General features: G+C 50.6%; 9 protein-coding genes across 11 annotated transcripts; 5 read left to right on the forward strand and 4 right to left on the reverse strand.

Moving 5' to 3' along the window:
• Positions 1–587: 587 nt before the first annotated feature.
• Positions 588–33,975, reverse strand: HIC2 (HIC ZBTB transcriptional repressor 2). Its single transcript, XM_044243775.1, has 3 exons — positions 33,926–33,975; positions 9,093–9,190; positions 588–7,340 (listed from the first exon to the last, which is right to left on the reverse strand). The coding sequence occupies exons 2-3, from the start codon at positions 9,116–9,118 to the stop codon at positions 5,516–5,518; spliced, it is 1,851 nt and encodes a 616-aa protein (XP_044099710.1). The 5' UTR covers positions 9,119–9,190; positions 33,926–33,975; the 3' UTR covers positions 588–5,515.
• Positions 33,976–52,305: 18,330 nt separating this feature from the next.
• LOC122903196 (RIMS-binding protein 3A-like) lies at positions 52,306–57,285 on the reverse strand. Its single transcript, XM_044243776.1, has one exon. It carries the CDS (start codon positions 57,283–57,285, stop codon positions 52,306–52,308), a length of 4,980 nt encoding a protein of 1,659 aa, XP_044099711.1.
• Positions 57,286–66,965: 9,680 nt separating this feature from the next.
• Positions 66,966–126,593, forward strand: UBE2L3 (ubiquitin conjugating enzyme E2 L3). The gene is made up of 4 exons (XM_044243778.1): positions 66,966–67,047; positions 86,303–86,398; positions 119,012–119,198; positions 124,012–126,593. The coding sequence occupies exons 1-4, from the start codon at positions 67,021–67,023 to the stop codon at positions 124,164–124,166; spliced, it is 465 nt and encodes a 154-aa protein (XP_044099713.1). The 5' UTR covers positions 66,966–67,020; the 3' UTR covers positions 124,167–126,593.
• A 2,507-nt stretch (positions 126,594–129,100) lies between these two features.
• On the reverse strand, positions 129,101–132,620 carry YDJC (YdjC chitooligosaccharide deacetylase homolog). 2 transcript variants are annotated; one of them, XM_044241058.1, is made up of 5 exons: positions 132,070–132,620; positions 131,822–131,981; positions 131,521–131,620; positions 131,245–131,422; positions 129,101–129,777 (listed from the first exon to the last, which is right to left on the reverse strand). In XM_044241058.1, the coding sequence occupies exons 1-5, from the start codon at positions 132,231–132,233 to the stop codon at positions 129,543–129,545; spliced, it is 837 nt and encodes a 278-aa protein (XP_044096993.1). In that variant the 5' UTR covers positions 132,234–132,620; the 3' UTR covers positions 129,101–129,542. The 2 variants fall into 2 exon arrangements, with proteins under 2 accessions (XP_044096993.1, XP_044096992.1); XM_044241057.1 differs by lacking the exon at positions 129,101–129,777 and adding an exon at positions 130,415–131,088.
• A 2,814-nt stretch (positions 132,621–135,434) lies between these two features.
• On the forward strand, positions 135,435–139,562 carry CCDC116 (coiled-coil domain containing 116). The gene is made up of 4 exons (XM_044241059.1): positions 135,435–135,521; positions 136,265–136,822; positions 136,944–137,840; positions 138,714–139,562. Exons 1-4 carry the CDS (start codon positions 135,450–135,452, stop codon positions 139,518–139,520), a joined length of 2,334 nt encoding a protein of 777 aa, XP_044096994.1. The 5' UTR covers positions 135,435–135,449; the 3' UTR covers positions 139,521–139,562.
• Positions 139,563–144,188: 4,626 nt separating this feature from the next.
• On the forward strand, positions 144,189–146,301 carry SDF2L1 (stromal cell derived factor 2 like 1). Its single transcript, XM_044241060.1, has 3 exons — positions 144,189–144,416; positions 144,799–144,995; positions 145,900–146,301. Exons 1-3 carry the CDS (start codon positions 144,197–144,199, stop codon positions 146,179–146,181), a joined length of 699 nt encoding a protein of 232 aa, XP_044096995.1. The 5' UTR covers positions 144,189–144,196; the 3' UTR covers positions 146,182–146,301.
• A 2,141-nt stretch (positions 146,302–148,442) lies between these two features.
• On the forward strand, positions 148,443–163,650 carry LOC122902011. The gene is made up of 7 exons (XM_044241061.1): positions 148,443–148,554; positions 152,145–152,339; positions 152,643–152,766; positions 155,186–155,400; positions 156,027–156,097; positions 156,346–156,450; positions 163,439–163,650. The coding sequence occupies exons 2-7, from the start codon at positions 152,175–152,177 to the stop codon at positions 163,611–163,613; spliced, it is 855 nt and encodes a 284-aa protein (XP_044096996.1). The 5' UTR covers positions 148,443–148,554; positions 152,145–152,174; the 3' UTR covers positions 163,614–163,650.
• Positions 163,651–165,417: 1,767 nt separating this feature from the next.
• Positions 165,418–192,052, forward strand: PPIL2 (peptidylprolyl isomerase like 2). Its single transcript, XM_044243779.1, has 20 exons — positions 165,418–165,556; positions 167,260–167,309; positions 168,754–168,799; positions 170,879–170,941; positions 171,942–171,993; positions 176,714–176,765; positions 180,317–180,408; positions 180,740–180,829; positions 181,659–181,734; positions 182,441–182,601; positions 183,789–183,864; positions 184,436–184,542; positions 184,999–185,088; positions 185,415–185,448; positions 186,019–186,136; positions 189,987–190,043; positions 190,431–190,503; positions 190,618–190,680; positions 190,773–190,912; positions 191,175–192,052. Exons 1-20 carry the CDS (start codon positions 165,525–165,527, stop codon positions 191,269–191,271), a joined length of 1,569 nt encoding a protein of 522 aa, XP_044099714.1. The 5' UTR covers positions 165,418–165,524; the 3' UTR covers positions 191,272–192,052.
• Positions 192,053–193,320: 1,268 nt separating this feature from the next.
• YPEL1 (yippee like 1) lies at positions 193,321–217,435 on the reverse strand. Of its 2 annotated transcripts, none has more exons than XM_044243780.1 (5): positions 217,329–217,435; positions 201,713–201,995; positions 198,329–198,372; positions 197,676–197,784; positions 193,321–196,552 (listed from the first exon to the last, which is right to left on the reverse strand). In XM_044243780.1, the coding sequence occupies exons 2-5, from the start codon at positions 201,827–201,829 to the stop codon at positions 196,463–196,465; spliced, it is 360 nt and encodes a 119-aa protein (XP_044099715.1). In that variant the 5' UTR covers positions 201,830–201,995; positions 217,329–217,435; the 3' UTR covers positions 193,321–196,462. The 2 variants fall into 2 exon arrangements, with proteins under 2 accessions (XP_044099715.1, XP_044099716.1); XM_044243781.1 differs by lacking the exon at positions 217,329–217,435 and adding an exon at positions 211,191–211,307.
• Between the last annotated feature and the right edge of the window lie 18,869 nt (positions 217,436–236,304).

Below are 236,304 nucleotides of genomic sequence, written 5' to 3' on the forward strand. Positions count from 1 at the left end.
GTCAGAGGTCTAGGCTGGTTGACCACCCTCCTGGTCCCATCCTTGCTCCTCCTCCTGGATTTTCACTCATCCTGAATTTCCACTCCAGTGGGTGGGTGGGACAGTCCCAGAGGAAACTGGAACTACTGTCCCTGGAGACTAAGATTATCCTTTCTTTCCTCCCCTGCTTGACCTCAAGCAGGAACAGGAGCAGTAGGCAGGAGAGAGCCGTTGCCCTGCCCCGGCCTGACCCTGCTACTCTAACAGGTGGTCCTGAGCATGGGCCAGACCTCTCCTCATCCAGTCGACCAAGTCCCTGTCCCTGCGACATATCCACTATTCCCTAAACCCTCTTAGCTAACCCAGGCCAGCATCACCCAAGAGGATGGTGACTCCAGAATACTGGGTCCCTGGACCAGTGCCCAAGCCCCAGATGCACACATGTGGCCAAGCGTGGTCCCAGCCCCACCTGAAACCCACTCTTGGGATGGTAGTGATGCCCACCCCAGCTCCCCACCCTTCTAGGTCTTTGAAATGCAGGACACAGGAAAGCAGTGTGTCATTTAGAGAGAGAGAAACACCAGAGAACACAGAAGCCCCACAGAAAGTAGTTTTCAATCAAGCTTTTAATGAAAAGATCATAAAATAACAGTTTCTCATCACTGTACATTAAGACTGCACGCTTCTGAATGGAGAGATCAGTCGTCGGTGAAATTGCTTTTCTATGACACTTGAGGGCTGCGTATCTGCAGCTCTGACCTGAATTTATCCAAACTCTCAAAGGAAGTGAGCTCGATGTGATGACTGACAGCGGCGGTGGCCAGTACAGGAGTGCGATCACGGTGTCCCTCCCCCTTCTGGGAAGGGAAGAGAGTAGGTCGTGATCCCTCTTCCAGTTTTGATTAAACAAAACAGCTATAATCCCATCCCTCCCCCTCCCTCTCGAGGTATTTGCGAATGGGCAGGTGCCCAACCTGGGGTCCCCCCAAGGGGGGAGGGGGAAAACAAGTGATGGGCGGGACACAAGAGAGGTTCCCCTCAGCACCTGGCCCCACGGGGCCCCACCAAGTGGAGGGGGGGAGCCCTGGGGAATCCTCCCTGCCCCAAGTGAGGTCTGTTATGCAGCATTTTTGAGGTCAATAAATTACAGCAATAAATAGCAAGGTGAGGTAGGGGGACGGGTTCTTGGTAGAAAAATTAAAGTGGTGACTGAAGCTGGGTGGGGGGGGAGGGGTCCTAGGAAGGGGGTCCTGGGCAGCCTCAATTTCCACAGTGCACATCCACCCCCCGACCTGGAATGTCACACTGAGGCTCTGGTTAGGTCCCTCTCCACCCCATCACTCCTGGCATTGGATTCACAGGTTCAGTAACATCTGCCCCAGTGTGACTCTGGGGAAGAGCAAGGGCCTTGGTCCCTTTGAGGGGCACAGCAGGGCTTAGATCCCTTGTCTGTTCTTTGGAGGCCTAGTGCCTCTGCTTCTGCCCCCCTTCCAAGGGGGCGGACGGATGCAGCCACCTCTTCCCTGAGCCCTGCCCTCCTGGCTGCCCAGGCCTCCCCCACTCAAGGACAGCTGTGGGGAAGGCAGTAGGGTCTGCCTGCCCAGCCAGCCCCGCCCAGCCCCGCCCAGATCGCACTCCTGCACGTGGGCCAGTCCAGTGAATACTGACAGGGTGGGGGTGGGGGTACAGCGGGACAGCCCAGCTCCCCCAAGTGGTGACGAACGGGAAATACACACATGGCTGCATGAGGTTCCAAAGTCCGTCTGCGTCCAGATTGTTCATTTCACAGGCTGAGGTGTATGGCTATGCTGCAAGTCTCTGAGATTCTTATTTGCTTAAAGGTTTGTCTTTTCTTTTTTTACCTTTTTTGCAATCCTGGAGGAGCCCTTGCGGTGGCTCGGTCTGGCGGGAGCGAGCGGTGGCGGAGCCAGCCGCTCACTCACCCCAAGTCTGAGAAATAAATACATTCATCACTGCACAAACATATTGATACAAAAACAACACTGTTCAGAGTGTTTGCACCGTCTGTGTTGGTAAGGACCAGCCCAGTAAGCCCACTCCCCACCCCCACTGCTGGGTGGGGGTAGGGGTGTCCCCTGGAGTGGGGACCCACTGGAGTCAACGGAGCTGTGCAAAGGTCCCGGGGCTTTTTGGCTTGATAGGGACCCTCACATCAACCCACCCCGGGGGGTTGCAGGCAGAGCGGGGGAGGTGGGGGATGACCCTCCACCCAGGGCCCTAGCCCAGACTCAGGTCCTGAGGCCAGAGCCGACGGCCACCCCCTGCTATGCCCGCTGGCCAGGACCTCCACGGTCCGGCCAGGAGGCCTGGAGGCCGGTCAGCACCGGCCCAAGCTCTTTGGTGCCAGCTGGGCTTTGAGAGGCCCGGGGCTGGGGAGGAGGGCTCAGGTAAATTCGGTGGGGGGCTCCATGCCAGCGCCAGCCCCACAGCAGCCCCTCTGCCCATGAGCCAACTCAGAAGGGACTCCAGTGGAAGGTGGGGATTCACTGGGACTGGCCTTACAGCTGCTGAGGTCTGAAACTGTAAAAGTTTATGTAAACAATGAGATAAATATATTAGTATCTTTTTTTCTGAGCCCATTGAGGTTCCATACTCATTCAAAATGTGCTTTGGTTTAAAAAATAGGTTTTGTGAATTTGGGTATGAGCTTTTTTTTCTTTTTTTCTTTTTTTTTTTTTTTTTTGTTTTGTTGTGTTTATCCTCTTTCCTACATGACATCTGCTATTTTCTCTGTTTCCTGTTTCTCCGAAACATTCAGGAATTAAGTGACTAAAGCAGAGAACTGTAAGCCGCCCTTGGCCTCCAACGGCCTAATTTCCTTGTGAGGCTCTTAACACATGTCCACGCACACACTCGCAAGCACACACTCCACATGAAATCAAAAGAAAAAGAAAACAAAACCAAGTGTTGTGTTAATCAGTCCCACCCCTCCCCACAAACCCTTAAAATCTTAAATAGGAAACTAGTGTTTTGCTTTCTTGTTAAAATACAGAAAAGGCTCGATACAATACTCAGGTGGGTACAATACTATGTCGCACGAACGTCGTTGAGTGAGGGGCCTTTGCGCCCAGTCCCTGAAGCTCTGCAAATGAATCACCTGCTCTCACGGGTCACCTCACAGATGCAGCCGCCCGTGGCCCAAGAGGCCACACACAGGCATGCGTACAACTCCCGTGCTGTACAGACTTTGTGTCATGTGGCTTAAGTGCTGACAGAGTGGGGTGGGGTCGGGAGGGCAGAGGAACCCTGCCCACCCCCCAACCTGACTTCTGGGAACACGAGACCCTGGGTCCAGTGCTCCCTTCCCACCCAGAGGGAGTTAAGACCCAACTTGGGGCTCGGGGCACCTTGAGATGGGCTCAGCCAGGAGCCCTCACTTGCAAAACACACCCTGCACCATTTGGGTCCCTAAACTCAGGCTGTTTTCAGCTGGAGGGTCTCTGGAGGGGTGAGGGTAAAGTATGACTCTGGAATTTTTTGGTCTGAACTTAAGAGTAGAAAGGGAAAAAAAAAGAAAGAAAGAAAGAAAAGCAAAGCATGAAGCAAAATGAAGATTCAGCTGCTGGCCCAGCCGTGTGGCTCCAGTCAGCCAAGGATAGTGGGGCCAACCACAGCGACCTTGGTCTGGCTTGTGAGCCTGACCCCTGGCCCACAGAAGGGTCCTGAGGCTGAGAGAGAAACCCCATGTTGAGGGGTGAGGGGTGGGGACTCCAGACAGGGCTTAGCCAACTAATGGCATCCAGCCTCTTGCCGGAGCAGCCAGGACCTCCCCAAGAAGGTGCCAAAGCAGGGCAGGCCTCCTCCCTGTCCCCCCAGGGTGGGGGGGTTTACATCACTTTGGTCAGTGTCCCTCCATGCCTCTGCACTGGCCTGCTGCTCCTCCAAGCTCTGGCTCTAACGGTCCCAAGGGACAGGATGGGGGGGGGGCTCACTTCCACTTCATCCTGGCCCTGCCAAGGGAGCTCCAAATAGCTGGCTCCAGCGGTAAGGCTCCACGGCCTGCTCTCCCACGTGGCCGGAGCACCCCCTCCTTTCCCCCCAGGCCCAGATCAGGGGCACACACAGGCTCCCTGATGCTCAGCAACACACTCAGAACACCCACAGGGTGGACACAGCAAGCAGTATGCTCTGGGGAGCAGAGCCCTTCTCTGAGAGCGCTGGGGGTGGGAGTGGGGATGGCGGGGGGTGCCCAGGAGGGTAAGCCCAGCTCACTCAAACGCACGTCTTCCTGTGCGTACCAACAGGAGGAAAACAAGTGTCATGGCCTCAGCTGCCAGCCACCAACATACTGTTCTTGTGGATTCAAGAGGTAGCAAAAGGTCAGAAGTCTCTCCACCTTTATCGGTAAGGAAGGAAGGTAAGCTCGATATCTGTCCACATGCGCCACACACACTACATACATACATACATACATACATACACACGTACACGTACACACACACACACACACACACACACACACAAAATGATAAAGAAGAGTACCGACGGCTCTGGCATCAAATCCAGCCTCCCCCCTCCCCCCACAAATCCCAGACCTTCCAGTTCCAACATTCACATAAACGTTACACTGGTTTTTCTCTTAATAAAAAAGAAGTACCTCTAAACAAAGAATATTCCTCAGAAACTATAGGAAAATCACTCTCTCTCCTGAGGCAGCCGAGGCAGGGCTCGGGGCCCAGGGAAGCCTTTGGCCAAGAAGGGCTTCTGGGGCCTGGAGGGGTGGGCGCCCCTCAGCCCGCAGCCGGGCGGGGGCGGGAGGGGCAGTTGCCCCTGTACATTCAGTCTGCAGACCCAGGCTCAGCCCCGAGGGGCCGGGAGGAAAATAAACTCCTGTTGGTTTTGGTTTAAAAAACAAAATTCAAAAAGAAAAAAGGAACAGATCAGTAGGAATAACAGCAACATAGGCCCAGAGGGCTCTTTAGCTGTGGAGAGGTAGGCGGCGGGGGGGCCCCCTGACTGTCCCAGCGCCAGTGAGCAGTGACCCCTGGCTCAAAGAAGGAGGGCTCTGTCCCATTCCCTCCAGCACCACTCCCCAAAGAGCCAGGGTGGCCCGCGACAGACAAGCACTCGTGCACGCACACAGACAGCGCCCCTGGCCACGGGACAGCCCTGCTCCTCCCCAGCGGAGGGAGGCCCCATGGCCCCCTGCTCGGACCCGGCCTGCGGGAAGGGGGCCAGGTCCCAGCGAGACCCCTGTGACCCACTCCCACAGACGCTGCAGTGGCCCTCCCAGGGAGCCGGGGCGGAATCGGGAGGTAGACTGCACGCCAGCAATGTGTACTCGGAACTCGGGCCCACCAGCTTCCCTCCTCTCGCTGCCCTTGTACAGACTGTCCATTAAAGCTCTGGGTGTGTGTGGGGGGCTGGTTGCGGGTGCCACCAGGAGCCACCCCCACGGGACTTGGGGGTCCCAGCCCCTCCCGCCCGGCCTCCACGCGTCTTCCTTCCTTCGGTGGGCTCCTGAGGGCGGGTCTGCGGAGGGCAGCCTCAGGCCGGGGAGAAGGGTCTTTGGCTTCTAGGAGGGGGAGGTATGCATGCGCAGGTGGCTGATGAGGTTGCGCTGCTGGGTGAATTTGCCCCCACAGAGCTGGCACTCATAGGGCTTCTCACCCGAGTGCACACGCATGTGCTCGGTGAGGCGGTACTGGCGCGTGAAGCGCATGCCGCACTCATCACAGGCGAACGGCTTGAGGCCCAGGTGGCTGCGCATGTGGCGCGTCATGGTGCCGCGCTGCGTGAACATCTTGCCGCAGATGTTGCAGGGGAAGGGCCGCGTCAACCAGTGCGTCTTCTCGTGCTGCCGCAGCGTGGCCGGGTCCTTGTAGGTCTTCTCACACACCGAGCACTTGAAGGGCCGGGGCTCAGCTGCATAGGCTGCGCTGGGCGCCGACAGGTCCTCGGCCTCCTCCTCGGCACCCCCACTGCCCGTCTCGTAGGCACCCTCCTCTTTGATGAACAGCTCCTCCTCTGTGTGTGTCTCCACGTGGGCATTGAGTTGCTCGGAGCTGGGGAAGCCTTTGGCGCAGGGGATGCACACATATAGGTTGTCCCCATAAGACACGGTCTCGTAGCCCTCCTGCCGGTACATGTAGTGCGTGCCGGCATGGCCACTGCCCCCCTCGCTCCCGCTCTGCCCACTGTCCTCACTCCCGTCCTTGCCGTTCTCTTCCTCCTCCTTGCAGGGGTACGGGGGCTCTGTGTAGGGCCCACTGGGGCCGCCCCCTCCAACACTGCTGGCCAGGATGCCATTGGGAACCCTGTCCCCTAGCCCCTCGCCCTCTTCCCCTGGGCAGGGGCCCTTGGGCCCCGCTTCCCTCCGCTCAAAGGGGGACCCCACCCTGGGCTCCTTCTTGCTCCACTCCTTCTTGCGGGCCGAGTGCCGTAGGCTCTTCCGGGGCTGCCCACCGGGCCCCTCCAGCAGGCTCAGGTGGTTGTCCTCGGCCCCCTCCAGATCCATGGGCTCATTAGGGGTGCCCCCCAGCTCAGCGTAAGAGGCACTGTTGGCAACAGGAGGGGCGGAGGCTGAGAGGGGTGAGCCGTGCTGACTGTCACTCAGCTGGGCCGGGTCCTCAGGGGTCAGGGGAGGACCAGGGGTGGCAGGGGGCAGGGGTGGGCTCTTCTTGGACAGGTCCAGGCCCAGCTCCTGCTCACAGCCCCCGCTGCTCCCATTGGTGCTGCAGCTGCCCAAGCCGGCCTCCCCGCTGGCTGGACAGACGGCCCGGCCCAGGCCATGGACACCCTCCTGGCTGGAGCCTCCGAGGAAGAGCTCATCATCAGAGCCTTTGGCCTGGGGGAGCTCCTGGGGGGTGTGGGCCCCCTTGCGTCCATCCACGAGCGCTGGATACCGTGCCTGGATGACAGAGGCCGTGGACAGCCGCTGGTTGCGGGGTGGCCTTCCCATGCCAGAGGCGCCCACCCGTCCAGAGCCGAAGGGCTTGCCGGCTCGCTTGAGTTTACGGCGGCAGAGCGCTGCCAACTCGGGCAGCTGGAGGTAGCTGGCGGCAGTGAGGAGAGTGCTGAAGTTGGGCTCAGCCGGCTGGTCGCTGGGCAGCAGCTTGCCCGTGTAGATGAAGTCCAGAATCTGCTGGAACACCGTGGAGCTGACCATGTCTGTGTCCAGGTTGATGAGGTTGTCATGCAGGACCAGGGATTTGAAGTAGATGCTGCTGGCGGCCAGGACATTCTTGTGGGCGCGGAAGATGGAGTTCTCCACCATGATGATGACATCACACAGGAAGCCCTTCGTCCTCTGCTGGTTCAGCTGCAGCAGGAGCTGCTTGGAGTGGCTGGGCAGCTCCATGTCGGGCCCCATGTCCCCACGCCCCGCCCACGCGTACCACCTGCAGGCAAGAGTAGGTGCATGGGCATTAGGCAAGGGCTGACAGAGTGGGGCTGTGGTGGTGCTCAGGGGAGGCCTCATTGGGCATGGGACCCAGGGAGGGAACTCACACTACCCATGGGGACTCATGCTGCCCAAAGAGGGTCATGGGCTCTGGTCCCATGTATACAGAAGCAGAAGACAATAGTCACGTGATGCCGAGCAGAGAAAATGGGATGTAACTTTGGCTCCACAGCCCAGGGCACCATCTCCACACTAAGGAAGTTGGCCGCAAGCCCACAGTGGACTCAAAAATGACAAGCAGCGGACCATGAGGTGCTGGGAAGCAGTAAGGACCGAGGTGAGCAGAAGTTCCCAGGTGGGCTCACTTCTCACATGGGCATAAACTTCCCAAAGTTTAGGACAAGCTAGAAACTGAGATTTTCAGGTTAATCCTCCCAATGCCAAATAAAGGCCCTTTTTCCTTAAATACTACATGAGCCAAATCAAATAAGCAGCCTCCACCTGTGACCTCTACCCTGCCCTGGGTGCTTCTCAAACCCTAGTGGCTTCCCCAAGCTTTCGGATTTGCCAACGTCCCAGTCCTGCCTGCAGACACTGTGGTCCAGCCGCAGTCCCTTACCAGTGCCTGCTTCCATTCCACAAGCGCCTCACCCCCCAGGAGGGCCCTGAGCACCCCAGTCCGGGTCTCTAGATGCTGAGCAGAAAAGCGGGCCTGACCAAGCCCCTGGCACCACCGGGCCCCTGGGAAAGGCAGCCAGCTGGCCTTGCCAGACCAGCACAGACACTAACTGACGTCATTAATAAACAGAGAGAGGCCTCTGACCCCCACGGGAACCGTACAGGTGGGCTTTGTAACAGCATGCACGTGGGTCACTGAGAGTGGGGTGCTCTGACCAGGCACCCACCCAAATGAGCAGCAGGACCTGAGGCACAAAGGTGTGGCTCCCTACTCCCTCCAGCCCCTCAGGGGACATGTACCCTCCCAAAGGCAACTCTGTGCTATGCAGCTGACAAAAGTGCTTTCATGTCCTCTAGCTCAGGGCTCAATCTCTGAAAGTGACTGCTCAGAGCCTTGCCCCACTGGGACCCCTCTGCCACTACCAGTGTATCCAGTCCAGTCCTGCCTCCCTTGAGGCAGTCTAGAGAGATCACAACCCTCGCTGCCTTCCTGTAACACAAACACTTCCCATGACCCACTGCCCCATGCCTGCCCTTATTTGCAAAGACAGAGGAAAACCCTAATACCCACGTACACCCCAAAGGCACCCTCAGAACTCACTGTGAACACACATGGGTAGACAGAGCTGCAAGTTAGCACTCAGGGCCTGATGCTAGATAGTGGGCTCAGAGCCTAGATAAAGCCTGGGTCCTGAGGGAACCTACCCTCTGATGTTCCCTGCCCGTCAGCCAGCCAGGCAGGACAAAGAGTCCGATGCACAGTTTCCACACTGGATGGGACACCCAGCCTCAAGGAAATGCAGTGTCAGCCCCACCAGCACTCAGGATACCTGGTACTCCCAAGCTGGCAAGAGGACAAGCCAAGGGCAGGAGGTCCCATTCTCCAAGAGCCTGTGAGCCACAGCAGCCCCTCCTCTGCAGGCTGAGGGCCATGGGCCCCAGCCTCCCCTCCACGCTACCCAACACTATGTGTACACAAAGAACCAGGCTGAGAACTGCAGGGCTGAGGGCAGCCCAGCTAGCCCTCCCCCAAGCCCCCCCCCATCCTGCCAGTTCCCCCTACCCAGCCTACCGGAGTGCCAGGGGCCCAGAAACCATGTGAGCAGCAGCCAGCGGGGGTGGCCTCCTTGAGCGCGTGGCCTCCCTGGGGGTGCATCAATGCCTGGTCACCTGTGGAGGATAAGATGGGACAGAGTCACCCAGACAGACAAGGGAGGGTAGGAGGGACAGTGAAGCGAAGGCACTTGGTGGTCCTAGAGCCCTCACTCCCAGGAAGATCTGGGGTCTCTGTGGCTGGGACACCAGGGGCAACAAGGCAGGGGACAGCAGCCCCAGTACCCAGCAACAGTCAGGCCCAGTGGCAGGGAAGGTCACAGGTCTGGAGAGCTCAGCAGGGCTGACACTGTCCTCCCACCCAGGAGACTTAGGGCACTCTAAGGGCTACCTAGGCCTGTAGGGGAGCTGGTGGCAGGCACGGAATTCCTGGCAAGCAGGCATGGTGGCAGGAGGCCTGGGCAAGGCCCTTCTCAGGCTGGCTACATTTACATAACAAAAGGTCAAAATTGGAGCCACTAGTGCAATAGGCTATTTATAAGAACCAGTCTCAACCGCTTCTGGCTCTCCTGCCTCCTTCCCTTCCTGATCTGCTCCCGCCACCCCCTCCCTGCCCAGAGGGCCCACCCCCCTCCTGCCCGGCCCAGTCTGACCACATGGCCTCCCCTCACAGGAGTTTCTGCAGGCCAGGCCTTTCAATACCAGCCCGCCAAAGCTGCTGGCAGCTGCCGCCAGATGCGAAGGGTCTCCTTCTGCCCCCTACCCACCCCAGAGACACAGGTCTCAGAGAGGGGGATCCTGAGGTTCTGGCTTTTTGCACCCCACTCGGCTAGCCTGGGCTCCCTTGGAATGGAGCCAAGGGTGGGGGCGGAGGCCTCCAGCAGCCTGGAGCCCATCCCTGCCTGCCCTTCCCCCACCCCCAGGGCCAGGGAGGCTCAGCAGGTCCCTCAGGAATGTGACCAGACCCGGGGTGCGGGGTGGCTGGGAGGCCTCAGTTCCAGCCTGCCAGCTGTCTCTCTGGCCCCTAGCACAGCTCTCTTCTCCTGGGGCAGCTCGAGGGTATGGGGAAGTGAGGAGGTGGGGAATGGTTGGTCCAGGATCCCCATCATGACCCAGATGGCAGCAGAACCAGCCCTGTTGGTCCAGAGGCCTGAGAGCATCTGCGTCTGCATTTAATGAAGCCCGGGATCCCCTGCCTATGTAGAGTCTGGGCTCTCCTGCCAGGTGACACCAGAGGTAGTGAGGTGGCCAGCAGGACAGAATAGAACTCAGGCTAAGAAGGGGTGAGGGGCAGAGACCACCTTAGCATTGGTGAGAGCAACCCTGAAAAATGAACAGGGAGCCACAGCGATGCATGTGAGCTGACCAGATGCCCGCCACACGGCCCTGTGCCCCCTTGCCCACTCCCCACCAGATCTCAGGGCAACCCAATCCCTGCTGGGGCACAGCGTCCACTAAGTGGCCCCTGGTTTAGCTCGTACCAGACCCTGCAGATAGATTACCTGCCTTCGTCAGAGATCAGGCCCACAACCACCGCCCACCACGCAGCCAGAGCAGAATAGGACTCGGGGGCTTCCACAGGTTCCCACTGCTTCAGCCTTGTCACCCACTTCACCAGCCACTGGAAGGCAGGGTGACTAACCAAGGTCTCCCAGACTGGATCAGACAGTCTGGGGCCCAGTTTCCCCACAGGGACTCCACAGGACAGGGCAGAGGGGCCTTCCAGGTGCCCTCCATGGGTGGGGCCATAACAGGGCTGCCTGCTAGGAGTTCACAGCCAGGAGGATGCCACCATACCTGCCTCCCACCCCAGGCCAGGCCACACATGGGCCACCCCTGCCACATTCTATAAGTCACAAAATGTTAACCTCACCACAGGGAAGGGGGGCCCCCACTGCTGCGAGGCCAGCAGCCCTACAAAACATTGCTCTTTTCTTCCCAGAAGAGTAACAGCAGGGAATCCTCTGCCCTAGCTCAACACCGGGTATAGGAGCAAGAGAAGCCAATGCCTGAGAGGCCACAGCCCCAGGGAGGGAGGCAGGGTGTCCGGTAACTAGAAATTGGACTGTGGGGGCTAGCCCCATAAGCTGGCAGCGCAGTGCCCCACTGGGTACAGGGGCTTGGTGCCCAGCCCTGGCAGGAGCCCAAAGGCTGGGATAAGGACACCGCCTGGCACCAGCTCCTGGCACCCAGCAGCCCCCTGGCAGCAGGCCCAGGCAGCGTGCCTATCAGCCCCGAGGATCCACACCCAGCTCAGAACCGTTGCGCACTGGAGTGCCGGCTCCAAGGAGCCCAGGATCTAGGACAACGGGATCATCAGGTCCTCCTCTGAGGCAGAGACCTAGCCCATGGTGTGGGGGGGAGGCGGGGGCGGGGTAAGACTCTAGCTAGGTTGATCCCAGGGAAAGGCAGCAGGAACCCAGTCCCTGGGGAAGGCCAGCTCCGGCTTCTTGTGAACACAGAAGTTAGAGAGAATGAACAGACAGACCTGGCTGAAACACCTGGATTCCCTTCCCAGGTCCTTGTTTACAAAATGGTCTACCTACCCAGCTGGGCTGTTACACAGAGAACCACACAGGTCTCTGCTGAATTCTCATGTCCTTCTCTCCCTCTCCAAGTCCCTGCCACAGAAAAGCCAGAGGTGCGTCCCCCGCAACACACACTCTGAGGGTAAGGGCAGGTCCAGGACCCAGACACCCCAGACTTTTAAAACACACACCCACCAGGCGAAGGCCAGGCCCACACACCCACAGGGCTCAGGCCCTCCTGAGCCAGGAGAGCTGGCCGAGCTCCCTGCACTTGTCTACCTCCTCAACTATAGGCATGAAAGGCCTGACCAGGCAATGTCATCCTATGTAAAGAAATATCTTGGAAGCACAAACGCCCAATCAATAAATGAGATTATCATTGAGAGTGTGGCGTAGAAGTACAGGAAACCTTTAAGTTTCTGTAATATTCAGAATTTAAAATAATCTTGTATTACTTTTAAAATCCTGGGGGAAAAAAGTAGAACTGATGCACAAATATGGTTAAATCTCAAAATTGTAACATTAAGTGAAGAAAACCTCATACACAAGAGTACAGATGCACAATTCCATTCATCTGAAGCTCCAGAAAAGGCTGAACTAGTCCATGGTAGACAAAATTAGAAGACCCTGTAGAGGGTGAGGTGAACACTGTTTGGGAAGGAGCATGAGGAACTTTCTGGGCTGCACATGACTCTATTATCTTGGTAGGAGTCTGGGTTACAGCGGATGTCTCACTGGTCAAAATTCAAGGGGTTACCTGAAATTTGGGTACGAAGTTGCATATAAATTTTACCTCGTATTGAAAAAAATTCCAACAAAGAGATAAAGAACAGTGGTTTCCACAAAATACGTCCTTCTCAGCAGCTCCCGACCAGCTAACATTCACGTATCCTGGGCACACAGGAAGAACTCTCAAGGGCAGAGTGGTCACAACAGGAACAAATTTGTGTCCCTCCTGGTTCCATGCTGGCCTGACAGCCCTTGTGGGTCTTCAACAGGTAGTCAAAGCCCAAAGCCAAGGATACTCCTAAGATGACTCCACCCTGTCCCTAAAACACCCCAGCCAAAAAAGCCAATGAGGGTGGCAGAGGCACAGACCCATGGCCTCCTGGAACAGTGCCCTGTATGGAGCCACACTTGCCCATGATCCCAGGCAGTCTACAAAGCTTCAAGGGCTCATGGGAAGGCTAGAATGGGGCCAAACTCCTTTTCCTAGCATCCTACAAAAAGCAAAGCATGCTCTGGCCCAGCCTTTTAAACGCCATGAGAGGAGGTTTTAAAACCAAAGTGATCTTTGGGGCGGGTGGCTCAGTCAGTTGGGCATCTGACTCCTGACTTCTGCTCAGGTCATGATCTCAGGGTCATAAGATCAAGCTAGTCAGGCTCCATGCCACGCTTGGCATGAAGACTGCTTGAGATTCTTTCACTCTCCTGTCCCTCAGCTCGCTTGTGTGTGCTCTTCCCGCTACCAAAACAAATAAAGTATTAAAAAAAAAGAGTTACATAAAATTAAAGTGATCTTTGCTTAAGCAGAGAGCCCAGGAGAACAATTCCAACCACCTATCTGATGGGAACTGCCCCGACTTAGTGTGGACACCTACTGTATCCAGAGCCTGGGCTCCAGGAGGCCTGGGCATTCAAAACTGCTCTGTTCCAGGGTACCTACCTGGCTGGCTCAGTGGGAAGAGTAGGGGACTACTGAGCTCGGGGTCGTTGAGTTCAAGCCCCACACTGGGTGTAGAGAATACTTAAAAATCAAGGGGAGGAAAAAAAAAGAGAACTGTTCTGCTCATTCAACCTCCAGTGGTGCCCTCTGGTGACCAGACTGACAGCCTCACCTCTATGGGGCCTGCATCCTTCCTGGAAACAGAGTAGCATGCTCCACCCCCCACCATCCCACCCCACACACCCAGGAGCCAAACCCAAGGTGTGGTGGCACAGGGTGAGCTCCTGACCCTCCCGAGCAGTATGCTCCAGAAAAAATGCTGTCCTTTCTACCCCATGTCTAGCCTCCTACAAGCAGGAACAAGCACCCCTTCCCACTCCAGAGGCAACTGTGGGCACCTTGACTGAAAGGCCTCCCAATATCACAAAACTTCTCCACCTCCCTCCCAACCAGAAGGGTGGGCCCTGGAAAGGTGAAGGATAGGTAATGGGGGCCCACCTGCCTCCCCTCCCTGGGCCAGCTTCTTTACCCAGATCTCCTAGAAACTTTTGCTATCCCACCTCCCTCTGGTGGCCCTCTCTCACAGTCTTGAGCAGGACTTCCTACAGGAGTCTTGGAGCTATGTGGGGGGTCCATTCCAAAGCACCCAACAGGACCTTTTCTCCTGAAGGACCTCCTCTGAAGAACCGCCTGCCAGAAGTCATGGTGACACAGGAATCTTGGGCTACCCATTACCCAGCCAGAGCTCCACTGCCAGGTGGGAGACAGGAAGCATGCCAAGCAGAGGGGTAGTGCTGGGCAAGGTACAGCCAACCAAAAGACAGCTTCCAGATCCACAGGGGTTCAGCTCTTCTGTGTCAGAGAGGGTCCTAAACATGCTGGCTACTGCGCCCCCAAGCCTGAACCTGAGGTCAGCATGGGCCCTAAGTCACAGGTGACCTGAATGGTCACCTGGTACTCCAGGTATGGCCCTAACAAGTACCTCTTCCTTGAAGGCCTGGCCCCACCCAAGCTGCAAAAGAACAGCTTGAGGGCATGGCGGAGACAACCTGGAAGGTACAAGCAGGATCCAGAAGAGCCTGAGGCCCAGAGCCCAAGACCCAGCCCCCAAGCCACCAACCAGCCCTGTGTGGCCGGAAGCCCAGGACTGCATTCTCCTGGCTCAATGGCCTGGAGTCCTATTGTACATCCCTCCTCTCTCTCTCTTTTTAAAAGAGAGAGAAAGTGGGGAGTGGGGGAGAGAGAGAATCTCAAGCACACTCCCTGCTGAGCATAGAGCCTGGGGTTGGGGCTCCATCTCACGACCCTGAGAGCACCACCTGAACTGAAGTCAAGAATCAGCTGCTCAACCAACTAAGCCACCCAGGTGCTCCCTCTGTATCTGTCTTCTCTGTATTCCTCCACCAAGTCTATCCATCCCATTCCTTGGGAGCCTCTCTCCCCTTTACCCACCCACCCAGGCAGCACCACACCCTGCCTCAGTCCGCCCTCTGGGGAAGACTGAGGTGTTATCTCCACCTCCAGGGACAGATAAGCACTGGGGGTTAAGGAGCTTGCACAAGGTCACAAGAGCAAGCAGGCAGCAGAATGAGGACTCAAAGCCTGGTCCAAAGCTGATGTCAGACCCTCCCTACCCCACGGACCACACACTTCCCATTCCTTGGCAGGGACAGAGATGCCACTTAGAGAAGCACACCCCTCCATGCGTCAGAAAGAGGGTCTTGGTCTCCAGCTCCACCCTCATCTCCCCCTGCCCACCACCACCCACCTGCCCATCACAGCAGGGCCTCAGGCAGCTGTGTTCTCCTGACCTCAGTGTATAAGGTCACCCCAGTTCCTTCATCGCCTGAGACTACTGAGAAGCTTGGGGCTTCAAGTGACAAGGTGTCCCCCACCTCCGGCAGGCAGGCTGCTCTGGGTGCCCAGGCTGTGCCTGCTGTTCTTCTGAGAACACCCCTGGCCTCCATGACCTCTCTGGCCTGTCCCTCCAGGCACTGGCTGATGGTGGGTGGGACTCAGTGCTCTGGGCAAGCCCAGCCGCGTAATCTAGCCCAGACCTGGATGCCAGCCAGCAGCTCCTGGCTCTTCTCCCAGACCATCCTCCTGGAAAGCAACAGGCTCTCCAAATGCCAGGAGCCCAGCCCTCCCTCCAACGCAGCTTCTACGAAATAAACATTTGGGTTCCACTCAGTGCACCGTTGATATAATCATCAGGGACCCAGCGCTGGCATCCTTCTCGGTCCCTCAGGCCGGCCCTGCTGCCCACCCACCGGCTCACTCTGAACAGCAAGGGAAGGTGTATACACCCCAGCCGGACTCTGAGTCTGTCCCGAAACTGCTTCAGGCCCCACAGAAGACCCCATGCTGCCCATTATGGGCCAGGGTTGACCACCTTCATCTTGTGCAACTCCCATCTGAGGGGTGGGCCAGCTCGTGGGTAACCCAACACCATGAGAAAGGGCTGGTACGAGGAGAACCCTGGCAGGAAGCCGAACACTGCACAGCCTGCAAACCTTGCTTCTCCAGGGCAGCCTTGGGTCTTCTCCCTCCCATCACTCCTGGCTTTGGAGCCAACCAGAAGCAAGGCCAAGATGGCCTTGCAGGCCTGCAACTGGACTGGGTTACCTGGCACCAGATAAGGCACAGGGCAGGGTGCCACCAGAGGGCGAGGTCTTGCAAGTATACCCGGCCAGGCCAAGCCATAAATGCCACTGGGGAGAGGCAGGTGAGCGCTACTCTAAAGGGGAATAGCAGTTTAAGATTATGATTATTACAGGGGCACCTGCATGGCTCAATGGTTAAGTTCCTTCAGCTAGGGTCATGATCCCAGGATTCTGGGATCGAACCCCACGTCGGGGTCCCTGCTCGGGGGAGGCCTGCTTCTCCCTCTCCCATTTCCCCTGCTTGTGTTCCCTCTCTGTCTCTCTCTCTTGCTCTGTCAAGTAAATAAATAAAATATTTTTTTTTAAAAAGATTATGATTATTATTACAAAAACTATGCTCACTTCCAGACTCTCCCCCACACTGCCCTCTCCTTGGGAAGGGCCTGAGCTACTGGTGAGGGGCTATCTGGAAACAACAGGGCAGGAGCCTGGAGGCAAGGAAGCACCCATGGGGTGCTCTCCCAACAGGAGAGCAGAGCAGGGGACATCTGCCATTCCCATCAGGCAAGGAACCAGGGAAAACCCAGAAGCTACTTCAGTCAGGAGGCAGAGAGGCCCCAGCCCTGAGTCCTAGTTCCCCGAGGTCTGGCTCATCACAGGGCACGGCGCACGGACCAGCACCTACAGCAGCCCCACCCTGGCTCTTGCAGGAAGCACAGCTGCCCAGGCCTCACTCCAGACCTCAAACCAGAACTGACATCCTAACCTCACGGGACTCTCATGCACACTGAGGTCTGGGAAGCGCTACGGTGGGTTCTAAGTTCTCTACTGCCTCAAGAGCCCAATGCTCTCCAAGTAGTAAACACTCAGCCGCTGGGTGTTGAGAGGTAGATAGCGCCCAAAGGGAAGACATCGTTTCCCAGATAATGAGCCCAGAGTGATTAATAAAAACGATGGATCTCGGGAGCACCTGGATGGCTTAGTCGGTTGAGCACTCAACTTCAGCTCATGTCACAATCTCAGGATCCTGGGACAGCCCCATGTAGGCTCCCCATTCAGTGGGGTGTCTGCTTCTCCCTCTGCCCCTCTCCCCACTTGTGATGCGTGCACACTCTTTCTCTCAAGTAAATAAAACCTTTAAACAAGAACAAAATAAATAAATAAAATAAAAACAACCAACAACGGTGGACCTGGAATGTGAGACAGAGGTGGAGCCTGGTTACCAGGCATCTGCAGAGACAGGACGTGGCCAAAGGCAGGGGGCGCTGGGTTTGGGAGGCAGGCAGAGCCCTCAAGGGAGGAGACAAGCAGCACGGCACAGTGGTAAAGAGGTGGAAATTCCACCTGCAAGGAGCTAAAAGGGCACCTGGAAAGCCTGGGTAACTCGCTGCAAGAGACTATCACAGCATCTCACCTGCCCCGGGGGACACCCTTCAGATGAGATAACGAAGTCCCAGAGGCAGAGAGCGGAGTCACCGCTGAGTCACAGTGCTACAACTGCCCGCCCATGGCTCCTGTAAAGAAACTCCAACTCCACAATTTCAAAATCAATCCTAGCAATTAACAATTTCTTATGCCAACTAAGGACTCTTAAAAGAATTAAAGCAAAACAAAACTAACCCAAACTCCTACCATCTTCTATCACTGTGATGTCATACAAAAAATATTTCATGACCAAAAACCAGGAAGAGGGGCACCAGGATGGCGCAATCAGTTCAACGTCTGACTCCTGATTTTGGCTCAGGTTGTGATCTCTGGGTCAGCGAGGCTCCCATGTCCAGCTCCAGACTCAGCACAGAGTCTGCTTAAGATTCTCTCCCTCTCACTCTGTTCCTCCCAGCCTCGTGCTGGTGGGCGCATGCTTTCTCTCTCAAACATAAACAAATACATCTTAAGGGGCTTAGTTTTGTTTTTACTTATTTGAGAGAGAGAGAGAGGCAGAGAGAGAAGCAGACTCCCTGGTGAGCAGGGAGCTCCATATGGGCCCCAATCCCAGGACACTGGGATCATAACCTGAGCTGAAGGCAGAAGCTTAAGTGACTGAGCCACCCAGTCGTCCCTAAACAAATTATTTTAAGAAAGCAGGGGGCAGGAAGAAACACCTCCCAATGTAGGGCAGTCCTTCCCAAGAAAGGGCAGACAATCCTTCACCCACATAGCTGCTGTAGGCCAGTCAGAATTCTCAAGGCAAGCCGGCAAGAAACACTGCCCTGCCCCATGACACAACTTGACCCTCCTGGCCAGGGTAACAGCGACAGCACCCAAAAGGGGAATTAGAGAAAAACAAAACCTGATGCCAGACAGTAAAGATGAAGCTTCAATTAGCTGGCCGAACTAAAAGAATATTTCCCAAGGAGGAAAGAGGAAGGTAGTATTTTAGAATGAAAACATGCAAACCTTGTGGTCCAGAAAACACACTCCAAGGTACACCAAAACCCAGGCAAGCATGTGCACAGCAGCCCTGCTCACAGGAGCCCAACACCTACCAGACAGGGGAGAGCTGAAGGTACTGAGGCTGTTAGCCAGCCATGAGCACGACTGATCATCTGCACAGGACCATACAAATGTGCCTTTTATAGGTTAAAAATAGCTAATTTTGTTGGCGAGGTCACATAGTTAGATTTACACGCACGTAGACAAGTCTCCTGAGCATACAGCTGACCAAAGAAGCCAGGCCCAAAAGAGACTATGTGATGTGATTCCATTCATGTAAGTTGGAAAGCAGGCAGCACAAGTCCAAAGGCAAGGGAGGAGCGGGGGAAGACAGGGTGACTCAATGGACTCACAAGGGGGGCCGGGGGTTGTATTTCTCATTCTGGACACTGGTTACACAAGTATGTCCATCTGTAAAGAACCCACAACTGCATGAATTGCCTCTGTACGATGTACCTGAATACGATACAGGGCACAGAAACATTCATGATGGGGAGCAGGGCCCAGTCTTGGTCCTCATTAGCAAGTAGACCCAGGTCAGGAAATAATCTCCCTGAACCACCAACTAATAATAATAATCACATGACAAGCAGCAGAGTACTGGGGCACCTGAGTGGCTCTGTGGGTTAAGTCTCTGCCTTCGGCTCAGGTCATGATCTCAGAGTCCTGGGATGGAGTCCGCATCAGGCTCTCTGCTCAGCAGGGGGCCTGCTTCTCCCCCCACTCTCCCTCTGCCTGCCTCTGCCTACTTGTGCTGTCAAATAAACTCTTTTTTTTTTTTTTTAAAGATTTTATTTATTTATTTGACAGAGAGAGATCACAAGTAGGCAGAGAAGCAGGCAGAGAGAGAGAGAGGAGGAAGCAGGCTCCCTGCCGAGCAGAGAGCCCGATGTGGGACTCGATCCCAGGATCCCGAGATCATGACCTGAGCTGAAGGCAGCGGCTTAACCCACTGAGCCACCCAGGTGCCCCCCTCAAATAAACTCTTAAAAAAAAAAAAAAAAAAAGCAGAGCACTGACAGAACAAAATGGCCACACCCAGAATGGAATGTCCATCTTGGAACAGAGAACTCCGCAGACCAGCCAGGAACCTATAGAAGACCTAGAAACCACCATAAAAATCAGTGTCTCAGGGAGCCTGGGTGACTTAGTTGGTTGAGCATTTGCCTTCGGTTCCAGTCATGATCTCGGGGTCCTGGGATTAAGCCCTGCAGGGAGCCTGTTTCTCCCTCTGCTGCTCCCCCTGCTTGTTCTCTGTGTCAAATAAATAAATAATCTTAAAAAAAAAAAAAATCAGTGTCTGGAACCCAAAATAACAACAACCTGCTAGCTGGTACTTCTACAGAGAGAAGCTCCAGTATCAAGCAAGCCCAGAAGAGAAGAGAAAATTCAGAGTGGCAGGTGAGGTACAAACAGGATACATTTCTACCAACACATGAGCGGGTCCCAGAGCAGCCAGCTGGGCACATGAAAGGAAGGAAGCCAAAGAGAAACTAGAAGAGGCCATCCGGAATAGGAGGTCTAAGGGGGCTGCTGCACTGAGCTTCTCCAAGCCCCCTTGGCTCCAGTGAGATCAAACCCCCCAACTCTCAAAGAAATGACTCAAGGAACTATAGCCAAAGATCAAAGATGAAAAAAGAAAAAAAAAATGTCGAGTAGAAACATCATAGGCACCCAGTTGTTTTCAAGAAGCCATTTTTTTTTTTTTAAGATTTTATTTATTTATTTGACAGACAGAAATCACAAGTAGGCAGAGAGGCAGGCAGAGAGAGAGGAGAAAGCAGGCTCCCTGCCGAGCAGAGAGCCCGATGCGGGGCTCGATCCCAGGACCCCGGGACCATGACCCAAGCCGAAGGCAGAGGCCTTAACCCACTGAGCCACCCAGGCGCCCCCTCAAGAAGCCATTTTTAAGGATAAAATTAGGTAACTTCCATAGAAAACCTCACCCTCTATACCCCCTGTGTCTAAAAAGCCTCCAGGTGTGGCATCTCACAGAAGAGGTCTCATGTGCCCAGCAGGTATCTTGAAGGGTCTAACAGAGCAGAAGCCAACAACTCAGAAAGGGAACCAGAGAGAGATCCGCCCGGACTTGAGGAAAACACTCCGTGTCCCTCTACTTTTCAAATGGAGTCTTAGTGGCACTGGGAGGACTGTATAGCATTACGAAACCAGCTCCAGAGACAGATAACAAACTGAACAGGCATGTATCCGGCTGGAGAAGTGGAGCCGGCCGTGTGGTGAAAACAGGGCTACTCAGGAGCCAACAAAGACCCTCCCCTGAAAACTCCCGAACCCCCCACTAGCAGGCTGGACAATGAAATGAAGGACAGCACCACCCTGGACCACTCCAAGAGGGAACAGGATGGCAGAAACCACGGCTATCCCCAGCACTTCAATGAATCTCAAAATAGAGATTAGTGGCTGATTCTGAGAGCACAAAGGGCAGACTTGGCCAAACCTGGCCAAACCCAGCCAAACCCGGCCAAACCCAGCCACCCGTTGTTCAAGAATCCTGACAAGCCCAGGGAGGTGACAAAGAAAAGCTAGGGAATGGTTAACCTCAATTCAGAAGAGTAATAATTCCTGGAGGGAGGCAGGGAAGTAGGGAAGTAGGGAACTAGGCAGGTGGGTGTCCAGGGGCCACTTCTTCTTTTTTTTTTTTTTTTTTTTTTAAGATTTTACTTATTTATTTGACAGAGAGATCACAAGTAGGCAGAGAGGCAGGCAGAGAGAACAGGAGAAGCAGGCTCCCCGTTGAGCAGAGAGCCCGATATGGGGCTCGATCCCAGGACCCTGAGATCATGACCCGAGAAGAAGGCAAAGGCCTAACCCACTAAACCACCCAGGCGCCCCCAGGGGCCACTTCTTACATGGGTGGGGGAACCTGAGGCACATGTTGCCCACTGCACCTGCATATGTGTACAGGTAATTTTATACTCTCTCGTAACCATGTTTGTAAATAACCCAGAGCACAATTTTCAAGTCAACCGAGGAAGCTGGCATGCTTTGTGCAGGAGCCCCAAGAAAACAGGGAGCGGTGCCAGAGACTAAAGCTGTGTGACACTCACTTGAGCATCCCTCACATCCCTTGACCCAGAGACACGCCCCCCCCCACCAACACTGCAGGGCCGGCCACACAGCTAGGCAAACATGACAGCAAGATGCCAAGAAGGGCTTCAGAGGGTTCAGTCCCATGGGAGAAGCCCAGAAACTATCATTCTGTCCCAGTAAGTAGAAAGCAACAGAAGGGCCTCCACACCTGGGAGGCCAGGCATGCCTCACCCAACAGGAGGGAAATCCCAGGAACCCTCCAAAGGACTAGAGGGCAGAAAGGGCAGTTATCGCCACTCTAAGGGAAAATACCGAAGTCTAGCACACATCTCCCCTCTGCAGCCTCTGCTCCAATTCAGAGTCCAATCAACCCTGAGTTATCTTTCTCAAACACTGGTCTCATCCAGTCACTCCCCTGCTTAAAAAGTTTTCAATGCATTCCCGATGCCTGGATAAAGTCCACACTCCAGCTGGGCCTGCATGGTGCTTCTGCAGAAAATCTGGTCCACTGTCACAACCGGGTGCCCCTCCCCCTTCGAAGCAAGCCCTGCATTTCTCCCAGGACCCCATGTCAGCACCAGCTGCCCAGCTGCTTCCCTCTGCGCACTTCCCCTCTGCCTCAGCCCACAGCGACCCCCAACCAGGCTCCCAAGGTGAGGGACTGCGTGTCCCACCAGCCCACAGCCACAGTGGCACTGGGCATAGAACAAGCCCTGTACATGGTCTATTCAGGTGAGCAAATGCCAGCCAGGCAGGAGCAGTGCAAAGAGAGGGGATAATACGTGAGAGGTGAAGCAGGCGGTGAAGACGGGGTCATGAGAAAGAAGAAGGCTGCCCAGCACTCTCCCCTCAAGCACTTTGAAACTGTTGATCACTTTCTTCAAACTTAGGATGCCCAACAAACTTTCATGCAGTTTATACAGCCCATGTTACTGTTCTATTTAGCACATTAGACAACCTGGTAATTAAAACAGTAACTTGACTTAAAACAGCAGTAAGAAACCCATGTTGGTGGTGCCTTACTGGCTCAGACAGTAGAGCTTGTGATTCCTGATCTCGGGGCTGTGAGTTAGAACCCCAAGCTGGGTGTAGAGATCACTTAAAAAATTAAAAACAGGGTGCCTGGGTGGCTCAGTCAGTTAAGCGTCCAACTTCAGCTCAGGTCATGGTCTCAGAATCCCACATCTGCTCTCTGCTCAGCAGAAGTCTGCTTCTCTCTCTCCCTCCCCAGCTCATGCTCTCACCCTCACTCTTAATTTTAAGATTTTATTTATTTATTTGACAGACAGAGAAAGGGCAAGAGAGGGAACACAGCAGGGGTAGTGGGAGAGGAAGAAGCAGGCTTCCTGTTGAGCAGGGAGCCCAATTCTGGGCTCAATACAAGGACCCTGGAATCATGACCAAAGGCAAAAGCAGAGGCTTAACAACTAAGCACCCCAAATAAATGAATTCTTAAAAAAAAAAAAAATTAGAGGGGGGCCTGGGTGGCTCAGTAGGTTAAGCCTCTGCCTTCTGCTCAGCTCATGATCTCAGGATCCTGGGATTAAGTCCCGCATCGGGCACTCTGCTTGGCATAGAGCCTGCATCCCTGCTCTCTCTGCCTGCTTGTGAGCTCTGTCAAATAAGTAAATAAAATCTTTAAAAAAAGAAAACTATAAACAAAAAAACAATAACAAAAAACATTAACAAAAATACCATTTTTTATGGGGGGACAAAATCCCAAAATTAAAAAAATTAATGAGGAGAGTTTTACATTTTTGCATTTTTTTTCTTTTATTTATTTAATTGACAGAGAGACAGCTACAGAGGGAATACAAGCAGGGGGAGGGGGAGAGGGAGAAGCAGGGCCCCCATAGAGCAGGGAGCCTAATGTGGGGCTTGATCCCAGGACTCTGGGATGGTGACCTGAGCTGAAGGCAGATGGTTAACGACTGAGCCATCCAGGCACCCATTTTACATTTTAAATCTCTTTAACATCTGGCTTAATAGAAGTGGCTAGATTCTCTCAGTTGCTTTTTGTTTTGTTTTGAAAGATTTATCTGTCAGAGAGAGAAAGCATGCACAAGCAGGGGGACAGGAGGCAGAGAGAAAAGCAGACTCCTCGCCAACCAGAGAGCCCAATGCGGAACTCAATCCCAGGACTCTGGGACCGTAACTCGAAATGAAAGCAGACTTAACCGACTGAGCCACCCAGGCGACCCAGAAGCGGCTAGATTCCCGTAACTGTTTCTACACTTCGTCTGTTAGGATATGTGGTTTTTTTGTTTTTTTTTTTAGGATATGTGGTTTTGATTCAAGTCTCTAAGGAAGTGTCTCTTTACACAGAGAGAAGAGAGGAGTATTTTTTTTTTTCAAGATTTTGTTTATTTATTAGACAGAGATCACAAGTAGGCAGACAGGCAGGCAGAGAGACAGAGGAAGGGAAGCAGGCTCCCCACCGAGCAGAGAGCCCAATTCGGGGCTTGATCCCAGGACCCCGGGATCACGACCTGAGCTGAAGGCAGAGGCCTTAAACCACTGAGCCACCCAGGTGCCCCAGAAGAGAGAAGTATTACCCAGGTGCCCCAGAAGAGAGAAGTATTTTAATAATCCTTTCAGATAAGTGTGGCCCTTTTTCACTGACATTACACTGAAATTCAACAAGTGGTGGTCTTACAAAAGTTACAAAGGAGGGACGCCTGGTTAGCTCCATCAGTTAAATGTTGCCTTCGGCTTAGGTCATGATCTCAGGGTCCTGGGATCCAGTTCCCATCAGGCCCCAAGCTAAACAGGGAGTCTGCTTCTCTCTCCCCTTCTGCATCCCGCCCCCACCCCCGCCATTCATGCTTGGTCTCTCAAACAGATTTTTTAAATCTAAAAATAAATAAATAAATAAACAATTTGCAATAGAGAGTCTGAAATCGTATCCATGACTATCTTACACTAAGTTACGCAAAAATCCACTGGTCTAGGCTGCACTCCTAACCATGCAAGGTTGTGCAACATCAAGCACTGGTCATCTGGAAAATTTTGGTTCACTGAGTTGATCAGATCTTCCAAATGTCATCACTTTTCATTATAGGACACCAAAAAACTCCATGTGTTAGTATCACCGCTGATCTTATCAGTGAAGGCTAAGTCAGGCTCACAGTGATGGAGCGGAGTTTTCCAAAACTCATCTTCCCGTGAGGGTTCTAGCACCAGCAACACACATTGTCAGTTGTTTTCCTTGAAGCGGCAAAGCTCACCACCTGCATCTGAGAAAATGTCTGGGCAAATTCTCCAAGTCTGAATAACCACACCTTGTCTGTCAGTCGTTCTTTCAACTGAAAACAGTGTTTCGTGAGAAAAAGCAGCTAGTTCAGAGTAGAGCCCAAGCAGATGTGAAGGGCTTTCTGGAGACAATGGTTCTGCTTCAAGTGAGCCATGCATACTCCCCCATTTTGTCACTAATACTAAAAAGACATGTACCCCAGGGTCTAGATTTACTCCTCAGTCATCTGTACTGCCTCCCTAGGACGCTCAGTAACACTGGCCGTCTCTGTCTGAACACCACCAGTGGAGAACACAACTCTGGGTGATGTGTACCACCACCATGGCTTTGCACAGAACAAAGGCCAGTCACTTCTAAGTACTATGAAAAGGGTCTTGGGGACCCTAGAGGTCTGCAAAATAACTCTGCAAACAGCTGATATGCACTAGCTCAAATATTTCTAACAACCCATTTTATAGGCAAGGAAAATGAGGCAGAGATGCATTCTTCCCAAAATCACACTTGTTCACCAAATACTCTAAGAGGCAGCAGGACTAACAGAAACTCTGGAAAGACCTCCGAAGGCCTGCTTACTCAGAGCTAGCAACGCTCTGGGAACAAGCTGGGACTCTGTACGCTGTGGGCCCCCGGAGTGCTGGCCCTGCAGAGGAGGTGAGAGGGGGAGGTGGGGGAGGGGTGCTGCAGGAAGCAGGATGTGCAAGCTCGCTGCCTGCTGGGGGCATGAAGTCAAAGTCCCCTCCTGCCCAAAGCAGCTAAGCCAGCCCTGCTGCCCTTATCAGCATCAACACATGCATGGAATGTGGGACTTTGGAAACAGTCCTCTCCCCTGCCTGCACCCCTCTGGCGCTCAGGTTCACCTACCACAGCCAAAGGACAACCCAACTCACCTGCACCTCGTGTTCAACCCACCTCCACCTAGAGCCTAGTGGCAGTTGAGAAAGGCACCTGGGTGGGGTGGCCCAGAGCACCTGATGCAGCTATGCCTTGCTCTCTTCATCGCCAAGATCACCCATCTATCAAGAAACAGCCTCACCCTAGGAGGCCGCCCTACCCAGTCCCAAGCACCTCTCATTTGCCTGCACAGTGAGAATACCAAGAGAAGGAAAGGAGCCCAGTTCTGAGTTCCCAGGAACCCCCAGACCATCACCCTCACAGATCCTCTGAAAAGTGGTCAACAAAAGCTCAAGTTTATAGTCCAACATGCCAGAAAGGAAGAAGTTGGCACTAGAAGGCTAAGGATGACCCCGAGAGTCCTGACTCCCTGACCACCTCCAGACCCTACCTGGAGAAGGGTGGGGAACGGACCTGCTCACCAGGCCTGTAGTGGTCCCTCCCCATTTTACAAGGAAGTCCTGCCCAGCTCCAGGCTTTGTCCAAGACAGCCATACTGGTGCCCCACTCAAAATGAAAAACTTTTACTGTCCTTAGGCTCCAGCAAAGCTCAGAGGAAGGAGCCCACGCATACGTGTTTGAGGCTGCCACACACGTGTGTGGCTGTGTTTAATTTACTCTTAGAACTTCTCTAACAGGGGTCCCTGGGTGGCTTAGTCGGTTGGGCATCTGACTTTTTTTTTTTTTTAGTATTTTATTTATTTATTTGACAGACAGAGGTCACAAGTAGACAGAGAGGCAGGCGGGGGCGGTGGGGGGAGCAGGCTCCCTGCTGAGCAGAGAGCCCGATGTGGGGCTCGATTCCAGGACCCTGAGATCATGACCTGAGCTGAAGGCTGAGGCTTAACCCACTGAGCCACCCAGGTGCCCTGGCATCTGACTCTTGGTATCACCTCAGGTCATGATCTTGGGAGACCTGGGATCAAGGGCCACGCTGGGCTCCTTTCTCAGCAGGGAGTCAGTTTAAGGATTCTCTCTCCTGGGGTGCCTGGGTGGGTTAAAGCCTCTGCCTTGGGGAGCCTGGGTGGCTCAGCGGGTTAAAGCCTCTGCCTTCAGCTCAGGTCATGATCCCAGAGTCCTGGGATCGAGCCCCCGCATCGGGCTTTCTGCTCAGCAGGGAGCCTGCTTCCTCCTCTCTCTCTGCCTGCCTCTCTGACTACTTGTGATCTCTGTCTGTCAAATAAATAAAATCTTAATAAATAAATAAATAAAGTTTTGTTTTGTTTTGTTTTGTTTTAAAGCCTCTGCCTTCGGCTCAGGTCATGATCTCAGGGTCCTGGGATCGAGCCCCGCATCGGGCTTTCTGCTCAGCAGGAAGCCTGCTTCCCCCCCCTCACTCTGCCTGCCTCTCTGACTACTTGTGATCTCTGTCAAATAAATAAATAAGGGATGCCTGGGTGGCTCAGTAGGTTAAAGCCTCTGCCTTCAGCTCAGGTCATGATCCCTGAGTCCTGGGATCTAGCCCCGCATCGGGCTCTCTGCTCAGCGGGGAGCCTGCTGTCTCCTCTCTCTCTCTGCCTGCTTCTCTGCCTACTTGTCATCTCTGTCGGTCAAATAAATAAATAATTAATCTTTTGTAAATGAATGAATGAATGTATGAATAAAATCTAAAAAAAACAAACAAACAAACAAAAAAAAAACTTCTTACCGGCTTCCTAGCTACATGACTTGAGACTGACTGCCTAACCTCTCTGAGCCACTTGTACAGTGAAGACTGATAAAATGACTGGCACTGCACAGATTATGTTCCAATGATTAAATTCGGAACACCTCCCACAAGGGCTACCACGGGGTAAGAAGAGCCCAAAAGTGAGTCCCTGGCCCTCGTCTTGGACTACTTTCCTAGCATTCTGTCAGGAATTCTGTGGGAACCACCCTTCCTCCCGTATTCAAGCAAATCAGCAGTAACAACTGTCAGACACAAACCATCCGTCACTTTCTACCAGAGGGTGGCGGGGGGGGGGGCGTGGGGGGGGGAGGTAGAGTGGGATGAAGAGACAAAAGAGCTGAGACACGAACCCACCTCTAAGACCGCTAGCTCTCAAGACAGAACCAGAGTCCATCCACCAAGATGCACCCCTGCCTGCCTCTCTGCCCACCTGTGATCTCTGTCACATAAATAAATTGTTAAAAAAAAAAAAAGAAAGAAAGAAAGAAAAAAGAACAGAGAGGAAGGACACCCTGCCTGTGCTCCCAACACCACCCACTTCTTCCTCAATTACCAGCCAAGACTTCTCAACCCCCTCTCTTTCACTGCCCCAGCCCAGGCTGGTCTTCCTTCCCTAATGGACAGCACTTCCTAACCAGGACACCAACCCCAACCACACCAGACTCAGAGGCCTTGCTGCTCACCTCATTCTGTAAGCTGCCCAGAGCAAGAAGCAGAGCTGTCTTGTGTTCCATCTGCCCACAGATAACGCACAAAACCCCAAGACTGCCCCTTGTTCTCTTCTAGCAAAGAGAGCTGAGCCAATGAGCCAGGTCTTACTACCTGAAGCTCTACCTCTCTAATGCCCTTTCACAGCAACCCCCTCCCAATTCTGTTTCCCAGCCCCTTACACACCTTATCCAGATAACAATCCAGAAAAGCAACCTCAGGACCAATCTCTCTCTCCCGGGAACCTTGAGGTCAAAGAGAAAAACAGAAAAACAGCTCAGGTCCCAGAAGTCCCTGGCTACAGCCACAGTGGCTCATTAGGGAGCCACAAGGATCCCAAATGTCACTAGGTCAGGCCCTGCCAGGGCACAGGGAGTCCAACCAGGGTCCACGAATGCACTCACAAAAGCAGAACACGGAAACTCTGAAAACCTAGCAGGACAAAGAGCCCTGGGCTCAAGAGCAGCAGGTAGCACTCCAGAGACCCCCCTAGTGCACACTGGCCTGGGGTCTCTCCCACTGCCACCAAGGAAGAGGGACCATGAAAAGAGTAAATGCCTTCTGTGTTCTGTGTCTGGTGCTTCTCTGAGACTCTAGTAACTAACAAAATCAACCCAACTTGTTCTGTAAATTCAATCCTACTGGGCCATCAGAGTTAAAGCATTCATGACACCCCAGATCATAATCCACTGGTCAATGGGGACTCACCACTTGCTTGATTCTATTACCAACACAGATTCATCACCTGCTAAAGCAGTGGTTCTTTTTTTTTTTTTTTAAAGGTTTATTTATTTATTTGACAGAGAGAGATCACAAGTAGGCAGAGAGGCAGGCAGAGAGAGAGGAGGAAGCAGGCTCCCTGCTGAGCAGAGAACCCGACTCGGGACTCAATCCCAGGACCCTGAGATCATGACCTGAGCCGAAGGCAGTGGCTTAACCCACTGAGCCACCCAGGTGCCCTAAAGCAGTGGTTCTTGACCTTGGCTACACATCAAATTCATTTCCACGTCTTAGGAAACATGGGAAGTTAGAAACAGGCCAGGCTGGCCTCTACCAGCACAGGTGATCCTCACGTGTGGGGATGGGAACTAGGGCACCAGCAGGCAGGCCTCTTCCCGGCAGCACAGTAACAGCATGTACTTGATGGGTCAATGCACAGCAAGCACTCATCACAAGGAAAGCACCATGGTCTCCACAAAGGGTAAGGCCACTGAGGCCTCAGACCCCACCTTCCCAGCAATCAACCCTACTCTTCTCATTCATTTCAGGAACAAGAATCCACCAAGATCTTACGATCTTCCAAAGCAGCACAGGTGAGGGAACTACAAAGACCATGGGCATTTCTTCTCCTTAAAGGGCCTGTAACCAGGCTGATGAGGCAGCGGAGGAAGCTCAGACCCCAGTGTGGTCTGGTCTGATGAGAACACCTGGGGGGGTGATGTGGGGGTAGTTACTGTTCTCAAGAAATAGGAGTGGCCCCTCCCAATACTCACCTGAAAGAACCCACCCACCCACAGGTGCTGCTGGGAAAGAAGCCTGAGGCCACCGCAGCAGCCTGGAACGCGGGACAAGTCTGCACAGCAGCCACGCCTGTGCCAGAGCCAGCAGTCCTTCCATCTCCTCAAGGGGCCAACTCTCCACCTGGAAGCGGCCCCCTAGCCAAGCCCAAACACTGCCTTTCCTTAGTGGCCCTTGGAATTGCCATGGAATAGACAGGAGAGCTAGAGATACATGCCCTCAAAGACTGGGCCACCTACCTTTCCATACACCCCTCTCCTTCCTCATCCATACTTCAAGTGCCCATGGAGGAGATTATCCTCAAACAGGAAACAGGCACCCACTCTGATATACATATCTCAGAGGCAGTAGCAAAGCCCTTTGGCGTATGTATATGGCTATTCTGTCCCTTCTCACCCACAGGAGGACCTGCTCTCACCCCAGAGCCACACTCACCCTCTCCTCCACCCATGTGGGACATTACCATGAAAAACATGAAAACTGAGCAGTCTGAAGGAGGGGCTCTGAATCCCTTCCTGACTGTCCCAGGGCAGGTTCTTAGAGTCACTCTCTACCAAGTCCAGCCACACCCTCTTTCAGCAGAGGACCCCAGCCTGAACCCTTCCCTCTTGGACTGTGACAGGCCTGGAGTTGCCTCTTGGCTTTCCCTTCCTTATCAAGCTCACTGGGGGCCCACATACAACCCCAACCCCCACCTGCTTCCCTTGTTTTGCCTTGCTTCGCCACTCCTGCCACTCCAGGCTATAAGAGCTCTCGGAGACCTCCCCCAGCCCAGGTCCCTATCCCTCAGGGCAAGGCCCCTCCCAGCAGGAAGCACAGGCTGGTCGTGCCAGGCAGAGTCAAACTGGCCTGGCTTGTTTGGAAACCCCTAAGCTAGAGCCAGGATCCTCCTGGGGAGGGGGCGGTCTGTTCGCCTCTCCCTGTTTGGAGCTCAGACCTCAACACTCCACACCACATGGGTCCTCACAAAGCCCAGGAGTCAAAGGCATTTTACCCTCCAGCCCCAGCTTAACCAGTTGCTTACTTGCAGCCCCACAAGTTATGTAATCTCCCAGTTGAGTCTCATTTACCCATCTGTAAGAGGAGACTATCCGGCGGGCTGACCTGGAAGGATTCCGAGAAAACCAAGTGTGCCCCTATCTCCCGGCCTAAGGCTGACCACTTGTTTGTAAGGCTGTGAAAGTCAGAGACCAGCATGATCCAGCAGACCTGCAGGACTGGGCACTGCACCCCTGTGTCTGTTCTCAGAAAATCTTGAAGGAATAAAAAGCTTGCCAAAGAGCCTCACAGGTGCCTAGCATGGAGAGGGTGCTCCTGTGCTAGCTTCTCTAACACACAACATCTGCAGGCTCGCGGTCTCACCTCACTGCTCTATCTCGCCCGCCACACTTCACGCTGCCACTGTCTACGCGCTCCGCCGTAAAACTCTCCTCCAGTCAACTTGAACTTAGCATGCCATCTGTGGCTCTCCTCCAGCCTGGAGCCGTCCCCTTCCTCCACAGCTCGAAGCTACAGCCACCATCCACGGTGCCCTCTGAACCGCGCAACAGCACCGTGCCAGCCCTTATCAGTCTATCTTACAATCATTTGTTTGCCTGGCTAAGCTCTGGAGGGCAGCAATATGTAATGTAAACTCAAGTTATGCTCCCATTTTAGACACGGGGACACTAAGGCTCAGAATCAATCACTGTCCAAGGTCACATGGAGAGTAAACGGCAGACCCAATGTCACACTCACTTCCAGACTTTCTAAGTCCACTTCCCTCTCACTGCCCTCCCGAGACAGGCTCCAAGAACCAGGAGGGCAAGAACCTGACTGGTTGTTTCTTCTCGATGGTAAAAGCTCTCTCCCATGTGGCAGAAACAGGAAGAGGCCCCACTCTCCTAGTGATCAGGTCCTGGGGGCTGTAGCCCTCAGCCCCAGTGGGCAAGGCGAGCAGCACTGGGTGGGGATGACAGCCTGAGGCCAACAGGCCAGTAAAAGGGCAACACCACAGGTCCCCTGGGTAAACTGAACTTTATTCCTTCCTTACTCCTCCAACTCTCCCAAACTGCCCAGCCAGCCCTTCTCTGGGGGACAGTAGCTGATTAAAAGGCACTGCCCCCACACCACCCACCCCCACCCCCACCAGATCTGACCCTGACACACAATAAGGACTCTGGGAAGGCAGCAGGCCTGTCAGCTCAATAATGCAAAACCCTGTTGCTCCAAGTCCACGACAGCTGACTTCAAGTGGATCGGAGGCTGTGCTTATTAACCAAATGAGAAATCTGATCTATGGAAAGAAAACACTACGTGAGGATTAATCCAGGACTGCAGCTTGTGGAGAAGGCTGGGCTGCTGGCCAAGACCAGGGAACGAAGATAGGATCCTGCCTACCTGTCCCCAGAGCAGGTCCTGCGCCAGGACAGGACTCAGTGCCTCTGCCCCACCTGTGCTGCTGCTTCTCCTTCCAGCAATTGCAGCAATCATTTCAGTTTTGCTTTAATTAAAGGCCTGGCTCCCTCAGGCTGCTTCTTCCTCTATGCAGAGCCAGCAACCAGAGGGAGATTTTTCTTTTCAGGAATCGCTTGTAAAAGCTGAGTGACTAATCTACAAGTCCTAACAACTGGCAGGAAAACACTGCAGGGAGAAATTCTGGGCACACACCAGCACTCTGAGTCGAACGGCCAGAGAAGCTGGGCAAGAGATATTCAGCAACTCCCCCGAAACTGGTCTGCAGAAAGCCAGAAGTCAAAGGAAAGCAGACCAACCTGGGAGTTCTGACCCCTAAGGCAGGCAGGCAGGTGGGGAGCCCCACCGCAGCCTTCTGAGTCTACTGCCTACCCATGGGACCCAGACATTTTCCTAAGCCCAATTGTACAGGACCAAAGGTTCTCTCGATGGCAAGGCGATCTACTCCTGGGCCAAAAGCCTCAGTTCAACCCTCAAGTATCAGCTTCCCATCCACCACCACCACCAACCCCCCCCCCCCCCCCCCCCCCCCGCCCACCCTGGTGCTAAGAGCCAGCTAACCAGCAATCTCACCACACAGCTTTGTCTCTGGAGGCCAGCCTGAGGCCGGCCCATCTGCTTTTTTTCAGACCACTCCAGCAACCCTGCTAAGTGTACACTCTCTCCTTGAGCCAGGGCTACAGACCAGCCACATGGCCTGAGCTCCTGAAAATGTCTGCTAAAAGGGCCAGGAGTCCAGAATTGGCAAATGGGAATGGAAGAGAAGAAGTGAAGCCAGAAGCCAGGAAGCAATAAATGCTACTAGCTTCAGAAAGGTCCTGGGTTTGGGTGACCTGGCTCCATCACTCCATCCAAAGTCCCTGGAGAACAGTCCCAAGTTCAGCCTAGAAGCTCTGGAGGCCCCTCCACTACCTGCCAGCTCTCCTCCTCCCCCAAGCACAGAGGCACAGCAATCCCCACATCAGTCAACAATCCACCGCCACAGGATTCCTATGGGCAAAGCTCTACCCCTCCCCCCCCACCACATATGTCAGAGGGGTGGCCTCTCTGGGTTACACCCCTCCTGCGGGGGGGGGGGGGAGGGCCGGGAACCTAGCTTTCCAGATGTGCTTGGCAATTCCTACTGGAAAAGACACTGGGGGTGGAGGGGACAGGAGAAGACACGGATAAATAACTTCAAAACCGTTCCAACTCATCCAGATCAGCACTGGGCTCCCTTCCCCAGGCAGTCCCACGCTGTTCTGGGTGGGGCCGCTGCGAGCATTATCTGACCTCCTTCCCTCCTCTCCGTAAGTCACTGCCCCCCAGGGAGAAGGATCCCTGCCTCCCCCCACCCCGCCACCCCACACGCACCAAATAAGTCCATGTGAATATGAACCATCTCGGTAGATAAACAGAGAGTGACAAGCTGGAGCCCTTCAGCCCCCTTCCTCTGCCAGCCGGTCCCCTCCCACTGCCAGCAGACCCCCTCCCCCAAGCCCATCTCTCTTCCTGCCAAGTGGCTGCCTACAAGAGAGGTCTGGGGGCAGGGCAGCGAGCCCACCAGCCGCAGGGCCCGGCCTTCTGGAAGCGGCCCCTCCAAGGCCAACCCTGCCCCTGCCCAGGCCGGTATTCCCACGGGGGGAAGGGGGGACAACAAAAAGGGACCGCAGGCAAAGGGTCGCAGTTCTGGAAATAGCAAAATCCCCCTACGAGGGGCGGCCACAGGCGCTGGGCCGTTTGCATAATGGAAGCCCGCCCGCCTGTCAGGCAGCGCAGCTCTCCCGACACTGTTCGGATTAGATTGCTAATGAAAAGGCACAAAGAGCCGGCGCCCGCTCAGCCGCCGACCCCCGCTCTGCAGACCCTCGCCCCGGCCTGGCGCCGGCCCTTGGGCTTTGTGCCCAGGGTCCCCCGCCGCCCGCGCCCTACCGGGCACCGGGACCACAAAGCCAGGGCAAGCTGCGTCGGGCCGGGGGTCCCGCGTGCGCCCCCGCCCAGCCCCTGCGGGCGCGCGCCCGCCCACGCCCCTCTCCCCGGGGGCGCGCCCGTCCGAGGCCCCCGCCCGCGCCCCCCTGTTGCCCCAGACTGCCTCTCACCTCGTGTGCGTCGGCGGCGGCGCTCCGCCCGCCGGCCGGCCGGCCCTGCCCGCGGCGCCCCGTCCTCGGCGCCCAACTCGCGCCGCCTGCGCCCGCCCCGTCCGCCCGCCGCCGGCCCGGCTCGGCTCCCCGCCCAGCGCGCCCTGAGCGCCTCTCACAGCCGCCCTCCCGGCGCCATCTTGGAAGCTTGTGACGTCGGCGCCGCCCGCTCACCCCTGACCCACATCTGAATGGGCGAGCGGCGGGGCGGGGCCGGAGGCGGGGTGGGGCGGGGTCTTGTGGTGGGCGGGGACTGGTGGGGGCGGGGCGGAGGTGGTGAGCGGTCCGAACACTGGGCGGGGTGGGGCGACGAGCCTGCTGGACGGCGCCGTGGGGGAGGGGCGCGCGGAGAAGCCGGGACCCCGACCGTGGTCGCCCCGCCAGACCCCGACCCCAGGTGCAGGATCGGGACCGCGACCGCACCCCGAAACGCCCGGACTGCCCGCCCACCACCCCCACCCCCGGGAAGAGAACTCTGGACCCCCACATGCCCGCACCCAGCCTGCACCCTCAGAGCTGACCCCCTTCGAGCCTGAGCCTGAGCCTGACCCTTCCGAGTTCCTCATCAGGAACCCCTAGCGACCCGCGTGCGCCCCACCTCCAAGACACCCTCGCACCCCGGCTCTGTGCTGCCCACCGCAGGGACCCCACCGTCAAAGGCGCACACTCCCGGGGACTGGAGGCCGCATGCTCTGGGCTCCCGAGGAGGCCGGGATCGGGCCATTTGGGTCCGGAGGGGAAGGGAACTCCCTGACCCCTGACCCCAGTGCCCCTTCGGGTCCCCGCTCTTACAGCCCCGCGGGCTGGCCTTACCTGCTCAAAGGTCGTGGAGGTCGCGAGCACGCGGTGCTCAGCCAGCCCCTTCCGGTGACCGCAGCCCCCCTCACAGGCCCCGGGGGGTCAAGCGTCGTGCCTAAGCTGGCCCGCCTGGACCCAGGCTCGTGGCAGTCGTTCTCACGGCCTGCTGAGGGCCTGTAGCTTGCCCTGAGCTGTAGCCACTTTCTCTAAGGAGTTACTTAATGGACCTCTTTCTACTTTGAACACCGAACATAAGAACACACCACTGTCAAAGTCCGAGAAGAACCCAGACTTGCCATGCAGGGAAGTTGTGCCCTAGCACTAGTCAAAACAGAAAGCCAATTCAATAATTTCCCTCAAGACAGCTGGTTATGCGACCATTCTTTCCAAATTAATGTATAAATTTAACATATATTAAATGTAAATGTATACTGAATATAATGTATAAAATAATGTAATTCTAACAAGACTTGACAAAATTCTAAGTTCACCAGCAAGAATAAATAACCAAAAACAGCTACCATTTCTCACAAATGAAGGTGGACTTGCTGTAATAGATTCTTAAATTATAAAGCTATTGCTTCAACCCAGTGGGGTACAAACCAAGAAAAAAAGCGCCTTAGAAACAGATCCTAGAAATGTTAAGAACATAATAAGTGAAAAGAAAAATATCAAGAATTTGTAAGGAAGAAAAGGCATATTCCATGAATAGAGTTTAATAGAGAACTTAACTATCTGAAGAAACTACTGAGGGCACCTGGGTGGCCCAGGCAGTTAAGTGTCTGCCTTTGGCTCAGATCATGATCCCAGCGTCCTGGGATTGAGCCCCATGTCCGCTCCTTGGTCAGGGGGAGTCTGCTTCACCCTCTCCCTCTATTCCTCCCCATCACTGGAGTGCTCTTTCCCTCTCCCATCTCAAATAAATAGATAAATAAAATCCTTTAAAAAAAAAAAAAAAAGAAGAAGAAGAAATTGCTAAAAAAAAAAAGTCAATGTTCCAATCACCAAAGACATGCAAATTAAAACTACAAGATGACTGAGGGGTTGGAGGGATGACCCGTGTTTTGTTTTGCTCTCTACCAAATCAGGAATTGGTTTCCAATGATAACCTTCAAACCCCAGGCAGGGGTCTGGTGGGTAATCACTGTCCTGTATGATTGGAAGTATACAAATTGCCTCAAAATTTCTGAACGTGAATTTGAGAGTACAAGTTAAGAATAAAAATCTTTTACAATGATCAGTACCTCCTGGAGTAGTAATAATCCATCTTCTGGATTCTGTTTTAAAGAAATTAAACACATTTGAAGACAATATGCTTGATGATCTCTTCTTTGTAACCAGACCATAAGCTTGGGCCCCCAGTGCCCAGAGCACTCAGTAGTCACTTGTTTCATTTGCATTTGAAAATTATTGTACAATCATATTTTTTTCATATTTTTTCAAGTGTCATTTATAATTATGAAAAAAACTCATCACGGGATAAATGTCTGACAATAAGGAATTGGTTAAACAGCTCACCATGGTTAAACAGCTCACCACGTGATAAAATGTTAAGCAGCCACTACAAGCGGTGTTTACAAAGATGTTTTATGACCTAGAAATGTGGAAATTATATTAAGAGAAAAAACTGTGCAAGTATATACAAAATACAAAATATTGATTCATGGAGAAGCAAAGGAGGAAAATACACCAAATTATTATTATTATTATTTTAAAGATTTTATTTATTTTATTTGACAGAGAGAGAGAGAGATCACAAGTAGGCAGAGAGGCAGGCAGAGACAGAGGGGGAAGCAGGCTCCCCGCTGAGCAGAGAGCCCAATGCGGGGCTCTATCCCATACACTGAGATCATGACCCGAGCCAAAGGCAGCGGCCTAATCCACTGAGCCACTCAGGCACCCCAAATACACCAAATTATTTACAGAGGTTCTCTCTAGGTGTTGTGATTTTTTTTTGTACACATGTGTAGTTTAGTATTTTATTACAAAAGTAACATTTCTTCTAGGAATAATTCTAGCCAAAATACATTTTTTTCAAGCTTCTAATTCTCCTTCCTCCCCACTCCCATCTGTCCTCTGAAGTAACATTAATGGTTTGACATGTACCTTCACTCCTTTCTCTGACATCAACATGTACCTGTTCACATGTTACAAAAAAGACCTTACTTTATGGAAGTATAAAATAATATACTATATAAATTCTAAGTCACTTTAGAACTTACAAGACATTTGCTCTTTGTCCCTGAGAAGCTATCACAGGTGTCTTTCTAGTTCGTATCACATAAATTCACTTTTTTTTTTAAGATTTTATTTATTTAAAAAAAAAGATTTTATTTATTTATTTGACAGAGAGACACAGCAAGAGAAGGAACACAAGCAGGGGTGTGGGAGAGGGAGAACAGGCTTTCTGCAGAGCAGGGAGCCTGATGTGGGGCTCGAACCCAGGACCCTGGGATCATAACCTGAGCCAAAGGCAGATACTTAACCGACTGGGCCACCCAGGTGCCCCTAAATTCACTTTTTAATAGCTGACAGATTCCAGAGTATGAGGGTTTTGTAAACACTTGCCTTAATCATAGCTATTCAGGATACTTACAGTTTGATGCTTTAAAAAGACAATTTTTTAAAGTCATTGAATATATAGTTTTACGTTCTCCTGCCTTTACTTGGGCAGAATAGTTTACTAGAAATAGAATCTACGGGTTATGGGGCGCCTGGGTGGCTCAGTGGGTTAAGCCACTGCCTTCGGCTCAGGTCATGATCTCAGAGTCCTGGGATCGAGCCCCGCATCGGGCTCTCTGCTCAGCAGGGAGCCTGCTTCCTCCTCTCTCTCTGCCTGCCTCTCTGCCTGCTTGTGATGTCCGTCTGTCAAATAAATAAATAAAATCTAAAAAAAAAAAAAAAAAAAAAAAGAATCTACGGGTTAAATGATATGTGGGCATTTTCAATTTGCATAGGTCCTGCCGAGTATTCTCCCCCAAATCGTGTACCAATTCATATCCTGCCTGCTAAGGTTTTGTTATTCCTGCGTCTTTAACTCCCTGACATTCCAAGTTTTTCATACTTAGTACATATTCCCTTTAAAATTAGGAAGAGGGTCACCTGGCTGGCTCAGTGGGTAGAACATGGGACTCTTGATCTCAGGGTGTTTGAGCCCCACGTTGGGTGTAGAGATTACTTAAAAATAAAATCTCTAAACAAACAAAATCAGAAAGAAAAAAAAGGTTGGGGGGGATTTCTAAAACATATTGAGCGAGACCCCCACCATCTCTGTCCTGAGCAGGCTTGCATGGTCTCTCCCCACCTCCAGTGCTCACTCTCAAGCCCATTTCCTGCCAAGCACTTTACAAAATCCAAGCATGCTTCTAGTGCAATAGTTCAAAAACACTTAAACTTTGTAACTTGGGGGAAAGTTTTTGATATATTTAGTAAAAATAGCAGATTTCAAGATTTTGTTCACACTGATAGCAACCCTGTAAAACTCTATTTGGATGGAAGGTAATAAGGAAATATAAAAACCACACAGGAGCAGGGATAGGGGAGCCATTGAGAACTAGGTGTATTCTGGACTGCAGCTCCCTCTGTGTGTCTAGCACCAGAGCTAACCTCTCTGATCATCTTCCCTCATCAGTCATTTGAGAATCATAACAGCACCTGCCCATGGGGCTCCTTGCAGGACTGATGAAGATGAAACTGGCAGAGTACACGGAATCAGACTCTGGCAAGCTCTAGCTAAAGCAGCTGTGATTGTTATGTCATGTAGTACGAATCAAGTAAGGACAGTAAAGCTGATTTGCCACTTTTACCATCATCTTTTCTCAATTAAAACAACAACAGGGACGCCTGGCTGGATTCAGTCAGTTAAGCAGCTGCCTTTGGCTCAGGTCATGATCCCAAGGTCCTGAGATCAAGCCCCGTATTGGGCTCCTCGTTAAGCAGGGAGCCTGCTTCCCCTCTGCCTGCCCCTCCCCGTGCTTGGTGCTTTGGTGCTCGCTCACACACTCTCTCTCTGTGTCAAATAAATAAATAGATCATCTTTTTAAAAATAAATAAATAAGCAGGGACGCCTGGCTGGCTCAGTCGTTAAGCGTCTGCCTTGGGCTCTGGTCATGATCCCTGAGTACTAGGATCAAGTCACACTTCTGGCTCCCTGCTCAGCAGGGTGCCTGCTTCTCCCTCTCCCATTCCCCCAGCTTATGTTCCCTCTCTTTCTGCATCTCTCTCCGTCAAATAAATAAAAATCTTTATAAATAAATAAATAAATAAGAAAAAATAAAAAACAACAACAAAAGGAAAACAAATGATACAAAATATCCCCAAAGGGTAAATCACAGCTTCTTAAATGACAGGCAGATTTAACAAATATAAAAAATACAGGCTGCCTATTAAATTTGAATAGCTGAACAACCAGTAATATTTCAGTGTATCTCCCATGTAAAATCACATCTCACCTCCCCCCACCCCAAGCTCAAGCCACAAGGGCAAACTCTCTACTCCTGTACATGCCAAGAGTTTTCCTCCCACCTCTGGGCATCAGTGCCCAGGTCTCCTCCTGTCTGCATCACCCCCCCTCCTTCTCCCCACCTCTGCCTGGCCAACTCCTACTCAGCTCAGACATCATCTCCCCTGATCCCAGGCTACTCACCCTGATACAGTCCTGATGCCCCCGATGGGCAGTTGCTATGACAACAAGAAGACTTTGTCTTGTTCATTCTTGTAGACCTAGTACCCACCTCATGCCTGCCACCGAATAGGTGGTCAACTAAAAGGTCAAATGAATGAATGAATGAATTTCCTCCCAACCCCCAGCCTGTTCTCTCCCACCACAGAGCATCCCATCTGCTGCTTCCCAAGTCACGTGGGTTTCATTCACTCCCTGTCACAAAGGGTGTAATGTGAGTGGTCCACACAGGAGTCAGAGTGCACTATAGAAGCCTGGTGTTCAGGTCACTCAACAGGGAAGCAGAATCGCTCTTGCGACAACAGCCTCACCCAATTCCTAGTTGCTGTTATTGGCTCCCAACATCCTGTCCTTACTCTACATGCGAGCAAAGCACTGTACACACATGGGCATGTTATTCCTTACCACCACCTATGAGAAGGATGGCACTACAATCCCATTTTATAGATGAGAAAACTGAGGCTCAAAGAGGGTAAGGTCACTTGCTCAAGGTCACACAGCGAAGCTCAAACCCAAGCCCCTCTGATAGGCAAGAGCTTGGTCCTGCCTCTTTTTTTTTTTTTAAATTTTATTTATTTGACAGAGAGAAATCACAAGTAGGCAGAGAGGCTGGCAGAGAGAGAGAGAGAGAGAGGGGAGGAAACAGGCTCCCCGTGGAGCAGAGAGCCCAACGTGGGGCTCGATCCCAGGACTCTGGGATCATGACCTGAGCCAAAGGCAGAGGCTTTAACCCACTGAGCCACCCAGGCGCCCCTTGGTCCTGCCTCTTAAAACAATACTCCGCCTGGGTGACTTGGTCAGTTAAGCATCTGCCTTCAGCTCAGGGCATAATTCCAGGGTTCTGGGATGGAGTCCCGCTTCTGGCTCCCTGCTCAGCAGAGGGGTCTTCTCCTCCCTCTGTCTCTGCACCTCTCCCCTATTTGTGCTCACTCTCTCTCTCTCTCAGATATTTAAATAAAATATTTAAAACAAAAATAGTACTCCACCTGAAGAGAAGTCCCACAGGGCGTCTGGGTGGTACAATGGGTTGGGTTGGTTCAGGTCATGATCTCGGGGTCCTGGGACTGAGCCCCACTCAGGCTCCCTGCTCAACAGGGAAACTGCTTGTCCCTTTCCCCTGGCCTGCTCATGTTCTCTCTTGTTATCTCCCTCTCTCAAATAAATAAATACAATCTTTTTTTAAAAAAGACGACTCTTGGTTTCAGCTGGGATGATAATCTCAGGGTCTTGAGATCCAAACCTACAGCAGGCTCCTCTCAGTGTGGAGTCAGCTTGGATTTCATCTTTTTAAAAAGATTTTATTTATTTGATAGAGAGAAAGAGAGAGAAGCAGGCTCCCTGTTGATCATGGAGCCCCACACAGGGCTCAATGGATAGCACCCTGGGATCATGACCTGAGCTGAAGGCAATCACTTAATACACTGAGCCACCTAGGCATCCCAAGTGGCAAACTTTTGATTTCAGCTCAGGCCATGATGGTGGGGAGGAACATGAGGGGGCAGGTCATGGGATCCAGCCCCTCCCCACTGGGCTCGGTGCTCTGCATGGAGTCTGCTTGAGAGTCTCTCTCTCCCTCTCCCTTTGTCCCTCCCCCTGCTTGCAGGCACATACACTTTCTCAAATAAGTAAAATCTTTTTTAAAATCAATCTATCGACCAATCCTTTTTTTGTTGTTGTTAAAGATTTTTTATTTATTTATTTGACAGAGAGACATAGCAAGAGAAGGAACACAAGCAGAGGGAGTGGGAGAGGGAGAAGCAGACTTCCTGCTAAGTAGGGAGCCCAAGGCAGGGCTAGATTCCAGGACCCTGGGATCACAATGAGGCAAAGGCAAACGCTCGATGACTGAGCCACCCAGGCGCCCCTCAACCAGTCCTTTTTTTAAAAAATTAAGTCCCCTTGGGGCGCCTGGGTGGCTCAGTGGGTTAAGCCTCTGCCTTCGGCTCAGGTCATGATCCCAGGGTCCTGGGATTGAGCCCAGCATCAGGCTCTCTGCTCAGCGGGGAGCCTGCTTCCTCCTCTCTCTCTGCCTGCCTCTCTGCCTACTTATGAGCTCTGTCTGTCAAATAAATAAACAAAATCTTTAAAAAAAAAAATTAAGGCCCCCAACATGATATTCCCTAGAGCAAAGGCCATGCCGTGCTGGGCGGAGGCTTCCTCACTACCCATCTCCCCTCATTTTGCCATCTCACAGACCCAGGCAGAACCAAAAAAAAAATCACCCTGAGCCCAAGAGAGTCCATACATTCCACTGTCATTCAACCGACAGTTGCTGACATCATTGACAACAGTGAGATGGGTACCACGCTAGTGCACAGTGGTGGTCCCTGGCCCTGGAAGACCATGGACAAGGGAGGAGATGAGAAAATACCCAGGGAAGGCTTGGATCTGGGCAAGGAGATGAGCAGTCGGCTTTCCAACGTCTAAGAGGGAAACTGAGTGCCCTGGTTTGTGAGGCCAAAGAAGGGGGTTTGCCTATGCTATTCCCTCTGCCTGGCAAGCCGTGTTTCAGAGCTAGCTCCAATGTTGCTCCCAGTGCGACTTCCTCTGATTGCCCTTTCTTTCTTTCTTTGAAGATTTTATTTATTTACTTACCTGACAGAGAGATAGAGAGCACAAGTAGGCAGAGCAGAAGGCGGAGGGAGAGGGAGAAGCAGGCTCTCTGCTGAGTGGGGAGCCTCACGTGGGGCTTGATCCCAGGACCCCAGGATCATTACTTGAGATGAAGGCAGCCACCTTAACCAACTGAGCCACACAGGCACCCCTCTTTCTTTCTTTCTTAAAGATTTTATTTTTGGGACATCTGGGTGACCCAGTCGGTTAAGCATCTGACTTCAGCTCAGGTTGTGATCTTGGGGTCCTGGGATGTCCAGCTTCTACCGAACAGGGAGTCTGCTTCTCCCTCTCCCTCTACCCCTCCCTCCACTCATGCTCTTTCTCTCTCAAATAAATAAATAATATTTTTAAAAAGATTTTATTTATTTGACAGAAAGACACAGCAAGAGAGGGAGCACAAGGAGGGGGAGTGGGAGAGGCAGAAAAAGGATCCTTGTGGAGCAGGGAGCCAGATGAGGGGTTGGATCCCAGGACCCTGGGATCATGACCTGAGGCGAAGGCGACGCCCAATGACTGAGCCACCCAGGTGCCCCAATAAATAATATTTTTAAAGATTTTATTTATATAGTGGCGCTTGGGTGGCTCAGTGGGTTAAGCCTCTGCCATCAGCCCAGGTCATAATCTTGGGGTCCTGGTATTGAGTCCTATATCAGGCTCTCTGCTCTCAGCAGGGAGCCTGCTTCCCCCTCTCTCTCTGGCTGTTTTTCTGCCTCCTTGTGCGCGCTCTCTCTCTCTCTGTGTCAAATAAATAAATAAAATCTTTTAAAAAAAGATTTTATTTATATATTTGAGAGAGGGAGGGAGAGAGAGAGAGAAAGCAGGAGGAGGGGCAGAGAGAGAGGAAGAGAGAGAATCCACAGCAGACTGGGGCTCGATCTCATGAGCCCGAGATTAGACCTGAACTGAAATCAAGAGTGGGGTGCCCATGCTACTGTGCCACCCAGGTGCCCCAAAGATTTTATTTTTAACTAATCTCCACACCCAACATGGGGCTCAAACTTACAACCCCAAGGTCAAGAGTCATATGCTTCACCAACTGAGCCAGCCAGGTTCTCCTGATTGCTCTCCAACAGCTGCTCTACACTCTCCACCCTCGCTCCCTGTCTCCTTCCCAGGTCTTGCACCATCTGTGAAGACCTTGTTGAAGACATGCTTCTTCACTCACCTCTCTCTCCCTCACCAGAAGGGGTACCCTGCACAAGTCACCATCAGCCACTCTTCACTGCTGAGGAAAGTGCCTAGGCCGGGGCAGGCACCTACACAGTCAATACTACTCAGTGCACTCATGAATTAATGAGTGAGGTCCAAAGGCCATACGAGAGTGAGAGGCGAGCGAGGCGAGGTGAGGCCAGGCAGGGGAGCAGCACCAACAAACCCCTGAAGGGAGAAAGGGCTCTCTGAAACACCCAGAAGAGTGCCAAGCACACGGGACCATGGGATGTGATGAGAACCAAAAGACAGGGAGTGCTGTGAACCCAAGCCAGCGGCAGGCTTCTCGAACATACTTGCACTGGAAGCGTGTGGGGTGACCGGACCCCTAGCAACCTGGGGAAGCCGCAGGGAGGCAAGACAGCCCTGGAACCCAGCTGAAGGACGTGACACTGTCACCCGGCACACTCACCAAGAAGGGGAAGAAGTTTACATTGGCCAAGACCTTATGCTAAGTGGAAGAGCAAGATGTAGAACGGGATGCATGATGTAATCAGACCAATGGTTTTTAAACATTATAGGTGTTTCCATTTCTGTTTATAAATCCCTAAAGAATCAGGCACCTGGATGACTCAGACGGTTGAGCAGCCAGCTCTTGAGTTCAGCTCTGGTCATGATCTCAGGGTCCTGGGATCAGGCTCCATCCTCAGTGGGGAATCTTCTCCAAGATTCTCTCTCTCCCTTTGCCCTCCTCCTGGGCTCATACGCCCCTACATGCATGCACATTCTCTCTCTCTCTCTCTTTCTCTGTCCCTAAAAATAAATAAATCTTTTTAAAAAGGCAGGGGGCGCCTGGGTAGCTCGGTCGTAAATGCCTGCCTTTGGCTTGGGTCATGATCCCAGAGTCCTGGCATTGAGACCCGCCTCTGGTTCCTGGCTCAGCGGGACGCCTGCTTCTCCCTCTTCCACTCCCTCTGCTTGTGTTCCCTCTCTCCCCGCCTCTCTCTCTCTGTCAAATAAATAAATAAAATCTTAAAAAAAAAAAAATTTTTTTTAAGGGCGCCTGGGTGGCTCAGTGGGTTAAAAACTCTGTCTTCGGCTCAGGTCATGATCTCAGGGTCCTGGAATCGAGCCCCGCATCGGGCTCTCTGCTCAGCGGGGAGTGCCTCCCTTCCTCTCTCTGCCTGACTCTCTGCCTACTTGTGATCTCTCTCTGTCAAATAAATAAATAAAATCTTTTTAAAAAAATCTTGGAAAAAAGAAATCCCTCCAGGACAGGAGTCTCAGGGGAGGAAGGGAAATGGGGGAGGGGTGAAGAGGGAGCCTTCTCATTTAATTCCACATTTAATCCTCTGTAGCATTGGCATTCCTCTATGTATTTGTTTTTGTTGTTTTTTGTTGTTGTTGTTGTTAAACCATTATGAAATAAAAAGAAAAATTTCAGTGAGACCTCCCTTTCTTGGAAAGCTTTTTCTGTGTCCTACTTGGTTGCAAGCCCACTTGGGCCCTTCTGATGACTCACGTGAAGCCCTTTGGCTTCTCGGATGCTTCCACCATTAGACTGGCGGGTCTGTTCTGGGGTCTTTCCGCATGTGCCAGAGTGGCGGCTGGCCCCACAGAACAAATGGATGAAGGAGGCCCAGCCATGGCTCCATGATGAGCAAGATGGAAATGAACGTCAGTGGGCCTGTGCTTCTGGGGGAACCCTGAAGAAAAGCGATGGGACCTGAATCCAAATCCTAGCTGTGACAGTGACCACCCGCTGCCTGAGTACAGACTGCTATTGGCCTTAGTTTCCCTACCTGTAAAATGGAGCTGATAGCTCCATCTGCCCCCATTGGCTTGGATAGGGCAGGTAGAAGCCCAGCAGAGTCTCAGCAGATGGGGGTGGTGAGGGAGCAGACAGAGAAAGGACCCCAGGGCAAAGGTGGGGATAAGGTGAGGCAAGGTTCTATTTCCTTAGTGAGGTTCCTCTCCAATAGCTGAGGGGGGCAGGAGCTGAGAGGCTGGTCTCCTCCTGAATCTCAGCAGGAAACAGGGGCCTGGAGCACTGGGAACTGCCTGGGGGCTCTGCTTGAGTAGCAGGAGGGGTCGGTGTACACCAAGGCTTCACTGTGGGGAGGGCTTGGAATTTCCAGATTCCAACCTTGCAGTTTTCTTTTGGGGAGCCCTCCCTCAGCACCACTGTAGCAGTGGGGGAGGGGACCAGCTCCCTCACTGCCAGTACAAGGAAGCCCCTGGGCTGGGACAGCAGCCTCTGGTCACAGTCACGAGGGAGGCTGGGCCCAGGGACTCTTATCTGGCCTGACCTTGTGGAGACTGACCACTCCCTCCTTCTAGAAAATGTGGCCCCCTGCCCTCTCGGAAGCCTCTTTCTCCTTAAATCCCCATGGTTCTGTGTGGGGCCTCAGTGCCCAATTCTACCCCTTGGCCCTCCCCCCTGGGGTGCTTTGCTGGCCTCAGCTCTCAACCACCTTCCCTATGCTTCCTCCTGGAGACCCTTGGGCATTTCTTGCTCAGCAGGTCTGTGCCTGTCCCCTCCCTCCCCGAAGCACCAGGTTGCCCAAGCCTTAACTACTGGCCACTCCCCAGCACCTCCTGCCCTCCCCACCCCCAGCTCTACCAATTTGAATTCCTGACTATCCCACCCTTTACTCACCTCCCCAGACCCAGGCCCCTGCCCCCAGGCTGGGGGGAGGAATCCTTCAGATAAGGGCAAGGGGCAAAGGGACACACCTGGGTTCAGACCCTGGCTCTGTAACCAACTGAATGACCTTGACGCATGACCTCTTCTCTCTGAGCCTGAGTTTCCCCATCTGTAAAAAGGAGAAATAATTACACCATCTGGTTAGGGTTGCTGTGAGCAGCACAGCAAGACGTGAGCTAAGGCACGTGGCGAGGGCTCATAAAGGTCAGTTCATATTGGGAAGCGCCCATGGATCGCCCCAGGCCAACACTTTCTTGAGCCGGTCTTGGTTACAGGCCAGTCAGTGCCCCTGTCCTAAATTTAGGAATACACTGGCCCACAGACCCTGATGCCACTCCTCACTGGGTTCAGATGCGGGTGTGGAGGGCACAACACGTGGTTAGACCCAGTCTGATGGGAGAGTCAGTGAAATGAATGGGTAATTTACTCATTTACAGGGATATGCCTGGGGGCTGTTCAGGCACCTGGGAGGGGCAGCTAAATCCAGGGAGGGTGGGGCTGGATGGAGAAGCTGCCCTCAAGTCGGGATAGAGGGCACTTTTGAAGGACGCTGGCCAAAGGGGCAGAGTAGCGCTCCCCACCCCCCACCACCAGGAAGGCTGATTCTAGGGAAAAGGAAGTTGAGACTGAGAATGAAAAAATCGCCTGAAGTTTCCTGGGCGATCCAGGATTTGGATTCAGCCCCCATCCCCACTCTCAGGGTGAGCAAGAGGGGCCAAGCCCCGGAGAGGGCACTCTCTAGCCAAGAGGTGTGGCCAGTGCAGCCCCCCAAGCTAAGGTCAATGTCCTAGTGGTCCAGCTAGGCGGGCATAGCCTGCCAGGTGGTCATTTACTAGAGGACTGAAGGGAGTTTACCTGCGGGTTGAGGGCACAATGAGGCACGAAAGCCTATAGCCAGGCATCAGACACCCAGGCTTTGGAGGGGGGGGACCTGAAAATACTGAGCACTGCAGACCAGAAGAGACCCACTGCAGACCCTCCCCACCTCCTGGTGTCCACAGTGCCACCAGGGCCCCAGAAACCCTCTGTGCCCAGGTTCCTGGAGGCAGCTCCACCTGGTTTCATAAGACCAGAGTTGGGCCAGTGTGTTCTATCTTAGGTGGAACATCCCGACCTCCTACAGGCCCCCACCCATCCAACTTCCACTGGGTTGAGACAGGCATAGGAGGGTGTGACAAAAAAGGTGGAATGAGTGTCTCTGAGTTCTTTTTCATTATGTCCCGATATTTTGAAACCTGCACAGTGGCAAAGGACAAGAGGGGCAGGTCACTGAAAGGTAGAGGAGGGACGGATGGGCTGGACGGGAGTCCCTATGGCAGGTGGGCCTTGGAAAAGGCTGGAAGGAGCCCCTTGGGCATCTTCATGCTGTTTTTGTGGCAGCTCTTTTCTCTTGCCACCGGTTTTCTCTTCTCATTTGTCAATCAAGGTAACCCATACCAATGTTGTGAGGGCCAGGAGTAGGAAACCAGGTCCCTGATGAGAAATAACTAAAAGCCGAAAGCCCTTCTTCTGTGGGAGGAGGGCTGCTGAGGTGCTGAGACTTGCCCTGACCAGAGGCCCCTGGGCAGAAATAGACAGCCCCAGGACATGATCTGTGACCCTTGTTCCAGAACGCTTCAGGCTCTTCGGATGTTGCCCCTTTGCCCACTCCAGACTCCTCTGCCCTCTGGCCAGCTGGGCTTCCCAAGCCCCAGCCCCTGCTCGGCAGGCCTGGACAGGCTTTGGGCCTCTAGGTGGTCTGGTCAGTTGGGGAAGGGCCCCACCAGTGCAGGCCACAACCAGGCATCTGCTCTTTCCTAGCCTGCCCACCTCACTAGACCTGCATAGCGTCCCTGTGCAGGTTCTCGGTGCCCTGGCGGGAAGCAAGCTGGACCCAGAGCCATCAGCCCCTGCCACCTGTGTCCTTACCAGCTTTCTTGGTCTTCCTTTGGGTCCTGGCCCTGGGCTAAGTGCTCTGTACATTTGACCTGCTCAATATAACTTCCTGCCGCACCCCCAGCCCTGACGAAGGTGAAGACACTAAGGTTCAGAGAACCCTCCCAGCTGTCCACTGGCAGGCCAGGGCTTGGACCTACCTGGCCGGGTTCTGGCCCCCCAGCTGCTCCACCGCTGGTGGCCCTGCCTCCTCCAGGCCATGAGGCCTTGTGCTTCTTCACTCATTCACTCAAACTTCCCATGGTCTCAAGGAAACTAGGATTTGTAGGAACAGGACCAGAAGAGTTCTGAAGAGCAAGGCTTCCCTGTGGCTGGGTATCAGACTTGCCAGGCCTGATACTGATCAGGGGTGCCCAGAAAGACAAGCACCGTAGATAGGGAGGAGGGGCTCCTCAGAGTGCTTTGGTGAGGGGGGACAGAAAGAACTGGGCTGGGTGGGGCCTGAATCCCACACCTGCAGGGTCAAAGAGACGTTTCTGTTTACCCTGACACTGGGGCTCAAGGCCTGAGAAGACAGGTGTGGGGCCAGGCAGCTGACTCCCCTGCGAGCGCCCTGGGGAGCAACCCTTGGGGCACCCAGCTTGCCCCCTGGTGGCAAGTGTCAGGAAGGTCCCGGGGACTTGGAAGCCCTTCCGGGAGAGGGGGCCCTCAGCGGCAGGTAGATACCTATCTCAAATCTCTTTCCCCCGCCTGTGCTACTGCTCCCTAAGTTTCCCCAAGTATTCAAGCACTCACTGATTGTTCTCGTGCCCCAGGGACTTTGCATCTGCGGTTGTCACTGATGAGGATCCCCTGCTTCTTACCTGCCCCAGGGTCCTAGTGTCAAAATTAGCAAAGACATCCTCTGCTTCTCAGGGTCAACACCTTCCTCTGTTCCAGTGGATTTAGCCCAGTGTGGAGTATGAATGCCTGGAGCCCAGCCAGAGCCCACGTACAGAGGATGGTCAAAAACTGCTTGTTCGGGGCGCCTGGGTGGCTCAGTCATTAAGTGTCTGCCTTCGGCTCAGGTCATGGTCCCAGGGCCCTGGGATCAAGCCCCACATCGGGCTCCCTGCTTGGCGGGAAGCCTGCTTCTCCCTCTCCCACTCCCTCTGCTTGTGTTCCCTCTCTCATTGTGTCTCTTTCTGTTGAATACATAAAATATTAAAAAAAAAAACACAACCTGCTTGTTCCTTCACTCCATGTGCATTTATTGAAGACCCACTATGAGCCAGGCAATGAATAAGCCATTTGTGGAACTTGCATTCTGTCTGTGGAGATGGCTGTGGGGGCGGGACCCAGACAACAGAAAAACCGTGGGCAAAACACCAGGGGTAGATTGGGCTATGGGGGGAAGTGAAGCAGGGTAGGGGCTAGCTCTCCGTAACTACAGCAGATAACTCTGCAGCTGTTGAAACAATGGGAGCAATCTCGACCAATGGTCAGGGAAGGATGCAAAGTTCACTAGAAAAATGACAGAACAATATAGTTTGCGTAACTCTCATTGGGTTCTTACAGAATTAGAGTCATTGTCTTTAAATTTGAAAGTAGGTGGATTAAGGTTTCTCTTCTCTTGCTGAACTGCTGTTGTTCTCCTGATGTGTCGAGAACATTCTTGTCCCTAGCCCTAGTACACAAAATGCTGGCTCTCCACTCTATGCAATATGACTTGGCCTTGAGGAAGGACAGTTTTTTTTTTTTTTTAAGATTATTTATTTATTTATTTGACAGAGAGAGAGATCACAAGCAGGCAGAGAGGCAGGCAGAGAGAGAGGAAGGGGAGCAGGCCCCCTGCTGAGCAGAGAGCCCGATGTGGGACTCAATCCCAGGACCCTGAGACCATGACCTGAGTGAGCCGAAGGCAGCAGCCCAACCCACTGAGCCACCCAGGCACCCGAGGAAGGACAGTTTGATGATACACGCTACACGGCTGAACTTGGAAGACCTTATGCTCAGTGACATAAGCTAAACACAAAAAGGCAAATTTCCTGCGTGAGTCTACTTATAGGAGATCCCTAGAGCAGTCAAATTCAGAGACACAAAGTAGATTCAAGGTTATTGGGGACTGAGGGAAAGGGTATGGGGAGTTGTTTAATGGGTACAGAATCTCAGTTTTGCGAGATGGAAAGAACTTGGGGAATTGTCTGCACGACAGTATGAATGTACTTCACACTACTGAATTACACACTTAAAAATGGTCAAGGTGGGAGGTGCCCGGCTGGCTCCCCGCAACTCTTGATTGCAGGATTGTGAGTTCCAGCCCTGAGTTGGGTGTAGAAGTTGCTTAAAAATAAAAATCTTTAAAAAATGGTTCTCGGGGTGCCTGGGTGGCTCAGTGGGTTAAGCCTCAGCCTTTGGCTCAGGTCATGATCTCCGGGTCCTGGGATTGAGCCCCGCATCGGGCTCTCTGCTTGGCAGGGATCCTGCTCTCCCACCACCCCGCCTGCCTCTCTGCCTACTTGTGATCTGTCAAATAAGTAAAATATTTTTTAAAAAATGGTTTGGGGCACCTGGGTGGCTCAGTGGGTTAAAGCCTCTGCTTTCGGCTCAGGTCATGATCCCAGGGTCCTGGGATAGAGCCCCACGTCGGGCTCTCTGCTCAGCGGGGAACCTGCTTCCTCCTCTCTCTCTCTGCCTGTCTATTTGAGATCGCTGTCAAATAAATAAAATCTTAAAAAAATAATAAAAATAAAAAAATAAATAAAATAAATAAAAATTGGTTGTCAGCGCCTGGGTGGCTCAGTCAGCTAAGCGTCTGCCTTCCGCTTAGGTCATGATCCCAGGGTCACAGGATCCAGCCCTACAACGGGCTCCTTGCTTAGCAGAGAGCCTGCTTTTCCCTCCTACTCTGTCCCTCCCCACTGCTCATACTCTTTTTCTCTCTCTCAAAGAAATAATAAAATAAAATCTTTAAAGAAGATGGTTGAGGGGTGTTTAGGTGGCTCAGTTGTTAAATGTCTGCCTTCGGCTTGGGTCATGGTCCCAGGGTCCAGGGATCAAGCCCCACATCAGGCTCCTTGCTCAATGGGAAGCCTGCTTCTCTATCTCCCACTCCCCCTGCTTGTGTTCTCTCTCTTGCTGTGTGTGTCTCTCTCTCTGTCAAATACATAAATAAAACCTTAAGATGAAAAATTTAAAAATGGTTGAGTAAGAAAGAGTTTCTTACCAGGCTTAGGCCAGAGACCTTCCCCTCACAAGTGGTGTTAATGCACACCACAGCTGCTGAACTAGTCCCTGTATTTTGTGAGGATAAGGTGGCACCCCCCCCCCACAGGGTCTGTTCCTTTCCAGTTCCTGCCTTCAGCCTCAAGGCCAGCTTGTTGGAACCCTTTGGACCCAATTCCCCAATTCCCCAAGGAAACTAACTACTAGTGGCTCCAATCCTTCTGCCTGCCCGGGGAATGCTTCTAGTCATTTCTTCCTGCACCCAGGAAGGCAGTGCCCTTCCCTTGACGTCATCGTTGGACTCAGGAAAACAAAGGAATGTCAGACAGAAGCAGAGTTGGATAAAGACCACCTTTCACTCCCAATCTCCCAGAGGGGAAGCCCAGAGGCTGTGGGAAGCAGCAGCCCTACAGCCCGGTGTCCTGATACAAGGGGCACCCCCTGAGCCTCAGAAGCTCTTCTGTAAGATGGGGGAAATATGGAAATGCCCTCCCAGGGAGACACACTGGGGAAAGGGGACCGTTACTAATGCCATGTAGGGTGGGATCCTGATCCCAACCACCACAAAGGCTGACACCCAGGGACACAGGCCACGTTGCAGGAAAGCCTATGGGGAACACCAGCCTCACTGAGCCTGTGGTGGGGCCCTGCTTCTTCTGCATGGCTCTTAAAACCCTAAGCTGAGTTCCCCCTAAAGAGGAAGGAGGTGCCCTCCCCAGCTGGGAATGCATGTCTACAGCCATTGCAAGATCCTCTAGACAGAAGTGGGGGGCAGGGGGCGCAACAGATAGGTTTGTGTTTCCCTTGGTTGTGCTTTTACTTCTAAAGTATTCTTTTTCTTTTTTTCTATGAACATTTTAATGAGGGGTTGAACATAAGATAGAAAAATAACATTCTGGTCACTTTTTCTTGTTGTTTTTTTTTTAAGAGGCAGGCTTTTCTTGAGACTGTCATACAAGGCAATGGATGAGGAAACTCTAAAGAAACTTCTAGAGAAAATGTACACTGAGCACAGAAAAAGGCACTTCTCCAAACACCGTCATGGTCACTGACAACTCCAAAGTAGCCTGTTGGGCTCTCACGGGCTGTTTGTTCTGTTTTCTTTGGGGAACAGCTTAGTTTGGACTTAAGCCCTGCTCCTCGCAGAGGCTAGAGGACACCTCGGGACTGCCATCAGTTTCCCATGGTGACGCTTGGAGCAAGTGATGCTCACGGAGGTGAGGAGGGGTGCTGGAGGTAGGGTCCCAGAGCTTGCTTCTCCTCTGGTGGGGTGTGGATGGCTAGAGGCCACTACCCCGGTGGGAGCTTTGCTCACTCCCCATGGAGGGAAAGGTGATCCAGCAGGTGGGCTGGGACCAGACCCCTGTGACCACCTGACTCCCCATAATAGAATCCCTTGTCATCCACAGGCCCGTAGACTGTGACCACATCCCCTGCCCTTAGCGACAGCTTGTCCTTCACCTGGCCCCCTTCTCGCCCATCCTTGGGGTCATAGTCCAAAGCTGCCATCATGGTTGTTGGGGTCCACAGTGATGACATCCTGGGGTTCCCTTGGGGCATAGGAAAGGAGCTCTGGGGGCTCGTGAGCCCCCCAAAGTCATCGAAGGGGGCCATAGGGGGGAGGTACCCTTGCACTGGCAAATGCCACTTGCCCTCAGTCTGCTCTGTGCCCACCTTCACCTCAGCCACCAGGTGCCCAGGTATGGTGCCCACTTGCCCATTACACTCGCCATGGTAGAAGCCGCAGGGGTCCTGAGATCCCCACACTCTCAGCAACTGCCCTTTCTGGAAGGCCAGCTCCTCCTCTGCGACCTCGGGGTTGGCAGACATCACCAGGGGGTTGTAATCAAAGAGGGCCACAAAGACCCTGACCAGAGTGTCCCCTCCGGTCCCCAGTGGGGAGGGGCCACCCCTGGGCATCTTCATGACCTTGCTGGATGGAGCTGGACAAAGTGCTGGGCTCGGCTCCCGGAGCTGGCACATTCTCTTGCCCCCCAGAGCCTGACCTCTCCCATTCTGAGTCCTAAATTCCCTTCTCTGCTCTCGCCTCCTCGTGCCCCAGGGACTGAAGGACATGGCCTCCTCCTCCTGCATGACATCCTGAATGTCGTGGATATCAGACACATACAGTTGGCTGGTATCCAGCCGGAGAGGGACAAGCACTTGGGTGTCTTGCTTTTGCCTAAGGACCTTCTCAAGGGCAGACTTTTCCTGATATATTTCTTTGTTGAGCCCACGCTCTGGGAAAAGATGGATGACTCCCGAAGCAGGGCTCTGTCTAGGGCCCATGTGACAATAGCGGTCTTCTCCCCTCGACTGGCCACTGGGCAGAGGGGGTCTGTGGTTCGGGGAGCTCTGCTGGAAGAGCAGGTCCTTTCTGCAGACTTCCTGGGTCTCTGGAGGCCCCTGGGCTTGGCGGCTGCACCCTGCACTGGCACATTCTTTTTCTGGATCCAGGTTGGGCATCGGAGACTGCCTCCTTGGGGGTTCTTCAGAGAAGCCTTCTAGAAACTCGGCCTGGGACTCCCCGCAGCTTCCAGGAGTGTGAGGGCTGACTGTGGCACTCAGGGGAGCCAGGGTCAGCCTCTGAGAATAGACAGGGACGGTGACTCTGCAAGTAGATGGGTCACCACATGGGTGGCTAAAGGAAGAAGTCTCTGGCAACTGGTGGCAGGTGAAACAGTCATGAGGGATCTGGGCTGGCACCGAATCCAGGGACTCACCACAAAGCGACATGGTTCTTACAGACACACTCTGGCACAGCAGGGGCTGCTGGAGCTGGGAATATTCCAACAGGGTGCTCCCAGCGGTGGCATCGGTGACCTCTGCAACCTTGAGCCCATCAGCATAGATGGCGTAGCCGGTGACCTGGACTCCATTGGATGACCCAGCAGAGTCAATGGTTACAGGGAGCCAGCTGACCATCAGGAGGCCTGGGGAGGCGTGGCGCTCCACCAGCACATCCAGGGGAGGGTCAGGGGGTCCCGCCAGGGGCGTTTTGAAGGTGATGGTAGAGGACGATGTCTTCCAGTGCACCTGCAACGAGTCCCACGGCAGCCGCACCTCCACCCATGCCCGGTACCGCGTGCCAGGCAGCAGGCCGTGGAAGGTATAGCTGCTCACGCCTGCTGGGGTCAGAGCGTGCTCTTGGCCATTGAGATACACCATGTGGAGGTGGCTGCTGCTGCCGTAGACCCAGGTGATCCTGGCTGATGTTGCGGCAACGCTTTGCAGGTGGAGTTGCATGGGGGCCATGCACAGAGCCCCTGTGGCCCCTAGAAGGGGTCTGGAGAAGCCCTTCTCGTTCATACACTGCAGCGCACCCAGCCAGCTGTCTTCTGTCTTGGTATCTGCGATCTCTGCTGCCCCCTCTGTCTTGGGGGCTACCCCCACCATCAGGCACGGCCCCTTGTCCATAGCCCCCTGGGCTTTCCCAGGCAAGAAGCTGTGACCAGTGTCTTCCGTCAAACCTTTGCTCTGTCCAGGTGGGAGCCGAGTGGGGCCAAAGTCAGGGGATTTGAGGGGCAGGCAGTCCAGGATGTCACTGTCTGGAATCTGCTCCACTAGGTTGGACGGCACCAGCCCTCGTCGGCCATCCTCAAGCTCCCCTTCATAAAAGCCGTCTTCATCCATGTCCCCAAAGATATAGACATAATCCCCAGCTGTAAGGGGTAGCTCACTCTCAGGGTGCTCATTAGGGCCCTTAAAAGGATTGTAGCTGTACCGAGCCAGGAATATCTTGAGCTTGGGGGGCAGGCGGGCCTCTGACCCCCCCACTTCCAAGGTGGAAGACATACTGTCAGGCTCCAGATCCTCCATCTCGCTGGCGGTGTCCATATCCAGAGTAGGACAAGATGGTACTGTGGCCCATGCGGACTCCACCTCAGACGAAGAGTTCGACTGGGAGCTAGTCTTCTTGGCCTGGTACCTGGAGTCTAGAGGCCGACTGGCTAGGACTCTGTCAGGCATCTGAGGGGCACTGGCTGGCTCCCCGATGGCAACTGGACTTCCCGGCCGAGAAGCTTCTTGATTCTCCCGCTTGTCTCTGCTGGGCTGTGAAGATGCTTGGTCTGGAGGCTCCGGCTGGAACTTGGTCCTTCCAGGGTCTCTAACTTGAGACTCAGGGACTTGGGGGGCCTCCTGGGGTTCGGGGGGAGGGTGACCAGGCTGACACTGAAGCGCTAGCATCTCCTCGCGAGCAGCCTGGAGATCGTGCAAGGCCTTCCGCAGGTCGTGTTGCAGCTGTTGCTGCCGGTCCTGTCCGTGCGCCGCCTGCTGCAGCAGCTGCTCTGCCAGCATGCCGGCGGCGTCGCGCTCCTGGCACGCGCGGTCCAGCTGCCCGCGCACGTCGTCGTTTTCGGCCGCCACCTTCCGAGTCCAGTCAGCCTGGGCCTGCAACCGCGCATTCTCCTGGGTCAGCCAGGCTCCCTTGCGTAGCGCCGCCTGCAGCTGCGCCTCAGCCTCATCACCGCGCCGCCGCGCCGCCGCCGCCTGGGCGCTCAGCTCCTCGCACTCCCGCCGCCGCGCGCCCAGCTCGAGCTCCAGGGCCTGCACCTGGCGCCGCGCCTCCTCGCTGGGTGCGCCCTGGCCGTCCGCCTCCACTCGGGCGCTGCCGCTGGCCTGCTGGCGTGTCAACTGTCTCTGCAGGCGCAGCACCTCCCGCTGGGACTCGCGCTGCAGCCGGTCCAACTCACTGATGTCGAGCCACTGGGCTTGGGCTTGGGCTTGGGCGGCACCCCCGCCAGGGTGCAGGACGCTGCCGAAGCCCGAGGCGACGCGCGCCTGCAGCAAGTGGCACTCCTGCCTCAGCTCTTCGATCTGCTTGTCCTTGGCCAGCAGCGCGCTCGCCTGCTCGGACAAGTCCCGGGCGCGCTGGCGGGAAAAGGCCTGGCACAGCTCCAGACTGGCGCGGCTGTCGCCCGGCACAGGCGCGCTCATAGCCCGCAGGTTGGTTTCTTGTAGCTTTCGGGCTCGGTCCTCCAGGCGCCGCGCGAGGCCTGTAAGCTTCGCGTGCTTCACCTTGAGCCGCTTCACCTTCTCGTCGGACTTGTCCTGGAAGCCTGCGCGCCGCAGCTGCGTGTTCTCCTCCCGCAGGCCAGAGCAGCGGCGCGCCACCGCGCGCAACGCCTTGGACAGTTCCGAGTTCTGCTTCACCAGCTCCTGGTAGTCCAGACCCGGCGAAGAAGGGGTTAGGGCTTCGCAGGGCTGACTCCCGGAGTCTTCTGGCGGATCGCTAGGTCTTCGGTGCTCCGATGGCGGTAGTGGTGGAGGCGGTGGCGGCGGCGGCGGCGGCGGCGTAGGGGGACTCGGCGAGCCTAAGACGGAGGCGTCTGGCGAAGAGGCCCGCTCCTCGGATTCGGGGGCCTTGGGGCAACCGAGGGTGCTGTCGAGAGAGCGGGAACGCGCTGGTGGCAAGGAATCGAGAGAGCTGGCGCGCGTGTGGAGCAAGCTGTTAAAGGAGTTGGAGCGCCCGTCCCGCACCACGTCTAGGGAGCGGGAGCGCAGGCGGACGCCCCCGGTCGGGCTGTCAGCATTCAGGGATTCGAGTCTACACATGGACTTTGGGGGCCCGTGGGAGTCGGCGACGGTATCGCCGGGCGGCCCTTCCGAAGAATGCACGGCTTGGGGGTCGGGGGAGCCGGGCAAAGCGGGATGCCAGCGGAAGTGCTCTAGGATGTACTTGAGGAAGAGCTGGCGCTCCACGTCGAGCGCCGCCTGCAGGTGTCGGATGCGCGAAGCCTGCTCGCCGTCGGTTTCCCAGCGAAGCTGCGCCAGCACTTCCTGCAGGCGACAGCGGCACTGAGCAGCGGCAACCTCGGGCGCCCCCGCGCGGCCGCAGTAGCCCCGGTTCACCAACTCCTCGGCCAGCTGGCGCTGCAGCTCCCGGGCCTGGCGCATGACGCCGTCGCGCTCGCGGTGCAGCAGCTGCCGCAGCTGCCGCATCTCGGCCTCCTTCCAGCGCAGCAGCTGCCGGATCTCTGCCTCACGCTCCCGCAGCACGTCCTCCTGCAGCTGCCGCAACTCCCGACCGCGCTGAGCCTCCCACTTGGAGCGCAGATGGTCAACCAGCTGCTGCCGCTCCCGCTCGGCCGCCTCCCGCAGCTGGCGCGCCTGGGACGCGAAACGCTGCCTCTCCGCCCGCCCGCGCGCTCGCTCGGTCTCCAGCTCCGCCCGCAGCTTCTCCAGCTCCCGCCTTTGCTCCTCCAGCACCACCGCCGACGGACCTGGACTACCCGGCTTCTTCGGTGTCGCGCGGCCGCCGCCCGAAGGGCTGGGCGAGTCTTTGGTCATGGTGGCCAAGGCCCGGCCAGACGCCTGACCTCGTCTGGCCCAGGCCGCTGCTAGCCAACGGCCACCGCCCCCGCTGCGGCCAACCGCCCCGCGCGCCCCTTCCGGCGATCCTGGGGGTCTCCGCGCGCCCCTTCCGCCGCTCAGCGCCTCTCAGCGCCTTCCCCAACCCTCTGCTGCGGGTGTACTACCCTGAGCTCCTCTCCTGGCTGCCTGCACGGGGCTTGGGCTCCAAACACCCTTGCTCAACTCAGTCCATGTCCTTTCTGGGATGCCCAGGGGTCTCTCTGATCCCAGGCCCTTCCGTGTTTCTGGTGTCATGTCCTTTGTGACTCACCGGGCATACGCTCCCAGGCACTGTGCAATACCTTTCAGGCCAACTTGTACCGGGGCGAGCCCACGCCACTGCTCTGGACCGGGAGGGAAGAACTCCATGTGTGGGTCAAGGATGGGGTGTGAGCAGTTCCTGCCTAGCCCTGGCACGGGTTCAGGTGGCCTGTTTGGTCTAAGTGTCTGGGGACCACAACAGAATACCCCCAAACTTAGAGTTGAGTCCTGAACACCTATGAGGGGAGGGTACGGTCTTGTGACCGCATCCCCAAATTGCCTACATTTCCAATGATCCCAGAGGAGCTGAGCAGTTGGATTCATTATCTGTTTAAACTTACCATGCCCATTTTACAGATGAGAAGTATTATTCAAGATTTTATTTATTTATTTGACAGAGAGGTAGAGAGAGAGCACAAGTAGGCAGAGCGTCAGGCAGAGGGAGAAGGAGAAGTAGACTCCGCTGAGCGGGGAGCCGGATGCAGAGCTTAATCCCAGGACCCTGGGATGATGACCTGAGCCAAAGGCAGACACCTGGGGAAGTTTTTTTTGTTTTGTTTTGTTTTAAGATTGTATTTATTTATTTGACACACAGAGAGAGAAATCACAAATAGGCAGAGAGGCAGGGGGGGGTGGGGGAAAGCAGGCTCCCTGCTGAGCAGAGACCCTGAGATCATGACCTGAGCTGATGGCAGAGGCTTAACCCACTGAGCCTCCCAGGAAGCCCCTCCTTTATTTTAAACACAAATGAAAAGTCTTATTCACATAGTCTGGGCATGGTGCCAACTGAGAAAAAGGAGAAGGCCTCCTTGGAGAACCAAAGCCCTGGTCTATGTTTTCTTGGTTCACTTTTATGATCACCTTGCAAGGATTCTCTGAGAGATAAGGACCTCTTCACGGTCACACTGCCCAGAAGTAGCTTAGTGGGGAGTCAGACTTGGAAAATCCTGCCTCCAGAGTCCATTGGCACTCTGACTCTATCTGCCTAATCTTAGGGTTGTAGCTTCGAAGGGCACTCCCCAGTCTTTCTTTCAGGGGAGGGTTTCACACTTTGCAGAAAAAGAGAAGATCAGTGGAATCCAGAGTGGGGAGCTGGCCAGGGAGGGAGGTGAGAACATGGGCACACCATTGGGGCTCAGCCCACCCTTTGTTTGGCCCAGGAGTGCTCAGGGCTTCCTGCATCTCCAAAAGGTAAGTCACAGACCCTTATGGGCCCATCTGTTTCCCAGCACCATCTCCCTGAGGGCAGCAAGGCCAGAGAATTTCCGTGGCTCTTCCAAGGGGCCATATTGTCAGACGGTTAGAATTTGTGTGCCTTTGGAGGCAAACAGTCCTTCAGCTTCTTGTGCCATTTCCATGTCCTCATCTGTTAAATGGGCTAATATTGCAGCTCCCTTCTGTGTTGTGTGACCTCCCGGAGTTCCCTGACCTCTCTGAGCATCCATTTCTCCAGTTTGTGAAGTTTGACTGAGGTGAGAGCACACAGTGCCCAGAACAGAGCAAGGCTCTGGTTGGCAGTTCACTGATTTTATCTTTAAAAGATTTTCTTTCGGGGCGCCTGGGTGGCTCAGTGGGTTAAGCCGCTGCCTTCAGCTCGGGTCATGATCTCAGGGTCCTGGGATCGAGTCCCACATCGGGCTCTCTGCCCAGCAGAGGGCCTGCTTCCCTTCCTCTCTCTCTCTGCCTGCCTCTCTGCCTACTTGTGATCTCTCTCTGTCAAATAAATAAATAAAATCTTAAAAAAAATTTTTTTTTCTTTCTTTCTTCCTTCCTTCCTTTCTTTCTTTGTCAGAGAGCGAGAACAAGTGGGGGAGCAGTAGGCAGAGGGAGAAGCAGGCTCCCTGCTGTGCAAGGAGCCCGATGCAGGACTCAATCTCAGGACTCTGGGATCAGGACCTGAGCTGAAGGCAGATGCTTAACTGACTGAGCCACCCAGGTGTCCCAGCTCATGAATTTTAATCCCCACCCCTTTTTTGCAGCTAGAGGAGCTGAGGTCAGCAAGCAGAGATCTGACTGAAGTCATTCAGGGCGGCTGTGGTAGAGACAACATGAGGTACCCTTTGTGTACTCTGGGACTCACTCTGGATTCCTCGTGGCAGATGGGAAGCCTCAGAGACCTGGGTGTCCATCCAGGCTCTGCCCCTCTTTGGCTGAGTGACCATGGCTGATTACTTCACTTCTGGCCTCCACACGATGGATGTATTGATAACACTGGCCTTCCGTGGTTAGAGAGAGAGAGAGAGAGAGACACCAGGATGCTGTCTATCTGCTGATGGCCAGATGTGCAAGAGGGGCTGTGTCAAGGTCCGTGTAAGTTCTCATCTTCCCATCCAGGGCTTGGCCTAGACTCTCCAAGCTTCTTCTAGTAATCTAAAGAATCCCCCTGCCTCAAAGGCTTCTGGGCCTTCACATGTGTTGCTTCCCCCTGCCTGGGATGCCTACATTGCCTGACACAAAAATAACAACATCCCCTGCAGACCAGAACCTATTATGTGCCAGGCTTCATGCTAAATGCCTGCCTTTCATTATTTACACTGTCCATTTTGCAGATGAGAAGTCTCAAGTCTCTGAGGAGCAAGAGATTTTTTTTCCACTTACCTAGTGCTAACCTTGTCTTGTCCTTTAGCCTCAGCTTAGCAGTTCCTCCTCCAGGAAGCCTTCCCTGACTCTCTGGGCTGGGTCTGGTCCCCTAAGAAGTCTGTAGCCCTAATGGCCCTACCAGGCACCCCTCCATTTAGAATAGGGATGTATCTGGTATATATCAGTGTCCCTGCACAGAGTGGTTTGGGGGGAAGGAATAAGTGAAAAGTCCCTCCCCAGAAAGGAGGGATAGGGACCCAGAGAGAGGCAAGCAGGAAGGGCACAAAGGGCACTATCCAACCAGGCCACCCAGACTGCCTACCTCCCACATTCGGGTACCACCTGGTGTCAAGGGCTGAAGCCTCAGGCTCTGGGCTGCCTATCAGGGCCTTGGGCAGACACCTTAGGCTGGAGTGAGGGTCAGGCCTCAGTAGAGATGTTGGCAGGATCTAAAGATGTGTATCTAACACACATACATACACACACTCAAGGACTCTCTAGGCCTGGTGGGGCTGGGGAGCTCAGGAGCCCTACTTAAGTCTGGCTCCTCCCTATTCTTCCTGTCCCAGCACATCAATACCTTGCTATTTCACATCTAGACCTTGATGTTGTGGTCACATTAGAGTCCCCCTTTGTTTCTCTTTGTCTATGGTGTCTGTGGCTTCTCTGTCTATGTTTCAGTCCCTCTCACACAGTCATTTCCTCCAAGTAGGTGGGCAGGTGACCTTGGCTCCATCTTCCAGGTGGCGAGAGAGAGGCTCAGAGATGGCACAGGTCGTGTTCTTCAGTACGTGGCTCTGTGGGCTTTGCCTTCTTTGCCGTACTCACGTTCTTCAGATCCCGTTCCCCTATACCACTGGTGTGCCATGGGAGATCGATGGCTTCAGGCAATGCTATGTACCACGATCACAGAGAACTGTGACTCCAGATGTTTTCCGGGAGTGATGCAGGGGGTGGAGGAGTGATGCAGAGATGGCCTAAGCCTTGAACTAAGGCCCTGGATGTGGTAGCCACAGGGAGAGTATATTCATGGAATCCTCACTGCAACTCTGTTGGACAGAGGAGAGTCCGAGGCCTGGTGGGAGCAGGTGGCTTGCCAGGGGACACGGGCAGCTGCGGCAGAGCTGGGTTGTCACTTCTGGGCAGTGGGTGGAACTCCACAGCCTAAATTTCTGCTGCAGTGTCTAGAGGAACCTGCAACCATCAGAGGAGGAGGGCAGGATGCTGCCAAGGAAGAGGACCTTGGGGTGAGTCTCTGGGAACCCCACAGTCACCATCCAGCAGCTGCTGGGGCTGGCACCACCTGTGGCATGTCAGAGGCGTTCTGGAATGTAGGCTGAGTGGATGAGCAAACCAGGGCTTCCCCAATGCCAGACTTCTGCCACCCCCACACTCATCATGTTGTGCCATGATTGTTAATGACCTGCCCATCACTCCCATCAACTCTGAGCTCAGGGAGGGCACAGACCATGTAGATGCATTCTCTGGGTCTCGCTTTCTTGCCTATAATATGAAAGAGGTGGATTACGTGGGTGGCTTTCAAACTGGGTTCCTTAAGGCCTCAGGGTTCCTGAGAAATATTGTAGGATTTTTGGGAGTGGGAGAATGTGCCTGGAGCTAAAGGAGAAATACTGCTTCTACCAGCTTCAACAGAGCATGTACACCTGTTAGTGTAATTTTTTTTTAAAGATTTTATTTTATTTATTTGAGAGAGAGAGACAGTGAGAGAGAGAATGAGCGAGGAGAAGGTCAGAGAGCGAAGCAGACTCCCTATGGAGCTGGGAGCCTGATGTGGGACTCGATCCCGGGACTCCAGGATCACGCCCTGAGCCGGAGGCAGTCATCCAACCAACTGCGCCACTCAAGCGTCCCTAGTGTCATTTTTTTAAAAAAGATTTTCTTCAGGGGCGCTGGGTGGCTCAGTGGGTTAAAGCCTCTGCCTTCGGCTCAGGTCATGATCTCAGAGTCCTGGGATCGAGCCCCACATCCGGCTCTCTGCTTAGTGGGGAGCCTGCTTCCTCCTCTCTCTCTCTGCCTGCCTCTCTGCCTACTTGTTATTTGACAGAGAAAGAGGCAAGCAGAGGGAGAGGGAGAAGCAGGCTCCCCGCTGAGCAAGGAGCCTGACATGGGTGGGGCTTCATCCCAGGGCCCTGGACTCCTGACCTGAGCCGAAGGCAGAAACTTAACCAACTGAGCCACGCAGGCACTCCTTTTAGTGTTATTCTTTAGATTTTAAGGAAGACTTTGGCTTAATAAAGAGGTATGTCACTAGAAACGAGTTTGGAAACCTCTGGTTAGAGACCCTCCTGTCTATTACATGTAAACACACATTGCCCTGACACTCAGTAATTCCACTGACCCTGAGAGAAGGTACCTGTGCCCCTCACGTCTTGGTTCACCCCACATCACCAGCCTTATGCTCCATGCTGTCTCTCTCCCCAGCACCAGTCTGTGACCTTTGGACCATGCTGTCATGATGTATGCGATCTTGGGCAATCTGGTTCTCATCCTCTGCCAGCCTGGCCTAGCCCTATTTTAGCTCTGCGGCACATGCCTGGAGCTCTTGCCTGGCCTTAGTGAGAGGCAAAAACTCCATCCAGAGAGCCAACCCACTGGAAGATTTTTTAAAAAATGATTTTATTTATTTGAGAGAGAGACAGAGAGAGCACAAGTGTGTGGTGTGGCAGAGGGAGAGGGAGAAGCAGATTCCCAGCTGAGTGTGGAGCCCAATGTTGGGCTCAATCCCAGGACACTAAGATTAAGACTTGAAGGGGCGCCTGGGTGGCTCAGTGGGTTAAGCCTCTGCCTTTGGCTCTGGTCATGATCTCAGGGTGCTGGGCCTGCTTCCCCTCCTTCTCGCTCTGCCTGCCTCTCTGCCTACTTGTGATCTCTCTCTCTCTCTCTCTCTCTGTGCCAAATAAATACATAAAATCTTTAAAAAATTATAATAAAAAAAGATTAAGACTTGAACCAAAATCAAGAGTCAAATGCTTAGCTGATTGAGCCACCCAGGCACCCCCCAACTGGAGGGGTTTTAAGCTTCCAAACAGACCCCTTTAGCCATGGGGAATACCTTTGGTCAGTCATTTGGCTATTGCTCTAGGTCATGGACAGTCCTTTTTTTTTAAAATTTATTTTTAAAGATTTTATTTATTTATTTGACAGAGAGAGAGAGAGAGAGAGAGAGAGATCACAAGTAGGCAGAGGCAGGCAGAGAGACGGGGGGAAGCAGGCTCCCCGCTGAGCAGGGAGCCCAATGTGGGGCTCGATCCCAGGACCCTGAGACCACGACCCAAGCCGAAGGCAGCGGCTTAACCCACTGAGCCACCCAGGCGCCCCTCCTTTTTTTAAAGATTGATTTATTTAGGACACCTGAGTGGCTCAGTAAGGAGCCTGCTTTTCCCTCTCTCTGTCTGCTGCTCCCCCTACTTGTGCTCACTCTCACTCTCTCTGTCAAATAAATAAATAAAATCTTTTAAAAAAGAAGAAGAAAGATAGGGATGCCTGGGTGGCTCATTCAGTTAAGCGTCTGCCTTTGGCTCAGGTCATGATCCCAGGGTTCTGGGATGGAGTCCCACATCGGGCTCTCCCTCTGCCTTCTACTCTCCCTGCTTGTGTGCGCTCTCTCTCTCTCTCTCTGACAAATAAATAAATAAAATCTTTTTAAAAAAAGATTGATTTATTTCTCTTAGAGCATGAGAGTGGCGGGAGGGGCAGAGGGAGAGGGAGAGACCGAGTCTTAAGCAAATTCCCTGCTGAGCACAGAGCCCAATGCAGAGTTCGATCTCACGACTCCATCATGACCTGAGCCAAAAATCAAGAATCAAAAGCCCAACTGACTAAGCCACCCAGGCACCTCAAAGGGACAGTCCTTCACCAACTGTTTGTTGAGTACCAATCTAGTTAGGGCAAGGTGGCAGGGAAGCATGTGAATTTCCTCACTCGCTAAGCACAGAGAACCCCCAGTGGGATTTGTGAAGGAAGGATGGAAGGAAAGTAGGAGGTTGGGAAGGAGGATAGAAGGGAAAGAAGGAGCCCTTTAGGTGAGTTGAGCCTCCCAGACTTTGGCTTCCCCCTTACAGTCAAAGTGCAGACTTGGGCTTGATGCTCTGACTAGCTGAGTGGCTGAAAAGCTGATTGACCCTTTGAGCCTCAGTTTTTTCCTTTGTAAATGGGGCTGATAACAGTTCTGCCTTCAAAGGGCTGTTGGGGGAGTCAATAGAAAACACTTGTGCATTTGTACTCATGGGAACCCAGTAGACAGCAGGCTGTCAGGTCAACCAAGTGAGCCAGCATGGTAAGCTGAGGCTTCAAGAATGGTTAGCACTTGGGATGCCTTGGTGGCTCAGTTGGACTCGATCTCAGCTCAGGTCTTGATCTCTGGGTTGTGAGTTCAAGTCCCATGTTGGACTCTCTGCTGGGTATGGAGCTGACTTTAAAAAAAGAAGAGAAAGAAGGAGAAGAGGGGAGGAAGAAGAAGGAGGAGGAGGAGAAGGAGAAGAAGAAGAAGGGGAGGAGGGAGGAAGGGGAATGGGAGGGGGAGGAGGAGGGTAGGGGAAAGGAAAGGGGAAGGAGAGAGGAAGAGGAGAAGGAGGAGGAGGAAGAAGAAGATGAAGAAGGAGGGGGAGGGGGAAGGAGAGTGGGTTTGGGGGAGGAGGAGGAGAGGAAGAAGGACTAGCATTTGCCAGCTGGATAAGTGGTGTTGCAGGGAGGGAATGACAAAGGCATCCCAGGCAAAGGGAGCAGCAAGAACAGAGGCAGGGAGTGTGGAGTAGTCAGAGAGAGAGAGAGCACAGGCAGACAGAGTGGCAGGCAGAGGCAGAGGGCGAAGCAGGCTCCCTGCCAAGCAAGGAGCCTGATGTGGGACTCAATCCCAGGTCGCCAGGATCATGACCTGAGCTGAAGGCAGCCGCTTAACCAACTGAGCAACCCAGGCGTCCCGTGAAATGGAACATCTTAGCACTGCTCTGTGGTGCCAGTGAACTTGGTGGTGGGTGTAAATGTGCAGTAACCAGTGCCAGGCATACAGTCAGCCTGCCGAGGAGCTCCTTCCATCCCTGGCCCCTCCTTTGGCCATTGTCAGACTTCTCCTTCAGGTTCTCACACCTCCAACCATTGCCACATTCTGGCATTCTCCTCGGTGCCTCCCCAGGATGCTTCGAGCTGCTTGAGGGCAGGTGCCACCTTTGTATCTCCCTCTCAGAGCCTAGCAGGACCCTGTGCTGACTGGGAGAAGAGAAAGAAGAACGTGGTAAGGTCTAGCCAAAGCATCTGGAGTCCAGGAGGAGGAGGAAGACTGGAATTAGAGGAGGAAGAGGGGGCTTTTTTTTTCTTTTTTTTTTTTTAAAGATTTTATTTATTTATTTGACAGAGAGAAATCACAAGTAGATGGAGAGGAAGACAGAGAGAGAGAGAGAAGGAAGCAGGCTCCCTGCTGAGCAGAGAGCCCGATGCGGGACTCGATCCCAGGACCCTGAGATCATGACCTGAGCCGAAGGCAGCGGCTTAACCCACTGAGCCACCCAGGCGCCGGGAAGAGGGGGCTTTTAATGGAAGGCTCAGGAAAGTGGCACACAAAGGCCAGGTCCAAATGAACATGGTCTGTCTGAGAGGAAGGGGATTGGTGTGACCAGAAGCCAGGCCTGCCATGGGGAACAATAAAAGTTTTGTTTTATTTCTTTTCTTTTTTTTTTTTTTTAAGATTTTATTTATTTATTTGACAGACAGAGATCACACCCCAGGACCCTGGGATCATGACCTGAACCGAAGGCAGAGGCTTTAACCCACTGAGCCACCCAGGCGCCCCTTTTCTTTTCTTTCTTTCTTTTTATTTTTTTTTTAAGATTTTATTTATTTGGCAGAGAGAGAGAGAGATCACAAGTAGGTAGAGAGGCAGGCAGAGAGAGAGGAGAAAGCAGCCTCCCTGCTGAGCAGAGAGCCTGATTCAGGGCTTGATCCCAGGACCCTGAGATCATGACCTGGGCCAAAGGCAGATGCTTAACTATCTGAGCCACCCAGGTGCCCCTTCCAGGAGGGGGGAGCTGGCATTTGAGGTTCCAGTGTTGGCTCTTATACTATTTCCTCAGTGAGGCTTCCATGACTTCCCAATGAAAAGTAGTTTCCCCCATTGGCGCCTGGGTGGCTCAATCATGATCCTGGAGTTCCAGGATTGAGTTCTGCATTGGGCTTCCTGCTCAGCAGGGAGTCTGGTTCTCCCTCTGACCGTCCATCCTCTTGTGCTCTCTCAAATAAATCAATAAAATCTTAAAAAAAAAAAAGTAGGCCCCCATAATCACTTTCCCATCACCCAGGTTTCTTTTCTTTTTTTGATTTTATTTACTTGACACACACAGAAAGAGAATAAGCAGGGGGAGAGTAGAGGGAGAGGGAGAAGCAGGCTCCCTGCTGAGCATGGTGCTGCATTGTGCAACTGGATTCCAGAACCCTGGGATCATGAACTGAGCTAAGGCAGACGCTTAACTGACTGAGTCACCGAGAAGCCCCTCAGTTTCCTTTTCTTCACAGCACTTATCAGTGACCGAAATAATCTTGGATATTCAATGATCTTATGCAACCAATAATTGTTGTGCACCTACTATGTGCCAAACACCTTGTAATCACCTCCGGATGGGACGTTCAGTAAAGGCAAGGTGTCTGCCGGTTCCATTCATCTGTGTTCGCCAAGCATCGTCATGGCACACAGTAGGCACTTCATACGTGGGGGCAGGGGGAGCGCCCCGCCTGCCCCTCCCCCGCTCCAGGAAGTGCGGGGGCTCCAGCCGCCCGGCGGGCCGCGATGCATTCTGGGAAAGCAGCAGCACCAGATCCAAGATGGCGGCCAGCAGGAGGCTGATGAAGGTAAAAGCCATTCTCCGGCGCCGGCCGGGTGGGGGGGCGGCGTCCCGGGCCGGGGGTCCCCGCGGCGGGCGGGACTCCTCGGGGCGTCGCCGCTCGGTCTCCCGTCCCTGTGTGGCCCCACCGCCCCTCTGACCGCACACGGGCAGAGGGAGGTAACGGGGCCGCCTAGGCCGCAGCCTGGGCGGGAGCGCCAGGCCGCGCTGGGAGCTGCCTCTGGCCCCTCCGCCCGGTCCGGGGCGTTCACGTCGCCCTCTGCCCGAACCCGGCCAGGTCCTTCTCGCGGTCCTTCCCCCGAACCGGGGGCGGCGTTGATGTGGGGACCCCGCTGGGAGGTCCCGAACCGGGCGCCCGCGGGGAAGGCCCGAGCGCCGGAGCTCCGACCGGGATCCCGCGCCGCGGAGCCGCCCCGCCCTGGGCCGCAGCGCGCCGGGTTTAGAGCTCCGGAGGCTAGGAGGTTGGGAAGCTCGGGCTGGGGAAAGAAGGGGGAGGCCAGGCGACAAAAGTTAGGTCAGTTTGTTGGTGGGTCGTTTGAAATTGCTCTGGGTCCTAGCAAACTGTCGCCTTGTGACTGCAGAGTCACACAGCCGGCAAGTTCCAACTCCAGGAAGGCGCGGGGTCGGCCGCATTCGCGGCGCTGTTCTCTTTCCCTGTCTCCTTTTCAACCTACCACTTAAAATCATCAGGATCTTCTTTCCCTGCCGAAGCAAAAGTGCCATTTTGGGGGGTGGTTTAGGGGTTGGCTTTAGTCGTTCGAACCCAAACCGGCCAAAGTTTATAAAAATAACTTGGTACTTTGTATATTGCATGCAGCGGGGTGCCTTTTTGCTAAGTGGCTCCTTTGGTGGGGAATACAGATACTAAACTGGCTTAGTTCTCTCCCGAGTATGTTTGCCGGCGTCCTCCGGAGCCGACCTCACCAAGACTTCTGAGTCCGCGCCCGGATAGTGCTGCCGGGTTGCACGGGGCCGGAAATAAAAAGACCTAGGAGCTGATTTCCTGAGAGGAGATAAAAAGCTGGGGTTCCTCTTGGGTAGAGCAGTGCTCGGTGGAACTAGACATTGAACTTGGAGTCACAGCCTTTGGGCCTTCCCTCCCTGGGAACGTTTCCTTTCTTTTGTTCACTAAGGGCTGGGGACGACATTTAACTTTATAAAAGTGGATCGGAAGTGGGCACAAAAGAACAGTCAGCAGATTCCAGACTTTTCCTCATCTTTTTTCTGTCGGAGACACCACCATTTACCCACCAGTCATCCAGATGAGAGGACTGTTATTCACTTAGTTCCCTACCCTACTGCAGTCACCCATTAAGACTTGGGGATTTTACTTTAGAGGGAGTTCTGGAGTGTGCTTTCCTTCCTAATCTTAATGCAATTACCAGAATCCATACCCTCATCTCTCAGATGCCTTTCCAAGTCCATACTCTTCTTCTCTGACTCCACTTCTTGGACACTAAAGTTCTTCTAAAGCAAATATTTAATCCTTTCGCTCCTATTGAAGCCTTTGTGATCTTACTGTCCTCAACAGTTAATCCTAACTTCTTATTTGTCGTAAAAGACCCTCCTTAGGCTGGCAGAAATCTGGTTAGCCTCCCCTCCAGCCCCTTACTTTCCCACTACCCTTGCAAATCATAGTAGCTACTTTTTTTTTTTAAGCTGTTACTTTATGCAGCCCTGTACTTCACATTCATAATCATGTTTAATCATCCTTGAAAAGTAAACATTCCCATTTTGTAGGTGGTAAAATGGAATGCTGAGAGATTGGTTGGGTTGCCTCAGTTTTTCTAGTTTGGGAGGGTGAGCTGTAATCTCACATCTGTTTGACTCCAGAGCCCCCTGCTCTTCCTCAGTCAGTCACTATGTGGTGTTCCTTTGCACTTTCTGTTTGGTTTTCGAGAAAGGCTGCCTTCCCCTTGCTTCTCTTTTCCAGGGAAATCTTAGGTTCAGTTCCAATGCCAGCTACTCTGTCAGGCCTTTGCCCCCATCCCCTTTCAGAATAAGTTGTTCCTCCTTTTTGTGACCACAGCACTTTCTTTATGTTTCTCTTTAAGATTTTGTCCCGATCAGATTTGTGTTAGACTTGCATTTCCTACTGTGTTTTGAGTTCTTCAAGGACAGGAATCTTGACCTAATTCATCCTTGCAGGGTATCCCCTAGTCTACCCCAGTTGACCTAGTTGGGGCTCCCAGGCTTCCAAGGTTCTGAGAAGGGGAGTTAACTGGTTTTTAGATTATTTTTGTATTTCCAAAAAATTGGAGCTTAGAGAAAATGTGTAACGGTAACTGAGTGCCCTTTTTTTTTTTTTTTTAAGATTTTATATATTTATTTGACAGAGATCACAAGTAGGCAGAGAGGCAGGCAGAGAGAGAAAGGAGGAAGCAGGCTCTCCGCAGCAGAGAGCCCAATGCGGGGCTCAATCCCAGGACCCTGGGATCATGACCTGAGCAAGCCGAAGGCAGAGGCTTTAACCCACTGAGCCACCCAGGCGCCCCTAACTGAGTGCTTTTAAGTGCTAGGTCATTTACATTAATTCTTTTCAATAACTCTTAGAATTAGCATATTGTTGTCTTTATTTTACAAGTGAGAGAATTGTGAGGCTTTGATAGGTTGAGTGTTACCTAAGGTGGCGTTGCTATCTGACCAGGGTGGGAAGAGGTAAGATGTTAAATCTCCCTACCTTCAAATCCCAAGGTTCATGCCTTTTTCTTACTCCAAGGGTACCTGGAAGACTATGTAGTTTCTTGAGTTGTGGATGGAAATTCTTTTCAATTCAGTAGAGGAATGCTGGTTACATGATGCAGGTCACTGGCTCTGAGAGTCAGAGTTTAAGATGTTTAGTTAAAAAAAACACAAAACCCAAATTATTGTTGCATGTCGATAAATACATGGAAATAAAATAGGCGTTTTTGATGATGAAAAAAACATGTTGAAAAATCAAATGAATTACATCTTAAAGAACTTTAGATTTCTTCAGAAACTATTATCCAGGACACTCATGAAGATTTCTTTGTAACAATGAACTGTCTGCAGATAGTATAAGATACATTATTAAAAGTAGACTGATTTGCATATATTGGGCTGAGAAGTTATTTTAGGCAAGGTGAGTATGATCAAGTCTTTAACTTAAAAATCATTTTCTGGGTGCCCAGGTGGCTTACTTAGTTGGTTAGGCTTCTGTCTTTCGTGCTTTTCATGGTCCCAGGGTCCTGGGAGTCTCATGTCTGGCTCCTTGCTCACCGGGGAGTCTGCTGCTCCCTCTGTCCCTTCCCCACTCTGTCTCTCAAAAATAAATAAACAGGGTGCCTGGGTGGCTCAGTGGGTTAAAACCTCTGCCTTCAGCTTGGGTCATGATCCCAGGATCCTGGGATTGAGTCCTGCATCGGGCTCTCTGCTCTGCAGGGAGCCTGCTTCCTCCTTTCTCTGTCTGCCTGCCTCTCTGCCTACTGGTGATTTCTGTCAAATAAATAAGTAAAATTTTTTAAAAATAAATAAATAAACAAACAAAAAAATACAGGGTGTCTGGGTGGCTCAGATGGTTAATCCTGCCTTTGGCTCAGCTCATGATCCCAGGATCCTGGGATCAGGTCTGGTACTGGGCTCCCTGCTTGGCAGGGAGCCTGCTTCTCCCTCTCCCTCTGCTGCTCTCCCTGCTTGTACTCTCTCTCTATCAAATAAATAAACAAAATCTTAAAACAACAACAACACTTGCCAAAAGGATTAGCCTTTTTCAGAACACTTTTTAGGAATTACAATGTTAATATAACATTAAATACATTTTAATTTGCAAGCAGCAAATTCAGCATTGATGGCAACAATGCGAATGTAACCATTGCTTCTATCAGGAAGGGAAATAGCTACAAAAGTGAAACCTGTAGGTGTGGTTGAGGAAATTGATGCAGTCTGATCATTTCTTTTCAGCCTCTGAATTGCACACATCTCCCCTAAGGGCCCTCCAGCTGAGTATCTCCCCACAAGGGCTCTTCCGTAGATTTAAGATTTTAAAAGGGCGGGGTGATATTTTATTAGTTATTATGGTGTAACTGTTGAAATAAGGAATTGAGATTTGTGGCAGCCTTTTAATGCATTTTCAATAATGTTCAGTCCGGGTGCCTTGGTTGCTCATTCGGCATCTGATTAGTGATTTTGGCTCAGGTCATGGGATCATCTCTGTGGTGACACCATGCTTAGCAGGGAGTTTGCTTGGGGTTCTCTCCCTCTGCCCCTCCCCCCATTCATTTTCATGTGCACGTGCTTGCTCTCTCCCTCAAATCTTAAAAAAAAAAAAATGTTCAGTTAAAACTCTGCTTTGGTGGGCGCCTGGGTGGCTCAGTGGGTTAAAGCCTCTGCCTTCGGCTCAGGTCATGATCCCAGGGTCCTGGGATCGAGCCCCGCGTCGGGCTCTCTGCTCAGCAGGGAGCCTGCTTCCTCCTCTCTCTCTCTGCCTGCCTCTCTGCCTACTTGTAATCTCTGTCAAATAAAATAAATAAAATCTTTAAAAAAAAAAAAAACAACTCTGCATTGGTGTACTTTCTCTCAATCCATAATTACACATGAATAAGTAGGAGGAGTCACTAAATTAACAGTTCTTTCCTTGGAATTCATAGGCAATAAACTGGTTTGGTTTTGAATACAAGTTTATGTTCTCTGAAGTTGGGTAATTAACACGACAGAGCAGTGAGCATGTCTGGTAGGTGGGTTGTGTGTGTCAGAAGATGGGAGTTTTCCAGATGATGCTCTGCCAATATAAATGTCCTGAATCCACTGGGTTTTGGGGAATTCAGAAAAGCATTGTATTTTTTTTTTTTAATCGTAAGTGTAAAATCCCAGTAAGTTGGGACGATTTCAGCTTCCCTTAATGACCCTCATTGTACATGTTTCTCCATTAAAAGAAAATTGGGACAGGCCTTGGGAAAGAGAGTTTACTTAGTTGTTGCAACATTTGCGATCTTTTCTCAAGGTCTGCACTGAACAAAAACGCTCGTCTCAGGGTACTTGGACCTATTTCGATTTTGTTACAACTCTAATGAGAGTTTGTCACATTAGCATTGTATTGTACCAAGTCAGCTGGTCATATTCCATTGAAAAGCACCACTAAATGTTCAAGAGATATTTCTATTTTCTTTGCTGTAACACTAAGGGATTAAACTTAGAGAACCCCAAGGTGCCTTTCCTGAGCCCGTAGTTTGTATCTAACTGCCTTGAGTTTTCCCTTTGAATGGCACATAGACCTGTAGTTGTCCAGGCTCATCCCATGCACCATGCTTCTCCTGTCTTGCCTTCCTTAGTTAATGAGCACCTTGTCTACTCAGTCACCCACAGAAGAACCTGGGGGAGCCCCCCTCGCCCCCTCTTCTCTAATCTAGCCACTTGCCAGATTCTGCTGAAGTAGGCCTTTATCTTTGGTCTCTGTGTGTCTTTTCTCCATACACACTACTGCTTCCTTAGTTGAGGCCATCCATTGTGGTAGGACACCTGCATCTGATTCCTCTGTGGCTTCCTCTTATTCCTCACCAGTCCATTGTGAGCCTAACATGATTCCTAACCAGCAGTTCATCAAAGAGAAGTGCATGTACTTAGGACTCCAGCCCTGCTTTCAGAGATTGGAACCAAATTAAGGAGGTCAGGGCTCTGTATATAAAAACCCACATTTCGGGGTGCCTGGGTGGCTCAGTTGGTTGGGCGACTGCCTTTGGCTCAGGTCATGATCCTGGAATCCCGGAATCAAGTCCTGCATTGGGCTCCCTGCTCAGTGGGAGTCTGCTCTCTCTGATTCTACCCCTTCTCATGGTCTTTCTCACTCATTCTCTCTCTGTTTCTCAAATAAATAAAATATTTTTAAAAAATTAAAAAAGGGGCACCTGAGTGGCTCAGTGGGTTAAAGCTTCTGCCTTCGGCTCAGGTCATGATCCCAGGGTCCTGGGATCGAGCTTTGAATCAGCCTCTCTGCTCAACGGGGAGCCTGCTTCCTCCTCTCTCTCTGCCTGCCTCTCTGCCTACTTGTGATCTGTCTGTCAAATAAATTAAAATCTTTAAAAATAAAAAAATAAAATAAAACCCCACATTTCTTAGCATGTTCCTTCAAGTTCTGGTCTCGACAGTCTCTTTCCCCACTTGCCCGTGGGATCCCCTAAACATGCTTTGCCCCTTTGGGTCTCTTAATGGGCATCCCTGCCTCTTCTCCACATCAGGTAATTTCTTGTCCTTTAAGACTCAGCTCACAGGGCCCCCTCCTCTTGGCTCTGCATTCGAGGAGCTCTGTGAGGGAGGAAAAATGGCATGCATCTAGAACAAAGAAATCCTGGTCAGTCCACTGTATGCTGGATGTATGCCAGCCGAATTATGGAGTACAGGGGAGGGAAAGATCCTCTGACATTGAGAAGAAGGTGGAACTTGGTCTTACCTTTCAAGAATAAGTAAAGGTTTGGATTGTTGAGGGGAGGGGCCTGGCAGCCAGTGAGGTTAAGTAGGTTTCATCCCTCAGAGTGGATGCAGGCAATGGCTATGACTCTTACAGGGTCTTGGGAAACCCTGGTGATGGTTCACCTACCTCCCAATATGGCTGCTTTCTTCTGACCTTGTGCTGTCCTTTTCTTAGGTTTTAGTTAGGCCAGCCCTGAGGAATTTTCCAGAAGCAGTGGGTAAGTGGCCTAGTTTTACCCTAGATTGGTATATCCAGTGCACCTGGCCCTCCAAAACTCTGTCTTCCCTCTGCCCTGACAGGACTAAGTTTTCTGCCCAGCCACTGGGAGACTTGTTTCTCCATGAAGGGACGTCATGGAGGACGATGCTGATGGGTTTAGGGACAGGTGGCTAAGAGGTGCCTGGGCCTTTAACTTGGAGTCAGATGTATCCTCAGCTTCAGGATCCAGGAGAAGCAGCAGGCTGCTCACCTGTGAGAGCTTTTGCCCCCAGGTTTCCTCTAGCCAGTCTTGTCCTGTTAGATAAACCTAACCCTCACCTCAGTGAAAAATGGGGGAGGAAAGGGTCTTTCATTCAGGGCAAAGCTATTGAGAGGAAGAATACAGTGTACTGGTTAAGAGCTTCTGGAGGGGTGCCTGGGTGGCTAAATTGGTTAGGTGTCTGCCTTTGGCTCAGATCATGATCCCAGGGTCTTGGAATCGAGTCCTGTATTGGGCTCCCAGCTCAGTGGGGAGCCTGCTTCTCTCTCTCCCTCATCTCCTGTTCCCCCTGATTGTGTTCTCCTGCTCTCTCTGCCAATATAAATAAGTAAAAAAAAACTTTTTAAAAGACTTTTATTTTTTTATTTGACATAGAGAGATCACAAGTAGGCAGAGAGAGATGGGGGAAGCAGGCTCCCTGCTGAGCAGAGAGCCCCATGCGGGGCTTGATCCCAGGACCCTGAGATCATGACCTGAGCTGAAGGCAGAGGCTTAACCCACTGAGCCACCCAGGCGCCCCAATATATATATATATTTTTAAAAGAGCTTTTGGAGGTTGCATATCCTAGGCCTGCCACATCTTAGTGGAGGAACTTGGGCAAGTTGCTTGATCTCTGTATGTTAGTTTACTTCACCTGTGTGTGAAAGTGAAATAAATTAGTATATATTACGTGTTCTGGAGCATGCTTAGCATATCCTAAGTGTGATATACGTGTAGATTATTATTATTATTGAGAGTCAGCAAGACACATCCCAGGACAGTGAGGAGAGCACCCTGGCAGGAGGAGAGGGCTTAGTGCTGAAAAGATGGGCTGGGCCAGGTAGGGGTGGCATGCCAGGACATGACCCCACCAGAGGCAGAGCTCATTCTCTTACCCTCCCCTCTCTCCTGCCTCTTGAAGTAACCTGTTCTTAGGGTTAGCAAGAGGTTTGTTTGTTTGTTTGTTTCTTTTTTTAAGATTTTATTTATTTATTTGACACAGAGAGAGAGATCACAAGTAGGCAGAGGGGGAAGCAGGGGCCTTGCTGAGCAGAGAGCCCAATGCGGGGCTCAACCCCAGAACCCTGAGATCATGACCTGAGCCGAAGGCAGAGGCTTAAACCCACTGAACAACCCAGGCACCCCAGCAAGAGGTTTCTTGAGACGGCTGTGTGAACTTGTGCATCTTTGTTCAAAAATACATACTTTTTCTAGCAAAATTGAAAAGCTCTTGAATTCAAAATTAGTCTTCCCAGTATCTCAGGATCTCACCCTTGTATTATTTCTTTCTGTCCTGCATGTATTATGCTCAGTGTGATGACTGTCACTGTGTTCAAAGATGAGCCGAGGTGCAGTTCAAGGTGCTGAATGGTGCTGAGCTGGGAGTAGGGGGTGGGAATTTGAAGGGAACTCTCTCTCTTTTTTAAAGATTTTATTTATTTATTTATTTGACAGAGAGAGAGAGAGAGCGAGCGAGAGAGGGAACACAAGCGGGGGGAGTGGGAGAGGAAGAAGCAGGCCTCCTACTGAGCAGGGAGCCGGATGTGGGTCTTGATCCCAGGACTCCGGGATCAAGACCCAAGCTGAAGGCAGACACTTAACAACTGAGCCACCCAGGTGCCTCTCTCTCTCTCTTTTTTTTTTTTAAAGAGATTTTATTTATTTATTTAAAAGAGTAAGAGAGGGCAAACATATGTGCAAGGAGAGGGAGAGGAGGGGAGAGAATCTGACACTAGGCTGATCCCACAAACCTGAGATCGTGACCTGAGCTGAAATCAAGAGACGGAAGCTCAGCCGACGGAGCTGCCCTGAAGGAAACTCTCAAATAAGTAGTTGCAGTCCCAGAAATAATCCTGTTGCTTTTTGTCTTCTGTTTCAGCCCTGAAGCAGAAAGTTAAGGAAGGTTGCTTCTTTCTGGTGGCTGTTCTGTTTTTCCTCCTGGCCCTTTGTGCAGTCTGTTTAGAATTCCAGAGCTTCAAGAGGTCCCCTTGACAGGAGTCTTGGGGGGCACCACTCACAGGCTCACAGTGGAGCCTGGCACACTCACTGCCCAGGCCTCCCTGCTCTTAGGGTCTTCCCATAGCAGCTTTTTTTTTTTTTTTAAAGATTTTATTTACTTATTTATTTGACAGAGGAAGAGACAGCCAGAGAGGGGGCAACACAAGCAGGGTTGGTGGGAGAGGGAGAGGCAGGCTTCCCGCTGAGCAGGGAGCCCGATGCAGGGCTCTCATTCCCAGCACCCCAGGATCACAACCCAGGCTGAATACAGATGCCCAACAACTGAGCAACACAGACGCCCCTGATTTTTTTTTTTTTTTTAAGATTTTATTTATTTATTTGACAGAGAGAGAGATCACAAGTAGGCAGAGGAGCAGGCAGAGAGATAGGAAGGAAGCAGGCTCCCCGCTGAGCAGAGTCCGATGCAGGGCTTGATCCCAGGACCCTAAGATCACAACCCGAGCCGAAGGCAGAGGCTTAACCCACTGAGCCACCCAGCTGCCCCTGCTTTTTTTTTTTTTAAGATTTTGTTTATTTATTTGACAGACAGAGATCGCAAGCAGGCAGAGAGGCAGGCAGAGAGAGAGGAGGAAGCAGGCCCCCTGCGGAGCAGAGAGCCTGATGCGGGACTCAGTCCCAGGACCCTGAGATCATGACCTGAGCCAAAGGCAGAGGCTTTAACCCACTGAGCCACCCAGGCGCCCCCTGCTTTTGGTTTTTAAGGAAGGAGGGACATGGTGGATAGGAGGAGAATTCATTTCAGGTTAGGTGGTGGTTTGGGTTTGTTCAGTTTTTTTTTGTTTGTTTGTTTTTAAGGTTTTGTTTATCCATTTGACAGAGAGGTCACAAGCAGGGGGAGCAGCAGACAGAGGGAGAAGGAGAAGCAGCCTCCCCACTGAGCAGGGAGCCTGAAGTGGGGCTCGATCCCAGGACTCTGGGATCATGACCTGAGCCGGAGACAGATGCTTAACCAACTGAGCCACTCGGGTGTCCCGGTTTTGTTCAGTTTTTAACAGATGATTGTTTTCTGTACTTCGTGATCTTGTCAGATTTTGTTTCTCCTTCTTTACCAGAACAGTTCAGCAGAGGAGTAAAATACTATTTTGACAGCCCGTGGCCCAGCAGGCACATTTGCCAGCATAGCAGTCAGTAATGTCAAATCCAGTGCTCATGGTGGTGCTCTGTCTTTCTGAGAGGGGATGCTGCCTGACTCTGTCACAGAATTGGAGAGTGGGTACAACTCAGAAGTTGAACAGCCTCTGAGTCCCTTCTGACATGATTTGTAAAATATCTGCTTCATACTAGTGTTCCTCTTGTTAAGAAAACTCAGCACAGGAAAGCTAATCTTACAGAAGGAGACCTGCCAGATATTACACACGGCATTCCCATTCCAGTCACTCGTGCGGGGCTCTGGACTTTGGAGTGTGTGGCATAGGTCATGAATTCCAGGTACAACCATGTTCATATGGGGACAGAAACCTATTCCAGGGGCATGGTACATCCAGAAGCGGACTGTGTGTGGAGCTGACATCAGAGCCCACTCAGCTAGCTGGGGCCCCAGCCACGCTCACCTGGAGGTGTGTGGGCAGTGCGTTTCTATAAGCCTGTTCTGAATGTTCTTTTCAGAATGTCCTCTTAGAATGACCTCTTGACAGTGGCCACCACTCTGGTGGTGCTGTGGTTGAATGACAGGGACGCGAGTTCTGATCTTCACTTCTACCACGGACTCGTTTCTGTCATCACCTTGAGCCTCAGTGTGCTGATTCTGCAACAGGGTAATGAAACAACTTTGTAGTTTCATTTCATGTAGTTTCATGACTACTTTGTAGAGTTAAGATAGGAGTTGAGCACATTAGTTGTCGTAATAACTAAGTGTAAGATGGTGTACTGCTGACCCATGCAAGGGTTCATGTGTTGCTTTGGGTTCCGCCTCCTTTGCTGAGTATTCGTTGAAGTAAGAGAATCATATTTGGGGGTTTTGAAACTTTATGTTTAGATGTAAAGTATTTTGAACTTAATATTAACATCATGATTTAGCGTCATTGCCACTGGTTGCTTTGTGCAAGCTTGGAAAGCACATTTCTGTCAAAATTAGTTACTTGGCTCCCATGACACAAAAAAGCAGGAAGTCTTTTTTTTTTTTTTTTTTTCCAAATTATTAATGTCCTACCAATTATGGAGCTGGTACTTGAGAGTGATGCTGTACTTAGATTTAAGGCAGGTTTGTGTAACTTTACCTTAGACATCCAGCTCCATCTGCCCGGTTTCATTTTACCTGGACAAGAGGAGCCTAGAAACATTCCTTGCACAGCATAAACACTTAAGGGCCAGCTGTGAAGGGTTAGGGCAGTATCTGTCTCTAAGCTGTATCTGTTCATGCCTTTGTCATTGTAACTCTGGGCGAGTGCTGTTCCAGAGCAGGCGAGCCCTCCCAGGATCCTGCTTAGGAAATAGGAGCCCCTGCTTTGCCTGTTTGCAGTGAAGGCGTGGCCACCCTCACCCACAGCTTTGTGTGGCTGAGAGATTCTACTCGGTCTCCGGTCCTGGCCTTACCCTGTAAAAGGCCTGTGAATTGGGCATCTCTGAACATCAGCTTTATGAGCTGTAAGGTGAAGCTAATACGCCTGACGTGCCTGCCTCCGAGGGATGTTGTGAGCTTCTAGTCCCTATTCTATGTGCTGTTCATTGTAAATACCGCCGAGTGTTGTAACCAACCGCCGCTCAGGCTTCTCTGTCAGGGTCTTCCTCCGGCCTTTCACATGGCTGCTTTGGGTGTGGATCTCCTACTTGGAAGGCACACATCTTCTGGAGCATCTTCGTTTTTGGAGATTACCTCCAGAAACACCTTGCTTTCCTAAAAGACCACCTCTTCCCTAGCATCTCTCCCTTTCTCTGTGGTATTTTATCATTCTGTTTTTCACATTTTTTTAAAAAAGATTTTATTTATTTGACAGACAGAGATCACAAGTAGGCAGAGAGGCAGGCAGAGAGAGAGAGAGGAGGAAGCAGGTTCCTCGCTGAGCATAGAGCCCGATGTGGGGCCTGGTCCCAGGCCCTGAGATCATGACCTGAGCCGAAGGCAGAGACTTGAACCCACTGAGCCACCCAGGCACCCCAACACATTTCTGTTTTTTGTTGGGATTTTGAAGGGGATGACGACACTAAGCTGTTGCCCTACAAAGGGGAGTGTGGTGGTGATGTATTCTTAGCAACCCCTCTGCCTTGTGTTTCTTTTTCCTTTTCCTTTTCTTTTCCCTTTCATTTTCTTTCTTTTATTGAGATAAGTTGATCAGTTCATTTCTGGAAAAGCTTTGTGCCAACAACTCTAAACATATTCCTTCCTTCCTTCTTTTCCTTTCTTTATTTTCTTTTCCTTTCTTTCACATGACAAACTTATTTTTTTTAAAGATTTTTAAAATTTATTTGACAGATAGAGATCACAAGTAGGCAGAGAGGCAGGCAGAGAGAGAGAGGAGGAAGCAGATTCCCTGCTGAGAAGAGAGCCCGATGTAGGGCTCGATCCCAGAACCCTGGGATCATGACCTGAGCCGAAGGCAGAGGCTTTAACTCACTGACCCACCCAGGCGCCCTGACAAACTTATTTTTTAAGATGATTTATTTGGGCACCTGGGTGGCTCAGTCAGTTAAGCATCTGCGTTTGGCTCAGGTCATGCCTGGGATCGAGCCCTGCATTGGGCTCCCTGCTCGGTGGAGAGCCTGCTTCTCCCTCTGTTGCTCCTGTTTGTGTCCTGCACATGCTTGTTGTGTTGCATGCACACGCATGCTGTCAAATAAATAAATAAATATTTTTAAAAACATATATTTGAGAGAGAGGCATGCACGGACACAAGCAGGGTAGAGGGGCAGAGAGCTGAGGGGAGAGCTGAAGGCAGATGCTTAACCGATTGAGCCACCCAGGCGCCTCCACAGTCATTTCTAATTTAAGATCCTTTGAGTTCTGGTCATAGGCTGTTAATGCCTTATCGGGTCTATTCCCTGTTATGTAGAGGAGGGAATATATGTTGGTGCCTCAACACTGTCTTGGATTTTAAGAACTACTGTGATATAATTATGGAAGGGAATGAAACTAACATTAATTGAATATCTACGAGGGGTGCTAAGTGTTAAACACTTACAGTGTTTTTTGTAATTCTCAGTAGAGCCCTATGAATTTGGTTTCCTATTTTTCAGGTGAGACTACTGGAAGGCTGGGAGCTTCAGGGGGTATGAAGGGTGGGGCAGGGGGCTTAAGCTCAGGCCTGTCCAGTTCCAGGGTCCTCTGCTCTTTCTAGTCCAATGACAGTTTGACAGCTGTTGAAGCAACTGCTTGTCAAATCAAAACATTGTTTCTCTGTATAATATATAAAAGTAGTGCTGAAGAGAATGGTTGGGGATTGCAATATACTGAATTTTTTGTCTATAGGAAGCTTCAGAACAGAGAACAGTAAAATAACCAATGTAAGTCATAGTAAGAATTCATTTTTAAAAAAAAAAAGTTCGAAAGATTTCCAGGTTTCTGTTACCACAGACTTGTTGCAGTAAAAAGGATTCCTTACATTGCTTCTGTGTGCCTGGCTCAGTGGGAGGTGTTAGCTCTTTTAGGAGCTTATTTCTAGTCATGGAAATGACACTGAATTAATCAGAGCCTCAGTTATCTTCCTTTGTAAAAGACGGGATTGGATAAGCATGGTGGTTTTTTTTTTTTTTTTTTTTAAGATTTTATTTATTTATTTGGGGGAGAGAGAGTGAGAGAGATCATGAGCAGGAGAAGGGTAGAGGGATAAGCTGACTCCCCAGTGATCAGGGAGCCCGATATGGGGACTCTGTGGGACTGGATCCCAGCACCCCAGAATTATGACCTGAGCCGAAGGCAGATGCTTAACCAACAAGAGTCCAGGCGCACCGGGCATGGTGGTTCTTAAACGGGCGTGCACCTCAGTGTCACTGGGGGACTTCTTGGCACAAGTGCCCAGCCTTGTTCTGGAGATTCTGATCCTGCAGTTCTAGAATGAGGCCTAGGCACGATTCAGGCTTTCTCCCTCCACCCTCCCTCTCTGTCCCATCTCTCTGCATATGAGTATTAAATAACTCTCCTGGGGCCTTTGGGTGCCATCTGATTGAGAGTCCCCCAACATTAGTTAACACTTGAGCCAGATTTGGCTCCCAGCTGCTTCCCAAACATACCCGGTGATTTCTTCCTTCTGGGGCTTTGCATACATTTCTAACACATGGACACACCTGTTCCCTTCTCTGCAATGGTTTGGTTTTTTCCCCCATTCTCCAGGGCCTGACAGCTTCCCTTCCATGAGCTCATTACCCTCTGCTGTTGCCTGCTGGGCCTCCCTTGCTCTGACCTCCAGGTTACTAGAGTAGTACTTCTCTGCTCTTCTAACCTCATCTCAACAGCCAAGAAGATGGCGCTCAGCTTTACTTTTTGTGGTTCCTTTCAGGGTAGTGTGCTCTTTTCCAGTCAACAGATAAGAAATTACAGGATGCTATCGAATATGCTTTTTAAACTATATAAGCACCCCCTACCTTGTGACTTGGCTGTCCATAGCACTGATTTGACATCTGAAGCAGCCCTGGCTTTCACAGCTGATTTTTCCTCTGTACTTCTCTCTGGATTTCTTTCTTTTTTTTTTTTTTTTTTTTAAGGTTTTATTTATTTATTTGACAGACAAAGATCACAAGTAGGCAGAGAGGCAGGCAGAGAGAGAGAGAGAGAAAAGCAGGCTCTCCGCTCAGCAGAGAGCCCGATGCGGGACTCAATCCCAGGACCCTGGGATCATGACCTGAGCCGAAGGCAGCGGCTTAACCCACTGAGCCACCCAGGCGCCCCTGGATTTCTTTCTTTTTTTTAAGATTTTATTTATTTGACAGAGATCACAAGTAGGCAGAGAGGCAGTCAGAGAGAGAGAGGGGAAAGCAGGCTCCCTGCTGAGCAGAGAGCTCGATGTGGGGCTCGATCCCCGGACCTTGAGATCATGACCTGAGCCGAAGGCAGAGGCTTTAACCCACTGAGTCACCCAGGTGCCCCCTGTCTGGATTTCTTAAAGAGGACCATGGTCACAAGCTAGTTTTGAATCACTGGCTTGTGAAGGGTTCTCAGGTCCTATGTGAGGGTTTTGGGGAAGATTTTGAATGGTTGTTTGGGAAGATTTTGAATGGTTGCCCATCGTAGATCTCCAAAGAAGAAAAAAAAGACTTCCTTAAATACTTTGCCCAAACTCAGATGCACGCACTGTAGTTTTGTGACAGCCCACTGTGTATAGCTGTCTCCTGCTGTCCTTTCCGGGATGAGCTGAAGGTTCTGTGGGATGTGGAGTAGCCCGCTCCTGCTGGGGTCAGGGTTGTCTCCTGTTAGTTTCTCGGAGCTATTAGGCTGTGGTCTGTTTCTGGAGCTTGCCGCACCCTGGCCTGGGATGGGCATCAAGCTCTCTGGGCTAGAGTCTAGGCAGTGGGCTTTTCCCCTTTTGAAGAGCTGGGCAGCATGCCCATGCTCTTTTGGCATCCCTCAGTACATTGAGATCCACCTCTGGGATCAGAAATGGACCTCATTTGGAGAAGCACTGCTCTCTTTCTCCTTTACCAATTGCCATGGCTGGGAAGCCTGCTCTTCCCTACCAGGAGGAGTGAGCTAGTTGGCTTGTTCTGCTTTCCCTCGTGCTCTTCTTTTGGGTTGTCAGTATTTGGGTTGTCCTAGCTGATCCAGGACAGCTTCTTGCAGAACTGAAACAAACCTTTGTGGGCATATTTTGTAATCTCCTGTCGTTCTTGGCTTTGGTCTTCCTGACTCTGTTCTAGAGCTGGGTCCCTCTGTTTTCCTTTGTCAGGTCCCTTTTTTCCCATCATTTATAATAGTACCCTTTTGAATTTGAACTCTGAACTTACATTGGTCTCTTTAAATTCCTTCTCCAGGAGCGTCTGGGTGGCTCAGTGGGTTAAAGCCTCTGCCTTCGGCTCGGATCATGATCTCAGGGTCCTGGGATGGAGCCCTGCTTTGGGCTCTCTGCTCAGCAAGGAGCCTGCTTCCCTTCCTCTCTCTCTGCCTGCCTCTCTGCCTACTTGTGATCTCTGTCTGTCTAGTGAATAAATAAAATCTTTAAAAAATAATAATAAATTCCTTCTCCAGTTCTTCCTTCTCAGGTTCATGCTGAGTTATAGGAGTGCACTTTTGCTTGAGGATTTGTCAAGCGTCTTGAGTCATCTTGCCTTTTCGAGTCTCAGACCTTTGTATGAATCTCTTTTCTCTGAATGACTTGAATCCATTCTTCAAGTTGTTCTCCTTGGTGGAGGTGTGGTTGGCATTGTGGGCCGAATAGTTCTTGACTGGAGGGCCTGCTTGTGCAATGCAAGACTTTTAGCATCCTGGCCTCTGACGGTGCCAGGGGTTCTCAGCAGCTGGGCCTCTAGAGGATGTTGGGAAATTGGGGTGGGGTGTGGTGTTACAATGCTTGGCATGTAATGGGCAGGGCTCGGGATGCTCAAGTGCAAAGTCCTGCCTGTATGGCGGCGCCACCCTGTTGAGAAAGGCTCTCCTAGGGCTGCCCAGCATTCCCTGGAGATTTATAGGGCTTGCTAGCTTGTTTGTTTGACTTGGTTTCTCTCACTTCTGCCTTGTTGTAATCACTTCTTCCTTGTTGGTTAGAATTATGCAAAGGAGGTTGCCTCTTCCGCTCTTTGGTAAGCTTAACTTGACAGCAAGGTAAATTGAGAGTTTATCTGATGACCAGCAATTGATAACCAAGCATTGGAGTCCTTGAGCCTCCCAGTTCTGCCAACAGGAGTGTCACCCTTCCTTTCTGGCAGAGGGTAGGAGGAATGGCATCCTCTACCTCAGTATGGCTTTTATCTTCGTGCATGTATCTCTCTTTTTAAGTAGGCTCCCTGGCCAGTGTGGGGCTTGAATTCATGACCCTGAGATTGAATCATGTACCGACGGAGCCAGCTGGAGACCCCAATGTTCATGTGTCTCTTGGTTTCAGAGCACCAGTAGATGCCCTCTCTGTACTCCTGCCCACAGTGCCCACTCCTTCCTCCCTTTTTCTTGAGCAAGGTGCAGGTTTTCACTCACAGTTTATCCTGGAGTCTCATCTTGCCATATTTGTGTAATTCTTTTAAAATTTACCTTCTTGGGCTTATTACTGATACATCCTGTTGTTAGTATGTGGATTTCTGAAGCCATAGATTATATGTACAGATTATTTTAAAACTAATTTTCTCTCATGAAAAGTGAATATGATCTCATTGGTTGTCCAGTTTCAGAGCTCTCTCTGGAATTGTTTTCCTGACTACTTTTGGTTTAAAACATTTCTGATAGCTTGGTAGGATTTGTGTCTAGCTGGGAATCTTTTTCTAGTATCTTGCATCAGGGACCAGAAGATCAAATACATGGAGAGCCTTTTCTATCCCAGAGTCTTTTTTTCCTCCCCAATACCCAGCTTCCTGTCCCTTTACTATCCTGATAATTAAGCAAGTATTTGAGCATGACCATGAGCTCCCGGGGCTTTTAGATCCCTGCCTTCAAGCTTGCCCTCATGGAACTTATATACTGTTCGGGGAGTGGGACAGAGTAGTCGTAGAGTGAGATTTATTTTTTCCCCATCCTGAAGGCTTCTTTGTCCCCAGGGGAGCGTTTCTGATGAGTCCTGGGCACTAGCAGGAAGACCAGATGGCAGTTGGCAGGTTGAGTGGTCTCTCAGGTTCCATGCTTTCCTTCCTCCAGGCTCAGGAAGAGGGGCGGGACCATGCCTTCTCCACTGCAGGGGCCACAGCCACTGCAACTAGCTTCTTTACAGAAGCTGAGTGTTGCTTAGAAATGGAGCTCCTCTCCCAGTGGCAGTGGCTCTCTCCTCTCACTGTGGAGCTTGTTAAAAATCCCCATTTCAGACTCCACCCCACAGTTGCTGGACCAGAATTTCCAGGGCTGGGGCCTAAGCCCAGATGGTTGTGGTGGGCAGCTAGGGTTGACAAGCGGCAGCACCCTGTGGGAAGAAACTTGGTCGGGCGTGTCGCCTGCCGTGAAGCACCGGCATGTCCCAGCTGTCTGTTCTGCGTGTTCATTTGATACACTTCTCAGCCCACTCCATGCCGGGCACACCACACATCCTCCAACTTAGAACCTGTGACCGTGGCTCAGTTCTCACTTCGTCTGGAATTATTTCCCCACGGGGCCTTGTAAACTGTTGCCGGTGTGGTGGGAATGTGGAGTGCAAAGGATCTTTTGGGCTTGAAGTAGAGGCTGGTTCAGAGCTTCTGTGTGTGCCGTTGTGGGCCATCGCATCACACAAGGAGGGGCTTCCCAGTTGCAAAAGGGTGCATGGGCTGGACCAACAAGGAGGAAGCCAGGGCCGTTGAGGAAGCTGTCCTACCTCCTCAGCTGGGTGGTGGTGCTCTAGGGATGCAGAAGAAGGTACCCAGGAGACTTGGAGGAGGCTTTTGTACCAGGAACGTGAGGCCAGGTTGGGATATTGGAGGAATTGTGTCACTGCAGGTGTCTGAGAATGGAGGAATATTGGGAAGGTGAGCAGGTGGGCGCACCTTGGGTCTTGGGTCATGATGCCTGCTGGAGGATGACTGGAGTTGTTGGAGAAGCGGTGGTGCACAGTTGAAAAACAAGCGACAGACTGTAGCCTAAAGACCTCTCAGGCAGGGCACTGAAGTAGTTAGTCCTGTGGTCATGCTTTCTGGAAGAAAGGCATTTGCTGCCTGGACTATTTGTATAATAATCCCTCATTTGCAAAGGGTTCTGTTATGTACAACATGGTTTCCCCTTCGTTGTGTTCAGCTCTGGGTCTTACTACCCCTCTTTTGAAGCTGAGGAAACAGAGGGTCAGTGAAAAGCTCCTGTCCCCCTCCCATCCCAGACTAAATAGTAGTTCTCTTCGCCACGTGTCCATGTGACACAGAGTTCTGAAATCACACTTACGCACTGGGTAGAAAACCTGGTGGGTATGCGTTTGCTCCTAGTCTTTGACATCTGACTCATAGCTTAATAAATCTTGGTTGGAAGAAATCAGGTCTGTAGCACCTTCCTTGCACCTCTGCTGCATGACTGCCCTGTGCAGGGGTCTGAGGGTGTTTAAACAGAGGTCTAGTGACCAGCCCAAAGAGGAGGTGATGTTGTCTGCAGAAGACAGTTACTTATCCCACTGAGTTCTGTGGGGTCACTGAAGTGGGGCCTGTCTTGGTCTGGGGCATGGGTTTGAGGGGACCACTGTGGCTCCAGGCCTCTTAACCAGACCAGTCACAGTCTAGTCCACACTCTGCAATTTGGTCATCAGTGGTTTTGGCACTTGGTTTAATTTGAGGGAGTCAGGAGGGATCTTAATGTGTGGTACTTTCCCCTATTTGACACCCCTTTATGCTTTGTTAATCAACAGGAGCTTGAAGAAATCCGCAAATGTGGAATGAAAAACTTCCGTAACATCCAGGTTGATGAAGCTAATTTATTGACTTGGCAAGGGCTTATTGTTCCTGTGAGTATTGAACACTTCCACTTCTTACCAGATTATTCTTCAAGGTGATGTGTGTGCTGGGCTGACCTCTCTGCTCCTAAGTAGGCTCTTAGGTGAGGCAGCCAAGAGATGTGCAGAAGTGGGCTGTCACTCTAGGATATAATAAGGCAGGGACTTTATCCTCGGGTGCCTGAGTAGAATCCCATCTTTGCACTGGTTTTGTAAGATTCTGGGGGGCCCCAAGTGTTCCACGTCTGTGGTTATTGCCCAGGGAAAGGAGTGTGTTTTTGTGCTCCTCTCTTCCCTGGCTTCTCCATGCCTGGCCCTGTTTGTCCAGACAGGGCTGCCTTCTCTGACCTCTCTTGGGAGATGGTGGCTTTCCCATCTAGATCTTTCCTTTGCTTCCCTGCCCGGTTTTGCATCTGTATGTCTAAGCCTCTGGACACTTGCGTTCCAGGCTTTATTCCTAGTACCCTCCAATATGTGCCTTCTTTTGGTTTCAAATCCCTTTGTCTAATGGCCTGCCTGGTCCCCTCACCCAGTGTCTTGTTTGGGGCTTCTGCCTCTACTTTCTGACCCCTACAGCTCCTGTTCCCTCTGCCTCACAGACTTCTGCCATCACATCGGCTCAGGCTTGCTCCTAACAATGGCCTTCCTGTGGCCTTACTGTCCTCTTGATTTATTTAGTGTCTGCTCTTTCTCCATCCTTTCATCTCCTCACCCCTTGAGAGCCTCATCCTGTACTAACTCCAGTTTGCAATCCCAGTTTCTCCCACCCTCCTAGAACCATCTCACAGTGAGCACATGGGTTCCCCTCTGTCCTCAGCACCTCAGCTTCAGCAGCCGTAGAGCCTGCTCACCTCTCCAGCCTTTGGAGCCCGTGCAGCCCCCGGTTCTGTGACCTTGTACCACTCATTCCTGTCTTGCTGCTGCTTCCTGTGAGCTCTCAGACATGGACCTTGTTTAGTCTCCTGCCTTTCTTTAGTGCTGTTTCTTGGGCCCCTGCTTCGTCCAGCATCATAGATGACTAGATTATTACTGTACGTGAAGGAGTCCTGTCCTTGCCTCTGTTCCTGCCCTCTCCCCAGAGCCACACCATCTGTCCATGAGGTGGCCTCACTTGGACACCGTGTGCCTTCCAGTTTCCCCAGCTCACAACCAGGACTTCATCGCGAGTGCTCCCTTCCTTCCTGTTTCTTCAGTCTCCACTGCCTCCTCTTTTCATCCCCACTTTCCCTGTGAGCCTCAGGCCCTTTTCCTGTGCCTGTCCCTGCACTACATTGTTGCGTAGAATCTTTCCTTATGGGCAGATTGACTACTTTGCCAAAGCAGAACACAGAACATGCTGACTCCAGAGGCTTTCTTCTTCTTTTTTTTTTTTAAAATTTTATTTATTTATTTGACAGATAGAGATCACAAGTAGGCAGAGAGGCAGGCAGAGAGAGGAGGGAATGCAGGCTCCCTGCTGAGCAGAGAGCCTGATGCGGGACTCGATCCCAGGACCCTGGTATCATGACCTGGCCAAAAGCAGAGGCTTAACGACTGAGCCACCCAGGCGCCCCAGAGGCTTGCTTCTAATGCTGATTATAGGTCATGCCTTTTTAAAAAGTCCTTGCAACTTGAACAGCAGATACTGGATTCATGCTTTATTTTCATGCTTGTTTGAATAATGAAGGAAAGATACACTGTGTAGTGTTTTCAGTACACACTCAGAAATTTTAAATGTGGGAGCATCCAATCTGGTTTTGAGGATGAGTGTTTAAGATTTCTCCAGGCTTGCAGATGGTGGGACTCAGGGCATAGTGCGTAGGTGGTAGAGAAGCCTCCTGGTGGGTAGGTTCAGCCAGTAACCCCAGGGCTTACCCGCTGTAGAGAATCGTTAGGTGCTAAGTGGAAGGGTGGTCAGGACCATCTGTCCTGTCCCTTTTCTAATTGCGGTTTTGTATCCTACTGACATTAGAAGAGTTAATCCATGGATCTGTTAAAAAATGACAAGAATGAATTAGATGGTTTTGAGTAGTCAGACTTGGGGCAGTCTCCCCCATGATGTCAGTGGCCTGAGAGTGCAGGTCAGCTCCAAGGGTAGGTGGCTGTCAGCAGTCTTAGCCCAGAGCATTTCAAGGTCTCCCTCTGTTGTCATGTTGGTGGAGCCTTTGCAATGGGCTGCGGTTTCATAAGTCCAAGGTGGAGACTGTTGTAGTAGAATGCAGCGTGCTTGGGTTGAGTCTCTAGGGACTGGCCAGGCCAAAGCCTCACTTTCCATTTAGTGGAAGCTGAGTCCAGAGACAGTAGGCCATAGCTACTGTCTCCCCATTCCACTGCCTCTTCCCATTTCTCTCTTGTGTTCTTACTATAGTCACTGCCCAGGGACCCTGGCTTGGTATAAGGAGTGTTTCAAGGAGGCAGTTATGGTGCTCTTGGCAACCGACCCCTCAACGGTCTTCACTAGTACCCTACACCTGGGCCTCCAGTCTTGCCGTACCATAGGGCCCAAGTCAGTAGGGGGAATCTTCTCCCCAGACTGACCTGGGGTACACCCAGCTGGGGTGAAGGCAGGGCCAGGCTGGTAAAGGCATAGTAGTCCAGACGCATGCCTTGACCACCTGGTCCTGGTCCTCTAGGAGTGGCTTAGTAAATACTGTAGCTCAGAGAAGGGGCAGATCCAGACTCACCAGAGAGGAAAGATGGGAGTGAACCAGATATGGTGCTTCCTTGAGGCATTTCACTGTTACTAAGGCAGTCAGGCTTATTCCCTTTAAACTCTTGTTTTTATATAAATTTTTTTCATTTGAAATTCAGAGGTGATAGCTAAGGAAGAAAATGATCTCATAATCCTACCGTGAAGAAATGCAGTAAGTTTTTGGGCACCTGCCCTTCAGGAGCTGGAGGCATGTGGTGAGCCTTCTTGAATTTCTCACCCAATGAGCACTTTCACTCTTCATCATCATTATTCCTCCTAGCCTTTTTAATGAACCATTTGATAGTTTCATAATTATCACGTATTTCCATCATTTAGTCATTGCCTTGAAACTTTGTGAATGTAACTTTTTTTTTTTTTTTAAAGATTTTATTTATTTATTTGACAGAGAGAAATCACAAGTAGATGGAGAGGCAGGCAGAGAGAGAGAGGGAAGCAGGCTCCCTGCTGAGCAGAGAGCCCGATGCGGGACTCGATCCCAGGACCCTGAGATCATGACCTGAGCCGAAGGCAGCGGCTTAACCCACTGAGCCACCCAGGCGCCCCGTGAATGTAACTTTTGATAACTGTACAATATCCCATAATACTTGTGTTATCATTCATTCAGTCATTCTTTAATTTTGAATTTTTTTCCATTTTTAAGATAATTTATCCATGAACATCTGTACATGAAAATTTTAGCATCTTTGTTTATTTTAGGTTTGATTTTTTTATTAAAGTTTTTATTTTTTTAAAGTAATCTCCATACCCAACTTTTTTTTTTTTTTTTTTAAGTTTTATTTCTTTATTAGAGAGAGAGAGCACACAAGTAGGCAGAGTGGCAGGAAGAGGGAGAGGAGGAAGCAGGCTCCCTGCTGAGCAGAGAGCCGGATGCAGGGCTCGATCCCAGTACCCTGGGATCGTGACCTGAGCAGAAGGCAGAGGCTTAACCAACTGAGCTCCCCAGGCGCCCCGTACCCACCATTTCTTAAAGTCCTCTCCATACCCAACTCAAAACCCTCCTGAGATTGAGAGTCGGATACTCTGCTGACTGAGCCAGGTGCCCCGTATTTTCTGTTTGATCTTAAGATAGCTGTAGTCTGGGCGCCTGGGTGGCTCAGTGGGTTAAGCCGCTGCCTTCGGCTCAGGTCATGATCTCAGGGTCCTGGGATCGAGCCCCACATCGGCCTCTCTGCTCAGCAGGGAGCCTGCTCCCTCCTCTCTCTGCCTGCCTCTCTGCCTGCTTGTGATCTCTCTCTCTCTCTCTCTGTGTCAAATAAATAAATTTAAAAAAAAAAAAAAAAAAAAAGATAGCCGTAGTCTGACTGGGAGGATGAGGGTTATATTATATATACCTATAAGCCAGCTTATTGTCAAGTTATTTCCCAGAAAGTTTGTGCCAGTTTATACTTTACAGGCACCGTCTGCCTGTGCTTGTCCTTGTCCGTTGTGGAGGTTTCTGGGTGTTATTAAAGTGGGCTCTGAATGGCAGTAGTTCAACCCCCAGGCTATGCGGTCTGATTGCCCCAGGTGAGAACCCTAGTTCTGCCTCTGACTGGTTTGGGGATCTCTGGCAGATTAAGCAGTTTGTCCTGGTATCCTCACATCTAAAAGGAGTACTCATCTCTCTGATTGTTGTCCAAGTTCAGTAAGTGCGTGTGTGTGTGAAGTGCTTAGTCTCACTCTTATTATTAAAGTCTTTGTGGGGCTCCCTGCAAAACTGTTGGTGGTATGTAGCAAAGAGCCTGTGAAGCAAGTATACGGAAAGAAATCATTGTGCCAGTGTGACAGGTGCAAAGATACTCAATTAGATTTATGTCTTAGTCCCATTCAGGCTGTTACAGAACAAAATACCAAATACTGGTTAGTTTAAAATAACAGAATTTTACTTCTCACAGTTCTGGGACCTGGAAGTCCAAGATCAGAGTGCAGGTCTGGGGAGGGCTTTGTTCTTGGTCACACACTTCCCATGTATCCTCCATGTGAGGGAAGGAGCAAGCTGGGTCTCTGGGGCCTGTTAAAAGGTGCCAATCCCATTCATGAAGGCCCTTTCCTAGTGATCTAATAGCTCCCTAAAGGCCCCATCTCCTAACACCATCATGTTAGGCATTAAGTTTTCAGTGTATGACTTTTGGGGCTACACAAACATTCAGACCACAGTAATGTGCATTTCTAATTTTGTCATTGTAGTTGAAGGTTTTGTTGACTGTTTATATTTTTCATAATCTGTTATCTCTCTGAGTTTTAGTATGCTGCTTTGTTGAATTGTAGGAATTCTGTATATTAGTCCTTTGTGTCTAGGAAAAATATTTTTCATCTTATTGTTTTCTTTCCTTCCTTGTTTATTCAAGAATTCTTAACTTGAAAGTTTCTCTTAAAATTTACGAATTTTTTTGCTTCATTAATTTTTTTTTAAATTTTATTCATTTATTTAACAGAGAGAGAGACCACAAGGAGTCAGAGAGGCAAGCAGAGAGAGAGGGAGAAGCAGGCTCCCTGCCAAGCAGAGAGCCTGGGATGCGGGGCTTGATCCCAGGACCCTGAGACCATGACTGAGCTGAAGGCAGAGGCTTAACCCACTGAGCCACCCAGGCGCCCAATTGCTTCATTAATTTTTTATTGTAAAATACATTTGACATAAAATTTGCCATTTGTGGGGTGCCTAGGTGGCTCAGTGGGTTAAAGCCTCTGCGTTCGGCTCAGGTCATGATCCCAGGGTCCTGGGATCGAGCCCTGCGTTGGGCTTTCTGCTCAGTAGGGACCCTGCTTCCCTTCCTTTCTCTCTGCCTGCTCCGCCTACTTGTGATCTTTCTCTGTCAAAAAAAAAAAAAAAATCTTTAAAATTTGCCATTTGTAAGTATACAATTCAGTGATATTATTTTCAAAATGTTGTGCAACCACCACTGTCTAGTTCCAAAATTTTCCATCACTCAGAGAAAATGTATCCGTTCACTAATAATACCCTACTTCCCATGGCCCCCCAACCCCTGGGAACCTCTAATCTACTGTTTATGAATTTAACTATTAGAGATGTTTTATGTAAATCATATAATACTTGTCCTTTCGATCTGGCTTATTTCTCTTAGCATAATTTTTCAGGGTCATCCACATGGTACCACAAACCAGAGCTTCATTCATTTTTTATGGATGAAGAATGTTCCACTTTGGGTTTTTTTGTTTGTTTTTTAAAAGATTTTATTTATTTATTTGAGAGAGAGACAGTGAGAGAGAGCATGAGCAAGGAGAAGGTCAGAGGGAGAAGCAGACTCCCCATGGAGCTGGGAGTCCGATGCGGGACTCGATCCCGGGACTCCGGGATCATGACCTGAGCCGAAGGCAGTCATCCAACCAACTGAGCCACCCAGGCGTCCCTCCACTTTGTTTTTATACCACATTTTGTTTATCCGTTCATCTCTTGATGGAAACTAGGGTGAAAAAAAGACACCAGGGTGTTTCTACCTTTCACAACTGTTGTGAACATTGGCATACACCATGTGTACTCTGCTTGAGTCCTGTTTTCAGTTCTTTAGGGTGTATATGTAGGAGTAGAATTGCTGAATCATATGGTAATTCCATGTTTTTAAACTTACTGAGGAACCGCCAAACTGATTTTCACAGTGGCTGCCCTGTGTACAAGCGTTCCAATTTCCCCTACATCCTCACCAACATTTGTTATTTTACTTTTTAAAAAAGGTATACCCATTCCAGTAGATGTGAAGATGGTATCTCATTGTGGGTTTGACTTTTTTTTTTTTTTTTTAAAGATTTTATTTATTTATTTGTCAGAGACAGAGGGAGAGAGAACGAGTGAGCACAGGCAGACAGAGAGGCAGGCAGTCAGAGGGAGAAGCAGGCTCCCTGCCGAACAAGGAGGCTGATGTGGGACTCGATCCCAGGACCCTGGGATCATGACCTGAGCCGAAGGCAGCTGTTTAACCAACTGAGCCACCCAGGCGTCCCGTGGGTTTGACTTTTTTTCCCCCCCTCATGACTATGTATGTTGAATATCTTTTCATTTGCTTATTGGCCGTTAGTATATGTTCTTTGGGGAAGTGTTAATTCAACCAAGGCCTTTGCCCTCTTTCCTTTTCTTTTTTTTCTTTTTTGAAGTAGGCTCCATGCCCAGTGTGGAATCTAGCATGGGGCTTGACCCTGAGATCAAGACCTGAACTAAGATTAGGAGTCAGACTCTTAGCACCCAGGTGCTCCAAGATTTAAGTTTTTTAGAGCAGTTTTAGGTTCACAGTAATGCTAAGAGAAAAGAATAGAGATTTCCTACATACCCTCTGGCCCCACACATGCCTAACCTCCCCCGTTATGGACATTTCTTACCAGAGGTATATTTGTTATGATTGATGAACCTACATTGTCACATCATAATCACCTAAACCTATTAGGGTTCATCGTTGGTGTTGTAAATTCTCTGAGTTTGGAAAAATGTATAATGGCACATATCCGTTATTGTAGTATCATACGGAGTATTTTCACTGCCCTACAATCCTCTATATTCTACTTTTTCATTCCTCCTTGCCCCTCTCCCCCACCCCGTTGCCCTATGCCCACCCACAGCAACCATTAATCCTTTTACTGTCTCCATAGTTTTGCCTTTTCTAGAATGCTGTTTGGTTGGAATCATACAGTATGTAGTCTTTTCAGCCTGGCTTCTTTCAGTTATAATCATATACAGTTAAGTTTCCTTCGTGTCTTTTCATGGCTTGATAGCTGCTTTCTTTTTCACACTGAATAATATTCTCTTGTCTGGATATACCACAGTTTATTTATCTGTTCTTGTTTGCGTCCAAGTTTTGGCAGTTATAAATAAAGCAGCTATAAACATTTTTAGTTGGGTGTTTGTGTTCTCCTTCTCTTTAAGTTATAGGAGTCCTTTATATGTTAGAGATATTAAACCCTTATCAGATAATGTGATTTGCAAATATTTTCTCCCATTCTGTGAGCTGTCCTTTCACACTTTTGGTAGTGTGTTTTTTTTTTTTTTTTTTTAAATTCACGTATAGTTGACACTCAATGTTACATTAGTTGGATAGTGTTCTCTGATGCACGGAAGTTTTTAATTTTAATGAAGTACATTTTGTGTTTTTTCTTTTGTTACCTGTGCTTTCAGTATTATATTTAAGAAATCATTGCCAAACCTAAGAAATACAGGTCTTCCCCTCCCTCCTCTTTTTTTTTTAAAGTGAACGCCACACCTCATGTGGGTGTTGGACTCAGAACACTGAGAGCAAGAGTCTCGTGTTCTACCCACTGAGCCAGCCAACCCCCGCTCCGTTTTCTTCTAAGGATATTTATATATATATATATATTTTTTTTTTTTTAAGATTTTATTTATTTATTTGGCAGAGAGAAGTCACAAGTAGATGGAGAGGCAGGCAGAGAGAGAGAGGGAAGCAGGCTCCCTGCTGAGCAGAGAGCCCGATGCGGGACTCGATCCCAGGACCCTGAGATCATGACCCGAGCCGAAGGCAGCGGCTTAACCCACTGAGCCACCCAGGCACCCCAGATATTTATATTTTAGCTCTTAAGTTTACTTGTCTTTGATCCATTTTGTTAATTTTTATATGTAAAAATTATATATGTAAAGGTCCACATTCCTTATTTTGCATGTGGACATCCAGTTTTCCCAGTACCATTTGTTGAAGAGACTGCTCTTGATCTTGGCGTCTCTGTCAGAAATCAGTTGAGCATATATGTGGGGGTTTATTTCTGGACTCAGTTCTATTCTGTTGGTCTGTGTGTCTGTCTGTTTACCAGCCACACTGTTTTGGTAGCTTTGTAGTAAGTTTTGAAATCAGAGGTACGAGTCCTCCAACTTTGGTCTTCTTTTTCTTTTTTACTTTCTTTTTTTTGGGGGGGTAAAGATTTTATTTATTTATTTATTTATTTAAGATTTTATTTATTTGACACAGAGAAATCACAAATAGACAGAGAGGCAGGCAGAGAGAGGGAGAGGGAAGCAGGCTCCCCGCTGAGCAGAGAGCCCGATGTGGGACTCGATCCCAGGACCCTGAGATCATGACCTGAGTCGAAGGCAGCGGCTTAACCCACTGAGCCACTCAAATATTTATTTATTTGAGAGAGGGAAAGAGAGAGCACAAGCAGGGGGAGCAGCAGAAGGAGAAGTAGGCTCCTGCCTGAGCAGGGAGCCTGGTACAAGGCTCGACACAAGGCTAGGATCATGATCTGAGCCAAAGGCAGACCCTTAACAACCGAGCCATCCAGTTGCCCCATACTGTTTTCTTTCTTTCTTTCTTTCTTTTTTTTTTAAAGTAAACCCTCTCCCCAACATGGGACTCAAACTCACAACCCCAAGATCAAGAGTTGGCATGCTCTACCAACTGAGCTAGTCAGGTGCCCCTTTGCTCTTCTTTTACGAGATTGTTTTGGCTGTTCAGAGTTCTTTGAGCTCTCATAAGAATTTTAGGATAGGTTTTTCTATTTTGTAAAAATAACACTTGGGATTTTGGTGGAGCTCACATTGAATCTTGAGATCACTTTGGGTGATATTTTCATCCGAATATTAAGTCTTCCAGTCTATGAACCCAGGCTGTCTTTTCATATATTTAGGTCTTTAATTTCTTTTAGCAGTGCTTTGTAATTTTCAGTATGTAAATTTTATATCTCTATTAATTAGCTCAGACTACCATAACAAAACACATAGACTGGATGGCTTAAACGACAGTAATTAATTTTTTCATGCTTCTGGAAGCTAGATGTCCTAGATCAGGGTTTGGCAAGGTCACTTTCTGGTGAGGACTCGTCCTGGCTTGCAAATGGATACCTACTTTGGGCTACCATGGAGAGGGAGAGGGAGAGCAAGGGAGTTCTTTGATGCTTCTTGTAAATATAGTAGGTTCTCCCCACCCTAACCTGCAGTTCAGTTGCCCATAGTCAACTGTGATCCCAAAGCAGGTGATCTTCCTTCTGACATATCTTCAGGTCAGTATAGTAGCCTGACACTATGTTAGCATGCTTACGTGATTTACCTTACTTCATCTGATCTGATGTCTACGTGATTCATCTTATATCATCTGATTGCATCATTACAAGAAGAGTGAATACAGGGACGCCTGGGTGGCTCAGTTGGTTAAGCAGCTGCCTTCCTCTCGGGTCATGATCCCGGGGTCCTGGGATCGAGTGCCGCATCGGGCTCCTTGCTTGGCGGGGAGCCTGCTTCTCTCTCTGCCTCTGCCTGCCTCTTTGTCTGCCTGTGCTCGCTCGCTCTCTCTCCCTCTGTCTCTGGCAAATAAATAAATAAAATCTTTAAAAAAAAAAAAGAAGAGTGAATACAGTACCGTGAGCTATTTTGAGAGAGACCACATTTGCATAACTTTTATTATGGTATATTGTTATAATTGTTCTATTTTTTTTTTGTCAGTCTCTTACTGTGCCTCATTTATAAATTAAACTTTATCATAGGTATGTATGCATAGGAAACAACATAGTATATAGAGAATTTGTTACTATCTATGGTTTTTTTTTTTTTTAATTTTTTTTTTTAGATTTTTAATTTATTTGATAGAGAGAGATCACAAACAGGCAGAGAGAGAGAGAGAAGGAAGCAGGCTCCCGGCTGAGCAGAGAGCCCGATGTGGGGCTCGATCCCAGGACCCTGGGATCATGACCTGAGCCGAAGGCAGTGGCTTAACCCACTGAGCCACCCAGGTGCCCCACTATCTATGGTTTCTGATACCCACTGTGGGCCTTAGAAAGATTACCACGTGGATAAAGGGGGACTACTCTACATTAATCCTGTTGGATCAGGGCTCCACCGTATAACCTCATTTAGTCTTAATTATTTGCTTACCCCAAATACAGTCACATTGGGGTTTGGGGCTTCAGTATATGATTTTGGAGGAAACACATTCAGTCTATAACAGCCTCCTTGATTAAATTTATTTCTAGGTATTTTATTCTTTTCAATGTTATTTTGAATGGACTTGTTAATTTCCTTTTTTGGATTATTTATTGTGTATAGAAATGGCACTGATTTTTGTGTTGCTTTTGTATCTTGCAGTTTTTCTGAGCTCATTTATTCTGTGTGTTAGGGTTTTCTACGTATGAGATCAGGTCCTCTCTGAGTATGGGTAGTTTTATATTTTCCATACCAGTTTGGATATCTTTTACTTCTTTTTCTTGCCTACTTGTCCTGGCTAGAAGCATCAGCACTTTGTTGAATTAAGTGGCAAAAGGAAGCATCCATGTCTTATTCCTGATTTTAGGGGGAAAATGCTCAGACTTTCACCATTGAGTATGATGTTGGCTGTAGCTTTTTATATATAGCTTTTGTGGTGTTCTCTACCTAGTTTATAAAGTGCTTTTTCCCTGAAAGTGTGTTAAGTTTTTGTCAAGCGCTTTTTCTGCATCACTTGAGATGACTGTGTTTTTTTCCTTTATTCTATTAATGTGGTGTATTACATTGACTGATTTTTTTTTTTTTTTTTTAAATTTAGGCATCCTTGCATTCCTGGAATGAATCCTACTTGGGGATGGTGTATAATCATTATATGCTTCTGAATTCATTTTGCTAGTGTTTTGTTGAAGATTTTGGCTCAAAACTCGTAAGGGATTTTGTAATTTTCTTATAGTGTCTTTGGCTTCAGTGTTAGGGTGATGCTGGCCTTATATAATGAGTTATGAAGTGTTCCCTCTTTGGAAGAGTTCTGGAAGGATCGGTGTTAATTCTGTACACATTTGGTGTAGGTTGTCAGTAAAACCGTCTGATTTAGGACTCCTCTCGTTGGGAAGTTTTTGATTGCTGATTCAGTCTCCTTAGTCATTACAGGTTTATTTCCATTTTCTTTTCGTGATTCAGTTTTAGTAGATTTAATGTTCTGAGGGTTTGTCCACTTCATCTAAGTTCTCGAGTTTGTTGTTGTACACAGCTGTTCATGGTACTCTCTTACAGTCTTGTTTATTTCTGTAAAATTGGGAGTAATGCTTCCACTTTCATTTCTCATTTGAGTAATGTGAGTCTCCTTTCTTTTCCTTAGTCAGCCTAGGCCAAGGTTTATCAGTTTCGTTGATCTTTTCCAAGAATCAGCTTTTGGTTTCATTGCTTTATCTCTTGTTTTTCTACACTCTGTTTCATTTATCTCCTCTGTAATTGTTATTTACTTTCTGCTAGCTTTGGGTTTCGTTTACTCTTCCTTTCTTCATTCCTTAAGGTGTCCAGTTAGGTTATTGATTTGAGATCTTCCTTTATTATTATTATTAGTGTTCACAGCTGTACATTTCTCTCTGAGCACAACTTCCACTCCATCCCTGAAGTTTCTGGTCTGTTTAAATTTTCATTCATCTCAAAGTATTTTCTAATTTCCCTTGTGTTTTTTTCCCCTTGACCTATTGTTTGTTTGTTTTGTTTTGTTTTTTAAAGAGTTTATTTATTTAACAGAGAGAGAGGTCATAAGTAGGCAGAGAAGCAGGCAGAGAGAGGGGGGGAAGCAGGCTCCCTGCTGAGCAGAGAGCCCAACACGGGGCTCACAACCTGAGCCGAAGGCAGAGGCTTTAACCCACTGAGCCACCCAGGCACCCCTTGTTTGTTTTTTAAGAATATGTTTGATTTTAAAAAAAAAAAAAAAAAAAAAAGAATATGTTTGATTTCCACATATTTGTGAGCTTTCCAGTTTTCCTTTTGTTATTGACTTCTGGTTGCCTTCCACAACGGCCAAAAAATATACTTTGTGTGACTTAATGTGGTTTATTGTGGAGAATGTTTCACAGGCACTTGAAAAGAATGTGTATTCTGCTGTTGTTAGAGTGTTCTGTGTATGTTAGGTCTGATTGGTTGTTCAAGTACTCCCATTTCCTTGTTGGTCTTCTCTCTTGTTCTCTTATTGAAAATGGGGTATTGGGGGTGCCTGGGTGGCTCAGTTGGTTAAACCACTGCTTACAGCTCTGGTCATCATCCCAGAGTCCCGGGATCGAGTCCTGCCTTGGGCTCTCAGCTTGGCAGGGAGTCTGCTTCTCCCTCTGACCTTCTCCGCTCTCATGTTCTCTCTCTCTCTCTCAAATAAATAAATGAAATCTTTAAAAAGAAAGAAAGAAAATGGGGTATTAAAATCCCCAAAGATTGTTTTAGAACTTATATTTCTTATATTTCTCTCTTCGTTTCATCAATTTTTGCTTCATGTATTTTGGTTCTTATGTTTCTTGTATATAGGTTTATAATTGTTGTGTCTTCTTGATGGATTGAACCTTTGTCAATATATAATGTCCTTTGTTGTATTCTTTTTTACTTAAAATCTATCTAGTTTGATATTAATATAGTCCCCGTAGCTCTCTTTTGGTTAGTAATTGCATGGAATATCTTTTTCCATCTTTTAGTTATTTTTTTTTAAAGATTTTATTTATTTGACAGAGAGAGAGATCACAGGTAGGAAGAGAGGCAGGCAGAGAGAGAAGGGGAAGCAGGCTTCCCGCTGAGTAGAAAGCCTGATGCAGGGCTTGATCCCAGGACCAAGGGATTATGACTGAGCTAAAGGCAGAGGCTTAACCGTCTCTTCTCCCAGGGGGCCCCGTTACTTCTGACTTCTTTATGTCATTGTAAAGTGAGTCTCTTGCAATCATCATATAGATGGATGGCATTTTCTTATCCATTCTGGTAATTTTTGTCCTTTTTAAAAAGATTTTATTTATTTATTTGCCAGAGAGCGCGCGCGCACAGGGTTAGGGTTAGGGTTAGCACAGGTGAGCACAAGCAAGGGGAGTGGCAGACTGAAGGAGAAGCAGTCTCCACGCTGAGGCAGCCACTGCTCAACTGCCAGTTGTCCCATCTCTGTCTTTTAAGTGGAGAGATTATCCATGTACATTTCAAGTAATTATTGATAAAGTGTTTGCTTCTGTTATTTATCTCTTTGTTTTCTGGGTGTCTTAAATGCTTTTGTTTCTAAGTTTCTGTATTATTGCTATATATGTTGATTTTTTGGTAGCATACCATTTTGATTCCCTTCTTTGCTTTTATGTGTACTTACTAGTTATTTTCTTAGAGGTTAACTGGCGGATTACAATTAACATCTTAATCTGTTAACAGCTTGGTTTGAATAATACTAGCTTAATTTTAATAGTTTTTTGTTTTTTGTTTTTGTTTTAAGATTTTATTTATTTGACAGAGAGAAACAGTGGGAGAGGGAACACAAGCAGAAGGAATGGGAGAAGGAGCAGCAGGCAGGCAGCCCGATGCGGGGCTCGAACCCAGGACCCTGGGATCATGACCTGAGCCAAAGGCAGACGCTTAACGACTGAGCCACCCAGGCCCCCCAATTTTAATAGTTTTTAAACACTCTTCTCTTATACATCTCTATTACCTTATTTTTACCAATACCATTTTTATTTCTTTTATATATATATATATATTTTTTAAATTTTATTTACTTATTTGTTAGAGAGAGAGTACAAGCAGAGGGAGTGGCAGGCAGAGGGAGAAGCAGGCTCTATACTGAGCAGGGAGGCTGATTTGGGACTCCTTCCGAGGACCCTGGGAGTGTGACCTGAGCCGAAGGCAGACACTTCACTGACTGAGCCACCCATGCGTCCCTACCTCCCACTTTTATATGGATACTGTTGTAAAGAGCAGGTAAAACCCAAAGTACAATAATCTATATTACTAGCTTTTATATTTTTCTGGTAGTTAAATTTATTATTCTTTATTTCTTCATATGGCTTTAAGTTACTGTCCTTTCATTTAGCCTGTTGGACTCTTGTATTTCTTTTAGGGAAAGTGAAGATTCTCCCAGCTTTTTATTTGTTTGTTTGTTTAAGATTTATTTATTTATTTGACAGGTAGCGAGAGGTAGGCTTCCTGCTGAGCAGGGAGCCGGATGTGGGGCTTGATCCCAGGACCCTTGGGATCACCACCTGAGCTGAAGGCAGATACTTAATGACTGAGCCACCCAGCCCCCCTCCCCCCAGCTTTTTTAAAAATCTGGGAATATTTTAATTTCTCACTCATTTTTGGAGGATAGTATTTGCTGATGTCTTTACCTCTCAACCCCTTGAATATGTCATCCCACTGCCTTCTGGCCTCCGTGGTTTCTAGTGAGAAATCATTCGTCTTACTGAGGATCCAAGAAATCACTTCTCTTTTACAGCTTTCGATATTATCTCTTTGTCTAGGCACCTGGGTGGCTCATTTGGTTAAGCATCTAACTCTTGGTATTAGCTGTAGATCTTGCTCTCAGGGCTATGAGTTCATGCCCAACATTGGGCTCCACACTGGGCTTGGAGCCTACTTTTTTTTTTTTTTTTTTTTAAAGATTTTATTTATTTATTTGACAGACAGATCACAAGTAGGCAGAGAGGCAGGCAGAGAGAGGGGGGGAGGAAGCAGGCTCCCTGCCAAGCAGAGAGCCCGATATGGGGCTCGGTCCCAGGACCCCGGGATCATGAGCCGAGCCGAAGGCAGAGGCTTTAACCCACTGAGCCACTCAGGCGCCCCTGGAGCCTACTTTAGAAAAAGATTATTGGGGTGCCTGGGTGGCTCAGTCATTAAGTGTTTGCCTTTAGCTCAGGTCTTGATCCCATGTCCAGCTGCAATTCTCCCATAGCCTTTACTTATTGCTTACATTGATGCTACAGTTAGCCAGTGCTGAAAGCTACAGATCAGCCTGTGACTTTGCCCAGCATGTAGCCTGCCCTAGGCATATGCATGACTTTCTCAATTCCCCAGTATCCCAGGGCACATTTGAAGGCCCTAGTTTTCCCCAGTTTCTCCTTGGCTTTTCCTCTTTGCTTTAGGAAGTCTATTGTACATCTCAGTCACTCTCTTTTCTCCAGTTGGCTGTGGGCTTTCCATTGCCTCACAGTGTTTTTGAGCAGGGCTGGGATTTTCCACCCTTGTGTGGATTCTGAGTTAGGCAAAACAAAGGTAAGCGCCGTGTAGTCAGCCCCTCAGGTTGCTCTAAGACCGGTTTGAACAGACAGACGCAGTAATTTCCAAGTAAGGTCTACTCTGCTCCCTCTGGAATCAGGGACCAGGGCCCCACGCTGGAAATAGAGGCTGCCTTCTTGCAGACTTCTTGCAGTCCTGCTAGGGAGCGGGTGGAGTAAAAGCGAGTAAAATTGCCGCAAAGCTTTCCTGCCAGTTTTCAGTTGCCTTTTTCTTGATTCTGCATTCATTCCGTTGCTGTAAACCTTGGATTGTTTTCCAGAGTTCATATGAAGTTGGTTCTGACAGTTTCTGTGGTTGTGGGTTTTTTGTTTCTTTGTTTTGTTTTATGCTTCTGTAGAAGGGAGTTTGGAGCTGCTTGCTTTGCCATTTTGCTGATGTTGCTCTCTAAATTTGTAAATTTTAATCAGGAATGAGTGGATTTCATTAAAGGCCATATTACTGTCAATTAAATTTTATGATATGGGTTTTTCAAAGTGGCCTGCTAATTACAAGTCTCTTCCTTTTCTGGATTAACCCCTCCTTCATCATGAGCTACTTTTAAAATATTCCATTGTAGGGATGCCTGGGCGGCTCAGTCGTCTGAGCATTGGCTCTTAATTTTGGCTCAGGTCGCAATCTTGAGCCATGGGATTGAGCCCTGCGGGGGGGCTCTGCTCATCAGGGAGTCTGCTTCTCTCCCTCTCCCTTGTCCCTCTCCACTGCTTGTGTGTGCGCACACACATACTCTCTCAAATAAGTTGATCTTCAAAATGCATTTTTTAAAAAATTAAGGTGAAAAAATAAAATACTCCATTGTGTTAAGTTTACTCTGTTTATATGTGAGATTGGATTGTGTGTTCTGTGTGCTAGTAGATTTGGGTAAATGGTCACATGGGCTTCGTGTATCATGAAGTAGAAATTTCATTTTTTTTTTCCTCCAATTTATTTATTTTCAGAAAAACAGTATTCATTATTTTTTCACCACACCCAGTGCTCCATGCAAGCCGTGCCCTCTATAATACCCACCACCAGGTACCCCAACCTCCCACCCCCCCGCCACTTCAAACCCCTCAGATTGTTTTTCAGAGTCCATAGTCTCTCATGGTTCACCTCCCCTTCCAATTTACCCAAGAGCACATACCCTCCAGAAATTTCATTCTTTTCCTGTGTTGTGAGTAGCTGATTTTTGCTTTTCTTGTAATTTCGCTTTTATGTTTTGATGTCTTCTGTTTTCTTTGATGTTTGCTCTTTGTCCTTTTCTAATTTTGTAATTTGAGTGCTTGCATTCTTTAAGGCAGGAATTCATTACATCTTTTTTTTTCCCCCTAAGATTTTATTTGAGGGAGAGAGAGAGAAAGAAAGAATGGGGGGGGAGCAGAGTTAAAGGGCTGAACTCGGAGCTGGACATGGGGTCCGATCTCACCACCTGGAGATCACTACCTGAGCTGAAACTCACAGTGGGATGCTTGACTGACTGAGCTGCCCAGGCATCCCAAGAATTCATTCCATCTTGAGTTCTGTTCTTGCCTAGGCTACTCCTGTCCCCTGTCATTTTCACCCTGAACTTGTGGTGCTGCTGCTGCAAGTTTCAGTTTTACCTGTTTCTCAGGTAAAGGTAAGCCATGCACAGATGGAAACAATCTAAACAATAACAGTAAGTCGTCTTCTGATTGCCTGTGCCTCAGTTCCTCATCTGTAAAATGGAGCTAATAAGTGCCTGCCTCTCACAGCGGGCAGGGGACTAAAAATAGTTGACAGTGCTCCTGGGCCTGGCACAGAGCAAGTGTTTACCTCAGCTAATGCTGTGGTTAATGCTCGAGTCAGCTGCCCTGGATGTCTTTGCCTTTGGGCTTCAGAACCACAGACTTGTGAGTCATCTTTGTATCCCTGAGGCCTTGTATATCAAAGGCTGCCTTAAGAATTGTTTTTAAAATGAAATGAAGGCCCTCTGGAGAGGCCTTGTACTTCCTTGTTTTTTCCCCTGCCAGCTGGTGGGAGAGGAAGCAGACTCTCTGACATGGCAGTTTCTCTGGCTTCCACGCTGGCTCCTGGGGCTCACTGCTCTCCTTTTGGTGCACACACACACACCAGGTTCTGGTGAACCCCTCTGGAGTAGTTTTGGGGATGGGCATGAGTTGCACTGATAATATCCTCTTTCAGAAACTGGAAGTACTTCTGTCTCTGTGCAGGCTTTTTCATTTCAGAAGTTCTTTGCAGCACCTCCCAGGCTCACCATCACATCTCCCCCACCTGGGCTGGATACCAGCCTCTTTGGAACAGCTTTGCCCCCTTGTCTCGTGCGCTGCACGTCAGTGCCCACCACCAGTTGACTCTAAGTTGGACTGTGGCTAGGGTACTTGAAGCTAATTGTTGAGTTAAATTCCTGTTAACCTTAGGGAGAGGCATCACATTCTCCCAGGAACATCACACCTCTTCCTGCTTGGGAAGCCTCTTCTACTTAAGGCACCCGTCCTCCTGAGTCTTCTCTGAAACTCCCCATCCCCTGGTCTCAGTGAATCACATCCTTCCATGTTCTCTGCAGTCACCGTTCATACTGGTGAGGTCGCTTTTGATTGCAAGTAAGGAAACCCCCAACTCAGCTTTGCTTCGAAAAGGGAAAGTTAACTGCTCCAGAAAGTCCTGTGGTGCATGCTCTGGGCTGGTTAATCCGGCAGCTCCGTGATGGGAGCAGGGACCTGAATTTGGCCTGTCCCTCTTCTCCGGTTCTTGGTTCTATTCAGCCTGACTTTCAGCCATTCATCACATAGTTGCTGCAGTACTGGGGTCTGCTGCAGGGCCCACAGTGGCCAGGGTAGGAAGAGGACCTTCTCTTCCCTTCATTTTTTTTCTGTCTCTTTGAACGGTTTTTTTGAGATAATCGTAGATTCTCATGTAATTATAGTAATAGAGATCGGCAGTACCTTTCACCTGTTGCATAACCGTAGCAGAGTATCATAACGAGAAAATAACAGTGATACAGTCCACTGACCTTGTTTAGATTTCTCCAATTTTAGTATGTGTGTGTTTTTGTCTGTGTAGTTTTTTTTTTGTTTTTTTTTTTTAAGGTTGTGCTTGACAGACAGAGATCACAAGAAGGCAGAGAAGCAGGCGGAGAAAGAGGAGGCAGACAGAGAGGAGGAAGCAGGCTCCCTGCCGAGCAGAGAGCCCTTGATCCCAGGACCCTGGGGTCATGACCTGAGCCAAAGGCAGAGGCTTTAACCCACTGAGCCACCCAGGTGCCCCTTGTCTGTGTAGTTTTTATCGTATGTGTAGTTTGCTGTGACCAAGAACAAAGACCCCATCCTGGAAGCTGTCCAAAGGCTGCCACATGTCATTATCCAGAACCAGGACACATGGCTTACCCCTGCCCCAATCCCAGCCCCGTCTATCACTGGTAGGAAAGTTCCACAATGGATGATAGTGCTGTCCAATTGGGATATCCTGTGAGTCACAGCTGTACTTTTAAGTTTTCTAGTATTTTTTAAAAATTCATTTTGGCATTCATTTTGGTAAAATAGTTTAGATAAATTATATTAAAAATATTTCTTAACACATAATCCGAATAATTATTACTGAAATATTTTAAATTCTTTTTTTGTACAAGGTCTCTGAAATCCAGGTAGTATTTTGCACTCATAGCACATCTCAATTCAGAAGACTTTCTCTTCTCTTCTCTTCCCTTCCTGCTCCACATGTGGAGCCCACTGTGGGGCTTGAACTCCTGACCCTGAGATCAAGACCTAAGCTGAGATCAAGAGTCTGATGCTTAACCAACTGAGCCACCAGGCGCCCCAGAAGAGTCACATTCCAAGTGTGCAGTAGCCACTAGCAACTGGTGGCTGCTTTGTTGGACAGGTTTAGACCAGTCAGGACTTACCTCTAGATCACGGTGAGGGAGCAGCATGACCACATACAAAACTGGGGTTTTGCCTGCAAAGAAATGAAGGAATGCCTGTTGGCTGACAGCTTGTTGGGGTGTGCTGTGACCTGCACCACATTACTTGGCCCCCCATCTTTTGGGGCACTTCTCACAGTGTGACTTCTGCTTTATTGTGGTATGAATATCTGTCTCAACAAGTTCTGGGTCAGGTAGACGTCTGTATCAGTTTCCCTTAACATTTCTTTTTTTTTTTAAAGATTTTATTTATTTATTTGACAGAGAGAAATCACAAGTAGACAGAGAGGCAGAGAGAGAGAGAGAGGGAAGCAGGCTCCCCGCTGAGCAGAGAGCCCGATGCAGGACTCAATCCCAGGACTCTGAGATCATGACCTGAGCGGAAGGCAGCGGCTTAACCCACTGAGCCACCCAGGCGCCCCTCCCTTAACATTTCTTGCCCCTAGCACCAATATGCACACATAGTAGGCACCCCCCCAAACAGTTTGTAAATTGAACTTGTAGTTACCCAAAACCAGTATTTCTCAGTGCAATTGCATTATGAACTGCATTTTGGTGTGTGCCTGTGGATTTTCTGTGTAGGATTGTCCTTGTTTCTTGTCCAGTAGGTGCCAGTGGCCAGTTTTGTCATTGGGACAATGTAGGGACACCCTCAGGTATTTCTCTCTCTTTCAGGATTCTATTTATTTGAGAGAGAGAGAGAGCACTAGCCAGCTGAAGGGAGAGGCAGACTCCCCACTGAGCAGGGAGCCCAAGAAGGGGCTCTATCCCAGGAGCCTGAGATTATGGCCTGAGCCTGATATTATGGCCTGAGCCAAAGGCAGACATTTAACTGACTAAGCCACCCAGGCGTCCCTGCTCCCCTCTCCCCATCCCCTGCCCAGGCATTTATAAACCTGTGAGGGAGGAATAACACTACCCTTAGTTGAGAATTACTATTTCTGTGTTAGCTTTGATTTGGGCAGGGCAGGGGGTTGGCAGTGGCGGGGGGTGGGGGGATGATTTATTTATTTGAAGCAGAGAGCAAGAGTGCGTGAGCGAGCACGCGCACTTGCACGAGCAGGGGGAGGAGATAGAGGAAGGGAGAGAATCTCAAGCACACTCCCTGCCTAGCGCAGTTCCTGATGGGGGGACTCGATTTCAGGACCCTGAGATCATGACCTGAGCCAAAACCAAGAGTCGGATGCTCAGCCAACTGAGCCACACAAGCGCCCCAGTTTTTTTTAAAGTCTTGTTGAGATTCACAAACCATGCATTTCCTCCTTTTAAAGTATACAATTTGGGGGCACGGGTGGCTCCGTCAGTTAAGTGTCTTCCTTTGACTCAGGTCATGGTCCCAGGGTCCTGGGAATGACCGTCACAGTCAGGTTCCCTGCTGAGCAGGGAACCTGCTTCTCCCTCTGCCTCTCCCCTTGCTTGTGCTCTCTCTTTCACACTCTCTCTCAAATAAATAAATCTTTTTCAAAAATAAAGGGTACAATTGAGTGGATTTTAGTATATTCACAGAGTTGTGCCACTATAACCACTATTACAACATTTTTCATTATTCCCAAAAGAACCACCCCTACCCATAGCCATCACCCTCATCCCCCTAGGCCTAGGCAATCAAAAAGCTACTTTGTCTCTGTAGCTTTAGCTTATTTTGCATATTTCATATAAATGGAATCTTACAATGTATGACCTTTTGTGTCCGGCTTCTTTCCTTAGTGTAATGCTTTCAGGCTTCACCCATGTTGTAGTGTGTATCAGAAATTCATTCCTCTTATTGCCAAATAAGTTTCCATTATAATGGTTATATTCTGTTTACCTATCTATTCGTCAGTTGATGGGTATTTGGATTGTTTCCAGTTTGGGGCTGTTAAAAATAATGCTGCTGTGAACATTCACATACAGGTTTTTATGTGGAATATGTTTTCATTTCTTATGGGTATTTACCTAGGGGTGGAGTTGCTGGGTTATATGGTAACATTATGTTTAACCATTTGAGGAGTTGCCAGACTGTTTCCACAGTGGCTGCACCACTTACATTTCTACCAGTAGAGTATAAGGGCTCTAATTCCTTATATATCTGCCAACACTTGCTACTGTCCATCCTTTTCGTTACAGCCTTCCTAGTAGGTGCAGAGTGGTATCCCACTGTGGTTTTGATTTGCATTTCCCTGATGGCTAATAATGTGGAATATATTTTCCTGTGTTATTGGACATTTATATATCTTTTTTGGAGAAATGTCTGCTCAAGTTATCTTGCCAATTTTTAAAATTGGGTTATTTGGGCATATGCGTTTTTATTTATTTTTTTTAAATTCAGTTGTAATTAGCATATTATTTATTTTTATTTATATAATTAATTAATTAATAGAGACACACAGCGAGAGAGGGAACACAAGCAGGGGGACTGGGAGAGGGAGAAACAGGCTTCCTGCTGAGCAGGGAGCCTGATGCAAGGCTCGATCCCATCATGACCTGAGCCAAACGCAGATGCTTAACAACTGAGCTACCCAGGCACCCCTAGCTTTGTTGTTGTTGTTTTAAATATTTTATTTATTTTTTTTAAAAGATTCTATTTATTTATTTATTTGACAGACAGAGATCACAAGTGGGCAGAGAGACAGGCAGGGAGAGAGGGGGAAGCAGGCTCCCCACTGAGCAGAGAGCCCCATGCGGGGCTCAGTCCCAAGACCCTGAGATCATGACCTGAGCTGAAGGCAGAGGCTTAACCCACTGAGCCACCCAGGCACCCCCTAGCCTTGGTTTTTTAAAAAAGCAGTAATATCCGTTTTTCTTTCTTTCTTTCTTTTTTTAAAGATTTTATTTATTTGAGAGAGAGAGAGTGAAAGAGAGAGCACACAAGCAGGGGGAGTGGCGAGGTGGGAGGAGAAGCAGACATCAGGGAGCCTGATGTCATGCTCAGTTTCAGGACTAGAGATGGTGAGCTGAGCCAAAAGCCAATGGTTAACCAACTGAGCCACCTAGCTGCCCCTCAGTTTTTCTTTCCTAAAAAGAACTTGTTTTATTTCTATGTGAATGACCTGGAATCGACTCCCTGCCTCCTAGATTGGCTGTGAGGTTCTCATACTTCCTACTTTATTAGCCACTCTAAGCTGTGACTTGTACCTGGGATATCCAGAGATGTGGAAATGTTTTCTGTGTACATGCTTCTGGGGTCACTGTGTTTCAGGCACGTTAAAGCATTATTTTGAGAGCTGACATTCATGGCCATAACATAAACCCTGACATTGATGATTTATAATCAAGAAGAGAATCTGTTGGCTTAGTAGTTCAGTTAGCAAACATTTGAGGCTTGCTTCTGAGGGTGCCTTGGGTCCTTGCTCTCACGTATCTCCTGGACTAATGGGGGAAGACAGGTGATCAAAATGCAAGTAGGAGAACACAGTAAGGAGCTCACCAGAACAGAAAGGTTCCTTGCCACCACTTCCTCTCTTAGATGAAACCAGGCTTCTTCCTTATATGAAAACATCCTCAGGGCACTGGGGTGGTTCAGTTGGTTAAGTGTCCAGCTCTTGGTTTTCGGTTCAGGTCATGACGATCTCAGGGTCCTGAGATCGAGCTCTACAAGGGGCTCCCTGCTCATTGGGGAGTCTGCTTCAGATTCCTTCCCTCTGCCACCACCCGAACCCATGCCTTCTTTCTCCTTTTCAAAATAAATAAGTAAATCTAAAAAAAAGAAAAAAGAAAGAAAGAAAGAAAAGAAAATGGAAGAAATATCATTTCTGATTTTGTGGCTTCCCAGAACGGGTGCCGCCACCATGTCCTCATGGCTCCCTGCAGCCTTGCCAGCTCTGCTTTCCTGCTTTTCAGCCAGGGGAGTTGGCCAGTGCTCTTGGGAACACATGGTAGCTTTGTTTTTATTTAAAAAGTATGTTGGGTCTTTACTGCTCCTGCGGACACTCATGTTACTATTGATTTCATCTTTGCAAATGAAGAGGAGTTCATGCCCTGCAGTGGGGCGGTGGTAAGGAAATTGTGGTGCATCCAAACCATTATGAAGATTGAGGAGCTAAGTGTATGGGTGCTGAGGATAAAGTCGGTAGCACACTGCAATGTAAATAAAAATAAAGGTGTTATGGCACCTCACGCACAAATCCCGGCATGTGAGAGAGTGCACGCTGATGTGTTCGCCTAAAAGAAAACGGGCAGGAGTGCCACCTGCTAGGGTGCTGGCCCCAGTTCTCTGTTAGGGAGAGAGACAAGGGTAGCCTGTTTTCTACCACAACACAGATTTCTCTCTCTGATAGCACCGAATGTCATTTTAGCAGCTCTGGAGGCCGGCTTTTAGAAAGCGGCGTGTGTTCTTTTTTGGCTTCCCTGCCCTCTACGTGAGGGTCCCTCCTTCAACCTTGAGCTCCTCTCCTCTCCCTCCTGGGAGAAGTTAGCCACCTCTGGCGCAGCTCCCGCAGCCTCCACTGAAGCAAAAATGTAATCTATTCAACAGAGTTTTATTGCCTCGATTTTCTGTTTGTTACTTAATGGATACAGAATGTTTGAAGGCAAGGAAAGTCTTGAAATTAGAGAGAGGGGGCACAACATTAGGAATTCATTATACCACCGAATCATACATGCTAAAATAGTTAATTGTATGTTACGTGAATTTTGCCTCAATTAAAACACTTTTTTCCAGGGCACCTGGGTGGTTCAGTGGGTTAAAGCCTCTGCTTTCCGCTCAGGTCATGATCCCGGGGTCCTGGGATCAAGCCCCCGCATCAGGCTCTCTGCTCAGCAGGGAGTTTGCTTCTCCATCTCTCTCTGCCTCTCTGCCTACTTGTGATCTCTGTCAAATAAATAAGCAAAATCTTTATAAAAACAACAACAACACTTTTTTCCTGCTTGTGACAAAACCTTAAGACTTGCCAAAGCTAGTAGGGTGCTTGGGTATCTGTGACACTGGAACTCCCGCCATCCTTTTTTCTTCCATTGCCCTCTGGTGACTGGTATACTGTTCTTGACTAAAAATATCTGGGACTGTCCCAGGCACAGTATAAAAGCTCCTTCAATGCTAGATTATTTTTTCAGTTTGGAAGAAGGAAGATTTCTCACAAGTCCACCCTGACTCCCGGGAGCACATGTGAAGCTTTGGTTTCCTTCTTTCACCTCTTTGTTGCTGCGTTCGTAGTTCCAGTCTCTCACCTTCCTTTCTGGGTCCTTACTCACCTTACAGCCCGCTTCACCGGAAATCCTCACCTGCCAGACCCCTTCCTTCTTTCCGCATCGCCTCTCTGGACTGAGATGGAGCCAAGTCCTGCCTCTCTCAGGACCCAGCCCCGGTGGGTTTTCCGCTCTTCTCTGCTTTCCTGCTGATTCTCCTATAGCTTCTCACTTCTGGCTTTCTGTCGCTGTAATGGTTGTAGCCAAATGAGGGGATCCCTACATAAAACATAATTTTGTCACCAATCTCACATTACACTGGAGATATTTTTGGGGAAGAGCATCCCTCCATATTGGTGGGAACTGTTGTGCTCCTGTCAAAGCCAGCTGCAGGCTTTGTGGACAAAAGCCACAGGGGTACTGCCCTCTGTGGTCTCTTTGACATTGAATGTGGCTCCACCTGCAAGGCATTGTGGCCTAAGAAGTGGGCAACAGCTGGACTGCAGGGTGGGAGACCGTGTATAGCAACATGAACAGAAGTACAAAAGGATGGAGACAGTATGACTCCAGTTTCGTAACTACTTGTAAGTAATACGTACAGATGTCCAGAATAAAATGCCTTTGTTTACACTACATATGTGTAGAGAACATACCAGGGCCATGAGCAGGGGACTAACAGCTCTTATCCTGGGGGATGGAATGTTTAATACACTTCAGGGTACGAATGTTAGCTACTTCATTCTTTTTTTTTTTTTTTTTTTTTTTAATTTATTTACTTGTCAGAGAGAGGGAGCAAGCGCAGGCAGGGGGAGCAGCAGGCAAAGGGAGATGCAGGCTCCCCGCTGAACAGGGAGCCCAATGTGGAACTTGCTCCCAGGACCCAGGGATCATGATCTGAGCCGAAGGCAGATGCTTAACCGACTGAGCTGCTCAAGCATCCCAGCTACTTCCGTTCTTGGGGGGAAAGTGGATTGTGTTGAGACGTACATATAATTGAGAGCAGAGGAAGTTCCTTATTGAATTCAGTTCATGGAGATTGTGATTTTTAAATTTAGATAGAATTCAAAAGGTAGCTTGGTCACAAGAGACAAAACGGTTTTTTTTTTTTTTTTTAAGATTTTATTTATTTATTTGACAGAGAGAGATCACAAGCAGGCAGAGGCAGGCAGAGAGAGAGAGAGAGAGGAGGAAGCAGGCTCCTGCTGAGCAGAGAGCCCGATGCGGGACTCGATCCCAGGACCCTGAGATCATGACCTGAGCCGAAGCCAGCGGCTTAACCCACTGAGCCACCCAGGCGCCCCCAAAACGGGTTTTAAAAATATTCTCTCATGGGGTGCCTGGGTGGCTCAGTGGGTTAAAGCCTCTGCCTCAGGCTCAGGTCATGATCCCGAAAGATCGAGCTCCGTGTCGGTCTTTCTGCTCAGCGGGGAGCAGCTTCCCCTCCTCTCTCTGCCAGCCTCTCTGCCTACTTGTGATCTCTGTCAAATAAATGAATAAAATCTTTTTTAAAAATGAATAAAAATAAAAAAAATAAAAATACTCTTTCGCACTTATAAGTTTTAATGTGATGGAATTCTGTAACATCGGGTTTTTGTTGACAAAGACTTATACTGTGAAGTGCACTACAAACCAAAACCATTGGTGACAGTACAAACGACTCCTCTTTAGAAAGCAACATTAACACAGAATGAGCCTACTAATCGAACAGATTTTGTGATTCAGGCAATCAGAAAGTGCATTTTCAGAATAGATACAGAAGAATAAATACTTGACAATTTATATCTTCTTTGTTCAGAAGACCCATGACAAAATTCTAGAGTGGACCCTGAAGGCTTGAGCGCATAGACAGCTCCGCTTTAACAAGAACTCTGCTCTAGGGGCTGACTGGGCTTGGCATCCTAGTCTAGTGAATCTCTGGCTTCGTTAACTTGCTGGGTGAAACATAGGGAAAGGATGCTGCTGAGGGGTCGTCACTAAAGGGGGCAGAAGTGGATGCAACACACAGAGCCTTCAGTCCGTCTGACCCTTGAAGAAGGGACAGCACGGTCATTAGCTCTAAACCAGGATCCTCCTATTCACATCAGGTCAGGCATGAGTCCTGTGTGTGGTGTCAGCTGTGCACACGCTGTGGGGACATGCCGTGTGGCAGCAGTCCATGTCAGGGAGTGGGAGGACTGGCCTGACTTCCTCTCACTGCCAGAGAGCTGTGTGGTGTCCTCACTGCAGCACAGAGAAAGCAGTCACAGCAGTGACACAAACGGTGACTTCTGTGGGATAATTGAAGGAGTCGGTCTTCACTCAAGGAAGGGAAGACATGAAACACAATGGGGTCTTGGGATTCTTAAAGGGTTGCCCTGGGAAGGAAAAGTTAGGCTCGGCCCCAGGGTTAGGGGTAGGATGCACAGGTCAAAGCCTGGGGGGTGGGGGGTGGATTTGGTGCCTGTGTGGAGGAGCTTCCTCTCGGTGAAGTCTGTCTTAGTCGCTGCGGGATGGCTTTGTGCCTTGCACAGTGGGTGTTAGGAACTGTGAAGGATCTCAAGTTTTTACCCTACTTGCAAGCTTACAGCAGGCGACATAAGACTTCTGGTCCAGAGCCAGAAAGAGACAGGGACTCAGGGCACCAAAAGCAGCATGAACAACAGTACATGCTCATGGCTTCCCTGGGTCTGCAGGTCACACAGAGGTGACGAGGATGGGCCCGGAGGGTTCCGGCACGTGTAGTGAGTTGTGTTACCAGAGAAGAGATCTGAGTTTAGGTTCTTCGGCTGATTGCTCAACTTCCATCTCACTTGTCTCATTTCCAGATGTGGCTGATGACAGCATCTGCTTGAGGTTGCCGTGGGGGGAGGTGAATTGGAGGGAAGACAGAGAAGCAGCTAGCATGTCATAAATCCTTGGTAAAGAGCTGTCAAATCTTCTGTACATGCATGTGTATCATGACTAGAAGCAAAGGCAGAAAAATGGATTGTAAGCACAAAAGCAGTACCAAAGTTAGTTTTCTTTTTCCTTTTCTCCTCAACCGTACTATTTATAAAATAAACAGTAAACACTTTAAAACCAGTCACGTCTATAAAGGGAGAGTGGATACATGTTTGGCTAATCACCTATAGCGTCTTCAGGAGAGAGAGAAATAAAGCTTGAAGGCTTTGCACTAACTGAGAGCATGTAAAATTAGAAGAAGAAATTAATTTTACATCTAAAAACATCCCCTGACATGGTGGTATCAGCTAAAAGGAATGCAAGACACCCATATAGGCAGGAATAACAGAAAAACTTTGGTCAGGGTCATGTGTAAAGATAAAAGTGCTAGAATCTTTGGTGAATTTGACGATGGAGTGGTGTTACAGCTTGATCTTGGTGTGAGGCAAATTCCTGGATAGTTGTGTAATATCTCTCTACTGCACAAACATGTTTTTTCATTAAGGTCTCTTGTCAAGTTTCTGAGCTACCTTCCACAGAGTAAGTTTAGCTCTGAAATGTAAAAAACTCACATGTGGTGCTTTAGGCCTTTCTCCAGAAGGTATATCCTGTGTTTTAATTTTTGCACGCCTTCTTCCGCAAAAATCACTGGCACAGGTGGACAGTCTGTGTGATTGGCATGCCCCCGATCTACTCCTTTGTTCATCTCCAGAGCCCCAGACAAGGACAGAGGCTCAGGGAAGGTAAGGTGAGTGTAGCCACGTTCCGTGGGGAGTGGTGAGAGGCCCAGCCTGTAGTGCTTCTGGCAGCAACAGAGCTGCTTTTCTTTGAGCCTTTTGCACCGGGGCCAGGCTTGTTGGACCGTGTGTGCTCAAACCTCCTCCTCAGTGCGCACTGCAGTTACACACCCACATCAAAGCCATTCGGGAAGGTCCCAGGCTTGCCCAATGAGCAGGAGGTAGAGCCGAGGTTAGCACTGCTAACTGGAACTGGCTCATTCTTGTCTCCCAGCTCCTAGTGCAGGGTCCAGCATCAGGTAAGCCACAGGGTTGATGAGTCTGGGGCAATGAATGAATAAATCTGGCAGATATGGCCAGCCAAACAAAAGTCGTACAGGAAAGCTCTTTTTACATGGCTCAAGTGGTAGAAGTGAACATGGTTTTTGTTTGTTTGTTTTAAAGATTTTATTTATTATTTGACAGAGACACAGCAAGAGACGGAACACAAGCAGGGGGGTGGGAGAGGGAGAAGCAGGTTTCTTGCTGAGCAGGGAGCCTGATGCAGGGCTCGATTCTGGGACCCTGGGATCATGACCTGAGCTGAAGGCAGATGCTTAACTGAGCCACCCAGGTGCCCCGTGAACGTGATTTTTACTTAGAAAATTTAAACTTCTCTTAAAAAACCAAAAGCAAAAACCAAAAATGAAAACCAAAAGCCATCTTATCTTCTCTGAGTTCCCCCATTGGTAATTTGTACAAATCTGTACATTTGTAACAGTGAGTCAAGCTGTCCTTGGTAGTGAGTGACTCTGGGTAGGCACACAGGACAAGGCCTGGGAGGGGTCTGCTGCCGCTTTAACTTCTGGAGAGTGTTCTAGAGAATTATGAAGAAGGGATTAGCAAAGGTTTTGTTGAGATAAGAATGATTTTCCAGTCCTGTCTTCTCCTAACCTTTCTCAGGTGTGTGCCAGGTGTCTCCCCACACAGGCACCTAGCCTGGACTGTTTGCTAACATCTCCACCTTATTCCAGACCCTGAGTCTCCCAGCTTTCTCACAAGCTTCCCCACAGATTAATCTTCTGACAGGGTATCCACTGGTCAGAGGGGAGTTCAGTGGCCTCAGCCTTTCTTCGGGAAGACCCCATGTAGGCACTCAGCCAGTGTAGTGGCTCCCAGCCTCTTGTCTTGGCCCAGATCGCCCCTTCTAAGCCCCACCATCCTAGTCTTTAGTCTTTGCCTGGAAGACCTCTTCTACCCCTCAGCCTTCCCTAATTTCACCTGTCTTCAAAGCCCTTGCACCATGCCTCCCTTCTTTGGGCAGGATTAGAACATGGGTCAGTGTGGAGACCTGGTGCCTGCCAACCCTGTTCCCCAGCAGAGGAGCTGTGTTTGCTGGAAGATGCCCAGGTGGTCTGAGGGCCATGGTGTGGGGGCTCTCAACAGCATTCCTGGGCACTCTGAGAAGCTTAGCTTTCTTTGGGTTGGGTGTGATACAGCAGGAGAGCCAGAGTACTAGGAGAAGGCAGTAGATGAAGGGTTTGCTCCACTTCCCGAAGGTAGACGGAGGGTGGGGCTCTTTATCTTGGGTCATCTCTCAGGGGCTTCTGGGCCCATCAGGGTGTCCAGCCCCTGAGGTCTAGATCTTCGAGCCATCATAGGGACAGGGAGGTGGGGCATGGTTCTGGCCTTGACTGGCTACCAGCTAGGGGCAAGTTGAGCTCCCCAGAGTCTAACCATCCAGCTGGATACTGGCTTTACTTTGAGGAGATCTAGCTAGCCAGAATTTGAAGCCCTGGCTGTTTGGCCTCCCAGAATGCGGTATAGTCTTGGTTGGGTTGTTATTTAGCCCTGGTGTGACTCCTCATATTTTCTTTTTCTTTTTCTTTTTTAATCTTTTTAGATTTATTTATTGTTTTTTAAGATTTATTTATTTATTTTAAGGAGGAGGAGGAGAGAGCAAGACTCTCCAGTAGACTCTGCTGAGCATGGAGCCTGACAGGGAACTGTCGCACGACCCTGAGATTATGACCTTAACTAACTGTACCATCCAGGTGCCCCCACCTCTGTTTTCAAAAAAGATGAGGTATTTGTAAAAGACCTGTCTGATAAAGGGCTATTATCCAAAAATAAGCAAAAAAAGTCTTAAAACTCAATAATAAGGGGAAAAAAGGCAGATTTTATTTTTTATTTTTATGTTTTTAAAAGATTTTATTTGAGAGTGAGCAAGAGTGAGCGTGAGAACACAAGCTGGAGGGCAGGCAGAGGGAGAGGAAGAAGCAGATGTGGGACTCCATCCCACGACCCTGGGATTATATAACCTGAAGGCAGATGCTTAACTGACTGAGGCACCCAGGTGCCCCAAAGTCTGATTTTAAAATGGGCAAGAAAGGGGTGCCTGGGCAGTTTAGTCAGTTAAGCGTCTGCCTTCAACTTGGGTCATGATCCCACATCCTTGATGTGGGATCAAGTCCCACATCAGGCTTCTTCCTCAGCAGGGGGCCTGCTTCTCCCGCTCCCTCTGCTTGCTGCTCCCGCTGCTTGTGCTCTGACAACTGAATAAATAAAATCTTTTTTTTTTTTTTTTTTTTTATTTGAGAGAGAGAGACAGTGAGAGAGAATGAGCGAGGAGAAGGTCAGAGAGCGAAGCAGACTCCCCATGGAGCTGGGAGCCTGATGTGGGACTCGATCCCGGGACTCAGGATCACGCCCTGAGCCGGAGGCAGTCGTCCAACCAACTGCGCCACCCAGGCGTCCCTGAATAAATAAAATCTTTAAAAATAAATAAAATAAGTGTCTTTGAAAAAGAAAACAAAACAAAACTAGAGGCGCCTGGGTGGCTCGGTCATTAAGGCTCTGCCTTGGGCTCAGGTCATGATCCCAGGGTCCTGGGATCAAGCCGCACATTGGACACCCTGCTCAGCGAGAAGCCTGCTTCTCCCTCACCCACTTCCCCTGCTTGTATTCCCTCTCTGACTGTCTCTCTCTCTCTGTCAAGTAAATAAATAAAATCTTAAAAACAAAAAACAAACAACATACTCTTAACCTACAATCCAGGAATCATGCTGCTCTGTGTTTCCCCAGCGGAGGTGGAAAGGGGTGTCCATACACACAGATGTGTAAAGCAGCCTTATTCATAGTTGCCCAACTCAGAAGCAACCAAGATGTCCTTCAGCAGATGAATGGATAAATAAGTGGTGCTAAATCCAGACAATGAAATATTCAGTGCTAAGAAGAAATGAGCTATCGTGCCCTGAAAAACATGGCAGAACCTTAAATGCATATTACTAAGAAGGAGGCCATCTGTAAAGGCTATATATACTGTCGGATTCTAACTCTAATGTATGATACCTTACCCAAACCATAGAATGCACGACACCAGGAGTGAACCCTAGTGTAACTGGACTGCGTGTGGCAATGAGGTGTCCATGTAGGTTCATTGATTGTAACAAACAAACCAGTCTGTGGGGGATGTTGGTAGTGGGGAGGCTGTATGTGAAGGAGGGGACTTAGAGGAACCCAGCTCACCTTTCCTCTGCTTTCCAAAGGTAGAGCATTCTGTGGCACCTGGCTGGGTCAGTCAGTGGAGCCTGTGACCCCTGGTCTCCAGGTTGTGAGTTTGAGCCCCACATTGGGTGAAGGGATTGCATAAGAATAAAATCTTAAAAACCACACAAACAAAAGTAGAGCATTCCTAGGAAACCTTGTGTAAGCCAAAGTGGTGTAAAGCAAAGAAACATTTAATTACCATTAACTTACATGGAAAAAACGTATAGTGTTCCCAGACCCCCAAAATAACCTCTCTCAGGCTTGTCTGATACTTTAGGACACATCTTGCTAACAGAGAACACAAAATAAATACGATAAAGCACAGGTGCTTTATCTGAATTCAGCGCTCTGCAAGCTACACTGGATGTAGTTCCTGGGGGGTGGCTCTGGGCGGCGCCACCACTCTGGCGGCTCCTGGTGCTCACTGCCTGTGTGTAAAGGATTGCGGCAAAACAACCACTGGGTGCTATATTTCACTTTTTTGCCTTTTTCGATAAAAGTGAAAATCCTCTTCAGATGTCTTTCCGTTGGCTAGCAAAACAGTTACTAACGCAGGCCTTTGATGAAAGTGAAGTGGTGTCACTCAAACTTTTGGAAAGCGAGGGATACTTGTACTTCCCTCTTGCTGTTGCTGTAGACCTAAAACTACACAAACAGAAGCTATTAAGGGTACAAAGATAAAGAGACCACACAGTCTATCTCAGAGTTTTCTGGAATTTAGCAGACATCTTGCTGTAGAAATACTGATTATTGGTGGCCCTCAAGGTGACAAGGTTTCGATTGGCATACTTCTTGAAATAAATTAATTTTTCAAGTAAACAGAGCAGTTCTATCTCAGCGACAGGTTTTTGAGCTGTGGTGTGTTCATTTGCCCTTTCCTCGTTCCCTGCAGGACAACCCTCCATATGATAAGGGGGCCTTCAGAATCGAAATCAACTTTCCAGCAGAGTACCCATTCAAACCACCGAAGATCACATTTAAAACAAAGATCTATCACCCAAACATCGATGAAAAGGGGCAGGTCTGTCTGCCAGTAATTAGTGCTGAAAACTGGAAGCCAGCAACCAAAACCGACCAAGGTAAGGCATGCTTCTTATGTCTTCCCAGATGGTGCTGCTGTGGGGGCTGGGGCCATGTCTCACAGAGTCCGGAGAAATTTTTACCTGACCAACTCCAGTCCACGTAGAGGTGCTGCTGAGGTCCCACCATTTCTCGTGGACAGGACACAGCTCAGTTAAACTGTTGACCTGTGTAGGTATTTGAGGAGGCCCTCCTGTGTTCCTGATCAGTGGGGACACATGTAGAGAGACCAGCCCAGCATTGGCTGCCCATGCAGTAAGGGACCACCCTTCAAGTTTTCATGAAGGACTGCAGGGCTGCTCTGAATGAGAAAGGGTGAGTGGTGTTTAAGGTGACCTCACACAGCAGTTAGCACATGAATTTAGACTTGAAGGAGGAAGGGAGGTTAGAGAGGTCCTGTCAGACTAAAAGAAGGGCGTAAGGCAAATCCATGTGGTGGGCAGCACCATGCTGGTGGCTCAGAGTGGGTGGCGTGGCGGGGAAGGCATGGTCCTGTGGGCTGTGTGCCCTGACAGAAGTACAGAGTTGGCCGTGTGTGGTCACATGCCTCTGTGTGAACATCCATGTGCTCATTTTTCTGGGAAGGATACTTGATCGATCATTATGGTTAGCTTTCCTCTTGTCCTGTGGAAATTGGAAATATCTAGATTTTGTTACAGACTATGTCCAGTTTTTATTTGTTAACTCCAGAACTTTCTTTTGAACGCCTCATCTCATAATTTTAGTGGCTTTCTGATGTATAGCTACCTGAACCATTGTATGGTCTTTACAGATTAAAGGGAGTGGATGAGGCTGGAATTTGTGAGGCCACAGGTGGTTTTTCAGTGACCAGTATAGTCATTTTTTGGTGGAACCCCTGGAAGAAGGAGTTGAAAACCTTTTGCACGGGAAGTTGAGCCTTCCTTATTTGAAATAATCACCGTGAAATGTGTCCACCAGGTTTCATAGATGAGTCGTAGAAAGGACTGGGTTTCAGTGTTGAATCAGAATAGAAGGATCTCCAGTGGACGTGACATTTGGTCATGTACAAGCTGATGTTTATAAAAGCTTGGCAAAATATGTTCTTCAGTGCACACCCTTGGGTTTTTTTCCTATAGAAATTCCTTGTCCTCACGTACGTCAAGCATGTTGTCCCTGGCACTTGCTGCTGTGTTCCCTTGCTTCTGCTATTACTGTATTGCAAACCACCTCAACACTTCACGGCTTAACATAACGAGAATTTGGTATTCCTCATTCTTTGTGTTGGCTGGGATCAGCTTGCTGGTTCTACAGTTGGTTATTCCTGAGGTCACTCACGCCTCAGTATCTATGTAATTCAGCATTCATGGCAACTTCAGGTTATATAACTAGTGCAGAAAACCCTAGAATCGACTGTACATGGCATGTCCACAATAGGCACATCTACAGAGAGAGAACATAGAGTAGTGCTTGTCAGGGCTGATATGGAGGGATTAGGAAGTGAGTGTGAGAGTAGGTGGTGTTTTTGGAATGATGAAGATGTTCTGGTGAACATTTTCACCAGAAATGCTGGTATGACACAGTTTTTGTGTATCTACTAAAAAACAACTTAATTGTACTCTTTCAAAAGTTTTTTTTTATATCTCAGTATTTTTAGTATCTCAGTTTTTAATTACGAAGTAAAGCATTAAAAACTGAGCAAAAATAGCAGGAGAAAAGTCCAGAAACAAAACAAAACTTTATCAGAGATGTAGAAGTTGGTGATAATCACAGCAGAAGAAAAGAACTTGAAGACAGAGTTCTCTTCAGCAGTATATGTGGTTCTAGTAGATGTGTCAGCAGCAGAATGAGAGCTTAGTTTGGTGGTTGAACAAGATTTGCCATACAGAGTCATCAAGAAAGCCAGCATAATATGGACTCTACAACAGCAACAAAATTATATAAAGAAAAAATCAGATAATTCCTAAATTGAATGTTTTAGTTCCCCCTACATTATCTTAAGACAAATCAAGCAGATAAAATTTAGAGGATTCAAGAAATATAATAAGCAGCAGAAAACTAATTAGATTTTGTAGCACATTCTGTGGGAAGGTTGCTTATGCACTGCACACCTTCAGGTTGAGGGAAAGTTCTATTCACATCTTATTCTGAAAACGGAGCCCCTGGATCTCCGTGAAAAGGGGTGGGCATTGAATCATGGATATTATTTACATCCCCTATTACAAAGAAACTGTAAGAACAAAAATGAGGAAATTTTATAGCCTTTATTCTTTGATCCTATACATTGAGAATAGGAGGTAAATTTTGATAATGTTTTTAAACTCTTCCATTTTGGAGAGAAAATAAAATACTTCTGAGGAACATTTGGGTCAAAGAGAGGTTAAAAAAAAAAGACAGGGCTAGACCATTTGTGAAATATAATGAGTGTGCTGTTTTAGGTATGAAAATGCTGGGATGGGGTCACAGTCGTAGTCTAAAAAGCAGTTGTAGCTGTCCGGGACCTCACTAGCAAAACAAGCTAAGCTCAGCAGGCTCTTATTACAGTTGAGCTGAGGAGCCAGAAATGCACCCAGAGGAACAGAGAAAGGATGAAATACTTGCCAGAACTACTAAATAAATTGGAAAATATTTCGACTTGATCAAATAAGTGAAAGCAAGTTCCCAGAAAATAATTAAATAGATATAGTAAACTTGCAAACTGATTAGCTTTTGAAGAGCCACCCTAAATAGTGAACAAAGGGTTCTCTGCTGAAACACTGGCTGTGAAGATGATCATAGTGAAAAGCAGAGAGCCTTAGTACCCTCACAGAGGGTGAGCAGGAAACCTTGAAAACTCCTCACTGCCCTTCCCACACACCCCCGCTGCACTTATCCAGGCAAGGGCCGCTTGAGGTTCCTGAAATGCTAATGAAGCAGCGGTTCTGCTGGAGAACAGTCTCTGATCACAGCAGAAGACAGGAAGCCATCTGTTCATGCCCTGAGTCACATGTGGTGCAGGATTCCCGCCTGAAGTTGAGACGATGGAGGGATGTGGAGCAGTCTCACAGCTGAGCACAGGGTGGAGAATCTGGGAGCTTGCTAAAGGAGGGCATGGCGGGCAAGCTGGGGTAGTGTCTGCGAGAAACTGAAAGGTGTCCTCTGGAAGAGTATTGGTCCCAGTGCACTTGCTTCCCCTGGCTGGACAGGGGTGCTCATTTTAATGTTTATTGATGCATGTCTTCTGTTTCTAGCAAGTGAAAGTGATTTTCCATTGGAGTTACATTTACTTTTTCTTTGAGAAAAATTTTCTTTCTTTCTTTGAGAAAAATTGTATTTTAAAAAATGAGGTGATTTAGAGGAAAATATTAGGTAAATAATCATTTAGGCCATATGTGGGTATGTGGCAAACACTAGAATCCCAGTGGAGGGAGTTGGGGAAATAGGGACAAAGAGGAACAAACAAAATAGCTTTATTATCATTCGTGCTGTTATACAAGAATCAAATATGAAAGGGATAAATCTTAAATAAACAGACAAAAAAAATGTACTTCCAGGGCCTACTTCCTCTCAGAGATATTTACAGGTGGGAGGTGATAATGCCTGCCCCTGAGGGTGCTGTGGGGATTGGATTAGGAACTGCCTCAGCCTGCAGAGATGCTTCCAGGCCCTTCACTCCGGCTTGCTCTTCACAGTCCACCCTCTTTGGCCTCCAGCCCCTCCTCCCTGCTCAGCCTGGACCCCGCCAGCCCTGCATGCGCCTCACCTGTTGCTCCGTCTCACCTGGTAGCACTGACAGGCAGAGGTGAGGGCTGGTGGTCTTTGGGTGCCTGGCCAGGAGTGATTAGTGCTGTTCCTCCCACTCAGAGTGAGCTAGTGGCTGAGTAGGCCTTTGTGCCTGGCTCAGCCAGCATTAGCATTTAATCCATAACTTGCAATGCAGGGGGGAGAACATGGTCCCCAGCAAAGGAACCCGTGGCATCGGTAATCTAGAGGAGAGATGCCTTTTTGCTAGGAATTTGGCAGCGGGAGGGAACCCAGCATTCTGGGGGGTGCTGGTCCTCATCAGGGCTGGATGAGGAGGAGCGTGTGTGAGAAGGCAAAGTGGCTGCATGCAGCCCACTTCTGAGGTGAGGGGGCCTGGGGTTCCTAGACCTTCGGTTTCCCCCTCGATCTCCCTTCCCCACCTTCCATTCCCTTGTGGCCTTGCCACCGCAGGGCCAGCCTTCCAGTACATCTAGGCCTTACTGTACTTTGGGAGAGTGTTGTGGGGCCCACCCCAAGCAGTTGGTATGGTTTCTGCTTGTGGAATCGAGAGCATAACAATGGTGAGGGTTATCTACCTTCCGGTAGTTAAGACAGGTGTCAGGTGAACCTTTCTCAGCTAGTTCACGAGCTCCTAGGGGTCTTCCGGAGTGGGCTTACTGTGCATTTACACCCTGCAGACACCAGGCTCCCCTGAACCGCTCGTAGCAATGGCACATGTCACCCAGTCCCTACCCTAGAGAAGCTCCACCTGTGTGTGCAGGTGTGTATATGTATGTGAGGGGGTGTTTGTGCTAGGCCCGAGAGCTCCAGAGTTCGGGAGAAGGGGGAGTGAGAGTGACTGGGGGGCCCTGAGATGTCAGTTCAGGAAGGTTCCTGGAGGAGGCGGAGGTGTCATTCTGAACAGTTACCCACTGTCATGGTAGCAGCTTGTGGTCCAGCACTTTCTCCCAGCTACAGAGGAAAGATGGGTTGCGCCCTGGTGGTTAGAATTTTGGATAAATGGGAGGCCGCTTTATCTTAAAAGCACATTGATGTAAATCAGTGTTGGAGTCAAAAGTTGCCCTTTCTGAGACTGTTCTAACCAGCGGTGCCTGGTCCTTTTCTTGGCAGTAATCCAGTCCCTCATAGCACTGGTGAACGACCCCCAGCCCGAGCACCCACTTCGGGCTGACCTAGCTGAAGAATACTCTAAGGACCGTAAAAAATTCTGTAAGAACGCTGAAGAGTTTACAAAGAAATACGGGGAGAAGCGACCTGTGGACTAAACTCTGCCGCGACCGATTCCAGCGAGTGTGAGCGGAGACCCTGAACAGCGCATTCAGACACCCCGCAAAGCAGGACTCTGTGGAAAATTGACACGTGCCGCCGCCTGGCGTTTGCTTGTGGCAGTTACTAACTTTCTACAGTTTTCTTAATCAAAAGTGGTCTAGGTAACCTGTAAAGAAAGGATTAAAAATTTAAGATGTTCTAGTTCTGCTTTCTTTGTTTTAAAAATCACTGCTTCAATCTACTTTAAAAAAATGGTGTTTCTTTTCTTGTCCAAATTGATCCAGAACCTTCAATTTACATTTAGCCCTTAAGGTTAAGAAAAAAGGGAAAAAAAAAAAAGGTTGCAGTTCCCTTTCTTCCCCTGCCCCTGCAGCTCCCACTTTCTTCCATTTGGTTTATTTTTCACCCACTCACTTCCCCCAGACCCAGGGCTATCTCCTCTGCAAAGGGGAAGAGACCGCTCCTGGCCGTTCTGGTGGCTTCTCTCCCATGTTGCACTGCCCTGTGTGGGAGTTGGTTCAAATTCTCCTGGCTCCAATTTAAACATCCTTTTAAAAAAATTTAAAAACAAGCAAACCACCACTCACCATCCCACCACCTTCCCCTCACCACCAAAAAAACCCAACAAACAAAAAAACCAGCCATGAAAAGGGAGGCCCAGTTCTTATGTAAAAATCTGGCCAGTGTTACCACAGTAACATTGATTAAATGGGCAAACCCTGATGTCTGTATGCGTGATTGAACTTCAGCCTGGCCTGGCCTACTTGGGGGAACCCAGGTCAGTGGCCACGCCAGGGAAGGGCCTGCCGACCGGAGGACGCTGTGCACTTGCGTGAGAAATTCCTCGCCAGAGAGGCTCTCGAGGCCAAATGTTGACGCTCCTCCCTGCAGCCACTGCAGAAGACATGCTGGTCATTGCCGACAACGCTGAAGCCAGAATGTCCACGTGAAATTTCACGCTCACCTGTCACCGAGCTCCATATGAATGTGCCACGGAGCTCGCGCTCCCAGCTCCTCAGCGCAGCACAGCCCCAATGCGACCTTCCCTCGGCACAGTTTGACCCTTTGCGGGGTTGGAATTGGCGGGACTCGGCTGTAGCCAGCAGCAGGCTGGGGTTGCCGGCGCCCTGCTGGCCCCTTCGGAGCAGCCGGCCAGCCCAGGAACAAGATGGCCTTCCCTCTCCCTCTGGACTCACAGCCTTTGCAGAGTCAAGCTCCACTTGAAGCTCACTCAGTAATATCCTTTACATATGTTTTATATTGTTTTGACTGCCTTTTTTTGTAGAAATAAAAATTGACCTTAGAATTTATCATCAGATGAACTTGTAAGGATTTGAATGTTACTGTCTTTTCAAAGCAAGTGGGACTGCCCCTGAAATCGAGAATGCGTGTCACTGACACCCGGAGGAAGCTGATGGTCCAAACGCCGTATGTCACCAACTCCTCCTTCTGCCACTGGCGGCTGCCCTTCTGGTTCTCAGGGGGAACTAGATCCTGTGGACAAGATGACGTAAAGAAACTGCTTTCTGTTTTTAGCTCTCTTAACGTGGGATCTTTCTGGGGTTTACAGACCTGTAAGACGATTTCACCTGTGCAGAGGTGGGTGTGATGGGTAGGTTAGGCAGCAGAATGTTGTTTAGTTGTCCAGGTGCGTGGTCCCTGCAGTATGTCAGTGAACTCCGCTTCTTTAGTCCTAGGTACACCAGGGGCAGGTTCTGGAGACTTCTCTGTGCCCAGGAACGCAAGAGTGCCGGGCCAGTGTTTCCACATCTGTCTCTTCATTAGCAGAGAGGTGATGATGGACTTTAATTTCACTCACACGCAGGTTTGTAATAAAATGCCAAATTCTGTCAGAGGCTATACAAATAAGCCACCATTTGTTCTCATTGCTTCTCTGAACCCAGAAATATTGCCATTCTTGGGAACTGTCCCATTGCTTCATCTCTTTACCAGCGTAGCTCTGCCCGCCTGTCCCCCTCTCACTTCTCTGCTCATCGTGGGAGGATACCTTTGTCCAAGCTGACAGCCACTCGGGTACTCTGAGCCCTGGCATGGCAGCCCACGGTTTGCCCCATCAGAGGCCTGGCCCTGGGAGAGCAAGGCAGTGGGTGGTTCCTCCCTCAGACCTAAGCGGTTTGTACCCTCCAGCCTGGGCAGTCCCCGGGACAGGCTTTGAAACATGCTGGCCAGCAGTCCTGGCTGCTCCACACCCAAACAGCTGGGCCCTCTGGAGAAGGGGAGAGCTGTCGAGCAGCCACTGCTGACCTGAGCCCACTCAGGAATTCACGTCCGCCAGGTTCCTCGGAGTGCGCTGGGTCCACCCCCTCTGCCCTGCCCCTCCCCACCATACCCATGGTGGAGAATAGGCTTTCTAAGATGCTGCGATCCCCTTTTGCTGCCCTTAATAAAAATGCTCTCCGACACTGGTTTGGTCTTGTGGGTTTCTTCCGGACTGGGAGTGGGCAGAGCCTGGGGCCTATGTTCTTATAGAAGGGAGAGGGGTGGCCAGGGCCCAGGCTCGCTCTTCTGCCTGCTCCTCTCCCCATGCCCAGCTTTTCCAAGAGGCGCACAGAGGTGTATGGCCTTCCTGCAAGGGAAGCAGAAAAGGCTGGAGATCCAGACCATCAGGGCCTGCCTGCCAAGGGCACCTTGGGTATCAGGGAGGGGACAGTGGCCTCTGTGCCATAGGCCTCATTTCAGTCCACTTGTCAGTACCCAGAGAGTGATATTCTCCACATAGAGCAGAGGAGCAGACTGAGGCCCTGAGAAAGGTGGCTGTCAAGTTCCTGTCCCAGAACTAAGGAGGGTGTGCCCGAGGGTGGGGCTAGGCCATTCCTTGAACCAGCCTGGAGCCCCAGGGACCTCCTGTTGTATTGTCTCAGCACCGGTGTGATACTGATTTTTTTATTTCCTTGTCTGGAATTTGACACCAGCGGAGACCAGACCTGCCCTGTCAGATAGGTCTGCAGGAGTCCAAGAGGAGCCCTCCTGGGAAATCATTTTACCAGGAAGCAAGGAGCCGGTCAGTCCTTTCCTTTGGTCATCAGCAGGGTACTCTGCTGTCTTCTAGCACCTCATCCTCTGTGACTCTCAAGACAACCCCACGGACACGATCCCTATTTTTTTTTTCCAATTTATTTATTTTCAGAAAAACATTATTCATTATTTTTTCACCACACCCAGTGCTCCATGCAAGCTGTGCCCTCTATAATACCCACCACCTGGCACCCCAACCTCCCACCCCCCCGCCACTTCAAACCCCTCAGATTGTTTTTCAGAGTCCATAGTCTCTCATGGTTCACCTCCCCACGATCCCTATTTTTACAGAGGAAGAGACTGCGGTTCAGTGACAGCCAAGGAAACCAGGCCTGGGTTTTTACAGTCTGGTTTCAGAGCCCGTTATAGTCCACCACTCAGGTTCCTTGGTGCCCAACCCTTCCCAAATCCAGAGCCCTACAGGACCTTTTCTCAACTTTCTGAACTCGAGCCACCACTCTCTCACCTTCCTCACTCTTGTATTAATTGTTCAGCTCAAAATGTGTATCTCCTTCATCACTCCGGTGCGCACTGCAGCCTGGCTCCTGTCTGCCCCTGGCTCCTGTCTGCCCCTGGCTCCCTGAGGCTTCCTCTGGCAAGGGCCCTGGACTTCCTCATTGGGCAGTCCACGCGCTGGCGGCCTGCCGGCCCCACTCTGTTCCTTCAGTGGGCCAGCACCTCCGTGTCCCACCCTGCCAGGGCAGCCACCCGACTCCATCTGAGGCAAAGCCAGAGCTGGGTCTTGGCTCTTCCTGCCCTCCCTGCACTGGCTCTCCCTCCTCTCCCTGTGTCCATCATGCAGCACCGGGTGCTGGCACCAGCCGGAGAAGGAGCAGAGCTGAAGGTGGCCTAGCTCAGGCGGCTCTTGCTAAATAGCTATTTCCTGGGTGATTGGAACATGTTCTTGCAGGAGGGCTCCTAGGGGCCCTCCGGCAAGACATTGCCTGTTAGAGGATCAGAGCAGAAAGGACTGCCCAACAGTGGGTGGAGGCCACAATCGAGGCCTAGAGAAGTCACTTCTTCCAGAGAGTGTTCTCCCAGCAGGCCTGGCTTGGTTAGGAATCCCCTTTTGCCCCACAGTCTGCTTTGTGTTCCTTCCCCTTCCCCATCCCACTGCAGTCCAGATCATACCAGCTATCCCCGTGTTTGTCCCAGACTGAGCTCCTGGCAGGCTGGGCTGTCCCGGCACCCAGCCCCTGCCTGGCCCAGAGTAGACCTTACGTCCATGACTGATGAATGGGTGGAGAGCAGTAGCTCCCACTCGCCTAAGCCATCCAGTGCACAGCAGGTTTGACATAGGAATATCCCCATGTCCCCAGTGCAGTGCTAGTGACCTTGGGCCCTGTGCTACCTGCAGCCTTCTGCCTTCCCACTTTCCCTCCCCTTGTGAGGCAGACCTTGGGCTCCAGATGATTCTACCAATCTGGCCATGACCATGGCCCCTCTCTTCTCTCCACTGTCATGGTCCCTAGGGCTGATCTGGGCCCTCAGCTCTGCTCACTCCTCTCCCTGTATGAGCAATAGGAGCCCACTCCACAGCTTCATCTTTTTTAAAAAAAAAATATTTTATTTATTTATTTATTTAACAAACAGAGATCACAAGTAGGCAGAGAGGCAGGCAGAGAGAGGAGGAAGCAGGCTCTCCACTGAGCAGAGAGCCTGATGCGGGGCTCTATCCCAGGACCCCGAGATCATGACCTGAGCCAAAGGCAGAGGCTTTAATCCACTGAGCCACCCAGGTGCCCCCACAGCTTCATCTTGCTTCTGTGCAGACCCCAGTTCTCTCCTGTCTCCCCACACCTCTCTCCTGAGCCTCAGAGCCACACAGTCAGCTGCCTCCTCTCAAAATAGCAGAACCCCCCCTTTTCCCCAAAGGAGATGCCTCTGTGCCAACAGGCTGCCTTCCCACCACCCCTCTACCCGCTCCAGCCAGCAGCCTGCAGGAGTGTGGCCAGACCCTACTGGGCTGAGGCAAGGAGGTGAGGGCATGGCACTAGGAGGAACTAAGTGATTCCAGTTTACGGCCATGGAGGAAAGGTAGGAGGAAAGAGCCTGATGCTGAAAGAACCATGGTCAAGGGAAGGTTGGTGTGAAAGATGGAGCCACAAAAGAGTGGGCCGAAGTCACAGTAAAGGGGATAGAGGTGTAGGATGGGGGCAGCATGAAAGAGAAGCAAGATCCCACCCTTAACCCCTTCAGAAAGCTGTATATCCCTCGGGGCTGCCTAGGCTGAGAGAGCTCTCTGGTCGCCTGACCCCTTGCCTGACACGGTGCATGGTGAATAAATGAACAGGTAGCTTTAAAGCCCTCCTCTGCCATTTCTACTTCTCGGTCTGTTAAGATGGAGATACTAAATCATTGTTCAATCTGCCTTTCCACACGCCAGAGTGGGGCAGGGCTCTGTGCTCCCAAGAACTTCCTGCATCTCCTTGATCCAAGACACATGAGCCGCAGTGACAGGGCACACACACATCACCAGGTCTGGTGAGGAGTCCTGGGTCCCATTTCTGCAGAAGACTGTTCCTCCTGGAAAAATTTGAATAGGCTTGCAGGACTTCCTTAGATCTGCCCCTAGGATGGCAAAGGGATGTCTGCTTAGAACATGTGAATTTTGGGGTGCCTGGGTGGCTCAGTCCACTAAGCTTCTGACTCTTGATCTAAGCTGAGGTCTCGATCTCAGGATCGTGAGTTCAAGCCCCGCAAAACAACAAAACAGGTGACTTTTTAAATAAAACTTGAGATGATAATATTACCTTCCAAGAAGTAGCCTGGTGAGACATTGTTCTCCCATCCTCCCTTCCCCCAAAATAATAAAATTAAGCATGGACAAAACTAGAACTTGGAGTATGTTCTGTGTTATCTATTCTGTTATAATGACCAGGTTTGTGCCCCAAAGGAGTTGCTTTTGCCCTGTCATGTGTCTGTGAACATTTTCACAGTTCACAGGGCACAGTTTAAGAAACCACCCAGATTTGGGGTCCCTGGGTGGCTCAGTAGGTTGAACGACTGCCTTTGGTTCAGGTCATGATCTCCAGGTCCTGGGATCAAGCCCCGCATTGGGCTCCTGGCTTAGTGGAGAATCCGCTTCTCTCTTTCCCTCTGCTCCTCCCCATCCCATGCTCATCCTTTCTTTCTCTCTTTCAAACAAATAAAATCTTATTAAAAATTTAAAAAAAAATAAAAATTAAAATTAAAAAAAAAACCCAAGTTTACAAGACATACATTTTATTAATACAGTGGTCTCTCTCTACTATATCTGAACAAGGAGGATGCTTTGGCAGGCCCCAGGCTCAGATGTCATAGGACCTATCTGCCGGCAGCCAAGATGGGTTGCCAAAACTCTGGCCACCATTTTGAGCCATGAGGACCTGGACACAGAGGTGACAGGGCCCTGCCCAGGGAAGTATGTTACTGGACCCCCTCTCTCGGCCTGGCTTCAGGCTGTCTCAGGGCTTGACACCAGCCCCCTTTCCATGCACTAAAGGACATTTGTGCTTGGCTGGCTGTCAGGGGCATGGTGGGGAGGGCTCCAGGAATGTTTCCAGAGTGGCTTCTCCAAGGACCCCTTCCCCAGGCCTCTTGGAGTCTAGGTCATGGAGTGTGCAGAGCTGCACTCCGTCCTGTGCAAGTCGGGCCCGAAGCGTGGGCGCGGTGAGGACACGCAGTTCATGCAGCCGCTCCCAAGAACAGGAAAAGGCATCCGGGCCCTCACCGCAGCCCCCAGCCGGGGGCACACTAGGGTAGCCGGGGTGTGCCATCAGCTCAGCTGTTAGGGCGTGGCCTGTGGGTATGCCTTCCAGGGCCCGCGCTAGTGCTCCTGATACGCGGTGAGCAGACATGTGCCGACCGCAGGTGCTCAGGCCCACGAAGGCATCCGTCCACCTGTGGATGTAGGGGCATCAGCAGCAAGGACCAGCAGAGCTGTCATGGGCAGGGGTGGGGGCCACGAGAGGGATCGCCTGAGGAAGGCCATAGCTGTCAGGTGAAAGGTCAGCAGGATGCACTGGGATAGGGCGGGATAGGGGCGGAGGGCCTCACCGTAGGCCGTAGCGAGAGAAGGGGCCCACGGCGGCCCGGGCGTCGCGCTCCACAGCACAAGCAAAGGCATGTGCGGGGGCCTCGAGCCACGCGCAGCCGCCCACCCCGCGCTCCACCGGCAACCGTGTGAAGCGCACCCCGTTGGCCTGCAGCGTCTCTGCGAACACCTGGCACACGCCTGCGGACGGGGAGGAGTCAGGAAGCAGCCCGTCCTACTACCTGGAATCACTTCTTACCCCCAGCCCCCCACCGGGGAGCAACGCCCCCCACCCCAACCTGGGAGCACGTGTACGTGCTGGTGCCCGTCCACGTGAGTGGGTTCCCCGCCCAGTAATTCCCGGAAGCGTATCAGCTGGGCCTCCAGCTCTTCCCGCACCTGGAGAGAGAACGACAAGGCACCTTGAATGTCGGGGAGCAGCTACCTAGAAGGCCTCCCTCCAGGTGCCTCTGCGTGCCTGCTCCAGTATGAATCAGGAAAGCATCCATCGCGCGCCCCTGCCCCTAATGGCTTCACGGTACCCTCCGGACAAGCCTTGGGGGTCAACGCGAGCCTCTTCCTGCAGCCGCATCTCCGCACCTGGGGCAAGGCTATGTCTCCGGCCGCCACTGCCTCGCGAAATCCCATCTTGCCGAGGAAGAAGCCTTCGGGGCTGAGCAGCGACGAGGCGCCGTGGCGGGCCGGGCCCACGGGGCGGCCTTCGGACAGGTTTGCGTGGAGGCCCGTGGGGATTTGATGCCTGCAGGCGGAGCGCGAGCGGGAGCACTGGCGGCCGCGAGAGGCGGCTGCCCAAGCCCGCCCAGACCCTGTACGGTGCCGCCACTCACCTGCCAGCTAGCTCCGCCGCGCTCTCTGCGGCTACCCCGTTGACCAGCAGGGACACGCTGGTCACAGCCCCTGCCAGAAAGGCCTCTACGATGCCCTCATCGCGCCGCGGGCAGTAACCAAAGTCATCTGCGGTGATTACCAGCCGCACGCGCGGTCGGGCCATTGGTACTTCCGCGGACTGTTCAGGACTCCGGAGGACTGGATGCAGGCCCCGCCCCTAAACGCAGTCCGAGGCTCCGCCCCGTCGCGCACGTCCCAGCGCGGCTGCCCTTCGTCTTTGTTCTCGCCACCTACCGGTCCCAATTGGAACTGCAGCAGTCCCCTCCCACCTCGCAGTGAGTTGGCCCTAACCAAACCATTTTGTTTGCTGCATTTATTGTAACGAAGAACTCTCAGTAACTGCAAAAATATTATCTAGTATGAAAAATACAGGGGGCGCCTAGGTGGCTCTTTCGGTTAAGAGTCTGCCTTCGACTCAGGTCATAGTCTCAGGGCCTTAAGATCCAGCCCCTAGTGGGGCTCCTTGCTCACCCTGGAGTCGGCTTTTCCCTCTCACTATGCTCTTCCTCCCTGCTTGTGCTCTCCCAAATTTAAAAAAAAAAAAAGAAAAAAACCACACACACTAAAACAAAACAAAAAAAAACTTTAAAAGAAATATGAATAATAGGGGGGAAAAAAACCTACTGGAAAAAAATTATCTCTTAACCATAGTGCCCTTCCAGTATTTTACTAAACAAACCCATTTCATTTTCTCCCCCACCCCAAAGTTTTTGAGTTGTTTTGAGACAATAATGATCACATCAATGTTATCTCATTCTTGTAACTTTTCATTTTTTGATAGGGACTATGAACTTTTTTAAATTGCCTATTTGGTGATTTTTTTTCTAGGAAAAGGCTTTTTTTCTTTCGTTCATTCTTTCTTTTTCTTAAAATAAAAGTTCTAAGTAAGAAAACATGTATACCAATGGCTTCGTTTGAGGATGCTTTAGTCCCTGATTCCACAACTTGAGCTCTGTTCCAGGGTACAACTTTTACATTCATAATCTTATTTTTTCCCCCTCGTAGTCCAGAAAAACTTTCCTTACTGATGACTATATAAATAGTCACCATGGTTGACAGAGCGTTTTTATTGTGATGTGGCTGCTTTGGTGTTCCCAATGCAAAGGGCGGAATTTGTGTCCAGTCCAAGAGGTTGGTAAAATCATTCCTGTTTTACAGATGAGGAAACTGATGCTCAGAAGGGAGAAGTGTCTTGCCCAAAGTGAGCCTGCCAGGGGTAGTGGAGCTGGGACTTCCCTCCAAAGCTCTGGACCTACTCTGGTTGTCTAGTCCCTAGCTCTACCCTGGGTCAGGGGCAGACAGGGCAGAGTTGAGCATGGGCATAACCATATTCTCCTCCTGGGATGTTGTAAAGGCCAGAGGCCTCACAGTGCTCTTCATCAAACTCTTGGTGTAAGGATTGTTGCATTCAGTCGTAATTATTGAATTGTTGGACTTCAACTATTTTTCTCCCCTGAGAAGCTGATCCTGGAAAGCCAGAGGCCCCGATGGCAAGCAGATTGGAAAGAGAAAACTGACATTTATTCAGCACCTACTGGTATTAGACATATGAGATATTGGGGGGAGTGCCTCAGTTCCTACATCACCATCGGTTCACAAGTAGCAATACAAGAGGCAGAGTCTGGAATAGGGTTTTTGTTAATTCTGTTTAGGGTGGCAGGCCTTCTGAGAAGGCTTATCAGAGGAGTGACACCTGGAAAGGACTTTAGAAGTTTACTGGGCAGAGGGGGAAAGGAGGGAAAAGAAGGAAAGATACCCAGGGCTCTTACTGGCATGCGGGATGTGAAGTACACAGATTTTATTTTATTTTTTTAAAGATTTTATTTATTTATTTGAGAGAGATTTATTGAGAGAGATCACAAGCAGGCAGAGAGAGAGAGAGAGAGGAGGAAGCAGGCTCCCTGCTGAGCAGAGAGCCTGATGTGGGGCTCGATCCGAGGACTGGGAGTTCATGACCTGAGCCGAAGGCAGCGGCTTAACCCGCTGAGCCACCCAGGCGCCCTACGCAGATTTTATTTAATCTCCATACTCCCATATGGAAGGATGCTCAAGTATTTACAGAGACAGAGCAGATGATCAGAGAGGTTGAGTCACACTGTCAGGAAACAGCAGAGCTAGGAATTGAAGCTAGGTCTGTGTCTTACAACTGGGACTCAATACTGCGCTCAAGGGGCGCCTGGGTGGCTCAGTGGGTTAAGCCGCTGCCTTCCGCTCAGGTCATGATCTCAGGGTCCTGGGATCGAGTCCCGCATCGGGCTCTCTGCTCAGCAGGGAGCCTGCTTCCCTCTCTCTCTCTCTCTGCCTGCCTCTCTGTCTACTTGTAATCTCTCTCTGTCAAATAAATAAAATCTTTAAAAAAAAAAAATACTGCGCTCAAGGACACCGCGCAGTGGGAGGGCTGAAGACCCCGACACCCGACCCCCCCACCCCCCGCTGTGGTCGTCCACACTGGGGAGGGGAGAACCCTAGAAGGAGCAGTCAGAGAGCAGGAGGCACAGGACAACGCAGCGACCAGAGTGGAATCGAGGAAAGTGCTTGTTTCACCAGAGGCGGCCGTGGCTTTGATCTTTTAGGGATCCCTTCGGGTGAAGAGCGTGGATCCGAGCCCCGTCTTGGGATTCCTCCTGGCTTGGGTGAGCCGTTAAAGGCACCCACTGACTCCACCCTCCTTCCCCTCCACCCGGCTCCTAAAGCGAATGTGGGCGGAGCAAAGACAGAAGCGGGTAAAGGACCAGCCTGGTTCCCGCCCCCATCCATTGTGCCGGGGGAGCAAGGAGGCACTTCGAGCCAATCAGGATGTAGCATGTAAATGAGCAAGACGGGCAGGTTGGGGGCGACTCCAGAGCTCGGTGTCGCCGCCCTGGCGAGGGCGCAGACTACATTCTACATTGACTGGTCGCGAGGAGGCGTGGACTCTGGTGAGCAGGTTGGCTCTGGGCCAGGGGCAGATGCCAAGGAGTTTTGGGTCTGTGAGGAGGGAGGGTCAGACACACTCAGGCCCAGAAATGGTCAGAGACAGCATGCGCACGTCTTTGAGGACCCCACCCCCGACGACTCTGGACACAGACGGTGCGCAGACATCCAGGGAATGCTGAGCAGAGGAAGGGCCCAATGCCTGAAGGACGCGGGGTGAGGGGAGCGAGGTATCCGTGGACGCTGGGACCGCTGACGCAGTGGCTGACAGACGAAGGGAGAGTTGGACTCATGGAGGCCTAGGGAGACTCTCACGCCATCTCCCACTCAGCGCAGAGAGGAATCCGTGGCTGCGCTGCGGAACCGGAGAGAGAGGAGGAGGATAGCCATCCCGTCCGCCTTCACCATGACTAGCTGCCGCCACCATTCCGGGTACTTGGCAGATGACGAGGCCCGCCACACCACCTACGTGGCCCGGGTGAGTGTGTCCGGCAGGGCCCTGACTCCTGAGATTCCCCCAAAATGTTCCCCTCCAGCTCCAGCACCCCAGATCACAGCACACACACACACCCCTCAGTGCCTATTGACCTCACCTCCCAGGCTCTTAGTGACATCCTTATCACCTTGACCACTCCTCTGACCTGCTGGGCCCTAGTTACCCACAACTTCATTCACTCTGTCCTCTGACCTCCAGCAGCTCTGGAGGAGCTTGTTAGACTGGTACCCCAGTGGGAGCATGGTGTCTAGCATAGCCCAAGGCTCAAAGTTTCAGAAGCAGCAATGGAGGCACCAAGGGGTCAGGACTACAGGTGGTCTGTATAGTGGAGACAGGATTGGTCCGCTCAAAATACAGATGAGAAGCCCACATAGGACTCCAAGGGGTTTGTGATTGCCCATTCCTGCCCTGTGTGAGGGCGGAAGTGGGCTTTCAGACTCCCCAACCACATCTTGTATATATATGCAGTGTATGTGTTAGGGAAACATCAAAGTGACCCGAAATTGATGCCTACTTTGTGGAAGAGGAAATTGGACTTCAAGAAGGGCCATGGTGCCTATGGTGTCAGAGCCAGATTCCAAATCCAGAAACTTCCTGACTCCAAAACACCCGCCTTCCACTGTCCCCTCCCACTCAGCTCCTGGTACCCCAAGAGGACCCGCAGAGACCCCTATCCCTGCGGTACATCCCTGCCCTATGTGACATGCCTGTCTGCTCTGGTGCAGCTGCCTAAGAAGCCACTGTTTCCGGGAATGGGGCAAGCTGCCAAGTTGGGCCACACGCCACACCCACCATCGAGGTACACCCCCACAGACAGCTTAGGGCTCCGTGGCCACCGACGAAACCCAAGGGACCCTCAGCCCTTTGGTACCTTCCTGGATTTCCTCGTCGAGGGTCAGGTGCTAGACAGCCTACAGACGGTGGTGGAAGAGGCAACTGAGCGCATGACTGCCACGAAGACAGAGGCTGGGGTGCCCCTGGTGGAGGTGCAGGACCCCATAGAGGTGCCGAGGGGTGGGCGGCGGGCGCATGCCCGGCCCAGCCTCAGTACCGTGCACCGGCACCGGGCCCGGCCCAGCCTCTGCACTGGACAGCCCAACAACTACCCCTCCTCCTCCAGCTCCATGTCCGACTCCCATAGCAGCTTCACAGCTGGCTGCCGGGGCTCCCACAGCTGGGACAGTGACCTGGGCGCCCATGGCATGGGCTCACTGCCACCCATGAGGGACAGACTTTTGCTGGAGAAGAACCTCAAACGGCTTCTGAAGCTGGAGAACCGAGGGGTGAGATCTAGCGCCATGGCCCAGGGTGGGCGGGATGGACCCTGGTCCAGAGCACAGGGCCAGGGTTAGACCTGGCTTGGCTGCTCTTGGATGCCTCTGAAAGTCCCTCCTCTCTCTGCAGAAAGGCCTGGGTCCATCCTGCATCCGGAGGGACTCCCTGCTGTGGAACTCCCTGGCCAGCCAGTCCAGCAGTCAGTGGACCCAGGAGCCACCTCAGTCATGGTTCTCAAGCCTGCTGGACTCAAACATAGGCACACCCCAAACATCAGAGCCTGGGTCTGGAGAACGGGATCTGACGTTTCTCAAGCGAGAGTTCGATAAGGAGATCAAGTCCTTGTTGAACCAGCCAGTGTCCTTTGACCTCCCTGGCTACTGTTCATTCCGTGAACCCCATCAGACCCTGGACTTTCTGGCTGAGCACCACCTCTTCTCTGCCCTGCAGAGTGTAGTCCGCCAGGCTGTGGACAAGCTCAGTGGCGCCTGCCGCCATGATGGCTGCCCTCTCTTCCCATCAGAATGGGAGCCCGCCACAGATCCCAATTCTGACTCTGCAACAGGCTCCAAGCCAGCCACACCCACCGATGGGGAGAACCCCTACGATGTGCTTCCCAGAGTCTCCAGCTCCAAGACAAATCGAAGAAAGAGCACCAAGGGCAGAGGACAGGGCAAGCCCAAGGAAGGTGGTTCCCCTGTGTCTAGTGCCCAGGCGGCCACAAGATACAGGATCGAGGTGACACCCACAGAAGAATCCAAGGTTCCCTCACCCCACCCCAGACAGCAGTCTCCTGACCAGAACCCTGAAGAACAGAGACCACCCATCCCTTCTTCTGGGCCCCTGAGCTCCAGCCAAAAGGCCCATCCCTGGCGGAGCCTGCACCTCACCCTGCCTGTCCCTGGGGTTGTGGTGGAAGGGTCCTGCAGCCAGACCCAGCCCACTATTCGGGGCATAGCTCCTCTCATCTCCCCTTACCCTGGCTTCTCCCACCCCCTCCCTGTGTTCTCACCACTTGCCTCCTCAGTAAGAAGCTTCTCTCCATCTCCTGTTCCCCTGTATCCAGAGAGGACCTCAAGGGTGGAGCTAGGGGGCTTAGGGAAAGGTTCTTGTGGGAAAGGCTCCTTTAGTTACCACCCTTAGCAGCCACGGTCCCAGGTATCTTGTCCTGAGTGATGGAAGCCACCTGAGCAGGTGACAAGCTGATGGGGAGCAGAAATCCCAGCCTTGCTCCTGCCAGGTGTGGTCAAAGATGAATAAAGCCTATTTTTTATCCTGGGTAGTTTTGTAATGTTTGCCTGTGAATCTCAGAAGCCCTTCTATGTGGGCAGCATCCTGTCTGTTGTGGACAGCAGTCTAAGCCAGAGTGGGGCACTGGATCCTAGGTCCAGCTCCCTCTGCTTCCTCTCTCTAGAGCAGGACTCTCTGGTGTATCTGCTGAGCGGGAGTTGCTCAGGCAGGGTCTGGAGAAGACATAGGTGGCTTCACCCTTATAGATTCCCCCACCACACAGCCCCTGACCCTCATCTCATTGATCAAGGCTCAGGCAGGCTTCCCTCCTCTGAACCTTGGCCTGGGGGAGAACCTACAAGAGCACTGGTGATCCCGGCTCCAGCTGGACTGACACCATGACTGACATGACCAGCTTGGCTGCAGGCCTGACTGGTGTGGTTGGTGTGAGGCCAGTGTGGTAAGTGCAAGGATGTGGCTGACACGCAGGGCCTGCTCTCACCTGTCACCAAGAAGAGCGTGGCAGATGTGACAAAGCCATAGTGCCAGGGCAGTGACAAGTGTGGCATCCGTGTGGGTGATGTGGAGAGTGCTCTGGGGGTGAGGGGCATCCTAGGACATCAGGAGTGGCATGACATATCTCCCTTTCCCTCCCTGGCTGTTGCACAGAGCCCCACTTACAAGCTCATGAAGAAGAAGCCACTGCCCTCCATCTCCTCCAACTCCAGCATGTCCCACCTCTCCAACCCCTTGTACGAGGACCTCGTCAGCTATTTGGTGGACCAGGTTGTGTCCTTGCTCACCTACAAGTACAAGTTTGAGAAGAACCTCTCCAAGAAGCTGGGCTTCATCTCCTTCCCAGTCACCGAGATGCTCATGGACCTCTTCCTGGGCTTCAGGAAGCTGAAGGACTCCCACATCTGCCTGTCCTCCAAGATTGACTGGAGCTGCCTCCAGCGGAGGCTGGAGCAGGCCGAGTGGGCCCAGCAGCTGTCCAGACACACGTCCCAGCATGATTCCTCCTCCCAGCGCAGCTCCCACCGCAGAGCCCCCCACCACAAACCCCCCCACCACAAGGCCCCCCACCACAGGCCACCCCACAGCAGCACAGAGTCGCCCTCCACACTGCTGGAGCCGGGCCCCCAAGTGGATCAGGAGGAGGCCATGGAGTCCAGCCTCAACAGTGAGTTTCCAGGCTCTCAGCTGCTTCCAGCTCAGGAGGACACTCCAGTTGGGGGCCAGGAGCCCGCAAGCCAGCAAGAGCCCAAGCCCTCCATGTTCTCCGGCACCAGCATGGGCTCTAATAAGCATCAGGAAGTCCTAGACATGGACAGTCAGAGCGAGGAGGAGGAAGAGGGTGAGGACGAGGACGATGACTTCTTAGGGGACAACGACACATCCCAGAGCTACCCAGGACTTCAAGTGGGGGTGGGGGTCACCCCCTCCACAAATGTGGGCCGCAGTGACCCTTCGTGAGGCCACCTGTAAGCTGCACCCAGCACTTGATTCCCTATTCCTCCTCTTGCGCTGCCCCCCTCACCCCCAGCTGGTCCCCATCCTGAGCAGAGGTCAGGGTGGGCCGGACACCCATGAGGAGCTCTGCTGGCCTGTCAGGGGAGCCAATGGGAGAAATAAAGCTTGTCTTGATGGAACACCGTCTTCTCAACCACAGACTGCAGCCCCACATCCGCAGACCTAAGCACCTGCCCTGGGGTGACACCTTGGCCAGGCATTCATGGCAGCTACCGAGCCCTGACCTTCACCACCCCCACAACAGACAACGAGGGAGCCAGACAGCTCCCTCTGGAAGGGTCTGCAGACAAGGCTGGTGCTGTGATTGGCAGGTCTCATCTCCCAGGTTTTCTCCTGGGACCTCTGGCTGTCCTGTGCCACCAGCTCAGCACCCTCCCTCTCTCTGCCTTCCCAGGGAAGCCTTTTTGTTCCCCAGTCCAGACATCTTCACCTAGGGAGCCCCTTGACCTCTTGCCACCACCCTGTTGCCCTTGTGGCCAAGAGAGCAGGTGACAATGCTCCACTCTGCCTTGCTGTGTAGGCGGCCATTGCAGGGAGACCGGTAGGGGTCCCACACATCCCCCTGGACCCCACCTGGGTGTATAGAGCCCGAGTCTGCTCAACCCAGCCTGGACATGCTCAGTGGCCCACGTGGTAAGACAAAGCAATCGCAGAGCTGCTCTAGAGCTGGGCAGGGAGGACCTTCCACATCACATCCATGCCCTGCCATTCTGGGGAAAAAGACTTCCTCTGCTCTAGTCAAGAGGGACCAGGGCCCTAAAGTGGATGGGTCAGGGACCCCCCACCCTTTTTTTTTTTTCCAGAAAGCTCTTGTGGCAAGGATCTTTTAGGGCATATGCTCAACTCATAAGGCCCATTCCCTGGGGCCACCCACTGCTACCACCACCATAGTGTGGGCCCACATTTTTATACCTTCTTGCCATACCACTTGGCCACAGTTGATTAGCCCTCTTGCCACATTCTTATTCCAAGCTAGGCCAATCAGGATTTTCCCCCCAGGAGCTTATAACTGGGATGAACTGAGATTTTTTTTTTAAGTTTTTTTTTTTTTTTTAGTCATCTCTACATCTGAAGTGGGGCTTGAACTCACAACCCCAAGATCAAGAGTCACATGCTCTTCCAACTGAGCCTTCCAGGTGCCCCAAGATAGACTGAGAAATTCTGGTGCAGTTTGCACTGAGTGCTAAAGACAAGCGTGACCATCTTCCAAACCTCCGCAGAGAGGCAGGAAATCCTGTCTGCAGAAAAGAACCTGGAGAGGAGCCCTGGAGCTCTGGAGACACAGCAGCTGGGAGGTGAAGAGAACATACCCCTACCTTGGCCTCAGAAGCACATGCCTAGAGAATGTCCCTGGAGAGCAGCCCCTTTGGGAACTACTGGTATACTGTGCTAAAGACATCTGTTTCAGGTATCCATGGCCATGTAACCACTCCAAGGTTTAAGCGGCTTCTTTTTCCTGATGCTGGAGCTTAGCAGGCTTGACTCACCATGGTGTAGGCAGTCTGTGTGTGGCTGCTTCCAGCTGGGAGCACGGCTAAGACCAGAACATTTTGCATGGCCTCTCCCCATCCAAGTTCTCTCCCCAAGATTCCTGATCATTCATTCAGTCATCTAGCCTGCCTTTCTTACAGCACGGGGCAGCAGCTGGATTCCTAGGGAGAGAAAGCAAGAACCACTACTCCTTTTGAGGCTCGAAGTCCCAAAACAGCATTTCTGTGTCATTCTCTTGGTCAAAGTGAAAGCCCAGATTCAATGTTTTGACATGAGACACGACTCTCTCTCTCTCTCTCTTTTTTTTTAAATTTTTTATTTACTTGAGAAAGAGAATGGGAGAGAGCATAAGCAGGGTGAGCGGCAGGGAGAGGGAGAGGGAAAAGCAGGCTTCCCGCTGAGCAGGGAGCCCGACATGGGGGCTCGATCCCAGGACTCCAGAATCATGACCTGAGCTGAAGGCAGATGCTTAGCTTAACCCACTGAGCCATCCATCTCGGGAATCATGTCTTTTTTTTTTTTTTTCAAGATTTTATTTATTTATTTGACAGAGAGAGAGATCACAAGTAGGCAACCAGGCAGGTAGAGAGAAGAGAGAGAGGAATGGAAGCAGGCTCCCTGCTGAGCAGAGAGTCCGATTCGGGACTCGATCCCAGGACCCTGAGATCATGACCTGAGCCAAAGGCATCGGCTTAACCCACTGAGCCACCCAGGCACCCAGGAGTCATGTCTTGATGAAAGAAACAGCTTACACTTATGGGGATGGAAGGAATTGTTAGTAGCCATATTTGGAGGACAGCTACCCCCCACCTGCACCCCTACAGCTGATTGCACCTTAAGCAATCCCTGGAACCAAGTTGAGCAAATGAGCATCTGAACCTGAAGACAAACTGTGGGAGGAAAGTGGAGGTCTGTGGAGAAACCATAATTCGCCCTGAGCATCTGTCCATAGGGTGAGCTGGGGAAGGTGGTCTGCAAGGGGGAGGCAGAGAAAGGGAACAGCTTTGAGAAGGCATGAGGACCTCAGAAAGTTGAGGGAGAGCCACACTGGCTTCTCCTACTCTGTTTTTGAGGTCTGTACTGTACTTGAAATCCTGTTTTTGCCTGCCGGGGAGATTGCCTGCTGTGTCCTCACCATCCTCTGGTCTTACATGCAACAAGAAGCTGTTGGTCTCTTTAAGCAGGTGCCTGGCATGATTTGATATATGTTTTTTTTTTAAGATTTTTAAGTAATCCCTACACCCACATGGGCCTTGAACTCACAACCCTGAGATCAAGAGTTGTGTGCTCCCTGACTGAGTCTGCTAGACCCCTCTGATTTTAAAAAAAAAAAAAAAATTCTTTTAAGTAGGCTCCTCGCCCAACATGGGACATGAACTCATGACCCCTGTGATCAACAGTCACATGCTTTACTGAGCCAGCCAGGTGCCCCCCACCCCTGCCCCGCTATACGCTATTTAAGGTATAAATCACTTTCCTGTGTGGAGAGTAACTTGGAGGGGACTGAGCAGTGGAAGTACAGAAATCTGTTAGGAGGCCATGGTGGATATCTGGAGAGGAGATATCAATCAGTAGATACCCATCTAGAGAGTGGCTTGGACTCAGGTGGTGATAAGGAATGTTGGAGACATGCTTTACAATCTGTTTTGAAGTTAGAGCCATCCACATGTGTTGGATAAGATGTGAGACTGTGGTAAAGAGAGGCCTTAAAGATGAGTCCCAGTTTGGGGGCTGAATCAAGGCGAATGGAGGTGCTGTTCCTGAGACTCAGAAGCCTGGGGGAGGGGAGAGAAGTTTGAGGGAGGAGACCAAGAATTCTGCTTTGGACGTAGTAAGTCTGAGATGCTTGTTGGGATGGACATATCTGTTGCTTTTCAGATTGTACTCTAGTCCCTCCACCATGGATTGGACGCCCCTCAAGTGAGTGCAGGGTCTGCCAGCGCCAGGGCAGACTTTTAGCAATTTAGACAACCTAAGCACTGAAAAAATCACGTGTCTTCTCCCATATGTAATTCAAAATCAAAACACTATTAAACATGAAAACCCCTAAATAACATGTTTCTGTAATTAAAATGGCTCTGCTCTGGATTTTCTGAGTGCAAAATTCTGAATGACTTAATTAAATATAAGCTGTTCTCACTGCTTTGTTGGTGCCTCATGTGCATGGGTAGTCTGCCTATTGAGTAATGGGACAGCCCGCCAGTTCCCCAGTGGCCCCCGGAACAGGGCCTGGAGTTAACTCAACATAAGAACGTTCCACAAATGAATAAATCAACAGTCGTATAAGTTTTCCTCGCTTAAAGATCGAGCTGACAGACTACTGGGAAGACACTGAGACAGCGACCCACTCATATCGGAAACCTGGCATACTTAGCGCCCACAGTCATTTGGTCTCCCAGGGTTCTGGTTTCCTAAGAAACTTTGGAGCTTTTGGTGAGAACCTATTGTCATCCTCAGCACCGCAGATCCCTGCTGCCCTCTGCTGCCCGACAGCAGAGTGCATGTGATTCTGCCCTGGGAAGCGTCAGTGAATTGTCAGGGGAATTAAAAAACCAGAGTCCAGGGACTGAGGTAATCCATTCCCAAAAAGGAGGCAATGACCGATGACTTGGAGAATCAACTAATCCCGTGACCCAGGGACTGAAAAACCAAGTTATCAGGTACCTGAGATCCATCGACCGCAATGTGACCACAAAACCTAGTGGTCCAGCAATTCTGAAGCTGAGGACCCATAGTCCGAGAGGAAAGATCGTGATTGAAAGCCTGACGACCCAAGATTAAGGGGTTTTGTGAACACGTGCCCGCAGGGTTCTGGCATCCCCAGCCAGGGGTCCTTGGATGGGGCGCCCAAAGCTGTAGCGCGGCTCTATAGCGTCTCTTTAACCACTGGGCGCCGCACCAGTCTTCCCTTAGCGTTCATTGGTGAGTCCTCGGAAGCGTGGACCAATCAAAACCCTCCTCGTGTCTCCAGCCCCCCCCCCCCGTCGCTGCTCTGGAAAGCTGGGGGCGGGTCCCCTCCATGCTGACCCAATGGCAATGCAGGCGTGGTGCCGTGCTGGCTGACGATTGGGTACCCATACTGGCTCTGTCAGAGCCGGATTGGCCGGTGCCGGAGACGGAAGCGTCCCATGGGCCCGAGCTGCAGGAGCTCGGCCGGGGCGATGTGGAGCGCGGGCAGAGCCAGAGTTGCCGGACGGGCGCTCCTGGGGCTGCTGCTGACGCTCTTGGTGCCGAACAGCTGTGCCGCCAAGACCGGCGCAGGGCTCGTGACCTGCGGGTCGGTGCTGAAGCTGTTCAACACGCAGCACAGGGTGCGGTTGCACTCGCACGACATCAAATACGGATCCGGTGCGCTGGGCCAGGGACTAGGGCATAGTCAGGGGGCGGAGCCCGGGGCTGGGAGTTTGAAAGTGGGGTGGTCTTGGGGGAGTCTGCAGGGCTACGAGTCTCGGGGTCATCAAGGAGCCTGGCTGGAGGGTCAGGGGGGCCAAGGATCGGCCGTTTTAAGGGGGTCGTCGGGACATCGGGGGCGAGGAGGGTTATCCAGGAGCTGCAGGCCAAGGGACTTGGGAGTTCAGCCAGGGGCCAAGGGCTGGAGATGGGGGCTGGGAGTGAGCCGTTGGGGGTCCCAGGATTGAGTTTGTCGTGGAATGTTTATGGTGTCCGGGTCAAGGGTAGGGAATTCGAAGATTGACCGCGACCCCGGGTGGGGTGGGATGTCGCCCCTCAGGCAGCGGCCAACAGTCGGTGACTGGCGTGGAGGCGTCTGACGACGCCAATAGCTACTGGCGGATCCGCGGTGGCTCGGAGGGCGGCTGCCCGCGCGGGGCCCCGGTGCGCTGCGGGCAGGCGGTTCGGCTCACGCACGTGCTAACCGGCAAGAACTTGCACACGCACCACTTTCCGTCGCCGCTGTCCAACAACCAGGTGAGCCCTCGCCTCGCTCCTTGAGTGTGTATGTGTGTGTTTGACTCGGGGTTGGTGGGGTGTCAGGAACAGAATCTAGACATCTAGACTCTTCCTCTCAGTGTCTCTGAGCGTCAGCTTCCTGTGTGAAATGCGAATTTCAGTTCAGAAATGTTTCCTGAGCGCCAGCTCTGCGGGGCAACCGACAGGAAGAGAGATCTGCTGGGCTTATCTCCTGAGGTTGAGTTGGACCCAGGAAGCAGACTCACAGGGTCTTTGGGGTAGGGAATCAGAAACCTGGCAGGGGAGGAGGAACTCAGGCTGGGTCTGGAAGGATGAGTAGGAGTTCTTCAGGCCACAAAGGGGGAGAACAGGGGTTTGCCAAGCCTGGGGAAGAGCTTGGGCTCCAGTGGAATTCAGTGAAACTGGGGGATGGAGAAGTGGAGGGGTAATGTTGGGGTAGAAGGGGCTACTGGGGTTAGGGAGGTATTGGGGAGGAACAGAAGCTGCCTGGGGGACTTGCAAGAAGAAGGAGTATGAAATAGAGACTTGTCAGCCTAGGGGCTGGATGTCATACTGAGTGAGGCTCAGAGAGGTTAGGGAAGAACATGGAGGAGAGAGGAGGAGGCCTTAGCTACTTGGGGGCCAGTGGTTACCGCCCAGACAGATGGGGTAGGGTATGCGTGTGACAGATGGGGTAGGGTATGCGTGTGTTTGAAGAGACCGTGTTGGGGAGAGACCCCGGGTGCTGGGGGTGGTGACGGTTGTGGCCCATTTTGCAGTTGTGGAAGTTGAGGCTCAGAAGGATCCAGGGAAGGACCCAAGGCCCAGTGCCCTGGGTGTGAGTGCTGCTGCCAAAGTGACCGCAGGGGATTCAGTATGCCCTCTGTAGTAAGCACTGTCCTTCTACCCCCTGCACCCACAGGAGGTGAGCGCCTTTGGGGAGGACGGCGAGGGTGACGACCTGGATCTGTGGACAGTGCGCTGCTCAGGGCAGCACTGGGAGCGAGAGGCTGCTGTGCGCTTCCAGCACGTAGGCACCTCTGTGTTCCTGTCCGTTACTGGAGAGCAGTACGGAAGCCCCATCCGTGGGCAGCACGAAGTGCATGGCATGTCCAGCGCCAACACACACAATACGTGGAAGGCCATGGAAGGCATCTTCATCAAGCCCAGCATGGATCCCTCTGCAGGTCACGATGAACTCTGAGTGCTGTGGGTGGGTGGATGGAGGGTAGCAGGGTGGGGCATCTGCAGGACCACTCTCTGAAGACTTTGGGTTTGTAGGGGTTCTCAAGTGCCTTTGTGATTAAAGAATGTTAGTCTGTGATCGTGTTTTGCTGTAATCCTTGGGGTGACCAGGAGGTGCTGGCTTCCTCGACCTGGTTCACCATTTCTTCCTTAGTGCAAAACCTCTTGTCTCCAGCATGGAATGACAGCTCAATTCATCCAGACCTTGATGCTCTTTCAGGTACTCTAACACTGCCAAGACAACAACTCTCTCCACCTTTACATGGTCTGATGGCAGGTGACCCCAGTTCCCTAGCCCCTGAGCTCCATGAACCTTCGCTTTAAGGCCTCACACCCTAGCCTGCCTGGGCAATGTGGCATCTCAAGCCCCCACTACAACTTTCCAGGGTGCTAAGGAGATAACAAAACTTTGAAAGGTTTTGCAAGGGAAGGTAATCACAAAGAACTGCTGCCTGCAGAGATCTGAGAAGGCTTCCTGGAAGGAGAGGCACAATTTTGGCAGGCAAAGCTTTGTAACTTAAAGGTAGGAACGCTAAACAGGAGGGCCCTAATAATGGAAGGGAACAGTTTTGCTGGTGCGTAGGTGACCTCTAGAGGTTATGAGGAGGACTACAGGATTCCTGAACTTGCTAACATGGCCTATGTGGGGCTGTTTATGTAGGAGGGGAGGGGTTTAAGTGACCTGCTCACTTTCCTGAATGAGAACACAAGAGCCCAAGGAGAAGTGGGGGATAGCAGCTGGCGGGAAGGGGCTTGGAGGAGTGTGGGCAGAGCACCTTACAGGTGAGAAACCCACTGGTCTTATGGGGGTGTGAGAAAAGCTCTAGCCAATTGTGAGACTTGTTGGGAAGTCACTGTAGGCTCTGGACCATTACTGGCCCACCCTCTCAATCCATGAGCTCCTGCTCTGGTCAAACACAGGCCTTCTGACTCCTCTTCTGCCAAACCCCTCAAGCATTGTCTACAAGTTTAAGCTCCTCTCCCATCACTCACCTGCCCTGCGACATGATTGCAGTATGCCTAGATGAGTAGCAGAATCAAACTGTACAGCACGTAGGAATTCTTGGGGAACCAAGGCTGAAGCCGTAGGAACACTTAAGATGGCTCCAGGCAGAATGCAGGACAAGACCAAAAATTAAATTGCAGCAGCAGAGCACCCATTTCCTGAACACTAAGTGTCAGGCACTTGGCCAACGATTTATACAGCATCTCATTTGCTCCTGGCAACAATTCTATGAAGCAGGATCAATTGTCTTAATTTTGCAGATGAGACAGCAGGGTGGTATAAAGTTTCAACCCAGCTGTACCTGCCTCAGAAACATTTGCTCTCCGCCATTGGACTGAGAGAATAAAATGGGGTGGGGGGGGCAGGCAGCGATGCACTATAGTCTAAGTAACGCCCCCACACAACACACACACACACACACACACACACACACACTGCAGCTGTGTGAGGGCTGAACAGTGTATATCTTTCTGGGTCATCAGCTCTAGGTAACTCTTAATGCGTTTCCACAAAGTAGATAACAATTGCGGGGGACTCAAGCTAACACCCTCTTCCCCGCACCTCCCACAGATCCACAAGGCTTCACTGGCTCCAGGACCAGGTCTCTGGCCTAACTGTAGCTCAGGCCTAACCCGGTGGCTCCAGGTCAAGCCAGGGATGAGGTGGGGTTGGGTGCGGAGCGGGGCCTACCCTAGCAGGGAAGCCCACTGCAGCCGAGCATCTTGTTCGGGAAGCACAAGGAGAGATATCAACACGCAAAATGAAGCAGCCCAAGGCCCTGCTCCACAGAGAACTAGACAGAGGTTTTGGGCATTCTCCCAGGATCGCAGGCCTCTTCCCAGTGGGCTCAGCTGCGCGGACGGCGCCCCCCTCTGGGCTTCCAAGCGCTCTTGCCGGCGCCGCTATTAAACTCGCGGAGACTGGAGCTGAGAAAAGGCGGGCAAAATTCCTTTTGATAAGTTATGAATGGGGAGAAAGTGTTTGTAGTACTCATTGTTAAAACCACGGAGCCGGGGACTTGGCCCGCTCCCGGCCAATCGGAACCCGGAGGCTATTTTGAAATCGCTCCGGCTTTAGCCAATAGGCGTGCAGGAGGCGAAGCCCCGCGCCGGCTCCGGCCAATGAGTGAGGCGTTATGCTAAGAAGCCGGGGGCCGGGCCCCACCGACTGTCAGCGGGTTAAAGATGGAGCCGGCTAGCGAGAGGGCGCCACGAGGTGCGGGGTCGTCCTGATGGGGACGACGGGGGCGACCAACCGCCAGGACCTTTTTCTCGCTAACCTTCCGCGTCCTGCCCCCGGCCTGGTTTGGAAGGGGAGTCCCGCCGCGTGAGTAGCAGGGTCCGAGGTGGAGGGCACCAGCAGAGCGGCCCTACCGGGGGGGACTGTGCACAGGGGCGCAGCCCGGACCCCGGGCGCCCTGTCCGTGCAGGGGACTCCAGAAGGGCGGGATGCCTCCCTTGTTCCTTTGCTTCGCTCTGGGGCGCCAGGCAGAGAATCTTTAGGACTGGAATCCAAGTTGGGGGCTAGGGGCCAGCGGTGGGGGCCTGAGCCGGCAGGGGCGCGCCGTTCGGAATGGGTCCACCCTCCTCTCGAAGCCGCAGACCGAATGAGGCCGTAGGGTCGTCGGGTTGTACCCACTCTGGCTCCTTGAGGGAGTGGGCTTGGGACTGCGGCGGAGCGCGGGTCCCTCTCCTTTGTGTGTTTGCCCCCTCCCCCGTCCGCTCCCGCTCCTGGGTTTGAGCTACCCCTCGGTCTGGGGTCTCTCCCGCACCGCAATGTGGAGCGTGCTGGGGAGGGTCCAGGACCTTCTGACGACCTCTAGGACCGCAGCCCTGCCGAAACCCTCCCCGCCTTGAGGTCCAGGACAGGGCATCTAGCCCCACCCACCCACGCACGGTTGAGCTTCCCGCTCTGGGCTTATTGGGGACTGTGGGGGGTCCCTCCTGCTGGCCTCAGGTGCTCTGACGAGGTTGCACTACTGTGCTCTGAGAAGCAGTGCAATGATATTGTCAAAGCATCTGGGACCAGCCTTGGGAAACCCCCCTTCCCCACACCATCAACCCCCTCCCCAGGATGGGCCCCTTGGGCCTACAGGACCTCCCCTCCCCCCCATCCCTGGCCTCGCTCCCTTCTCCATGGAAACTTGAGATCCTGGCCAGGCCTGGGCCTCTAGGGTCAGAGGGCACCCTTCCCCCCAGGCAGAAGCCCCACCCCAGTGGGCCTGCATTCCAGGTCTCAGATCCTCACAGACCACCACCGGGAGAGGCGCTGGCAGGCCTGCCTGACACTCTTTCCCTGTTGCACTACTGTGGGCCGCTGGGAAGCAGTGCAATGATGAAAGGGCATCGGTCAGGCCTAGCCCAACACCCATAGCGCCTGAAGGGAGGGAGTTTTGCTGCCTCAGTCCGCTTGCTAGCAGTGAGGAGTAGGTGTGGAACAGGACTGACCCCTCCATCAGAGGACTAGGTGAGTGCAGAGCTGGGGGATCCTCCCACAAATTCTCCTTCTGGGTTATGGCTGGACAGTAGCAGGGGCAGAGGCCCCGGATTCAGAAAAGCTCTGCTTTGAAGATCTTCCCACACCAACTCCCTGGGTAAGACTGGGACTTCAGCTTTGGTCAGGTCCTTGTGGAGAAGTGGAGACCCACTGTGTTGCCTGGCTCAGACCCAGCTCAACTTTGACCATGCATAGGCGGATTACACCCCGCCCTCCTTGAGGGCTTGGGGAAGGTCAGACTCTGGAGAGAACATTCTCCTGGGTTCTTAGCAACAGCAGTATGTGGGGTGGGTGGGTGGACTTGGACCATGAAGCCCCTAGGTGATACCCATCAAACATGCCAGCTTGTTCTCTTACAGGGAGGTATGCTGCCCTGAGACGGTGCAGGAGGGACCAAGAGGTGCCTGGCATGCCTATCCTAACAGCTACAATTAGGGGGATTGCCAAGGAGCCAGGCCCCAGGTGTGCCTGCAAGGTCACCTCCTCCATCAGGACCTACCACAATGCAAAAGGCTTTTGTGTGCCCAGGGACAGTCATTCAAGCCTGCCTCCTTTGAGAGGAGGCCTAGGTTTCCAGATGGGCATTTGGGAGTACCCCTCACCCCTGGCTGAGCACATCAAGATGTCAGCTTCACCCCTACCCTGGGGAGAGGGTAGAAGACCGGGCATCCATGGCTGGTGGTGGCCATCCTTATTTCTGTGCAGATTTTGCACACACTGGCTGGAGACCCTCATACAGATGTCTCTGGCCCCTGCTGGGGAATGCTTGTGAACTCAGGGCTTTGCACAAATGTTCCCTCCCAGGGAAAGCCTTTCTTGGGCTCCACAGCATCCAGTATCCCTCCAGCAGAGCCTGCTAGATTGAAATTTCTCATTGTGGCTGAAGTCCTCATCAGACTGGGAGCCCTGAGGGCAGGGACAATGTCCCTTTTTATATCTCTCTGGGCAGTGCCTGGCACAGAGGAGGGGACCAATACAACTTAAAAAAAAAAATGTACATGAAATGTGAAGTATTATTAGCATAACATGGTGGGGGGACTAATTAGGAGTCTGCTTGACCCCTCAGAGGTTACTTGTGCTGTATATAAAAAGGCACATATAGTATATTTCAGTCTTTAAGTCACACGGCATCAGGAAGTACAATGAAGATTTGAACCCATGTGTATCATATCTGTTTGCACCCCTAGGCTAAAATTTTTTTCCTCCTTGGTTGCTCTCTGACCTCAAAGCGGGAGGAAGTGAGGGCCATCTCCTATGTCGGGAACAGCAGAACCTAGAGGGTGGTGGTTTGGTAGTGGGAGGTGAAAATTTTCTTTAGACTTCTCAGATACACTCCATGGATCTCAGGTTGATGGGGGTGAAGGGGTTTGGAAGGTGACAGAGAGGAAGCGATCCAGGATGGACCCCCTTATCAATGTGGCTGCGGTGGATGGTGGTGACATCGCCGACCAAGTAGGAGAGGGAGGAGAGAGGCCGGTTTGGGGTTGGGAGGGAAGAAGCTGTACGCCAAAGTGGGTGTATGTTCAGCATGAGACGCCCAAGAAACGTCTCCAGCCAAAACTTGGATGTGGTTTTGGAATTCAAGGGAGGTCTAAGCGTGAGACGCTGGTTAGAGTTAAGTCAGCTTCGAATTGGGACCAAGAAGCGGAGTAGGATCGTCCCAGATGGTACCGCAAGGATGGGACCTTCTCAAATGCGTCAGGAGCAGCTGGAGATGCTGGTGAAGAGGCAACTGCGAGTACAGAGTAAATGAGTGGTTATACAGGGGAAGAGAAAAGACAGAAGCTGGGGAGGGCTGGGTTTAATGCTGGAGAGTAAATCAGGAGAAGGAGAGTGAAGTCTGAGTAGAAGAGTTAGGGACTGACTGAAGAAGCCCTTGGGGTGTTTGTATACAGACCTCAAGGAGGGAGGGCGAGCAGGAGGAATGGGGATGGGGGAGAGCCTTAAAGTTTGAAGAGTATGGCTGCTGACCATGTTCCTTGCGCGGCCACCGCCAGCTCCCAGATCAAGGTCTGCAACACACCAGAGGGATGGGGCCTCCGCGGAGCACCGCGGCGTGTGCCCCGTCGAAGGTTTCAGAGCGCATGCCCAGAGCGGGGCGGGGGGCATTGTCACGTGCGGCCGCCTCGCGCGGATTGGCCCCTCCGCTCGCCAGCTCCGGGGGTGGGATTGGCTAGAGCGGTCGGGGCGGTGGCGGCTGCACGCGGAGGGAGGCTGCGTCCGAGCGGCGGCTGTGGGGCAGCGAGCAGGTGCGTCCCCTGCGGTCCCCGCCCCGACGGACCCCCGCCGCCCACAGCGACCCGATCCCTGCCCCTTGGGACCTGCCCTTTTTCCCCAACGGTAGGAGGGGGGCTGGGGTGGGGGGTGGGGTCGCCGCGTCTGGAGGCTCGGCCCCGCCCCGACGGCCGCTCCGCCCCCAGGCCGCCCGGGCCGCCTGCAGCCCCTCTGGGATGGAGGTCCTGGACGAGTTCGACAGCGAGTTACCCCAGAGTGTGACCTTCTGCCAGCTCATCTCCGAGGAGGACTTCGAGAGGCAGGCGGCCACCTACACGGAGCGCGCGCTGCGCCGCCTCTTCCGCAGCATTGACCGCAACCCCGCGCTGGCTGAGAGGGTGGTGCGCAAGGGCAAGCTGGCCGAGTACGAGGGGCGCGGGCTCCTCTCCTTCCTCTGGGTGCGAGCCGGCGGGGCTGCAAGGGGGGAGGCGGGGTGGTGACCACGAGGGCGGGTGCTCGCACCGCTCCTGCTCCTCTTCTGAGGGTAGGTGATTGGGGGTGGGGTGGGGTGGGAGCCCTCGGGCCTAGCTGAAACTACAGGGTGGGGTTCTTCCTGAAGCCCAGGCTGCCCAGCTTGGGGAGTGCAGCCGGCAGGCGGCTCACCTGTCTGGCTTGCTCCTGCTCTGCCTCTCCGTTTGTCGTAGGCCAAGTTCTTCTGCGCAGTTCAAGGGGAGCTGAATTGTTGCAACAGCATGGGTACCCTGGAGATGCACCAGCGCCTAGAGCAGCTGAAGAGGGGGATCCACCGCGTGCACCTCTACTCCCAGGGTGAGGTTCAGCCCCTGCCAGACTTCAGTAACCCAGGAAACCTGACTCAGGTTCCCTTATCCCTGGTTGTCTGCTTGGCACTTTTTTTTTTTTTTTTTTTTTAATTTGGTGTTCATTTTTGAAGTATTAGGAAAACGAACATATACAAAACTGGAGACCACAGGGAACACTCAGGGACCAGCCACCCTTCAGCTTCAGCTTGCTTCGGCTCTGTTCCCCCCCTTTTCTGGAGCGTTTTGGGAGAAATCTCAGACATTATTGTAATCTTGGATCCTTTAGCGTGCTTTTTGATACGTTGAGAGACATTTTATAATTACGGTGTTACCTAGATGTTGACAATTTCTTTTTTTTTTTTTAAAGATTTATTTATTTGTGTATCTGATGGAGAGAGCACACACTTGCAGGAGCAGGGGGAGGGGCAGAGGGAGAAGGAAAAGCAGGCTCCCCATGGAGCAGGGAGCCTGATATGGGGCTCCATCCCTGGACCCTGAGATCACTACCCCAGCTGAAGGCAGATGCTTAACCGACTGAGCCACCCAGGCACCCAACAACAATTTCTTATTTATTTATTTATTTATTTGACAGAGAGAGAGAGATCACAAGTAAGTAGAGAGGCAGGCAGAGAGAGAGGAAGGGAAGCAGGCTCCCTGCTGAGCAGAGAGCCCGATGTGGGACTGGATCCCAGGACCCTGAGATCATGACCTGAGCCGAAGGCAGCGGCTTAACCCACTGAGCCACCCAGGTGCCCCCAACAACAATTTCTTTCTTTTTTTTTTTTTAACAATTTCTTAATATTAGCTGATACTTAATATTTGGGTGTTAGGTCCTTTGAGGTTCCTTTTCACTAGGATGGCCATGTACTTCATGTCCATGTTGGCACACTTGTGAGGGTGAAATGAAAGGGGGCCACACTAGTGACCACATAGGGATGCCAAGTGAGGGATGGCCATGTCTGTTGGAGTCCATTTGAAGTGGGATGCTCTCCCCTTACTCTCCCCATGCCATCAACTTGAAGAACTGTGTTGTCCTTTGGGACATTGCGCTCACTGGATTTATATCTGTTGTTAGGGTCCCCTGGTGCCGTTTGTCTTGTCCCCCTCTCCCTGTATTTCTTGGGCATTTGCTCTAAAGCCTTGATCAGATGCAGTTTCAGTTCTTGTGGTGCATTTGCCTTTAGTGATACACTAGCTAGTGGTGGAGTGGCTTTCTTCATTGTATCAGGAGGCCCAGCTTACCTGGATCTCTCACTTTCCATGATGCTCAGTGTGAGTGCTCCACATTTCATCTGATGGGCCCACAGCATGTGTAAGCTCTCACACAGCCTCCCGAGGAAGTGTCCATGCTATTAAACTCATTTTACAGATGAGGACATAGAGGCCCAGGATGGTTAGCCAACAATATGACAACAGTGTCACATAGTAAGTAGTAGAGTCTAGAGTGGAACTCAGGTATGGGTTGCTCTAGGGCTCGGGCTCTTCGCCTCCAGATCAGTGCTCACGGTGGTAGTGATCATCATTCTAGAAGAGCCCTTTCTTTCTTTCTTTTTTTAAGATTTTATTTATTTATTTATTTATTTGACAGAGATCACAAGTTAGACTGAGAGGCAGGCAGAGAGAGGGGAAGGGAAGCAGGCTCCCTGCTGAGCAAAGAGCCCATCGCAGGGCTCGATCCCAGGACCCTGGGACCATGACCTGAGCTGAAGGCAGAGGCTTTAACCCACTGAGCCACCCAGATGCCCCTAAATGAGCCCTTTCACTGAGCTGTATGAGGCACTTGTTCATACCCATTTTGCTGGTGTCCAGTAGAAATACTCAGACTCACAGAATATAGGAAGAAAACCTAACATGGAAATAGGAGAGGGGCCAGGCCCCAGAGTCCTGTTACTCAAAGACTTTCTCCCTGAGTCCACTTCTCCTACAGAAGGATTTCCTTACAGAGGAGAGGGCCTTTGCACACCCTCAGGATGGCCCTGGGGCTGGGTGTAGCTGGTGAACTCACCTTCCAGGGCCTGGATACCTCCTGGCTAAATCAGGAGCTTTCCACAAGGTTTGGGGGAGGCAGCAGACTGACCTGCTTGGGACAAGCCCAGCCTTCCTAGAGGGCAGTACTCTGTTCTATCCCCTCAGATTCTGGCCTTGAAATCAACCCATCAGGGTGTGGGTCCTGCCTGAGCTTTGTACAGTGGGAGCTTCCAGTTCTGCTTGTGTGAGAGAGAGAGACAAAAATACCCTTTCCTTGTGGGGGTATCTGTGGGGTCAGTGGGATGGTACATGTTGGTTCCTGTCAGCAGTGGCTCTGGATGTTCTTACATGGTGCCCTTTGTGGGAGGAAGCGTGTGAAGAGCCTACACCATTGTTCAACCTCTGCTCTGCCCTGCTCTGGCCACGGCGGAGGTCCTCATTGATCCCTTTTGTCACAGATGCCAAGAAGAAGAGAAGAAAGCCAAAACTGAAGAAACCAGAACCTATCCTCTTGAGAGACCGATCAACCTCCCCATGCCTGCCACCAGCCCTGCTGCCACCTCCCCCACTGCCGTCACCCGCCACCACCATGGCCTCCGTGGTGGCCCCATCGCCTCCCGTCTACACTATGCCTAGGGTCTTTGGTCCTTTCCCTCCACTGCCCAGCAAGTCGGTCAGTGAGCTCATCCCACATTCTGTGTGGCCCAGGGAGGGGCAGCCTCCACCCCCGTGCTCAGAGCCAACTCCGAGGCTCTCCTGGGCCCACGGCAGTGACTGTCAGAACTTTGTTTTTAAGCGGCACAACGCTATCTGGAGGCTAAATTTTGGGTAGAATGTTGATAGATAAAGCAGATAAAAGCGGTCTGCTCCAGTTGAAGGGTTGGAGGCATGGAGTTTTACCTGCTGAACAAGGCAGCCGCCATGGGGCAGAATCTTGGGGGGCCTAAAGGACAGGTGGAGAACCATGGCTGCCACACCCCCAACATCTCCAGCCTCACGCCTGTCCCACTTCATGGCTGGTGTTCTCCTTCCCACTCTCTTTAAGTGCCTCTGCAGTGCCTTCCTAACTACTGCCCTCTCCTGGCCCCTGCATATCCCTCACTCTCCTCATCCTCTCTCAGTTCCCAGCTCCCCCATCCCGTCCCTCTTAACACCAAGCTTGAGGTGGGCACTAAGGATGACCCCAATGCATTTACTGAATGAGTGACAGTCACATCGTTTCTCTAGTTCTTGTATAAGGTGTTTTTCTTCCCCATGAAGCCCCCAAACTTATCCTAAGATTTCCCTTATTTCCTGCAGATGGAGAAGTTGGAGGTTGCAAGGTCAGAAGTGAAACTGAACTGGGCTGGCCTGTCATCGAACCCAAAGAGGTGGAAGGAAGGGATTCTAGGCTCAGGGCAAATGAAAAGAGCATTTTAGGGAGCATGTTGTGGGCCGTGCTTGGTTCCCATTTTTCCCTACCTTGTTCATCCTCACCACAATCCTGAGGAGGAGTTATCCCCATTTTATAGGGACGGGGTCAAGGCTCATAGAGGTCTGCTCTGCGCCTGGGAGTCCCTGTGGGAGGGCCTGCCCAGGAGTCCAGAGCTGATGCTCCCCTCCCTGCCCTGCCTTGCAGACACATGGTTGATCTGACCCCCTTGGTCCTCAATCCCGGAGGCTTCCATTTCTCGTACCTGGCTGGAAACAGTGCACACAAGCTCCACTGCCCTGGCTTCCCCTGGTAAGCGTGCCTCTGAGCCTCTCTGGGGTGGGATGGCATCATGGCAGTGTACATGAGAGCCAAAAAACATTCTGCGTGGTGGTCCTTCGCATTTCCTGAAAGGGCCCTAATGTAATCGGGTGCTGGAAAAGTCACTCCCCCTTCCTAGAGTGTGTAAATGCTGAGAATGGGCGACAAGGAGCTCAAAGATGCACCAGAAAGGGAACGATTCCATCGACTCTGGGTAGCCCTAAGGTTTACACGCATGTGTTTTGCAAAGCAGGGGTTTACTGAATATGTGGTTTGTTTGTTTTAATCACCTGTTTTCGACATTTATGGTGGTGGGGAGTATTTCCCATGGCATTCCGTGGAGTGTTATTTCAAAGTATGTATGTAGATTGGCTGCTTCATTGCATCAGATGATTTTTTTTTTAATAGCTATTTTTTAGAGGAGTTCTATATTCACAGCCAACTGGAAAAGTGCTGAGAGTTCTCAGATCCCCCTCCCCCTACTCAGGCACAGACCACCCCCCCGCCCCGACTATCAACATTTCCTACCTTACAACTGATGAACCTACGTTGACACATCATCACCCAGAGTCCATATGTTTGGGCTCACTCTTGGTGTTGTATGTTCTATGGGTTTGGACAAATGTATACTGACAGGTGTCCCCTATCATAGTGTCCTGCAGAATAGCTTGCTTGCCTTCAAAGTCCTCCAAGCTCCAGCTGTTCATCCCTCCCTCCCCCTTAACCGCTGACTACCACTGATCTTTTTACTGTCTCCATGATTTTACCTTTGCCAGGATATTACATACTTGGAATCGTACAGTATATAGCCATTCCAGATGGGTTTCTTTCACGTATGGTTCCTCCATGTCTTCTCGTGGCTGGCTCGTTCCTTTTCGGCACTGAATAACTGGGTACACTAGTTTATCCATCCAGCTGCTGGAGGACATCTTGGTTGCTTCCAAGTTTTGGTATGGACAAAAGTTTTCAATTCTTACCAAGGAGCACGATGGCCAGATCACATAGTGATCATATGTTTCATTTTAAAGAAACTAGTAAAGTGGTTGTGCCATTATGGATTCCCACTAGCAGTGAGTGAGAACACCAATGACTTACCATGTAAGAAACCTGCATAGTTCTGTAGAGATGATTCTATTTTTTTTTTAAGATTTTATTTATTTATTTGAAAGAGAGAGACCACAAGGAGGCAGAGAGAGAGAGAGTAGGGAAGCAGGCTTCCTGCTATCATTTTAAAGAAACGACTGAAGTGGTTGTACCATTATGGATTCCCACTAGCAGTGAGTGAGAACGCAAATGACTTACCATGTGAGAAACCTGCACAGTTCTGTAGAGATGATTCTATTTTTTTTTTTTAAGATTTTATTTATTTATTTGAAAGAGACCACAACAGGCAGAGAGTGGAGAAGTAGGCTCCCTGCTGAGCTGAGAGCCTGATGCGGGGCTCGATCCCAGGACCCTGAGATCAAGACCTGAGCCAAAGGCAGAGGCTTTAACCCACTGAGCCACCCAGGTACCCCAGAGATGATTCTAAATTTAGTTGATGGAAAGTTTATTCACATAGACACCCAAAGTGTAAACAAACCTTTAAATATGTTTTTGGTTTCCTTAGTAATGAAAGATGTACATGTTAAGGTTGCTAGGATGTGTGTTCTCTGCCTACCAAAAAGCCCCAGGTAGGGACTCGTGGGTGGCTCAGTGAGTTGTGTGTCTGCCTTCGGCTCAGGGCCCTGGGATCGAGTCCCCTATTCGACTCCTTGCTCAGCAGGGAGCCTGCTTCTGCCTCTGCCTGCTGTTCTCCCTGCTTGTGCTTGCTCTCTCTGTCTGAAAGATAAGTAAATAAAATCTTAAAAAAAGGAAAAAAAAAAACCCAAGTGAAGAGAATCCAGTGCTGTAAGGGCTTTAGGAAGAGAATCATTTTTGTTGTGAAAATACTATATATTGGCTTTTTCCTGTTAAAAGGTCTTTGAGGTAATTTGCCTAGTATATATGAATTCACCCATTTAAAATGTTCACTTTAGTGGCCTTTTATGTATTCACATTTGTGCAAACATGTCCATTGTCCAATTTTAGAACATTTCCATCATGTCCAAAAGAAGGGAGTGAAAAGACAACCCATAGAATGGGAGAAAAGATTTGTAAATCAACAATAAAAAACCCATTCCAGAAAATGGGCAAAGGACTCGAATAGATATTTCTTCAAGGAAGACATACAAATGGCCAATAAACCCAGGAAAAGATGCTCCCCATCACTAGACATCAGGGAAATGCAAATGAACACAGTGAAATACCACGTCCCACCCCCCAGGATGTCTCGTAACATCAATGGCATGTTGATGAGCATGGGGAGAAATTGGAACTCTAGCATGTGACTGGTGGGAATGGAAAATGGGGCAGCCACCATGGCAAAAAGGCATGGTGGTTCCCCAAAATGTTGAGCGTAGGATTGCCATATGACCCAGTAATTCTACTCCCAGGTATATGGCTGAAAGAAGTCAAGTAGAGAGACTCAGATGCTTGCCCATGAATCTCCGTAGCACCAGCATCACAGTGGCCAAAAGGAGGAGTCAACCCAAGTGTATCTGAGATGAACAAAATGTGATCTAGCCATATAACAGAATGTTGAAACAAGTGAAAGAAGCCAGCACGAGAGGACAAATTACTGTATGGTTCCAGAGTCCTCAAGACAAAGTAGATGAGAGGTTACCAAGAACTGGGAGAAGGAAGTGGGTTGTTGCTTAATTGTATGGTTTCTGTTTGGGAGGATGGAAAAGTTCTGGAAATAGATAGTGGTGATGGTCACAGGACATTGTGAATGTATCTAATGGCACTGAATTGTACACACAGAAATGGTTAAAATGATAAATTTTTATGTATATTTTACTACAATAGAAAACAAACAAGAAACCATAGCACCACTTAGCTGTCACCACCCCAGTTCCTCCATCCCTGGCCCTAGGCAGCCATTAACCTACTCTCTGTGGATGTGTCTGTTCTGGACATTTTATATAAATGAAACCATACAATAACACGATCTTTCGTGACTGGCTTCTTTCATTTAGTGTAACGTTTGCAAGATTCATCCATGTCAAAGCATGTGTTAACTACGAATTTCCTGTTTGTATGTTTGTTTGAATCGGCAGAATAATTTATTTTTATTTTTAAAGATTTTATTTATTTTGGAGTGAGAGTGAGTGCGTGCATGCGAGTGGTAGTGGGAGGGAAGGGAGAGGGAGAGAGAGAATCTCAAGCAGACTCTATACTGAGCGTGGAGCCTGACGCAGGGCTTGATCTCAAAAGGCTGAGGTCATGATCTGAGCCGAAACCAAGAGTTGGATGTTTAACTGGCTGACCCACCCAGGCGCCCTTGGGGATAATTTATTTTATTTTGTATTTTTTGTATTTAGGGGTGCCTGGGTGGCTCAGTTGTTTGGGCAACAGCCTTTGGCTCGGGACGTGATCCTGGCGTCCTGGGATCTAGCCCCATGTTGGGCTCCTTGCTCGGGGTTGAGCCTGCTTCTCCCTCTCCATCTGCCTGCTACTCCACCAGCTTGTTCTCTCTCTCTCTGTCAAATAACTAAATAAAATTTTTTAAAAATTTAAAAATTTTTATTTAGGGGCGCCTGAGTGGCTCAGTGGGTTGTTTCTGACTTCAGCTTGAGTCATGATCTCGGGGTCCTGGGATCGAGCCCCACATCGGGCTCTCTGCTCAGCGGAAGACTGCTTCCCCCTTTCTCTCTGTCTGCCTCTCTGCCTACTTGTGATCTCTCTCTGTCAAATAAATAAAATATTTAAAAAATTTTTAATTTAAATTTGAGTTAACATACAAATTTCCTGTTTCTTAAATGTCTTTTTTAAGACAAATTTTTGTTTTTTTAAGATTTTATTTATTTATTTGACAGAGAGAGAGAGAGAGACATCACAAATAGGCAGAGAGGCAGGCAGAGAGAGGGAGATGCAGGCTCCTTGCTGAGCAGAGAGCCTGATGCGGGCCTCGATTCCAGGACCCTGAGATCATGACCTGAGCCGAAGGCAGAGGCTTAACCCACTGAGCCACCCAGGCACCCAAGACCAATCTTTTTTAGAGCAGTTTCAGGTTCACGGCAAAACTGATAGGAAAGTACCGAGAGTTCCCACACTCCCTGCCCCCAGTATGTGCACAGCTGCCCTCATAAACAACATTGGCTCCAGAGTGATGTGTGTGTTAACAACCAAAGAGCCTGCGCTGACGTCATTATCACCCAAAAGTCATAGTTTCCATCCAAGTTCCCTTTTGGTGCTGTACTTCCTATGGGTTGACTTTCTTCTTATGGTGGAATGGTATTCCATTGTATGGCTCTAATACCGCGTTTTCTCTATCTGTCCATGAGCTGATGGACATTGGGGTTGTTTCCATTTTTTGGCTCTTGTGAATAATACTGTTAGGAACAGCTCTGGCCAAGTGTCTGTGAGGACATGGTTGTCCGTTTTCTTGGGTATACCCATAAGAGTGGAATTGCTGGGTCATATGGTAAGTCTGTATCTTGAGCAGCTGCCAAAGACACAAGGCCCTTATCAGACACAGGATCTGCAAATGTTTCCTCCCACTATGTGGGTTGTCTTCCCACTTTTTCGGTGGTGTCTTTTGAAGCACAGAAGTGTAAGCTTAGTCCTTTCAAAAGGCAGTTTATCAGAACATCAGGACCCACAGGCGCTTTTAAATTCTTTGCTCTGTTGTTTTAAGATTTTATTTATTTGAGAGAGAGAAAGCACAAGCGGGGGAGTGGCAGAGAGAGAGAGAGAAGCAGGCTCCCCGCTGAGCAGGGAGCCCGACATGGGACTCCATCCCAGGACACCAGGATCATGACCTGAGTTAAAGGCAGACGCTTAACCAGCTGAGCTATCCAGGCATCCCTGCTCTGGTATTTTCCCCTCCTTGGAAGCTGGCCCCAAGGAGATGATGAAGGGAAAGAAAAAAGCGATTGTGTACCAAAATGTCTGGGGCAGTGTCATGTAAAAGAAAAATTGGAGGGGCGCCTGGGTGGCTCAGTGGTTTAGGCCTCTGCCTTCGGCTCAGGTCGTGATCTCAGGGTCCTGGGATCGAGCCCCGCATCGGGCTCTCTGCTCAGCAGGGAGCCTGCTTCCCCCTCTCTCTCTGCCTACTTGTGATCTCTCTCTGTCTATCAAATAAATAAATAAAAATCTAAAAAAAAAAAATTGGAAACAGCTTAAATGTGCATTCACTGAATTATGGAATATTATGCAGACATAAAATTATAAACCTGTTCATGTAGATTCATGAATTATGTCTAAGTGGAAGCAGTAGGCTATGCAGTCAGATCAGAAGTAGGTGGGATGAAGGGATAGGAAGGGGACTGACAGCTGGGTGACAGAGAAGGAGTTTTCAGCAAACACGCAGTGTTGTCATGAAGCAACCTGTAAAAGTGAGGCGTTGGCCTTACCAGATCCTCACAGAATTATGGGGCCGTGCACTGGGGCTGGACCCTATCAGGGCATTGCCGTCAAGATACCTTCTAGCTTTCTCTAGGCATCATTTTATGAAGGTGTGATTCAGTTAGACAGTGTCATTTTTTTTTTTTCTTTAATCTTGCCTTTGTCACTCATCATTAAGGCCATGGCGACAGGTCCACTTCTTCATGGTTTTTTTTTTTTTAATTTTTAATTTTTTATAAACATATATTTTTATCCCCAGGGGTTCAGGTCTGTGAATTGCCAGGTTTACACACTTCACAGCACTCCATAGCACATCCCTCCCCAATGTCCATAACCCCACCCCCCTCTTCATGGTCTTTTGAAGTCGAGCTTCACTGGCTGTATGATACCCTTTGTCTATAGTGCAGTCCCTTACTTAACTCCACTTGGGGCTTCCATGAACACATGAGGTGCTTCTGGTTCCTTTTCCACAAGGATTAAATTTTATGTGCTAAGCCATTCCTGAATTTCAGATGAATTTCCTGAAGCGGAATTATAAGGGAAATGGTATGAACAGTTTTCAAAAGCCTTTTTTTTTTTTCCAGACTCTAAAACAATACGTATTTATTGTGGACAATCTGAAAACCACACACAAAGGAGAAGAAAAGCCATACCAAACCACCCCTATTCCTACTGCCAGAAATAACCGGCACTAGCATATCATTGTCTTTTCCCTGTGGAGATGCATATCTATACACGTCTGGTAGTCTGTTACCTCATTGGGACTGTCCTATTGGGCAGTTTCATAGCCAGCTGTGGAATGTGTTTCTTCTCATGTCCTTAGAAATAGACTTATATTAACCAAAAATAGATGCACAGTGCTCCATTGTATGGATGGAAGAGTTCCTCAACTGTTCTTGCTTGTTGAAACATTGCCCCGATGGGGACAATTTTAGGGTCTTGTTACATATTGCTTTCTGAGTGAGCTGTGTTCTCCTGATGCTGTCATCAAAACTGGGGTATTTTTAATTGGCTTTAAAAATTCACAAAAGCAGGACACGTTCTATGGGGAGAAGTCTGTAATAGAGAAATGAGTATGTAAAATATAAGAGGCCCCTGCTCGGAGTCCCACTGGCAAGAGTTTCATGTGTACCCTTCTAACACACACACACACAAGTACACTGGTTAATTTTGTAACCAACACATGGATTATATTGCATGTACTTCCCAGCAGCTGGCATTTTTCCACTACCGTATCACTGGGGCATCGTTTCTTGCTGGGGTCTCCAGACCTACCTCAGTCCTTCCAACAGCTGCAGAAGAGCCTGCCACGTGGCAGCCGTGGTTCCTTTAGCCATTCCCAGATGAATGTTTAGGTGGTTTCCAGGTTTTCACAATCCCAAACATTGCTGTGGTGAACAGCCTGAACAACCATCCGTGGGAGAGAGTTCTGGAAGTAGAAATGCCCTGAGAGCCATGCCATAGCGTCTGGTTTTGTTATGTGTACTTCTGGTGGCTCTTTGTGCCAGTATCCCATCTCATGGACATGTCTTGGCTATCTCCTTCACAGGACCTCGGCTTGTAGTGGCTCCCCCAAGACCGAAGAGACACCACTCTCTCCTGTGAAGGCCTCCATCTTCTCCCCGCCTGTCTTGCTCAAGTTCCAGCCTGTGCCAAGACCCAAGGATGACTCTGAGAACGACCCCAGCAGCACAGAGTCTGTGCCTCCCAAGAGGGGCCCATAACCTCTTCCCTAGACCATAGCTAGAGGAGTGAATAAAGTTCCTGTGGAGGTGCTTGCTTGTGCTGGGCTCCCTAGAAGCTGTACAGTCCCATGGGCTTCCTCCAGTTGGAAGAGGTGGTCAGGGTGGTGCAAGCCTGAGGCCGCGGCGGCCTGAGCTTGCATCCAGTAATTGGTCAGGTTGGTGGTAGTGTGTAGTCCCCTTGCTTGCACTCTCATATGTGAATTGAGCCACGGTACTTTTTTTTAAGATTTTTTTAAATTTGAGAGCATGAGTGGGGATGAGAGGGAGAAGCAGGCTCCCTGTTAAGCAGGGATCCCTATGTGGGGCTCAATCCGAGGCCCCTGGGTCATGACCTGAACTCAAGTCAGACTCTTGACTGAGCCACCCAGGAGCCCCAGCCATGGCGCTTTGAAAGAGAAATGAGTGATGAGACAGGGCTGTCCTTTCCTACAGTGACTCTGGCCCCTTTGGGTCTCGCTTGACCCCACTGAGTAGGAAGTCTACCATTTTTCCCTATACTTGGCCTCTAAACTCAAACCTTATCCAGGTGTGGGTTTAAAAACAGTGATCTGTTCCCTCTCTTGAGGAAAATAAGCTGGTGTATAAGTTTCCAACTTGGCACCTCCCTAAGGAATTTCAGAGACAGTGACTCCCCTCACGCAGTAACCTGAGAATCCAACCTGCATGTGAGATAGGAGTCCTCACTAAATGCTTGGTGACTGCTGGACATTAGCAGATAATCACTGAACCCTTGTGTATGCCCCACACCTTGCTTGGGACTGGTGATAATAAGCCAAGTCGTTGGGGGTCTCTGCTCTTAAGGAGCTTACATCCTGTCCTCGTGTGTGTGTCTGTGTGTGTGTAACCAGTGCAGAGATCTAATTAATAACAGGGTTCTAAGTTGTAAGTCCTGTGGGAGCTGAGTTGGACATGTATGCAGTGGGCTGTCAGGGAGGGCGTCTCTGAGGAGATGACGTTTATATTGAAACCTAGAAAATGAGAAGGAGGCAGCCATGAGATGAGAAAGGCCAAGGAAGCGGACTTTGGGTGACTGGCTGGTGGTACAGTTGAGTACGGGAAAGAAGGGGGATGGAGAATTCTGTTTTGACCAGACGTGTTAAATTTGAGATCAGGGGTATCTAAGTAGAGATCAGGAATCTGGAGTGTTGGCCGTCTGATGAGAACCAAGGGATACAAGTAATATTTAAAGCCACGAGCCTGCGTAAGATCATCCAGTGCGTGGGTGTAGATGGAGGCCCAGGGCTTAGGCTGGAGCACATGAACATAGTGATCTGGTCAAGGGAAGGGTCCATAAGGGGTAGAGATGCGTGAGGGCTTTAGATTTTTGGACTTAATGTCTACTTGTCCCTAATTCGCCCAGAAGAGGGGCCTGGAGTCGGTGGGTACTGAATAGGGGGACCAGAACCGGCACACAGCGAACGCGGACGTGCCTCTGGAGTTGTCTGCGGTGAAAGGAAACATGAGCCCGAGGCTGGTGGGACTTAAGGTGCCTGGCTGACTTAAAGACCTGAGAGCCCAGGTGAAACCACGGCGTGCTTGAGCAGGAACGGCACGTAGCCAGGGCTGGATGGGAATGCGAAAGATCCAGAGAGGGGACCCCCAGCGCCTGAGAAAGTGCGGCCTCGAGACAGATACCCTTTGCCTCACCATCATCTAAGCCTTATGGTGAACTCGGCCCAGGCACCCTAGGACCCGGCTGTACTTGCTGGGCATGCGCACTCGGCAACAGGTGCCCCAGTTCCCTTAGGCACCGAGCCCGCTTCCGGGGCGGGTCCACGAGACCCGGAAGTAATTAGAGAGCTGGGCCGGGAAGTCGGGATTTGGATTGTTTGCCGTCGTTTCTCCGCGCTTACAGGTCCTGGCACTGCCAGCGCCGCCGCCGCCGCCGCCATGGGGAAGCGACAGCATCAGAAGGACAAGATGTAAGTTGAGCCTCAGCCGGAGCGGAGCCTCGCTCGGCCTCAGTGCCCGCCTGTCCCGCACTCCGCGCCGTCCTTCTTTCCTCTCTCAGAGCTGGTTCCCAGAGCGGCTCGTAAATGGCGCTTTGTCCCGGGAGCCTCTGCCCCTTCCTCAGGCGGGGAATTAACCCCCGTCCGCCCCACCCCCAGCGCCGAGGTCTCCCGGGCTCCCGGTTCTAACACGCCGTAGATGCCCTCTTCTGAGCTTGCCCTCCCACTGCCTTGGCGCTGGGCGAGCACGGGCCCCTCTGCACTCCCGAGCTGTGCTCCCGAATCAGCCCTTGCCTCTCCCGCACCTCCAGTCTCCCTGCATGCTGGTTCATCCGCCTACACTCATGTCCCGGAGTCTTGCAGTTTAAAACAAAACTAGTCGTGCCCCGTGCTCCCTTCAGCTGCCACTGTGATTTGTTGTTTTTTCTTTCTCACAAGACGTGAAAGACTTGCGTCTGCTTGCTGTGTTCTGATGTCTTCATGAAACTACTCCAGGCAGGCTTGACTCCCCAGCTCTACTCCTGTCAGGATCCTAGTAACTTCTCTGTTGCTAAATCTAGTGATCAGTTCACAGTTCTCATTTTGTTGGGCTTCTCAACAGCATGACACAGCTGACTACCTCATTCCTTCTGAACACCTTCTTTGGTATGTGGGACACCATAGGCTGTTGGTTTTACGTCTGCCTCAGTGGCGTCGCTATCCTCAGTCTCCTTTGCTGGATCGTCTTTCCTCTCCCAGACTTCATATATCCATGTCCTCCACGTTTTTTCTTCCCTTTATGTTCTTTGTGATCTCCTCTCTTGCAGTAGTCAGCTGCTTACTCAACATTTCCAGCTGGAGGTCTGATAGACATCTCAAATTTAATATGCTCCTCCTTCATCTCCCCTCTCTCAGTGGTCACACCGCCGTTGGGTTTCTTAGAAGTCTGGGAGTTAGCTTTGAGGCCTCTTTTCTGCGGCTCTCTCCTCCCCCTGTTCATCAGTAAATCCTTGTGGTTCTTCTAAGAGCCACTTCTCACTCATCCAGCAACCGTCCTGTAGGAGTTTATGCTCACTCGTCCTTGAACCTTCGTAGTTGCCTTCTGATTGGTTTTCTGTTGCCTCTCTTGCTTGTCCTTCTCTACACAGGGTCCAGGGAAATGCTTTGAGGACTTATGTTAGTCATGCCAGGGCCTTACTCAAAACCCTCCAGCAGCTTTCCATACTGTTTAAAGCCAATCCTTAGCCCTTACCCAGCTTGTGGGGCCCTGCGTGATCTGACCACCACCCTTCTTCATTTGCTCCTGGATGCCCCTGTGTGCTTTTCTTCAGCGACTTCACCCTTTTCTGAAAACACAACAGCTTTTCCTATGTCAGGGCTTTTATATGTGATAAGCCTGCTTGGTCCCTCTATCTGGAAAGTTCTTCCCTTGGATCTTCACATGACTAGCTCCTTTGCATCTTTAAGCCTTCTGTTAAATTCTGTTCATTTCCTTCAGAGGAAAGCAGGACTATTTGTATTTGCTTATTAGTTTGTGTATCACTGTGTTCTGTTGCATTAACCACTTTGTGTCTGACACGTAGCAGGTGTTTATAAGCATTTGTTGAATGAGTGAAACGATTCAGTCATCGGTTACTTCCAGAGACTGTCCTCTTTATAAAGGATGGTGGTAGTAAGATTCTCTTTCTCTTCTTCAGGTACATTACCTGTGCTGAATACACTCACTTCTATGGTGGCAAGAAACCAGGTAAGGCATGAAATCCTTCTGTTTCCCTTGGTGTGGATGTGTGTGTATGGAGGGGTTTGTAATTAAGTAATAATGGTCTTCACTACACAGTGAGACTGTAAAAGTTAACAATGAACAAGAACACAGAAAGTGTAGCAGACAGATGGGTTGAGAACACAGATAATTCACAAAAAAGAACACTGAACACATGAGAAAATTAATCTCGGTGAGGGTATATATATCTATATATCTATATATATTTTTGTGATAGCATGCCTGAGAGCAACTGCAGGTGGGGGGAGAGGCAGAGAGAGAGAGAGAGAGACTCAAGCAGTCTCCATGCTGAGCACAGAAGGACAAGGCCTTGATTTCATAACCCTGAGACCATGACCTGAGCCGAAATCAAGAGTTGGTTGCTTAGGGGCACCTGGGTGGCCTAGGGGGTTAAGGCTCTGCCTTTAGTTCAGGTCATGATCTCAGGGTCCTGGGTTTTAGCCCTGTATCACGGTCTCTGTTCAGTAGGGAACCGCTTCCCCTCTCTCTATGCCTACTTGTCTGCCTACTTTTGATCTCCCTCTCTGTCAAATAAATAAATAAAATCTGTTAAAAAAAAAAAAAAGAGTCAGATGCTTAACTGACTGTGCTACCTAGACACCCTGGTGGTGATAGTTTTTGACATAAATAAACATTCTTTTTTTCTGTTAATAAAGAATGATAATACCCAAGTTTATCAAGGCTGCATTAAAAAGAGCACATTCTCATTAATTGCTGATGGGGATAAAACCAGCACAGCCGTCTTGGAAAGCCAAGCCCCACAGCAATGTTGTGGGAGAAACCCAACCTCAGTGGCTTATTGCTCTAAGTTCGTTCTTGATATACTCCATGTGTTCTACCTATTGAAAGGTTTTGTTTGTTTTTAAGATTTTATTTATTTTTTTGGAAGAGGGAACACAAACAGGGGGAGTGGGAGAGGGAGATGCAGGCTTCCTGCCAAGCAGGAAGCCCGAAGCGGGGCTTAATCCCAGGACCCTGGGATCATGACCTGAGCCGAAGGGAGACACTTAACGACTGAGCCACCCAGGTGCCCCTATTGAAAGGTTTTTTAACCCATACTAGTGTTTGCACTAGATGATTAACATGAACTATTTCTTTTTTTTTTTTAAGTTTTTTTTTTTTTTTTTTGAAGATTTTATTTATTTATTTGAGAGAGAGACACTGAGAGAGAGCATGAGCTAGGAGAAGGTCAGAGGGAGAAGCAGACTCCCCATGGAGCCGGGAGCCTGATGCGGGACTTGATCCCGGGACTCCGGGATCATGACCTGAGCCAAAGGCAGTCGTCCAACCAACTGAGCCACCCAGGCGTCCCAGTGTGAACTATTTCTTAACATGGGATTGAGTTGGTGGTAGGAACACATATATGAAGTTATTTATAGAATAAGCTTTCTTTTATTTTCATCTTAAACAGATATCCCACAAGCCAATTTTCGTCGTTTACCTTTTGATCACTGCAGGTAAGAGTTTCGAGTGTTAATCTGTCCCTCCTACTTGTTTCCTGGTACTCGTTATTTGACAGTGAATCTGGTCCTTGGGGAGGCATATGTGGGTTCCGTCTGTATTCCACCACCTAGATCTTCCTTGAACTGAGAGAAGGTGACCTAAGAGTGATAAGAATTAATACTTACCTTTCTGCTCATTCTTGTCTGTATGTTTATGCATTGTTTCTTTTAGCTTCTTTCTTTCTAAGGTAAGTAGACTCTGTTGTTAAGCCTGTTTTACACTTGAGAGAGTCAGTATTTAAAAGTGGGAAGTCCCTCACCCTGGCACCACATCCAGAAAGTGATGCCCCTGAGGCTTGAACCCAGTGGTCTGACTCCGGGCCCATGTCTTTTGTGCTTTTTTTTTAGTCCAGGGTCTAAGTAGTAACAGTAGTAGTCATGATACTGTGAACCCCTTCCCCCTTCCCTGGGAACACAGGTTACTGTTGGGGATGGAGAGAGACCCAAATGTAGACACTCCCAGAGCTTCTTCCCGCCATGGTTGGTATGTGTATGAACAGAAGGTGGGTCTGCTGGAGAAGTGGGACTAGCATTAACGAACCCCAGGCATTGGGGGTTGGGGAGATGGGCCACTTGGGCCTCAGTTTCCCCAAGCTCAAGCTGTGATCATCCCTGGTCTGGACACATGCATTGTGGGTGTGGGTGTATGTGTGTGTCCCGTTGGTTTCTGATTCCGTAGGTCATGATGGGCCTTGAGAACTGACAGAGCTCTCCTAGTGCTCTCAGATAGACACCACAGGGCAGCGAGCATGTAGGAAGGGCCAAGGGTGCAGCCACTCGGTCCGCCCCAGGAAGATCCCATGTTGCATTGAGTGAGGGCTTTTCCCTGCTCCTGGCACTTGCTCAGGGAGGGCCATAAGTGAGACAGAGGCATCATTGGTTGGATTTCTCCCCACGGATATTTGTCATCAGCCTCCCAGGAATCTGGTCTCATTCAGAGTGTGCATGAATGGATTTTATGGAAATACTTTCATCCTTGGTTTCCAGTTCCTCCAAGAGGTCTCTAAACTGTGTTTCATCCACTTTTTAAGTACCTTGGGTTCTGGGTAAAAATGCGCCTTGAGAATATGCCCTTTGAGGCCCATTTTGGAGAAGATGCATGGAGCTTGCCATCTGGAACTTGCTTTGGTGTTGGACCCTGTTGTCATCAGCCCCCAGCAGCAGCAGGATCACCACTGGTTGAGGTGGTGAGGTTGTTCCTTGAGGGCTTTCTGGAGCAGCATCTGGGGAGGTGACCCTATCATTGCCAGGCTCTCCAGGTCCTGGGGACTGACCTGTGCTGATCCAACTTAGAGATGACCAATTTACAAACAAGCCAGGTCAGCCGGGGCTCTTGATGGCTGGCGATGGAAACCCCGTGCAAGAGAAAAGGGTATTGGCTCAAGGAAGTTCACCAGGTATAATCTCCCTTCATCTGTGGGTTCTGCTTTTTACTCTCTACGAGGTGGTAAATGGCTTGTGGCAGTCTGGGACTCTGCAGACCCATCTACCCCCATATCCGTGTATTAGAACTTACCCAGGGCTCCTAGGGCACTTGCCTGAGTCACATGCCTACCCCTTGGAAATGGGGGGGGATTGTGTGCATACTCTAAGCAGGAGTGGGCCCAGCACCCCCAGACCAGGATAGGCCCACCAGAGTCTCTTGGGATGAGAGAGGGCAGGTCTCAGTAGAAGAGTGTGGCCTGCCTGCTGTGTGAGGTTTTAGGGAGTGGATTCTAGTCCTGCCCCACCAAGGCTGCCTCCAGGAACTTGTTTTGGCCTCGAACATGTCAAATGACACAGCAGAGAGTGTGGGGAAAGAGAGGCTGCTGTTGCCCCAAGGTGCTCTCAGCACCTCTTGGGACCCTTGCCTTGTATTTATTGGTGTGTGCAGGGAGCTTCTGAGGGGCAGGGATGTGGGGTTCATCTCTGAACTGACACCCAGCCCTGGCTGGGCAGAGGATCCCTGGAATTGTTGGAGGGAAGAAGGAAGAAACAAAGGGAGAAGTCATGGGAGCCACTGTGTGACCTGGAGTGACTCTGCTCTTTTCTCAGTCTCTCTCTGCAGCCCTTCGCCTACCCAGTCTGCACCCCTGAGGGTGTCGTCTTCGACTTGCTGTGAGTTTTCCCTCGACTTTTGAGCTAACAAAGGGGGCGAGATTGTTGACACCCACTTGGGAAGGGGGTATGGAACCAGCTGGGGGTTTTGAGTCTTAGGCACTGCCAAGCCAGGCCACGCTGGGGTGTTGGCAGCCTCGGGAGTGTTGGGTGGCCTCTTGGGGACCCAGGAGACTTCCAGAGCTTCGGGGATGAGATCATAGTGTTGTTGTGACCCCTGAGCAGGCAGCCTTGCTGGCAGGCACTACTGTCCCTGTCTGGGGTAGCATTGACCTCTCCCCATCCGGGGGTGGGGGCACCTAGGGTTCTAATTGGCCTACCTATATTTAGGAATGTTAACGAACTTGAATACTTTTCGATTTATGAAAGTAGAGCCATAATTGAGGTACACTTTCCCCATACTGTGTTTTGAAGCATGGTGCTCAGTTTTATGTTCCAGCATAAACCAGCTTCTGTAAATTCTTCATGCTTCAGTCTCTATTTAGAAAATGTGGGGAAAAAAAAAAAAAAGAAAATGTGGAAAATACTTCGAAGTTAAAGGAAAAATTTGCCATAATAAAACTATCCGGGATAACTATGGTCAACATTTATACCCTTCTTTTTCTGTGAGTTTATTTGTGATACATGGTTGGGGGTAGTACTGTGAAGACAATTCTGAATCCATTTTTCACCCAGTTGTGTCATTCAGAATTCTCTGGAAGCCTGACTTTTGGTGCTGGCCCAGTATGTCACTGTGTGGACGTATCAACATTTACGTTTATCTTTTTTTGCTGCGTTGTGTTGTTTATCCATAACCACAATAAAAACGCTGGATATACGTTGAAACCCATGTATCCAGAAACACTCCTCACTTCCTTGGTCAAGGCAAGGGGCTAGCAGAAGTGATGCGGAGCAAAGCCCATTTGCACCGCTCACCTGGACGTGGCCCTCATGGATGGTGGGCTCATCACCGGGCTGCACCTGGCCACCTGGCTGACATTCTCTCTTCTCTTCCCTTCAGTAATATCGTCCCTTGGCTTAAGAAGTATGGGACCAACCCCAGCAACGGTGAGGTAGGTGGCCGGGCATGAGTTTTTAAATAATGCCGATTGAACGCTGTCCTCTCGTCTGCCCTTTGTTCTGTGGTTTTTGCGTACACATGAGAGCGGTAGAGGACTGTGCGTGGGGCACTATGAGTGGGACTCTCCTCCCCTCTCTTCCCCACACTGTTCCTTTCTGGAAATGTTCCTTACATGTACATGTGTGTGTACAGATGTCCATTTTCTTTCCTTGGGTCCTGATGCAGTCCCACGCGTGAACGCCACTGTACCTTGCTTCCTCGCCTGTTGGGGTTTTAGAGATCTGAACGTCAGTGTGTAGAGCTGTTCCATGTCCTGTCGTGGCTGCACACGTCTTCTTGTGGGGCTGTTGTGGCATGTTGGAAGTCACCTGCTGTTACAGCAAACAGCGACCACCCTTTGCCCATCTCTGGACACATATATGGGGGTCCTCCCAGGACTACTGGGTCACGGGGAGGGTGTGTTTTCTGTTTCGGCAGCTACTGGCAAACTGTCCTCCAGAGAAGTGGCAAATGCCTGTTTTCCCATACCCTCAATAACCACAAGGATCAAGTTTTTAGAAATTTTCTTTGCCTCAGGGTGAGAGCATTTAAAAAAACATTTTAAGATTTTACTTTTAAATAATCTCTACACCCAGTGTGGGCCTCTAACCTACAACCCTAAGATCAGAGTTGCATGCTCCACTGACTGAGCAAGCTAGGTGCCCCTTAATTTGTGTTTTTATCATGATTAAGGTTAATCAGCTCCTTCTCTGTCACGTACACAGGCCCAGTGTCAGGAATTCTGTGCCACTCGGGAAAAGAACCCCAGAGCCAAGTTCCAGCGTAGTCGCCTTTTCTGCCCCCCACTGTGGGCCTCCATCATAAATCTGTGGGGCTGCTGCCTTTCCCATACTCTGGTGGTTCCCTTACTTCTTGGGGCCCTCTTGTTCCTTACACTGCGGCACAGGCCCATTTCTTCAGTTCCGCAGCTGCAACAGGTAGGGCCTGGGAGCTATCAGCTGTGGGAAGTGGGGGCACTCCCCGGCAGGGAGCCGGGGATGCGGGGTGAGGGCCTTGGGGAAGGGTGTTGGAGCAGCACCGTTGAAGCTGAGACCCGGGGATGATGGCAGATGGTCAGAGGCCATGTTAGGCAGGGCTTGAAGGCCCTGGGGGGATTTTGGGTTTGTTCTGGGGGCGCTGGAAGCTGGACAGGGTTTCATGCAGAAGCATGTTGTGATCTGGCCTGTGTCTTTGTTTTATTTCAAAGAGTTTATTGATAGAGAGCACACAAGCAGGCAGAGTGGCAGACAGAGAGAGGAGCAGGCTTCCTGCCGAGCAGAAAGTCTGATTCAGGGCTCGATCCAAGGACCCTGAGATCATGACTTGAGCTGAAGGCAGACGCCTAACCAACTAAGTCACTTAGGCGCCCCTGGCCTGCGTTTCGAAGGCTCACTTTGGCTGTGGTGTAGGAAACAGGACTACAGGGAGGCAAGGTGGAAGGTGGGAAAGCAGCCAGGGGGCTGTGCCCTTGTCTGTGCAGGAGGTGCTGCGTGAACTTGGACCAGGATAGAGGCTGAGGAGGGGGCACAGAGAGACTGGACCCATGGTTGTTGTTACAGATGGACCTGTGGGCCTTGTAGGGCTGTCACATGGGGGTCTCTGTTTCTCCGGGGCTGGGGAGAGCCCAGGTGCAGTCCCATCTTGGGAGGACTGGGTCACTTAACGTCCTGTGCCAGAGGTGCCTGGGACGGGCAGGTGGAACTGGGCGATCCAGCCTGTGCTTGGTGTTCCAGGCCAGTGGGGCTTCAGCAGGAAGGTCTATCCCTTCGAAGCAGAACCCTGAGCGGCAGGAGGGATTTGGGTGCATGGAGTGGGTCAGGCAGTTGGGGTGGAGGTGGGATGAGGAGGGCCAGCAGGGAGGGTAGGGACTTCTGTGGGTCCTTGGAGGACAGTCGACACCAGAGGAAGGTGTTGGAGGCTGAGAGGTTTTTCACCTCATGAAATATGGCCTGTGTGAGGAGGAATAGCGGGCTGGGTGAGGCGGCCGGTTCTGGCACCATGGAGCGGAGAGCTGGCTGGAGCCAGGGGGTTGGAGCCCATCTGCTAAGATGAGGCCCTGCCCTGATGGGGAAGACAGCAAGCTGGCTGAGGCCTGGTCGGCTCTGTGATGGAGACCCTGGCAGCCATGCAGGGTGGAGGCCACCTTCAGGGAGGCCCAGGAGGACCTGGGTGCTGTGAGGCTTGAGGGGGAGGTTAGTGAGGGGGCGAGCAGTGTGAACAGTGTCCTGGTCGCTAGCTTAGGACAGGTGAAATGTCACTGGTTCATTACTTAGCTGAGGTCTTGTTACCTGATTCCTAGAGGCCCTTCTGTGCTGTCTGGGCTCCTCTGGCCCTTGTGACAGAGTGTAGGGTGCCCTTGGCCCCTCGGATCAGGTGGGTGGCTCACCAGTGGTCCTTCCCTGCCCTGGGAAGAAAGGGGTTAGACTGGGGGGGTCGTGCTTTGTGGCCCCAGCCACCCAGAGCCTGTGGGGTTTTTTCTCAGTTGGTTGAGGTGGTGCTTACACCCTGGTCTCCGGAAGAAGAACGCTCTCCTTCAGGTGTCTGCTGTGTTCTTCCTCACTTTTTGTCATTCAAAAGCGTGACTAGGCAGTGTTTTCCTGTGAGGTCTTCTGCTGGGAAGCCCCTGGGCTTCCAGGGGCTTCCTGTGGGGTCTGTGCTGCCTGCCTGTGCCCCGTGATTGGCTTGTGCTCGGGGTTCATTGCCTTCCCTGACAAGAGTGTTACGTCTGCAGCAGACGAGTCTGCAGGGTTCGTCCACGGCCAACGCTCCGTGCTCTGCGCTCCCAGTGGTGACTTTCTGCCTCCACCCTACCCCTGGACTGCCTCAGGTCTTCTTGTCCCTGCTCGTCACTATGGCCTTGGTCTCCTTCCCCATGGATATTGTCATTTGGTTGCATCTAGGGCACTTTTTTTTTCAGGCTTTTTGCTTCATGGGTGCTCTTTAGGGCCCCAAAACATGTAGCTGCTCTGGGCTCGGCCTCTGGCCAGGCCTAACATGGCAGCTAAACCAAGGGCAGTTCACCAGGAACTGGCTTGGCCCATGTCACTTCCTGGGGACCCAGGAGGAGCATGTTGTGTGCAGGATCCTGTACCCAGGCTGCCTGGGCCTGAAGCAGGAGGGCTGTCTGATGGGAGCAGCCTGGGAGCGAGTACCCTGTTGCTGAATGCTCACTGCACTGGTGGTGGGGCGGGGGCAGTTGAGGGGCCACCGCAGGAATGAAACCAGCTGTGGAGGAGTGGGTGAGGGCTGGCCACTGCAGGAGGGCGAGGACATGGGGGCCTGGCCCCGGGTGGCCTGCCCAGCATCTCCTCTGTGGCTTGGCTAGGTAGGGCTAGGCCAGGCCCACACCGGAATGGCCAGGCGCCACCAGGATGTGGGCTCTCAGTTAGGTGCTCCCGGGCATGCAGCTTTCCCTCCCCCTTCTGGGGGTCTCTCTGCAGTCCCCTTCTCTTGTTCCAATCCAAGCCCCCGACCTCGGGGCAGCCTTTTGGCTGCCTGGACCTTGTAAAGTTGCTGATAGAAGAGGTAAACTACAGATGGCGCAGGAACTTTGAAAACTGGAGGATCTCATCACAGTCACTTCGCACGTGGGGGTATTGATTCCTCCCCCCCTCAACAAACTAGTCCTACTGCAGAACAGCAGGAGCACGCTCGTGTACTCCACACCTAGGTGAAGAAGTAACATTTATTTATTTATTTTAAGATTTTTGTTTGTTTGTTTGACAGAGAGAGACATTGCGAGAGAGGGAACACAAGCAGGGAGAGCGGGAGAGGGAGAAGCAGGCTTCCCACCGGGCAGGGAGCCTAATGTGGGGCTCCATCCCAGGACCCTGGGATCATGACCTGAGCCAAAGTCAGACACTTAACCGACTGAGTCACCCAGTGCCCCCATAACATTCTTTTTTTTTTATTATTATTATTTTTTATTTTCTAAATTTCAGCATACCAGAATTCAGTTTATTATTATTATTTTTTAAGATCTTATTTATTTATTTGACAGAGAGTGAGAGATCACAAGTAGGTAGAGAGGTAGGCAGAGAGAGAAGGGGAAGGGGAAGCAGGCTCCCTACTGAGCAGAGAGCCCGATGTAGGGCTTGATCCCAGGACCCTGAGATCATGACCTGAGCTGAAAGCAGAGGTTTAACCCACAGAGCCACCCAGGTGCCCCCAGAATTCATTGTTTCTGTACCACACCCAGTGTTCCATGCAGTATGCCCTCCATAATACCCACCACCAGGCTCATCTAACCTCCCACGCCCCGCCCCTCCGAAACCCTCAGATTGTTTTTCAGAGTCCATAGTCTCTCATGGTAACATTCATTTTTAACTTCAGAAGTAGTCAGTACATCAGGGCTCATCATTAAAATGTGTCAGCATTTGAGAAGTATAAAACACATCTCCACTCTCGGCCTCTAGGCAGGGGTTGCCCTGTGAGCAGGTCAGTGTGCTGCTCGGAGACTGGGGTTTCCGTGGAGCAGCCCCTCTTACCCATGTGACTGCTGGGTCTCAGGGCCCTCCGGGCGGCCCCTGTGGCTCTCCTCTTGCCTGCTGCTGTGAGGGCTCTGCGTGCTCAGAGACCTTGCCCATCTCTCTGCCTCACCCATCCTCATAGGCCTCATGTGATGCATTTCTTCACATCACTTGCTCCTTATTAATTATTAATTTTTCTTCCAGAAACTGGATGGGAGGTCCCTGATCAGGCTGAACTTTGCAAAGAACAAGGAAGGTGAGAGATCCCTTTTACAGCCATTTTAAAGACTGTGCTCGGACCCCAGCGCCCCTGCCTCTCACCATGTTTTCTGCAGAATCCATCATTCCTCTCTGATCAAGCTGGACACTTAATTTTTCTTTTTCTTTTTCTAAAAGATTTTATTTATGCATTTGTGTCTGTGTGAGAGAGAGCGAGCGACCGCACAAGCAGGGAGAGGGAGAGGCAGAGGGAGAAGCAGGCTCCATGCCAAGCAAGGAGCCTGACATGGGGCTCTATCCCAGGACCCTGGGATCATCGCCTGACCCAAATGCAGCTGCTTAACAGACTGAACCACCCAGGCGCCCCTTAATTTTTCAAATATGTAGGGGCACCTTGGCTGACTCAGTGGAGCACGCAGCTCTTGATCTCGGGGATGTGAGTTCAGGCCCCACCTTGGCAGTAAAGATTACTGAAAATAATAGAATGGTTGAAGTGGCAAAGGTTATGTGTATTTTGCCCCAATTAAAAAAAAAAGATGTAACAATTTTTCCTTAAAGGTCCAGATGGTTTAAAGCTGGGGAGGGGAGAGGGGGTAAAATGTTGAGTTTTGGGCACTGCTTCCCACAAGGGCAGTGGGGCTGTGAGGGTTGCAGATGGCCTTTGTTTGGATAGTTGGGCCCTGTGGGCATGGACCCTGTTTAGCTGCGACCCTGGTCTGCTCATTGCTGAGGCAGGAGCTGCTCAGAGGCCCAGGGCAGGTGGGGGTGGGGGGTGTGTTGGGTTTGCTGGGGACTTCTTCGGCTGGGCTTCTCACCACTGGTTGTAAAGCCCTACGCCAGCCCAGGGATCCTGCTTTCCAGCTCTCCACACCCTCCGCTGTTCTTGTCAGATACCAGAGCTGAGGTGCTTCCCCGCGGGCTCCCACCTTGCTCTTGGCTCTTTGTGGGCCTGGCACAGTTCTTGCAGCCCATGCAGGTGCCATGGCTGAGGTTGTTGAGAGCGCTTAATGGGTGCGTGCATCCCGGGGAAGATGCTGGGGCCTGACATGCCCATCTTGCCCCAGAGCCTGGGCCACAGTAGGTGCTGGCTCACTGTAAATGAGGATAGGCCTCAACAAAGCTGGAGCACGGCGCTTTGTGGATGACCTGGGGACTCAGAGCTCCACGATGATAGATAAGCACTGCAGACCTCCTGCTCAGAGCTCTGAGCTCTGAGGAGCTCGGAGATCCGCTGACTCAGAGGCCCACTGTGTGCCTCATTCAGCACATATTTACTGAGTGCCTGCCACGTGCAGAGAGCAAAACAGGCCACATCCCTCCTGGAGTAAAAGGAGCTTACATTACGATGAGGGAGGAAACTGGACAATGGTTCACCATAGTGTGTCAGATGCTGCTTCTGCCAACAACCAAAGATAGGGAGCGGGGAGGTGAGGGAGTCACAGCGAGACACACTGACGGGGTTTGTGTGGAAATCCGATGAGACAGGAGGTGTGAGGGGATGTGGGGATAAGCATTCCAGGCAGAGGGCACAGCCGGTGCAAAGGCCCTGAGGAGGCCTATATTGCTGGGACAGTGTAGGGGTAGAAGCAGGGGTCCAGAGTAGGGACGGTGCAGAGCAGTCATGCAGGACACGGCACCCACAGGACTCCCAGCTGCCAGCCAGAGAGGAGAGATAAGATCTGACCATCTGACCATTCACCTGGTTTTATTGTTTAAACATTTTCGACCAGCCAGCACCTTTTTTTTTTACTTTTTTTTTTTTTAAAGTAGGCTCAAGGGGCTCCTGGGTGGCTCTGTGGGTTGTCTCTGCCTTCAGCTCAGGTCGTGATCTCAGGGTCCTGGGATTGAGCCCCACATCGGGCTCTACTCAGCAGGGAGCCTGCCCCCACCTCCCGCATGCCTCTCTGCCTGCTCGTGATCTCTCTTTGCCAAATAAATAAATAAAATCCTTAAAAAAAAAAATGTAGGCTCCATACCCAGCATGGAGCTCAGTGCAGGGCTGGAACTCATAGCACTAAGATCAAGACCTGAGCTGAGATCAAGAGTTGGATGCTTGGAGCACCTGGGTGGCTCAGTTGGTTAAGAATCTGCCTTTGGTTCAGGTCATGATCTCAGGGTCCTGGGATCAAGTCTCGCATTGGGCTCCCTGCCCTGCAGAGAGCCTGCTTTTCTCTCTCCCTGTGCCTGCCACTCTGCCTGCTTATGCTCTCTCTCTGTCAAATAAATGAATAAAATCTTTAAAAACAAAACAAAACAAAAAAAGAGTTGGATGTCTAACTGACTGAGCCACCTAGGTGCCCCTTTTGCTTCGTTGTTGTTTTTAAAGATGTATTTGAGAGCGAGTGCGAGCACAGGCATGTACATGTGTATGAGGAGGGGGAGGGCAGAAGGAGAGGAGGAGAGAGAATCCTCAAGCAGACTCCACGCTGAGCACGGAGCCTGCTGTGGTGCTCAATTCAAGGACCCTGGTACCATGACCTGAGTCGAAGTCAAGAGTTGAACGCTTAACCAACTGAGCCACCCAGGCCCCCTTTTGGCTTTGTTTTTATTTTATTTATTTATTTATTTATTTTTTAAAAATATGTATTTATTTGAGAGAGAAAGAGAAAGAGAGTGAGCCTGAGAGGGAGAAGGTCAGAGGAAGAAGCAGACCCTTTGCTGAGCAGGGATCCTGATACTGGACTCGATTCCGGGACTCCAGGATCATGACCTGAGCTGAAGGCAGTCACTCAACCAACTGAGCCACCTGGGCGCCTCTTTGGCTTTGCTTTTAATTGGAAACTCCAGACAAATGAAAGTAGAATTAGTACGGTGATCCCTGCTCCGTAGCCATCACCCAGTTCAGTTCCTGTCCACTCAGAGCTGTGTGGTTTTATCTGTGCTCCCGTGTGACACCTGCTTAGGTAATTTTGAAGCAAATACCAGATACCATGTCATTTCATGCTTAAGTGCTTCAGTGTGTATGTCTAAATGATAAGGACTTAAAAAGCCATCATAGTACCATCATCACACCTAACCACTTAATAGGAATTCTTTAGTATCAGATATCCAGCCTGTGGTCAAAATTCTGGAATACTTTCATAATCTTTTTCTTCTAGTTTTCAAATCAAGATTTTTTAGAAGCCCACACAAATCTGTGTGCTTGCTTTGTCCTGAGTCTCAATCTGTAAATATCCTCCCCCCTTTTTCCGCAGTGTATTTGTTGGGACTTACTTGAACGGGCTTCCTGGCTGCTTGGTGCAGAGCTGGCAAGGCAGGGGCAGGGAGGGCAGTGGGAGTTTGTTGCAATAACGCAGGCAAGGGTACAGGGGGTTAGGGAATGTGGCAAGGTATGAGGTGGAGGAGGAGGAGACCAGGGTAGTGGCTGCTAGCAGCAGGCTGATGGCATAGACGCCTTCAAGGAAGGCCGTGCGGGGCTTGGGTTTTGTAGGACGATTAGGAGTTTCCCACTGGGATTGAAGCCGGGGACTTGAGCAGCTTACTGTCTGTGGGTCTCTGTTCTGGGCCTGCTGACACAGGGTTCTGTGTCCTCCCTTGCTCTGACCCTGGCCCTTTCTTCGACTGGTTTTTTATGTGCCTTCTTTCTAGGAAAGTACCACTGCCCAGTGCTGTTTACCGTGTTCACCAACAACACCCACATTGTAGCTGTCAGAACCACCGGCAATGTCTACACCTACGAGGTGGGTTCTTGGGAACCGTGTCGCCTGTAGGCTCTTTAGGGGTGTGTCTCAGGGCAACCCTGGGCTGGTGCTGAGGTTGCCCTGGGCACCATGGGCACAGCCTGTCTCTGTGGAGCCTGCATTCTGAGAGCCACTGGTGCAGTCAAGAAGAGGTTTGCCCTTCCGGTGGCCCTTGCGGCTCAGCTGGCTCCACCCTCTGTGGTGGGGGGGTACACGGTTGTGCCATCCTTTCCCTCCCCCCTGGAATGGCACTGGCACCTGGGTGAGCTCCTGGCTCCCAGGGCCAGGGTTGGGGCAGGCACCCTAACAGCGGGCTCCCTCCTGGCTGCAGGCAGTGGAACAGTTAAATATCAAGGCCAAGAACTTCCGAGACCTGCTGACGGACGAGCCCTTCTCTCGGCAGGACATCATCACCCTTCAGGTGGGCATCCCCTTGCCACTGCTCTTCTGAGGGTGGGCCCCGATGCCCTCTGCCAACCCCACCTCCCTGCACAGGCTCTGGGCATGCCTGGTTGTGGTTTCCCAGCTGCCCCGCACTGCCCCCAGCTCCAGCACCCCTGCTCTCTATCCGCCTGGGCCTTTGCGCGGCCGCTTCTGTCTGGCTCTCACATCTCTCCTTCCAATCCCTGTCCTTGCTAGGCCCGGGTATCTTATCTCTGCCCCCAAAGCCATCTGCATATCCAGGTGGGAGAGGACGGGCTGGTATGTGTTCTACTCCAGTGTTGAGCAGAGGACGTGCCTCTAGGTGTCAGCCCTGAGTGGGCTCCTGAAAGACCTGGACTTAGAAACTCTGGGGGTGGCCTCGTGGGCCATTCCCATCCTTGACTTACCCCATCCTCATCAGAGGTCCATGCATGCTCCCTCCCACGGGGTGGGCCCGAGGTGCTGCGGGCTCTGTGTCTGGCAGCTGGGCTGAAGGGAGTGGTGAGGGTGTGTGTGTGGGAGGCCTAAGTTGGCTGCCTCATGTCTGCCCTCACCCCCTAGATGAACGTCCATCCATGCTCATTGGCCGTATGCCGGGGAGAACGGGACACAGTGTGCCAGTGTGTGTCCACCCCCCCGCCCACCCCTGCTCTTGGCCCTGTTCTGGCAGAGCCCGCTCCTGACCGCAGGTGCCCTCCATTCCCTGCTTGACACCCCAGATCTCCATGGTGCCCCTCCCTCTCTCTTTCCGGGCCTATGCCCCTGGGGCCGCCCGGCTGTCCTTTGTAGCCCGGCTCACTCTGCTGCACATGTTCTTTTTGCTGCAGGACCCCACCAATTTGGACAAATTCAACGTCTCTGATTTCTTTCATGTGAAGAATAACATGAAGATGACAGATCCTGGTAAGTATAAGCACAGCGCTTTGGCGCTGAAATAGGTCCATGCCTTCTGGGTAAAGCCCTCACCTTGCTGGGGGTGGGAGCATCCAGGAATCTTGCTTGAGTCCAGACTGGCCTATGCTCCCTTCTGTGCCGACCTTGGTACGACCGCACTCACCCACACCCGCCCACGGGGGGCATGATGTGGGGAGTCCCAGCTGGGGCCCATATGCTTGGTGCCCACAGCCACATATGGTGGAGGCCTGGGCCCCACCTCCTCCCCACTCAGGACTCTGCCGCAGGCCCCCTGAGTGCATGTCCTCTCCCAAGTCCTCCCCTTGCTCCTTAGAAATTGTCTCTGTTCCCACTGCTGGGACAGGTCATGAGTGCAGGCTGCTGGGTCCCTCTGGCATGGAGGCAGGTCCTGGGAGGGTAAGGGGTGACTGTGGCCAGGGCGTGGCTAGGGACAGAGTCCAGAGTAGACCACAGTGGAAACCGCCTGAGGGTGGGCTATCTTGCCACCCTTACGAGCTGTTGTTCGCGCTCTTCCCCGTCCCCCTCCCCTGTGTCGTGGCCCCCAGGAGTCACTGTGTAGGGGCTCGGCTTACTTGCCTGCATCCTGTTCCGGGCTTCTGCTGTTGCAGCTGGCTCTGGCCTCTTGTCCCTGTCGTGCCTGTCTGGGGACATCACTGGGGGATCGTCTGAGCAGGGTCACTGTGCTGTTTTGTAGATGAAGAAAAGGCCAAACAGGACCCATCTTATTATTTGAAAAATACGAACGCCGAGACCCGTGAGACGCTGCAGGAGCTCTACAAGGAGTTCAAAGGGGACGAGGTCCTGGCGGCCACCATGAAGGTCCCCGAGAAGAAGAAAGTGGACAAGCTGAATGCTGTGAGTAGGCAGAGGGCTACATAGCTGCCAGCGCAGCCGGCCTGCCCATCTCAGCTCCTCAGAGAGGTCCTGGGGGAAGGGGCTCGTGGGGGCCCTGGGATACCTTTGGAAGGTGGTGGCTGGGACCCCTCAGAGCCCAGCTGCCCCTTGGGGGCCCAGAGGCGGCCTGCACTGAGGCTGGGCCTCAGGAGGCTGGAGGTGGCTGGTGCATATGCTGGGGGCCCACGGGGTTTGTGTCTCACGCTGGCCCAAGCTCAGCAGCCTGGAGCGGATAGGCTGGGTGGACCTCTGCCTGATTACCATGTGGCGCTGCAGCCTCAGGACATGCCCCTGGGATGCAGTCACTGCCCTGCAGAGCAGATCACTTGTTGCCCAGAGGAAGCCCAGGGAGAGACTGCAGGGGTGTTTCAGGGGACCGTGGTGCTGAGGGGAGGGGACAGCTGGTGCCCACCGCCTGGGCCTCTGCCTGGGTGTCACGTTTGCTTTTCATGAGACCCACTTTTGGCTCCAAGGCCCCCAGTTGGCAGTGATGGTGACAGGATTTGTGCCCTGGCCTGTCAGGCCCCAAAGCTGCTTGTTCCCTTGTTCAGGCAGGGCTCCAGGGGAGGGAGGGCTCTGAGGCTCCCTCAGAGCATTATCCTGGAAAACTCACAAGAGAGAAGGAAATTTGTTGTTCACAATCCCATCCCTCTAAAACAGCAGTGCTTAGCATTTTGGTGTACTTCTTTCTGACGGGGAGAAATGCCTTTTTTTTCCCTCTTCTCTGTCTCTGATAAAAATATTTTTAACGTATTGGGGCTTATTTTTCCCTGATTGAAAAAGTAGTGTGTTTACTCTAGGAAATTGAAACCTTTGAAAAGAAACTAGTGTCCCTCATACTGTGAACCCCAGCAGTGACTGGTTCCTAGTTCTGTCCAGGGTTTCAGTTACCATGAGAGCCTTGGCCACCTGGGTCTCAGCCTCCTGGCCAGTCAGGGCCCTCTGTCGCACATGCCCCTGGTCAGTCCCCTCACTCCCTGAGCCCTTAGAGAAAGAGCCAGGCCCCCCAGAAGTCCCTGCTGGGCTCTGTGGGAGGCCGCCAGGGACAGCTTCTTGGAGGAAGGGCACTGAGGGGGCCCCGAGAGGTGGGATCCTGGCCTTCCAGCTTCCTGGGACACTGCTCATGGGCCACCTCGTTTTCTCTGCAGGCACACTATTCCACCGGGAAGGTCAGCGCCTCCTTTACCTCCACTGCCATGGTTCCGGAGACCACGCACGAAGCAGGTAGCTGCCCTTGCATGTCCGTCCCCAGCAGGCTGCCTCACAGCGGCCAAGGGCGGGCATCCTGCCCCTGCACCCTGCGACATGCCATTGTGCCTGGCCTTCATGGGTGCTTAGGCAGCTCTGGTGTGGTTAGGCTCCAGTGTGGTTAGGCAGCCATAGGCCTTTTCTGAAAGTGTGTGTGTGCGTCTGGCGGGGGCAGAGGCTGCAGTGGGGGCCCAGCCGGGGCGTAGGCCCAGCCTTCCACCTACCGGGGCTGTCCTGTCTTGGGCTCCAGCCTACATCCCACCTTGGCACTGGCTCCATACCTCTTCCTCTCGTGTTTTCGGCCTACTGGCCCCCACTGTCCCCTACCTATCCAATGACATCCCATTCCAGGCTTTTCCAGGCTCTCCCACCTTAACTGCTGAGCCCCGCCGTGTCCCCTGGCCCCTAGACCCACCCTGTCCTGTGGCTGGGGCACCGTGAGCCCGTGCTTGGCCAGGGCCCATCCTTGGGCTCCCCCCAGACCTGGTATGGGTAGGGGTTCTTGCCCCAGCCAGAGGGCAGCACAGACCCAGGCCTCGGTTTGCAGCTGCCATTGATGAGGACGTGCTGCGCTACCAGTTTGTGAAGAAGAAGGGCTACGTGCGCCTGCACACCAACAAGGGTGACCTCAATCTGGAGCTGCACTGCGACATGGTATGTGTGGCCGTCCCCGCCAGGGTCCGCATGCCTGCCCAGCTTTTCAGTCCGTAGTCACACCTGTATGCGCTTGTGGGAGAACGAATGTTCTACCTGCCCCCTAGAAGGCCCAGTGCCCACACTCCCCTCCCCAGAAGGGACCCTGGGAGCCACGCATGGTGCTTCCTGGGCCTGTGTTCTGGATGGGGCATGTATGCCCATCCCACAGAAGGGGTCAGGCTCCATGCATGCACACCCCCCCTGCCCCCCCACTTGCTCAGGTGTCTCTTGGTGGCCCTCGCTCAGGGTCATGGCAGGTGCATGTGTCCTGTCATTCAGCCTCACGGTGCTGCTTTACCGGGTCTGGCCTGGGCAGCTGACCAGCCCCCCTGCCTGATCCGGGCCCTGGGTGGTGCTTGTGATCCTCCCACGGTCTGCTCCTTGCCTCACGGAGGCATCTGGGCTATTGTGTAGACGCCGAAGACCTGTGAAAACTTTATCAAGCTCTGCAAGAAGCAGTACTACGATGGCACCATCTTCCACAGGTCCATCCGGAACTTCGTGGTGAGTGACAGGGATCCGCGCTGGCCGCAGACCTGTGCCCCCGTGGGGGCCATAGGGCTCCTGGCCGGGGCGAGGGCTGCGGGGACTGCTGAGAGTCGTATCTGTGAGCCCCTTCTCCCCGGGTGGGGAGCGTGCAGACTGACCCCTGTGAGTCCCCAGCCCGGCTGTGCTGGGCTCATGCAGAGAGCTGGCCCAGGAGGGCTGTGTCCTCACCAGGCACTCAGTCACCCTCAGGCCTGCCAGGCAGGTGGGGAGCGAGTGGAGGGCCGGCGGGGACTTCGGGCTCCCTGGCAGAGTTTGCTGACTGGCCTTGCTTCCTCTCATAGATCCAGGGGGGTGACCCCACCGGCACGGGCACAGGTAGGCACCGGTGCGCGGGCTTCCTCAGCAGCTCTGGCTGCTCTGTAGGCCTTGCGGTGGCGGGGGTGGGGGGGAGGTAGTTGGGTGGGGGTTGTGCTGCCAAGAGAGTTCCAGATGTGGAATCTGATAGGACAGCCACTAGCCTGAGGGGCAACCTTAGGCGCATCCCTTGTTTTTTTTTTTGAGATGGTTGCACAGCCTGGATGGGCTGGAGAGGCCATGCGGTGCCTTCTGGCTGCTCTGGAGCCCCCTCTGGGTCCATCGGCTCCAAGGGCCCAGGCAGTATCCTTACCCGGTGTGGTGTGAGTGGGCATGACCTGTGGCTCTCACCCTTTCCTCCTTGTCCTAGGGGTCCAGCCCCATGCAGGGCTCTGAGGGGCCTGGAGGCTAGAGGTGGGGTCCGTGGGGAGATGGTGATGAGGTGTCCCTCAGAGCAGGGCTGCCCCCTGGAGTACTCAGCGGGGCCCCTCGGGACTCAGCGCATATCTGTGGAACTGGGCTGCATCCACTGATCACATTTGGCCTGGATCCAGGCATTGCTGCTGCTAGCCTTGCCCCTTCCTCCCACAGGCGGGGAGTCATACTGGGGAAAACCCTTCAAAGACGAGTTCCGGCCCAACCTCTCGCACACGGGTCGGGGCATCCTCAGTATGGCCAACTCAGGGCCCAACGCCAACAAGTCTCAGTTGTGAGTCAGTGGGCACCTGTGGGTGGGTCCTCCCTCTCAGCTTTACCCTCCAGGGTGTGCTCCACCCAAATCCTGCCCAGAAAGTGGGCAGCGCCCTGGGGGAGAGGACCCCCATCCCCCCAACCCCACCTCCGTGTGTGTGCATGCATCCACGAAGGAATAAGCCTGGGTGGTTGCTCAGAGGCCCAAGGGAGGCTGTGGGAGGCGGCAGATGCTGGCTCCGGCCGCAGAGAGGGGGTGGCCCAGGACACGGAGTGCTGGAAGTCCAGGCCTGGGTGGCCCTGTGTCCTGATGGAAAGGCAGGAGGTGAGGGCCCCACAGGAGTGAGTGTGGGGAGGGGAGCGGCCAGACCCAGCCTGGAAGGGGCAGGAGTGGAGGCAAGACAGTTTTCTAGAGGAGCCTCACGCCATGGAGTGGGCAGGACAGAGGAGATCCGTCTGTGCAACATGGGGCCCGGTGACCGGTGATGGTGGCATCGGCAGGGGGGTGGGGTGGGGGGGTGTTCTGCACATTTGATGGGATTCCCCTGCAGCACCATCCCGTTGGGTGGAATGGGGGTGCCCAGCCAACCAGAGTTTCTCTTGATCTGTCTGTCCTTCGCTCTCTGGGAGCTGTAGTTCACCTGACTTCCATGATTTCTGATTTTTTTTTTTTTTTAAAGATTTTATTTATTTATTTGTCAGAGAGAGAGGGAGAGAGAGCGAGCACAGGCAGACAGAGAGGCAGGCAGAGGCAGAGGGAGAAGCAGGCTCCCTGCCGAGCAAGGAACCCGATGTGGGACTTGATCCCAGGACGCCGAGATCATGACCTGAGCCGAAGGCAGCTGCTTAACCAACTGAGCCACCCCAGGCGTCCCTGATTTCTGATTTTTAAAATTTCTTTGGTTTCTGCTTGTTCTTTGTCAACTCTTTCCTCTTTGCTCACTTTTTTTGAGGAGGTTTGTATTTTTCTTCAGAGCTTTTTAGATTAGGCATCTGTTTTCCAGATACTTTTTCCAGGTATTCCCAGTTGGAAGAATCGTCCGTAGTATTTTAAAATATACAGTATATATTCTGAGCCACCCAGGTGCCCCTTATTTGGTATTTTAAAATCAAAATTCTTTTCCAGTTCAGTTGCTCATATAAAGTCTATTTTCGGGGGCACCTGGGTGGCTCAGTAGGTTAAGAATCTGTGATCAGCACAGGTCATGGTCCAGGGTCCTGGGATCGAGTTCTCTGTCAGGCTGGCCTACTCAGTGGGGAGCCTGCTTCTCCCTCTTCCTGCCTCTCCCTTGCTTGTGTGCCCTAACACTCTGTCTCAAACAGATACAATCTTTTTTTTTAAAAGTTGATTTTATATCTAACTACTTTATTCAAATAGTTTTTAAGAGTGTCCTGGGTTTGGGGCACGTGGGTGGCTCAGTCAGTTAAGTGCCTGCCTTTGCCTCAGGTCATGATCCTAGGGTCCTGGGATCAAATCCTACATAGGGCTCCCTGCTCATCAGGGAACCTGCTTCTCCTGCCTGTTTCTGCCCCTGCTTGTGGGCACTCGCTCATTCTCTCTCTGACAAATAAAATCTTAAAAAAAAAAAAAAAGTGTCTTGGGTTTCCTAGATATTCAGCATTTATCAGCTCAAGGTATTGTTGCTCTTCCAGCATTAACACTAGTTCCCTCACGGTCGGCCCTGTAAGGAGAGCACGTGGGCGTCCCGCTCACAGGTTCCGTGCTGTTTTGCCATCTGATCAAATTTGTTGCCGGCCCGACTCTTTGGGAGAGGCTGTGTTTCCAGTGGCTTTTCTCTTAGCATCTGTTACTACGATCAGACCGTTTTCTTTTCCTTCTGGAATCTGTGGACGGTAGCGTTGGGTTGACCAGCCTGGCTTGTCACTGTTTTGTCCTGGAAGGCAGCTGGGCTGGTCGGGCCTGAGGCCCAGTGTGAACCGCCTGGGGTGGGTTTAGCTCACTTCCGGTCTGCTTGGTGAGGTAACATGCCAGGGACAGCTTTTGCGGATCTTTCACACTGACTCCTCAGTTCGGGTTATGCTTTGAGGGCCATCTGGGTCGCTGCTGCTGTGCCAGAATGGAACTGGTCCGTCTCTAGATTTCCAGACTTCTGCGGCATCTCCCTTCCTGTCCGTCACTGTGTCCGCATTCCTGCTCTCCTTAATGGTTTACGGAAGGCTTTCCTGCTTTTATTTTATGCGATTTCCTTCTGTTTCCATCTTCACTGGCTTCCTCCAGTTTCTCTCCTCTCCCAGGCTCCCATCTTGCTCGCCACCACTACAGACGTCCGAGGCTGTGCATGCCTACCGCTCGTGTTTCCTTCGCTGTCTTCTTAGGTCATAGAACGAATTGTAGACTTGACTTCCTTTCTGGTATATCTTTGTTTGCCCTGTCATTGCTTTTCTTTCCTCCTTTTTCCTTCAGGACTATTTCATTCCCTTTTAAGCTTCCTGACCTGTCTTAGCAACGCATGGCCAAGAGACCCACTTGATGGTCAGAGCTCAGGTCTGCACAGTTGTGGGTGTTGACGTCTGTGGAGACTTGCCTGCTGGCCGCGTCTGGTCAGGCCTGGTCGGCTCTGAAGGGGTGTTGACTCCGGCGGAATGGGCTTCGGCTTCTGTCCCTTGCTTGACTGTGTGTGCCGTGGGCTGTCGGGGATGTGGGTAACATGGTGTCCCAGGAGGGCTCTCCGGCCCAAACCGGTTGCTCCTCCAGAGACCCTGCCCCAGAAGGCTTCTCTCCCATCTCTTCTTGGGCCTCTTCTTCCATGCTTTTACCTGGAGCGTTCCAGATTCTTGAGGTTTTAGGGGTGTCTTTTTAATGGCACACACCTAGATTTGGGGTTATTTTAATTCAAACTGACAGTCGTAGGTGTGTACTTAACTTTCCAGTCAGTATCTGTATTTTCTATTATCTTAATTTGTACTTCCTGGTTACCCCCCCTTTTTTTAAAAGATTTTATTTATTTGACAGAGACAGAGACAGTGAGAGAGGGAACACAAGTGGGGGCAGAGAGAGAGGGAGAAGCAGGCTTCCCGCTGAGCAGGGAGCCCGATGTGGGGCTTGATCCCATGACCTTGGGATCATGACCTGAGCCAAAGGCAGATGCTTAATTGACTGAGTGAGCCACCCAGGCATGCGTGGTTTCCCCTTTTTAAAAATACTTTTCATTTCTTCCTTTTCTCTTTCACCTGATTTGGAAGTTATGTGTCACTTTTGGCTTTAAGTAGATTTATTTAAAGTTCTGCACTTACCACTTAATCTCTCTCCCTCCCTCGCAGACAAACCCTGCCTGTGCCATCCCCCCAGCCCAGCCAGCTCACATGTTCGTATAGTTGGATATTTAAATTTCACTCATTTTTACACCAAATTAGATCTGAAAATTTACTAGGTCAGCATTTATGGGTGTTTACCCACATTCCTCAGGGTCTCTTCCTTTCTTGCCCGTCTCCTCTCTTCCAGTTCAGAGTCCCTGCATCTTTACGTGCTGTCACAGTGGGTTGGTCTCTGGTGTCCAGTCTCCCTTCCCCCCACCTCAGACCCCTCCCAGCAGCCTCTGCCTGCAGGCTCTGGCAGTGTCTGTCCACCAGAAGTTGGCTGCAGCCTGATCTGGTGGCAGAGCCTCCCTTGGCCTTGCCCAGACCTATTCCTGGGGAACCGGGGTTCCGGTCCCCTCAGTGGCCTTGCCTGACGGCCTGCCCCAACCAGGCATATGTGTGGGGTCCACGCATACAAGTGAAGCACCAGCTTCCCAGAGCTGCTTTTGGAGGACAGGGATGCCTAGTGGGTGCCCAGAAGCCTTGGGGGCCAAGCAGGCTGGGTGGGGAAGCTCACAGGCGCTTCCTAATTTCCCCTCCTCCTCGCCCAGCTTTATCACCTTTCGATCCTGTGCGTACCTGGACAAGAAGCACACCATCTTTGGGCGGTAAGAGGTTGGGGGTGCTGGTGTGGGAGGGCTCCTTTCTCAGTGGGACCCTCTCACTGCCTTTCTCCATGCCCGGCTCAGTGCTCATTTGGTCTCACAACCACCGTCACTGCTGAGGTCACAGCCATGCAGAAGTGGGGACTTGGGCCTTTTCTGTTAGCCAGGGGATGGCTGGCTCTTTGGACCTCCTGGCTGAGGGGAGGGCCACTCCGGCCCCTTCTGGCCAGCTGCCCTGTCCAGACTTGCCCCCCACTTGGTTCCCGTCCCCAGGCCACGCCCCCATCCATGTGGCCCTTCTCAGGCCCATCTTCTGCCCCTCTTGCCATGCTTTTGGGGGTTATCCTTCCCTGGGGCACATTCAGAGGTACCCCTGTTCCTTGGCTACAGGGTTGTTGGGGGCTTTGACACGCTGACAGCCATGGAGAACGTGGAGAGTGACCCCAAAACTGACCGCCCTAAGGTACATGCCAAGGGAGACTGGGGGAACTGCTGCCCAGGATGGGCACGGGGCAGGCGGGTTTGGAGGGGCCTGCCGCCTCCCACCGCCTACTCACTTGCCTCCCTCTGCTGCTAGGAGGAGATCCGCATCGACTCCACCACCGTGTTTGTGGACCCCTACGAGGAGGCCGATGCTCAGGTGAGGAGGCCACCCCCGGGCCGGCGGGAGGCTGCAGGAACCCCACCCAGCCTGTGGGGCTCCGAGCCAGCTGTTGCCCTGCTCCGTCCCAGATTGCTGAGGAACGGAAGAAGACACAGCTCGAGGAGGCAGCCCCAGAAAGCGCTATAAAAACTCAACAGCCCAAGGCGGGGAGCCAAGGCCCCCAGACGTACCGCCAGGGGGTGGGCAAGTACATCAACCCAGCAGCCACGTGAGTGCAGTGAGGGTGCTCGTCCCATTTGCGGGGCTTCCCAGCGCCCATGGTTCGAGCCCACCTGTGGCGAGAGAACCGGACAATGGCGGGGAGGAGGTGCCTTGGGGGCCACTGTGTAGGCTGGAGCTCAAGGACTCGGGGTCGGGGGGGATATGTGACTGCGCGACCTCACACTGAGCAGGCGCTGTGGGTGTGCATGGGCTCCCAGCGCGGGGGACTCGTCTACACCCAGCAACTCAAGCACTTCCCCTCTTCCCAGGAAACGGGCAGCAGAGGAAGAGCCTTCAACCAGCACAGCTGTCCCTGCAGCCAAGAAAAAGCCCAGCCGAGGCTTTGGGGACTTCAGCTCCTGGTAGCAGCAGGTCTGCCCCTCTGGAGCCCTAGAGGGACTCAGGGCTGGGGACCTGTATCCACACCACGGAGTTCTCTGCCTTTCTGACTACAGCTCACTAAAGCTCTTGCTTGTTGCAGGAGTCCCCTTTCTTGGCCCTCGGAGTCCACAGGCCTTCCCCGCCTTCACTTGGTACAGTGGCCCGACCCTCTTCCCAGGCCGGGGCCAAGCCCAAATGATATCTCAGACCACCTGCAAGATGGGCCTGGGTGGGGGGAAGAAGGCAGAGGCCTCTGCCTTCCTCCCCAGCCCCATTTTTGTCATCTCCCTTGGGTACTGTATGCTCAGCGTTAGCACCTGGGACCTCGTTAGAAAAACAGGCTTGCAGAGCCTGACCTCCTCGCCTGAGGCCGTGGGGAGGACAGCTCCTGGGTGCTGCCACAGACTAGAGAGCTCCTGTTGCCTGTGGCTTGAGGACCCTTGACCAGAGCCTTGACCCGAGTTCCTAAAAGCTCTCCTGCTGCCTTTTGCCTGGACTAGCTGAGGCCTGCCCCCCACCCTTGCCGCCCCCAAAAGGACTCTGGACAGTCATAGCCATGTTCCCCCGTGGGCCTGCTCTGGCCCCCTGCCTCAGGATGGGAAGAAGAGCCCATGGGAGCAGCTGCCCCCGCCCTTAGGGCCTGACTTTGGGCTCAAACATTTGACTCCTCACTCAAGCACTATGGCTTTCAGACCAGCCTCACCATTGTTTCTGGATTTAAAAATCCCTTCTTTTTATTTTTCTATAAATGTCAAAAAATCCTTAACATTTGCTTGTCTGCCCTTTGTTTTCTGTTTCTTCTGTAGCCTGTCCCCATGTGGCTTCCCTGCTCCTGACCTTGACAACACTATCTTAGCTTTCCCAGAGTGCCTCTGCAGAAGCGTGGGACAGCTATACACCTCCTCACACCCACTCCTGAGGCCTGTCGTCCTCATGTTGGCACGGGCCACGACCCCCTCCAGCTTGTCACCCTGCAAACCTCACTTAACGCTCTGTCCTTGGTTGTTCTTTCCCTCACCCAAACCTCAGATCCATCAGTGTCAATAGCAGCTTCCCAATGTACCTGGGCGCCCCCCCCTTTTTTTAAAGATTTTATTTGTTTGACAGAGATCACAAGTAGGCAGAGCAGCAGAGGGGGGATGCAGGCTCCCTGCTAAGCAGAGAGCCCAATGTGGGGCTCGATCCCAGGACCCTGATACCATGACCTGAGCCGAAGGCAGAGGCTTAACCCACTGAGCCACCCAGGTGCCCCAGGGCTCCCCTCTTTCCACCTCTGATACTGAACCCCAGACCCAAGCCTGCTCTCTAGCCTGCCTCTGTTCAAGCCTCTTGCACACATCCTCCAGGTGCCATCTGGGCCCCCTTCCCAGAGCTTGTCTGGCCATTATCCTCGTTTCACACCAGTCACTGGCTGTCCTGTATGTGAACAAAGTCTGTGCTCCCCACGCACCCTGTCCCTCCGCAGTCCTCTGCCTGTGACTGTAGCCAGGGACCGGGGTTCTAGAGAGCACCTGCTCAGCCCTCTGCACCTGGGGCCAGGCCCTTGTCACCCTTCTCCCTGACCTCCCTACCATCCCTCCCAGCTATACCAAAACATTAGGGAGTTGGTGTTTGTGCCCAGAATGCCTCCAGGAACCTGGTCCACCCAGGAGAAGGCTGCATCAGGGACAGCCGTGTGAACACACTTGCAGACTTCTGAATAGCTCTTGGTGACTCAGGGTGTGGGTGGATGGGTGAGGAGGTGGCCCTGGAGAGGGAAGGTTCCAGAGGGCCCCCGGGCTCCTCAGCCTTCTGAGTTTGGGGACAGGGGGAGCTCAGGTGAAGCTTTCTTGGGCTGCGTGTACACTCCAGACTTGCCTGGTGGGGAGCCTGGTGGCACCCTGCTCTAGGACACGGCAGGCTGCATGCCACCGCACAGGACTGGAGCAGCCACAGGAGGAGCTCGGAGATGCAAAGCTCCCAGCGGGAACCCAGGGCCCCTCAGCATTGGGGCAGGGCGCCTGAGACAGGAGGTGCTACCGGAAAGGACACATCTGACAGTGGAAGCTTTATTTTTCAACCTCACACAGACATAGAGGACAGAGGGCTGGACGCAGAGGCTGAAGGAGGCTTGTGCACGTGAGCTTGGCAGTTCTGTTCCAAGGGGCAAACCTTCTGGCTGCTGTCCATCTGTATGTCCTTCCAGCTGCACCCAGTGACCACACCCACCTGGCCCAAAGCATGGCCAGCCCACCCTTGGCTGCAGGCCCACCCAAAAGCCTTTGACAAAGGAGGGTTTACATTTCTGTAGGTCGTTTGGGAACTTTTAAATTAATTTTCTAAATAATAAAACCGCTTGGATTTTGTAAGTACCTGGTGAGGTCCTCAGGTAAATTAAAAGGGCTTTTGGAAAAATTCCCATGTCTGATCTCGCCTAATATCTGACAGATGCCATCAAGAATAAGCATTAAGGTACAAAAATACTATATATATGTATATATAAAACAGCAACGAAATGAAACCACACTGATAAAGCAGACGCGCCAAGCCAGAGAATGCAACATGGTTGAAGTTCAGTGCATTTCTGGTCCTGGCATCATCTCCCATTCTTTAAGGAAACAAATACTTTAAATAATTTAAATAAAAGTTGCAGGATGATATTTAGTGTCTCAGAATTTAAGAGGGTGGGACATTCCCACACTTCGCCAGCACGTCTGGTTTTGTGTGGTCTCCTGAATGTCCTTCCCCTGAAGCCAGCTCATGGTCTGTTCATTTGGTTTTGAAAGGAGCTTGGATTTTTCAGAAGACCAACAAGTAAAAGTGGTAAAGAGTTTTTCGTTGGTATCAATTACCAAAAAAAAAAAGCCTAAGACCACTAGTAAAAATGTTTCAATGCCATCACAAAAGACAATACAAAAACCAAAGTGCTCAAATCCAAGGAGCAGTAAACTTGCCCAAAACATATAAAAGCTTTAAATATAGTTTAGTATATACAAAACTCGGTCAGAAGAATTTGAGAAGATTCTTCAGTTTAAACGAAGAGCTTGGGAAACACTCAGGAGCCTGGCCCTCGGTGCCCCGAGGACCCGCCCCCCCCAGCCCTCATCCTCTCGGGGCCTCGGGCGCAGCATGGAGGCTTGCTGAGGAACCAAGGCAAGGAGGGAGATGTCAGTTTAGGCGAAGTTCTCAATGAGGAGCACTCACTCCTCAAATTAAAGGGCCTTGCCATCCCTTCAAAGTGGCCACTGAGGACCGAAGCCGCAGATGTCCACGCTGCCTGTGCCAGCTCGAGGGTGAAGCGTCTTCGGGTTCTGGAGCCTGGCAGCGAGTGCGCCACGCGTGCAGGCCTAGGCCCCGGGGCGCCTGAAGGCTGTACAGCTGAACGTGAACGTATACACATGGGGACTGTGCTGGGACAACCTAAACCTGCGGGGGACGCCAGCTCGGGGAAGCAACAGCCCGCTGGAGTACCTGCACGCGCAGAGGCCCACACAGCTGTACAAAGACCTGCCCTTGACGCTGGGATATGCGCGGACACTAACCTGGGCGCCCGTCCCCTCACCCAGGGTGGGGCGCTGCATCTCCCCACGTTCTAAGGCTTCGCTTTTAGCCAGAGAGACAGTGCCAAAAGGGAAGCTCTGGGTGAGCAGCTGCGCCAGAACCAGTCAGGGGAGCCCAGTGCCTGGCCATGGGCTCTGGGCTCCGGGGAGGGCCGGGACCTCCCACAGGACTGGAAAGCTGTTCTCTCGCCCTTCCTGGCCAGCTCACACTCGCCCTGGGCTGACCTTTGCTGCAGTGGTTTCAGAGCCACCGGCCGGGCTGAGAAACGTCTGGGTACGCTGCCCTTCTCTCTCCCTGCCTCTTTGGGCCCTTTTCCTGCCCCTCGGCAATGAGGTCTCAGGAGTTTCATGCCATGCTACACCCAAGGCCCTGCCAGACTCCTGGAGCAGCAGGCCGGGCCAGGCAGCTGGAGTCAGCTCGGAAACTTGAAAACCAAAACCGATTTGGGAATGGTTTTTGGCCTTCATTCTCTGAAAACTGGCCAGAACCTTGTGTAGTGCCGTCTCCCTGCGGAGGCACTGGTGGATTGGAACTTAAAATACATTGCTGAGACACAAGGTGTAGACGACCATCCAGGTCCCTTCTGTGTCAGCTCAAGGGGCAGAACCAGTGGGGCACGGGAGACCCATATTCATTTACGAAGTTTAAATCTGTTTTGAAACTTTAACCTTTCCTAAAAAAATTTTAAAATGATCTCCCAAATCTCAAGTTTGGAAGTTCAGCCTGCTAGTTCTGGCCTCTTCCATATGCAAAAGTATTTCTTTTTCTTCAAGTACATCAGAACAGAAAAGGAAATCCGATTTGATTCCGTCCAGTGAGTTCATCCCTCACTGCGCAGACCACCCTGTCAGTGACTGACACAGAAGCTCCACTTCCAGAGCCCTGCCGGACTGTGGCCTCCGCACAGACGCACCTGCGGCCCCTTGGAACAGCCTTTGCTAATGCTTGCTTTCTAGATAAAGAAGCGTTGGCTTAAATAAACAAGATGTTCCATTAGACAGATTTCTCTATTTATAGCTTGTCTAAAATGTAATCAGTGGTATCTTCTAGTTCTGAGCAAGCCTTCAAAAAAAAAAAAAAAGGCCCCTTGGTGTACAGATTTGTTGACTGTTTCTGGAAGATTCTTAAATGAGCACTATGCCTTAACAGTTCATCTGGAAGAGGAATAGAATAACTCATCTGTAGTTTCAGGAATTAGGAGAAAAAGTGGCCTACAGTATCCTTACTCAGAAAGAGCGGCGTGAACTCGCTCTCTGAAAAGCACCCTAACCCTGTGGTCTGCAGAAATTTTTTTTTTTTTTTTTTTTATCAAACATGAAAGAGCACAGCCAAACTCTATCGTAAAGGCATAGCTTAAAAGAAGGTATTAACTAGATAGGTAAGTCATCAATTGGTTAATTCTGTCTCTAGAACTTGAGAAGTTGGGAAAAAGGTCACTGAAACATTTCAGAAACAGCCAGGTACGTGAACAGGACAGAGGCTGGAGGGACACCTTACCACCGGAACGGCCGGGAAAGGCCCGCCCGCTGCAAGGTTCAAGTTCAAGAAATACGGCCGTCCAGGGTGCTCCTATGTCTCCGTTACACTTACAGTCTCTTCCACAAACTAGTATTCAGAAGAGAACGAAGTTTTCACTTTACTCCCAACCATTGTCTTTGATCATGTGGGCAAGCTCAATAATAAATTTTCCTTCCTTATATTTCTGACTGCTTTCAAAGGCATGTTCCTTGAAAAAAAAAAAAAAAGAAGAAGAAAAGTAGAAAGAAGATTTCAGGACAGAATCGACTTCACTTTTCAACTTCATTACACTCTTGGCAAAGAAAATAAGCATATGGGGTCAAATCTCCCCAGGTGTCCCTTGTTCCACAGACCAGGGCCAGGGGAGGGGTCTGTCTCTGTGATGAGCCTGGGCAGGGAAGGGCAGCCCACCTCTACTTGTCCTTAACCTTACAGATCCATTTCACAGGGAAAGGGTAATTCAGGTTTGTCCCTGAGCATCTACCATGCATAAGACAATCCGGGGGGTTGCGGGGAGTGAGATCCTGCTTGCAGGGACTGCAGGTAAAAGGCCAGTGGAGGCCACTATAGCCAGCACCAGGGGGTCATTTAAGATGCTGGAGGGAGAGAGAAGGCCCTTGGCTGGGCAGTGAAGGTAGAAAAGGAATGGGGCTTGGCAGGGTGTATGTGTGTGCACATACAGGCCTCTTGGAGCCCATCTCCACGCCGGGGACTGCGTCTCCTCATGTGTGTCGAATGTGGAGGACAGTTAGTCAGGCATTCCAGAAAGAGGAAGCACAGGCAGCCCTGACCAAGATGGCCAGAATGGCTGTAACGGACAACAGGTAGGCACCAGCCACACCCAGACGCACCTCTCAGGTGCCACGGCTGGCGGTGGTCGGGGGCACAGGAGACAGACTTGGGAGTCAACAGGAGGGGTGGGGAACAACAGGATCAGGGAGTGTGGCAGGGCGGGGGGGCGGGCGGGCAGACGCTGCCTGTGGGCCAAGCCCCAGGTGGGCCGGTGAGGCCAGGCCTTGCTGGGGGCCGCCCCAGCCACCAGGGAGTGTCTCCCGCATAGGTGGGCCGCTCCCCTCCTGCGAAAGGAGCCTCGGAGGGCAGGGCCACATGCCCGCCAACCAGCATGGCTGTTACCCACGTCCCACCTCCGGGAGTCAGGGGGGCGCGGGTACGACCATGTGAGGACCTCCACCTTCAATCGGCTAGAAAGACACTCTACGACGAGAACACGGGACACTTCAGGCAGGAGGTCTTACTCCTTTGCAAATTTTGCTCCTGACTAACACGTGTTTTGGTACCGCAGTGAGTCGGCGCGGTGCACGGGTACTCACATATTTCCACCCGAGCGTGGTTTTGCAGTTTTCACAGTAGATGTCTGCAACCGCGTGCAGCCCAGTAAGAAGGACCCTCTCCTCCGCAGGGCCACAGCCCACGTTGACCCTGCAGGGGAGCAGGTGGGACTGTGCTGAAGACCAGAGGCCCCGCCCCTGCCCACCACCGCCCTTGGGGGAAGGATCAACTTATTTCTCCAGAATCCCAAGATGGGATGGGCTGTGGGGGCCGTGACCACCGTCCTGCACGGAGCACCGTCAAAAATCAAACCCACCACAAATGGGTCACAGACCATGCCTCATGTGGGAGCTCGGTCTCAGGTAAGAGCACACCCTTCCCGCAAACTCTCACACTAAAGAGAGCAGAATTCTTTAAGCTATCAAAACACTGGGTCATTCTAGGGGCACCTGGGTGGCTCAGTCATGATTCCCGGTTCCTGAGCCTGCCCCTGCCCCCCCACCCCCGGCTCGTGCTCTCTCAAATAAATAAGATCTTAAAAACCAAAAACAAAACCGCTGGATCATTCTGGCTCATCAAGGAACTCTGCACAGTCCAGCTTTATGTGATCACGTGCATGGATGGACAGGAGCACTGAATATAATCGGACCATGGACACAGCCATGTCCACAAGGCCAATGGCAGTAGTACTCACACAGAATTGAAGAGGTAGGCTCGTCCCTGACTTCCCTGAAAAGACTGCAAAGAAGAAAAAAATTTTTAACAGATGTACTGTGGTAAGAGGAAAAGTCTGGCATTTAGGGATGAAGGTGGAGAGACTGTTTCAGGTCATGGACTTCAATGTGGGTGGAAGGGCCACCTTGTAGGGCATTTCGAGCAGCGCTTAGGGGAGCGCTGACCACAGGCCTCCAGGACCCCAGACCCACAGAGGACCCAGAAGTCAAAGCGCTCCTAGAGACCCAGAGGGGCCGCTCAGTGTCCCGATTCTCTCTGCTGGACTAGCTCCCGTCAGCCAGACAGTAGTGGGAGGGTACATTCCCATGCTTTGCCATTGAAACTGAAAGCAAAACCACATCCCAAGATGACTCCTTCCTTGGAGGAAGGGGCCTTCCGGTGACATCTCCCCCAGGAAAGTGCTTTAAGCCAAGGAACAGCTTGTAGCATACCCACGGAGTCTGGGATGATAATGGAGGCAGGATGGGGTACAGCTGGGTCAGTTCCAGACTTAGCGCCCGCACCCTGCACTCTCAGCAACAAGAGGGAATATGAGTTCCCTCGTAGACAGATGGGGGGGCTCGTCTGCTTCAGTGCCAGGTCCAAATGACCGAGCAGAACACAGGGACCTCAAAAATAACCAAATGAAGAGAACTTCTTTGAGTGCTTTTTTAGTTTGTTTCTGTTTTGGGGTTTGTTTGGGTTTTTTTGCCTACCACCTCAGCACAAATTCAAAAGACTGTGAGGAATGTTGACTGGAGCAGAGCGGGAGGGTATCTGTAAACGTAAGAAGCACACGCTGTGTGACAAGCCACTCCACTCCTAAGGATTCACTGTCAAGACAAACCAACCGGAGCACATAGGGAAATGTGTGACAAGATTGGTTACTGGTAAGTATTTGCAATTGCAAAAGCATGGCACACGTGGATACCCACACAAGTGAGCAAACGAGGGCACTCACATCCAGGACACATGCAGACATTAAGAAGGGGACGGAAGCTGGGCTCCTGGGTGGCTCAGTGGGTTAAGCCGCTGCCTTCGGCTCAGGTCATGATCTCAGGGTCCTGGGATCGAGTCCCGCATCAGGCTCTCTGCTCAGCAGGGAGCCTGCTTCCTCCTCTCTCTCTGCCTGCCTCTCTGCCTACTTGTGATCTCTCTCTGTCAAATAAATAAATAAAATCTTAAAAAAAAAAAAAAAAAAGAAGGGGACGGAAGCAACTGGGCACGAGCGTGTGTGGTGAGAGAGTCACACTGGGAAGTGAAGGAGAGCTAGCCATGACACGCTGTGCTGTGCCGTGTTGCAGGGGCCCTTCAATTAAGGGGAAAACCACAGGGCACCAGAGTGGCTCAGTCAATCAAGTGTCTGCCTTCGGCTCAGGTCACGATCCAGAGGTCCTGGGATCAAGTCCCACATCGGGCTCCCTGCTTGGTGGGAAGCCTGCTTCTCTCTCTCCCTCTACCCCTTCCCCTACTTGTGCTCTCCCACTCTCTCACACACTCTTGAAAAAATAAAATCTTAAAAGATAAAGGGAAAACCATGATCTTATAGGCCAGAAAGAGACCACGTATGCCACACAACTAACAGAGACAAGCAGAAGGAATGGAGTCAGGGGTGAGGAGGGGAAAGCAGATCTGTCCCTGCCGCCCGTGCACACGACACCGCACTGTGCTGGTTCGTGCAGTCCCTTGCACGGGCACAGACGGCAGCTGCCCCTGATGACCAGGGCCACACATCCACTGGAGCAGCACAGAGACCCTCATGCTAGCCACTAAGCCCCTGTGGTTTAGGGGCCCTTTGTTACTGCCGCATACCCTCGCCTGAGGCTAGTGGGTTTTGATCTAAACATACAGCTTTCAGACTTAAAAAAAAGAAAAAGAAAAACACTTTTTTTAAGAGTTTTCCTTTCCAGGGGCTTTCCAGAATTAAGAATATTACTTTATGTCCAGTTTAAGAAATAATCATGTTATGGGCTTCCCCTTACATCCTTATTAGCCTTCAGTTCTGTAGACCGATTTTCCTAATTCTCTTGCCTGCTCTTCAAATTCTCCCCTGCACCCCTATAAATCCTTATTTTTAAAAAAAATTTTTTTAAGATTATTTATTTATTTGACAGAGATCACTAGTAGGCAGAGAGGCAGGCAGAGAGAGAGGGGGAAGCGGGCTCCCCACTGAGCAGAGAGCCTGATTCGGGGCTCGATCCCAGAACCCTGGGATCATGACCTGAGCCGAAGGCAGATGCATAACCTTCTCACCCACCGAGGCGGCCCACGAATCCTTATTTTATTTTATTTTTTAAAGATTTTATTTATTTATTTGACAGAGAGAGATCACAAGTAAGCAGAGAGGCAGGCAGAGAGAGAGAGGAGGAAGCAGGCTCCCTGCTGAGCAGAGAGCCCAATGTGGGACTCAATCCCAGGACCCTGAGATCATAACCTGAGCTGAAGGCAGCGGCTTAACCCACTGAGCCACCCAGGTGCCCCCAAATCCTTATTTTTTAAACAGGGTTTGGATCCATGATGTGGCCAGATTTGTGGTTGGGGGTGAGACAGAAGTCAGACTAGAGCAGGAGGTCTGCGAACTTTCATAAACGAGGGCCAGCTGAGAAATGTTTTCAGCCCTGGGGGCTGCAAGGCCTCTGCGGTAAGGATGCTGGTGCTCTGGCCAGCCCGACAGCAGCCACCGGTGCTGTGGAAACACACAAATGTGGCTGTGGCCCAATAAAACTTCCTGGGAACAGGTGGGGTGCCGGAGGTGGCCCACAGATAAAACCAGAGCCTTCTCACAATGAGACCCACCTGCATCAAGGAATGGCTCCCTCAGGCCAGGGCATCACTGACTAATGACAAAGATGGCCCTCTTCACAGCTTCCCTCATGGGTATTTTTCTAAAAGATCCAATTTTTCCCATCCCCCCATGATACCCTGTTTTCTTCTTAAGTATTCCGAGTTAACATTTAATTTCCTCATTATTGGACTCTTTCCACAGATCTTCTAGACTTCCTTTGCTCCTTCAGTGTTTCTTGGTCTTATGTGAACTCGATTGCTCTGACAAATAACCTACTCGTCTTGCTTTCTGTGATTTTCTGTCCCAGCTGCCTAGCCCTCCAGCTAGTGCCAACACCATGCCCCCTGTGCCAACACCATGCCCAATGGCACACCAAGATCACAGTCATACCGAGATAACAAGATAGCAGTCAGTCACACTCAATCACGCACAAAACATTCATCAGTGCTGCTCAGAAGGCCCTAGACTACTAGGATGCCACCAACCCTGGAAGTCACATGATGGTCAAATGTCCATCTGATAGGGAGGTACAATCACAGTGACCAGGGGCCCATCGCTCCCTGGACACCAACCACTTGCCTTGGAGATCAGCTCATCGTGGTTGGCCAGGTGGGCTCTGCAGTGGACACAGCTGTAGGTTCGGTGACAGTTTGGCAAATAAGCTTGGAACGTTTTGGATTTTGTCATCTTCACCATCTCGGCTGGGCGCTCCTCGCTCAGCTCAGGGCTGGCACTGGACGGCCGGCGGCTCTGCTGGGCCCTCTGGCAAGAGAAACAGCGGAAGATGCACGCAAGGGCCGTCGTCGTTCAGAGGGCGTGTGGCACTGTCCACACAGTTGGGACGAGAAAAAAGCGTCACAACCTGTCAACCAATCATGACAAAGCACAGGGTTATGGAGGGAACGAGAGACTTCGAGGAGGGATGCCTGGGAATTGTGTGTTCCCAGGAACAGGGTGGGGAGAGGCAGACCCAGAAGATCGAATTCTTTACTATTTGTCACGGTTTCATTCTAGATGCCATTGGAAGTGGCGAGTGAACTACTTTTACATCCAGATCCCTTGAGAAAAACATCTGATTTAGTGCATTTTAGGCTGTGTGTGACTTCTGGAAACATAAAGGAAAAAGCAGCCAACAAGCCTCCCGTCTGAGTGAGACCAGCAGCAGGATGGCACACATCTTGTTCCAAATCCTGGACTTAATGACTCAAAGCACCGTGACATTTATGAATACGCAGGAGGGATCCAGTTTAATTAATCGTGGAGAAGTTACATGTCAATCCAGAAACAAACCCTTTATATGCTCAACTGATTTTCAACAAGGGCACCGAGATGATTCAATGGGGAAAGGGCAGTCTTTTCAACAAACGGCGCTAGGAACTGGATATCCACATGCAAAACAAAAATGAGGCTGGACCCTTATTTAACACCGTATACAAAAAATAACTCAAAGTGGATCCAAGACCTAAATGTAAGAATGAGGGGCGCCTGGGTGGTTCAGTCGGTTGGGCATCTGTGATCGGCTCAGGTCATAATCCCAGGGTCCCAGGATTAAGCCTCGCATCGGGCTCCCTCCTCGGCAGGAAGCCTGGTTCTCCCTCTGCAGCTCCCCTTGCTTGTGTTGTTCCTGCTCCGGCTCTCTCTTTGTCAAATAAATAAAAATTTTTTAAAAATTAAAATAAAAAAACACACAAAAAACCCAAACTATTAAAAAAAATCAATGTAAGAATGGAAACTATAAACGGTTAGATGAAACCACAGGGGAAAGCATTCACAACATCGATGGGGCTTGACTGCCTGCAAATGACGGTGAAGGCCCAGACACATATTTAGACTGATGGATGGTAAAGTGAGAAGGAAAATGGGGTAGAGCACCTGTAGAACACCAAAGAAAGAGAAATAAAAGTATTAGAAGTATCCAGAAGGGGATGGAAAATTACCTTTCAAAAGAACAATTTCCTAAGTAGAACAACAGAACCCAGAAGGCAGTCAGGAAAGGTACCTTTAAGGTCCTGAAAGACAATGATGGCTATTCCAGAATTCTACATCCAGTGAAAATATCTTTCAAGAATTCCGGAATGATGTTTTCAGACAACTAAAAAGTTTAACTTCAGCAAAGTATCATTAGAGGAAGTGCAAGGATGTGCTTCAGACAAAAGAAAAACAGCACTAAACGTGAGAGTCTTAAAAATAAAATGGGAATGAAGAAGATGGTAAGTCCATGGGTAAACAGAACAGCAGTATCTTGTAGAGTTTTGAAGAACCAGGACTGTGTGGGGCGCTTGGGTGGCTCAGTCGGTTAAGTGTCAGACTCTTGATTTCTGCTCAGGTCATGGTCTCAGGGTCGTAAGACTTGTCTCAGGCTCCGCGCTGGGCATGGAGTCTGCTTAAGATTCTCTCCCCACCCCCCATTCTCCCCTAAAAATATAAAAGAAAAAGAAAATATATCACTGTAATACATGAGCACAGTAACTCAGGGTGAGAGGTCCGATGAAAACTTTCTAGAGTCCTTGTCTTATTCAAAAAAGTAGCTATAAGTATTGGTTAAGCTTCAGATTCTGGGAAAGTAAGGATAAATGTTGTTATTTTGATGACATTTCTAGAACAACAAAACCTAACTGTGTAATTCCAAACCTACAAAGGGGTGTATCAGTGAATGATAAAATGTCAGTCTAAAAAGATGCAAGAAAGTGGGGGGCCCAGCTGAGGGAACATGCATCTCTTGATCTTGAAGTTGTGAGTTCAACAACTCACCTAGACTTAATTTACAAGAGACATACCTCAAAGTAAGGACACAGAGTGGCTAAAAGATAAGGCTAGAAACCTGGGTGGTGGCAACACAGACATAGGGCTTATAATTATTTGCTGGCAATAGATTTATCTTATGTATTATATATATGTGATTCACAATAAAGAAATTGAAGTAGTAAAAGGATTGGGCATCTGGCTGGCTCAGTTAGTAGGGCAGTACTTGATGTTGGGGTCGTGGGTTTGAGACCCATGCTGGGTGTAGAAATTATTTTTTAAAAAGGTGGCTAAAATTTGCGACAACATGGATGGAACTAGAGCGTATCATGCTTAGCGAAATAAGTCAAGCGGAGAAAGACAACTATCATATGATCTCCCTAATATGAGGGAGTGGTGATGCAACATGGGGGCTTAAGTGGGTAGAAGAAGAATCCATGAAACAAGATGGGCTAGGGAGGGAGACAAACCATAAGTGACTCTTAATCTCACGAAACAAACTGTGGGTTGCTGGGGGGGGGGGGGGTGGGGAGAAGGGGGGTAGGGTTATGGACATTGGGGAGGGTATGTGCTTTGGGGTAAATTGGAAGAGGAGATGAACCATGAGAGACTATGGACTCTGAAAAACAATCTGAGGGGTTTGAAGTGGTGGGGGGGTGGGAGGTTGGGGTACCAGGTGGTGGGTATTATAGAGGGCACAGCTTGCATGGAGCACTGGGTGTGGTGAAAAAATAATGAATACTGTTTTTCTGAAAATAAATAAATTGGAAAAAATAAAAAAATAAAAAAAATAAAAAGGTGGCTAAAAGGGCACCTGGGTGGCTCAGTGGGTTAAAGCCTCTGCCTTCGGCTCAGGTCATGATCTCAGGGTCCTGGGATCGAGGCCCGCATCGGGCTCTCTGCTTGGCAGGGAGCCTGCTTCCTCCTCTCTCTCTGCCTGCCTCTCTGCCTACTTGTGATCTCTGTCAAATAAATAAATAAAAATCTTAAAAAGAAAAAGAAAGAAAGAGACTCACAGATACAGAGAACAAATGGTGGGTTACCAGAGGGGACAGGGTGGGCAAAGTAGGTGAAGGGGATTAAAGGGTATGAACTTCCAGTCACAAAATAGTGAGTCATGGGGATATAATGTACAGCATAGAGAATATGGTAACTTTGTAATGACTTTGTATGGGGACAGGGGACACTAGATTTATGGTGGAGATCATTTCATAATATATAAAAATACCCAATCAATATTATGTACAGTTAAAACTAATAGGATATTGTGTGTCAATTATTCTCTCATATTAAAGAAGTATCATCTGAGGAGAGAAAGGAAGGTATTTCTATATACTCATGGGTCTAAGAATGGAAATTAAAAGATCCTTTTATTAATATTATTAAACAATAATAAAATAACTACTTTCTAGTACTTAAAGGGAAATGTATAATCTTACAGGATGTAGACTAGAAAATAGGATAGGTTGAAATGATGAGCTAAACACCCCCTTTTTTTTTTTTTACTTATTTATTTGAGAGAGAGCCTAAGCTGAGGTGAGAGGGAAAAGGAGAGGGAAATGCAGGCTCCCTGCTGAGAATGAAGAATGAGAATGAAGATTCCTGCAGAAGAAGGAATCTTCAGAGGATTGTGCTAAGTAAAAAAAAGAAAAAGCCAGCCCCCCAAAGGTGACATACTGTATTATTCCATTTGTAGAATATTCTCGAAGTGACAAAATCATGGAAATGGGGAACCTATTAGAGGATGCTGGGGGTTAAGAGGGGGCTGAAGTGGGTGTGGATGTCAAAAGGCAACACAGGGAATCTTGCTGTGACGGTTTCTTTATTTTTTTTTAAGGTTGACTTTTTTTCCCTCAGAGAATTTTTTAGAATCTAAATTCAATTAATTAGCATATAGTGTATTATTAGTTTCAGAGGTAGAGTTCAGTGATTCATCAGTCTTATATAACACCAGTGTTCATTACATCACGTGCCCTTCTTAGTGCCCATCATCCAGTTACCCCCTCCCCTCACCCATCTCCCCTCCAGCAGCCCTCAGTTTGTTTCTGATGATTTTAAGAGTCTCTTATAGTTTGGCTCCCTCTCTGATTTCATCTGGTTTTCTTTTCCTCTCTTCCCCTATGATCCTGTTTTCCTTCCTTCCTTTAAAAAAAAAAATACAATATTTTATTTATTTGACAGAGGGAGACAGAGGGAGGGTATACAAGCAGGGGGAGTGGGAAAGGGAGAAGCAGGCTTCCTGTGGAGCAGGAAGCCCAATGTGGGGCTCGATCCCAGGACCCTGGGATCATGACCCAAGCCGAAGGCAGATCCTTAACTGACTGAACTACCCAGGCATCCCTGTTTTGTTTATTAAATTCCATATGAGTGAGATCATACAATATTTGTCTTTCTCTGACTTATTTCGCTTAGCATAATACCCTTTAGTTCTATCCACATCATTGCAAATGGGAATATTTCTGGTTTTTTTGTGATGGCTGAGTAGTATTCCATTGTGTGCATGTATACACACACATAGACCACATCTTCTTTACCCATTCATCTGTCCATGGACATCTAGGCTCTTTCCACAGTTTGGCTGTTGTGGATGTTGCTGATATAAACATTGGGGTGCACGTGTCCCTTTGGATAACTACATCTGTATCTTTGGGGTAAATACCCAGTAGTGTGATTGCTGGGTCATAGGGTAGCTCTATTTGCAACTTTTTGAGGAACCTCCATACTGTTTCCAGAGTGGCTGCATCAGCTTGCATTCTTACCAACAGTAAACACCCATCTTTAATTTTTTTTTTTTTTAAGATTTTATTTATTTATTTATTTGACAGAGAGAGAGATCACAAGTAGGCAGAGAGGCAGGCAGAGAGAGAGAGGAGGAAGCAGGCTCCCTGTTGAGCAGAGAGCCCGATGCGGGACTCGATCCCAGGACCCTGAGATCATGAGCTGAGCCGAAGGCAGCGGCTTAACCCACTGAGCCACCCAGGCGTCCCAACACCCATCTTTAAAAGTTAAAAAAAATGGGGCGCCTGGGTGGCGCAGTGGGTTAAAGCTCTGCCTTCCGCTCAGGTCATGATCCCAGGGTTCTGGGATCGAGCCCCATGTCGGGCTCTCTGCTCAGCAGGGAGCCTGCTTCTCCTTCTCTCTCTGTCTGCCTCTCTGCCTACTTGTGATCTCTGTCAAATAAATAAATTAAGAAAAAAAAAAGTAGGGGCGCCTGGGTGGCTCAGTTGTTAAGCGTCTGCTTTCGGCTCAGGTCATGATGCCAGGTCATGGGATCAAGCCCCACACTGGGCTCCCTGTTCAGCGGAAAGTCTGCTTCTCCCTCTCTCTCTGCACCCTGCTTGTGTTCCCTCTCTCGCAGTCATTCTCTGTCAAATAAATAAATAAATCTTTTAAAATATATATTCTTAAAAATAGAAGTTAAAAAAGTAACAGAGAGGAGTGTCTGGGTGGCTCAGTCAGTTAAGCGTCTGCCTTCGCCTCAGGTCATGACCCCGGGGTCTCGGGATCGAGCCCTGCATCAGGCTCCCTGCTTGATGGGAAGCCTGCTTCTCCCTCTCCCACTCCCCCTGCTTGTGTTCCCTCTCTTGCAGTCTTTCTGTCAAATAAACAAATAAAAATCTTAAAAAAAAAAAGCAACAGAGAAACAACCCAAAGAAAATATAGGGAAGGAAATAAACAGGAAAAAATGTAATGTAACAGGCAAGGAAAACTTGCAAGAGAGGATCAACAAAGCAAAAGTTTGTTCTTGGAAAAGACAGATAAAACTGATAAAGCTCTGTTCCACTGATTTGGGGAAAGAGGTGGGAGGGAGAGATCGGATAGAAGTAATAACCTGGAAGAAATGGAAATGGGATATCACTTTCTTTGGATGAGATTTATAGGGTAAGAGGATGTTGTGATCAACTGAATGTATTTGAAAACGTAAATCACACAGATAAATTCCTAGAAGAAATATAACTGAAAAATAGGACTCAGGAAGAAACAACAAACCCAAACAATCTGATAAACATTAAAGAAATGGGGATGACCCAGCTAGCTTGACCTGATACCAAACCTCGATGAGGGTAGTGCAAGAATGAAATTCGCTATAATTTTCTTCTCATGAACCAAGATGCAAACCCCCGAAATCAGTTTACCAAAGGGAATCTAATACTATTTTAAAAGGATAATAAAATACAATTAGGTTGACTTTATCACAGGAATTCAAAATAATTTAACGTTAGGAAATACAGTTAATACAATGTACCACGTATTGTTCTCTCAATCTGTTTATCTCAGTAGCTGCAGAGAAAGCATTTGACAAAACCTAACATCCATTGACAATTCTAGCAACATTCTGCGCAGACTATGGAAATAAGGGAACTTCCTTATCTGTTAAGAGACATCTATAAAAACGGAACAACCCACAATGAACATCAGCTTCTCAGGTAAGACTTAGAAAACTTTCTCTTTGAGATCAGGAATGAGCCTCTACACCACCATTTCCACACAGCCCTACCCACCCCCCGCCAAGTCCCAGACAGCTCTGCAAGACAAGGCAACAAGACATAAAGATCAGAATAGAGGGGCGCCTGGGTGGCTCAGTTGGTTAAAGCCTCTGCCTTCAGCTCTGGTCATGATCCCAGGGTCCTGGAATCAAGCCCCACATCGGGCTCTCTGCTCGGCAGGGAGCCTGCTTCCCCCCTCTCTCTGCCTGGCTCTCTGCCTACTTGTGGTCTCTCTCTGTCAAATAAATAAATAAAATCTATAAATAAAATCTTTAAAAAGGGGGGGGGCACCTGGGTGGCTCAGTGGGTTAAAGCCTCTGCTATTGGCTCAGGTCAGGATCCCAGGGTCCTGGGATCAAGCCCCGCATCAGGCTCTCCACTCCTCGGGGAGCCTGCTTTCTCCTCTCTCTCTCTGCCTGCCTCTCTGCCTACTTGTGATCTCTGTCTCTCGAATAAATAAATAAAATCTTAAAAAATAAATAAATAAAATCTTAAAAAAAAAAGATCAGAAGAGAAAAATATACACTTAGGCAACAGTGTTACAGTACAAAGTATCTAAGAATAAATTCAAAGACCTGAAACATCTTTACAGAGAGAGCATATGTTTTTGAGGGACAATAAGGAATACCTAAATAAATGGAGATAAACCAAGAACAGGACCGGAAGATATTGTAAACATATTAATTCTCCCCAGTGATTTTTATTTTTATTATTTTAACTGTATTTGTTTTTAGTGATTGTATTTATTTTATTTGAGAGAGAGAGCATGAGCACAGGGGCAGGGGCTGTGGGGGAGGGAGAATCTCAAGCAGATTCCATGCTGAAGGTAGAGCCCAACGCGAGGCTTGATCCCATGACCCTAAATGATCACGATCAGAGCTGAAACTGAGTTGGATGCTTAACCAACTGAGCCACCCAGACACAGGTGAATTTTATTTAAGTAATTTCTACACTCAACGTGGGGCTCAAACTCATGACTTCAAGATCCGAGAGTGGCACTGTCTGCTGACTAAGCCAGCCGGGCGCCCCCCACCCCCAGAAGTAGTTTTAAAATCAAATGCAATTAAAATCGGGGCACCTGGGTGGCTCAGTGAGTTAAAGCCTCTGCCTTTGGCTCAGGTCATGATCCCAGGGTCCTGGGAGGAGCCCCGCATCGGGCTCTCTGCTCGGTAGGGAGCCTGCTTCCCCCTCTCTCTGTGCCTGTCTCTCTGCCTACTTGTGATTTCTGTCTGTCAAATAAATAAATAAAATCTTTAAAGAAATGCAATTCAAATCAAAATCCAGTAAGATGTGTTGTGTGTGTACATGTGCATATGCAAGCCAGTGAGAGGCAGCGAGACTGGATTCTAAAATTTATCCTAAAAGTGTCTATAGGGGAGGATAAATGTTTCCTAAACCCTCTCAGGGTCCCTGGCTGGGTCTGAAAATTAAACTGGCAAAGAAAGATCAGCAGGCGAAAAACACACAGATCTTATGGAATGTTTCCACAAGAGAATGAAGAACCAATAGCAACAGAGCAGGAAGCTTTTCTATCACTTAGACAAAGAAACAATTTATTTGTGAAGAACTGACAAGGTAGAGGTCTTTGGTCAAGGGGTATTCTGTGGTGAAGAAGTAACTAGAAAGACAGGGTAGGTTTAATAAGGTTGTGCAGAATTCTTGGCCCCAAATTCTCTGTCTCTGATAGGAAGGTCTTCCCTCCTCCTCGTACACGGAGGACACCTTTCCCAGGAGGATCTTATGACCTGTGTCAGGGAATAAGGGCAAAGGGGGAGGTCAGAATGACCTCCTTCCTTCTGTCATTTTCTCAAATTCCTCCAGCTTAAGACAGTCAATATGCATGGTGACATATTTTAGTGTAGTGTGTCTTGAGCCCCATCCTGTCAAAGGTCAAAACCAATGAGGGCGCTCTCGAAGAGTGTGATAGAAACACGTTTGCTACCTGAGTCTGACAGAGAGCCGTCCTGCCATTTTCCACAGTCACGGGGGACAGAGCAGTGCTGGCAGGGGACAGAAAAACAGGCTGATGAGACTCGAAAGAGAACCTAGAAACAGGCCTACGCCTAGATGGACACCAGATACAATGACAGTGGTAACACAGCTCACTGCGAGAGAGAGGCTTCCTAAAAGGGTGCTGGACGTTATGGATACCCATCTGTAGGAAAAGGAAAAGGTGGGTCCTATTTTATACCAGAAACAGAAATTAATGGTTGTCCCATTTCCCAACAGAGAAAATCAGCCAGCAAGAATATCGTGGAGGAAGGTTCCACACAAGGGACACACACAGACGCCTACACATCTGTCTTCCAAAACGAGGCTCTGTTTCTTTCTCCACTCAAAGTCTTGTCAACCAAGGACTAAGGGAGCCTCTGAAGAAGTCTGATTGTATTAGATATTCCCCATCAGGGATTCCCAAAACTTTAACCTTTTCAAGCCATCACATTAGCCCTGATACATTCTATTGGGTTTTATTCGTTGCCCAAACTACTGGGCACTCTGAATCGGAATCCTGACATCCCTCCCATATTTGAGGTCATAGGGATGGGGGTCAATCCGGATGGATCCCACCCACAGCAGCCCAGCTCCCACCCCATGTCCCACACGGGCCACACAGGTATTGTCAATCCACACATGCAACCTCCCCCAGCCCCCACAATTTGGTGATGACTCATAAGGAAGGAAAGAAAAAAAAAATTTTTTTTTTAAAGTAGGCTCTACACCTGAACTCACAACCCAGAGACTGAGAGTCCTACGCTCTACCAACTGAGCCAGCCAGGCGCCCCCTGACCTGACTTCTTACTGAACTCATGTTGAGTCTGGTTTCATACCTTCACCTGAGTCTTTCTCCTTTATTGAAGGGAGTCTTCAGTTTTGTCCCTTCTTTCCTCAGACTCCCTCAATGAAGACTCTAAAAGTATGTGGTAGGGATGCCTGGGTGGCTCAGTCCATTAAGCCGCTGCCTTCGGCTCAGGTCATGATCCCAGGATCCTAGGATCAAGTTGTGCATCGGACTCCTTGCTCCAGGGGGAGCCTGCTTTTCTCTCTGCCTCCCACTTGCCTGCTTGTGCGCACTCTCTCTCCCTAACAAATAAATAAATAAATAAATAAATAAAATCTTTTTAAAAAATAAAAATAAAAAAATAAAAGTTCGCGGTAAAGGGGCCAAGAGACAGGAATCTCAGACTATTCACGAGCTGCTTGGTAGGTCTCAAGAGTCCTGCCCCTTTAGTGGCAGAAACACTACTCCCTGTGACTGAATGGAGAAACTCCCAGAAACTCCCTCCAGCCTTGAAACAAGGGATTTCAGGGTGCCTGGCTGGTTCAGTTGGCAGTGTGTGTAATTCTTGATCTCAGAGTTGTGAGTTCGAGCCCCATGCTGGGTACAGAGATTACTTAAAAAAAGGGGGGGATTTCACTTTTATTCATAATAATAAAGGGGGTAACACCTCTTATTTTTAGCTCACATGCAGTTCCCTTTGTATGGGACACCACCTTTCAAAGTGGCAACTCGCCAAGGCTTTTCTGTTTATCGTGAATTGCTCAATGACACAGCTGTGTGTCCTTCCACTGCAGGCCTCCAAGGATGGCCTTCGCCCCAGCTGACCTCAGCCTGAGGAGCGGCCAGTGTCCAGAAGGCCTGTCTCTGTGGAACCGCCCTCCTCATAGTCTCCTTTCACCTTTACTGAGCCTTGTCCGTGCTCAGCACTCACGGCCAACCCTTCCAAGGCAGGAGGGTGCCTTACATATACACATTCCACCGTCCCCGTCCTGACTGCCATCCCTGTCGCCACCCAGCAGAGGGGGCCCAGCCAGGGCAACGGCCAGGCCTGGATTTGTGGTTCCGGAGAAGCGTTTTGGGTGGTGTTTCCACTAGGCTTCTAAACTGGGTATCTGCTGGGGCACTGACAAGATCACGGCCAAATTTTCAGGCACCCAGTGCGCAAAATGGGCTTTTACAACATAGAGCTACTGGCGAGTTAGGAGCCTCCGTGAAGTCATAGAAAGGCCGATGGGTCCCGTGAATCATGTTTACTATAGGACATTATGTTTCCCCTGGGTTTGGAGGGCAGCAACCATCCCCCCCACCCCCACAGAAGATATTACTGTGGGGTAATTTTTTGGAGCAAAAACAATATTCTGGATTCCAGAAATGTCTCTCCTAAAATAAAAACGCATAATTATTTTAAGAGAACGTGAATCAGGCCCATGTCCATATGGTGCTGTTACCACACTTCGAAAGACAAAAACAATGAGAAATAAAGACCCAGCCAGGCAGCTCTGACATTTCCGGGATGGCATGGAGGCTCCCGAGGGCCCCACACCCTGGGTCTCCCATTCCCCCTACTCTCCACGCCACCTCCCCACCCTGCCACTACCTGGTGACAGGCTCAGTCCCAGCCCTCTACTTCCCCCAGGAAGGAGGAGGAAGGGAGGCACCAGGCATACAAAGCATTTAGCCAGAGTTCATGGTGGAAGTGGGACCCCAGGTAAGTGGCTCGGGCAGGGACATCCACATCTTCCATGGAAAAGGGAACATGGGGGCTCTGCAGAGACCCCCACCCCCCATCCAGGCCAACACTATTCTAAGTAGCAGACTTCACAAGAACCAGACGAACTGACAGCAACCCTCGGAGGTGGGGATTCTCCTGAGTCCCACTGTGCAGATATGGAAACGGGGGCCCAGAGAGCTTAACTAACCTGCCAAAGTTGCACAGCTAGTAAGCAGTGGATTCAAAGCCAGAGTCTACAACCTGGACAGCTGTGCCTTGCAGACACATGAACCTATGTGAACTTCATTCATCGAAGCAAATTGAAGGGAGTCTGGTAGGTCTTACAACCTACAGATGGGCAAAAATTTTTAAGAAGTTGCTATCACCACTGGCGAGGGCTGGCTGTGCTGCAGCTATCTGGTAACACCTGTCAGCGCTCTTGGGCACACACCCCTGGACCTCAGCTGGGGGCTAGGAAGCACGGGGAAGGTGACTCCCTTTTCACCATTAGCTTTTTGAACAATTTAGATTTTTTTAAAAATATTTATTTATTTATTAGAGCACACAAGCAGGGGGAGTGGCAGGCAGAGGAAGAAGCAGGCTCCCCATTGAGCAAGGAGCCTTATGTGGAACTCGATCCCAGGACCCTGGGATCATGACCTGAGCCGAAGGAGATGCTTAACCAACAGCCATCCAGGCATCCCGGTGACTTTAGATTTTTGATACCGAAGGTATGTACCAACTACTCAAACTCTCTCTCTCTCTCTCAATCTCTCTCTCTCGCTCTTTCTCTCTCTCTCTCTCTCTCTCACACACACACACACACAGAGCAAAGGTGTGGAAAGGCCTGGAGGGATTCATGTCAAAGGGCAATGGCAGGAGGCCAGTTTGCCTTTGGCAGAACCAGCTTCCCTTCACACGCATGGTCTGCCTTCTCACTGGAGTTACAGGATGAAACACTCTTCTCCACACATTTCAGGAACTGCAGGCTTGGTGATCAGTGGACCCACTGGGAGGGGCAAGAAGATTTCCTCAGTCCTACCACCTGTCTGTCTGGCCCCAGATGAAGCCCCACAGCCTCTCCAGAATCCCAGCAGGGGTGTCTGTGCAACTTCAACACCTCATGGCCTAGCTCCTCTGCCCTCCAGGTCCTGGTTTCATCCCTCCACCCCACTGCCTTAGGTTCTGCCTCCACCATCTGTCTCCTGCAAGGCTAATTAATGTGTTTGCACTGAGCCCTTCTTTTCCAACAACCTGTAATACATTCTTTTGTATTTCTCCCACTAGTAACAAAGTTCCCCACAGTCGGGGCCTAGGGACACTTCCTAGCAGAGTTTACTGGCTTGCTTGCTATTGACAGGGGGAAAGACCAAGTTGCTAGCTACACACACACCACTGCCCTTCTCACTTGAAAGGGTGGGACCCAGAAGGCTGATGGAAGCAGGACACACGGCGGGATAAGGACATAATCAAACATTTGAAGGCCTGTGTTGGAGCAAGAGAAGGAAAAACCAGAGATATAAAAAGCAATCGAAGGGGGCCAGTGCTTGAGGGTGAGAATGCCAACACTGGGAAGCCAGGTGACAGCACAAGGGACCCAGGAGGGGAGGTTTGGCAAGAGACAGGCTGCTGGGGGTGAGGGGGGACAAAGCTGCAACAGAGCTTGTCTCAAACTGTGCCCCGTGTTTGGTGGCCAGGGAACCGCAAGCCAAGCTGTTGCCTTATCTGTAAAATGTGGGTAAATTGCGACTCACAAGGTGGTCCAGACAATCGCGTAAGAGGTCGTGTCATCGTTATAGGACAGCAGGACAGAGGGATGGTGAGCGCATCTCCCCACCAGGAGTCCTGGTTCTGGTTCTGAGGCTCTTCAGGAGCCAGATTAAGAGGATGTTCCCCAGGTGGGGACGACACTGTGTTGGCTCCAGGATTTCCATTTCTCTCTCACCAGCAGACAGCTTTTCAGAGGGTTTCTATCACAGAAGGAACAGGGACTTCCTTCCTGAATCCAACCTCTGCTGTCCTCTCCAGAACCCTTAGCCCTCTATGACTTGGTTGTTCAGAACTTTCTCCAACCTTCCCCAAAATCTCATGTCAAGATTTCCACTCCCTAGAGGTTTCGCTGATTAGCAGATCTAACTACTTTTCTACAGATGGAAAACCAAATGAACCTCAAATGAAGAGTCTGAAAGGAAGATTTCCATTGCTGCTGCTTTTTTCTTTTTCAAAGTTTTCATATTTTCTACAAACAGAAGTAAGTCGCTACTAAAGTTACAGCAGGCACCTAGCTGTAACAGAACACATGGAAAAGGCAAAAATCAAAAACCCAGCAAATTGAGGATAGGTGTCATTACGCAGTCTGCTGTGCCCTCACAAATTAAAAGTGATAGCAATAAATAGGCAAAATGGGCTTAGTTAACCAGAGGGCTTTTCTCCCTTTCTTGTGTTTGTGTCGGGGCTCTGAGGCTAACAGAATCTCTTATTCAACTTCGGCAAAGCAGCTTCTTGAAATGCCAATTTTATATCTTCCTGGCATTAAATCCACCCAGGCAGATTCTACTGGCAACTTGACCTCAGCATTTCAAGCACTCCCAGTGGCTGAGGATTGGTTCCCCACGTCAGAACAGCTCTCTACGGCGAAGTGGTTATATACGCTACTGAATAACTAAGAATATTGCCTCTTCATATTCTAGTTTCTCAGTCTCCCGGGGGTGCGGAGGGATACATTCAAACTCTATGGCAGCCCCTCGCCCTCTCCACTCTCTGTCCCTTGACACTAGGTCCTTGTGAAACTTAGGGATGACAGGCAGGAAAATCAGGAAGAGATTTTATAGGAACGCTGCTTCCAATCTAAAGAGCTTTACACATTCCAAGGCTTCAAAATGGTAAGATTTAATGTCTGGACTTAGGGTACAAGAATGTCTCCATTTCAGTTGCTCATGTTGGCAAAGGCACCATGACAGGAGAGGGTCGTTAACACTCGGGAACACTAGGCATGGGGCATACCAGGGCTGTCTGGACTAACCTTGCAACTTTCACAGAAATCTAAAGTTATTACAAAACAAGAAGTTCGTTTAAAAAGCAAAGGCTACGGGGGCTCCTGGATGGCTCAGTCAGTGCAGACTGTGGCTCTTGATCTCAGGGTTGTGAGTTGGAGCCCCACACTGAGTGTAGAGATTACTTAAAGATAAAATCTTTAAAAAAAAAAAAAAAAAGCAAAGGCTATTGCTCAGATTGGTAATTAAGATTATTCAGCTATTTTTTTTCTTAAGTGCCCAGCAGAAGCCAGACTCCGCGCTACAGGTCTGTGGTGGGACAGGATTTCGCTCTGGTCCTACCTCTGAGAGGTTCCTGCAAGGAGAAGACACTCTAACCCTGTGAGATGCAAGGGAAGGGAGCATAAGGGTCCAGGAGAGCTTCAGTATTAGCATTCCTCAAGTGTACCACGACTGTCACCCAAGAACCCGGGGCCAGGGATAAGAGGGAATCAGCGCACAATTACAAAAACTCAATCATCCCAGCATCCAGCACAGCTCCTGGCACCGAGCAGAGGCTGGAGCGTGCACAGGTGTGGGAGAGAGCCAGGCTTGCTCAGGTGAGGCACCTGGAAGAGTTCCCTAGAGGAGGTAAGCCTCCTCTTGAGGCTTGCTTAGTTTAGGAGGGAAGTGGGTGGAAAGAATAACATTCTTGGCAAAGGAAACAACAGGTTAAAGTGTGTGTTCTGGCCAGAAAGAGGAAGAAGAAATGCAACTGAACAAAAAAGCTTGGGGGTGGGGAAACTGAGGTCTTTCCAAAGCCATTATCTTTGCAAAATGAAATTATAGTCTTTTTTTTCCCCCCAATCCTGGAACTCAGCACATTATCTGGACATCAAAGATGTCAATCAGAGGCAGGCCTGGGGGAGGGGGACCCTACTGAGCAGGTTTCCCAAGCTATGGCTCCTGCAAGCTGTGCTTTAAAAAAAAAACAAAAAAAAAAACAAACCTAGTGCTACAAGCAGGGAACTGATACAGAGAACAATTCATTTTAGTCACGATCTTTATGTGGGTAACTCGAAAACATCCCCCTCTTCTAATAAACATTCCTAGGAACCCTCTTTTGTCCTCATTTCACTCCGGGTCGCAACATTTTTTGTTGTTGTTGTTAAAGAGGGAAAAGCCCATTAACAGCAGGCATCTAGTTCATTCTCTCTGTAAATTTTTTTCGTGGCTGAAGTGGGAACGAGGCAGGCAAGGGAAGGAAGAAAGGAGGGCAAAATCAAAGATCAGGCTTTGTGGTCTGCTCCAACACGGAGTGAGCCAAATAACAACAAAAAAATCAAATCAGAACAAAAACATCCACAGGTGCGGCCCGCTCGCGCCCCGCCCGCCGGCCCTGACGCCCAACAGGTGCCTCCGGGCCCCGCCCGCTGTCGCAGGAGCCTCGGGTCGCCACAAAGTAGCCGCCCGCGCAACAGTGTCCAGGCCCGCCCGTACTCACGGCCGCTCGGCGGTCCGCGCCCCGGCCCGCAGCGCCCATCCGGCCCGGGCCCCGGTTAGCGCGGGCTCGGCTCTCAGGCGGCGCCGGCGCGGCCCGGGACGCGCTGCGGCCGTTGGCGCCTCCGCAGGGCGCGAGGCATCCTCCCGCCGCCGCCCCGCGGGCCGCCTGCCCTTTGTTTTGGAGCCGCGGCCCCGCCGCGCCGCCGTTAACGGCCTCGGAACGCGGCGTCGGCCAATCAGCGCGCCCCCCCGCCCGCGCTCCGCCCCGTGCCCCGCCCCTCTCGCGCGTTCCCTCCCCGCGCGCTCCGCGCCCCGGAGCTGGACCCGCTCGCACTCGACCGGGCTGGGCGGGGGCGCACGTGCCGCGGGGCGCGCCACGCTCCCATTGGCCGGCCTGCCGAGCGCGGCCTCGGAGCCAGCCTATGAGAGTTGAAGGGCCTGGGGGCGGGACCCTGCGCGGAGGGGCGGGCCCTGGGGCGGGCTCAAAGAGGATCGCAGTGCGCAAGCGCGGTCTGTCCTGAGCTTGGGTGTTCAGCCCACGGTCTTCGCCCGCAGGCTTCTCCCGCGGTGGGGAGCCCGTGCGCCACTCGGTCTCTCCGCACGCCTGGGTCGGCTCATGGACGTGAGGGCCGCAGCTTCCGGGGCCGAAGCGGGGCTCATGGGTCGGCCGTGCGCAGGACTTGGGCTTCCCTGGCCGGACCACTCGCAGACTCGGTTCCCAGAATACGGGGTCCTCCGCGCTCGCCCACTCCATCCTCCCCGAACGCTCCAAGTCACTCTGCCTGAGAACCTCTGCATCTGGCTCTCTGTTCCAGATCGGATTCGACAGGAAGCTCCATCCTCCACGTGGCCCTCCTGGCCCCCCAGGCAGCCCACATCTTCATGTCCACACCCCATCCCTCTATGACTCTCAAGTCATTATTTTTTTGGCCCCACAACTTTCCACTATAGGTTGTTTCTTAAGTTACATAATTTTTTAAAAACCACAGTGTTGAGGTCACAATGTATATAACATTTTAATAAATGTTAGCCTTCTTTAGATCTTGTTTCTTTTTTGCAATGCAGTGTATATGTAAAGATCTCTTAGCGTCTTTGGATGTGCATCTGATTTATTACCGTACTTAGAAGGTCTCTGGATACTATCCATTTGTCAGAACTCAGCCATTCTCCTGGCAATGTCTCCAGCTCCCCCTCTTTTACAAACCTGGCTGCAAAGTGGGAACTCATGATTGTTTTTAAGATGCACTTTTCAGAGGAGTGTTAGCATCTCTTCATTAACTGTTAAGTCTTTCATAGCTTCTATTTCCAACTTTCAGATCTTCAGTTTGCAACTGAGTGTAGGGGGCTCATTTCTCTTGTAAATTTTAGAGATTCCTTAGATTGTCTTAAATATTATGCTTTTGTTGTTTTTGCTACAGCAAGTATCTTAGCCAGTCCTCTATTGAAAAAAATCCTAATTTTTATGTGAGTCAACGTTTATGTAATTTTGTATCTTGCTTTGAGAAGGGGCATTTTACTCTTACTGCAGTTTTTAATGAATGATTTTAGTGGCTGCAGAATATTGAATTTAACATACCCAAATAACTATGTGCTCGTTAGGCACATTGATGATTTCCGCTCCATTTCTTTGGATTCCTGCATTCTTGGAATATTTTTGCACCAGATTTCCTATTGTGCTTTGCATTGTAGTTCCTAGCTTCATCCTCAGAAATACATCTTTTCCTTAAAATCTAAGGGATTGATGCATGTGATGCATGTGAATCCAGTACCCTGGCCTGTGAGCTCACTGCCCCCTCTCCTGCAAGAATCTTGCCCTCTGCATGACCCCCAGGATGGATCCCTTTCCTGACCACTGACCAGTGCCTTTTAAATGTTTTTAACTATGACCACAGTAAAGAATACATTTTATGGGTACAAAGTTTCTATTTGGAGTGATGAGAAATTTGGAGGGTAGTGTGGATGACTGCACAACAATGTAAATGTATCAATGCTACTGAATTATACACTTAACAGTTAAAATGGCAAATTTAAAGCTTTAAAAACCCATTTTACATTATGATCTAGTACACATACGTATGAAAAAGTTTCACGATTTAAGACGTAGTCTTGTCTTGTCTTGTGTAACGCCCTAACACTGTTCTTTTCAGTTTTATTTTTATTGATGACATCCTGCACATGACTCTCTATGTGATTTCACAGGCTATCAACCGTGGCCTGCGGTCTGCCACCCGCTGCCTGGTCCCTGTTGTCACACCCTCCAGAAGCCCACTCTGGGTCACAACACTGTGCTCTCTGGCCCTCTCCTGTTAGCAGGACCACGGCTGCCTTCACCAGCACTGGGAGCCACACAACTCCCTGTCTTCACTACTTACCCACCGGTGGCTCTTCTCCTTTTGTTCACCTCCCTTGAGCACCTTTATCACATCACAGACTTGCCCAGTGAACCCCAGTCCTGGGTAAATGTGACTCTCTCTGCTATAGCTGGAGAGATGTTTTCCCTTGGGGTGACCACTTTCTAGGGCAGAACTGTCCTCCTGACAATCCTACCCTTGCCCGCCTGCTGTGGCCATTCAGATTTCTGCCTTCCTGGAAGACAATCCTACACCAGCCCCTGCCCTCTGCCTGTGCTAGCTCTGTGTCCTGCTTTACTGAAGACATCAGTGTCAGCAGGAGTGTTTCTCACTGCTTCCACCCTAAACCTTCCACCGGCCCGCTTCCACCACCATGCACACATTGCTCTGTCCTCTAAGACCTGCATGTCACTGGCTCATCAGGTCTACCCCACCCCACATGCTAGCTGGTCTGCTTCAGTCACAGGACCCTCTTTCTCCTGCATCCTCAGTCTCTGCCTTATTGGGCTGTCCCATCAGGATGGGAGACGTGGTGTCATCTCCATATCCATTTTCTCCATCATCATGCTTCTCTCTAATTCTTCAAAAGCAAAACTGCCCAGGAGCAGCTTGGCTGGGCTCCTCCCCACTCTTGGGCTCCCTCCACTCCACCTGTTCCTTGCCAGAACTCACATCCGGGTTCAGCCAAATCTCCGTGGTGGTCAGGCAGCACTTCACACCACCTGATGGCTCCCAGGGTGTGCCTCAGCACGGACCCCCAGCCCCCAAATCCTAGGCTTCCAAGTCCATATGCCCACTCTGAACCACCCTTGGAGCTCTAGGGGACACCTCAAAGCCAGGGCACCCTCAATCGAGCCACAGCTATCACCACCTCAGTAAAAGGCACAGCCAAACTTCCAGGACAGCCAAAACCTCTGAGCCCCTCACCTCGGGTCTCCCCATCATGCCCCACAGTGGGCCCTCAGAAAGTCCCTCTCCTGCCAGCAGTGCCTGACACTGGGGCCACTCTTCTCTCTCATGATGATGACTGCCACAGGTGAGCAGCAAGCTTTGTCTCCTTACTCCTCACACACTGACTCTTCAAGAACAAAATCCAGACCTGTCCCTCCTCAAAAGCCTCCGGGAGCTTTCCACTGCACTCAGACTAAAAAACAAAGTACTTCCAATGGCCCCCCAAGACTTGGCACCTCCCTGTCCCTCTCAATTTCCTACTTCAACCCCTGCATTTGGCCAACTACAACATTTGGAGGGACCAGTCCCCACAGGACCACCTCCACTTCTGACACTAATGGCATGTTTGGGAGTCCCCAAGTGGATCCTTAGCCAAGGTTGACAATTTCCTGGAGGGACTCACAGCTCTTTACTCACGGTTACAGTTTACAGCACAGGAAGGATGCTGATTAAGACCAGCTGCAGGAAAAGCACCCAGGGACTGGTCTAGGAGAGCGTCAGACTTGAGGGGTGAGCTGCCTTCTGTCCTTAGAGCCGCACACAACCCTCCTCTCAGTGCCCGTGAGGGATGGCCCACACGGTGCTGCTGACAGGGAAGTTCTTCAGGGCCAGGTGCTCAGAGCTTTTACTGGAGTTCATTGCACAGGTGTGATTAATTGAGTGTCCTCCTAGTGATCTCAGTCTGCAGCCCCCTCATCACAACATTGGTCTTTCTTGTGTGTTCAGTTCCAGCCTGAATATAATTGTGCCACGTCCCTATTTGAAATCTCATTGTTAGGCTATTAGAAGCCCCCCGCCCAAGGCAAACAGGCACTCTTGGTAGAGCTTAGTAACTGCCTCCCCAAAGCAGAAGGCAAATGGCACTCTTTGGGGGTGAGGTTAAATTCTTCGTGACAACCTCCCCTTGCTTACTACTCTTCAGACACACCACCTCCTTGCTGCCTCTTTTTGGGGACTCTGTGCTTGTTGTCCCTTCCCCTGGAAGGCCCCTTTCTTCAGGATTCTGCTCAAATGTGTCCTCACCGGAGAAGCAGTATTCTCCAGGCTCTGCTGACCAGAAGCTCCTACCCACCACTCCCTCTCCCTCCTCACCCAGCTTTGATTTTCCTCTTCAGCAACCCCAGCCACCACCACCACCACAACTGGCCTGTGTTTTCTTCTGTTTGGTTTATTGTCTGTCTCTCTCACCAGGATGTGAGCCACCTGAGGGCAGGGTCTGGGTTTGTCCTCAGCTGTATCTGCAATGCTTGCAACATAATTTGTTGAATGAGCCACTCCTACAGGACGACTGAAGTGTAAATGAGCTCTAAGATGCCCAGCTCTTTTGCTTGGGCTGCCCAGGGCACCAGAAGACCAGTGCACCAGAACCCCAGTGCACCGGAAGTGCACCACAGAGGAGAGGGAATGAGAGAGTCCATGAGAACCTGGCGCACCATGACTCAGTGCCTTGGTGCTCAATGGTGTTGTACACCTGCTGCCAGCAAGCCTGCTTGGTGATTACGGACTCGAGCCCAACAAAGGTGATGGATCAGGCTACACTCATCAAAGGTGGAATGCAGTATGGGATCCAGGACACTGCAGTTGTCTAACTGCCCATGGGAGGCTCTCCAGACCCATGTGTGGACACAGTGGTGTGTTTGTGATCATGTGCTGGAGTTGGACCCACACAGGCTCTCACATACAGAGATGGTTATGGGGTAGGGTACTGTCCGCATCCCTGGAGGATCCAGTCTAGCCAGTTGTTACACACTAAATTGCGTCCCTCCAAATGTGACTGGAGATAGCCTTCAAATAGGTGATTAAGTCAAAATGAGGTCATTAGGAAGGTGCCTTGATCCAGTCTGACTGGTGTCCTTATAAGAGGAAATCAGTTCACAGACACATGCAGGGATGACCCACCATGTGAGGACACAGGGAGAGGGTGACTGTCCATTGACACACCCAGGAGAGAGGCCTCAGAAGTAACCAAAGCTGCCAACACCTTGATCTTGAACTTGCAGCCTCTAGAACTGTGAGACAGTAATCTCTGTTGTTGAGGCCACCTGGCTTGTTATTTTGACAGCCCTAGGCAAGCAAATATGCTGGGGTTGGGGAGTAGCAAGACACCAAAAGTAGGGTGCCTGGCTGGCTCAGTCGGTAAAGTAGGCAACTCTAGATCTCAGAGTCATGAGTTCAAGACCCACGTTGGGCATAATGCTCAGTTAAAAAAAAAAAAAAAAAGCACCTAAAACAGTCTTCCTAAAGGGTCCTCTAGGCTGTTTTCTGTCCCCAAATCCTGCCTAAACACCTTGGGTTGGCCAGGCTGAGCAGCTTGCCTAGGGATGACTTCAAAGCAGGCTGGCAGCTTACCATGCAGCAAACAGGAAGACTCACCTCCCAGCCCCAGGGCCTTCCACGGCCAAGTGAGGGGATGCAAGTCTCTCTGTAGCTCCTTGGGGTTAAAAATTCTCTGATTTGCTGATAAGTTTCCTTTATGAGATCCAAGCCCATTAGGAAGGGTGCAGTTGCTGTTGTCATGGCAACCACAAGCCATCTTTGGTTCTTTCCAAATTAAAAAATTCCCAGCTTCAGGGCTGAGGAGAGCAAGATGTAAAAGAGGAGATGAAATTAAGTTACTGATGGAAGACGTTGCCATGGCATCGTGCTGTCCTTGGAGTCTGCCAGCTGCCACTGTGATTTCTCCATTCTTCGTGCAGAGGAAGGAGTCCAAGAGACGATGAAGAGCAGCCTCCCACGGTGAGGGAGAAAAAGTATATGTTATGATTAGAAATAGTAACTAATGATGGGAATTTATATTTTAAGAGCAACTATCCATCTAACATACAGGGTTTCTCAAAATGTAAACAGATCACCTGGGAATTTGTTCAAATGGGTTTGCTGAAAGGCAGCATGTCTGAGGTGGGTCCTGAGATTCTGCATTCTGATTTTTTTATTGTGGTAGCATATATAGATAACATAAACTTTACCCTCTTAAACGAGAGATTCTGGGGCACCTGGGTTGCTCAGTCAGCTAAGTCTCTGCCTTTGGCTCAGATCATGATCTTGGGGTCCTGGGATTGAGCCCCACATCGGGCTCCCTGTTCCACTGGAAGCCTCATTCTTCTTCTCCCGCTCCTCCTGCTTGTGTTCCCTCTCTTGCTGTGTCTCTCCTTGTAGAATAAGTAAATAAAATCTTGGGGGCACCTGGGTGGCTCAGTGGGTTGAGCCTCTGACTTCAGCTCAGGTCATGATCTCAGGGTCCTGGGATTGAGCCCTGAGTTGGGCTTTCTGCTCAGCGGGGAGTCTGCTTCCCTCACTCCCTCTGCCTGTCTCTCTGCCTACTTGTGATCTCTGCCTGTCAAATAAATAAACAAAATCTTAAATAAGTAAGTAAACAAATAAAATCTTATAGAAAAAACACAAAGATTCTGCATTTCTAACAGTCTCCCAGTGATGGTGATACAGTGGGTCTGTGACCCACGTTTTGCACATTAGCCTTTTTAGAGCCTTTCTTTGTACCAGAGCTTGAAGTAGGTGGCAGGCGTACCAAAATGAGCAAGACACACAGTGTGCTTTTCCAGGAACTTCCTGGCAAGTGGACAAGAGAAGGGGCAATGTCATTTCAGAGGACCAGACTGAAAACTGTCTGATTTACAAGTGGGTCTGGGATTTGCATGCTGGAAGATCAAATCGTGGGGGTGGGAATAGTGACATGAAGACTCTGGTAACTGCTGTATTGATTTGCAAGTTTGCTAGACCATTCCCTAAAGAAGGGCAGGGAGGCTATTTGTCTTCTTTTGGGGATTTCAAATAGTGCTGGTACAAACACCTTTGTCCACGTGGCTGTTCTCTCTTGGATTATTGTCTAGGGAACAAAAAAATCCCTCCCCCCAAATCCCAGTAAGGGTATTACGGAGTCAAAACACATCTGACTGGCTCATCACATTTGCCAGATTTCAGTGTATTCATTTACAGCACTATTAGCAATGCCAAAGGACACATGTTTCCTTACAACTTCACATTTGGCTTTTATAATTTTGCTTTTGCTAAAAACAGATGCACAAACAAACAAAACAAAAAACCCAGAAAGCCTATAGGTTATACACAAACTGGCACTTCACCTTTTTTTTTTTTTTTAAGATTTTTATTTGGGAAAAAAAAAAAGATTTTTATTTGGGGCATCTGAGTGGCTCAGTTGGTTAAGCATCCACCTTCAGTTCAGGTCCTGGGATGGAGCCCCACATTGGGCTCCCTGCTTTTTCCTCTACCTCTGCCCATGACCCCTGCTTGTGCTTGCTCCTTCTTTCAAATAAATCAGTGAAATCTTTCAAAACAGATTTTCATTTATTTGAAAGAGAGAGAGAGCAGGAGTAGGGGGTGGAGAGGGGTGGGAGAGATGAGAAGGACACTCCCCACTGAGCAGGAAGCCAGCCCGAGCAGGGTCTCAATCCTGGGACTCTGGGACCATGACCCTAGCCAAATGCAGACAACACCCAACTGACTGAGCCACCCAAGTGCCTCACATTTTATCTTTAATTTGCATTTTCTGATTTCTAATGGCACTGGATTTTTTTTTTCATGCAAGCAGATAATATTTTTTGATTAACAGTTGGGAAGGAGGCAAGGTTTTTGTATTTCTAGGTTTTTTTTTATATTTTGGAAAATAGATTTTATTACTGGTCACCCATGGCAGATGTGTCCCAGCTCCTATGGTTACCCCCCACTGTTGTCCACATTGGCCTGTGTTAAAATCAGATGCAGAGCTATTTCTGAATAGTTTTCTCCAACACCACCTGCTGAGTAAACACTTGTCTAGACACACTTGTCAGAAAGGCATTGGGGAGCAAGCACAAATATAGGAAAGGCCTTCAGGTTAAGCTTTAACATATAGGGAACTCGGGATCCCTCCTGCCCTCGAAAGACCCAGCAGAGAATTGAGGTCAGGGGGCAACACCTCCTCCCTCAAACTGTAGACTCAGGCAAAGACAGAGTATCCCAACTCACCAGTAGCAGGAGCAGGCCCCCAGGAAGTGGTAGGAACATCTACATGACTGCTTAAATGGTAATGTTCATGAAATGCTGGAGGCTGAGCAAGAACTAGCTTGAGAATTAGAAACTCACCCTCAGTGAACCAGTCAAAGTGGGGGCAGGGAAGCACACTCTTCCACGTCTTACCTCTAAGGAGCCCCAGCAGGTCCTCACAGTGAAGACTGGAACAAAATTCTTTTGTGTTTGATGCAAGGGAGAGGGGACATGTGATCATTTGAAATATGCCCAGATGGGGGCGCCTGGGTGGCTCAGTGGGTTAAAGCCTCTGCCTTCAGCTCAGGTCATAATCCCAGTGTCTTGGGATCGAGCCCCGCATCGGGCTCTCTGCTCATCGGGGAGCCTGCTTCACTTCCTCTCTCTCTCTCTCTCTCTGCCTACTTGAGATGTCTGTCTGCCAAATAAATAAAATCTTAAAAAAAAAATATGCTTAGATGGTTTATTCTACACACACACACAGAGTCCAGCCCATGACAGAGACAACTTCCCCAGAGCCTCATCCAACATGGCGACTCCAGCCCCCTGTAGCCTTTGTCTTACCCAGGGAGGCAAAAAAGCCCTGAGAAGCAGCCCTTGTGAGAATCACGGGCGGGGCCACAAGGCCACAAGAAGACAGACCTAATCATCTGATCCTGGGACAACTCCCCTCCCTCTGTCTTCCAGCCCCAAGCAGGGCTCCTGTTTCTAAGAGAGTTGCCGCTGTAACAACTGTTACAAGGCTGATTCTTCACAAATCCATGTGTCACCCTTGCACAAGGGTCATGCTGATCTCTGTTGCCATTCCAACCTTTTGTTTGTTTTTAAAGATTGTATTTATTTATTTGACAGAGATCACAAGCAGGCAGAGAGGCAAGCAGAGAGAGAGGGGTAAGCAGGCTCCCCACTGAACAGGGAGCCCGATGTGGGGCTCAATCCCAGGACCGGGAGACCATGACCTGAGCTGAAGGCAGAGGCTTAACCCACTGAGCCACCCAGGCAACCCTAACCTTTTTTTTTTTTTTTAAGATTTTATTTATTTATCTTGAGAGAGAGAGTGAGAACAGGGGGAGGGGACAGAGGCAGAGGGAGAGAATTTTGAGCAGACTCCCTGCTGAGTACAGAGCCCAGTGAGGGGCTCGACCCCATACCCCTGAGATCATGATCTCAGCTGATATCAAGAGTTGGATGCTTAACCAACTGAGCCACCCAGCTGCCCCGTGTCATTCCAATCTTAACACATGTGTTGCCTAAGTGAATACCGGTGCAAGGCTGACTCCACCAAAGCAGTTTCTAGAGACACCCAAAGACCACAGAGGAAACATAAACAAGGACACAAGAGGAAACCTCAGTCTCTGAGCCTAACTCCTCGCCAGAAAAACACATAAACCTCTCATTAAAGCGCTATCACAGTTACTCAACATCTGTCTGAAATTTGACAAAAACTACAAGCTTGTGAAAAAAAAGGCACTGTCTGAAGGGAGAAGGCAAGCCTCAGACCCGGGCTCAGCTATGGCAGAGATGTTGGCATTATTGGCAGGAATTTAAAGATTTTATTATTTTATTTTATTTTTTTAAGAAAAATTTTATTTATTTGACAGAGAGAGAGAGCAAGAGCGCATAAGCAGGGAGAGCAGCAGTGGGAGAGGGAGAAGCTGGTTCCCCACTGAGCAGGGATCCCGATGCAGGACTCGATCCCAGCACACTGGCATCATGACCTGAGCCAAAGGCACTTAACCAACTGAGCCACCCAGGTGCCCCAAGATTTTATTTTATGAGTAATCTCTATACCCAGCTTGGGACTTGAACTCACAACCCCGAGACTAAGAGTTACCTGCTCTTCCTACTGAGCCAGCAGTATGCCCCCTTGTATGGGGAATTTAACACAACCATGGTCCATATGCTAAGGGCTCTAACAGAAAAAGTGGGCAACATGCAAGAATAGATGGGTAATGTAAGCAGAGAGATGGAAACTCTAAGAAAGCATCAAAAAGAAAAGGTAGAAATTTTTAAAAAATTTAACAGAAATGGAGAATGGCTTTGGTGGGCACATAGGTGGGCCGGGCACAGCCAAGAAAAGAATTCATGAACTTGAAGATATGTCACTAGAAACCTTCCAAACGAAAATGCAAAGGGAAAAAAAAAAGTAACAATGTCCAAGGACAGCAGGATGATTACAAAAGATGTCGCATATACAGAATGGGAATTCTGGAAGAAGATAGGAGCAGAAGAAACATTTAAAGGAATAATGGCTGACACTCACTGCCCACATTGTGTGGTGTCAGTGGTGACGGATGTGTGACTCCGAGGCGCGGGCACCCACCGCAGCCGCTCTGGGCCCAGTGAGCACACACTCACTTCTGGGGACAGAGGCTGAATAACCAGCACCCCTTCACAGGCAGTGGCGTGGGGGTGGGCACCAGCCTCAGGGTGCCTCATCAGTGGGCAGGTACCAGGCACTCTGGGCTTTGTGGCTGAACCAGTGTGAGCCCCAAGTATGTCCACAAGCTCTGGTGGCATGGCTGGTATGCTCACGATTTGCCTTCTGAGAAATGTCCACCAACAGTATTCAGGAATATGTAGTTGAACAGAATAGGGCCCCGGGCCCCAAAAATCCATCAGTCATCCTGGGTCCCTTCTCTGCATGAGCCCACAGTATGGATGCCTCACAGGAACAGGACACAGGAAGGGATAGATAGGTCCACAGAGGCTGCAGGTGGGACCCCAAATCCCCTGTGCCAGAGGTCAGCATGGCTGCTAACGGACGGTGAGCTCTTATCCTCAGCACAGAAATGAGTTTCCCATAAGTGAGATAAGATGTTTACAAAGTGGTATTTGTGAACTCATTTTTGCAAGAAGATAAGTGCTGGGAGGGGTGCCTGGCTGGTTCAGTTGGTGGAACATGTGACTCTTGATCTGGGGGATGTAAGTTTGAACCCCACTTGTGTGTAGAGAATACTTAAAAATAAAACCTTTTAAATAAAAGATTTATTTATTTATTTATTTGACAGAGAGAGGGAGAGAGAGAGAGAGAGAGAGAACATAAGCATGGGGAGTGGGAGAGGGAGAAGCAGGCTTCCTGTTGAGCAGGGAGCCCAATGCGGGGCTCTATCCCAGGACCTGGGATCATGACCTGAGCCAAAGGCAGATGCTGTGCCCCCTAAAAATAAAATCTTAAAAAAAAAAAAAAAAAAGTGCTGCGGAAAATGAAGCGGGACCCTGGCTTCCCAGAAGGTAGTGTGAGTGCCTTGGTGTGTCTCTATCACGGAAAAAAACAAAACAACAACAACAAAAAAAACGAAACACAAACTCTCCAAAATAACAACAACAAAAAACAGAGAATACTGCAGAATTAATGGCAGAAACCAAACCACAAATTCAGCAATATATATTTTTTTAATTTTATTCTTTTGACAGATAGAGATCACAAGTAGGCAGAGAGGCAGGCAGAGAGAGGAGGAAGCAGGTTCCCCGCTGATGTGGGGCTCGATCCCAGGACCCTGAGATCATGACCCGAGCCGAAGACAGAGGCTTAACCCACTCAGCCACCCAGGCGCCCCAAAATTCAGCAATCTTAGACAACACTCAGCAACACAGCCCATCTAGGCATATTCAAACTGCAGGAAACCAAAGACAAAAGGACAACTGGAAAGAAGCCACAAGAAAAGAAAAACAAAAACAAAACCCCCCAGCTCACCTAAAGAGAAATAACGGTGAAAATCACCTCAGATTTCTTGTCTGAAACCATGCAAGCAAGGAGTGAGAGGGAGTAGAGTATTTAAAAAGGTGGGGCAGCTGGGCGGCTCAGCCAGCTGACTCTTGAGCTGACTCTTCATTTCGGCTCAGCTCATGATCTCCAGGCCATGAGATCAAGCCCTGTGTTAGGCTCATGCTGGGCATAGAACCTGCTTAAGATCCTCTCTCTCTCTCTTAAAAAAAAAAAAAAAAAAAAAAAGCTTATGTAGAGCTGAAATTCCGACCTAAATAATTTTCCTTTTCTCTGAAGAACTTCTTTTAACATTTCTTTTCTTTTCTTTTTTTTTTTTAAAGATTTTATTTATTTATTTGACAGAAATCACAAGTAGACGGAGAGGCAGGCAGAGAGAGAGAGAGGGAAGCAGGCTCCCTGCCGAGCAGAGAGCCCGATGCGGGACTCGATCCCAGGACCCTGAGATCATGACCCGAGCCGAAGGCAGCGGCTCAACCCACTGAGCCACTCAGGCGCCCTCTTTTAACATTTCTGGCCAAGCTCTACTGGCAACAAAATTTTTCAGCTTTTTAAAAAATACTTTTATTTATTTAATTAATTTATTTCTTATCTTTAAAGATTTTATTTATTCATTTGAAAGAGAGAGCGAGCATGAGCAAGGGGAAGGGCAGAGGAAGAGGGAGAAGCAGGCATCCTGCTGAGCAGGGAGCCTGTCATGGGGAATGATGCCCAGACCCTGAGATGATGACCTGAGCCAAAGGCAGATACTTAACTAACTGAGCCACCCAGGCTCCTCTAATTTTTTTTTTTAAGATTTTATTTACTTATTTGACAGAGAGAGAGAGACACACAGTAAGAGAGGGAACACAAGCAGGGGGAGTGGGAGAGGGAGAAACAGGTTTCCTGGTAAGCAGGGAGCCTGATACAGGGCTGGATCCCAAAACTCTGGGATCATGACCTGAGCAGAAGGCAGACGCCCAATGACTGAGCCACCCAGGCGACCCTAAAATTTTTTTTCAAGTAATGTGGGCCTCAAACTCATGACCCTGAGATCAAGTGTCCACATTCTTATCAACTGAAACAGCCTGGGGCCCTGAATTCCTTCAGCTTTTGCCTAAGAAAGTATTTCTCCATTTTTGAAGGATACTTTCACTGAATACAAAATCCTAGGTTTGGTGGTATTTTGTTTGTTTGTTTGTTTTCTACTTTGCTGAGATTTTATGAGCAAAGGTGTTGGATTTTGCCATATGCTTCTTCTGCATCTATTGGTATTATCATGTGATTTTTCTTCTTTAGTTTGTTGATAGGATAGATTACATTGATTTCCAAATGTTGAACCAGTCTTGCATACCTGAAATAAATCCTACCTGGTCATGGAGTGTAATACTATTTTATATTTTTAAAGATTTTTTAGAGTAATCTCTACATTTAATGTGGGACTCGAACTTAACAACCCTGAGATCAAGAGCCACATGCCCCACCGACCAAGCCAGACAGGCTCCCCTATAATTCTTCTTATATGTTGTTGGATTTTTTTCTTTCTTTCTTTTTTTCTAATATTTGTTGAACATTTTTGCACCTATGGTCATGAAAGATAGCTTTTTTTCTTGCAACATCTTTGTCTGATTTTGGTACATTAGGGTAATGCTGGCCTCATAGAATCAGGTGTGTTCCCTCTGAAGAGGCTGTAGAGAAATCATACCATTTCTTCCTTTAACTGTATGTGTCTGATGCAATCATGCACCAAAGGGTAGGTATTACCTGAATGAGATGAAAATTTACATCCACAGGAAAATGTGCAGACGGTTTACAGCGGCTTTATACATAATTCCCCCAGAGGAAACCACCAAGATGCCCTTTATAGGTGAATGGGTAAACAAACTGTGGGATGCCCATACAATGTAGCATTATTCCAAGATGAAAAGAAATGTGCTGTCATAAACACAGAGGAGAGGGTGGTTACCAAGGGCTGGGGGGGGGGGTGGGAGAGAGGGGGAGATGCTGGTCAAAGGGTCCAAGCCTTCACTTATAAGATAAATGACTTCTGGGGATGCACGGTGACTGTAGTTAATGATACTGTGCTGTATACTTGAAATTTGCTGAGTAGATCTTAAGTGTTGTCATTACACATACACAGAGAAACTGTGAGGTGATGGATGCGTTAACAGGGTAGTGGTGATCATCCCTTGAAGCACATGTATTTTGAATTATCATGTTGTACATCTCTTTTTTTTTCATGTTGTACATCTTAAATATATACAATTTTACTTGTCAATTTTATCTCAATCAAGTTGGAGGAAAAATGAGCTATCAAGCTATAAACTGACATGAAGTGGGCTTAAACACAACATTGCTACATGGAAAAGGCCAATCTGAAAAGGCTACACTCTTTATATTTCCAATTACATGACATTCTGGAAAAGGCAAACGTATAGAGACAACAGAGCAAAAGGGTCTGTGGCTGCCCGTGGTGAGGGGCGGGGCTGGTACTAGGAGCTCTGCCGGCTAGCTGCTCAGTTATTCTGCCAATCTTAAACTACTAAAAACAATGAAGTCTACTAAAAAAGAAAAAAATAAGGAGCCAAAAGGGGCTGAGTGGCCCAAATTGGTGGAGAGGAGCTCTTGGGAGATGCGGGGGGTCAGGAAGTGACTAAGCTGTTTTGAGAACCACCAGTGAGAGACAGGGTGTCCCAAGATCCAAGAAAATTCTGGCAGGAAAAGCAGTAGACTGCTTTCTAGACTTAATGCATGTATTAGAGTCCTGGGGAGAAAAAAGGAGTCATAAACACACAACTCAAGGTCTACTTTATGCACAGAGTAAACGTAAGAAACCAGCAATGGGAAGAACTAAATTGATTTTTGGGGGATAGAATGTTCTGGAATTCTCAGCACCTGTCTGCAGCGCCCCCCCCCCCCCCCGCACAGACAGGGCATCTTCCACACCATGTTTTCTGGGGGTAATAATTGCCCTTCTCCAACTGCCAGACTAACACAAAGTATTAAACCTCTTGGTACCTGTCAACTGCTTTTTAGAAATCCCTGTGTGCCAGAAGGCTACATGAATCTGGGGGGCAGTGGGACCGACAGCCCAAGTGGTGGGGTGCTTCATGGAAGGGGCTTCATCTGTCTGCTCTGGGGCCTTGGGCCTGTGCTCCAACACTGCCAATTCACCCTCAGGGCTGTGGAGGGCAGAGCCCAGAAGGGTGTGGGGTCAGATGGAGGCAGGGACGTGGTACAGAAGACCAGGGCTGAGGGGGTACCCTTGGGGGCCTGATGAAGCCTCCAGATCCAGACACAGATACCTGTTACCGCCAAGGAAAAACAAAACACAAAGCCAGACCAGCAAAAGACAAAGAAAGGAAAGGGGAGGGAGAGAGCTCTTGCGGAAGCTGCTGTAGGCATGGGACACACCTTTCCCCCAGAGTCCTGGGGGCCACTAGGAGGCAGTGACTGCCAGCCCAATCCCACCAGCAGACTGAGGCCCCCATGGCCTTGGCTGAAGGCCCTCTGCCACTTGGCAGTGGAGCTGAGTTTAGGACTCGACCTGCCAGGGGCCGCTCAGGAGGTGGGGTGCATGTCTGCTTTCCCTTCAGGAGCTACTCTGTGTGCGGTGGGTGGGGGATGGGGGGAGACCTGTGTTCTCCCATCCCAGGTGAGGCATGCAACCTTGATGAGGGCATGTTCTTATATCAAGATAGGAGCTTGCACAGGCACACCAACTTGTCTGCAGCATGTGGGAAACACGCACAACATGGGGTCTAAGGGGGTGCCAGGGCCGGCTTGGTGGGCTCCCTACAGCCCCAGGTCAGTGCAGCTGCACTCCACTCCACACTTGTGGAAGGGAATCAGCCATCAAATAGTATCTCCAGCGTTTGCCGGGCATGCCTGTCTCATGGCCACAGCTGAGAAAGGAGGATGTCTGACTCGTTCTTGCAGACTGAACTGAATTAAATTGGACAGAATTCAACCAGGGCCAGCCCAGCCCCTCCTGCGTGGCAACCCAGTTGAGGGTCCTGGGAGTGGCCACAGAATGAATGCACGGGCCCCCTCTGCTTCATCTGTGAGAAAAAAAGGCAGGACAGGTCAAAGCATCCTGTTTCCTCGTCTGCCATGACATCATCTGCCTTTTTCATCCTTCTTTCAGTAAAGTACTTGGTCTCATCTGCTCATCACTGGCGGTAGCAACATCTTTTTGGAGGATGAACTGAGAGCTTGGGCACTCCTGTGACTCCTCCTGGTCCTGAGTTCCCTGCTGGGTACCATCCTGGCCTTCTGGGGGCCCGAATTGCACACACTGTCCCCACGGTGCCATCCAGTCCTAATGTGCCTGCATTTCATGCTCAAAAAAACTTGGGGCTAATGCAGCTGCCTTTGCACACTTTATAATCTAGCAGGACGGTGCCTCTCATTCCTGTTCTCCTTTAAGCACTTACTAAGTCTGTAGTTTTAACTATTCATTTAATGCCTGTCTTCCCTGCCACAGAAGGTGCCACGAGGGCAGCTCTGCGAGCTTTGCCTCCTGCTGTCTTACAAGCTCTTTCTTACCTACTGCTCCATCCAACCTCATCTGTCCTTCTCCACCGGTCTGCATTTCCCTGCACTTTCAAACCAGGGGGACCTCGCCACACCTACTCGCGTGTTCCTCCTGCCGGGGACTTCCAAGTTGCTGGCCCACTGGGCAAGTGCTAACAGTCACGTGGGGTCCTATTCCATCTCTTCAATGATGCCCTTTCCTGGCACTTGCTCTGCTCTCGTGCCTGTGAGTGTTCTTTGATTCCTCTCTGGTGGAAGCGTGATGCCACCCCTGGGAGGGAGCCCGGAGAGGCGCTGGGCTGTCCCACCCTTGCTTATTCATAGCAGGCGGATTTTACGGATTTCATGAAAGGGCTCTGGTGATTAAAATATTTTAAAATCACTGCTGTGTGGGATGTGTGCACACAGTCAAGACTTCCAAAAGCAATTAAAAACGCAATTCCTTGCAAGAAGTCAACCCTGGCTCCTTGGAGCGGCTCCTGCCTCCCCTTCCTGGGCCTTGCACTAGTGCGGTCCGGTCCTCCTTCCCTGGCAGCTGGCGCCATCATGGAAAGCCTACATCTTCTAGCCTCTAGAGTCTGCTGCCTCCCCAAGAACAGGATATTTTAGTGTGGAAGTCACTTTGGGAAGGAAGCAAAGGCACTCTCTAGAGTTTAGAAGGGGAATAAAAAGGGGGCCTGGATTTCTGGGAGTGGTGAAGAGGGCCACTGGTCCCTGACTCTCCAAGGTGGTTTCTGCCAGCTTGGGGACACTTTGTGAGTAAAAGGCCAACTCATGTGCCCACACTGCCAGTCTGCAGCAGACGTCCTGCCAGTGCCTGGGCCTGGAAGCCTTGGCCCTGGCGTCCCATGTGCTCCAGGTCACTGCACATCCCCTCGCCCCTTCTCCCACCACAGATGTGCCCTCCCAGTCCTCCCACCATTTCCACAGCTGACAATAGGCTTTGTTACCTCTTGGTCTTACTAAATACGGCGCAATGGCTTCCCTGCTCCTCTGACCAAGAAATTAAAAAGGAAAAGCATCTCTACACCCAAGAGGTGAGGGGACTTGCGCTCCATTCCCTCCCACACTTCCCCCAGCCTCCTTGGGCCTGTCTTGCCCTGGCACTGCACAACAGACTTACGGGCATCACCTCAGCCAGGCCTCCAGGGACATGCATTCCTCTCATTTCTACTTCTCCTACTGGCTCGCTCTTATCTCAAGAGACCCTGTTTCCCATTTCGCCTAAAAAACACCTGTCATGGGGCACAACCTCATTCCACATCCTCCTCTCTACCTTTTCTTCAAAGGACCTTTGTCTTCAGCTTTCCTTGGTGCCAGACTCCGAGAGAGCAAGCCCCTTGTGCCACGTCCACCTTGACACCACCCCCACCCCGTTCCCTGGCCCTCAGCCCTGTGAGGCCCAGTAACACTGTCCCCTCTCTGGGTTGGTCTCCTCAGATTCAAATGTGGTTAAGCCCATCATTGATGAAAACCTTCCCTTGACTGCTCCCCCGTGGACACCCCCAATCTCTGTCCTTCCTCCACACTTGGGGCTTTAGGGAGGTCTGCACCTGCCTCTACCTGCTGCTACCCTGTGACCTGGGCTTGGCTTCTGCTCTCCCCAGAGAAGAGCAGTGTGATCACTGGTCAGCTCTGAACGTTCTGGTTCTGATTAAATACAGAGAACCAACCAAGATCTGAGTCTATACTGCCAACTGGAATGGCTGCACCACTGCCAAGACAAGGAGCTCATCATAATTAATGTGTAAAAAGAAGATTATTAATTCCTTGTGCTGAAGGAAGATGGTCATTATAATTGATTTCCACAGCATTTGGGAGACAACAGTGTTGATCTCTCAAAGGGAAAGTTAATGCAATAATTCCATGAACGTTTCAAATACCGATCAATTTAGGCGAGATCAGTTCATTTCCCTGAAAAAATGTTCACATGGTCCTCTCCACTCAGATGAATAGAAAGCAGGTAGTTAACAGATGTCTTAGTGCTACCTTACAACAAATAAATAAAAACAAATAAATATATAAAGCACTTTGAAAGATCTACTATTTACTTTCTTTTGAGGTACTGAGCTAGAAACTTAAAATGTATTTGTATAATCTTTATGACATGCCAAGTTCCACTTTCCAGTCGAAGGTCTGAGTGTACAACAGGCTGAAGCACAGAACAGCACAATGGCCCAAAGCCAGCTGCAGTTATCAGCAGATGGTGGGTTTTGAACCCACATTTATGGGCCCAAAGCTTGTGCTCTTTCTATACCACCAAACCAAAACATTTTCCAGTATTTCTGTTCTGTAAGTCATTGCATGATGCCCAGTATTGAGAAGGACCAAATGTCCAAGAGTCCCTAATACATTCATGATATCTTGGTCTGAAAAAAGAGGCTGCCAAGGACACCTGCCTTGGCAGCAGTGGTGCTGAAGTTTAGGAAGAT

This window comes from Neovison vison, chromosome 3 (genome assembly GCF_020171115.1).
Source record: "Neovison vison isolate M4711 chromosome 3, ASM_NN_V1, whole genome shotgun sequence".
Lineage (NCBI taxonomy): Eukaryota > Metazoa > Chordata > Mammalia > Carnivora > Mustelidae > Neogale > Neogale vison.

Excerpts from the sequence above, each read along its gene's own strand:
- HIC2 (XM_044243775.1), bottom strand. The coding sequence starts at position 9,118 with ATGGTTTCTGGGCCCCTGGCACTCCG. Across the intron at positions 7,341-9,092 it reads TCTGGGCCCCTGGCACTCCG|GTGGTACGCGTGGGCGGGGC; the intron begins GTAGGCTGGGTA and ends TCTTGCCTGCAG.
- LOC122903196 (XM_044243776.1), bottom strand. The coding sequence starts at position 57,285 with ATGACCAAAGACTCGCCCAGCCCTTCGGGCGGCGGCCGCGCGACACCG.
- UBE2L3 (XM_044243778.1), top strand. The coding sequence starts at position 67,021 with ATGGCGGCCAGCAGGAGGCTGATGAAG. Across the intron at positions 67,048-86,302 it reads CCAGCAGGAGGCTGATGAAG|GAGCTTGAAGAAATCCGCAA; the intron begins GTAAAAGCCATT and ends GTTAATCAACAG. Across the intron at positions 86,399-119,011 it reads GGCAAGGGCTTATTGTTCCT|GACAACCCTCCATATGATAA; the intron begins GTGAGTATTGAA and ends CGTTCCCTGCAG.
- YDJC (XM_044241057.1), bottom strand. The coding sequence starts at position 132,233 with ATGGCCCGACCGCGCGTGCGGCTGGTAATCACCGCAGATGACTTTGGT. Across the intron at positions 131,982-132,069 it reads GCGGCGGAGCTAGCTGGCAG|GCATCAAATCCCCACGGGCC; the intron begins GTGAGTGGCGGC and ends CTCCGCCTGCAG. Across the intron at positions 131,089-131,244 it reads TTCTCTCGCTACGGCCTACG|GTGGACGGATGCCTTCGTGG; the intron begins GTGAGGCCCTCC and ends CTACATCCACAG.
- CCDC116 (XM_044241059.1), top strand. The coding sequence starts at position 135,450 with ATGACTAGCTGCCGCCACCATTCCGGGTACTTGGCAGATGACGAGGCC. Across the intron at positions 135,522-136,264 it reads ACACCACCTACGTGGCCCGG|CTGCCTAAGAAGCCACTGTT; the intron begins GTGAGTGTGTCC and ends GCTCTGGTGCAG. Across the intron at positions 137,841-138,713 it reads TCTCACCACTTGCCTCCTCA|AGCCCCACTTACAAGCTCAT; the intron begins GTAAGAAGCTTC and ends GCTGTTGCACAG.
- SDF2L1 (XM_044241060.1), top strand. The coding sequence starts at position 144,197 with ATGGGCCCGAGCTGCAGGAGCTCGGCCGGGGCGATGTGGAGCGCGGGC. Across the intron at positions 144,417-144,798 it reads CGACATCAAATACGGATCCG|GCAGCGGCCAACAGTCGGTG; the intron begins GTGCGCTGGGCC and ends GTCGCCCCTCAG. Across the intron at positions 144,996-145,899 it reads CGCCGCTGTCCAACAACCAG|GAGGTGAGCGCCTTTGGGGA; the intron begins GTGAGCCCTCGC and ends CTGCACCCACAG.
- LOC122902011 (XM_044241061.1), top strand. The coding sequence starts at position 152,175 with ATGGAGGTCCTGGACGAGTTCGACAGCGAGTTACCCCAGAGTGTGACC. Across the intron at positions 156,098-156,345 it reads CTGTCATCGAACCCAAAGAG|ACACATGGTTGATCTGACCC; the intron begins GTGGAAGGAAGG and ends CCTGCCTTGCAG. Across the intron at positions 156,451-163,438 it reads CACTGCCCTGGCTTCCCCTG|GACCTCGGCTTGTAGTGGCT; the intron begins GTAAGCGTGCCT and ends TCTCCTTCACAG.
- PPIL2 (XM_044243779.1), top strand. The coding sequence starts at position 165,525 with ATGGGGAAGCGACAGCATCAGAAGGACAAGAT. Across the intron at positions 170,942-171,941 it reads GGTGTCGTCTTCGACTTGCT|TAATATCGTCCCTTGGCTTA; the intron begins GTGAGTTTTCCC and ends TCTTCCCTTCAG. Across the intron at positions 180,409-180,739 it reads GCAATGTCTACACCTACGAG|GCAGTGGAACAGTTAAATAT; the intron begins GTGGGTTCTTGG and ends TCCTGGCTGCAG.
- YPEL1 (XM_044243780.1), bottom strand. The coding sequence starts at position 201,829 with ATGGTGAAGATGACAAAATCCAAAACGTTCCAAGCTTATTTGCCAAAC. Across the intron at positions 198,373-201,712 it reads ACGATGAGCTGATCTCCAAG|TCTTTTCAGGGAAGTCAGGG; the intron begins GCAAGTGGTTGG and ends TCTTCTTTGCAG. Across the intron at positions 197,785-198,328 it reads GCCTACCTCTTCAATTCTGT|GGTCAACGTGGGCTGTGGCC; the intron begins GTGAGTACTACT and ends GCTCCCCTGCAG.